This window comes from Neolamprologus brichardi, chromosome 8 (genome assembly GCF_056152115.1).
Source record: "Neolamprologus brichardi isolate AB-2024 chromosome 8, ASM5615211v1, whole genome shotgun sequence".
NCBI classification, from domain to species: domain Eukaryota; kingdom Metazoa; phylum Chordata; class Actinopteri; order Cichliformes; family Cichlidae; genus Neolamprologus; species Neolamprologus brichardi.
In genome coordinates, this window is record NC_142111.1 from 4,406,845 (window position 1) to 4,695,202 (window position 288,358).

The 288,358-nt window shown below is 40.4% G+C and overlaps 8 protein-coding genes, 1 long non-coding RNA gene and 2 pseudogenes across 11 annotated transcripts in view; 6 read left to right on the forward strand and 5 right to left on the reverse strand.

Annotated features, from left to right (window-relative positions):
• Window positions 1–110, forward strand: part of LOC148101710 (uncharacterized) — a 1,230-nt gene extending 1,120 nt beyond the window's left edge. Inside the window, exon 3 of the long non-coding RNA XR_015719416.1 lies at window positions 1–110. This exon is cut by the window's left edge and continues 271 nt beyond it. This is a non-coding gene — a long non-coding RNA (uncharacterized LOC148101710).
• Window positions 111–14,841: 14,731 nt separating this feature from the next.
• LOC102797262 (solute carrier family 2, facilitated glucose transporter member 11 pseudogene) lies at window positions 14,842–17,968 on the reverse strand (annotated as a pseudogene).
• An 18-nt stretch (window positions 17,969–17,986) lies between these two features.
• On the forward strand, window positions 17,987–25,348 carry LOC102796971 (RNA-binding protein with serine-rich domain 1-like). Its single transcript, XM_006796976.3, has 7 exons — window positions 17,987–18,044; window positions 19,879–20,025; window positions 20,174–20,356; window positions 20,570–20,672; window positions 24,313–24,466; window positions 24,553–24,694; window positions 24,846–25,348. Coding segments are annotated over exons 1-7 (831 nt in total). The 5' UTR covers window positions 17,987–18,042; the 3' UTR covers window positions 24,946–25,348.
• Window positions 25,349–27,792: 2,444 nt separating this feature from the next.
• On the reverse strand, window positions 27,793–30,667 carry LOC102787575 (homeodomain-interacting protein kinase 1-like). The gene has a single exon (XM_006797035.2). The coding sequence runs from the start codon at window positions 30,369–30,371 to the stop codon at window positions 28,650–28,652; it is 1,722 nt and encodes a 573-aa protein (XP_006797098.2). The 5' UTR covers window positions 30,372–30,667; the 3' UTR covers window positions 27,793–28,649.
• Window positions 30,668–32,131: 1,464 nt separating this feature from the next.
• Window positions 32,132–73,531, forward strand: LOC102797554 (arf-GAP with dual PH domain-containing protein 1). Its single transcript, XM_006796979.3, has 12 exons — window positions 32,132–32,147; window positions 36,451–36,654; window positions 48,334–48,461; window positions 54,265–54,356; window positions 59,912–59,994; window positions 64,899–65,011; window positions 65,120–65,266; window positions 69,748–69,831; window positions 70,065–70,127; window positions 71,952–72,023; window positions 72,103–72,331; window positions 72,519–73,531. Exons 2-12 carry the CDS (start codon window positions 36,564–36,566, stop codon window positions 72,545–72,547), a joined length of 1,131 nt encoding a protein of 376 aa, XP_006797042.1. The 5' UTR covers window positions 32,132–32,147; window positions 36,451–36,563; the 3' UTR covers window positions 72,548–73,531.
• cox19 (cytochrome c oxidase assembly factor COX19) lies at window positions 32,910–34,744 on the reverse strand. The gene is made up of 3 exons (XM_006796980.2): window positions 34,590–34,744; window positions 33,282–33,393; window positions 32,910–33,198 (listed from the first exon to the last, which is right to left on the reverse strand). Exons 1-3 carry the CDS (start codon window positions 34,669–34,671, stop codon window positions 33,105–33,107), a joined length of 288 nt encoding a protein of 95 aa, XP_006797043.1. The 5' UTR covers window positions 34,672–34,744; the 3' UTR covers window positions 32,910–33,104.
• LOC148101711 (uncharacterized) lies at window positions 36,787–42,768 on the forward strand (annotated as a pseudogene).
• A 2,196-nt stretch (window positions 73,532–75,727) lies between the features above and the next one.
• Window positions 75,728–79,030, reverse strand: sox8a (SRY-box transcription factor 8a). The gene is made up of 3 exons (XM_006796981.3): window positions 78,459–79,030; window positions 77,465–77,712; window positions 75,728–77,336 (listed from the first exon to the last, which is right to left on the reverse strand). Exons 1-3 carry the CDS (start codon window positions 78,866–78,868, stop codon window positions 76,561–76,563), a joined length of 1,434 nt encoding a protein of 477 aa, XP_006797044.2. The 5' UTR covers window positions 78,869–79,030; the 3' UTR covers window positions 75,728–76,560.
• A 2,332-nt stretch (window positions 79,031–81,362) lies between these two features.
• Window positions 81,363–105,517, forward strand: lmf1 (lipase maturation factor 1). The gene is made up of 11 exons (XM_006796982.3): window positions 81,363–81,578; window positions 82,191–82,500; window positions 83,540–83,550; window positions 86,896–87,044; window positions 95,078–95,143; window positions 98,612–98,779; window positions 99,394–99,574; window positions 100,412–100,565; window positions 100,710–100,893; window positions 101,347–101,459; window positions 103,801–105,517. The coding sequence occupies exons 1-11, from the start codon at window positions 81,368–81,370 to the stop codon at window positions 103,985–103,987; spliced, it is 1,734 nt and encodes a 577-aa protein (XP_006797045.2). The 5' UTR covers window positions 81,363–81,367; the 3' UTR covers window positions 103,988–105,517.
• Window positions 105,518–115,282: 9,765 nt separating this feature from the next.
• rab26 (RAB26, member RAS oncogene family) lies at window positions 115,283–238,132 on the forward strand. 2 transcript variants are annotated; one of them, XM_087845302.1, is made up of 9 exons: window positions 115,283–115,757; window positions 119,044–119,154; window positions 168,075–168,116; window positions 172,264–172,330; window positions 191,436–191,488; window positions 226,607–226,672; window positions 228,645–228,701; window positions 229,434–229,510; window positions 231,755–232,549. In XM_087845302.1, exons 1-9 carry the CDS (start codon window positions 115,581–115,583, stop codon window positions 231,864–231,866), a joined length of 762 nt encoding a protein of 253 aa, XP_087701428.1. In that variant the 5' UTR covers window positions 115,283–115,580; the 3' UTR covers window positions 231,867–232,549. The 2 variants fall into 2 exon arrangements, with proteins under 2 accessions (XP_087701428.1, XP_087701427.1); XM_087845301.1 differs by lacking the exon at window positions 231,755–232,549 and adding an exon at window positions 234,685–238,132 and having other exon boundaries at window positions 115,285–115,757.
• On the reverse strand, window positions 211,486–214,333 carry LOC148101712 (uncharacterized). 2 transcript variants are annotated; one of them, XM_087845300.1, is made up of 3 exons: window positions 214,305–214,333; window positions 212,762–213,736; window positions 211,486–211,934 (listed from the first exon to the last, which is right to left on the reverse strand). In XM_087845300.1, exons 2-3 carry the CDS (start codon window positions 213,708–213,710, stop codon window positions 211,873–211,875), a joined length of 1,011 nt encoding a protein of 336 aa, XP_087701426.1. In that variant the 5' UTR covers window positions 213,711–213,736; window positions 214,305–214,333; the 3' UTR covers window positions 211,486–211,872. The 2 variants fall into 2 exon arrangements, with proteins under 2 accessions (XP_087701426.1, XP_087701424.1); XM_087845298.1 differs by lacking the exon at window positions 211,486–211,934 and having other exon boundaries at window positions 212,733–213,736; window positions 214,252–214,325.
• Window positions 238,133–288,358: the final 50,226 nt, after the last annotated feature.

Sequence of the window (288,358 nt, forward strand, 5' to 3'; positions counted from 1 at the left end):
GAGACTGCACTTGTGACAGAACAACAAATGTTTTATTTTGATTATATAAGTAATGTAAGTACAAAACAAACTTGTGGTAGGCCTAAACTTATTTTCAGAATAATTACATCTGAGACTTTGTTTCATTGTAAGATTATAACCGTGATGGCGATATAATTGTTTGTTGTTCTCCTGGCGTATTCTTTTCAATCCCCCTGCGGTCTTTTGCTACTCTGGTTAAATATGATATATATATATAATTAGTTAGTTATGGCTATGGATTGAAAATACCCACCACACCCCATCCCTAACGGCTGCACCTCCCGAAGAATTTTGTCTGGGCTCTTATTTCACTTTTTTATTTCAAACAATCAACAGAAAATTTCACTGACATAGTGTTATGTAAGGTTTTTAAGGCTGTGGTGTTAATTTTTAACTAACAAGAGCCCAGCGGCAGCAGCAACGCTAGGCTAACACTAACTAGCTAGCAAGATTATAAACCTGGTGCTAAACTAAGAGAAGCCATAAAATCAGTTTGAATAAGAATAAACATTTACTCACCAAGTCAGTGTATCAGGTAAAGATTCACAGCAATGAAAACAATAATATCCTGAGCTGATGCTTTTCCAGGTTTGCTCAATATATTGCATAACAAATGCTGGCACCATGAACATGCGGACTGATCCGAGAGGGAGGAGGACGGTAGTGACGGGGCATTTTCAAAACACATCTTTCATCCTTCCGCACTGAGAAGCAAAACTTCCAGCTTACTTAGTTTCTCTAAGTTAAGACAACTCAAATAAACTGAGTTTATCAGCATTTTTGCATAAAAAGTACTGGTAACTTATTTAAATCGAGTTCTGATAACAAATTGGTAAAAACTTTTTAATTAAACACAATATTACATTTTGCAGTGTAGAGCACTTGATTTGGAGCTACAGTTCAAACACATTTAGGGAAGGACAGATTTCATAACAAGAACAAAGAAAGTCAAGACATCATTAATCTTGAGATAAGTCTAAGATCTAAAATAAAACAATATGCTGTTGTGTCACACTTCTTTCTTATTACAGCACTGGAAGTGCCAAGATAGCGAAAGGAAGTTTTACTGCAGCTGTTTGAAAAAAGATGAGCTGCTGAAAGACTTCCATTGGTTTTTAATACTGGTGGTACCGAGGCTGTAGACATAATGATAAATGTGCTCCATATGTCCTGTTTATTACTAAGCATGGATCATTTTCTGTTATGGAAACAACAACAGTGGGAAATGATTGTGTTTTCAGTGATAATGGCACAATATCTGGTAGAATTGCTTCTTCTTGCCACCATAGAGCAGATTGCACAAAGCAAATAGTATTTATTGCTGGCCTAAAGCAATTAATTTACAGTTGCTATGTCAACTACATCTCAATACACTTCTTTCATATTGTCCAATAAAAATATCGCATGCATTATAAAATTTCATAGGCAAAGAAAATAAAATGCAAACATGTTTTTTTCATTGGTTAATGAGTCTTATCATAATATAAAAAGGTATTACAAGAGCAAAACTAACATTATTTTGCAAAAACCTAGTTTTTATCTTTGTTAACATATCTACTGTGTTTTTAGATATAGGTTAAAAGAAGCAGTAAGGAAATCCTTCCTCAACTGACTATTGCTCTTCAATGTATTATTAACCCTGACTCTCCAATCAGAGAATGATTGTAAGGGGCACCTGTAGCCCATTTTCCAGTGTATATTGGTGTTTTGGTCTCATTCATGTGAAAAATGGATTTAATGTGTTTAGGCCAACTGTTTCCCCTCGGGTGCCAGTGACATAAATTTTGTCATCAGACGGTTACCGTGTGATACCGTGACGATGTGTGCGCACCTGTTTTCTTGTGGCCACGCAGATGCTTCTGTCTTGTTATTAGCTGTCAGCTATTTTAGATTGATTGTATTAACTGAGTTTCCTTATTTTCTTTGGTTTCTTTAGAATTGATAATCTGTTTTTATTTTTTATTATATAAGTAAGCAGAAGTCCTGTGACATAAGTATGACCTAGTCACTACCCTCCACCATGGCAATGTTGGCATTACAGAGGAACGTAACGTCAGTAATTTGCACTCCATCCAGCGCAGTGAGGTGACATATTGCCAATGTAGCCTATACGTGCTGCGTGGGTGGTTGTAGCTCCTACACAGCAGACACCTGTTTGCTCAGTGGGAAAAGGTTGTTTCTCCATAGTACTACTTTGCAATGTCATAACTCTCTTTGCTCTACCCACATAGAGAGGGACTCTGTGGTGCTATAATAACAGTGACAGTACTGCTAATACTGTTTTCATTCAGCGGCGCCATCTTGGATTGCTAGCATGAGATATGTTGGTCTGCTCCAATTTTCCATGTGAAAAATCCAAGTTGAGGGGATGTTACACAAAACATTTCCAACTGGAACCTCAAACTTTCTGACTTCCGACTTATTCCGGAACAATTCTTTGTCTTTCTCTGTGTGACCCCACCTGGGGGGCAGTGGGTAACCTGGAAATCATTTGGGGTGTGTGAGCAGGGCAGCTGGATAGTGTATTGGTAACACCAACGTCTTTGGAACAGGAGATAGCTAAAGGTAGATGTTGTTTAGATTAACAAACTGTGTGTCAGATGTTGAGGATTGAGGATATATTGATGAGAAGTGCTGCTGGAACAAGGCATACATGAAGAGAGGTCATATGTAACGCATGTGGGAACTACAGACTCAAAGAAAACCATTTTGTTTTGGGGTGAGAAATATTTAGTGAGCAGTGGGTAGCACTCCTGGGCACTCCTCAGTGTAGCTCGTGTCCCCAAGTTACTCCAAGCTATCTGTATTAATTTGTTAGCTTGGTTGTCCTGCTATTTCAACAATTTTACTGTTGATATTGTTGTTGTTTTTTGATAGTTTTTTAGAAATATATATTATATATTAAAATAAAGTAATATATCCACAATCCTGCTGAGTTTGTTTTTTATTGATTGATTTGTGAAACTATTGAAATGAATCTGTCACATCTCTGCATGTCATGAATGAGTTTTTACTATCAACTGGCAATATAATTAAGGATCATTAGATTAATATTTCCTGTGGTGCAGTTCCCCAGTTTGCATTGTGGGTCTTCCCTCCAGCTTTCTTCCTAAGGAAAATTATCAGCCAGCTGCAGCTGCAGTGCAAAAATGACTCGAGCTCAGATATTCAGACATCCAGGGTTTTGTACATAACTAATGAGCAAAACCCCAAAATAGTGGCCTTATTTATCAAAGCTGTAAGTCTGCAGCAAGGTTGTTCTAACACTAGTGACTCACTAGAGATTAATTGTCAGGTGTTTAATTAGGCCAGAAGAGAAGAACAAAGAATTTACTTTTTAAAAAAAAGACGAACCTTCCTCTGTCAAAAGACTGTCAAGTTTTCCAACCTTCCATCCACCTCATCGCTCAAAATCAGCAAAACACTGGGTCTTGGATTTCAGTGTGATGGCGCAAAAGCAGGCTTCTATTTCTAGCTGTCACCCACTGATTTTCCAGCTCAATTAACAGTACTCTAGATAATTATGTTAATGTTAGCGCCACGAGCTGGTTGAAAAGTGTCTCTTGCTGATGTTTTAATGTTTACGGCAGATACATTGTTGAGTGTCCTGTAAACAAGGTATTTATTATGCACTTCATTATGTTTCAGGAGAAAAAGCTTTTTAGGAAAGGGGTAGCTAATGTGTTTGGGGAAAGCTATCTTAGGTAGCACATCTGCAGTAACTGGGGTGTAAACAGAACCTGTAGCCTGACAAAATGATGTAGTGTAAAATTATTGCTGGCCTTGGTAGAGAAGCTGTAAGTAGTTTTGCTGACACAGATAAGAGTAGATGATGCATTTACCAGAGTCTCATCAGTGCTGCTTTATGATTAGATTCATGATACTTCAGTCAGAAATATTGTGAGTCAAGGTAAACTTGAGGATACACACATCGATGCTTTGAGGACACGGTCTCAACGGCTTGTGAGTAAGAACAGTGTCTGTCTCATAAAAATATTAGCAGTGGCGTGATTGGCTCGTTAGTGTTTTGGAATGTTTCGATTGTTTTTATTTAAGAACAGAGGCCTTAATTGGTGTAACAATGTGACAATCATCATACATGTGGAAGCCATGAGACCAGCGCCCGTGGATAAACATCACGTTAACAGCACAAGCAGCAAAGTTGGAATATTATGTCAGTACAGTAGTACTAAAAACTGTTTCCTCAAATGACCACTTGAGGCTGTCTCCAACAGTGAGTTAGTCCCCACATATCGCCATGATAAAAATATCTTTGTGACAGCTGTACATGGGGTGAATTGTTTCATAACTAAAACATCTAAGCCATTGAAAAGGACCTTTAAATTGTATTTGTCCTGTTGCTGTTTTTGGAACCCTTTTAATAGAATAGAATAGAATAATCCTTTAATTGTCCCACAAGGGGGAAATTTGGTTGTAACAGCAGCTAAAAAGACAAATATACAAACAAACAGTACACAGGACACGGAACAGAAACATACACAATTTTTCTTACATATTTACATTAAGGACAATGGTTACTATAAACAGAGAGTACTGTACAGTTATTAAATTAAATAAAAATAATTACAGGTAAGAGGCAAACCAGGTTGTAGTGCGAATTGGTTAATTAACTAACTTATTGCAGTTACAGCATTGATGTAAACATCTATGTTTGTTGGGAGCAGTTCAGATTGTACAGTCTGACAGCTGCAGGGAGGAAGGACCTGCGGAAAAGCTCCTTCATGCATCTAGGATGTAGCAGTCTGTCACTGAAGGAGCTCTGCAGTTCAGCAACATCTACATGCATGGGGTGGGAGACTCTGTCCATCAGAGATGTGATTTTGGCCTTCCTGATGAGTTTATCCAATGCAGTTAACGCTGCGCCCTGTGCTTTTTACAGATGAGAGCAGGTTCACCCTGAGCATGACATGAAAGGGTCTGGAGAAGCATGTAGCATCGTTCAGCATGACCAGTTTGGGTCGGGTTGGGTTAGGTCAGTGATGGTCTAGGGAGTCGTGGAGGGACACGCTTAGGCAGCGGCATCCTGAGCTCCATTAGGTATCGAGATAAAATCCTTGGATCTACTCCTGGGTTCCTCCTGGCACACAACTATGCCCAGCTTCATGTGGTGAGAGTATGCAGGCAGCTATTGGAGGGCCTAACTAAATCCAATAGAACATCTCTGGGATACCTCAGTTCATCTGACATGCACCTCAGACTGTCCAGGAGCTCAGTGATGCACTGATCCAGATTTAGGAAGAGATCGCCCAGAACACCGTTGGTCATCTCGTTAGGAACATATATATATACAAACACACAATGTGTTTTCTTAATGTACCAGTAAATATTATACTCTAATTGAGCACTAAAAGCGCTTTTAATAATCAAAAGCAACAACTGACAGCTTTTCTCCTCTGAAACATTAATCATATGATAAGCATGTATAAATGCAAAATATTTACAAATATCAAAGCACTGACGCAAACATATAAGCAGCATTATCAAACACCTTTTGCACTCTAAGCATATGGGCCGACTCTCCATTATATTCAGCTAATGACAGCTATGCCCAAATTGGATGAAAATCTGCTGTTAGAGTACTCGCCAGCTGCCTCATTATGTTTGCAATGGCTCTCATTCGCTGCTAAATGCATTCCCTCCTAGTGGTGGGTGATGAAGGAGAGAGATGATGTGATTTCTCTCCATCACCCTGTCATGATATCCAGAGGGATGTGTGAGAGGCGGTGGGGATAATGTAGGAGCTAGACACCTGTTATAACTGCCTTCTCTCAGGCTGAAGAGCATCATTTATATCATTTAATAATCGCTGGGCCTCCCGTGGGTATATCAGTCATGTATATGCATTGGTTAGCCTTTTATTCACTGTGGCATTTAGCTACAGGTGTCGTTTAAGCTTCTTTTTATAATTTTGTTGTCATTCACCATCATTATTTATATTTTATCTTCTGTGTTCCTCTACTTTCATCTTGTCAGAGATCAATACATCCATTGGTGAATGAGTGATCTGGTTAAATAAAGATTTTTCCCTAAAATGCACACTATATTTTGCACAAAAATACTACAATAGCAGTACAGTGATAACAAATCAAAACGCTTTCTTTGGCCATAAAATGAACAGAGGACACTGGCATGATTTTTGCATGACTCGCTGTTCATTTCATTTCATGCAGCACCAAAGTTTCCCCGCTGGCTTGACACTGAAGCAGTCTCAGACAAACAGTGATTCGGCTTAGTTAATTAATTATTGGTCAGTTTGACCTGCTGCCACTCTGACAGTGGCTAAATTTGCTATTTGCAGGAGCTGAGACAGGTGTGTTGAATTCAAAGTCGAGCTTAAGCCGCTGCAGTTAATCTGTAAGCAGCTCAGCCTGCTGTGTTGGCCGGATCATAGTCCATGTTATAACCAGGGGGTTCTCTTTCTCAGTTTTTGCCTGCTTGCCTGGATTAGCTTCTCTTTTTCCAGTTTCCTCTACTCTGACTGTGGTGTCTGTCTCCAGCTCCTGCATGCTCAGCCTTTAGGCTCTTAGCCATCAGCACAGCCACCGTTTGTGGCTTTTCCACGCCTGCTGGCTGCCTCTGGGTCTTTTCCCTTCTGCCAGTGATTTTTATACCATTGGTGTGGTCTGTCTGCTATTTTACAATCTGCCCGCACATGGGTTTGCCTGTTGTTGTCCTACATAAAATTTGACTTCCTTCCCCTTCCCTTTATCCCAATTGCCACAGGCCAAGAGGCGGGGTGGACAGGTCGCTAGTCTATCACAGAAAGATAGACAACCTTTCACACTCAAATTCAAACCTATGGGCAATTTAGAATCACCAGTTAACCTAGCCCCACTAACTGCATGTCTTTGGACTGCGGGAGGAAACCGGAGCACCCGGAGAGAACTCCCATCCAGATGATTAGAACTCACAACATTTTCTCTGTGAGGCAAGACAGCTAACCACTGGGCCACTTTGCTGCCCTTGAAATGGCCATTTTAGACATACATGTTCGCACTGCCTGTCTGAAGTAGGTACTGTGCATCTGTGTATGCTTAAGGCAAGGGTGTCCAGGCCTCAAGGGCCGGTGTCCTGCCGGTTTTTCAATGTGTCCTCGATCCAACACAGCTGATTTAAATGGCTAAATTACCTCCTCAACATGTCTTGAAGTTCTCCAGAGGCCTGGTAATAAATAAATCATTTGATTCAGGTGTGTTGATCCAGGGTGCTATCTAAAACCTGCAGGACACCGGCCCTTGAGACCTGGAGTTGGACAACCCTGGCTTAAGGGGATTGAGACACTGTGACTGTCATATCACCACCTTAGAGAAACAGTCAGAGCCACAGTAGTGGCTAATGCTAATGCTACAGTCACACTAGGGAAACCAATGGCTGGAGACCGTGGCATGACAAGTGTTTGCCTCTAAAAATGTTGCTCAGATGATGGGGACCAGGTCTGTGAGCATTTGCAGTAGTCATCTTCAAAGTGACTTTGATGCATCAAAACAGGAATAAGTAATATAACCAGAATACAACCAGTAAGGTGGAGTTTTCTATTGCAAAGAGATGCATCACAGACGAGCTGCCCTCATTAGCGCAGACTTACTCAGACTGATTTCTACATGTTGGCAAAATTTGTGCATTTATAAATTAGATGGCAGTTGTTTTTAAACAGTCTGTGTGAGAGTGATTGCAGTCAGCTTGAGTCAGACCGCAACTGTTTGGAGACAGGTTGCCTCGCACCAGGCACCCTCTGTAAACGCCTTGAGATCAAAAGTGGTCACCCAGGGATTGAAAGTGTTGCATGTTCTGCCTCTGGGTAATCAGTTTACTACTTGCAGTCGGTCAACCACTTGTTTTTCACTAGTCAGAAGGAGGTTGCCTTCTTATTTTTACTCTAGTAAAACTGAGACATTTTTTTCTATAAGTGAATTTAGTTTTGAACGTTTTTTTCAAACTAGCATAGAAGTTGTAACAGCTTCACAGGAAGCTGGTACAGTCACAAGTCCAAACCTCTTTGCATCTGCTTCTTCTTTATTATTTAGCAGTCACAACATGTGGTACTCTTTATATGCTGCAACTTGTCACTGCTGACATACCTGCTAAAAAAAACTGCCAAAAACTGGTGTGCTTCATCAGTGGGGCATCTGGGCATCTGGGCAAGAGCCAACCTCCCCTTAGTGCAACAACAAACACCCAGGAATAAATGGCTCTTACAGCAGTTAATATTATTGTGAATAAATGTTGCACATTTTATTAGGCAGCAGCCAAAATCCCAAAATTGAGGCTTTGAGTGTAATGACCTCATGGTAGCTATGCCTGTGCTTTCCATAAGATTCAAGTCTATCCATGATTACCCCGACAGGCAATCAGACCAACAGAAGCACAAAGCCATGGCTGCTAATCTTTTCACAAACATAATTAGCCCAACATGTTATCTCGGTGGGTAAAGTATTTAATATGAGTTAAAGCTATGCTCACTTGCTTTCTTTAAACTGTGAGGAAAGAACTTGATCAATCTGTTTCTTGAAAACAGGCCTGGTATACATACTCAAAACAACACTGGCATGCATTTGTAATTATTAACTTAAATGTCAACATTGCATAGTCCGTAGCAAAAGTGTTGTTGATTTTTTTTGTTGATGATCTGTAAGTGAAGGTGGATAATGCATTGAGAGGGAACTAAAAGGGCCATAAAACATATCATAAAACCAAAGTAATGGGCAACTGCTGAGCCTGCTGAGAACTCAGTGGATTGATTGCTACAAATGACTAAATCTCACCTTTTTGATCTCGGTCTATCCAGTATCAAACTAGTAACACGCCCTTAGAAACAATCGAAATGTAATAAACTAAAGCATATCCATTACATATAAGGTGCAAAAAGGCTTTATGATAAAAGGCTGACAGTCTAACACCACTTTATTGGGTGTTTAATAACACTGCTTCCTCTGTGTTCGCCTTTCCCAGTGTAATAATGACACAATCTCTTGGTGCTATCTGCTCACACTGGAGGTAGAAGCCAGCTGGCATGAAAGACAACAGGGATAATGACGTGGTTCCCATCGTGAGCTGCTGTCTGCTTCCTAATAATATCACGAGCCTGTGTTGTTGCGACGTACGCACACAGGCTACAACTCTTACACAGCTGTTTTCCTTTGAATTATTCTTGTCCATCGTACACGTGTGTAGGTGGATACACTCTGTAGGTGGGGGGTAGCATTGCTTTTTGTTTCAGAAATCTTATCACTGCCCAATTTCCTACTGTCTCAGGTGCCTGGCAACATCTTCTAATGTCTTCATAGTAACAAACAGGAAGTCCATTTAAAGGTAAGGCTCTTAACTCCCCCACTGTTTAAGCACTCTACTTCTGGTTGCCAAAGGAAACGTGCACTCTCCAGATGAGGAGGAAGATGCAAACAAATGGAGCGAGCTGAAAGACACTCTAGCCCTCATTGTTGTTCACATTTGTGCTTCACTAAACCCGCTCAAACCAAAGACGCCACTGGGTAGAGATCAAAGCAAAGACAGGTGTACTCTGAATACATGAAAGTTATGTTCATTCTGTTCCTGGTCCATTTATAAACTTCAGATCAAGCTGCCTGTCGTGTGTGACATGTCGAGATTATGGAAAAACCATTCATCCACTTAAAAAATGGACTTGGCTAATGTCATACTGCTTACAAGCTGCTTTCTAAAGTTGAGAGGTTTTCCAAGTCAGTAAAGCTTTTCAGTAAAGAATGTATTAAATGTAGAAAATGTTGAGATGTGTAGGCTCATTTTAAATTTGTTGCCAAGAACAGAGTCTTGTTTACCTCTGTGGTGCGTGACCTTGTCTTTCATCGACACTTTGTGAGCTGATATGACAAACTGCTTGGATTACTTTGTAAGTGAGTTTGTGTGTTTTAGGAGTTCAGGACATCCTTTGTCATGTTTTCACTGCGTGACAGGTCTAGACTGCAGGCAAGGCAGTTTAGCACCTGCAGTCTTTTACAGGTGAACTATGTATAATGATATTTGTCCTCAATTATTGTCCCAGTCCTGAAGAAGCCTGCTGCTGAAACTTTTAGTAATTTCAGAGATGTTGCTCTCACTCCCATTGTTACCAAGTGCCTTGAGAAAATAATATTCAGCCTTGTTAAAAGGTAGCCTCCCTCTTACCTTTGACCCTGACAAATTTGCTCACAGGTCAAAAAGGTTTCAATGATTACAGCTCTGCTTTCAGTACGATCATCCCAGATATACTAAACAGTAATTTCCTTACGAATTGTCCTCAGGATGTCAGGGTGGGCCTTAACCTCTCCTCCACCTTCTCACTCAGCAGTGGCGTCCCACAGGGCTATGTGCTGAGCCCATTGCTTGCTCACACTACACACATGACATGCATACGTATGTCCTCCCCAGTGTTGAGGAGTAACGGAATACGTGTACCGCCGTTACGTATTTAAAATACAAAATATGAGTAACTGTATTCCATTACAGTTACCGTTTAAAAAGGTGGTATTTAGAATACAGTTACTTTGTTGAAATAAATGGATTACACGGCGGTACTTCCCTGTTTCATATTGTGGCGGGTCAGGACTGTTTGGGTTTTGTTTGACAGCTACGTTCTGTTGTTCCAGGCGGCAGCGTTACGGTTGCCATGGTTACAGGGTGACGCTCTCTCTCTGCGTGTTTCCTGGGTGAGAGAGCAGCTTTTTGTTGTTGTTGTGCTAAGCTAATAGGCAGAATGCTACAGGTATAGCTCTAAAGAATGTAGCATCATAGGCAGTGTAGTCCGTGCTGCAGGGAGAATGGACTGCCATACACGTTATGTGTCTGTGAGCGAGGGAGGGAGAAAAAGGAAAAGTACGAGCTGTCATCGAGCAAAAACGGGAGCTGGAAGCATGTAAATATAATAATAACCACTGCAGCCAAGAAGAGTGCCTGACGAGCCCAGTTGTAAGTAAGCTATTAAGACTCGACTGTACACCGTGTTCGTGTTTTCCTCCAAAAACAATAAGTTCTGTTGGAGCAGCCTTTCAACTCCTCTCTCTGTCTCACGCAAGCAAAGTGACCCAGACAAAAAAGTAAAGCTATTTTTCGGCTATGAGCCCGACACAGAACCCACCGTATTAGCCAGAGGTCCCTTTACTACGGTTCGGAGCCGCGGACCTTCAGTAATAGTAATAAATCACAGCAATAGTACATTCACGTAGTTGTAAACAGCATGATAATATATTAAGTCAGTGGTTCCCAAACTTTTTTTGCTGGGCCCCCCTTGTTTTACAAGAAAAATGTTCGCGCCCCCCCTCGTGCGCGCGCACGAACACATCCTCCAACCACACACACCCATATTTTGCTCCATTGCAGTTTATTTCACACCTCAAACATTTAGTAAACAATTAAGCAAATACAAGTAATCTGCAATAAATGACAGGTAGTAATAAAATAAACTACTAACTCTTTTACGCTGCGTCCACACCTACACGGGTATTTTTGAAAACGCAGCTGTTTCATCCACACGTAAACGGCGTTTCGAATCACCGAGAACGGAGATTTTTTAAAACTCCTTTTTTGCGTTTACGTGTGGACGAGAAATACAGAGTTCCTCACTCAACGTCAAAGGTTTGTGCCTTTTTTCACGTCACGCTGCGCGCCACGTTACTGTTTACATGAGATGAATTGCAGAATGGCAGATAGAGACGAAATACTGTTAATCTGACTATCTGCAGGTTTTACAGGCTTACATATACACACAGTTACTGTCCCTCCATTTACAAAGGTAGAGGCATCACGGTGTAATTATTTTACATGTAGTTGTTTTTTTTCCCTGTGTAATAATATTCAACATTGCTGTCAATACATTTTTCAAAAAAATCCCTCTGCAAAATGGGTTCAAAAACATAAACAACTGTTGGATACTGTTTGTCAGTGATTTGAACCGGAGGAACAAATTGTGGCAGGATCAGCCTGATGTTATTTGTATCTCGCTGTAACTTTACTGTATAAAGAGCTAACATCTCCAAAATGTCAGGAGTAATTAGTCATTACAACAAGTGTTTGTGAACTACAAATCAAGAATGTGGGATACTCTTTGTCCGTGATTTAAACAGCCCAGCGCTGCTCCCAACGAAGGGAAAACCAATTCTGCAGGGGAGACCTACCTCGGCACTTGTGCAGGTGAAGCCAAAGGGCAGACATGCTTCATCATATTTTCTAGTCTTTGGCTTAGAAGTTGGTTTGGAAACATATTCAGCTATGCTTCATCTCCTGCTTTGCGTTTGTGTGGGCGCCCGTGCTAGCAGTGTCCAAGCGTTGGTTTTTTTTTTTTCCCTTTTCATGCCGCACCCCCCCCCCCCCCCCCCCCCCCCTGCAATGGCTCTGCGCCCCCCCTAGGGGGCGGGCCCCACACTTTGGGAACGTCTGTATTAAGTAATCCAAAGTATTCAGAATACGTTACTCTCATTGAGTAACGTAACAGAATACGTTACAGAATACATTTTGGGGCATGTATTCTGTATTCTGTAATGGAATACATTTTAAAAGTAACCTTCCCAACACTGGTCCTCCCACACTTCCAGTTCCATAATAAAGATGGCAGATGACACAATGTTTGGCCTCATCTTAGGCAGTACATACCACGACAAGGTCCCAAAACTGGCCCACTGATGCCCTGCAAACAACCTCGCATTAAAGACAAAGAAAACAAAAGAAGCAATCCTGGACTGCAGGACCTGACCACTCTCCCATTTTCAATAATGGAGACTGTGTGGAAATAGTCCACAGCTTTAAATTTCTGGGTTGCCACGTATCTGATAAACCACTGCTACTATACAAAAGTCACATGAACATCTGTGACTCCTAAAAAAGAACAACCCGTGTGTGAAGTTGGCGATTATTTTCCACCACTGTGTGACAGAGTGCATTTTTTCACTGTCTCTCAGTGTGGTATTCAGGCTGTTCAGCAGCTGATTAAAAAAGCCCTACAGAGGGTCATGAAGTCAGCGCAAAGGATCATCGGCTGCCCTCTTCCTTCACTCGGGGACATTGCTGACATCTGCTTCCTCTCCAGAGAACATCATAATGTCTATTTCTCACCACAGTCATCATCTTTTCGACCTTTTGCCCCCAAGGAAGCGGTATAGGTCAATTAAAACGTACAGAAACAGATCCAGACCCTTGATAAACACTCAGCGTTCTTTACAGCTTAACACCATTATGTGTGCAATATTGTGTCAGTCAGTGCAGCACTTGACCTTGGACTTGCACTCACAGCATCTTATCTCACCCTGCCTTCGTCTGTTTTCTATATGTTGTGTTGTTTAGGACAGGTGTATGTACTGAAATTTCAATCTATCACTGTATGTAGTGACAATAACAACATCTTATTTTATACAGTCAGCTGCCACTGTAGTACGGGGTTAGCGACTTTTGCTTTCAGGACTGACTAAATTCTTCATTACACCAACACAGCCAGCCTGAACTGCTGATGCAAGACAGGATGGGTCTATGCTTTCATGTTGTTTATGCCAAATTCTGACCCTACCTGTACCTATGTTAGAACACAAATCAGGACTCATCAGTGCACACTTCCAACAGACACATTCCCAATCCTCTTTTGTCAAGTTTTTATTTATTTGTTTATTAACCTTTATTTATTTCATTGTGATTTAACTCTCATTTCCAAGAGAAACCTGGCCAGGACTACACACAGGGTCTATCTTGGTGAGCCAGTGTGAATGTAGCCTCACTTTTCATTCTGTTAGCTCACAGATGGGCTACAGCACCCGATGTGGTCTTCTGCTGCTGTAGCCCATCTGCTTAAAAGACTTGACATGCTGTGCATTCAGTGCTCTTATACATACCTTATTTGAAATGAGTGGTTTGAGTTACTGTCGCCTTCCTATCAGCTCAAACCGATCCAGCCATTCTGTTTAAATCTATTATTTTTAAAACAAAAACCCATTTCCAGCTTGTAAATGTAAGCAAACCATTTCCTGCCTTTATCTTCAACATAATGCTACTCATCTTTGCACCTAACTGCAACAAAATGTAACATCTTTTGGATCGTCCCTTCACCAGAAACTCAGCCAAATCATAACTGGAAAAATGGCAGACGCAGTAAATGTCAGTCATTCTGTCTCCTGGTAAGTATTACGAGTGCCTTAGCAATTTGCTCTATAGTATGTGAAGCCGCTGAGGTTCTTCTAGCCTGAGGCCTGAAATCATTAGCCATCTCCCAAAGCACAGCAGCGCGTTTACAGATGAACTGCTTCTGATGAGTGCGCTGGAGAGCGCTTCTGTATTTGTCCAGTCCTTCTTTAAGGACTAATCTCTCAGTGCTGGCTGAGTTTGATGGCAGAAAAACTCTTATGTTTTGCTTTTATATCTGAACTCTCTACCTCTTTAACACAAAGTCACTTTTAGCTGTGTAGTTCGCTTCACTGGAAAAGGCTGATTCTGTAGGCTGAACTGAACGCCACGGAGAGAAGAAATACCCATTAGCTGTCGGGGTTATAAAAACATTCTTCCTTGCACTCACAAATCCTACTTGACACTGGACGCACTTAAATAGAAATTGACTTTTTCTGTCAGCTGGATGGTGTAATAAAGACAAATGAAAATGCACACCTTACCCCACTGGAGAGTGAGATGTTCTCACACAGCTCTTGTTTCCATAAATAAACAGTGTTATGCCATCCACTTTAATAAGAGTGGGCAGAAGTACTTGAATTAAAGTGCGCAGGAGTGAAGGGAGCCACAGCTAGGTGATTAAACACAATTTAAAAAGCAAGCAGAATAAATCTCACTAACCAAATCACAAACATGACGAGAATGCGGGTCACCACTTTTTTTCCTTTATTTTGTTGTACACGCAGTTGTATTTTGATTTAAATATAAATAGTAATAATATTTTTAGGCAAAGAAAAGTGTGACAGTGTCATTCAGTAAGTGCGCAGCACATGCTACACGTTACAACAGTGCAAGAACAGACCTGACGTCTGCATTTAGGATTCATTCCAGCACACGATCAAGCATCGCAGGGTGATTAAAGAACATACAGATGCTGCGACAGATGGTTCGCAGAAGGCTCAGAAGGGCTGTGTTGAGTTTAAAAGCTGGTGAATTTAAAAGTGTTAACCTTGACTGTGTGATTCATTTTCACGACGCGCTGCCTTGTTTATCACTGCACAAACTGTGGCAGACACAATGGCTACATCTACTGGCCATTCTGCAGAGCTACACTCATGTAGTTGAAGCCCTGGTGCACACAGAAGTCTGGAGGGGACTAACTAATATAGTTAAATTCTAGATGCAGTCCAGTTGCTGCATAAACATAAACATAAATGAGAGAAAGAGAGAAAAACAGAATTACACACAGTCTGCGTTCCCAGAAAGGTCATCAAATAGGAAAACAAACATGCATGGTTCACTGAGCTGGATAGATAAAAAAAACAACAAAAAAATAACAGCATCAGATTGCACAATAAACACGAACTGTTATCTAGCAGCTCACAAGTGTTGAACTAGAGAAGTTAATCCCTACAGCACATGCTGTTCAAATGATTGCCCAAACTACTGCAAACACATGCCAGTTTTTGGCAGGAGCTTGAGATTTCTGCATAAATATGAGAGAGGACGACTTCTTTGGCATAGGGACCCTACAAAAGGGTTCAGCACAATCACTCTAAATGACGATCTAAAAGACATTTTAGACGCTTTATATAGGTTTGCAATAAATAAACACAAAATGTGTGTTGGGTAGGATTAAAGGCCTAGACCAAATTGTAAATTAAGAACAGTCAATATTAAGGAGATCACATCTCATAAATAACACACAGGATTTAATCTGCACAGAAGACAATTAAAACCTGAAGATAAGCTCAAAAGGCACGGCTTGTTATAATCCCACAGGTCAAATTTCATTCAGCAGCTTTATGGTCAAGGTCAGGATCATGCGTTGAGGAAGTAAATGAGCAGATTTTACCCAACTGGTAGCGATCATTCAGGGGATCGTGCTCTGTCATTAGGTCTGGAACTTCATTCATTTTCCCTTGGTTCTTCTTATCAAACGCTGCTGTAATCTGAGCCAGCGTCTTGCCCTTTGTCTCTGGCAAGGTGAGGCCTAGAAACACAGCAGATACCAAACAAACACAGAGGAAAGGCAGAAAGCAGAGGTTTCCCAGGCCGTTGACGATGAAAGGTAACAGCATTCCCATTAGGAGCAGGCTAATCCACATTAGAGAGCCGGCGATCATGTAGGCCGCTGGACGAGCCGTCTGATCAAAGATCTCAGCTGGTAAGATCCCCGTCACTCCAGCTGGGCCCAGGCCAAAGCTGAGGATGTAAGCGAAAACGCACACCATGCTGAGGTAAGCCATCCCTGTCACTTTGCGGCTCTGGAGTGAAAGAGCTACAGTAAAAACTATAGACCAACAAGACATGAGACTGTAACCCCCGATGAGAAGGTACCGGCGACCCACGCGTTCAATCAGGAGGTTACTCAGAATGGAAGCTGTTAGCTCAGATGCCCCCGTCCCAATGGTGACGTACTGAATTTTCTCTGGTGGGATCCCTGCTTCCTGAAAGATGTAGGAAGCATAGAAGTAGATGGAGTCGTTTCCACAGAGCATCATGGCGCTGCTGGCGGCCATGACTGTTTTGAGTTGTGATCGTAAATTACGATCCTTAAACAGGGCCCAGGGTGTCTTAGCAGAAGATGTAGCTCCAGAATTTATGGCTGCGGACATTTGCTGCTCCTGAAGCAACTCCTCCATCTCCAAAACGGGAGCCTCCCCGCCGCGGAGTCTTCCAAGAGCCTGGAGACATGCTTCCCTGTCTCCCTTGTCGATGAGTAGGTACCTGGGGCTTTCGGGGAACCAGGGAAGGGTAAGGAGCTGGAACAGTGCTGGCAAAGCATTACTAGCCAGTAAGTAGGGCCAAAGAGGCTCACTACCCAAAAGCTCAGTAAGTCCCACAACCTGACCCAAAAAGATCCCGAATGCGGTAAAGACAGCAGAGGAAAACGCCACAGCACCTCTGAGGTGTTTGGGGGCACTCTCTCCAAAATACATGGGCTGGACATTCATGCTGACACCTGAGTTCATCCCCACCAGAACACGAGCAATGATGATCATCTCAAATGATTTTGCCACCCGGCATGTTAGCACCAGCACAGCAGCAGCAAACATGAAGGAATTGTTCAAAAGCAGAGACTTTTTCCTCCCAAAGCGAACTGACATAGGGCCTGCCAGCAGGGCCCCAAGGAGGCCACCAAGAGAAAAGGCTGATACTATCAGGGTCCACACCAGGGTCACCTTAGGGATATCCAAGCCTGTACCCCAGCGTTCCATGTAGGTGTCATTAATAAACCTTTGGATGTAGCTGGTAGGAGCGTTGATGATGGAGATGTTGTAGCCGTACTGAAAGGTTCCTCCAATGGCAGCACAGAGCACAGTCAGTCCAAGAGTAAATCCATTGCCTGAAGGTTTCCTGGTTTCTTCTGGTACATTATCTGCAGACTTCATCTCAAAGCAGGCTCTTTAAGTGGAAGAGCAAACTTGTCCCCTTCCGTTAGTTGTTCAATCAGTCCAAACCTTTTATGTAGCTTAGAGAGGCGTTTTTCACTCATATGAGACTACGGCTGATCTCTAATGCGGTTCAGATGAAAGGCAGCGTGATTCTTCAGTTAGAGCCGGGGTTATATAAAGGTGTGCTTTTTCCCTGAGTCTAACCTTTCAGGCAACGTCCTACCCGCAAGAGTTCTGCTGCAGTGATCCTTCCCCGGTCAAATTTAGAGTTAAACGTTTAAACGTTAACTCAAATTACAGAAAGTATTTCAAAGACTAATAAAAAGAAGTGAAACCAGCTATGGGAAACAAGTATTATTCCGAAAAATAAATCCTGCTAGTCTAAATTTAGAGAATTAATTTCACAAAGTTAACGGATGTTTCTGCATGTGTGAGGCGCGTACAGAGTGCTGATTGGTTCAAACTGCTTACGTCATTTTTCTGCGCTTACTACTGTCGCGAGGAAAAAATGTAAGTGAACGCTGTCGTTTTAATTCGTTTCTCTTTTATATTTGGCTTATAAATCGCAAGTTACTACATGAAAGTGTTAACGCGAAAGTTACTGCTTTTAGCTTTACATGAAATTGTTAATAAGCAAACACAATATACAGCCATATTATTATTATTTATATATTTAACCAACGGTAAGCTAGCTAACTTTTGAGCTAGCTTGATTTTGTTTTGCATTTTCTATGAGTAGATATACTGTGGCCACTCAGCATTTGTCCTCATTCTTAAAAATGCATATGTGGCGATTACAGAAATGTGTTGCAGAACTGCTCAAAGAGCAATTGAACGAGGGTTCGCGAGTCTCCTACAGAATAATAACAACAAAAGGAAGTTCATTCCCCCCCCCCCCCCCCCCCCCCCCCCCTAACACAAAAGTATTGGTAGCATCTATTTGACAAATCAACTAAATTAATTTGTAGCTCATGTCAAAAGCGCAAAGAATTATGCTTCCATAAACAAGCGGTCATTCTTACCTCAGTGTTGGAAAAAGTGACGATGCAGATGCTTTTGCACAGCGACGGAAAGACGTTACTTTAGCATCCCTGTAGTTACGTCAGTGAAATATTATTTAACTGAGAATGTGAGAATAAAGATCCTTTTCCCTCATATACCTCAGAGTGTTAGTTACCTTTAACAACTGGGATGTGATCAATAGCAGGCAAGGAGTTAAAAATGGAGAAATGACGAACGTATTCAACATAGTCTGACTAAATCAAATTCTCATTCTCCAGTGATCATAAAAGGTAAGCCAAAAGTTTTGGAATTTTAATTTAATAATTAAAACTATGATAAAGGGGAAAATGCAAAAAAAGTACCAGTAATATAGGTAATCAACATTTAGTTTCAAAAAGCTAGAAAGGGACAATATAATTCAGTAAAAATGTAAGATTATTTACAGCCACTAGTAACCGTACTGCCAAAATACTGTAAATTTCAACGGTGGCTATGAAGATAATGTATTTGTGTAAAAACACAGAAAGATGAAGAAAATTTGCAGGTCCAAAATATAATATAACATATTTCAGTGCAGCATATTTTGAAGCCACCTAACAGTTCTTCCAGTGTTTGTTTAAAGTCAAAAACTGCCTGTCCAATAAAACAAAGAAAAAAGTACAATTAAACAGTATTTGTTGGAAAACGTTTATTATTAATTTTCACTATGACATAATCTTATCATTTCAAGTAAAATAAGGTTTGCCTTCAAAAAATAATAAAAAGCTGTAGTTTGAGTTTCCCTTTTCTTGAGTTACATCTCACATATAGACCAGCTCAGCTTCAAGCCTCTTTTACTCCATTTTTGTTTTCCTTTCTTTTATACTTTCCAAGTCTGCTTGGAAAGGTAGTGCAGATGTTAACCTCATGTTATCATATGACGCGAATGACAATAAAGCTCCTTGAATCCTTGAGATTTTAAATAACATTACCAAAATTGTAAGAAAAGTTGTGCAGACTAAAATAGAAATGTTCCTTCAAACTCTAGTCCGTAAAGGCCTGTAATGTAGTAGGGATGGAGCCGGACTCCCTTAAGGTGGTGTCAGAGAGGCGGATGTTGTCTAAGATGAGGGCAATGCTGGACAATACAGCCCATCCATTCTATGACAGGAGCACGTTCACTTAGAGACTGAGTTACCCAAATGCACCGCTTAATAACACAGGAAATCATTCCTGCCTGTCAGTTTGCATGGTTTGATGTTACTGTATGCAAATGATAATCTATTTTTGCACAGTGCAAAGGTGTTGGGGATGTCTGGCACCCTAAATCTTAGATCCTTTTGGTTGTTTTCTCCTTTAACAGGGCGCCTTCTCCAACAAAAAGGAAGGACGATGACAAGAGCAAACAGCGCAGCAAGGACAAGTCAGGAGCCACTAAGGAGGGAGCTGACAAAGGCCGGGGCCGAGACAAGAACCGCACCCGACGCAGCGCTTCTAGCAGGAGCAGCAGGTCAGATCACTAACCACCTGTTCCCCTCTGGTTTGAATGAGAGTTAGCTCATTTTAATTAAATCCTTGGGACCAAACCCTTCTATTGCTCCCCTCAGCAGATCATCCATTTAAAAATAAATAAAAAATGATCATAATGTTCTCTTTAGGTCGAGCTCCAGCTCCAGCAGCAGCAGCTCAGGATCCAGCTCTGGCTCCTCCAGCGGCTCAAGCTCCTCTGCCTCCAGCCACTCTGGCTCCTCCAGCTCCCGCTCTTCTTCCTCCTCATCTTCATCATCCTCACCCAGCCCCAGCCGCCAACGCCACAACAACAGACGACGCTCGCGCTCAAAGTATGGAAGCGTTTACTAGGAAGCACCCAAAAAACTAAATGTAGTAAGAGATTAGCAAGAGGTTGTATATTGCCTGTTCAGTGAGTAATCCTCAGTGAGTCTTAGTTCTGGTGATGTTTTCAGAAAAAGAACTTAAATGTACTTGAAGAGTTTTCATATTAGACGCTGTCATTAACAGCTCACATGTTAAATTAAAGTCAGATGTGATTGTAGGTCTAAATCGCCAAAGAAGGAAGGCAGGGATCGACGACGCAGGAGTCCCACACCAAAACCGACCAAGGTCTTCCTGGGTCGGCTGACCAGAAACGTCATCAAGGTACATTCTTAACCAGAAGTGCTTAAAAAGATGGGTTTTTTTGTTTGTTTGTTTTTATTGTTATCCCATTGTCTCTTTTGCAATGTCACAGAATGTTTTTTTGTTTTGCTTTTTTTTTGTCATCCATAACTTAAAATTTCAAGTTGATAAGCCGTTAGCTCCACCAATCAGGAACCCCTGTGAACATATTTCACTGTTACCCAGAAACAGAAGGTGGAGGTATCAACTACCAATGCTATAAATGGAGGTCACAGTGAGCAAACTGCTTTCAAAATGGTTTTAAAATGATGACATCCTTGTGTTACTAGTGGAAACATGCTGTTATTATTAGCATTAACAGGAATTTTTCCATGTTTACTATACATATCCCTGATTTTGAGTGCACCTGTGACTGCACCATTTGATTCTGGGTAACTAGGGAATGACGTCATTCACGGAGCTTTCTGATTGGCAGAGCTAACTTGAAATTTCAAATAAACTAAAAATGTAGTTATGGATGTATTTTTTTTCTTTTGTTTCCACCACTGGGGGGGATAATCTTTCAGACTTTTGTATTTAAGTCTTAAAAGCAGGGAATCTTTGTGTGATGTATACAAGCAGTGTGCAAATGGATAACCATGAAGCCAGATTTTCTTTCACACCCGATTTCTGTTGATACGTACGATAGATCCTGAGGGACTGCAGCCAACAGAATAACAAGTAATAAACATACTGCTTAGTCACAGCTTTAAACTGTGAGCAGAGTTTATTTTCACTGGTCTTAAAACGTTTTGTGTTTGCTCAAAAAACTGTTTCTTTACAGTTTGTTTTGAAACTTTTTATTGACTCAAATGAAGAAGAGGATCGTAGGGATGGTGGAGAGTGCTCACAGGGGACTGATTAAGCCTTTGTTTTGGAGTTTGAGTCAGCAGCATTAAAATCTCTGGTAAACACGGTTAGCTACAAGCACAGTGGCCACATTTCATTTTTGTGAAAACTTAAGATATTTGATAATTTGTAGTTGATTGTAAAGCAAATCTTTGTAGTTGCTTAAAAAAAACAAATGTAGGCTGTAATGAAATGCTTTGCATTTCTATTATTACCTGAATAATTTTACCAGTACGCTCACGAAACAAGCATGGAGTTACTGATTACACTGAATGTGGCTGCAAAGAACTGATAAGGTGTTAACTGCAAGGAGGTATTTCTTACTCTAATAAGTATTAGCAGCCTTTCATTCCCTCAAATCCTGTTTGTTTTCTGTCTCAGTACAGAAACTTGTTCAGTCTTTTCTGGATAATTCTGTGTGTTCCAGAATTTTTAGTACACTCTGGGAGACTGGGAGAGGATTAATGCTGCAGATGATTCAGAGTGTGTAGTTGTCCGCTACACTGTTAATTGCAGAACAGTGGAGCTGCATCTGTGGACCTCTGGAGGAGAGAAAAGGGGTGGAGGGGTGGTGTGGGGGCTTCTTGATGATTTAATTCGTTGGTTTCCCGCTTGATAAATAATAATCATTAAAATATATATTCAGGCTTTCATTCTAATATATATACTAATTTCCTAAATGGCATTCTATGTCATATGTAATGTGTGTGTGTGTGTGTGTGTGTGTGTGTGTGTTGGTGATGCTTAGACTGCCCAGTTACACAGAAATGACCCCCAGAATACAATACATCACAGATGCACTGCTGAACAAAATTAGGATCACAGAAAAACAAAAATCGGAGGTCAGGTCATAGCTGTCACAGAGCCGTACTGTTCTGCACGCCAGTCTGTGATAGCTTTTGCTCAAAGGTAGAAGAGAGACCAGTCTGTGGCAGGGGTGACTGCTGTCCTTGGTGATCCTTTTTGCCCTTGACAGGTGGCATTGTTGGGCCAGGCTCCCAACAGGTGGCAGTGAGACCCCATTAATCTCAGCTGCCATCGCCACGCTCTCCAGTGGCTTTCTGTTTGAGGCACTGCTGCTCTCATGCCACAGAGTGTTGGTACTGTGTTGGTACACTCTGTGTGGTGGCTCTGTAGGAAGTGGTGAGGACAGATGGGTTAAGATGAGCCTTTTTTTAACCTCTGTAGGAAGTGCAGGAGATTTTTTTTGAAAACATAGGAGATGTGCAGGGGTCACATGAACCCCCACGAATATTATATGAAGCACAGTTTCCACACCAGTGTTGATGATATAGATTGGGCTGCGTATAGTCAAATAACAGCTCTTTGCTTGGGGGGGGGGGGGTTCACTTTCAGAATAAGATTGCCATTGCTGCAAAAAGTTTCACCTCCTTGTGGTCCTTATTGTTATTTTCCTTGTTAAGACTTTGATGAGATCTTGAATTTACAAAGTAGTTTTCTGAGATCATGCAGTGTTGTGGCTGTGAGGTGATCCTGGAGTCTGTAATACATTTGATACCCTGTCCCAGTCTAGTTGTATCTCTATGGTCCTGAAATTGGTTCTATAATTTGGGTTTTTGTGACTAAGGGCCTTTTTTGCCACTCTGATTTTCTTATAGAGGTTGGCTCTTATAATTCTGAGGGCTGCTTAATCTCCAGAATTAAAAGCAGAGTTTCTGTCATAAGGTTCTCACTCACCCTGCTATTGATGCTTTTTTTTTTTTTCCATGCAACCTCAGCCACAACTGGTCATGACAGATGGCTGTCCCTCCTTGATCCTGGATCTGAGCTCTGAGGTTTCCTCCTGTTAAATGTTTTTTTTCTTCCTATTGTCACCAAGTGCTTGCTTATAGGGTTTGATTGTTGATGATTTTCTCTGTATTACTGTAGGGTCTTTACCTTACAGTATAAACCACATCCAGGTGACGGTTGTTGTGATTTTGTGGCATATGAATAAAATTGAATTGAAATTTTAGATCTAGCCACATAGAGCCTTAGCATGCTCCTCAGTGTCTGTGTCCTGGGCTGTGATGACAGCCCCTCGAAACACTGATCAGTCTGTGCAAATCCTGCAGTGCTGCTCCGTAGTTCTGATATGCTGGAATTTACAAGACAGAGACGTGGTCTGATGAGTTGATGGTAGGGGCGGAGGGTTGAATGCTTTGAATGCTGCTGTTATGTTTGAATAAACACAAGTAGTCAAGTATGACCCTCTAGCTACAAAATCCACGTTGGAAAAAGTGGCGGAGAACTTTATTCAGAACCATTTGTTGGTTGTTTTGTATCATTCATGTAGAGATGCCAAGTATTCACTGTCAGCTTTGTGTCTGTGTAACCGTGGATGTAAAGAACAGTGATAGAAATTACTGAGAGTTTGCTGAACGGCCAGCATTTAACGGCCAAGTCCTCAGTGTGTGGAGAACAATGTGATAGCCCTGTTTGTGTCCATGCACCATCTGTTGTTGATGTGGATACCTACTCCACCACCACAAGGAATGCTGCTTCTGTGTGACGTTTTCCCTGCTGAGCCTCATCTGTGCAGCCGTCGGGCTCCTCAGACTTTAAATGAGCAAAGATTTCAAGTTCAAGCAGAATGATGAATGAAGTCTGTAATCAGCAACTGACAACCGGGAAACCACAAATGGATCAAAAATCAAAAGAGGGCTCAAGAATCAGTTCTACCAGGAAGAACAAATAATTTTTGGTTTAGAAGCTGAAAGTTACTCACAATAAAAACAGCAGGTATCTCAAAGGTTTTCTGTGTCTTTTAAAGGAGCACATCCAGGAGATTTTCTCCACATATGGCAAGATCAAGATGATTGAAATGCCCATGAACCGCATGCACCCTCACCTGTCCAAGGGGTACGCCTATGTGGAGTACGAGACCTCTGAAGAGGCAGAGAAGGCTCTGAAGCACATGGACGGAGGTAGGAAGGACTGAAGAGATTGTTTCAGAGCCACGTTCTGAGTCATGAGCTTAAAGGGGATCAACTCTCACGCTGATGTCTTTCAGGTCAGATCGATGGTCAGGAAATCACTGTCACAGCTGTGCTGACTCCCACGGTGCGCCCCCCTCCTCGCAGGCTTTCCCCTCCCCGGAGGATGCCTCCTCCGCCCCCGATGTGGCGCCGGACTCCACCTCGTATGAGGAGAAGGTAATGAGCAAATGATGGGCATCCACAGTGGAGAGGAAACACTCTAATGCTGATTTTACCACAACTGAAAACTCTAAATTCTAACACACTCTGTTTTAACTCTGTTTCTCTGATCATTTACTTTTGACCTCTTCTGTTATTTATGTTCTAGATCTCGGTCTCCACGCCGACGGTCTCCAGTGCGGCGCAGGTCTCGATCGCCTGGCCGCCGCCGCCATCGGTCGCGATCAAGTTCCAACTCCTCACGCTAGCGATCGTGAAGCCTTTCCTCTCCCTCGCCTCCTCTGAATTTATTCTTTTGTTTTGTCCTTTTGATCAGAGCAACAAAAAATGTGAAAGAAAAATGTTTTTGTGTTGTTTCCTTGTTAAGTGGCGAACACAGGAGCACCAAAGTCTTTACCATTTTACCCAGTAAAGACGTTCAGGCGGTGTTTTATGATAATAAGACGTAAGAATTGTGTTGAACTTTAAATGGTTCATTTTTATTACATTGAAACCTTTTCATTATTTTCTAATTTTTTTGTTGTGTTCATGTATTTGAAAACAATAGAAACACAAAACTGTAAAAGAGCCTAAAAGGCAAATCTTCATGTGTCCCCAGTAAGAAAAAAGGCTGTGAGATTAAAATAAAAGAACCTCTTGTATGTTTATGAACCACAGTGGGATTAATATGGAAATTGCAATGCAACCATTTCCTAGTTTTCACATCATTATTGGACCTCCGTCCTTCAGATTAACACAGTTTCTTTCTACTGCCTGTCCCTAATTTCTGTTGTCAGTTATGGTGTTGGGTAGTTGCTCAGTCATATGGCAATGAATAGCCATTATTGCCATTGCATTTACAAGTGCTATTAAAGCTTAGATAATCACACTAATCTTTATGTCTATCATATGACCCATCCACAATATTACCGTCTTGTAATTCTGCCACGACCTTAGAATGAATGACTCCGTGATCGTTACTAGATGGGCTGCTGTTGTTGGCTCTACCCTGAATGCAATAATAAAACTAGTACTTTTTTTTCTTAAGCTCTATTAGGTAGATCAGTGAAGACACGACAGGAAAGACATTCTGCAAAGGGCCGCAGGCTGGACTCAAACCTGGGCTTGCCACTCTCAGCCATGACATGAGGTCACCCGTTCAGCATGCTGAGCTAAACCAGCACAAATAAAATCAGTACTTAATTATAGTTCCAAATGAGTTGAAGACATAATTCAGACATGACAAAGACCTGTGGGCTTCCTGTTTTTGTCTGAATTCTCTTTAGTGGTGTAGTGAGGGGTCAGACTGTTCTTATATAATAACTAAATGTTAATTTGAGTCTTCAAGGTGAACTCAATGATTTATTGGTTGAAAAATGAGAAAGAGGCTTACAACTGATAAACTATAAGTCTTATGAGTGAGGTAAGTATTAGCATATAGAGAGTATCATATAAAGCTTATATATAAAGATTTAAAATATGTCACATTTGACTTCTGACCTCTCCTTCAATAGATGGATCTGAAGGTCAAAGCAATAATAATGCTGTAGAGTTATTCAAAGCTGTTTCTTTCTGCCATTGTTTCCATTGACAAGATAAAACTACCTAGGGAGTAATATAAGGGGATTCTAACTATCACGTCATCATTTAGTTTAAAACCACTTCCTTCTATCATCATCATCACTCCCTGAATCCAGAGACTCTTTAGCATCGATATCAGTCACCCAGGTGCTTGGAAGATGACGTAGCAGCTGCGTCAGAAGGACGGACAAATGTCTCACTAACAGTCAGAGTAGTGGATGTTTTACTGTCACAACCAGAGCCAAAGACCACAGCTGAATTCCTAAAATATTCACGTGAAATCACGCTGGATGCAAACACAACAAACACATCCACACTGCAAAACCTTTCTAACCCTCGGATTAAGAAAATCCAGATATAATGAATGACTCTGACATTATGTAAGTTGGCGAGTACTGACAGTTTACGTCATTATTATAGGTACAATCTGTGGGTTAGTGAATTCCCTTCCCTCTCTACTGACTTCTGGTTATATTTTGGGTAAGAATCAGAAGGCTACTGTAAATCTCCTTTGCTAAGAACTCGTACATTTATTCTGCCACTCTGGCATAAAGGGCTATAATGGACACTGGACTGAATATTAAAAATGCCATATCATGCAATAGCCCTGTAGCGAGTAGCTCACTGCTTATGATCATACTGTAAATCTTTAATTGAGGCTGTCAGAAGCTGGGATGGGACTGACTCACTGTAACAGCAGGTGGTTGTTTTCACCTCGCTTTGTAATGTTGCATCATATTTTATGACATTGTTAATGTAGCTTGTGAGTAAATATTCAGCTCAGAATGCTTTTTTGCAACCAGAGGAGCCACCTGCTGCTGGCCTTTAGAAAGTTACATCTCCTATACTTAAACAAATGACTGAGACTATGGCTCCAACATCATCAGATCAGATGAATAATAATCATCAATCAAATCTAGCTTTTATAACATGCTACTGACAAGACTGCATCATTGTGTTTCAAGGAAACCAAGCAACTTATAGTGACATGGAGACCTCTTTTATAAAGGAAACATACTGGCCAAACTATTGCACAACCACACTGAAGTACAGCTGTGTCCCTCTTTCTTCAAAAAGGTCTAATTTATACCACTATACCACATTGTGTTCCATTATATTCAGCATGTTGTTTTTTTCCTTACTAAAATAAAGATGTTACCCTGTTAACCGATACAGAAAAGGTGCCAGCTCTTCCAATACACAGTAAGACGTTCACCCATGCTTTCCCTGGTAAATAAAATCATGTCCTGTGATAAATGGTCTGCTCCACACATTTTTACATGTTGAGATTATACGCGTATGATCTGGAGTCAAATATTTGTATTATTTAAAATTTGGGAGTGGGATGTGCATTTTTTAAGCACAGGTGTGCAGCTCATATGAGACTGTACGTTTCAGATCCTCTTGTACAAACCTCCCTCTGCACTCAGAAATCTGCTGCTGTAACATGATTCAGCAGAAGGCATCAGTATATTCAGGGAGCTTTCTCAGAGGGAAAAAGACAAAGTGATATCTGGGCCTGCGGTGTATGTCATATATTTTATTATGCTGCTGATCCTTCCTGGACAAAGTAAGTCTGTTTCACAACCCTTTGTAGATAACTGTGAATAGGACAGTAACTTGTGGTAAGTCACCCATAAAAGTGTTTAGACGTTTGTAGACGGGATGAAATGAAATCAAATAAAAACACACAAAAAGCACTTTTGTTCACATGGCAGTTTCATTCTATGATCATATCTACCCTTTAATAGACTGCTGTAAAATTTACATGATTTTACATTCTGTAAACAGCAATGCATTCTGGGAGCTTGAGGCAGTTTTTAGCAGTAAATCAAATACACACCTTATTCTGTAAACTTCGAATTCAAACATACACTGTGGGATTATTTTAATTTAATTTAACGTTAATATTTTTTGTTTGTTTGTTTAGTTGCTTAAAATTTGGCATTTCTGAAAGTAATGTGAAACATATGTTGCCACTAGTCGTCTACTACCATGGTAAGGTTAGCTTAATTGATGCTAGTTAGCTTAGTTAACGCTAACTTGATTATTTCCAACGCCCTCATTAGTGAATGTTGAGGAGCTTTTGGCATTGGCATACATAAGGTAAGCTTTAGGTATGAATTTAGCATCTTATCCATGAAAATTGTCCGTGCAATCCTGTAATTACTGATCTTTATTCCAGTGTTATGAACATATGTCAGCACTAAGTTTGGGTCCATATCTTCTGCCTAATTTACCGCCTCCTGCTCTCGATTCCCTGTCTACGTGCTCACCTGCAGCCTTCTTTATTGCTTCTCAGGATCTGCTTTCATGTCACCCGTTTAATCCTCAAACTCCCCTGTTTCCTGTTAACAAGGTATTATTCTTTCTGATGTAGATGTCTTCATTTTTATTTCAAAGCGGTGTAGCGGTGGTCCCCGGCCCAGCTGTGGTTAAAGGTGTGGCTCTTGCCGTTTTCGCAGTTGGTTCTGGCCCTCTTATTTGATGTCGCAAAGATGTTTTCATCTGGCTTCCTCTTAATTGGCAAGATGGAATTTTGTGTCCTGTAGCTGGTGGTTGAGCAGGATGGAGCCATAGAATCGTGGCATTTCTGCTGGTCATGATCTGACCTTTCATGTTGGTACAGTGTTTCTCTGCGCACATCTTTCCAATTAGTCTTTTTTCTTTTAAGATCTGGGTGACTCGTATCCTTTTCATTTTCCTGCAGATGCTTTCTTTTACACTGTGCTTTCTTTGGAATTGTCTCAGTATTTTCACTCTGACTGGACCTGACTAAATTGTGGCCGTTCCTCTGCGTTGAATGGGGAGAACCGTTTTGGCTGTGGGGGATCACTAGTGTTTTTCTCTCTGCTGCAGAGGGAGGGAAGTTCCTTTGAGCAGATTGTCTGGTGTCAGAGGTGGGCTTGTGTGCAGACTCTGTCCTGCTGGTATTGAGACTCTGTCCTGGCGTCTCTTTCTTCTTTGTCCTTAAGTAGTTTATGTGCTCATAGCAGGACTCAACATAGGAGCTACTCTGGCGTATCCATGCAAGGTGGCTCAGTTTTGAAAAGGCATGCTCAAGGACCTGATTGGGTGTCATTCGTTTTTGGGGATCGAGGTGAAGCAAGTGCTTTACCATTTCTACAAACATCAGGACATCACACCTTTTTGCAGTTGCATCTGCATAATCCTCATCTTCAATGATCTCGTTATATAAGAGTTCATACAGAGACTTCAATTTTTTAACTCTTTTGTCAACAAACTCAATCCCAAACTCCTGGAAATATTGTTCAGTTGTCTTGAGTTTCCAGTGGTAGATGTTGTCGGAATTGAACTCCCTGCAGAAATACTTTGCAGTCTTTTGCCCACAGTTTAACATTTGCTCTGGGAGTTCTCCTTGAGTCTCTGTTATGTATTTTAGTATGGCATATTCACTGTATCCAGGGTACAGCAAAGAACCCGTGTATAGAGACACTGCCATGCAGCCCAGAGACCATATGTCTATGGCTTCTGTAAAAGGAAGCCCCAGAATAATCTCCGGAGACCGGTACGGACTTGTCTGGATGTATGAGCCCACCTTGGCAGCTGAGGTCTCACAGGCCACACCGAAGTCAATTAGTTTAACTCGGTATGGCTCTTGGGGATTATTCACCAGCATCACGTTGTCTAATTTCAAGTCTGCATGGATTGTTCCAATCGACTTGAGGTGGCTAAGAGCTAAAGCTATCTGTATGACGATGGGGCGAACAGCCTTTAAACTGAGCGGTTTGTAATATCTTTCTTGCAATAAGTCAAGAAGACTTTTTTCGAGGAATTCAAATTCAAGGCACAGATGTCCACAGACTGTAAAAGCCTGGTACCATTCGACTATATTGTACTTGCTGGAGTTGCAGGCTTTAAGTTTTTGCAGGGCAGCCAGCTCTTGGTTTTTAAACGGGTCTTTTTGGTCCCGATCCTTTATCATTTTAATGGCTACAATCTTTTTGTCAGCCATTTGGACACATTTGGCAACTCTGCCATATGTCCCTTCTCCGACAAGACTTATAATTCGGTAGTTGGAGGATTTGGAGGAGAGCCAGCCACCGGGGACTAACTTGTCCTGGACATTTCTGAAAGACATCTCTGATGCCATCAAAGTGATTTACACTAAAAGTTAGAAGAGTAAAGCAGATTTCACCTCAAAATATAATGAAATCAAATAGATGGTTCTTCTTTCTTCTTCAAAGTGTGAAAAGGTGAAAGGTCTGCTCAAACGGTTTACTGTTAAACTTGGTTCTTGCAGGCGTGACCAAATGTATCTCTGCTTGAACGTTGGCACGTTTGCGAACTGCTGCTGGCCTCAACTGCTGTGAACAAACTGACTAATAACTGCTGATTCTCACTTCTGTTTAAAGAAAAAGAAAGATCAAAGATTCTAAGATGTTTGTGACATCATCACTCTGTAAGCCATTGAGATTGTGACATGGAATTTATGAATGGGGATGTTTTTTTTTAAACTGTTTTCAAATTTAATATGTCAGTTAGCTTAGTTTTAGAGCAGTTGGTTAGTTACCACTTTTATATAGCACTTGTGTTCCCATTTTATATACTTTGGGGTTGTTTGGTAGATTTTAGGTCTTTTTCCACTCAGCAAAAATAATAAAACATACTTGTATGTATTTTTTTTAAAGTTTCAAATGATCAATGCATTTGGTTTATTATCATCATGTGAGAGAAGGCACAAAGGATTTCAGACACAGATGCAAACACATCGGGCACTCTGGGACACTTCTGACACCACAGTGCTTGGCATGCACAGCATGTACTATTTAATGTCAGCGCTGCAATCAGCGCTTCAGTGAGTCATCTGTTTGCACATGCAGGAACACAAGAATGATGATGCAGCCTTGACATGAGGTTTGACAGGTTGCCGGAAGCAATGAACACCTCAGACACACAGCCTGCCGTGGACAGCAGAGAGATGATCACAAGAACGGGTTTACAATCAGCAACATGCTTTTTGTTTTTAACCCAACCTGTTGACATTGAGGCATCTTGAATGATGAACGCTTTATGAGGAAGTGATGCGGTGCATGAGCACAGCTGAGCCTGGGACGATGAACCAAGGAACCTTCACTCAGACAACTCCCCGTCGCAGTGTTTGGGTCACACTTAGTCACATTAAATGTTTTTCAGGATTAAAACTTGAACTCAAACTAAATTTTGCATGTGTGCTGATATGTACAGTGATATGGATGTTGCATAGCAATTGTCAAATTATTTTAAAAAGTGAAAACAAAAAGAATCTATCCTCTTTCCAAGTTTAAGAAGATAAGTTGCAGTAGACTTTTGAAATTTGGTAAAGTTGGGTTTTCTGGGGATGCATATTTAGAATTTGTGTGTTCCTGTATGTGTGTGTGTGTGTGTGTGTGTGTGTGTGTGTGTGTGTGTTTGCATAGCTTTGCTCCCACATACATCCACCATCAGTACATCAGCGCTGTCAGTGTGCAATGTGGAGAGATCACTGGAGGTAATGTAGGGAGAACAGGGTGGAGAAAAGAGGCGTCCTAGAGACGCCAAAGAATCCTTCTGTACTTTAAAAGTAAAACATGAATACACAGCTCTGATTACAAACTCCTTGCCTCCCCTTCTTTTCTGTTGCTAACTTTCTTTCTCTTATGTCACCAGGAGATATATAAGCGCTGCATTAAGCTGTCACATAGTCCAGTCAACAAATACTCTTCCTCCTCAGCGAAACCAGCCACATCAGGTCGAGATAGACTCACAGCTAGGCCAGTTACTCACACAAATTGGCATCATCGACCCACAAATTTGATGCTTCAGTGCATTTTGGACATCTCTGCAAAGCAATCGAGGTACACACAACATGATGGGAAGGTGTCCGGTCCTCATCAGGACTTAAAATTAGGTAAATAAAACTTCAGATCAAGAATGACACATGACATATTACACCATGTCATTATTTACTTAGTGCTTCTATAGAGTATCAGAGGGTAAGTAACAGCCAGGTGCTGCTAATCAAATCAAACTGATTATCAGTAAGAGTGAGAAGCTCTATAAAAGCAAAGTCTTTGCTTGTCTGGAGCATTCAGGTGTGCGTCAGAGATATCAGCAGTGATCTTACAGACACAACTATCGCTGCCTCTCTACCTCGAAAGTGTTATAAAGTAATTTCCAAACAATTTGACATCCAGATCTACAGCGACAACATTTAAGACCGCTGCCTGTCTTCCCAGAGGTGGATGTCCTGAGAAATTCCCAAGATCAGGCGATACGATGCTCAGAGAAACGACGAAAAATCATTTACACTACAGGCCTCGGTTAGTGTTTTAAAAGTTAAACTTCATGACAGTACAGTTCAGTAAAAAGACTGAACAAGAATGTTTTGTTTGGAAGGATTTCCAGGAGAACGACTTTTCTCTGACATGGACGAATCATTCGTTTTGGTCATTTCATGGGACAGCATCAAAAATACTTAACAATAAACAGTCTTAAATGCCAAACAGGCACATTTGGTTTGAATTCCACCATACAGGATTTGAGAAGATCCAGGAAGCCTTTAAATTTCATAAAGGTTGTTTCCAGAAACATAGTCAATGTTTGATACGCGGGTTTGTTTTCGAACTGTTCAGAGAATGTCACTGCGGCAACTGTGTCAAAGGCTCCAAAATAAAAGTTTAGATAAAAAAGATTTATTGACAAGCAAAACAGCATCTCTATATATTACATAAAGTCATCTTATGTACAAAATTAATTTGTATTGACTGAAAGCACACAGTCCTCGTGCAGGAGCTGCATGTTCAGAGTCTTTGCAGTCATCCTTGTCAGCGGTCACAGCACTTTATTCCACAGATGTGGAGTCAAATCAGGCTTTGTTGTCTTTGCCTGCTTGGCTGGGGGGAGGATCCATCAGGTCCTTAAATCCCAGTTTCTCCAGAGGCTCCTTGGTCATCAGCTGACTGAAAACAAAAAATAAAACCAAGACGATTATACACGTTACCTTTGTCGATTCACTAGGTAACATTTTCATTGGCTTTCTTACTGGTCCATTCGGCACTCCAGGTAGTCTTTGGACTGCAGTCGGCACATGGAGTTGTCATAGTTGTTCTCTCTGAGACATTTCATGAACTTTTCTTTGAAGGCTTTGCACTCTCCTGGAAAAACAAAAGGACAAAATCAGGACTTGTGGATTTGTATGGTCATCTGTAACCCTCAGTAATAAAACTGTTTCTTCCGAGCCACACAACACTAGTGCTCAGTTATAACAAGTACTTAAGGGGAACGTTAAAGAATCAGGAGCCCACAGGTTGTCATCAACTTTCAGCCCCGATAAGGCGGCCCATCACGATCATCAGTCAGGATTTACAGACGAAGCTAACATCCAGCACAAGTTATCGAGAACAATGGCCAACAACATAATGCACATATATTTGATTTTTAATTGCCATTAAAAGTCTTTGAAAGTTATGACACGCTAATGAGGGTTCTTCTTCAGAAAAAAAAAATCATGTTAATAAAAACAGAATCAGTGAAGTTTGTATGAAACACAACATTTGTGCTACTGCCAAAACTTTCTGTCCATGACTGTGTATCATGATACTTTTCTAGCTTTTTAAGTGAAGGGCTGCTGCCAACATATTGCACAAAGGTTCTGTCCAGTTTACATAGAGCAGGACAGACATTTGTGTTTTCAAATGAAAGAAAAGAAAATCAAACAGGTGAGGCGTTGTCCTACAAAGTTTCCTGTTGATATAGAGTTGTTTTACATACACTCATCATGCGCATGAATGGTCATTTTGAGCTTTTATAATTTCTTTAAAGTGAAACCAAGGTGCAACTTGCTAAGGAACATTTAACCAAATAGTGCGGGTGTACATATATGAGCCTGTGTTGATTAAAGAAAATAATTTCAAACTTGTGAACCCAATTATAGTTTTGAAAACCATGAAAGATGTGTGGTGGTCAATCTTCATTTTCATTAAATGTCTCTTATTTTAATAAAGCAAACTGATCAGAAGTTTAATGTAGTTAAGAACATTTATAACTGGCATAAATATAACGCAGAGCAGCGCATCATACATGTTTGTGTAAATGCTATTTTCATTACAGTCTGTCCTTCAGACCTTCTGTCCTAATAGCATCAAGCATCGCTGTAAACGTCCATGTACCAATCCTGCTAAAAGGCAGCTGGCTTAGACAAAGGTCTATGAGTGCATTGCACTTATTTAAAACATTTCTAAATATTTATAGCATACACTGTCATAGTTATTATTAATTCTGTCGCTGTTGTGTCTGCGGTGAGGGGAACGAGAGTTATTTAACGGGGCAGACAGGCTCAGCTGGAGCTTACCGAAATGGTCCAGAGGGAACGAGCCTTTGTCCGGAGGCCGAGGTTTAAAAGTCTTCGACCCGAAATTCATAGCGGTAGACATTTCCTCTCAGTTCACGGTGGGCCGTCTCAAAATGTTTTGACATAAACAACAGCCTCTGCGTTTGACCCTGCTGTCGCGCAAGTATGACGTTTTATTTTGAGGGCTCGGCAGACAGACATTAGTAATCGATTGATGCTATCGTAAACTGTCCGCCCTTTCGTGAAAGAATAAGAGCTGATATTAATTAAACCCATATATGGGTTTAATTTTGGTCCTAATAAATGTGTAACTTATTTTTTTCCGTGGCATTAACAACCAGTCTGCTAAAAATGACCATGTAATGCACAATAGCAAACTGATACTACAGGGGGGAAGCACAGTCAAAATTTCCCCTCATTATAAACAAATGACTTTGGATACTTTGCAAAATAAAGTTCTCATTAAAACAGTTTCATATTTAAAAATAGCATAACGGACTAAAAAATAAAATAATAATCATTTTATTTTCCATTACTGTGCCTTTACACGTACACCATAAACTTCTCTGATTATTAACTGATAATGCTGCAGCTTTGTAAAACTCTGTAACTGTACACTGCATCTGATAGAACCGATTCATACTGTCCTCTTAGATACTGTAATTAATTGAAAATCATAACTGCTGGTTGAAAATATTATTTAAAAATGATTTGATGCAACAACAAAAACGATTGCCTCAGGCAGCTGACGACAGACGGTGATGAGGAACAGGAAGAGAAACTGTCACGGACGACCAAGCCCCTGCATGGGATGACAGACAGAGGAACTGACTGACATTAGGAAATCCTACTGGTTAGAAGCCGACAGCACAGAGGCTCTGGTGATGGCAGCACAAACACAGGCCCCAAGTGCCAGATCCATAGAAGTAAGCGTTTACCACAACCAACAGGACCCAAGCTGCAGACTGTGCAAGGCTGCCCCAGAGACTATACACATGGCAGGCAACAGGATGTAAGATGCAAGCTGGGACTGTGTGCAAGAACATCTGTGCTGCATATATTGCATATTCACATTCACACACTGTGTGTGAATGTGTGTGTGAATGGGTGGATGACTGGTTGCGTAAAGCGCTTTGGGGTCCTTAGGGACTAGAAAAGCGCTATACAAATACAGGCCATTTATATACCCTAAAAGTCCCCAAGTCTTGCTGGGAAACACCAAAAAAGGTGGTTAAGAGAAACAGGCCAAATGTGCTGTGGTGGCTGAAAAGGTGCATAAAATCAGAGTTGTGTTAAATGTGGCAATCGCAGCAGACAGCAACATCAGGAAGAAGGAGCAGGAGAAAATAGGAAATCACCAGCGGCTGAAGGAACATCTGGAACAGATGTGGAAGTCCAAAGCGATCCCAGTGGTAATCAGGGGTCTCCATCCAGGAGAGTGCAACCCTGGAAACAACCTGCAACCTGCCCTCAGATGGGAGATATATGTTAATATGTATTTATTAATAGGCACAGTTATTCACCTCCCCGTTGCTGCGTGTGCATTCAGAGCACTTTCATGTTAGCAGTTTCATTTAAATGACATTTTTGCACGAGAGGAGGATCCGACTCCACTGGATTCTTTAAACGTGCAGCTTCACCTAGCTCACCGCTGGATGTCTCACTTTTCTAAGATATAAGGCTGAAGGGAAAGCAGGCAGACAGACGGGAGGGGAGGAGGCGGCGATGGTAACGTGTGGGCTTGATTATTATGCAGCCAAAGAGCCTGGGTAATAGAGCTATCAGTGAGAGGCAGAAAGAGCTCTCGGCGCGGATCGCTCAGTTTCCTTTTCTCTCTCTGCTCTCTTATCCTCGGGCACAGCTCGGAGGTGGCAGGTGACCAGTCTGTCTGTCTGTCTGTCTGCTGAACCCCAGCGGCGGATGTTCTTGGGCACCTTCTTCCCACCGCGGTGAGGCTGGACGGATAAACTCACCATGGCGCTGGAAGCGGAGGGGAACAAGCTGCAGCTGCAGGACGTGCTGGCGAGACCGGGCAACGACAAGTGCGCGGACTGCGGCAATCCAGGTAAGGCAAACCTTCCCCCCTCCACCCCGTCCACCAGCCCCGTTACTGAAAACCCGGCGCCCGGTGGAGCCAGCGCATCCAGCTGCCGGTGCGCGTGTGCGTTTCGAGCCGCTGTACACCAGCAGGGGGTACATGAGCCAACTGGCACTTCAGAACCGCACAAGTCTGAGCGAGTCTGATGACAAAGGCCCGCAGATACCCGAGGACAAAGTAGACCAAAGTAGGCCTGACAGTGGACTCTGGACTTATAAGTCTGAGCCATAAACCAATTAAACTGTGTGAAGACATGCCAACTCTGTGTGTGTGTGTGGTTTTGTGTTATTACAGTCTACACTGTCAGCAACCTCCATAAAGCTCAGTTATTACTTGTGTGTGAGTGGTTTTGCTCTGCATGTTCCTGACTGTGTGTCCACCCTATTCCTGTGCAGCTATTTATGTTCATTTTTCACTGTCTTCATCTCTCCACCCCCCACCCAGATCCTCTCTTCATCATCCTTTCAGTCCACCCCTCCTTCCTCGGTGCTCAAATGGCAGTAAACCAGTGAGTGGCCAGTCGAGGCTCCAGTATGGGCCGAACGCCCAGTGCTTGGAGCCGAGCCTGCCCGGGACGCCTGTTCCTTGGCCCCGGTTACGGCTCCTCTGAGGACTGGCTGCAGCAGAGCAGCATTTTTTTTTTAAATTTTATTTATTTCTTTATTTATTTGAGCCAGAGGCACTTTTGCAAAACGAGATAGCTTTGTCTGAGGGGTAGACACTTAAAGAGGGATTTCATTGTGATTGTAGCAAGGTGGAGAGGTTGTTATTTTTTGTGGTTGATGCAGCTTTTAATTAGCAGAAGCATTTTTCTTTTCTTTTCCTTTTTTTTTTATCAGCAACCTACATAACAACAGTTCAGCCTTTTGTCAGTTTATAACAGCTTTTACACAATGGTTAAAGTGAGATTTGGCAGGGCGGGGGGAACACTGAGATCCGGTGTAGTGGTGCAGCAGGGAACAACGACTCACCTTAAAATAACTCAGAGATTGATTTGTACCGTGAGCTCCAGTGGGTTTGTGTCTTAGCAGACAGTCCAAAACCATGACTACTTAATATTATCTCTATGCGTGTATGGATACCTCAGACTGCCCTACACCAGGCCAATATCAATCAATCAATCAATCAATCAATCAATCAATCAATCAATTCTTATCTGCTTATCCAATTCACGGTTGCAGAGGGGCTGGAGTCTATCCTAGCGACCATAGGGCGAGAGGCAGGGTACACCCAGGTTGCCAGCCTGACACAGGGCTAATACAGAGAGACAGACAATACATTCACACTCACATTCACACATCTCTGTAATTTAGAATCACCAGTTAACCCAACCTTGAGTCCAAACCCATGACTTGATATAATATAAGTTTGCACATGGATACCTCAACCAACCCTCCACCAGCCCAAATAAAGTCAATTAAAATTAGCCACAGTGTTGCAGAGCCACATCCACAAGAAGAGGTTTTGGTACATATCCGCTGAAAGCTAACAAAGTGTGAAATTATCACTTGAAATTAAGTTTATGGTAGTTAGCAAGGCATCACTGTTATTTTCGTTATGCTTTTCGTCAATGACCCTAGTTTTTTAACCTTAATTGGAGTTATAAAAATTGATTAGTATGAACAATAGGCTCAGTAGATATTTTACTAAGTAGTTTACAAATGAGTCCCATTGGTGTGCTGGGTTTGGTGGAAAATTGTGGCATTCAGAAGATGCATCCTAGCTGACCCCTGTGAGACCCCAGCCATACGTGAATGTTATTAAAACATATGGGATGGTTGTTCAGTAGAATAGAGTAGAAAAGAGAGTAGAATACTGATGGGCAGTAGTCATTAGCTTCATTGTTAATTAGTAAATGTTAGCATACTTGAGGAAAGAAAGTACTTTGTAAGTGTTACTTATGCTGGAAACCAATTCTCCAAGCTGAAAGTAAAATGAAACCTGATCTGTTATATATCTAAAAGACATCCTTGTCAAGTATGCTGTCTTCTTTAAAATGATGAACAGGGTAGAGGTTATAGACGGTTAGCATTAGCATTGTTTCTGTGAGCGTGTGGCTGTGTTAGCATAAGCATTTATTTGCAAACCTGTACAGACTCACAGGCCAGCTAGCATGACTACAGGCTGTTTGGGGAAAGCTGGCACAATGATTTACACTGATCAAGCGTTATTTGTCTCTTGGGATGTCGTTTTTGATGATTTGTTCACTGTTCTGCTACAGTTCACTATGCCTCAGGGAAAGATTGGCATTGAATGTTCCCAAGCTAAAACTGTTAAGCAGTTTTCCCTGGCAAGCACACCACTTTCACCTTTGCAATGATTGCAAAATATATTCTCGCCTCTGAAGAGCAGTTGATGTTCTGTTCTGTGTGGCAGTGCCAATTGTATCCGGGATGTAATACAACAGTTTAGGGAAAGGAGCTGGAAAATCTGATCCGCCAAATCGTGTACACTCGTTTTCCTCAAGAGGTGATGAAATTTCCTTCAGCATGCGTGCTATAGTTTAGTTGAATCCAACTGCTTTGTTTCCTAATTACTGTGCTTCTTTCATAAAATTTCACAAGAGTACAAGCAGCACAGATGAAACCCCCACCAGTACCACTTCCCCTGTTTGCAGGAACCAGGAATCCCCAAGCTAATAATTCACATCTCATCAAGATATGAATTTTTGATGCTGGTTTTGGTGGTTCAATTGTGAGATGGTTTCAATATAGACAAAAACAGACAAATCCGCTCAATAGACAAAAGAGAAAGGAAAAAAACTTCACTGTGGCTGTTAAGTAGAATATAACAGATACCGTACAAAGAGGTAAGTACAAAATGGGAAATAGTTTTTTCATATTTAGTGAAGCAAACATTTGATTTTCCTTAAAGAAGTGCCATCTATCCATTTGTTCTGCTTATCCAGTTCTGGCCTGTGGGAGAACTGGATCCCAGGTATCGAAGGGCGAGAGGTGGGGTACACCCTGCACTCCTATATCCAATGTAAAACCTGGAAAGAATCCACACAAGCATGGTGAGAACAAGCTTGTTCGTTCAGGCCACATGCTGATTTCGAACCCAGTAACCTTCTCCCTGTACTCAGAATTTTCTTATTAATTTTACACATCAATCACTGACTAAGAAACAGAGCAACATTGCTCACTTCCCAGGTAGAAACTTGTCATCGACAAGGTGGATCTGCCCTAAAGCAGCGGTGCCCAAACCCGGGCCACAGACCAGTACCAGTCTCTGAGTCATTTGGTACCAGGCCGCGAGAGTTGATGCTCGGGTGTGAAATCTATGGTTTTCTATTTTTTTTAATCATTTTTATTGTTATCTTGGTGTCCCTGGGTCTTTTCCCATGTGTTATGAATCTTTTTTTTTTTTTTAAATTTTGTTGTATTTATCTGGAACACCTTAAAGGTCGGTCCGTGAAAATATTGTCGGACATAAACCGGTCCATGGTGCAAAAAAGGTTGGGGGCCGCTGCCCTAAAGGATGTTCTACTTTATCCCCCTCTTTTGCTTTAATGGGGCCACAGTTTACAAAATGAACAACATGTTGTGTTCAGTGAGAAATGAAACTAGCGATTGAGGCCATAAACTCATCAGAAGACTGTTTGGTCATTTCATAGATTGAGGGAGCATAAGGGTCATTTTTTACAGGCCTATATAAAAAATGCACTTATCTTATCTCCCAGGAGATGCCGGCAGCATGTCCCTCGATTAATCTTGTATAATGGCCATTCCCAGATGTTGCAGTTCACACAGTTCTTCTCCTAGTTGACTTAGTGGGAGTACAGACGTTTAAATTTGTTTGAAATCTGATGGCATTAATCACAGTGGTGCATTTGTTAAAGAATTTGTATGCAAATGGTTTCTAAATTTAAGACCAGACCAGAAACCAAGACAAGCGACTGTTAAGTGGGTGTGAGGGCTTTCAGCTAGTTCACAAGTAAACATTTACACTCTGAAAAGGTCTTCTCCAGAAATATATCGCTTTCTGCAATGACTCACACGATAATTCAAATGGGATTAGGAAATAAGAAAGGCATACATTGTGCTAGACAAAATTATTTTGGAGTCTAGTCCACTCGCCGTCGTGTGGTTGTCTGGCTCTCGCCTTCTCTCGATTTCACACCTACAGCTAATTTAGAATCACAAATTAACCTTAAGCAGATCTTCGGTGTGTGGGAGGAAACCCGTGCAGAAGCACTCCGAACAGAAAGATCTTTCTTGGTGAAGAATGAAATATGTCAGAAAAAAGACAGTTTCTAGCTTTACTTTGCTATAAAGGTGACAGGTTAGCCTGCTTTTCCTGAAAGATGAGGCCCTCCATTTTCCCCGCTCCTTCTATTGTTCGTGAATTTGCAGACTTACAAAGTAAAACACATCGCAGCATCAGCAGTGACCTGCCGGTCCTTCCTCACCCGTGTCTTATCGTCCCATCTCAGATACAGCATTCGTTAAGCAGGCAGAAAGCTTGCTGGAATTGGTCTGAAAACACGCATGGCTTGTAGATGTTTTTTGTAATGCTTAGTCATTCTTACTTTGCCCTTCCTTACCTTTGCGTTTCTTCCCCTATCTTCACTCTGCTGGTGCGCTTTGATGAGACCGCTGAGAGGCTGAGCTGGGCGCCTGTACTGCGGGGTTTCTCTGTAGCTCAGCAGCACTGTGGTTCTGCCCTCTGCTGAGGACACACAAATGATTTTTTGCCTCCAGAGAGAAGCCTCAGCAATCCTTTTAGGTGTGCAGAAGGTGTTTATAGAACAGCAAATCAGCAGGTCCAAGATGAGGTATAACGAGGTTTAGGTTCCCTTTGCAGTTCCACTCATTGCTTTCTGGGGGTTTTTTGGGTTTGAAACGTCTGAAAGTCCGACCCGCAAAATAATCAGAAATAAATAATAAATAATCAGAATACAAGTTGACACTCATCTAAGTCGAGTTTGCTATTGCAAACAGACTCGCTGTAGACGAGTTGCGTTCAGCATAGACCAACAAACATAGATTGATCGTAACGTGTTGACCTGACCAAAATCAAACGGCTTCTCTGTGGATCAGTTCATCAGCACGACTCACAGTTGGTTGACGAATGCGAAAAAATGCAATGAAATGGGCAACCATCAATTTTTTCAAGTGACAAGGAGGTTACGGTCCTTATTTTACACCAGTCAGACTGAGCTGTAAGAGTTTAGGATCACATGGGCTTTAATTTTAAGGTGTTTTGAGCATTTTTTATGATCTGACATCGGACGAGATACTGAACAAATGTTTTTACGTCATCCTTTGCAGTCTGCTTTCTCAAGAGCAGCAGGAGGTTCTCCACTTCTAATGCACTCTCGCTACATGAAATTGTTTGATGTCAGCAAGGGTTGTCATTCAGTTAGAGTGTGCAGTAGGCTGGATGCATGAAGGGCATTGCTTCAGGGTAATTCTCAGTTACCTGCTCTATTCACAGTTTGCTCAATAATACATTCTAACTTAGCTCTAAGCAGCAGGCAGGTTGAAGACTGTTACATCTCCATTCCAGCTCAACTTCTGTGTTCTTGCTTACAGTTCTGCTGGGTAATACTGACAAAAAACCTGAGAGAATATTTACAAAGTTCTCTTAACCATCTGTGCCAAGTATGGCCTGGAAGCCCCGAGGTCAAAATGGGAGAGGTCCCCTAGGGTGGTCAAGAATAACCGAGCTAAGATCTTGTGGGACTTCCAGATAAAGTGGTGGTGGCTAACCAACCGGACATAGTTGTCGTAGACAAACAGAAGAAGACGACCGTAGTGATAGACGTAGTGATACCGAAAGATGGCAACTTCAGGAAGAAGGAACATGAGAAGCTGGAGGAGTACTAAGGGCTAGAAGAAAAGCTTGAGAAGATGTGGAGGGTGAAGGTAACAGTGGTCCCAGTGGTAATCGGAGCACTCGGTGCAGTGACCTCCAAGCTAGGCGACTGGCTCCGGCAGATCCCAGGAACAACACTGGAGATTTCTGTCTAGAAGAGCGCAGTCCTAGGAACAGCTAAGATTCTGCGCAGGACCCTCAAGCTCCAGGCGTCTGGTAGAGGACCCGAGCTTAATGGATAAAGACCACCCACAGGGTTGAGAGGGGAATTTTTTTAGATATATAAAATTATATAATGCTTGACTTGTATATATATAAGTTAAGCATTTGTTTAGCAACATGAAGCTCACTGTAAATATAGAATATAACCTTCTTTAATGTGGAATCAGGCACTAATGATAAAATGTATCAGTATCTTTAGATCTTTCTGTTTCTTAGACTATGATCTGTTTGCCTTGCTGTAGGCTCGATTTAGTAAAGTTACAGTCTTTTACTGTCATCCAGCAGGCAACCGACTGAAATAATACAGCATTCTAATAAATATGGCAGCACAAAGCCTTGATACATAATAAGAAGCAGTTTAAAATCGGTACAAAAATAGATGAGTAGATTGTTCTGGATTCTTCTGGAAATGAAATACACCTTTTTGAAATACACATAAAATATTAAAATGGTCTTTCTGGTGTTTAACATTAAGGTGTTATTGATTAGATCACCAAAGGAGAGCATACTGAAAATAAACAAAACAGTGGGTGGTATATGAAATCAAACAGAGCATTTGATTCAAGGAAGTTGAGGTCAACCCACACTCTTAATTTTCCAAGACTCTAGTGACTTCTTAACAACAAGCCCACGTAACACACACACAAACACATATACACATACACAACTGCTTAGTGTAGTCAAAGGAGCTTGCAAAGAAAAGCGTCTGGACTTCTTTAAGTTACTTGAAGACGTTTCACCTCTCATCCGAGAAGCTTCTTCAGTTCTAAGGTCAAATGGTGGAGAGTCCCAGATTTAAACCTAGTGGAAGTATCCCCCCACAAGGGACAAAAGGACCCCCTGATGATCCTCTAAACACCTGAGCCAAGGTGTGAAACTGGGTGTGGGTCCCAATCAGCCAGAGTTTCGGGTGAGCTCATTGTGAAACCTGGCCCCACTTTATCACACCCAGTTTCACACCTTGGCTCAGGCGATTAGAGGATCATCAGGGGGTCCTTTTGTCCCTCTGTGGGGGGATACTCCCACTAGGTTTAAATCTGGGACTCCCCACCATTTGACCTTAGAACTGAAGAAGCTTCTCGGATGAGAGGTGAAACGTCTTCAAGTAACTTAAAGAAGTCCAGATGCTTTTCTTTGCAAGCTTCTTTGACTACGATGACCTGGATGACTGAGAACCTTCACAGAAAACTGCTTAGTGTACTTTTTTCAGACATTTCATTGTCAAGGATTTCACCAAGTCTCCTTTTTAGGGAGTTTCAGGGAGACAGAACGCTAATTCCTCTTTATTGGAACTACACACCAGCCTTTAGGGATTCAGTACAAAAAAAAGTATTTTACGTTCTAGAAAGCTGTTTGACCCAATGATTCTGAGGTAACTGTAGAAATATTGTATTAACATGACAAAGTAACCTTTCAGGAAGGTGTGCTTGCATGAATTAGCCAACAAAGCTGAGCAGGATTGTTCTGAAACAAATATTTTGCTATTTATTTATTAGCTATACATTTAGCTATTCTACTAAATATAGGGGTTGACACAGTGACATCATCATTATCAAAATACTGAGCCACTTTACACTTAAACCCATGCCACTTTTACGCTATGATTTTGTATACTTGGGCCATTGAGCCTAAAATCAGCTTTAATTCTAAGATAAAGCGGTGTGGCCTAGTACTTCTATCTTTATACCTTATACCTTAGTAAGGTTATAACTAAAAGCTACGTAGTTTGTTTGGCCCCTCCATAAAAATGTCTACTGTATGGGCATCAACCTTCACCCCTTGGTTTTGATTGCTGTGGGCAATGTTTGAAGGCGTCCAGTATAGCTGTGAGATACCCCAAGAGTTCATTTTCTGTGCACCAATCATTACTGTTGATAGCTGGTAAAAGAGAAATTGCCCTCAGTTTTAGAACCAGTGGCATTAAGATGCAAAAATGCATTTCCTCCTTTGTTTGTACTCGTGTACTCAGAATAGAAGTTGGGGGGGAGTGGAATTTACCAAGCATGTCCAAGTGACCTTAAAATGAAAGGAACACAGTGCAGTGATACTTGCTTCTAGAACAGACTTTAGCATTGGATAAGATCTATTAGTAAAAAATGTCCTCAAGTTAAGAACATGAAAAGCAAAGAAAAGTAATGAGGTAGTAATCCATCAATAACAAAGATGGAATAATTTTTGTGAAACAATTACTTTAAACAAACCCGTGTTTTGGACTTGAGAGCTAGCCCTCTATTTAAGTGAACCAGGCTACACACAGTGACCACACTAGCCCACAGTGGATCAAGGAAAATTATGATACTTACCCAACAGTCATAGCCTTAAAATCTATCCCCATGGCAGCAGGTAAGAAACACGAATCAATGATTTGGGAAGAGCAAATTCAATGGATTCAATGGGCAATATTTGTATTTGCAGAGACGTTTCCTCTGGAACGTCTGTCTTTTTAAAATGAAGAACCCCTGAGAGAAATGAAAGCATGTTGTGGTGTCTGTTTTTTTTTTACCAACACACTGGGTCATAACCTCCACTGGCCCTACTTTCTAGCTATTAATCTCCAACACAATGCCACTTCTGACAGGCATGTGTATGAGACATACTGTACAAATGACTCTGCTGCAGATGCATGAAAGTGCTTGCAGATGCTCACAGTCACAGGCCGCCACTGTAAGAATATAAATGCCCCTCACCCATTCATTCATCCTCTGTCCAAAGCTCCGGTGTCTCCCTAAGAGGTGAGCCCAATAAGATCTCCTGCAAAGCTTTTTTTCTCCTCTCTCTGAACAGTTGCTCAGAGATGCAACACGGTACTGCTGCATTTAAAGAAAAAAACATGTCTCAAACAGCATATGCACTGTAAGGAAAAAAAAGTCACACTACATCAGGAATTTTCCACCTCCTGCTCACTACGACTGTGCATCTGTTGTTCACAGCTATCCTGTTGAGAAACATCACTCATGTACATGTAGAGGAAAAAGCCCTCTGCGTATGTGCATGTGTGGTTGTGTGTGTGTGTGTGTGTGGTTTTGTGTGTGTGTTGTTAGTCAGTCATGCGGCCACAGTAATCTCCCTGAGTGCCGCCTGTTTCTCTGTAAGGCCTGACTCAGACAGAGATGACCTCACCACCGAATGGCAGGTTGTATGTTTTCGTGTCAGCAGGGGTTGGTTTGGCGTGAGTGTGTGTGTGTTTGTGTGGGTGCCTGTCAGTTTTTATATTGTTGTTGCGAAGACCTAAAAAGGAAGAGGTTTGATTCCCTTACATTAAAGCGCTGCTGCTCGAAGCTTCATCGCACTCCAGAATGATTAAAGGATGACTTGACGTCTATAAAAGCGTCACCTGCTTGTCATGGGTTAAAAGAGATGAAATGGAGGAAGATTATCGCAGATGCCAGCTAACGCTCTCGGGGGAACTCACATCATCCCTCTGTTAGCTTCTTCCACTCCTCCAAACCCTCATCTCTGTTCTCCGCTTCCATCCAGATCTCTAAATCTCTAAACCTTTCCGCTTCAGCCTTGAAATGACAGACATGCAGAAATGGTGTTGGGTTTTGGTTTTTTTTCCCCTCCTTCAACCTTTCGTTCCCCTGCCTCTCATATGATTCCCTTGAGTATTACACACCGCTGTCACTGTGTGTGCATGTGTGTGTGTCTGTGGTGCGCCACGCTGAGGGCCTCTTTATTTAAGAAATAGCAGCTGCACAGAGAGTGAGATACAGAGAGAACGACTTTTGAATGTTGCTCAGTAAGGGCACCCTCAGTACTTTCAGTCGCTTGTAGCTGTGCACGTGCAGGTTAGGATGTGCATATGTTCTGTAGCACAGTATACACACACATGCATATGCATCCATTAGCAACATCATTATCCATAAATGCCACACCTGCGCACTAACATTAGCCAATATAATCACATTTAAACTTATAAAATATATTTTGTTTTCGTTAATACTGTATACTGATAGCACAGACTGTATATAAAAGATGGAAATAACTGGCTCTGACTAAAAAAATGTTCATGGACTCTTTATTCACATGTTTGTCTCAATAAGCTCGCCCTGCTTGACTGTTTACTTACAATACAATGTACACTGTACAGTAACTGGCTCGATGGAAGAAGACTACGATGGTCCAGAGAGGTCAAATAGATTGCAACTTAAGTAGCAAATAGAAAAATGCTGCAAGAGCACACAAATAACAACAGAAAAAGAAAAAATAATGGCACAGACCAAGTGACAGAAACTAAAACGTGAAGGATTTCCCTCAGACACACTTAAAGTGGTCTTAGTGCTGTGTCAGGCCCATCCATCCATTCGCTTATCCTTTTCTTCAGGGTCGCGGGGGGCGCTGGAGCCTATCCCAGCTCTCATAGGGCGAGAGGCAGGGTACACCCTGGACAGGCTGACAGTCTGTCACTGGGCTAACACACAGAGACAGGAAACCATTCGCACCTATGGGCAATTTAGATTGATCAATTAACCTATCCCCACTAATTGCATGTTTTCGGACTGTGGGAGGAAGCCAGAGTACCTGGAGAGAACATGCAAACTCCACACAGAAAGACCCCGGCCTGATGCTGGAATTGAACTTTCTTTTCGTAAATATGCTTCCTTTACTTCCCATCCCTTCGCTATTCTCCCTTAGTTTTTGTCAGTAATCAGCCTAAAAGTTGAGATATTTGAGTATTCAGTGGGAAAAAAAACCCCACCAAATGCACACTGCCATGTCTGCAGCTAAAAATACCAAACTTTCAGCTGAGAAACTGGAACAAGAAAGACGATCACTTCCAAGTAACTAACTGTGGCTGCCAGGATTGCTTGTCATTTAGTCAGTCAGCTAACTTGAATTGTGATTCTTTGCATTTGCTACCCACCAATCAGCCCATCTGTGGTATTCACATGTGTGATCCTCTTTGTTTCTCTTTCTCATATTCTAACATTCAGTTTCTCACTTTGCTCTGTCTTCCTCTTTCCGTTGCACATCACGCCTCTTGACTTTGAACACTTCATCAGCATGGGCAGAATCAGCCTGTGTGTGATACAGTGACTCACATGCACCCTGGCTGACCACCCACAGATGCTGCTGCTGCTGTTGTGCTGCGTTGCAGAGAGAGTGGTTTTTCTTCAGTTTTGCACATTCTCCCAGAGTCTTTATGTGTGTGCATTTGTGTGTCTGATGCAACTAGCTCGGTAACTAAGGTCTGATCAGATCTCAGGTGGTCTGCTTCCTGTCAGTAGGCTAAATAGGATTTCCCCAAAATCATATTTTGCAGCCCTGCTCTCCTTTATGAGCAGGAGCTCACTCAGCCACAGTCTGGTGTAATATTCGCTTCATTTACTTTGCCTCTGTAACCTCTTAACAGCGCTGCCATCAGCACCTTCAGTATTTATAGTCTGAACCTTGAGCTGCTGTTCCTTTTGTTAAAGCATCTTTATAACAAGACTTTTGCACCCCTCCTCTTTTGTTTGTCCTGTATCTTTCTCTCTGTACCGCGGTCTTGTCCTGCTTTCACAAATTTCATTTCCTCCTTTTCCCTTTCTCTCTCTTTTACCTTCATCATTTCTCTAATTCCCCCCGGCTCCCCCTTCTTCCCTTTCTCTGTCTCTCCTGCAGAACCAGACTGGGCGTCGCTGACTTTGGGTGTGTTTGTTTGCCAGGCCTGCTCGCTCCTTCACCGGAGCATCCCACACATCAGCCGGGTCAAGTCTGTCCAGGACACATGGGATGCCAGCGACGTGGAGGTAGGGTGGGAATGTCAAAAATCTCCGCTTACCTTTAACCTCAGTCCACTTGCTGACATTTGATGACATTTGACATTTGAACAATAAAATGAATGTGAGACAAGGCTTCCACAGCATTGAATTCCTACACTCCTACATTTTGTGTCGAGAGAAAGAGATGGAGGACTAACGCTGCTGTTTTGCTAGCATACTGCTCGCACTACGCCTCCACAGCGTCAGATGGTTTGGGGTCACAGGCAAGCGACAACTACGATTTTCTCAAGAGAATACAGGAGGAGGTGTAGTCTGATCAGGTGTAACACACGGTGTTTATCAGGACAGCATCAAATATTTTTTTTTAAAATATGGCAATAAAACCAACTTTGCGATGCTATTAAATTACTGTGATGATAATGTCGTGAACAGAGCTTTAATTTAACATCAAATACAATCCACCTCCTCTGTTGTGCAGGAGGCACAAGTGCACAAACTGTTTGCATACTGAAGCAACATTAACATCCGGCTCTATATGTTAATTTCAGTGGAGTTCAATTCATTTTTATTTATATAGCACCAAATCACAACAACAGTTGCCACAAGGTGCTTTATACTGTAGGAGCCTCTAATAATAGAACGAAAATCCCAACAATCAGACGACAACCTATGACGAAGCACTTGGCAAGAGTGAGAAGGAAAAACTCCCTTTTAACAGGAATAAACCAGGCTCAGGTAGCGGTGTAGAGCTAGAGATTAATAGTAACTATTGATTAATTGCAGAGTGGTGTATAAACACAGAGTGGAAAGAGGTGAGTGAAGAAGAAACACTCAGTGCATCATGGGAAGCCCCTTAGCAGTATAGACCTATTGTAGTCTAACTAAGGGACGGTCAGTGTCTCTAAAAGTAGAGAAGGTGTGTCTTCCTTGGGGGGCGTCTGAAAGCTGAAGGCTCTGCCTCCCATCCTGCTTTTAAATACCCTAGGAACCACAAGTAAACCCGCAGTCTGAGTCTGATTTGTCAGTTGGACATGGAGAAAGGTATCAGCTAAGCCATCAGCTGATGTGGGCAGACAGTGAGATCACCTGATATTCAGGGATTGCTAAACAACTAGCCTGTCCTCTGTCTGAAGGTAGCTAAATCTGCCAGCAACTTTGGAACTAGAGACTAGAGATTTAAAATTAATTGATTTTTATTTATTTTACAAACCTGGTGGAAAAAGCCAGCCAGTGTCAATTCAAAAGAGAATTCAAAGGAAATCATTGTATTATTATTAATATAGTTTGTGAACTAATTAATTTAAAAATCAATTTTACAATCTCTTTGGTTAGACATAAATGGACAAACCTTTAGATGTGGATTGTTATGAAATTAGCTAAAGCTGATGTAAAATATTTTTGATACTATAATGTATCATACATACAAGTATTAGTTGTGAGAAAGTTGCTTTAAAAACCTATGAAAGCAACAACCGCAAACAATGGTCAGGTTGTAAAGTGAGCCACTCAGTTTAGTCAACTAGCTAACGAGGTGGCAGTATGGTTTTTTTCATCACCATTATTCAAGGCAGCTACAGCTGAAATATTTTATAAACATAAGCTTTCATGCAATCTAAATGGATGCCTTATATTATTATTCATCTTTGTACAGTTGTCAAGAAAGTGGAAAATAGCCATAGAGACCAATTTTTTTTTTGCAGGCTGTGCTTTTAATATCTGTGGGGTCATTTTAGAACTAATGACCATTTGGGGAACTTTCGACTTTCACACATGTGGCTTGGCTTCATGTTTTAGCACCGGAGATGGTTGTTTTTAGCAACTTGTAGCATCATAACTAAAGTGGTGGTGTTAAAAGTTGTAGCAAACAGTTCCTTTTGTTAGGATTGTCTTTTGAGTCGCTCTTGCACTTGTTTTAGTAAAATGGCTCCTAGTTTTACATTTTGTGTGTTTTGAAATGTGTCATTCCCAAAATCGCACATACCTTTGAAATCCACTAGTTAACACCATGACAATTGTAAAAGCAATGGAAAAAATACTATTCGCCAAATGGTTGTGAATGTTTGGTGGAGGCTAATGGCAGTTGCTGGGAGAATGATTGCTAAAGCCCCTGTCATGTGGCCTAGAGACCAATCAGTGACCCCCCCCAAGCCACATGTCACTTGGCAACAATGTGCACTCCTCAACCAGTTAGCAAAACCCCCTTGTGTTTGCTTTGGTTGCTAGCTTATTGCTAAATTGCTAAACCATTTGCTTTCAAATTAAAAGTTGTGCCTTTTGAAACATATTGGCCACTGCTGAAACAACTTTTACTTTGACAACAAACTTTCATTTCCAGTTTTTATCACACTTTTTCAAGTCGTATTATTGCTCGGCTAATAGGAACTATTAGTGCTGGGATTCTGCTAGCAACCAAAGAATTCACTAGGATATTATTGGCAACTGATTTCAGCTGGCAGGAGCCAGCAACCTCCAGAAACCACTGCCAACCAGTGGGGGAATACATGATGTATCACTGGAGGTGATACAACCAGTGACTGTGTCACTTCCGCATGACATCGCATGAGGAACCTGAATAGAAATCTATGAGAAAGCAGCTTTCTGTCTCGACTTCTGTAAAAACTTTCTTTGAATTTTCTGAATTTATGGGCTCAGTCACTTTTGGGTCATACTGTGTTTCAAAAAGGGATATTATCCATGGTATGTTAGTTAGCAACGTGGAAAGGCAAGTCATTACCCAGTGAGCAAGCAGTTTCACAATCAGAATTGCTCTTCTTTGTTACATCCAGTTTTTTAAAACCAAGATGGCGGCGGTGCAAACGTTAATCTTTTCTGCCTATGGCTAACTTCAAGCCAAACAGTTTATTAACTCAGAGAAGTGAATAAACTATCAATGTTTTATATCAGCTGAGTTTAAATGTTTATATTCTGTTATGAGTCGATTGAAATAACTGCTAGAATTCTTAATTCTTCACGAATATGTGCAAATCCCAATATAAGCGTGCATATTTCATATGTGACTGTACCAAATACATTCAAACAAAAACAAAAACCATGGTAACTGAAGCTTAAGCATCACTATTGTTTCTATGGAAACAAATCAGTCAATGGACATGTGATATGGACTTAGTAATGTGACAGAATTAAAAAAAATGAGGAGGAGCGATGTCATTTAAAGGAAAAGTGGTGGGTTTTTGAAACCCAGGGCATCTCTGTCTGTTGACACATTCATTATATTTCTAGATTAGCCATAGTGTTTTTCTTCAGCATAGAACAAAAGGCTGCATGATCACAGTCAGAGTCTCATGTGGCTTGATACAGCCAGTATTGATCTTCCAATAATACTTAGATTTGCTGTGATGCCTGTGCCCTGATATGTGAATTATAACCAGCTCCATAATTCTGACCTTCAGTCCAACTCTGACTTCCCAGTGGAAGGAGAATATCTCACCATATGGATCAATAAGCATTATTAGTAAAATAATAGTTTACTCTTTTCCCTTGCGTGCCTTGCGATCATGTCCCGGTCAGAATACATCTTCAAGGCATCCTAGTACCTCCCCTGCAAATGTGTAAACACAGAATGCATATTTGGACTTCTGTACTCTGCTGGGGATAAATAAAGTTGTCCGTGAATGAAACAGTGTTGGCGCTCAAAGACTGTCAGTCTGTGACAAAAAGGGACTCAGGGGGCGGTGATGTGAGTCACCAGGAAGGTTGAAGATGTGGGAGGACAGTAATTGGGATGTTATGGGGATTTGACTTAAGGGGTGAGCAGTGGGGGTGTTAGCAAGGAAAATGGAAGAAGAATACACAGGAAGGACAGAGCATTTGGATAAAACCAGAACAAAAGCACATTTATTGGCGGATGGGGGATGCATTTGATTGAGGTACGGGAATACACGAGGGCTTTGTGACATGCGTTTGGGTTAATATAATTGGGAGTGTTTTAGGATGATTTTGAGATCACTGTTGAGACCTCTGGAGCTCTGTTTTGGTCCCATACCAATAAAATGTCAGTAATCACACAGCAGTATTCACTTTATTAACTGAACATGGCTTATATTGGGATCAGTGGAAATGCGTCTGTGGTTGTGTCCAGCTAGGTGCTACAAATCACAAGGATATTACTTCATTTTGTTTTGGAATTATAATACCACATTAGGCTTTATTTACACCATGTACTAATGTTTAATCTGTATCTGGACACATTATCTTACCCTTGCTTTTAATGGCGCAACGGAGCAGGCTCAAAAATATAACATAAGACACCACATAATACACCAGAATCTCATTTTTGATTAAAGGCTGGTCATACACCGACAGGGCTAGCAATCCAGGCGAAGACCAAGAAAAAGAAAAAGTGCAGAAAAAAGTCCCGAAGGGTAACAATGAGGATATGAACAAGAAGCACAAACCCCAGGAAGAGAATATGAGGAATATAACTAGGAAACTGTCTAGAAAGCTTAACTTCCAAGACAATCTGGCATGTTACAGAGAGACAAAGAAGTATATATAGTAAAAGAGAGTAACTGGTGAAAACAAAGTAACTAGATACATACATCACTAAAAATGAGAAAATAAAATGGGAAGTGGCACAACAGAAACCCAAAACCGTGACTCAAATATTGCATCTAAATGCAAATAAGTGAGGGGGCAGGCAAGCAGGATCAGGGGAAGCAGTTCTCCTTTGTGGGCTTTTGTCATTACTGGTACTAACTGGGGTCTCATAAGTTACCAGGATGAAGTCGAGCTGGAGCTTTCACCTTGCTTCGTGTGGCTGATTCAATCTCAGTTACACTTTATGCATTATGCACGTTCTTTTTTTTTTATCCTTGCCCAGACTACACTGCACACTGCTGCATATTTATCAGTATATAAATTGAATCAGCTTTGCTATTTAGATGGATATGTATGTGCTTAAGCAGTTGGATCTATAATAAATTAGACTGTAGATAACGAGAAGTGATTCAGTCTCATGTGCTATTGCAGTGTAAACCATGTTATCATGAAGATCGGGTTTAGCCGTAACTGAAGGTCATGCTCCGCAGAAGCTTGAGACAGTTAAGAGTGGGTTTTTTTTCCAGCCGTCTGGTGTAGTTAAAAATTCACATGAAGGAGAGGCACACAGTGAATGGATGTGGTACAGAGGTGATTATACCAAATGACAGGAACAGCTGATTCAACATTGATTGATTTCATGTTCATTCAAGGTGCCAAATTCATCATTCGTCACATGAGATGAATTTCAGTGGCTTTCTTTAGAAATCTGCTTCTATTTGACGTTCACAATAAAATGCCACAGTGCTGCATCATTCCCCAAAGTCCCTTAAAGGATAAGAAGAAGCGTACTGAGGGATTGTGCCAGCTGGATTGAGCTAAGGGATTATCCTAGGATGAAATGTACGACGGAGGGAACAAGGGCAGGAGGAAAATGTGTCCCAATGCAGTGTGGCCATTTCCACCCTTAATCCCATAAGAAAGCCAGAGCCTTATTGTCAAGTGAACAAGTTCTAACATACTTAAGGTTTTCTGTGCTATAGCCCACTGTTTTTAATCTAATTTAAAGTTAAATGTTTCTTCCTGTTATTATTGTTAATGATAGTAATAGGATTAAAACCAATATTACTGGTGCTGTTATTACTATAAATATAATAAACTTAATGCAGGTATGTCCCCAAGTAAAGTATAGCAAAATTATGGTTCATTAAAAACTGGGTAGATAAAATGTATCTGGTTTTCCATTTAACCTTGATATCTGAAATGCAGTATTAAATATTGAGCTGCGGACAGTGTTTTGATGACTAGGTTTTTCTTTCTGTTTTCCTTTCAGTTAATGGCTGCAATGGGAAACAGTGCAGCCAAGGCCAAATATGAGCAGAAGGTTCCGGCTTTCTACTATAGACCAACACACACTGACTGCAAGTAAGTACACCTTTCAAATTAATCTCAAAACACGAACACTAGAAAACACAGCCTTGTGTGTATAAAGTTTTAATAGTTGCACAAGCAGTTTATGTTTAATGTTAAATTAGCTTATTCTTTTTTTGTTAGCTAGCGGGTGACTGTGTGCTAGGACTGAGTGAACTGATGTTAGGCCCTTTCCTGTCAAAGGAACTTGTTTTTTCTGTGTGTCAGGACAGCAGGAACCACTATTTAGGACATTTCTTAGGGCTGTTTTGGTTTGTAGAAAAAAGTATATGTTCTGGGCTAAGTGGAGGCACAGGATACAGCCCTAAAAACTACTAGACAAGGTTGATTAGCTAAACCCAGAGAAGACAACACAAACAACTGCCATTTCTGTCCTCTTGATAACTACCAGTCTTATCTCCGTTGCCATTTAGTTAGCCTACGTGGCAAAACCAAACCCATCTTGTTTCCCTCTATGCTTCCTGTAGTGTAAAGTCCACTTTTGTACATTTTCAAAGTTGAATACAGAGTAATGTGTAATGAAAAGGTTGGGTTTGCTGGGAAATCTACTTAATTATTATATTAGCTTTGCAAGTATTACATTCTTTCTTAAAGGCCTAATGAAGGTAGAGTGAACTAGTGCTTTCTGTACTTAAAGAAATCACAATGGCTGCTCTGAAAAAAGCAGAAGCAAGCAAGTTATAAGAACATTCATAACAGCGACTTGGGTTTAGGCCAATTAATTCATTATGACTATACTTATGTGATTGTGTTCATTTGTGGTGCAAAGTTTTCTGATAGTAGCTGGTATATGTGCATTTAATACACACAGAGCCAAACGTGCTGCTATACCTATTAGCTAGGCGCTAACGTTGGCCACCGTTTGGTGCTGGACAGCTAATTGCAGTGTACTTTTATAGCATTTGAGCTAAAAAGAAGCTGCATGTTTGTTCAGGAAACTGCTGTAGATTGTGTATCATGTGTTATATCACGTGTTAATCACATTGATCAGGAAGCATCACGTTCTCTTATTTTGTGTGTATGAAAGGCCATGAAAAGCAGTGTGGTTTTGTTTGTGTCATTATTTTTACTGTAAATCTGCAGGGTTTTATTCAGCATTTCTGAATATTCTGGAGGCTGTTGTGTAGTACACACTGCACCAGCATGTGCTTTGAATCAGCCTCAAATAGTACTTGAGGTAGCAAGGCTTTCATTTCTTGGCATTTTAGGAGTGTTGTTCCATTTGTCTCCTTGTCTTCCAGTGAATTTAATGAAAAGAGACAACCAAGAGAATCCAAAAGACTGACAGAAAGCCTAGAACTAGAAGTGAGAGAAATACCCTTCTCAGTATCAGCTGTCTGTTTGTGCTCTCACCCAGTGTCATCATTGGGTGTCATTTTAAAAAAATTGCCAAGAATGTTTACCTCTAAATGTTGATAAAATAGTTAATGTATTTCCTCTGTGCAGAAAAAGAGATGGTGTGAGCCGTTTAGAGCATGCTGGGGAGAGGCAGAGAAGGAAACAGGATGAGAGAGATTGTTGGCATGGCGATGAGCTGCCTTTTTGTTTGTTTTTTAGCAGTGAGAAGGAAGAAGGTTTAAAAATGAGATTGCCACCTTTACATTAGGCTTTGGTACAAGGCTGTGATCAGGTTGCTTTGAGTTGCATTGCAATAGATATCTATGAGTGTTATATGAGTAAAAGCTTAATGGATATTCCATTATTCTGTTTTATTGAGGATTAAGTAACAAATCTAAAGATGCAGCAGGGATGAATTAAGAAGTGCTGCCATGGCCATTGTAAAACTAAGGAAGAGGTTTATAAAAAAAATAACATGTAAAGCACATTCTTGTAAAGGTACATGTCACACCCTCCTCCTATTCCGGGATATACTTCTATTGCTGTAAGCATTTTATGAATGATGATGATATTTGTGACATTTTTTTTGATATGGCTTAGATTATTTAACAATTCAAACTATTTTATTTTGACGGGACACTGAAGCTGTCCGAAGTTTCTTCTTCCTCCTTAGGCTGTCAGCAGAATTACAGTGGCCATAAAAAGCCACTTAACTATATCTTATAATCAATTTGATGAGTTATGATCAGTTTTTGTTTGGTCAGTAAAGCATAGAAACTGGTAAGCAACTATTTGCCAACCTCTGGTTAGTAGGGGAAAATGTGTATTCCCAATCTGGTTGGCAAGTGGTTGTGGGAAGTTGCTTGCTTTTGCTTGGGTGAAGTAGGTCCCAAAGAGGGTGTAGAGACAAAAACCTTTGTGTTGCTTTGGTTGTGCCCTACCACTAACATGCACACATTTCTAAAAGCTCAATTTTTGCTCTGAAGGCAAATGCTCTTATCGCTTGGTAGGCAATTTGCAAGTGGTTGCAGACCAGTCGTCATCATCTATTCAACTATGGTCAGCTGTGGTAATCAACTAATGGCCAAAGAAGTGGCAAGAAGGTTTTTGGTGCTGCACCAGATACCTCTTAATGACCAATTTCTCCTAGTGACAGCAAACAGCTTCCCACAACCACTCGCCAATCAATTGGGGAATAGAGATTTTTCCATAGCGACTGGTGGTGGAGTCACTGGATGGTCTTTAGTTCTATGTGATCTCCAGCAACCACTCACATCTGGTCAGGGAATACTCACTTTCTCTAGTGACCGGTGCTTTCAATGGGGTCACTAACCAGTCTTTTAGCTTGCGTGTCTGTGACCTTAGCTTCACTTAGTTCAGATGGGTCTTAAATATTTCATCACAGTATTCCACTATTTTAATCTCCTCTATGTGTTGGGAAAGTGTACAGGTGACTGCATGGTTAAGTCAGAAAATTCAAGTTGGAAGCCAGGAGTAATGCATTTGGCATATGTGAACTGCCAGGAGAACAAGTAAGAGAAGACCTTTGCCAGCTTGCTTGTTAGACAATAAGAAGATGCAAGTTTAAACACAAATGTCCTCAGAGTAGCAGTTTATCTTGGAGGTGAAAGCCAGTGACTGAAAAGTGAAGAATAAAACCATGTAGTGTGTCCAAGTAGGGCGGGGTATCGTCACTGATTTCTAGAATCGATTCGATTCCGATTCACAAGGTCCCGAAACATTCGATTCAATTCTATTTGTATCTGGAAAATTTTGCCTCAGAAAGTCAGAAATATTCTAATTAAAATCAGTACATTTACATATTTTTGTATCTATAAAAAGGAAGCTGACACTCGCAAGACTTTATCAAAGGTGTGAGCATCACAGCAGATGCCTTTGTGTCAAAGTAGCTGAAGATAAAACACAGAAAAACATGAAGGTGATTTTCCTGGCCTGGGATTTTATAAAAATATTCTGCAGTAGATCAAAAACAAAAGAAAACCATTAATCAACATATGAACATTGCCTCTGAAGTTACAGCGGTTTTAGTAGAGACACGGCTAAGCGTTTTGCATTTTGCATAATTTTAAAAAGTTTCAATTTGTATTGAACAGCAGAAATGAGGCTTTCTTTTCGGAAGTAAGTAAAAGGAAAAAAACATCGGCCAACAGCGCTGTAAATAACGGTAGACTTGTGCATAACAAGCAAGCAAATAATGCAGAAAACAGATTTTTAGATGGGAAACTGTTGTTGAAGTCCAGAGAGAGCAAGAGAGAGAGAGGGAGAGAGAGCTGTGCATGACGTGTGATTTAATCGTGGTGGAAGCAAAACAGCAAAAGTCAGAGGGAGTCCATGACGATGTTTATGTGAAGCGTAGTTTGGATCTTCTTTTGCTGCTGGTTCGTTCAATATTGTTTGGAGAGAGATAAAACTAACAGCTTTAGAATCAGCGCAAAAAGGGCGTGAACACAAAGCGCGGACCCGCCGAAACATCAGAATCAGCGAGCTGTCGGCTTTCAGCCCCGACCGTGTCCGTGCTATCGGGTGAGAAAGGTGACATCTCACTGATTCTGATCCGCGCCTTGTGTTTACATTTATGTGCAGAATCCGTGTACCTGCTCTCATTCACTGTTTTTGGGCAAAATAAATTTATATTAAAAAATCGATTCAGGATTTTAATGAATCGATATCACGTTATCCGAGCCAGAATCGATTTTAATCGATAAATCAATTATCAAAACCCACCCCTATGTCCAAGGTCTTTAGAACTGGGGACAATAGGGTGTCGCTGTTCCTTTGTAATTTCCCTCTATATATTCTGGCTTTGTCCTGCAGACCGAAGACGTGTTGATTAGGTTAAGTAGTGATTCTAAATTGTAATTGTGAATGGGAGAGTGAGCCTGTATGCCTCTCTGTGTAAATTTGAGTCCACAATGAAAGCGATTCAATAGAAGAAAGTCAATCACATTCACTTCACATGATTATATGTGAAATAACTGCTGGCGGTGTGAAGCCAGCAGGACCTGATATAAACCGTTCTCTGCTTGAAGCAACTACCAGTGAAAGCACACAAAGCCATTGATTGACATTTGACCTGGCAGTAAATACAAGAGTTACCTAGACAACCGGAGCCTGGAATGTCCAAAAGTGACCAGTTGTAGGCTTCAAAGTGATTTACAACGAGCTCATCGTTTCCAGTGTGGCTGCAGCTTTCACCTTGTGTTGTGTTGGTGATATCTCCACTACTGCAACCTTGAACTGCGTAAGCACTTTTTAAAGCCAATACTGATACTGTTTTTTTTTTTTTTCATTTTATTAACCCCATAGGAAATTAGTCCTCTGCATTTAACCCATTCACTCAGTGAAACAGTGGGCAGTCACCAATCGAGGACCCATGGACCAGTGTGTAGAGACAGTACCTTGCTCAGGGGTACCTCAGGGTAGCCGTTCGGTGGATTTGAATCCCCAACCTTCTGATCACGGGGCAAACTGAGCTAACTCTGCCCTATTTTCTGATGAATAGACAGACATTTTTTCTTCTTTCAGGAAACAAAGTACAAACAGATTTCCTGAACATTTGTTATATGTTGTCATTTATTTACTTCTTTGTGCATATTTACTCATTTATGAAGTTGCAGTGAGCCCTCTGCTGGACAGACTATGGAACATCAACACTCATAACATTTTTGAAGGGTGTTTCTTCTGCCTCTTCCTTACTTTTTAAATGCCACTTCACATTTATTGGCACATGCCTAATATTGGCTCTAGTAAGGGGTTGAATTAGTCTATGGATGTGAATGTGTGTTTCCACCTTAGGTTTGGTCTTTAGTTCTTATAAATCTCAAATACATATTGTTTATACCTAAAATAGTATAAAAAACAAACCCTGATAATACTACAGCTTATTGTTGGGTCTTTGGAGAGCTGCATTTTTGTTTTGTTTTTTCCATAAAAAGAATATCCATTTCAAGGTGTGAAATAATTTGATTTTGGCAGTCAAGGGTCAAGGTCACTGTGTTTAAATATGTCTGTCTTCATTTCTATGAGGTCATGCTGTAAGCAAAGTAAGACTCCTGAGCAGTAAAAAGTAACAGTGTGTACGTCTAACTGACAAAGAAAGAAATCATTTTAAGTTTGTGTACATCAGAGCAATTGATGATGAGTGTGCAATTCACATAAAAGCTAACTGTGTGTTTTTATCGTGTCTCCAGACTGCTGAGAGAGCAGTGGATCAGAGCCAAGTACGAAAGGAACGAGTTTGAATTTATCGAGAAGCAAGAGCCATACTCTGCAGGTACGTGCATACTGATAAGGAAGGCTTTGTATAAAAGTCCTCATCAATCTATATGTTCCTACACATCACTGTAACTGCTGGCTTTTTTCCCTTTTTTTTGCCTGTGAAAGATGAAGACACTTGCAGTATTCCAAAGTCAGAAACAGAAACTGAGGAATTGGTTTAAGTTCAGATCTTTTGACCCGGTGATGACCGAAAACAAGAGCAAAATAAGACAGCATCAGGCAGGACTAAATAATTAATTATCGCCTACGCACTGCAATGGCTTTATCCCAGCAATGTAAGAAACAGTGTTAGAGGAGCAGTTTGACATTTTAGGTAATTGCACACTTGCTTAGAGTTAGATAAAAGGATTGACACGGCTCATGTGTGTGCGGTAAATATGAAGCCACTGCTGAGAGACCCCTAAAGCCCACTAATCAGCACATCCTGTTTGTTTAATCTGCATGTCCACTGGTTGCCTGGAAACCTCACAGAGATGGCGAGACTCAAAAATGAAAAAGCCTATTTCCGAAATCAAAATATTCCTTCAACACGTCTTTCAAAAAAAATATTAAAATGTCATGTCATGTTTATGAGTTAAAAACAGCTCATCCCTGTTGGGGAGGATGTCTTCAGATAACGTCCGACTGCTCAACTGTCTCTTCATATCCATCCACCACAACAGTAGAAGCACTGAGCAATAGCACTCGAGAACAGACAAAGACTGTATGCAAAAGATGCATGTACCATAATCATTATGGCACTGCTTGCGGTTTCTGGAGCTAAAGCTGCGTTCATAAACTGGATGGGTTCAATTCACAGGCATTCAACTCATTTCAATTAAATTTTATTTATACAGCACCAAATCAGAACAACAGTCACATCAAGGCGCTTTATATTGTAATGTAGGCCCTATAAGAATTGCATGCCTGATAATTAGTGCTTAGTATCAGACCAAAAAGTACTTTGTGTGTTACCTCTAATGTCTTCACATTTAAATGTATATAGCCACTTTTAGGCTTTTTGTAGCAGTAAATGTGCTCGCTCAAGCTACAACTACATAAGATGAACACATCCATACTCAAGCAAGCATATACCTCAAAAAAGAGACAGCAAAGTGGCCGGTCTGCTGTGGTGCCAGGCTTGCATTGTTTACTCTTCGATAAGCAAAACCTTGAAAAACTCCTCGGGTAAACATTTCCCCGTGGATGCCAAAGCACAAATTCAATTACCCTGAAACATCCACTGACGACTCTCAGACAATTATTTTCATCCTTCTCCTCCTAAATGGTTGTGGTATATGTTTGCGGTTAAAAGCATATTCGTGCAATGACATTGTAATTGTCACTGCTGGTGAATGGAACTGCCATTAAAAGGAGTATGCTTGCTTGTGTGTGTATGTGTGTGTGTGTGTGTGTATGGAGGCTGAGGGTAGAGCACTAGTATACATTTCATATCTTGATGAAGATGGTGCTTTCTGATTGGCTTGCAGTGACCTCACCCTCACACACTGAAACGCAAATACACACACACAACAGAGTGTAATGATATGAGTCATTCTGTCATCTCTATTTGTGCCTTTGTGGTAACGTCATCACTCATTGTGAGGTGCATGTACATAAATATATATGTGTGTGTTTGTGTGTGTGTGTGTGTGTTTGAGATTGACTATATGCAGTAACCTGGAATGCACAGTGACCAACACTGATCTAATATGCAAAGAGGAGGAGGAGAAAAAAAAGGTCAGAGAAGGAGGCGAGGGTGGGGACAAGGAAGGCTATTGATTGGTGAGGTAATGCCAGTGTAGGTGGATGTTTCATGCTGGAAAGTCACAGACAGCAAGACACACACACACACACACACATGCATATATTGAGCAGAATGAGTGCAGAAGATGAATAGATAGAAGACAGGTAATCAATGGCTGCTAATAAAAAGAATAGAAAAGACAGCAGTAAAGTAAAGACATGTGAGTGAATATGAAAATGACTCTTTAAGCTTATTTTTTTATATTAGCAGTGGTATTTGCCTTTTGTTTATGTCATAAAACTGTGTTGTAATAGTTATCGCTGAACTCTGCTTTACAGTTTATTTTACCAGCAGCCATAATCTTTTTGTTTATTTTTTTCCGGTTGTGACGGACCATGTTTGGTTTTATTTATAGGTGACATTCATGCTTCCACCCAAAAAAATGCTGGCGAATAAAATCAACCGCTAAAACGAAACTGTGTATGTGAAAATTGTTTCATTTTAAAAAACATTGATTTATCCAGAAACGCTACCACTGCGGCGATATTGAGGTTTTTCAGTTACCCACTGAAACCTTTCCTGGAAATGGAGAAGCCTTTGACACACTGCGGTGTTTTCATTGGCCTCTTCATAGCTTAACAAATGAAACTACCTGTGTGATTAAATAGTCCTGCAAGTGCAGGTGAAACAATCCTCATACAGATGAGGACAGAATTCGACTGCAGGTGTTACTTGTAGTTCTCAACGAGCCCATTTCTCTTTGGTGAATCTCTCGACTTCCTCCAAATTTGGTGTTGTTCCAAGATGGGCCTTGGTCTTTAGTTCATCCCACAGATTTTCAATCCGGTCGTTAAGTGATGACGTGACGAATCCTACTTCCGGGCCTAAAGTAGTCTGCATTTAATATGGCTTTTGTGTTGTTAACATGTTTAATATTATGTATTTTCTTCTATTTAATCTCAAAAAGCTCCTAAAACAGTCAGCGATCACTGTTGACCTCCCTCGGCGTTTATTACCGCTAATCATTTATTTAAGCTCAGTTTTTAAAACCTTAGGATGTAACTACAGCCCAGCCCATGCAGCAGTATATGAATGACTAACCTCGTATTATGGATGGATTATCTCAGTTGTTCTCCTGGCTTAAGTTTGGTCCTTTTACAGCATCCTGCCATGCAATTACATTTGTTCCTGACCACCGAGAACACTCACGTTAAAAGTTAGCTTGTTTATATTATGCTAACATAGCTGTGTCGCTAGTGGTCACGTAGCACATCATTATATACCAGCTAGCCAAACTTCAGTAACCCTACAAACGTCACTGCTGTTTAGTTTTCTGTCTTCATTTATGTTGGAAGTGATAACAGAGCTGTACGTTTTAATTTGTTCCCAAAACCCCGTAGTCAGGACATGCTATATTGTATTTAGATAGAAGCTAGCGAGCTAACTTCCTGCTAACTTCTAACTCCGTTAAATGTCATAAATTCCGTTTTCATGGATGCCTGGATGTTAAACTCAATTGTTACACCTGGTAGAGCAGAACGCTGATCATTTTATTAAAGATGAAATACTTTAGACAGTTTTTCAACTCTCAGTAATGCCATAGTGATCGTTTGATATATGGACCAGCAGCGGAGTTTAGGCCCAGACACGGCTAGTGACGTCAGACTTAACGACCGGATAGCATTCAAGTCCGGCCTTTGTGCAGACCAGTCAGTAACGCTTACTTCGGTTCTTCACCAGGAGCGTTTGTTTGCGTATATTTTGGGTCATTGCCATGTTGGAAGATCCAGACCCAGTTTTTCTGCTTACTGCTTGAGGTTTTTTTTTTTTCAAAATCATCACATAACCTTCTTTTTTCATGACTCCTTCAACCTTGACGAGATCCCCAGTACTAGACACAATGAAGAATCCCACAGCATAATACTCCCACCACTGCTGTGGGGGCTCTGTTCTTTAGGTTGTACACCTCTTCCTTTTTCTCTCCAAACATAAGCAGCATCTCTGTGGCCAGAGAGTTTCAGTTTAGTCTGATCCGATCAGACGAACTTGCAGTATGCATCCAGGTTGTGGAATGAAGTTCTTGGTTCAACCTCTGAGTCTATACAGGTTCTGTACAGGGTTGTGGTGATTGTCTTGTCCTCTACAATTCCTACTTGGCTGAGTCCTTTACTCGTGTCCTGGCAGTTGCTCTGGGGTCGTTAGTCACATCTCTCGCTACTTTTCTTTCTAGTCTTTGAAGTCTTCTGTTTCCTACCTCTGCGAGGGTTGTTCTGTACTCTGTGACTGTCTTTGAATTTCTTGATATTACTTCTCTTTCCAGTTCTTGACACTTTGAAAGACTCTAATCATTTTGTATGTTCATCTTCTGCTTTGTGACCATCAACAAAGTCTAAACTGATTGCTTTTGTTTTCGGCATGATGCTGTCTCAGCTTTAAAGAAAACTACTATATTTGGAAATGCTACGCTGAAAATCCCTTGCTCTTTTATAAAAGCACTCGGGAAATTTTTGACAAATTCGAATTTCATTGAAATTTCTAAACTTTATTTAGCGTAACCCCCTCTCCTTATTTGTCCTCCCCAGTGCAGGGATTTCAGTTTCATCCTGAATGTAAATGAGTCGCTTCTTTGGAGGACTACCCGTTTACGCTTCCTATAATTTTAACTCGCAAAAATAGATCCAGACAAAAAAACACTGCAGAGCTCAACAGAAATAGAAGATGAAAGCAAGAAGAAGAGGTAGCGTGAGTCAGAGGGGTTTACTGAAATAGACCAAAGGAGAAGAAGAAAACATAACAGGGCTACAAATAGTGCGGCATGTCATTAACATGGGAAAGCATGTTCTATGTACAGAAACAATAAAAACCGTCTGCGCTGACTCACGCTGCTTTTTCACCCCCTCCCCTGTTTGTTTCTTCCCGCTCTGCTGTGTTTTCTCACTCTTGCACGCCGTCTCCTTTTCCTCGCTGTCTGCATAAATGAGATTTTAAACGATCTTTGATTTCAGCTTAACTGAAGTATCATCTGACACCAACCAGTTACAATATCTCCCTATCACTGTTGTAAACGTCTCCTCTGTTTGATCTCCTGTCTCCTATAAAGGCTTTATGGTACCAGCTCCCCTACCACACACACACACACACACACATTTATTTCTTTTTTTCTTTCTACCCAGGGTACCGAGAGGGGTTTCTATGGAAACGAGGAAGAGACAACGGTCAGTTTCTCAGCAGAAAGTTTGTCCTGTCAGAGAGGGAGGGAGCGCTGAAATACTTCAACAAGCAGGATGTAAGAAACACGATACAGCCAATAGCAGAATTTCTCTTTGGTGCACAGCAGCCATACTGAGGAATATGAGACTTTTACAATTCATTGTTTACCCCTGCTCCTGTCAAGGCCAGAGATCCCAAGGCAATAATGAAAATAGAAACCCTCAATGCCACCTTCCAGCCTGCCAAGATTGGCAACCCCTGCGGACTGCAGATCACCTACCTGAAAGACAACAGCACAAGGAACATCTTTGTTTACCACAGCGACGCCAAGGTACGCACGCGCATGTATTACACACATTTCTGCACAAGTAACTCCAAATTACTATGTACACTAAAATGACGGGCTTCTGCTTCTCACGCGCAGAGCTTTAAAAATAGCACAGAGGAGATCTGTGGCCTCAAAAGATGACTCTGATGGCAGAGTGCAGACTTTAATTTGAGGACACTATGCCTTAGATTATGAACAAAGCACAATACTGTGCAAAAGTCTTTGCCCTCCATCATTTCTTTATATTTTGCTAAGAATCTGGAAAATAGGGACAGTGATTTATTAAAACGTGCATACATACATGGATATACAGTACGTCGGGCAAAAACAGTTTATACAATTCTAACAAACTTGAAAGTCTCCACCACAGCCTGGAGTGTTTTAGGCAGCTTTCTTTCAGTCTTCAGGAACAGTTCTCCACGCTTCTCCAAGGACATTTAAAGCTTCTTTGTTTTTTAGCTTTTATTGGAGAGAAGACAGAAAACCTGGGAGAAAGACCAGAAGGAGAAGGCCTTGGGGCAAATTTAAACCAGGCTTCTGCTTCAACATTAATTCAGTTTAAAGAAAGTGAATTGTACAACATGTTCTCATCCCAACACGTAACATACCAACTCAGTGTGACAAATCGTTGGTGTGTTTCGCGTTTGGAGGCATGAGAGTCGTTTGAAATAATAATAGTAATAATAATAATAATAATACATTTTATTTGAAAGTGTCAAGACATCCAAGGACACTTAACAATAGAATCAAACACATAATAGAACAATGACAGAAGAAAAATAAGAAAACAAGAGTAGAAGATAACATACACAAACAACAGGTTCACAGTGAATATGCAGATTTGAATAGATGGGTTTTGAGTAGGGATTGAAAATGGAGGAGAGAATCAAGGTTTCTTATACAGTGGAACCCCGACTTACCAAATTAATTCGTTCCCGAGGGTCTTTCGTAAGTCGAAGCACCCATCGCGCCTTTTGAGTGAACGATAAGCTATAAGCTAATTGCTAACGGCAACAACAATACGTCATTTAAGTGGAACATCGAAGCGCAAGTACGAAAGCCACGGGGTTGTCACATGATTCGGAAGGCATTGTGGGCATTGTAGGCATTCTGGGCTCAGCCAATCAGAGCCAGGAGATTTCATAACACGGGCATTTTGCCGTAACACGGGCAGAAATATTGCCGTTCAGTGCCTGCATAACTTGAATTTTTTGTTTAACGGGGTATTCGTAAGTCGGCGTTCCACTGTACCTGGGGTAGAGAGTTCCACAGCCTGGGAACAGAGCAGCTGAAGGCTCTGCTTACCATGACGATGAGGCGGAAAGAAGACACAGCAAGCTGAACAGAAGAAGAGGATCGAAGTGAGCGGGCAGAAGAGAGGTAGGGAGGAGCGAGGTTATGAAGGACCTTGAAGGTGACCAGAAGAAGTTTAAACACTATCTGGAATTTCAGTGAAATTCCTGGAGAACAGGGGTGATGAATGAATTTGTACATGTACCTTTGTTTTACGTTCTGATCATGAATCACTTTGGAAAACACTATCTGATAGGGTTAAGGTTAGGGTTAGGGCTCGGACTGGAATGGACGGCTGGAGCCTCTGCTCTAAGCGTGTGTTATCGCCGCGAACGCCATTCTATTGGATTCAATTGACAATCCGGAGCGTCTCATAGTAACGCGAAATGTACCCTTGCGCGTCCTTATGAGACGCCTCGGGCCGCGATAAATCGTCAGTATGTTACGCGTTGGGAATGAGAATTCTCTGGACCTTTATTTATATAGCTCCAAATCACAACAGCAGGCACCTTAAGGTCTTTTATATGGTAAGGAAAAGGCAGTATGTGGGTCACCTGCACAGCCCAATGAGCAAAACCAGGACACATCGTTCATAGACTGGTCATCTTCTGAACATAGTGTTTTAGGTTTGCCACTTCTTCTTTTGTCCATTTTTCTTAAAGCCACACCATGATGAGTTTTCAGCTAATTGCTCTTTGAGAATCATCATCTTGGTTTAATTATACTATTTTATATTTGTCCCATTGTGTTATCTTTGGCATTTTTCAGATTTTTTAACAAATTCTGCACTTTAGTGACAGGCTGCTGGAAACAAAGTGTCTAAAAATACAATTAGTTCTTTGCTAAGCTGTCTGTTCTGTGTCGAAAGAACACTTGTGCGTTTCCTTGAGCTTTGCTTTTTATGCTTGCATGATTCATAAGTCAGTGTTAAGTGGCTTAACAACAACAATAACAAAATATTGCGCTGAAAACATTCAGACCACTTTTTTAAAAATTGCAATAATGTTTACCTCCTTGGAAGCAAAATGTAAAGAAATTAGGAGCAAATCTAGACTTGTGCACAGTCCTGTAAGCAGCCAGTTGTTCAAAAACCAGGATGTTATATTAAGATGAAAATAGCTGTGATCGCTACAGTTTTGCCTGTTATCACGAAATGAATTAAATCAGTCAGAATGCACTGAGTGCGCTCCACCTGCTAGGCTTATTAACCTTAATTAAAACACAAGCATTTACATCAAATTAAATCTTAACTTTTAACTGTTATTTTAATATTATTTGATACTGAAACGATGACAACAGTAAGCACCTGCACATATTTATGGGATTTCAGACCTAGTGAGAGAAAAACGTGAAGAGGCCTCGAGTCCTGGGGAGTAATGAATCATTCTAGTTGTGAAATCATGTTTTGTCTGGTTGGTCTGGCTATAGCTGCTACAGACACCAACGCTGACGCTAGTGCTGGATTAGCCAGTTGTTATACCAAAGGTGATGAAATATGCCAGTTGTAATACAAAATCATGTTCTTAGACAAAAGCGTCGAGTGTCAACTTCCTAAAATGCAGCCACACCTGTTGCTTGATTGAGGGTCAGAACATTTGAATCTGACTCTGAGTAAATGTTAAGGACATGCAAATAGTGAGTAATGTTTGCAGGCTCTCTTAGGTTAGGCCAGTTCATTGTTATTAAGGTGCAGGGTGTGTTCACAGGTGTTGTAGCCCTTCTGCTCCCAGAGGTAACGGATCAGTCCAATAAAGCTCCTGACAGGCACTTTTCTGCTCATAAAAGTAAATGGATGGATGATAATGTCTGCACACACTAACCCGCCCCTCCGTCCAACACCCACACCCTGATCTGCCACTGCTGCTGGTCACATAGATATCATTTGGAAAAACTGTAAAATATCGGCACTGAACATATTCTGTGACTCCTTCTTCCTCTATATACAGTTATCCAGTGGTTAGAGCATTTTAAATGTTTTTGTTTGTATGACCAACAGTAAGCCTTCACCGGCCACTTTATTAAGCACACATTAGAAGGACTTTTGCCTTAATTCCTAATGGGGTAGATTCATCTAGTCCTGCAAACACTCCTCAGTGATTTTGTTTCATGCTAACATGACAGCATCACGCAGCGTTTGCACGCAGATTTGTCGGCTGCACATCCGTGATGTAACTCTCCTGCTCCACCACATCCTAAAGGTGCTGGCTTGAGATCTGGTGACTGTTGAGACCATTAGAGTCCAGTGAACTCAGTGTCACGTTCAAAGAACCAGTTTGAGATGATTTGAGCTTTTTAACGTGAAAGCAGCCATCAGAAGATGGCAACACTGAGGTCAAGAGATGGACGTGGTTAGCAGAAATTCTCAAATGGACTGTGGCATTTAAATGATGCTCAGCTGGTACTAAAGGGCCTAAAGTGTGCTATTACAGGACCATCACCAGCCTGAACCGTTGATACAATAACGAGCAGCTGAACAAGTATACCTAATAAAGTGGCTGTGAATGTGTAAGATAGTGATAGAGCTCCTAGATACTGCAGTAAATATGGTATCGTAAGCTATGGTTGCCCAATGATCAAGCTACACGCTGAAAGATACAAACAAACACCGTTAGCTTACTGAACAACACAAACAATCATATCTGACATCTTATAGCCCTGCTATGTGTAAGATAAGCTGTCCATCATTACACTTCCTCCCTGAATACAATTCTGCACTTTAACCTTTAAACTGACGGTGTGTGTTCCTGAGAGTTTTACACTGCTGAGCCTCACGTTGCTGCTACGTTACTGGGATTTGGGGCTGAAACATAATTAGAGGGAGACATAATCAAAGCTGAACAGATGAAAGAGAAGAAACGGAGAGGTTTTAAAGTCATTTGGTGGAGTAAGAATGACAGAGGGTGCACTGCTCCCTCTGCTGGTGCATTAGAGTTCCTGCCTGCTGTCACAGGAAGGGTTCACTGGGTTCATTCAGCATCCCTGTCACTCTCACGTTTTGTAGCGGATTTATCGACAGCGCTGCAGCTTCCACGCAGCAACGCACGCCTTGTAATTCATTCTGCTGTGTGTGACAGATACCTTCAACCAAAATCTGTTTTATTTACTCAGAACAGAAATGACGGATTAGAATGAATAAGATATGAAGTGAGGCAGGGCATGGTACCACTGAGAGAGCTTTTTGTCCTTTGCAGGAGATGGTCGACTGGTTCAATGCTATCAGAGCTGCCAGGTTCCACTACCTGCAGGTTGCCTTCCCGGGAGCGAGTGACGAAGAGGTGAGGATTGTGTGATTTAAGCATGCGCATCGCTGTTACTGAGCTTATAGTTTAAAAAAATAAACAGCATTCTCAGAGGTGTCTGTTCATGATGCTTTTCTACTGCATGGCAGTCTTGACGCCTGTGATCCCACTGCACATGTCCATGCTGAAATAAGGGCAGTTTTTAATATTTCATGCATGCATTTTCCTTTTTCTTTACATGATTCTCTTTTGTCTATTTGCTGCTCCAGCTGGTGCCCAAACTGACCCGAAGCTTTATGAAGGAAGGCTTTATGGAGAAAACGGGTCCAAAGGTTGGTGCTGTAGTCATCCCTCTAAGGAACTAAGGATGATAGTATCAGTTTCAGTGTTCAGGTGACCTAAATATGGCCAAAGTGTCTCCAGGTTCAGAGTAGTGCATTGGTTCCTAATCTTTTAGCCTCCTGGTTTCTTCTGCTGGAATTATTTTTAAGGTTTTGGAGGCTCAAGGGAGTAAATCTGTTCAGAATTCTGCAATAAAAAAGTAAACATTAGCGATTATAATTATTGTTCTTCTTTCTCATTCTGTGAACCATTACAACCATAAACCAGACTGACCTAATTGAGTCTGAGTAATGCCTAAAGCTAAGGTTAGCTGTGTGGTAAATTGTAATTAATTATTTAAGAAAATATGTAAGTTTGAAAATGCAGTAGTGAAAGTGATGGAACAAATGCAGATTTCATTAACTGTAAATAAAAGACGGGCGTAATTTGTCAGTCTGAAAATGAAAGGGAGTTAAAATGCATTCTTTCTAATGGCCAGCAGGGGGTGACTCCTCTGGTCATAGCATATATCATAAATATTTAAAAATGACTTATTAATGTTGTCGGGTGAAGCTGGAATTTTGACTTTCATTAAAACCTGACCCGATGAGTGAAGGGTGCATGAGGCTAAGAAACTTAGGGACAGTGTACACTCATAGGCTAGCTACTTGTCAATTATAAAATCGAGTCAGCCAAAAATCAAACCGGGAACATTGTTTACAAAATAAGCTTCATGTTGTATCCAAAAAGACTTGGCGCTTTATTGCTTGGTTCTCCCATTTGGATTTAGGTTGCTCCAAAAACACGCTAGTGCACTCTCTCATGCCACTCACCCTACTGAGTACACCTGCTATTGTTAGATTAAGTTTCTCTCCAGTATTTCTTTTACTGAAACAAACAAGGTATTAATTGTCTTTGGTGTTCTTATCCCTTGTTGCCAAAGCTGTGTAGACCCAGTTTTTTGTAGTCACTTCCTGTTGACCATTAGAAAGAATGGCTTTCACTTTTTCAGACCAGGAAGCTCCATCCATCCTTTGTATACAGTCTATAGGTTGCAAGAAGAAGTATGGCTGTGTAGGAGTCATCTGCTCGCTCAATTTATTTTCTCAAATAGTCTCAGATACTAGTTTGGTTTAATACAGCATGATAAGATAAGATAAGATAAGATAAGATAAGATAACCTTTATTAGTCCCACACGTGGGAAATTTGTTTTGTCACAGCAGGAAGTGGACAGTGCAAAAGTTATGAAGCAAAAATTAGAATACAATAAGAATAAATACAGTACACAACTGTACAGAATAGAATAAAATAAAATACTATATACAGTAGAATAAAATAGAATAAAATATACAATAAGAAAAAATAGAATACAAATGTTTGGTAACAATGATGGTAACTTTGTTAAAGTGAAACAAACGACAAAGCAGAATATGATTTAGGGCATGGCTACTTTGTGATTGACGCTGCAGCATTTTTCAGTTTCTCAGTAAGAGCCAACAATTGTTAATGACATCTTGACATCTGATTCCACAAAACGGTACTTATACTTATATAGCCTAATAGTTCGAGTCACAGTCACAATGTAATCTTCTATATACAGTATGTATTATAAAAGCTAAAAATTAAAGAAGAAATTCTGGAATTTTGGAGCTTTTTTCACCCCAGTGGTAAAATTATGATTTTTTTTCTTTACCTGTATTTGAAGCAGTTTCTTTGAGTTTAGGGAGGAGTGAGTATTGCAAGTTACAACAAAACTTCATCTTCATGTCTTATGATAAGTGACAAAATGTGCATTTGTCTCCCTCCTTTCAACAAATGTCTTACTCTGCGTTAGCACACTGAGGGCTTCAAGAAGAGGTGGTTTACGATGGATGACAGGCGGCTCATGTATTTCAAAGACCCTCTGGTAAGAAGAGCCCTGCATCGACCCAACCTTTTGATTTGGTTCATTTGTGGCTTGCTTAGTTTGTCTTCCTGTCCCTCAGGATGCCTACGCCCGCGGGGAGGTGTTCATCGGCAGCAAAGAGAACAGCTACACTGTCCTGGCTGGCTTGCCTCCGTCCACACAGGGCTACCACTGGAACCACGGCATCACCATCGTCACGCCAGACAGGAAGTTCCTCTTTGCCTGTGAGACCGAGGCCGAGCAACAGGACTGGATAGCCGCTTTCCAGAGGGTCATAAATCGACCAATGAGGCCACAGGAGTACGCAGGTCATTAAGAAAAACAGTCCTAAAATGGTTTATTTTTAAACACTGAGGCACACCCTGCATGTTTTGTTGTGGGGGAAAGGGCATGTGTAAAGCTTTAAAATCCTACCATAATATATGGAGTATAAGCGAAACACAAAAATAAATGAATTTCCTGTTACTGAAAGTCGTTTTCTCTGTGTCCCTGCAGTGGAGGCCCATTTCAAACACAAGCCTTGAAATCTGCTGGAAACCAAGCGCTCAACTGGACCAGCCCGGTCTCATTCAGATCAGAGACGGCCCCAGCGTGCGACCACTGACCATGGCTAGAAGAGGCGGGGTGGGTCTTACGGGTCACGTGGGGTTTTAGGGATGGGCCGAGATGGGAAAACACGAAGAAAGGAAAGAAAACACCGGCAGGACTCCAGTCTGTCTCGTGTAGGAAGCCTAAAACTCTAACGGGACTCGAGGCCCCTCATGGGGTGCTCCAAGGCCAAAGGGTAGATGATGTCATCACTCTTGCGCTTACCAACCTTGTGTTGTACATTATCACATCAGAAACCCTTTCCTCTCCTCTCCTCAGCCATGTGGACCCCTCCCCTTGCAACAAGCTCCTCCTCCCCCTTCCCAACCAGAATTTTTTGTCTTGTGAATGGTTCATTCTGTCTGTAATCTAATGTAATTATGTAATCTAGAGTCATTTCACTGGTTGCTTAACAAAGACAATGCATTGTTAATTTATTGAATGTACAGTTTTGATGACAGTGGCTTATTCTGTGTGCGTGCGACGTTTTTCATTGAGGACACTGTGAGGTTGAACCTCCCGCACTAAAACCCTGGTAAACCTGAAATCTGCAAAGTGCTGTTAACAACAAATATGCATACGAAACACACAAACATACACACAACAATCTCTCAGTGAGCCCCTCTGCTGTTTCGGCAGCACGAGGTGGCATATCTGCATCCAGGCAGGGTTACCTTTCAAACCTCAATCTGACAGATGTTCTCTTATTTATTTGTACTGTTGAACATACTGAGTCATCGTAGACGGTTATCGCTGCTTTCCAGGATTGTAATGTGACAGGATTGTAATTTATATGACACTTCTACAGACGTTTCGTTTAATCTTTGCATCTTGTTTTAAAGACACATGGTTGTGTTGATCCTTAAATCACAGTGATAGTTTGTTTCATTATAAAATCAATACAAATGATCCTGAAATGAGCTGCCGGTGTTTTGGATTGTCCTCGTGTTCCCTCTTCTCTGTTGTCTTTCAACAGTTTTCCACACACTGATCCATCTGCTGTTGCTTTTAAGTAACCTTGAATCCTGATTGGTGCACAAAAGTCTAAACTAAACCATGGCTGACAACAATACACAAATACACCTGTTGAAAGTACTGTCTTTTTGAGCATGGCTGCCAGTGCTCCCCAATTTTTCCACTAGGTGGAGCTCTTTTATCACCCCGCCACTGCTCACAGGGCGATGTGAATCATGTGCGAGCATGTGGGGGACATTAATGTAAACTGAAGCAGTTTGTACAAACAGATGGCAAAAAAAAAATAGACTGACACTTTAGTCCAGAAGGATACTACACTGCTGGGAAATTACTGAAAGAGAGTTAGAGATCCATTCTCTTAACGTACAGACAAAACATACAAAGTCCACATCGTGAACAGCTACTGGACCTTCTTGCTCTGAGACAGCAGTGTTAACTGTCAAAGTGAGAAGTAGTTTTATATTGAAATCGACACATCCTTATGTGTCTCTGGTGTCACAGGTAAAATATAATAATATAATCATATATTCTCTGACCAGTTGGAAAATGGTTGCAGAAGGTTGCTGGCTGTCATTCAGAGAAAACTTTCTGCTTTGGTTATTAGTCACAGTTGCCCATAGTTTGCATGGAAGACCCTTACTTGTCTGCAAACACAATGCTAGCCAATCCTTTTTAGAATTAAAAAATGTGTCGTGCAAACCAGAGAGCATTCAAAGTAACGTTTACTTTAAAGCCAGACGGTCTTTGTTTCTGGCTTATGACACACTTTTTAGAGTTTCACTAGCTCCTGTGTATTTCCGTGCTAACTGTGGCAATCTGTTAGCAACCAAAATAATCAGCAACTAGGAGGGAAATGCACATTTTTTTCCTAGCAACCAGTGGTTGTTGGGGCAGGGGGGCATTTACTGATATGTGTGAATATATAGGAATCGATTTCAGAGCAACTACCACCAACCACTTGCCAACCGGTCAGGGAGCACAACAACTTTCTTATAGTTGCGAGATGGTTGTCGACTGTTCTCTAGGCTGGTGTGTGACTTGGACTTCATTCACTTGACCCCAGACTGTTACACATCTGAAACAGTGGAACACTTAATATCATATGGTTACTGATCACATGACTACATATCAAAACTGATTATTTGATTGGTAAAAGCTTGAGTGACGTTTTTAATTGATGACATATTTAATTAAAATCATTAGAAGCTCAAACGCTATTTGAGAGTTAGCCTAGTTTTTGAGCTCCCAATTTGAAAAAAATGATACAAAGAGGTAGAAGCAGGGGGTGAGAAGCCTTAAAAAAATAACCTTGAAAGTTATTGAGTAGGAAAGTCAATTTCTGGTGTTGTGTTTTTCCACTCTTTTTTTTCTTGGAGAACTTCAGAAATTCCAGCTTCACAGTTGCCATTGAATGCAACACTATACCCAGAGTCAAGGGTGGTGTAAATATGCTCGTGTCTCTCTTAGTGAGAAAGCAAAATGTCATAATTCCCATCATGTGGACCTACTTAAGACATATACTCACCACAAGGATCACTGAATGAAATGATAGATGTTCGGTTCCCTCCTTTAAACTCAAATAAACAGCCTGAATTTTCAAGTGACATGTTAGACGCTCGGTTCGTTTTACAGTAGATGGGGCTCACTGGTCAGCAGCAAATAGAGCTTGGCATGTGTGAAGTTGCACACTCACCACAGAACAAAGACTTAACTGAAGGTCTGTTGGTGCAAATGTCACCTGATGATCTCGCCACTCTTCCACAAACGTCCGCACGTTGGCTCCAGGGCCGTACGCACATGTGAATAAATCAATGTCTCTTCTGTCTGGCGCCCTTGTTGTCGTTGGCACCTGGGTTGTCACGGTAAACTGCTGAGACAGGGAGCCACTGAGCTGCAGCAGCCGGCTCGGACCCACACAGGAAGTGTTTAAAAACCGGTGTATTTGTCCTAAAGATACCACGGTCACTGAGTGGCTGGAACATGTGGCAAACATTCATTCTCGGTGAACCTGCGGCTTCACAGCACTGCAGTCCTTACATGGACGTAATAAGCACAACCTCAGCTTCATTTTTGGTTATTTTTTTATTGTCAGTATAGCATGTCTACACAGCCATTGAGTGTAGGACTTGTTTTTACCCAAATAATTCTTTAATAATTTGTGTTTCTTGTGCGGTGCCTCTGTGAAAACCTCACGCAGCTGTCCCGCCTATCAAACCTTGTGGCTGACGGACAGGACAGCCGCAGCTTGGACTGTGAAATTAACTAATCTCCTCACAGGAAACTCAGCAGGAGCAGCTGTCACAGTGGAAATGAAGCAGCAGGAGGGACCGGGTCTGCAGAGAACAACTGATAGGACCACGAGGGGCTTCAAAACTCCTGCTCACAGGTACAACTTCCTTTTACGTAAACTACAAATTTGGCAAAACATCTTTTATTTTGTCCAACTATCATACACAACCACAAAATGCAACACATGCTATACCAAACAGTTAAGCAGGCGTGGGCCTTTAAGGCTTGCAGGTCTCCCGTTTTTAAATCTAATTAAGAAAAGTTACAATCTCCTGGTCATGTCGATGTAAATCACATTCTTACTGGTGAAGGAATAAGAAGCCCTTTGGAAACGCGTCACTTTCCAAGTGACTTTAATAAAAGTGTACAAAAATTAGGAAACTATTTAAGTTTTAGTGTGGAAAAGTGTTATAAAACGCCCTGTCTGAAATAGGTGCTACTTTCATGCTGAAATTTCATTAGTGTGGCATTTCAGTGGAACATTTTGGTGTCCAGGGCGGGTTTAAATGTCACTCTGCAAGTGTTTGTGCTCAAAGTGGACAAAAACGCTAAAGTTTTTTTGCCTGAAAATCAACAAATGCAATAATATATGACAAACTATGTGAGTTACGGCCGGTTACGGCCGGCAATGATCAATTCAAAAATTTTGGTCTGTTAGAAGTCAGTCTATATATTTTTGTCTTCTTCAAGGCCTGGTGAGGGTCGTATAGATGGGCGGCTCCCAGCCAGAGGGAGGACTATGAGTAGGTGGTGCTAAGGCCAGGCTGTTGATCAGTGGGGTGGTGTAAGACCTGCGGGAGGAATGAAAGTATGGGTACTGATACAGGCTGGCGGGGTAACCAGAGAAAGCGCTGTAGAAGCTCGAGTTTTGAAGGTCGGTGTAGTCTGACTGGTTGGCAGACGAGGAGGTGGTAGGGGTGGAGGAAGGACAGACGCCCGTACCCAGGGATGTATACTCAGGTTGGTGTGACGGTGGTGGAGGACTTGAGGAGTTGTAGTGACTCGGGCTCATCTGCTCAGTTTTAATCTGAGGTTTTTGGCCGCCATCCTTGTGCAGCCCGTCGGTCTCACAATTGGAAGAGGGTAGCGGCATTCCAGCGGAAGTCCCACCAGACATTTTGGACGTCCAATTTTGGATGTTGGGAGTGTGACAGTCGGTGCTGGGTGGGATGAAAGTACCGGAGGGGTTGCTGGTGTCTGGCGGGGTTAGAACAGTGGCACCGTGGCCGTTTGGAGGCAGGTACTGGTCGAGCTCGTGAACGTCGAAGGCGCCGATGGTGCCGATGACGTCAGTGCTGAGCTCAGAGATGTCTACGTTACTGAAGTCGATGTTCTGACGGTTGGGAGGAGGAGCAGCGCTGGAGCTCATTGTGTCCACAGAGTGACGGCTCTCGTGTTTGGGTCCCATGTGCAGGTCTGTCTTAGGGGTGGTGGGAGGTGTTGGAGGCCCGTGAGACTGACCTGGAACGCAAAATCAAGTGAACCTTAATCAGCTTTTTCACATTTAACTAAAAAAAAAAAAAAAAAAAAAAAAAAAAAAAAAAAAAACACAAAACAGGGAAAAGAAACGAGTATCACAGTGTCATCACCTGTTCTGTCTGAATGGTAATGCTGCTCCACCTCCCCTGTGCCAGCCAGCCTGGCCACACCCGGGTCCATTTTATACAAGCCCTGCTTCTGCTGTTGGACCAGCGCAGGTCTGCAGTCGCCCTGGTCCGGTTTATTGCTCTTGCGTCTCCGAGGCTGGTACTTATAGTCTGGGTAGTCTTTTTTGTGCTGCAGCCTCAGCCTCTCGGCCTCCTCAACAAAGGGACGTTTCTCTGTTTCAGAGAGAAGTCTGAGGAGGACAGGGACAAGTCAGAACTGCTGGTGTTTCAAACACAGCAGGAAGCAAAACAAACAGACAGACTCCTTGCTTCTTTCATCAGTGACATCAATAACTACAGTTATTCACATAAGTAATCATATAAGAACTCTATACATGTTACAGTTTTGTGTATTTTTAAATTTTATTCTACTTTATATGAATACTCCGTCACAGAAATACCCACTTACATAAGTGCATTAACGCAGGACTTCTTTATTTTACTTAAATAAAGAATATGAATATTTCCTTTTCTTATAAAATCTACAGTTACTGAGACATGACCAATGAACTAGCAGTTGTTTTTTTGTTTGTTTGTACTATACAGATAAAGCCACAATGAAGTGGTTCCTCGGTGTGTATTACCACAACCACAAAATGATATTCCCGCCATAATAGCTTTGTTTATGCACAATCTGCAGATTTTCTCTCATTATACTGGAATTCTTTCTTCTTTTTGTTTGTTTCAGTGAATAAAAACAGGCCTGTCATGATATTAGATTTGCATTACATAATCGTGGTAATGGAAAAAAAAAAAAGGGGGGGGGGGCACACAGTAACATAGTAATTTAAAAAAAATCTATTGAATTCTACAAAAATGCAGATGCATGGAGGAGTCCAGAGTCTGTAACTCCAGACCTACAGATCAGTCATGTTCAGTCAGCGCAGTGTTTCAGTACTGTGCAGGTGTTCATCAGATGAAACTCAGGTGTACTCACCGCCACAGCTTGCCCAGCGTCTTGCTGAGCTCAGCGTTGTGCAGATGTGGATACTGGTCCGCCAGCTTCCTCCGCGCTGCCTGCGCCCAAACCATGAACGCGTTCATAGGCCGTTTCACGTGAGGTTTACTCTTCAGCCCCCTCTCCCCAAGACTGGGCACAGGCACCAGCGACCAGTCGTAACCTTTTAGCACCTGCGACACAGCGTCGCGAATGCAGGTGGGGAACCGCTCGTCTTCCGAGCAGCTCTCCAGTTTGGGCGTAATCCCGGGCGGGCGCGCTGCCTCCTGCGCTTCGGGCCTTACCGGAGAGGCCGGAGAGTCTGAATCCGATCCATGCTGGGACGCAGACCCGTCGGTTCCCGCTGGACTGCATGCCTGCTGTGACAATGGCTTGTTCTCCTCAGTCATGTTTGGTGCTGCAAAGATCTACTGACCCCCACCCTGCAAAATCCCAAAGAGCTCTCTAGTTGCGTAAAGGCGCGCGACTTTGTAGAAAGATTGTAACCCCGCGTAAATAACCAAAATCCCGGATTTGGTCTGTTGAATTTTTCCATTCCGTCTCACATCCTTCTCCAGGACCAGGCAAAGTTTGACGAGGGACGGTTACATTCTACTCTTTGTAGCAGTTTAGAGCTCATGTCACTCCACCCCTCTTCTCCTATTGGCTTGTGCAAAGCTTGAGTTTCTTTAGAGCCCCTGAGTAGTTAGTCTAGTGCTGTGATACTGCACACTTTGGTATCCAAGTAAATCCAAGGCCAGTACTGACACTAATACTGACTCTGATTCTTTTATCTTTTAAAGCAGGGGTCCCCAATCCCAGTCCACAAGGGCCGGTGTCCCGGCAGGTTTTAGATCTCACCCAGGGTCAACACACCTGAATCACGTGATTAGTTAATTACCAGGCCTCTGGAGAACTTCAAGACATGTCTAGAAGGTAATTTATTCATTTAAATCAGCTGTGATGGATCAAGGACACATCTAAAACCTGCAGGGACACTGGCCCTCGTGGACTGGGATTGGGGACCCCTGTTTTAAAGCCAGCTTAACTAGGGGAGAGCAGTATGTCATGATTTATGAGATGAATCATTCTGAACACATATTAATGACCAAATCACCGTGATTGCTACTTTCCACAATAATTAGTTACCACATCAAATCACTTTCATGTATTTCATGTATTTTGAAACTGGGGTTTTTTTTGAAGCCATTGAATATAAAAGTGCCTGTTTGTAAAGGACTTTGGGTCAGCTTCTCTTGTTTAAATGTGATATAGGCTTTAAATTAAAAAACATCATAGGCAACACACAAAGATTCAGATATTTTCTACAGTTCATGTCTGAGATATATTTTTTCAGAAAAATAAAGCAAAAAAAAATTTTTTTTTTAATTGTTCAGTGGGCCACATATTGATGTGATACCAATACCACAGTTGTTATTGATAAAAACAAAACAAAAAAAACATCAGCACCACCTTCAGTAAGTAAATGTAAATGTATTCCTTTATTAAAAATAACTGCATGCACATTTATTCTCTTTTTTGGGTTCTATGAGGTGTGAAAACCTGTTCCACTGCTTGCCTTTCAATTTCTTTTTCTTTTTAGAGCTATTATTGCCGACCTAATTCCCAGATGAATAACTGATTTATTTCATTGTTCAGTAGCTAATCTTTATTCTTCAGCTGTTATTTTCTTTTTAAATGTATCGGTAAGCACCTCATTACTCTTTATACTTTACAAAACAACATCGTTTACTGCAAGCAGGTGACAAGTTAATGGAAAAGTCAGTCTAAGGAGCTGAGCTACCACACGTCCACAGAGAAGCCTCAGTGCACCTCGGTGTGGATTCTACAAGTCTCTGGAAAACTACTGGAGGGATGGAACATTATTCTTCCAAAAGATATTCCCTCATTTGGTGTTTTTAAAGTGTTGGAGAGCAGTGCCGCTCCAAAATCTTCTTCTTTCGGTTGGTTCTTGAGACACCTCATGCCCTATGGTCAGTTTGGAGGAGACCACTCCCGTTAGGACGGAAATGTTTCATCATAGTGTAAAGGTGTTCTTTCAGAACAACTCTCTGTTCATTTTTAGTGAACCTTCACTGTAAGACCCAGAGCGTCTGCAGGCGGAGTAAAGAAAGTGTAGAGAAAGCTAGGAAAAACATAGAAACAAGAGTCTTTATTCTGCTAAAATTCCACTTGTATTCCTTACCTATTGATAAAAACAACAAATTAGTTAGTTTGCTTAAAAAATATTATCCCAACTTGCCCGATGAGGCTGTGATGGATGAAACTGTGGATGTCAACAAGACTGTGATTCAACAGATTTCAAAAAGTTCAGTGTTTTTATTGTAATTGGTTTCGATAAATCTTGACATATGCCCTATATTTAATAATAATAATTAAAAAGACCAATATTAACAATGAAACTAATAAAAAACTAAACTACAATAAAAATTTCTCATACAATAAAAACGTACTAAACAACAAAACAAAAGCTCAAAATGAAAAAAGTCATATTATAAAATACAAAAGTATAATAATAAAAATAATATTGGTAATAGTAATAAAACCTATAATAGTTCTAACCTGTGATCTTCATTTCAGCGTCTGAAGAGGGGAAAATGCCTCTTGAATAGCTTCAGGTACAAGAACCCCTCAATCGTGGTTCATAGATTTTTCTTTAAATTTGTCATCTTAGGCAACTGGGAGATTCAGAACATTTGTACTACGGAAGATCCGTTTACTTCCAATAAATTAAATTTAAATTGGTTTCGAAAAAAAATATACATACAAACCGTATAATATCATTAAATTTAAACTGTAATAATAATAATAATAATAATAATAATAATAATAATAATAATAACATACTTCCGCGTCTGTTCTGTCACGTGACCGTGACATCCTTAAACATGGCGGCAAGCGGTGAACGTGCAGAGATCTCTGTGAGGAAAAGACGTGTTGGCAGTACGAGAACAGAGACAGACTCCGCTGTTAGCGGTGGAGAAGATGGAAAACACTCCAGCAGCGACGCAGAGAAAGAGAAGCCGCTTCTGTCCTTACAGCCCGGGACTTACTGGCTCACTCGCATCGTTCTGCTGCGCTCCGTCGCCTTTATTTACTGTATGTTGAAACTTACGGTCTGCAGTCAGTTAGTGTGTGTGTGTGTCTGTGGTAGTTTAGCTGTAGGGGTTTACTTTTTTTATCATTAGCATGACAGTCACAGTTTAGTGCCACGGTATCTTAACGCATGCGCACTTTACTGTAAATAAAACTTGCAATTAGTGAATGTACCTACACGTGTGTTTGGCTGTTTTTTTTAACTACTGTTATTAATGCTCTGTTAGTTTCTGATAACCATTCATTTGAAACACAGGGTCAAGGAAAATATACTAATCCCATGAATGTGAACGTCAGATAGAAAGCACTTGGAAACAGCAAAGAAAAAAGCGCCTGTGTGAATGAGTGAATGAGGCAAGTTGTGTAAAGTGCTTTGAGTCAAGAAAAGCGCTATAAGAACCAGTCCATTTACCATATATTCTGATTTTACTGGTGCTTCTTGCAAAGAGCTGAGCTTACAACCACCACCACCAGCGTTTTACTCACATCATAAATAAGCCCCCACCTGAATAGCTCCTGTCAGGACAGCTGTTCCTCGTGGAGAAGTTTACTCTTTAATTTGAGAAAAATAAACTAATTGCATCTGTCTCACAAACTCTTTCATTTGTTTTTTAGTTGTGGCCTTCAGTGTTGCTTACAACCAGAACAAGCAGCTGATTGGTGAACATGGCTTGATGCCCTGTAAGAGCTACCTCAGAAGTGTCAAGCGCTATGTTGGGGGGAAGATCGGAATGGCCGCCATGGCGTACACCCCCTCCGTTCTCTGGTTCTTTGACTGGAGCGACATGGACGCCAACCTGGACGGCATCGCCCTGTTGGGGATGGCGCTGTCAGGGTTTGTCCTGGTGATGGGAATGGCCAACATGGTGATCATGCTCACACTGTGGGTGCTATACCACTCCCTGGTCAACGTGGGACAGCTGTGGTAAGTGTTGGTTAAATCATACACTCTCAATAAAACTGGATTAAAAATGTTTTAATGTAGAGCACCTAATCTTGAAGATTGATCAGATAACTTTTTACAGCCAGATTTGTAGAAATCTTCAAAAATTTTTATAGAAGATCATAAGTTGTAGCCAAATTTAGTGAGTAGAGAAGCCCTGATTGGAAAGTTCTGGGTTGATATTAATGTTTGAAACATTAGATTTTGAAAAACCATTAATTTACTGCTCAGATTGTAAAATAAGTTTTGCATTCCTGCTACAGTGCTTTTAATGTGAAATTAACAGGAAGTGTTGTTAGAAAAATAAAATATAATATATCACTGGGAGCAGAAATTGAGTAGTCAAACGTGGCTACGTAGAGGGCTGTGCAAAAGTATCAAGCCGACTCATTTCTTTACATTTTGATTCAGAATTGTCATTTTTAAGTGATTTCAAACCATATTTCTCCAGGCTTTTCAAAGGACTCTAAGTATTTTTTTAAGTCCTATCAATCATTTAAGTATAATAAAACACCTAACTTGCATTTTTAAACATATAACTGTGTTTGTGTGAGTGACTCAGAAAGAATATGTAGGTTCAGGCGACTTTTACGATGGAATATTTTCTTGCATATTAGTCACTACAATATTTCAAGTAAATTCATTATTAAGTGTATGTTATTGTTATTGCATAGCAAACACTTCAGTTATGATTGGGTGTTTCCGTGTTTAAAAAGATACGATTATGTGAACTATTAATGTTGTAGGTTCTAATTTGAAGCGCTCATCCCCGCGCTTATATTAGCATAAAGCATACATGCATTTTAAAAACATTCCCTATAAGATGATCCCACAGTGATGGTTACCATAGTCAGCTGTCAACGTCTCTACTAGACAGCAACTGCATGTTTCATTTCTTGCATAAGTTGTGACTTATTTTTCCACGAAGCATTTTGGCTGCCCAGCGTGTTTGATCTCTCCTGACACCAAACAGTCTATCAGAGTTTCGCAGCATTAACCTGCTTCCTTTTTCTCTTTCCAGGTACTCCTTTGGTAAGTGAACTTCCACGGAAGCTTCCTTTGTTTCGCCTCCAAAAAGAAGTGGATTTGAAGGAAAGCATTAATGTGAGACAGGTGTCTGTGTCGTTTATATTTTCATAAAAGGTGAAACTGATTTTGTGAGATGTTTTAAACCTGTGTTGGGCAACACTTTTTAGAAAAATCGAGTTACAGGTCACAATTTGAAGAGTTGGATTTAAATAGTGCTAAAGATCATCAGTGTTTGATCCTTGTTCTTAAAAAAGAAACAAAATTTTGTGTGTATTTTTATTATTGTTATTTAGAGTAAAAGTGTAGTTCATGCTGCTGTAGTTCTGCTTTTTATTAATGTGTTTTTGGTTGAGTGGTTGTTCTTTGGTAACGGGAGGGCCTGATTGAGTCCTTATGTTTGTATTTTGCACATGTTCCTTAAACCAGAAGCATATCTATACTGACTGCGAAAAAATCAACTACTTTGTTTGCAGCTTAGAGTGAAAACATAGTATATTGTTTTTTTAATGGGGTGAACCCAATAAACTGTCATGGCTATGATGGTAAAGATGGTGGCGGGGGAAGTATAAACATGAGGTTGCATGTAAAGTTTCGGCCCAGATAAGTGGTGAGGTCAGTGGCAGCTCCGTGATTGCCTAATGACACTTTGTAGTCAGAGACGCCAGGCCTGTGTCTGTGGTTGGGCTGTGGCTTCTATTACCCCGAAAAAGAAAATTCCTTTTCTCTCATTCTGCTGCAACTTGGACTCATCATCACACTCTGAAAGTCTGCAGATGAAGGTCCACTGTTCCCATATTAGTGCACTTAGCACTAATATTGGGTTGTTTATAGACATTTATAGACTATAACATTAGAATTTATTTATTTTTTAGGTGATTCCAATTTAAATATTTGTTTTTCTTCAGTGCTTGAAACAATTCCAATCCTAATGAGCATATGCAAACCTAAAAATGTAACGTTATATTTGCTAAACATAAGCACTATCATTGTGAGCATATTATACTGACACTGCCATTTAGCTTCCAGTAAAATGTCAAAGTATCTCTGGGAAAAAAGCTATTAGGTAGCCCGTAATAAGTGTCTTTGACCAGTCTGCTGGCGACCCATGTCGAAATACGAAATAGTTGGTTTCATTTTAGCAACATGACTTTTGCAAACTGAAATATTTTACACTTCAAATGATGCCTCATGCAGTCCTGAAATAAGGATTTAACCCCCGGTTGAATTCACAGTTTTAAACACAAAGAAATGAGCAGCTTAGGTCAGTGGTTGGTTTATTTCTGTAGTGAAAGACAAATTATCTACAAAACAATCAAGAATGAATCATTCTGCCACAGTTAGAAATTAATGGGAATATCAGAGAGGGAAATAACCGGAACTCAAATTGACTGCTTGGTAGAGTAGCCGTTGTCAAGCAGAGATTTTTGCTGACCTCGTCGAAATCCTCAAGGGTTTTAGGTTGTGGTTTGGAGTAAGGCTGCCACGATTAGTCGACTAGTCACGATTACGTCGACTATCAAAATCGTCAACGACTGATTTAATAGTTGACGTGTCGTTTGAAGCCTTGTCACAAAAGACGCAGGAATAAGTAGTTGGATTTAAGAGTGTAATAACGGACTGAAACAGAAGATGGCAGCACTGCATGTACAAGGATGCCAGCTGCCGTTAAACCCTGAAGAAGAAGAAGCTGTGTCCCAGAAGCAGCACCTTATTATTTTTTCTGGGTCACAAAATAAACGTTTAGCATATTTTTAGGCGAGAATGTAGCTGTGTAAACCTCAAATATCTGCTCAGTTTTTCAAGACACCACATATTTTCAAAAGCGCTCCAACGGAGACGTCTGTTACCCACTAGCTCGATAGCTAGCCGGGAGCAAGGTTCACTAGAACCCGTGAGAACACCGGACTCCTGGCAAATCGTCTTCAAACCCACCTCCGTCTTTCGCTACTCAGGTTAAATATATATATAAGTCACTGAGATAACTTAAAAATGATATTGTTTGGCTTTTTTTAGTATTTTATTTGTTCCTGAGTAAATCGGTTTGGCTGAGATTATTACACAGCTGAATAAATGTCAAGCAGACAACTGATTATCAGAAGTGTGAGATGCTCGAGAATATACTCCGGTGTCCTGTTATATTTTAGATAGCAAGGAGTTTATTAAACTGAAACAATCTGCAAATTTCATTAAAATTTAATAAACTATCATCTTGTCTTTATTTTTAGTTAGCACATACCTTAAACACTTAAAGCTGTAAGCTAATGATAGTTATATAAGTGCAATAAGCTGTAAGCTGTATGTCCAATGGATGCATGATCTGATTAGTCGACTAATCGCAAAAATAATCTGTGACTAGTCGACTATCAAAATAATCTGTGACTAGTCGACTATCAAAATAATCGTTTGTGGCAGCCCTAGTTTGGAGATACAAAACTTCACAGCTTTCTCTCTCATCTTTAGCGGGTGTCATCTTGAGCTTTTGACTTTGAAGTATGTTTTGGATCATTGTTTTGTGGGAAGGCCCACCCACGATGCATTTTCAGTGTCCTGGCTGAGTGAAGGACATTCTTATCCAAGACTTTTCCATTTTTTTTTCCTCAATGTGATGCAGGGATTTTATAATATTGGCAGAAAAAGACCCCCAAAACATAATGTTTCCACTGCCATGTTTGAGAGTGATTTTAGGGTGGGAGTCAAAAATTATTTTCCCACAAAGTACAGGAAGTGGATTGATGACTGCTCGTTTCTTTGAGTGCTCAAAATTATGAAGTCAGCAGTAAATCAAATACTTATTTCTCTTACTGTACATGCATGACAGTCCTGTTATAAGCTTTTTCACATATGTATGGCAGATAGGCAAAAGATCCACACACTTAGCCATTAAATAGGTTTGCAGTGACCGCGTGGAGGTTCACATAAAGCTGTGTTTTTGTTTCCCATCACTACTGATATTCACCCTGTTATGGCAATAAGTTGGGGTCACAATACATTAATCGGCTGGAAAATGTTACTCCCTATTTTGGCAAAATTTAGAGTTCCTCTTCAACTTTGACAAAGATGTGCTTCTTCAGTTATATCCTGACTTTGACTCCCAGAAACACAGTTAATGTGGCTTTATCAAGTACATTACCAGACAAACGTGTGCCGTTCCTCTCATACTTATTGATATTGTTCCAAATCAGAAATTTGACGTCATGTTGTTTTCTTGGGGCGTGTATGTGTTACTTTGTTGACCTGAAGTGTAATGTTCCTGCACCATTAAAGCAGTATTAGCTCTTCTGTGCTATAACACACTGAGCCTGTGTTAAGTAAAGCAGGTCATCGATGATCTTCTGATTGTTTGTGCAGGTTGGGAGAGTCAGCTGCTGGAGACGGGCTTCCTGGCTATTTTCTTGTGTCCGGTGTGGACTCTGTCCCAGGTTCCCCACCGGTGCCCCCCGTCTCTCATCTGTATCTGGACCTTCAGATGGCTCATTGTTCGCATCATGCTGGGGGCTGTGAGTATAGCAGTTTATAAATACACAGAAGTCTGCAAATTTATAGATCATTTATTGCATGCCGTTAAAACAAGAATACGACTGCTTTGACTGTAAATTTTAGGAAGTAATTTCAAACAAATTCACAATAACTGAAAGATAAATGAGAAAGCTTACTTTTGTCTTCCATTTGTGTGCATATATCTTCTTCCAGTGGCTGTTAAAGTTTCTAAATTAAAAGCCTGACATAAACGCATCTCAGTCATGTGAAGAAATGAAACCGTTTCTGAGCAGCGTGAATGTTTGTCATCGGATTTTAGACTGTAGCTTTTGGGTTTTTGCTGTTGAGCTCTGCCAGCAGCCGGTGATGCCAAAACAAATATATGGTCGACTAAAACAATCTGTCTCTTTGTTTGACAGTTTCCATGGTGAATTTTAGATCTCTGTCTGTGTTTTATCTGTCAATCATTGTGTTTTCCACAGATTCAGTGGCATTTTTTCAGTTAAGACCACAAGGCGAGCTGAAACTCAGGAAGCCCCCAACTCAGCGCTTCACTGTAAAAGGCTCTCGTAGCGTATTTCATTCTCTGATGTACAACGTCAGAATGAATGTTGAGAGTTTTGTTGCTAAGGGCCACCGTTATTTGAAAGCACCTCAGTTATGCTACAAAACGGTGACCGCATAAGCAAAATGAAAGTACTGTTATTTTTCAGAAGGCATAAGCAAACTTTAATCTTTTAAGAAAAGATTGAGAAAGTTTTTTTTGTCCTGCTCTTTGTGCCACCAAGATACACGTATCTTAACAACTGACTACTGACCAAACAAACTACTATAATAATAAATAAATATTTCATTTATAGGCTGACATTTAGGCATTCAGGTAAAATTTCCTGACAAGTATTAGATATGCAGATATTCAAAACACTTAGAGGAAATGTGATGATGATGATGTCTGGGGCTTAAATTTGTTCACTTTGTTGTTTATTGACTAAATACCTCCAAAATTGTGACTAAAAACTGAGTTTATATTATTTTTGTGTGCAAAAAAAAGAGAACCGCTATTACTAGTGGAATTATTTAGATTTTTATCATTATAAAATTTATAAATTTAATCTCAAGTACTTATGACGAGTTGTTCTGCTGCAGTGTGCTGCAGCAGAACAACAGCAGTTTTGATAAGATGCATCAGCTCTGCTTGCTTTCCTCAGTTAAATGAAACCAGCTGCTGCACGTTATTGTTCAGAGTACACAGTGTTAAGAGTATAGATTTATAACAATGGATGATGTTCTGGGCTTTAGCTTTACAAAATATTAGATGAAATTACTGTTGGACCTGATTATTATCTAGTCAACTGATCACCGTCTGTCTAATTGGATTAGCTGATTAGATTTTGTTTATAATTTATTTTGTAATGTTGTTAAGAATGTCAGAACTTTAAGGTTAAGGTCCAAATAGCATTCACATGCTCCTTTTGTCAGAAAATCAAATCCAGATGATAAACAGTAAACAAAGGAACCACACTGACTGTATATTGTCTTACTCTGAAGCTCTGCTGCACATTTTCTACTATGGTTATGAGATGAACTTTCCTATATTTTAATTTTTCATGGGAGACGTCCATCACGGGTTTGATGACCTTATAGTGGGAGAGCTTATAATGGTCCAAACTGTTCTTTGGAGGTCTGCTTAAACATTACAAAGACTCAGTAACTTTTCAGCAGTGTTAATTGCAGTGCTGTTCCTCCCACAGTGTTTGATCCACCCTGGCTGTATCTATTTATCCATCTGAAATTACTGTGGTTCAATGCTGTTCTTTGACTCTATTTGTGAGGATGACAAAGGTTAGCACGTACTTTTAAGGTCCCTGAAAATATAGGAGATGGGTTGCGTATGAGCCCATCATTTTTTATTTATTAATTTTTTTTAAGCAATGAAATGTCCTACAATGTCCTACAAGTCATTTTTTCCCAATAATAATTTCATACCACATGCTATTGCTGTAGCATCTAATATTTTTAATATATTAAAAAGGAAAGAATCGGACTATAAATGCATTAACCATATATTATTAATTGGGATGGGCTAATAAGATAACAGTTTAAATGTCATTTTCCGCTTGTCAGCCTTTACCTACCATTGAAATAAGTACATAAAAATCATTTTAACATCCTTGATAAAGATTTATACCCTGCTCTATTTAAACAAGGTTTACCTTAAGCATACAAATCCAATTTAAAAGTATAAATAAAGGCCTTTGTCTTCTTGCTTAACGTTGTTATATAAACCAGATTTTCCCTGCTAATCTTGATTAGAACCATCTCCACTGTACCTTCTGAAGTAAGTAATTACCTCATTAAAACAAGGGGAACTTCCAGCACACTTGCACACACAGAAATGCCCCAGCAGTTTATAAAAATATCACATGACCGTATTTTATGGTAAACAACAGTGTTGACATTAAAATGTTTCAAAAATGTTGTTGTAATTATTACACTTTTCCCCCTATTTGTTTCCTAATTAGCGTAGCTTAATATATTTAATACATCTTGCACATTGAGGTGGCGTGTTAAGCTGCTCGGATGCATTTTAATTTGTGCCCTAGCAGCTTGTGTGCAGCAGCACTGTGAGGTTAATCAGGCAGAAAGCTACAAAATGTGAAGCTAATTAGATTTCAGAAGATCGAGTTGGCTCATTAACTACGAAGCTCTGTAAATACTCTAAATATAAAGCGTTTTCACAAAAGGGGATAAAAGCCTCATTTTAAATTGTGATTGATGTTCAGCCTTACAGACCTTTAGTCCCTTCTATATCTTAAAGGTAAATTAGATAAGTGACCCTAAATGAAGAGGCAGCACGGTGGCACGGTGGTTAGCACTGTTGCCGCACAGCAAGAAGGTCCTGAGTTCAATTCCACCATCAGGCCGGGGTCTTTCTGTGTGGAGTTTGCATGTTCTCCCCGTGTTTGCGTGGGTTCCCTCCGGGTACTCCGGCTTCCTCCCACCGTCCAAAGACATGCAGCTTGTGGGGATAGGTTAATTGGATAATCCAAATTGCCACTAGGTGTGAATGTGAGTGCGAATGGTTGTCTGTCCCTGTGTGTTGGCCCTGCGACAGACTGGCGACCTGTCCAGGGTGTACCCCGCCTCTCGCCCTATGACAGCTGGGATAGGCTCCAGCGCCCCCCGCGACCCTGAAAAGGAGAAGCGGAAGCGAATGGATGGATGGATGGATGGACCCTAAATTAAGTCTCAGTGTTGTAAGATGTGATGCTTTTTTAGTACAGCGTTGGGTAGATACACTTTTGAGTATAAGCATGGTATGCTTAATTGATCAAGCTTATTTATGAGGACTAAATTTCTCATGTTACCAAGAATATTGACAACAAAGTCAAGTCATTGATAATAGATCCTTCATCTCAGCTTGCTAGCTGTTTCCTGATGGTTTAGTTGTAACTTTAAATTAAAATTGGTCTTGAAATGGCCTTCTAAGTTTGTTCATAGTGGAGTTTGATCATACTAATCACTGAGGGTATAAAAACAGCCCCCCCTCCGCCCCCCCAGTAAATTCCTGAGAGTTTAAAAGCGCCTCTTAATAGATGAAGGCAGTAAAAATACTGGTGTTGATAATTTTTTTTGTCAGAGAATCAATAAATTATTAAGTTCTACTGTTGCGTATAGTGATTGTAAATGCGTTGTATTATACATTTTTTGCTTGATCAAACATTTCCATTAAACACTGCAGCTGTAGGAAATATTTTGCTAGGTGTGGTTTGTGGCTTAAATTGGCTTTATAGAGTTAACGGTGTGTAACGTGAGCTGAAATCACATTTAGACTTCGGTTCTTGTGTTGCTGACACGTTGATTCGTCCAGACTGTTGTGCACATCTGGTCGACTGGGATGGAAAGACCCTTATTGCCTGTTATAATAAATAGATGTGGGTAACAATGAGTTCAAGGTGTACAAGAGAAGCTGCTCATGATTCCTGGCTGAATGACATTTTGGCTGTAACTGAAGATATGTTTAAGTAGAAGTCCAAATTATTAATACTGAAAGACTGATGTGGATTAAGGCTTTCATACAGTCCAGCTATGAGTCAAATGTAAGTCAGACCTAACTTAAGTGTGAATGAGAGCAGCAAGAATGAGCCAAAAGCAATATTGAGATTGTAAAAACCCCCCAAAAAGTTGAAAGATGCTAAAGAGCTGCTTGGTGCTAATAGGAATTGCACTGTAAGATAGTAATTCTCTGTTTATTCAATAACTGCTAGCGTCAGGTTTCTGACAGCAGTCATTGTATTCATTGCCAGCAAAACAATATTGATTATAGCAGCTTTAACTCTCTGAGTTCTGAATCATCATAGGTGATAACCCTAACTTTGTATCACAGAGGAAGGCAAACGTGTTTTCTGGGGACAAATGCCAACAGTTTTTGATTTTTCTTTGTTCCCTGAATTATAAGACTTGGGAGAACAATTCAATTAAAAAAAAAAAAAAAAAAGAACAACTTTGCAAAAAAATTAAGGAAAGTTGTATCTGGTTGACAATGTTTTTGCAGCAATGTTTCTTGGCTATAAATCTTATACTCCTGTATCTACATATTTTCCCTTTAAATGGAGCCACATTTGTGGGTTGCAACCATGATAAGTTTCTCTGTCAGTGCCAAAAAGCTTATTCGGTTATTGAATCTTGTTTTGAGCTTCTGGTACCCCAGGTGCAGCTAATCGGGTGCCTGACTGGCAGCTTGTGGACCCTGCTACAGGGGTTAGTTGGCGTCTGCTCCAATGATGCCTTGTTTACCAGGATGCCACGTTTGATTGATCTGGAGAGGTCATAGGGCAACTTCAGGTTGGTGTTCCACAAAACAGTTGGAAAATAATTAGTATAATAATAAGTTCTAGTACCATCTCCAAATTGAAGTCAAGTTCTATATAACAGGGGATGTCAGAGGCGGCCTTTATTCTTCTGGTGGTCTTGTCTCCCAAAGAGACCTGTCAGCACTTAGGAACCGTAGGCAGTGTTCTACAAATTTATAGTCAAACTTTGAAGGAAGATACGGCCGACGACTCTGCCCAAACAATCCAGAAGAGATCACACACAGTCCATCTCTGCTCTCACAGTCCTGCCAGGAGGCCTTCCCTGCACCATCAGGCCCATTTGTGCTTGTGTCGACAACACGTGCACTGGAACATGTCTGCAGTCCTGACCTCAACCCCACTGAACACTTGTGGGATCACCTTGGGTGTGCTGTTCATGCCAGAGTGACCAACACAACAGCACTGATCTCAAATGCTGGCTGAACAGTTGGATGGCATCCCAGAGCAGTGTGTGACCAAGGTAGTGACTGGCAGTGACTGAGTGGAGGTGTCAGGCTGTTGTGGCTGTGTATGGTTCTTCCACATTCTACTTGTTAAACTGACAGTATGTCTTCTTTCTTCAGACTTCAATCATCCTAAAAATGACACCAAACAAGAGTCAATAGGAGAATAAGCTGTTTGCCATTGGCAGGGAAGATCTGAACAACCCACATACTCGGCTCTCCTGCTCAATGCACAGATGCATTTTTCTTACAGGGGCACCATTTCCAATGGTATACGATTTATTGCTAAAAAGCATAGTTACAACAAAGTAATAATTGATAAAGCACAAATGTCCTTAGTTTTTGTGCTAAGTTTAGATATTATGATTGCCTAGGGTCTGGGTTAGAGTTTGGATTACATGCTTGGGCTTTCAGTCAAGGATGCCTTAAACCTCCTAGAGTTAAGCCTTTAAGCTCGTGACAATCAATGGACTGAAAATGTTTGATGATTCATTACCATTGTGTCATTGGCATATGTTGATGATATTACTATTTACTTTTGATAAGTGGCTTCCTGTTTGACTTCCAAGAAAGGCCTTCTTAGATTAACAGTATGTTTTCATTCATGTTGGAAAACAAACAAAGCAATGTAACACCAGTACTGCTGTGGCATTAACACCACAGTTCCTCTTCTCTTCTGTTTTTATAGTCAGATTTTCATTGTTTGAATCCAATGGATACATTTGTATCCAATTTTCTTTCTTAATAAAATTTTGAGCGGATCGTAGTTGTGAAAGGTTTAATCTCTCTGGTGTTCATTGCTGAGTTTACAGGTTCATATCCTTTCCCTAAGGCCTCTTGATACTGAAGAGAGATCTGTTTATGTCAGAGGTTTGTATGTTGGGTAGTAATTGATGACCTTTCAGAATCTCATGACTGAATTGAATTATCAACAACATCTTTGGCTTCATCACCTCAACAGCCAGCAGCCAAGTTTGTAATCAGAAAGAAATGTCCTGGTTTTTGTAAATCTGGTTAGAGAGGTTAGCAGGCGATTTATTCCAAATTCCACGTCGACCACATGACAGGCCGATGTGTCAATATTGACACTTGGGTCCTGGATAGTGTCCTGTTTGCTTAATTCAGTTGGTGGAAAACAAGCCCTGACATTGCATTTCTCTGCATTTTGGGCTTAGTTTGAATCATTTTTTTGTTTTTTCTTATTTTATTAAGGGAAAATCCTCAGTGAGGGACTATGGTTAACCTTTTATTACAGTCATAATCTGCATCATCAATTTAGAAATACCATGGACTTCTAACAACAGACTTGTGATTCAGTAGCATGACAATTTCTTTTGGCCAAAAACACTCCTAGAGCTCCATAGGCTTTTTTTCCCCCCCTGTATTCGTCACCATACTTATTTTTTAGCACGGACTCTGTTTATAACTGAATCTTCTGAGGGCTTCTTCCCAATTTGAGGCATTAGCACAACAGGGCTGCACAACTGTGAGCTGCTATTGAGGTAGAGAAGGTCAGAAAAGCTAATGATGTTTTCAGACAACAAGCAAATTAGATTTGTTGTGTCAGATTTGATCTTTGGTGGTGGATCACCACTTTGTATTGTGTCTCTTGTTGTGCTTAAAGTGTGTCAGCCACTGAGGGGCTTAAGTATCTTGTCACTTCCTAGATATGGCTACATGTTATCCTGTTTGTTAGAGTGTAGCATGTTAATGAATTTCTTCTCCATAAAGCATTTGGTTTATTTAGGCTCTGAACATACACCGGATGAGTATGATTTTAGTGATGCCTTAAATTTTCCACTGTAAGATTCATATTTTTGGTCTTTTGATTGAGATTTTAAAGCATTAGTGTTATCATGGTGCCCTGATAATAGACTTAAAGATTGGTATAACTGCAGTGAATGTCTTCGTTTTGAAGCCTCAGCTTTATTTATTGCTGTCGCCATTGTGGATGTTTGGAACCAAATTACTATATTTACAACCCCAATTGTAACACGTGAATAGAAAACAGAATGCAATGATTTGCAAGTCTCAGAAACCCAAATTTAATTTCCAGTGGAACATTAAGGAAATAGTCATTTTGAATTTAATGGCAGCAGCAAGTTAAACTTGGCGTTTAGGTCAAAGGCTGAGCCAATGCCCAGTTTTACAGAGCCACTCGCATGTTTTATACACATTACATATATATGAATACGTAAATTTAATGTTATTTATTATAACTCTCCAGCATGTCCAGAAAATTGGTATACTGTGTAATTACTTTAATTTAATCAATAAATCCAATCAAAGGTTTTTAAACTCAGAGAGGAGAAGAAAAGTCACTCGTGTTTTCATCTCAACAAAATCAAGTTTACAGTTATTATTGGATTATATGTAATGCAAAAACAGTGACAGTTGTTGACAATAGTTTAGGTTGCAAGTGTTTTCTCTTTCCTCCCCATTCATTGGCTCGTTTCCTTCCTTTTTTTAAATGTGCAGAGGCAACAGTACACAGGCTGGATTGAGTTGTGAATTGTAATAAAAACAATCCTGTTGTATGTATACTGAGGTCATGATTGATGGAAGAAACGGCGTTATTATTGACTGGTTCATGTTGAACCATTTCCTTTTGAGACAGATTTTTAGTTGTCATGTGCTGACATCCATTAAGTCCAGCTAAACACAGAAGTGCTTGCTGCTGTGAAGTTTGAAGTGTACTGAGGTTGATAGCACAAGTTTTATGTTTTGTCTTTTCAGGGTCTTATAAAAATCAGAGGAGACAAATGCTGGAGAGACCTCACCTGCATGGACTATCACTATGAGGTGCGTATGTTGCATTTAATGTACTCCCTGCATTTCCAGCTTGCTGGTTCTCAGTGTTCTGTTGTGTTAAATGCACAGTGCAGCCTCAAGGCCCTTTGACATTTGACACGGCGTGCGCTGCACTCACCCTAACTACAGTGAAGGACCCAAAAATTGCAGCTGCTCTACGTGTACTACATGCACCTGCTTCTTGTCACTTCCAAACATTCTGACTTTATATCCTCTAGAGAGTTTGTGACGTATTATGTTCAAATGTTTAATAAAAAAAATTATCTCTTTTTCATAGAGAGATAAGTGAAGAGTGTGTCGTTTACACAAGACATCTTTGCCCCCGAGGTCCTCAGAGCCATTGGAAAGGCTTTGGAAGTCCCTATATATGCATATGAATGTTTTCCTTCATCGTGTGGTTGAACTTAGCGCAGCATGCTTCGTTTCTATTGGCTGTGTGAAGGGCACAGCAGAATGCGCGCAAACAAAAGACACGAATGGGTTTCAAAGGGCCTTCAATCCTCACAGGTTGGGCCAGGAGCTGTTCACACTTGTTTCCTTCACACTAGAACCCCTTGGTGGTTCTAGGAAGTTTGTTAAACATGTTCTGTGCAGAACGCAGATTAAAATCCCACGTTTGCTTGCGTTCTGAGTACAGTGCAGGAGCCGCTGCAGTAACGACCTCCTACAACCAAAGATTTCACCTAAGCTATCATATTACAAGTGTCCAGCAAAACCAGAGTCGCTTTTAAATTTCCCAAAGGCCCGTTTTCTTCAGCAGTCTGAACGTCTCAGTCTGATTGATATATAAAAACAGTGAACCTCGGCTTCGTCTCCTGGATGATGACAAAGCTGCAACAAACTCACAACAGGCTAACCACAGCAGGGCAGCACATTACAGAAACCGCTGTTGTGGGATTCAATAAATCAAACTCTTACACTGAGTGTGAGGTTGTGCAAATCCAGTGTTTGTTTTTCCCTCGGTGGGACACTCGACCGCTCTAACCAGCACTGCTCGATGTTAGTGGGCCACAGAGGGAGGAGGACCTTCTTCTGTCTTCTGTAATTAACATAGACAGGAATATTCTGGCTCCTATGAGACTGGATACATCAAGAATACTTCATAGATATTCACCCAGCCAAATATACAATAGGAATGGAGGTTAGGTTGTAACACACAGGCTTCCATGGAGTTGATAGCTGGTGATGTGTAGGATTATAATGTGGAAGTATAAAGCGCTTACATCTTTATCCTTTCTAATTATGGCTTTTCTTTCCTTCTTTCTTTGACTCTTCCTTATAAAATGTTCCTAGATTTTCCCACAGTCTTAGCATTCATTGCCATACAGGGCAACAGAGTTCGTGAGGCCAAATATTGTCCACTGTACAAATTTCACAATTTCATGTGTATCGAAAATGTTGAACTGTCTTAACCTCAACTAAATTGATCAAATGTCCTGTACATTGAAAAAACAACATCAGTTAATTCTCCCCATGTTCTTACAGTGTATGAAATAATTATACTGTCTGTTCATGTCATGTGATTACCATGACATCATCTTCCTTTTGATACCTTCATTTAAACTTGTACAATGTAAAAATAGTTAAAGTTGAACTGATCTGTTGGTTAAAGTGTTGCTTTTCAGTGTGCTCAGTAGTAGTAGGGGCACACAGCTGTTACAGCTAGAACAATGAGAGCCAGATGTTGACCAATTTGAGCATTCGAAGGTAGATGATGTTTAAAATCTCTGAACTGTTAAATTCAAAGTGAAGTTCTGCTTTGCTAAGTTCAGTACACACAAACGATAAACACGAGCTTTAATCAGCTCCAGGTTTAATTAGTCTGGTGTGACCAGTAGCTTATTTTAAACTGAGGCTAGCATTAGCTCCACTGACAGTAGCCACTGTGATGCTAGCTGTTGGTTTTGGAGCGCTTATACTGAAGCTTCAGTCTGACTGCTTTGGTTGTCACCGATATCTGGCTGAAAGGGTCCCCCTAACCCCAGCTGCATGGATTATAAAGAGCTTTTTTTTTTTAAAAAAAAATTGTGATGAAGGGTGAAAACAACTTTTATAATGACTGTGAGTGTATAGGGATTAATCTGCCTCTAGTAATGACTGGTGGTAGCACTTGCTGATTTGTTAGTTCAGGTAAGTGATGAAGTCAAACATCTCACATCCAATTGGTTCGTATACAGCACGCTGCTGAAACTGCTTCAGCCTGCTCACACTTTCATTTCAGCTGCAAGCTCCTTTGCAGCCCACTTGACATGACTTGATGTCATTGAAGTCTGGTCTCTTCTGCGATGGCGGTTGTGCTGCTGCTCTCTCATCAGGTTTTGAAACATATCTATATAAACTATACCAATTAGAAATGACCCCGAGTGGAGATGGCAGTCTTATTTTAACTGTAATGATGCATGACAGCGCTGGTTCAGTTCTCAGAGCTTGTGACTGTGTAGCTGCATGTAGCTTTGTTTGTAGCCTCAGCTACTGTGGTCACTGTATCTTGCTTGAATTATTAAATAAACTATAGATGCCTGCGGAGGCAATTCTTTAGCTACATGACAGTTATTTAAGGTTAGTGTACCAGAAAATGAGTTTATACCTGACAAATCATCCTACAATGTGGAGCTTATTCCACGCTGGGTCACTTTCCCTGACCTGGTCCAATTTCAACAGTTAGCAGCCTACGCCGTAATGTAGACACACACGCGCGCACACAGTACCGGAAGCCAGTGGTGCCAGGTGAACCTTATTAACCCCTCTGATACAGTGCTCCCTTTCAGATGAGCAGAGGAGCTGCAGATCTCCTCCTGTCCTGAGTCTCGGGGGGCTGTGTAGCTGTGTTTCAGCATAGTTGCTGTTTTGTTTGCCTCTGTATGTTTGTTGTAATAATGCTGGTTTCCAAGTCCTGTGGGGTTGTTTGGCTGTCTGAGGTCGCAGGCCCCTTGCCCTTGGTCTTCCAGGGGTGTTTCAGTAAGCTGCAAGTTTAATAACCCCAATTTTCTGCAACATAGAAACAATAAAGGTTTGGGTTAGGATGCCAACTGTCTTGTTTTCATTTTTCCTACGCCTATTCCTGTGCTATATTTATTTTTCACTCCCTGTAGCAGTTTGCATATTCAGCTTTTACATAGCAACCAGCTCATGCACGCATAATTTACCAGTCTGTATGAATCCTCTGGGTTTTTTTTGGGGGGTGCATAGGTGTGGTTGCTGTTATTTAAATAGGTTTCCATCTTTATTTAGACATGGAAATGTTTCCCTCAAGGTGTGACATTATAAATTAATTTTCATCCCATCTCAGACAGTTATTGCCAAAGTAAATCCGAAAAACTTCCATCTTAAGCTGTAAGCAGACTGTGTTTGGAAAATGTTTGCAGATCAGAAAAACTTCAGGGAGGAATCCATTCATTAAAGATGAGATGTTACCGTGGCACTTGTCACTTTGACCTTGAGTTTTTTTTCTCTGTGCAGACCCAACCAGTTCCCAATCCCATGTCATACTACATTCACCGCTCTCCGTGGTGGTTCCATCGCTTTGAGACCTTGTCGAACCACTTTGTCGAACTCATCGTCCCGTTCTTCACTTTCCTCGGCAGGCGGATGTGTATGGTTAATGGAGCAATCCAGATCCTTTTCCAGGTAATTTACATTGTTCACAAGCCACAGAGAGCAACGAGAGCAAAGGCTGAATGATGATTGATGTTTATGGCAACTGAGATAACGATCTTAACGGTGGTGCCAAGGTAGTAATGATTAAGAGGGGAGAAGTCAAACAATAATGACATATAAATGCACCTACTGATGTGATGTTGTTGGCTCTGTTTTGGAAACACTGTTCCTGTTCAGTGTTTGCACACACACAGGTTTAACCAAGGTGGGCTGCTCAGATAGATTTTATGTCATTATTTTATTTTTCATTCCTTGAAAGTCCCCTTACTCTTTGAACTCTGAAAGTTAATGGCTTTAATGTTGGGATGTTTAATTGCATTTAGCTATGTTATCCATTATTGTACAGTTAAACTGAATCTGTGCCTCATGTGTAGCCTGTGGTAGGCTCTCTGGTAGCCCACACGAGGTGAACACGAAAAACAAACAGGATTTTGAGGTATTGGTGCTGCCCTTCATTTTGTTAGAGCTCATTGGGTCGTTCATTTCTTTAAAAAAAACAAACATGTTTTCCAGCTTTTTAAGTGGTGCTGCATCATCTCTCCTCACTGTGCCTTCTCTGTCTGTCCCATTATTTTGGGCTGCAGGTGGTTTTGATAGTGAGCGGGAACCTTAGCTTTCTGAACTGGCTCACCATCGTTCCCAGTTTGGCCTGCTTTGACGATGCATCGCTGGGCTTCTTGTTTCGCTCTGGGGCTGGAGCCAAGAAAGCAGTGCTGGAGATACAGAGTGAGGATGTAGCTGGACGCACCCCAGCACCTACCAAAGGTATGCACATCCCAAACTTTGCAAACGCAGGATGTTGTTGTCTACTTATGAATTTGAAATGTTGATGTTAAGCAGAACAGACTGATAAGGCTGTATAGCATCTGGTTGTGCTAGAGAAGGAATTATGGGAATAAAAAGGATTAGCACTTGGAGAGCTGAGTAGCTGGGAAAAGAATGACATCAAGTTTGTTGGAATTTAAAGTAACGCCACTTACATTTTTACAATACAGACTGCTGAAACTGTGGTAAAAGTGTGAGAGTGGCCCCACTCTAATTGGTCCCACTGGACCTATTAGTGTCTTTGCTTCACTGTAGCATAGTAAATATGAAATAACCTGGTACCTGGAGTGTGGGCCTATTCGAATCATTTGAGCAGAGCCAGAAAGTTGGTCCTGGTGAGAAATGATTTTGGGTACCCTGATGTGTTTAACATGTGTTGGGGCAGGCAGAAAGGTAGGAAGGAACTGATGCAGACTGAGCAAATGTTTGCCAGTACCAGCTACCCCGGCACACATCGTCCACACCTTCTTTACTAAGAAATTGTTTCACTGATCACAAACACATGCATACACGCCGGCTCACTCGTTAATGCCAACCTCCACTGCTCCAGGCCAGACACTAATAAATGTGTCACCTTGATTTAAGGTGCAGTTTTCCTCAGCTTCAGGTACAGGTTTGGGGTGAATACACGTCTTTTTGGCTAAACAGGAGCGACAGCATGCATGTGCAGTTTCATATTTAGCTGAAATGGAGCAGATGACAGAAAGCAGTGAGCTCTATCCAGTGACAGAACATTAAGATGCATTTAGAAGTTGTTTTTGTGTGCGTCTGTGTCAGGTATGTTGATTCGTCGGGTGGTTAACATATCTTTGGGCATTCTGATTGGCTGCCTGAGCATCCCTGTGGTGACGAACCTGCTGAGTTCCAGGCAGGTGATGAACACATCCTTTGACCCGCTGCGCATTGTCAACACGTACGGAGCCTTTGGCAGGTACAGCCAGAGGATCCGAGAGGAAACGCAGATATTAGCAGACATATTGCAAATTAAGATTTTTGCATACTAAAGAAATTAGTGAAATTTTAAAAGTGTGATCCTTTATTCGTTTTATTTAATGTTTCCTCTCCTTCTGGTCAGCATCACTAAGGAACGTACTGAGGTGATTTTCCAGGGCACTCTGAGCCCAGATCCCAAGGACCCTGAAGCATTGTGGGAGGAGTACCAGTTCATGTGCAAGCCGGGGGACGTGTACCGGCGGCCGTGCCTCCTCTCGCCGTACCACTATCGACTGGACTGGCTCATGTGGTTCGCTGCCTTCCAGGTAAAACCTCACTGCAGCATTTTTTTTATTTATAATCCTAATGTTGATAAAGAGTTTGAATGTATTAATATTATTGTTGCTATTATGGCTGTTTATATGTAAATGTAATCAATGTGGAAAAGCTTTAGTACCCCATTTCCAACACTGGGGGGCAGTGTTTCCACAATAGGGCTGCACGCTTGTTTTAAATCAAGCCAGAACTGTCGTGTTTGCCCTTCAGTCTTCATTTGTGTTTCTGTCTCCCTGTATCTGCTCATTATTTTCCTTTTTCTCTCTCACAAACACACATTAAATTCCCTTGCTTCCTCTTTCTCACTTATTTGATTCCCAGTGTGACTCGTTAAAATTCTCCTCTCTCTTGATTTCTGTCTCTTCCTCGTCCTCTCTTCTTTCCGTCTCCTTCTCCTGTGTTTATTTCATTTTCTAACACATTGTCTCCATCTGTTCGATCAGACCTACGAGCAGAGCGAGTGGGTGATCCACATAGCAGGACGCCTGCTGTCCAACGACAGCACAGTCCTCTCACTTCTCGACCACAACCCGTTCCAAGGCAGAGACCCGCCCAGGTAAACGCACACAGTCTACACCAGACTCACCAAAACACTCCCGTTAAGTTTAGGAAAGTCCTCAGAAAGCTACAGCTAAACTTAGACGCTGGTAAAAGAAAAGGGATAAGTCCAAAACCACACTCACTCACACAGCTGTGAGCCACCACAATGGCTCTGTGGAGCTGACTCCTGCTCCTCAGCTTAAGTGCTTCCACTGCTGATTGCTGAGTGGAGTCGCTTCAGTAGCGCTTCACAGGAAGAAGAGAGCAACTCACACGCACACAACCTTTAGAGATGTAACACAATCATCAAGGAAAAGTGTGTATTATGTGTACAATGTTCACCTGCACTGGTCTCTATCATGGCCAAACCATTTTTAGCCAGCAGTGGAAGGATAGGCCATCACATAACTAGCTAGTTGAGGTATGCTAAGTAACTAGCTAACCGGGCAGATCTTTTTCAGGCAGTGGAATCGTTTAATAACAAATACTACATTCTTCCTCAGTGTTTTAACGTGCATGAACACCAGCGGCACAACATGCTGGTATGACCATCATGGTCCAACCCATACTGTATATAAAAGATGGACAACACACACTTTGTCGTCACAGTGATTAGTTAAGTTCTGTTGTTGCAGCTGAAACTTTTTTCTGTCGTTCTTAAATCATTTGTAATGTTTTTTGGTAATTTGTGTTGTACAACAAGTTCTTTGGTCAGTGTCTGTTGTTTTTAAATGTGCTATATAAATAAACTGCACTACTTTCAATGTCACCATCTCGGTGTTTTAAAAGCAGATGTGAGGATTGACAGGAGGACTGCTCATTGACTTGTGATTGATAACACAGGTCTTCAAAAAAAGCTTTTTCAGCTGCATGGAATATTTTTGGTAAATTTTATCTTTGTTAGGGTGCTGAATTAGGGCTGTGCGATATAACCAAAATCTCATATCCTGATAAAAGGATTCTATCGTCCGGATAACGATATAAATCACAAAAATGTAACATTTTCTGTAAATTCTGTGAATCTCGGGCAGCTCGACTTGCGGGAAGTGTTTCCAGCTGCGCGTCGTGTACCTGGAGTCGAGTGTTTAAACCGATGCATGAAACGATAAATTTTTAGACATAAGTTGTAACGGCCGCCGTTTTCTTTGTGAGTATTTATTACACGGCGTGCTGCGGGGAAAAGCCTGTTCTAATGTTTGAGTCTAAGGTTTATTTTTTAGCACCTGACGGCTCTTTTTAAATTTTCAACCCTAAATAATCTGCTCTTTCACGTGATTCAGTTTATTTTGAAAAGTCTCAACAGGATCTTGAGCTTTATTGTGAAAGGTTTATGTGCAACATAAACAAGCGGACACGCGATGGTGTTACCGTCATTGTTGTTACCGTCATTGTTGTTAACCACAACGCATAAAAACAGGCGCTTGTCCATAGGTAGTGTGGTTATATAAAACATAAGAGAAAGAGAGAACTTTAAGAAATTAATATAGCCACTACAGTGACCATCAAAACGATGAAAAAATATTGCAGTAAACAGTTTATTTTGCGACACCACGAAACAAACGATAGCGTAAAATGCAACGATAGACGTTTTTATATCGTCATCCGATATATATCGTTATATCGAACAGCCCTATGCTGAATCCAAAAATGATCTCAATTTCCCTCCATCACATATGTTTTGCAGAAAAAAAAAAGTGAGTTTACCTTAAAAAAAGCGATGAAAAAAATCTATATTTCAGTATTGTTTTCTAAGATTCCTTACCTTTTTGCTCTGAGCAAAACAAACCTATTGGGACATGATCACCTGAGCTCCTCACCCACCAAACCCACCGTACCCTCCACTTCCTACTGACCCCCCTCAAATCCTTGCATTTTCTATTTGTTTTTCTCTCAGAAATATTAAATTAATGTAAGAAATCATTATTGGATATGGTTTTTTGACCTAAGTAGAGGATACCAGATTTTAGTTTAAAAAGGGAAATTTTACACTTAATTACACTAAAAACATGAGTTTTGCAAGAAAACCGGACGAGATGGAATTTTAAAAAATATTTTCCCAGTTTCAGTGAGTAAAAATCTATAAGAAACAACCAAAAAATCCTATGCAGTGTTTTGGTTGCAGACCTGTGTAATTCATTAGCCATAATGATGAGCAGCCACAACAGAAACAAGAATCAAGCTCAGGGAAACCGGCTTGCTGACGTCTATGTGAGGAAAATAAATAGAATATAGAAACAATGTCTTTCTGTGAGTCACTGTTGTTGGTAGACAAAGTATTATAAGCCCTGAAGAATGTACGCCGACGATAGAAGTCATTACTTCATGTGAACGCAGTTTTGGGCTCTTCTTCCCTGCAGGTGGGTTCGGGGAGAACATTTCAGGTACAAGTTCAGCCAGCCAGGCAGTGCCAGCGCAGCACAGGGCAAGTGGTGGCTGAGGAAACGCATCGGAGCTTACTTCCCTCCTGTGAACCTGGAAGGACTCAGGGGCTACTTCCAATCCAGGAACTGGCCCCATCCGCATCTACAGCAGAACAGAAAGTAAAGCCGTGAGCTCTGAAACTCGCTGTGAAGATGGGTGGGATTCGATTTCATGAAGAACTTTCTCATTGATATTGAGCATCCACACATTTATTCCCACATGATGTGAGGGTTTTTGTAAAGCTTTCAATTAAAGGTGGGAAGTCGCCCGCCTTTGTATATCTGAATGAGTGCAGTTTCTATATTAAAAGGGATCTACACATATGTAATGATCAGCTTTCCTGCTTCTTCTTGTGTGTTTGGTTCATGCAGAGTGATGTCCCATCATATTTGTGTCTGTTCCGACAGTCTTTTAGATAGTTTGGTCATTTGTGTCGCTAAGGACGTGCTCATATGAGATATTGGTATCTCCTTTCACTGTTATGCAGATGATTCACAGATCTACCTCCCACTGAAACGCAAATCTGTGAACCCTCTAAAGAGACTGTTTGATTGTCTGGAAGATGTTAAGACATGGATGGCTTTAAATTTTCTCCATCTAAATGTGACCATTACGACCTCGGCCCCTTAGAAAATTATAAAAAAACGTTTGCGAGGAATTTAGGTGTGATTTTTGATAGTAATTAAACATTCAATAAACAGATAAATAATGTGATCAAGACCAGCTTCTTTCACCTCCGCTTACTTGCAAAGGTGAAGCCATTTCTCTGCTTCAGAGACTTTGTGAAAGCAATCCATGCCTTTATTTCATCTCGCCTCGACTTCTGCAACAGCCTCTACTCTGTGTTACTTCGTCATCTATTGGCCGACTATAGCTGGTTCAAAATGCTGCAGCAAGCGGAAGAGAGAGCACATATCCCCTACACTCGTCTCGCTACACTGGCTGCCAATAAGTTTTCAAATTGATTTTAAGATCTTGACACTTGTTTTTAAAACATTGCATGGACTAGCTCCTGTATATCTTTCTGATCTTTTAAATTGGTATACTCCGGCAAGATCTTTGAGGTCTGCGGACCAAATGCTTCTGGTTGTCCCAGGTCTTGATTAAAACAGGAGATCGGGCTTTTGCTGTGACTGCTCCGAAACTGTGGAATAAACTGCCTTCACATATCAGGACCTGCAACACTGGATACTTTTAAAACTCGTTTAACCTCCTAGGACCTGGCGTCCACATCACATACTACATTTTTCTCTACAAGGGCCTGATATCCACTGACGAGGACATTATACTGCAACTGTTCTATCGAAATTTAAAGCGAATGTCCTCATGTGTGGATCTAATTTTTCTCAGAAACGAAAATCAGGTAAAAAAAAAAAAAAAAATCTGGTAATTCTTTATTTTTAAATTCATCCGGTCCCAATCAGCCCAAATATCAAAGAGAAATTTAAAATGCATGCCATGAAAGAGTTCGGGTCTCAGGAGGTTAAAGACCCATTTTTACTCTTTGGCTTTTAATTCTGTATGAGTCTGTCATTATTTTATTCTTATTATTTTTTTATCTTTTACTTTCCTTTTTAATTTGATCTGATTATTTTATTGTACAGGTCAACAGTTGTTGTTTTTAAAAGTGCTGTATAAATAAATTGACTTGATGGTTGCGTTGTACCAACCATGACTGCAAACCCTCCACTGTGTATTCAAACTGTGCTGAAGGGTCCAGGAGCAAGTAAGCATCACTTTCACAGTTAGCAATCACACTACTTGCTTATATTGCTCAATCCAGCTGATCTGTACACAGCAGTTACTATGAAATAAGCAAGAATACTTCCACTGGGTACAGTTCACCAGATCATGTGAGTCGGCTTTTAGTAGCTTGGCAACAGTTAAAAACAGTATCGGCTAAAACTGAACTTGGGCAGGTGTAAAACAGCTTGTGTGCTCATCCAAGAAATCAGCCGTGTCATTTCATTCTGTGATGTAAAAGCTACCAGTAACTTTTACACGCAAATAAAGTTGATGCACAGATCTATGGCATTACCTAATGAATTATTTTGTCACTAAACTTGTATTTACAAGGATGTTAGTGCTAAAATTAAGTAATTTTATGGCCTAAAACCAGAAATGAACAACAACAAAACAAAAATAAATGACAGACATGATATTAAGTCAGACGATATTGTTAAAAAAAGTTAGAAGTGGTTTGCAAAGTAGCTTGCAGAAAATTTAGGCAGGTTAAAGCGGCTTAAACGGGGTAGCCCTAGCAAAGCGTTGGAGCAGTGCATCTACAGATCAGAAGGTTGGTGGTTTGATCCCTCGCTGCGCCGTCTCCAGGTGTCATTGGGCAAGATAATAACCCCTAGTTGTTCTCCAGTTCATCCATTGGTGCATTTACCATTAAAGCAATTCAGTCTCACCGTGAGGCCTGACTGTTGGTCAGAAGGTTGAGGTTTCAAGTCCCTTAATGGTTGTCTTTTCACACTTTTACTGGGAATATCAGATAATCTGCCAGTAATGGAGGAGTCTGATTTTCTGGACTGCCGCTACGCTCCGTTAAATATCACAAAGAAAATCTTTGCAAAAGTAGGCATAAAACTACTGCTGACAACCAGGCAACTAATAATAATGATAAAGTTTCATTGATCATTTTGTCAATGATTTGTTCGTTGCTATGTAGAAGCCCTGTACCATCACCGCAGGATTTTCTTGAATACCATACTTGGACTATTAGATTGTGATGCCTAATATCTTGTTGAGTGATGATTTTTCCTTTTTTTCCCCCTGTTTTGGCTCTGAAATGAAGACCGCTCCTGGCAGGAGCTACAACTGTTGGTTATTGATTATTCTTCAGCTCTGAAACACATTTATTATCCGGGGGCCTCACAGAGTTTTGTGAAACGATGTGACCGATGTGATTAATTCTCCATCTAAAATACACTTTACAAACTTCAGAGGAGCGTGTTTATGGTTGCGGTGAAATATGGAGAGTTCTGAAAGTCTTGACGGTAAAATATTGGACAAAACAAGCTGGATTTGAACCAATAAATCTTTCCTCCATTCTGCGATGAAACCGCTTTGGCCTGTGTTAGTGAGTCATTCATTTGTCAGCCTGAGCGTTCAGCGTCCGCTAAGGTCTGAGTTACGTCTTTATGTTACTGTCACGATTCCTTAGGGCTGCTTGACTTATAATTATATACAAGGTAACTGCATTTACTTAATAACACGAGTAGATATCAGAGATGTGAGATGAAGGTGGGGACAATATGTTTCTATGCAAATGAAAATAACCTGTAGTAACATAAATGGCCTCTAGATGGTGCTGTTCACTATGTTATCAGCGTATTTAGGTCTTTGTGCTTCATTCTTCCAGATTCACTGCTTCACAAATATTTTTCTCAGAGGGAATCAATCTACCCTGTGTGTGTTTGTGTGTCTGTGTGACGTGTGTGAGCGCTACGCTGCTATTCAGGACCTTTTGTTGGTACGGCAATCCTTTTATCTGTTAATGACAAGTTTCCAGATTCATCAAAGACTGCCGGGTGTCTGCGATTTTACGCACATTCTTTGGCGTTGTATTCTCCTCACATGACAGATATTATTCCGAGTTGCTTTTATGCTACCTTTTCAGTATCTGTACTGATGTTTAAATATAAACATCAGTGTTTCCCTCCAACAGCTGTGTAAAATACCACAAATCATCTGTTTAAATTTTTTTAGAAAGAGAGCAGGAATAATGATTTGTTTTGGTGTACATGACAAAGTGGATGTGTATTTTTTGAAAAATGAACACATACACTGGCTGACAAAGTAATTTCCACCTTGCTTGCTTCATGGATAAATAATAGCTTCCCTTCCTGATGATGGAGGGTGCACCATTCCCTGGAGAACTGACTATGACTACTGTGTGTCCTGTGTGGACCCATATTTTTCATTATTTTCATCATTAAATAATAAAAGCTGGATATAAAAAAGGTGCGCGACTAAACAGTGTTTCCTTTTATTTAATGTAATGAAGCCGTTCATAACAGAGGAGCAGCCGTCTGGTTAATGCAGAATGAATGTGGCTGCTTGTTGTGTTCTTATAATATGACCAAATATTATTTTGGTTTGAAATTTTTTGTAAAAGCCTCTTTTACACTATATGAAAAAAAAAACTAAACAAAAGTAGGGCAGGGGTGGGGGTTGGTAGCTAGCTACAAGTCTCAGCACATATTGACTTAGCCTAGCTGACTGTGTTCAGCCATGTTCCCTTTTAACCATTTTAAACATTTCTTCATTTAGTTCAGTGTTTAGTTAATTTATTATGTTTATAAATATCATAATTACATGCTTAATACATCTATGGCGTTTCTTTCTCAAATAGCAAACTCTTCAGGTCCAAAAGGCTCCAAAATGCACTGACATGACAGTCAGTCATTTTTTAAGTTTATCTAATAGAAAAAAAAGAACATTGAACTAATTCATGTACATCAATTAGTGTGTAATTATGCTTTCCTTGAAATGAATGCATTCTCATTAAAGCAGGTGCCAGTTTGTGGATACCGCCATGTTGCTCACCCATCTTGAATACAAGGACCAAAATTGACCTTCCCATTCTGCCTTTTCTGTATGTGGCTGGAGACCAGCCATATACAGAGTACACATGATAAGTTGCCTTCAATCTAAAGATCAGAAATAGCTTTTTAAAACTATATATGACATTTGAACATTTATATTTTCATCATCTCTCCTCCCCCTTTTCCACCCTAATCAACTTCCTCCTCACCTCTAATCTCGTGACTTGAAGTCAGAGATCAAGTACTTGCATAAAACATGCATAAACATGCTTATTTATTCCCAATGTTATCATAATGACTTACTGTCCATAGATTTGACATGTGATTTCCCCCTCACCCCTCACCCCACGCCTCAGGGCAGCTGACAATGAGCCAGCTTAACAACAACAACTGGTTATAAACTAGCATTATAGCAGCTAATGGCTTGAATGTGATAAACAGTTTGATTACATTCTCATATTGTAGAAAAGTTTATTTGATAAGTGCCCAAGTCCAAAAAGTTAGCCAACTGTTAGCAGTTAGCTAACTGACAGGAAAGCTATTATCAACAATGCACCTCAGTAACGCTGTCATCAAGCTTCACTAAATAACCAACTCTCACTGGACGGAGTAAATAGACATGGATATCTGCCATATTCAAAGCTGAGGTAAACAGCAGACTGACAGCTTAGACTCACTACAGATGAACAGTGGCCAGAATCTTAGGATGACTTGGGTGTAGAAACATAAAATAATGCAAAACATTTAATTAACACATATCCAGTTTTTTTTTTCTCGAATCCACCGAACGGCTGCCCCGAGGTACCCCTGAGCAAGGTACCGTCCCTACAAACTGCTGCCCAGGCGCTAGATTGGTGGATGCCCACTGCCTCACTGAGTGAATGGGTTAAATGCAGAGAGGAATTTTCCCACGGGGATCAATAAAGTATACATTATTACATTATTATTATTATTATTCGTTGACCAAAGATAATATGTATAATATGTAATTTGATGTGACTTTATGATTCCCTAAACGGCCAATGGGTGCAAATAATCACGCAGCGTAGTCAAGAATACAGCAGTCCCCGAGCGCTTATCACGGGAGTTATGTTCCAAAAATTACCCGCGATAGGTGAAATCCGCGAAGTAGCCAACTTTATTTTTTTACAATTATTATAATTGTGTGTGGCAGCACGGTGGCACGGTGGTTAGCACTGTTGCCGCACAGCAAGAAGGTCCTGAGTTCAATTCCAACATCAGGCCGGGGTCTTTCTGTGTGGAGTTTGCATGTTCTCCCCGTGTTTGCGTGGGTTCCCTCCGGGTACTCCGGCTTCCTCCCACCGTCCAAAGACATGCAGCTTGTGTGGATAGGTTAATTGGATAATCCAAATTGTCACTAGGTGTGAATGTGCGAATGGATGTGGTTGCGAATGGTTGTCTGTCCCTGTGTGTTAGCCCTGCGACAGACTGGCGACCTGTCCAGGGTGTACCCTGCCTCTCGCCCTATGACAGCTGGGATAGGCTCCAGCGCCCCCCGCGACTCTGAAAAGGATAAGCGGAAGCGAATGGATGGATGTTATTCTTCAAATATGATGAAATATAGCGTATTCAAAAATGTTGTTCTTTTTACACAAAGTAGAAACACACTGACCAGCCATGGACATTGTCAGGTATATAAATTCAATGTTTTTGAGGCCATGTAAGAAAACAGAATTGAGCTGACTGTAATCTACTGACATCTAGTGGTGAGATTTTCCCACACAATACTTTTAAGCACCTTTAAGCAACTCAACAAGCTCTTTAAATCAGTGTGTGTGGTGGATGGGTGTGTCTGTGTTGGTTCACTCACCGGATCTGACAGTGCCACGCTCACACAGCGTGGATACTTTTAATAGCCTGCTCATCAAACGCATCCGCATTCTGTTTGTTTCCAACCTCCCTCTACAATCACTTCCGCTGCCTTTCCTACAGTTTTATGTGCCTTTGATTGTTAACTTACAGATCGATCACTGGATCACACAGACATCCACTGTGCATCCCGATTGTGTAAAACACGGCAGGGTGGTGCGTCTGATGACTCTCCACAGCTCCAGTCTGGCACATTCCCAGTTGTCCTCTGATATAATATTAAAGCGGAGGTGGCAGCAGCACTCAAAGAGTAGATATGACCAAAATGGGTGTGGGCTGCAAGTTCAATTCCCTGCTGGTAAAATCAGGCTAGAGGAAGTGAATGAATCCCACAGCAGATGCATCAGTGACTGCTTAGAGTTGTTGGAAAGCTGTCAGTGTGAAGGCTCGTAGCTGAATTAGGCTGCACTGGAAAAGTATGCTCAGCAAGTCTTCCATGAACAAAACCGATCAAATACAGTATGCAACCCAGCAAATGAGTCACCAGTGCAGCTCATCATCCTTTGTTAACCCTTACATAAAATGCTTTTTAGGGTGTGCGTTGTCACGGTAGACGTAGGAAAATGACTGTTTACTTGCAATGAGGGAGGGAGCTCCTGAATATAAACGAGTGACTCATGTGGTCTTTTTCTGTAACACGGTAGCTACTGTATTGTCTTCAGCTCTTCCTGGGAGCAGGGCAGGGATTTTGTCCTACACACACACACACACACACACACACACACACACACAAAACATATAAGCAGACAGCAATAATTGGTTGGGTCAAATCTGAGTGCACAGCTGCAAAATCATATGTCGAACTAGACGGCACATCCTCCAGCAAGACCAGCGCCCTGTATTGCAATTTTAATGAATGTCAGTGAATCTACAGTGAAACGTTACGGGGTTGTGCCATTGCTTATGCTCCATGGCTCCACCAAGTTCCTGAAATTAAGCTTATTTCTTCTTTCTTATTGATAACATTAATGATCCACTGCTCAAGGAAAAATGAGCAAAATCAATAAAAAAAGAAAAGATAAGATTCCTTTTTTGTCTCAAATAAGACAACCCAGAATGCTAAGTGTGAACTGGCATTGCATTGAGAGTTCCTCCTCAAAAATATAGAGTCTAAAAATTGATAACCAAATACTAAGTTTAACGCAATAGTTATTTAGTTCCAGTTCACAACCGTTTTCTTAAGGCATTTAAGGTAATATTGCAGAAGAAAAAAACAAAACTATGATCTGTTAGCAAGAACATGGCAACAGTGGGCAGGAAGAACTCTCTTTTAACAGGAAGAAATCTTCAGCACAACCTATTATGAGGGCTCTGAAATCAACGTCAAACATGGCAAACATGCACCATCTTGCATTGATTTATTTGTTCAAAAACAACAGGTCCTCAACATCCATTAATAAAAAATTACCTTTTTTTTTCTGCTTCTGCCAATATTATGGTGCCAACTGAGATTATGGCTACTTTTACTTGAAACCAGGTTAACATGCTGATGTTTTCACACGAGAACGGGTGGAGAATGGTATCAGTGCATTTTTCACATTTTTACTTAAAGAATCAAGCAATTAATAATTTATATATAACACAAGAAGTGCTGCCAATTACCTCCTGGTCAGCTTTTGAATCATTGCAGTTGAAGAGCACTTTGTATCTTGGAAAACACAGTAGCTGACATGTAGGGGTGTCAAAAATAAGGCCTGGGGGCCAGAATCAGCCTGGCAAAGACTGAAATCTGGCCCACTGGAAGACTTTGAAATATAAAAATAATTAAATAAAAGATAAACAATAACAACTAAAGAAGAAAAAAAGTCTAGATATTTCAGGTTTGTTTATTTTTTTGTTTTATTTTTTTTTACAATAAGTACACAGCGGGGCGAAAGAATGGGATGTTTTTTTGTGAATTAACCTGGGCGGTGAGCTGCCGGATGTTTTTCTGTAATTTTATACATTTATTTATTTGTGTTGACAGATTTTTCTAATTTGCTAGAGCAGTATTTCTTTGTCATGAGTAAAAACTGAGACGCACCGTTGAAGTTGCACGTCTTTTTCTTATATCAAATAGGATTGAATGTGTAACGTCTAAAGTCGACATTCCTGCCTTGCAGTTTGTAGAGGATGACATGACTGCACTCTTAAATCCTGTACGAAGACACTATAAGACATGTAAGAACCATAGATCTGCTCTTTATTGACTTCACCCTTGGTTTTAATTGTATTCAGCCACATCTTCTTGCACACAGCCTTTAATTTAATTTGAATATAGATTTTAGCACAGTGTTGGCTCACTGGCCTCTTAACAACCAGATCCTGTGGGTCTAGGCTATTGGAACCCTGTCCAATCATCCTCAATTGGATCCCCTCAGGGCTGTGTGTTTTTACCACTTCTATCTGGGTCTAATACTAATAAGCATTAGAACAACCCTAGATCGAGATGCATGTCGACAGCACTCTAATTGTAAGTCTTCTGCAAGGTGTGGAGCAAGATTATGTCCCAGTCCTTGATGAGTCTCTTAGCCTGTGCGTTCTCCTAAGAAACGTGGCTTCAACCAGAAGTGTTTGATTTCAAAGAAATTTGGGACATTTAACTGTATTTTTTTAAGTTTATAGCTTTTCCCTACTGACAAAGACCTCCCCTATGACCATTCATATACACGAAGATAATTAGGTTATGGATTTCTGTAATTTTACAGATTTACTCCTTACAATTTAATCCCAAAGAGTCATGCTCACAGATTCCTTTAATTTACTACAGCAGCATTTCTTTATCATGTAGAAAAACTGAAACACATGGTTGAAATTGTGCTTCTTTATCTTATATTAAAATGATTCAGAGATTAAATGTGCAGTTTAGTGCTGTGCAATACTGTAAATTTTGTTATGCTCCAATGCCAAGTAAATAAAGGGCCAGAGTTTCAGACACCAGTACCAATTCTGATACTTTTAAGGCAGAATATTTAGGGAAAAACACAATTCAGTTGGCTACATAGTAGCACTGATACATAGTAGTATCAGTCTAATACCAATACCAACATCAATGTTTGGATCAATCCGCCTCCCTCTAGTGCAGACATAAGATGAAAATGGGGCGTATGTGACCTGTGATGTAAAGAAGTTTAAGATTTCTGCATCAGGATGAAGGTTTGGACTCCCCAGATGTAGCACATTTACATTCATGGTGACAGTTTGGGACACTGGACTTTTCTATAGTGTTTTGTGTATTGTATATATGCATGTATAAGACTACTTATGGGCCCATGAAAAACCATTGCCCAAGGACCCACAGGGCTATTTGTGTTTGGAAACTGTTGCTTAATTTTAATATGTCTAACACACACCTTTTTCTCTCTCCTAGACTGCATGGTTTTGTCAACAATTCACCTTTTTGCTGCTTGGCACCTGAGATAAAAAATGTGTGTGGCCGTGCCAAGCTCTATTCCAGTTAAATATTCACCATCCCAAAAACCTGATGGCTCATTTGGCTAATGGTGTTCAGCATAACCATTTAATTTTTTCCTGCTGTAATGCCACTCTAAATCCCAAACGTCCATCAGTGAAAGAACAAGGTAATTGTTTTACAACACAGGCAACCTGAAGTCCCACATATTACAGGATGCCTGCTTAACAGCTGTTGGACTTGTGCACTATACCCAAGAGGAGCTGCCTCAGTAGTATTGGACACAGGAGATACGAAGCCATGAATCTGAAAGTGTCTGCACAGAACAGCAAGTAGAGGAGGTTTGATCCAAATATTGATAGCATCGATACCAACGGTGGCATTGATATCGGATTGATAAAACCAGAATAGGATCGATACTTATCCTCTAAGTTGAGCAAATGGCCTGTATTTATATAGCACTTTACTAGTCCCTAAGGACCCCAAAGCGCTTTACACATCCAGTCATCCACCCATTCGCACACATTCACAGAAGCTACATTGTAGCCACAGCCACCCTGAGGCGCACTGACAGAGGCGAGGCTGCCGGACACTGGCGCCACCGGGCCCTCTGACCACCACCAGTAGGCAACGGGTGAAGTGTCTCGCCCAAGGACACAACGACCGAGACTGTCCCAAGCTGGGGCTTGAACCAGCAACCTTCCAAATACAAGGCGAACTCCCAACTCTTGAGCCAAGATCGCCCCATGAGCAAGTAGCCCACTGAATTTTTTTCATTCTTTGCAAATTAATATATATACCTCAAACTATGGAAAATGTCAGAACCATTTTGTGTTGACTGTCTATTTTATTTATAGCCTGTAGCACATTTAAAAAACAGAAGTTAACCCAGACAGACTAATTTACATTCCAGGTCTCCAATAAACCCAGGCTCAAAATACATGAAAAGCTGAAAGATGTGTTTTGATGTGTAAACTAATTATTGGAAAAGTAAAAATCACAGTGAGTTAGTGGTCATTGGAATTTTCAAACTGATGATGATTCAGCTCATAAGTCATGACACACTGCTCTCATCTACCTTTAAAAGTTAAAAGTATCAATATCGGTAATTGGTATCGGTATACTTGCCCCGCATCATACCAAAATTTGCAGTATGGCACAGCACTAACAGCTAACTGAAAGTCTGAATCGGTGCCAGAAGGAAGTTGGACCTTTAAGACAGGAAATACACCCAAAACATTAGTGCAGTCTGTTTGTGCATTAAAAACTTGGAGCCACAGCCTAAATAAGATTTGCATAATACTGTAAAGCTTCCAGAATTACCCCGTAAAAAGACTGATTCCGGTCTCTCGTCCTTCCTTAAAATAATGACCGATCATTCATCAAGTATCTTTGATGTGCCGCATTATCAGCTATAAGAAATCCGTTTTCTAGCTTAACGAGACTGCTTTTGTGCTGCATAATTTGAAAGTGTGTGGATTTCTTTTCTCTTTATTTTTTGTTTTAGTGTGGATTTTCCACAGAACCATGCCTTCTCCCGCTCCCAACATCACGTTACGAGAGAACGGGAGAGAGAGGCGGGGAGGGAGAGCGAGAGAGGGTGCTGTTTACATTGCGAGCAGACCTCAGATTTACAGTCATCCAGCTGCACCGCGGAGACAACAGCTGCCTCTATTTAAAGGACAGTTTTTCCGTTTTGTTGTCACTTGCCAATTTAGGCTTTACGCACAGTCATGATTTTGACGCACAGGTGAACTTACCTCACCTCAACGCACCCCGATCAGAACTCAAAAAAGGAGAAAAGAAAAGTGTCCAGTTCACACTCTCCTCCTCCTCGTTTTTCCTTTTTTAATTACTCGAAGTGGAGCAGGTCGTCAGAGTCATGTCCAGGAAGAAGACAGCGAAAGGCAAAGGGAGCTCCAAGAGCCCCAAGGCATCTCCGAGCAGCGGGAGGACGGGGAAAGGCTTGACCGCAGCTGCTGCTCCGTCCTCCGGGCTGGTCTATCCCAGCAGACCATCCATCAGCAACAGCGGAGAGTTTTATGACATCGCCTTCAAGGTGAGCACAAGCTTAGCGTAGGGTATTCGTCTTATAGAGACTTTACCTGAGAAGTGAAGCGAATTAGCATCAGCCAATTTTAAAAAGTCCCTCTTTAAAGGAAAAAAGTGTCTTGTGTTCTTAGTTAAAAGTGTGCTTGTGTCCAGTAGATTGCATGACTCTACAGACAAATCACAGTGAATGTTTGCAGAAATGAATCTAAAGATGATTAAAGATGATTCATTTGTCCTGAAAATCAGGCTTTTTCTTAAAATAGTGGTCTTTCTACTTTGTTTCTACTTTTGTAGTTTTCAGGCATGGCTGTGTATGGAAGTTAGTTTCGGCCAAGAAATATAATTTCCTATTGTGTTCATTTTTATTTCAGAATTTTCTTTTAGTTTAGTTTCTCTGAGTTATCATCTCATCTCTTTTGACTGCTGGATAGTAGCTCTATATACATCATACACCTTGTCATCTATGTTTCAACAGGCTTCTTAAACCACTCAAGGTGCTTTAAAACAGAAAAACATACGTAACATATGCAAAAACTGTGTGCTGTGTGCTTATGCAAGAAAACAAATGTTGTTTTCAGTGTCGTGTTTTTGACAGCTTTTCCTTCTGTGCTTGAGATTTCCTCATGTTTACCTTCCAAACTGCTCGCACATGCATGAAATGCTGCTTAGTGCATCCGGTGTCTCCTTTCAAGCGCTGAACTTTAGAAACATTAAGTGTTGCTGCACACATGTTGTCCGGTGCAATAACATGGAAGAGCTGATGATGATGGAGAGAGGTTTCTATTATTAATGAGATAAATTAACTGCAGTGAAGGAGAGCAGCGGCGCTTTTTGTTTAACAGGAGCGGAGCTGACAGAATAAGTGCTACTGCCATCTCATGGTAAAGCTCAGGTTTGATATGTCCTGATAGCTGTGTCAGGAGGCAGATGCCATCAGGGATGAAGGACTGTTTTAGTTTCCCTTACAAAAAATGTAACCCCCGCCAAAAAAACACCGTCTTGGTGTTTTGAAACCAGATGTGAGGAGTGAAAAGGTGGATGTGATTGACTGGTGCTCATAGGAGGTGATTGTCAGTCACATGATACGGCATACTTTGCTTTAATGTCATTCATGGACACTTATGGGCACACAAATTGACAAAACTAACATTAAGTTTCACTTGTTATAAGTAGAAACAAGCAGATGAGCTTATAAGCTTATCAGGAAAGTCTTTACTGACGTCAGGAAACTCTTTTGCCATACACACTTCCGTGCACCCAGATGTTTTTTGCAGGGTGTCGCCCACTGCTGGCTGTTAAAAAAATGCAGCTTTTGCATCCCTTCGTTCTTCCCTTTTCGCAAGCTACATCTACGCTGTGTGTGTGTGTGTGTGTGTAGCCCACTTTATGTGTCTAAAAGAATATTTTTGAGTTATAGCTTATAAATGAAAGACATTTTTTCATCATTTAGAAATCTAAATATCTTTTCTGTTTTTCTATACTATATGCAATTCTAAATACACGGTTGTGCAAAAGTCTTGAGCCACTCGTCATTTGTTTATATTTTGGTAGGAAAATGGGAAATAGGTGCAGTAGTTTATTGAAATGTGCAAACTTAACACTTAAATAAATAAATGTAAATAAATGTAAGCCTGAAAGTCAATATTTCCATGACTGTTAGTGTTCCATTGTGTGTTTTTCTACTTTTAGTGTATTGACAGTGTACTTGGCATTACTGCTATGCTGAAAAATGAAGCATTTTCCAATTAGTAGGTCTTGCATGGTGGATCTGTATCAGTCAGTACTTTTATCTGCATTTGTAATTCCATCAATTTTGACAAGATTTCCAACACCACTGGCTGAGCCTCCATCATGTTTTAGTGGCTGTAGAGACTCACTTTTTTACCTCTCCTCTGACCTCCTCCATGCGCTTTGATGACTTATTTTGTCAAACTGTCCTCAGAATGCGTGGAGATGGTCAGAGGAGATCCATCCATCTCTCTATAAGACTTACTGTAACCGATTTTCAGTCCAATTTTGTGTGTAATTTCACATAACCCAGCCTTTTCTTCCTGTTTCCCAGATACTGTTCAGCTACTGTAGGGTTTTAGGTGGTTTGGTTCTTCTTTTGTCCTCCACCCATTCAGCCAAGATATACTAAGATACACTTTCAGTTCTTTGGCCTATCTGTCAATCTGTGTTATCTTTAACATTTTCTATGGATTCAGCTAAAGACATTGAAATCAATTATGTGTTTTTTTGACAGTTGGTTCTTTGCTTAATTATGTCTGTTATGTGTACACATAACACTGGTTCATCCCTTGAGTTAGGTACCTTTTTATGTATGAATGATTCATAGGTATATGTCAAGTGGCTTAACGTAAAAAAATATTAATCATATGGTATAAGACTGGAGTGAAGTGAGTGAAAAAACAGCAAATGTCTAAAGAAAAGCTTGAAAAGCCATCAGAAAACTAGAGAACTATTACTAAAAACCTATTTTGCAAATTACAAGAACGTCTGGAGTCTTGGAAGCAAGTACTACGAGTGACAATCTGGAAGAGCCAGATCTGGATACCCACAAACATTTAATGTTTTTTCGTTTTGTCAAAGCTCTAGATCTCCACCACAAAATTTGACTTGGTGGTTTTTACATACTTTAGTTAACAGACAAAAAAAGACAAACTGCACTATACTTGTTGTTAAACCCCTTGAATTAGTCTGTAGTACAATCATATCTTGACTGTTTGAAGTAAATCTTTCTGTACCTCTGTCTTGGCTCTCGACTTGGCTGAGGAATAATCAATAATGACACAGCATTGACACAGAACATACATAATTGAAAGTATGAAATGGAGATGAAAAAGACTAATGATATTCTACATTGGGCATATGCAAATCTAAATTCTCATTATGTGGGTGGAAGCTGGTATTAATAATGCACCCTGATTAGCAACTGTTCCCATGGTAGACTGACCAAAATCACAGCTCCACTTTGACTTTGTGTGGTACTCCCACTTGTAACAGTTCAGTGTACCAAATGTCACCTCTGAACATGGCAAATCAAAGCTAAATGAACACCAATATCAGAGTAGACCACTGAATTAGAGAAAAAATGTATATATATTTTTATATGATGTGATATGTAAGACATAATAAAATAAGCAGTTTTATGTCCATTGGTCTGTACATGCTGCTTTTTCCCAGTATTTGTTTATGTGTTTTTTTATATACCTTAAACATCTTCACACGCACACACAAGCGTGCAAGGTTTAAAATTTTATGAACCGATACATTGTCACCTTCTGTCTCAGGTGATGCTCGTGGGGGACTCAGGCGTGGGAAAGACTTGTCTGCTGGTTCGCTTCAAAGATGGAGCCTTTCTGGCTGGGAGCTTCATCTCCACCGTGGGCATTGATTTCAGGGTAAGCATTAGCATATAGGCTACGTTGTGTCTGCCTGTTGACGTCATTGCTTCTTCAGCCAAATGTACGCTTTGTCAAGTTACTGAGAAATTTTAAATTCTATCCTTATAGTCCCTATGTGAATATTATAAGCTGTGGCTGATGCTTCCATCCAAAGGAAATCTCTTCCCACTATTTTTCAAACTTAGTCTGTCTCTGAGAATTGTAGCTGTTTGCAGTGTGAGTTGTGCCAGAGATTTTTTTATGGAGGACATATGGTTCCGAATCTTTGGGAGCATTCGGTTCGCTGCCTCCAAAAAGTCGATCGGCAGTTGAAACAGGAAACATATTAGTGGAATTGTTTTGCACTAACACATGCACGGTAAAGGTTTACAGCTGTATCAGAAGTATAAAATATGCATGAAGCCTCCAAGTCTGAAAAGCCAATGCCCAAGTACCTTAAACCTGAATTTTTTTTTAGAGCCACCAGGAGGTGCTATCTGTGGTTGCTAAACAGCAGCTGTGGCTATTTTGAATAAATTAACATAATAATAATAAGTTAAAAATTTGACAGAACAATGTACTTGGGGCAAGCAGCTGATATTTTCTTTAACATGAATCATCTTAAGTGCCAAAATTTGGGAATTAGCTAGTGTAGCCAAAGGCAAATAGCCTAGCAGCTAGCGATCGATTTGCAGCCAAGTGACAACAGTGTGTTATAATGCGAGGAGAAACAGCACGTCTACGTTGTAATTTTAGAGTAGTTTGTTTAAACAGATAAATATTTAAAATCAAGTCAATGTGAAAATGTTGAAAATTAAGGGTACTGTAAACGGTGTGGGTGTCGGGGATACTACAAAAAATGTCTTAAAAATCCTGAAATGAATGTTCTGCCCACAACCACCACAAAATCCCAGGCTAGCATTGCAATTGCTCATAACAGGACCTCCTAAAGTTGTGTGTAGCTGTGTAGCATATTGGGTTTTTTGAGGGTTTTTTTGTGTGGTATTGTGACATTCCTAAATAATATATTTATAAATAAAATATTATAACACAGATGTGGTGAGCCAGGGTTTATCATGATCCATAGAATGGAGATTCTTAGACCTATGTTTACTAGATTTTTCCTTTATACAAGCACTGAGATTTTACATTGAATATTAATAAAGAGGGAGGCTTACACAAAGCATGATAACAATGAGAAAGGCTACATTTCCTCATAATGTTAATTAATAACACCTTTATTAAAGCTTTCAATATCTGGCAAATAATATTTTGACAGCTCTAACACCAAGTGTAAACGTGGTGTTAAAGTCTTTATTAAATCTTTAAATATCAATATAAATCTTTAAATATTTAATAAAGATAAAGATTTAATAAAGATTTTCTGTCAAAAATTGTAGGTTTAAATCAGGACTGGGACTATTTTGCAGTGCCAGAGAGGAAACTTTATAGCTGCTTTCACATATTCAGTAGTGCTCTCCTTGACGATTGAACCGGCCTTCATGTGCAAAATCAGTACCTCTTAAATTCTTCACTTGGGAAGTGCACTGATTTTCAAGGATAGCAGCAGCAAGCGGGGGAGATTGAGAGCATATTATTGTCTGACTGCGAGTGAGTAGCAGCCGCTAGAAAAAAGGGTTCAGCTATAATGACTAGCCTTTAAAAGTTTAAACCCTCTCTGTCCCCTAGGCAACACAATCCATTTAAACTGAATGGAAAAAGATGAAAAAGTTTTAGTTAAACTAAGTTAATTTATTGATGGGTTATTTGCCCAATTTTTGCCCGTCGTGCCCTGGGGGAAATTACATGCGGGGCTTACATATAAAAAAGGAAAGAAAGAAAAAATGGTCACACTTGAAGTGCCACAACTTGGGACTAGAAACAGTTATAGTAGAGGGTGTTTAATGGTAGAAAGTAGGTACATTTCAATATCTGAAAGCACTGTTAATGCAGCATACCAGGGCATCTTTTGTTGTATATTCATTGATACCACACAGGGGAAGCATTCTGTGTTGTAATTTTAGAGAACCATGCTGCTTATTGAGCATTTAACATATCAGTTGCTGTTTTACCAGGGCAGCCAGGGTCTCATGATACATATAAAAGAAGTAAAGGTATGATGTCGCAAGCAAAGGCTGCAAACTGTGAATTGGAACTGTGCTGAACACAACATTAGACAGCACAACGCTGTTTCAGACTCAAGAAAAACAGAACAGCAAAAGAGGTAAAAATAGATAAAAGTGCTTTGTCTCCAGTCATTGGCCACAAAGACTGTGTAACAGAAAAAAGTGGTCATTATTACTTTGCAAGCAGACTATAGAGCTAAAAAAAACCCCAAAACTTTTATAGATTCTGGATCAAAAAACTCCTGTTATCCCAACCGAGCTTTGGCTGTTAGCGTGCTCTGTGTGTTTGTCCCCTCATTATCACTTCTATGACATGAAACCATCTTTCCTGGCAATTACAGTACAGGGGACAGTGTGAGCTGATTATTATGAAAAAAATTATTGGTTATTTCAAAGATACATATTTAAGAGTTTATATATATACTTTACCTAAGTCTTTTTAGCATTTATAGAGATCCAGATGGATCTCATTAGCATTTATTTACTCATATACTGTGGGCAAAACAAGAACCATGAACCTGGAACATAGACAACATAACAGTAGCCAGTGTGATGTCACTTGTTTTGGACTATATTTTGAAGCTTCAACATTTTTCTTGGGCTTTTTTGGAGCCAGAAGTGAAAACATTTATGCTAAGTTGATGTGTTAAGGGATCAGTTAATGCTAACTAGCTTGGCTAGCAAGCTAATAAAACACTAGTATCTCGTTCATAAACCAAACATCTTGTGCGGTCTGTACCATGTAGCAAGGTTTAGCATCAGTCAGATTATCAATCTAAATGGTTTTAGAGCAGGTAAAAGGCGCACGCATACAGAATAGGTCCAATTTAATAAGTCCAGTTAGCAGAGGTGAGGCATAGCAGGCCTAGCCTCCGCTGTCTGTATCGTAAATTTGTTAATCAAAGCGAGGTCCAGGATCCAGGTGGATGAGTTCACCCAACTCAGAGTTGTTCTGAAGGGGGAAGTATCCTGTGAAGCTAAATGCAATTCATACCATGGGCTTTGAAAGTCTACGGGTGTTTAATCACTTTTAGAGCCAGCTTCGAGTGGTACTTAGACTTGATGTAGTTTTTGGTACTTGTGCTTAAGACCTTTACACACTGAGCTTGATTCTGATGCAGATGCGGTTTTGTCAGGTAACATAGACACACCAATAACATTGAAAAATTCATCCCAAAAAACACACGGAAAAGTCAACTTCAAGCAAAGACGAGCTGGACGTGATGGAAGAAATTGAGATTTTGAGTTCATCCAGTTCTTACAAGAAGACAGTAGGACAGCAAATTTCATGATATGATCTGAGCATTCAAGCTGTATCACAGTAACTCATACACGTTGGTGGCCAGCCATTAAGGGGCAAACTGATTATCTGTTTCTAGCCCAACAGCACTTTGGCATACGGAGGGCATCAAACACCCACACCTGCTTTTAGTGTAAGTTTTCCTATCACCTGATATGAGTCAGATTTCTCCCCTGACACAACAGAAAGAATCACACTTTAAAAAAAAAAAGAAAAAATTTAGAGCGATTTCTTTAACCTTTTTAAAATGCCTGTTTTACTTTTTGACAAAGGTGACAACTAAAAACCTTGCTCTAATGTTCAAGGTCTATAACTCACAAGCACTCCCACACATGCTGACATTACCGTTTACTCCTCATTAGTGCGTCTGCTCAGACGCTCATCTCTTCAGTCTCTGCCTCTGTATATATGTTTTTGAAGTCTTGAGCACTTTGTGACAGATTTCAGTTATTATTAGGAGCCTGAATATCTGGGCTAGACACTGAAAGAAGCACTCCTTTGACGGTCTTTTGAAATGCGCTCGTTTCGTCAGGCTACTTATATGGGATCATACCCTCGTTAGACCTTAAAATAATCCATGTGTGATTAACACTTTAGTGTGACTGCTTTTGTAAATGTACGGTTTTATCATGAGGATGAACGTTTTAAACAGCAGAACCTACATTTTTTCTCTCTTTAGTAAGAAAATTTACTTCAAATTGATCAGAAACGTGGTCTGATTCCCTGTATGTTAGCTAGCCCTAGCTAAAAATGACCAACGGTGTGTGTTGCTTCTTCTAAGAATATATCTACCTACATTAGTAGAGTTAATTTCCCTTTCAAAAGAAAATTGGAGGCACTTGCCATTAACATTTTGTCTTTACTTAACCCCTCTGCTGTAGATAATGTTATCAGCTTGTGCTGAACAGTAAATGATGGGCGCCAGAGCTTATCTGCAAGGACGCCTGGGTAATTTGGGTGTCTCTGTTCTCATAACTTCCCTGGTACCAGAGGGTAGTATCCTTAGAGCTCAGTGAAAATTTTTAATTGGCACCGTCAGTGATATTTGAGGATAAGTAATTAATATTTAGCAGCTTGCAGCCGACACAGTGCCGCACAGGTCACCTCGACTCTCACCCCACGCTTAATGAAAATGAATATTTTAAGTTAAATTGCTCATACTGGTCAGTTACTTGGGTGAGTTTTTAAAGATCTGTTAGATGTGAGGCAATAACAGATTTTATGAGCAGGTTAACAAAAACTTATCTCCTGTTTTTTTTTTTTTTAATTTGTTGAAGTGTAAATATGATGTCATAGTTGGCAGTAGTGCAGCCTGTGTGTTCATGCACCCATTAGGGCAGAAGCACCGAAACTGAAGTGCTGTAACTGTGCTGTCGTAAAGTTTAAAATGTGATATATTCCAGCACTGAGTGCGGCTGTGAGTGTTAGAAACCGGCACTATCGGCTCTGTCAGGATTGTGCAGCAATGTGACCTTTTTACATTTAAGATAATGAGGAATATGTCTCAGCACTGAGCAGGGGAAAAAAGTTTTTGGTACTTCTGCCTGCTTTTTTCTCTCCATCTATTTATATTTCACTTGACAGGAAGAAGTGATGAGTCAGAAATCAAACTTCAAACGCTGCTCGACCTCTCTCCTGTTCTATTTTTATTTGTTGTCTTTTCCTGAGAGAGGTTTGTTAGAATTTCTGACGAGATTTACCTGTTCCATGGTGGAGGAATGGCAGATCGTATTCCCGTTTCTCTTCCCTGCTGTCGATGATACATGTGTGTCTCTCTCTGTGTGTGTGTGTGTCTGCATTTAATTATTTGTGTTTTCTCTTATTACCATAATGTGGTTTTCTGTCCCTTTCTCCACCTATTCACACAGCTTTAAATGCTGCACAGCACCAGGCTGGCTAATCATTAAACACAATGCTGCACAGTTCACATCGACACACGTGGTTTGTGTGTGTTTGTTGCTCCTTCCAGGCCACACACACACACACACACACACACACACTAACAGTCTATCAGAGCATGACACGCAGGGCAGTGTTGACCACCTCACTGTATTTTCTTTTTGAACTAACTGCCATGTGACATGTTTTGCTTATGTCATTGTATGTGGGAATACAAATGTCTAGACAGGAGGGACAGCTGATCCAGAATCAGTTGCAAGGCTCTTATCTTAAAGACTCGTAGTCCTGTGTCACTCAAATAGAGCGCTGCTCTCAGACTGATGGCTTACCTGTGGTTCCTATAGGATATTTAAAAGTAGAATGGGAGGCAGAGCCTTCAGTTTTCAGGCCCCTCTTCTGAGGAACCAGCTCCCAGTTTGGATTCAGGAGACAGACACGTCTCTACTTTTAAGATTATGCTTCAAACTTTCCTTTTTTTTCTTTTTCTTTTTAAAAAAGGCATATCTTTAACCCTATCTTAGTTATTTTGCAATAGGCCTAGACTACTAGGGGCTTCCCATGATGCACTGTTTCTTCTTAACTCACCTTTTTTCACTCTCTTTGTGCTTATACACCACTCTACATTTAATCATCTTGCTCTCTACCTGTTTGTCTTTTGTCCCGTCTCCTTTCCCTCAACCCCAATCAGTCGAGGCAGACGGCGGCCCCTCCCTGAGCCTGCGTCTGCTGGCTGCTTCTTCCTGTTAAAAGGGTTTTTTTCCTTCTCACTGTCGCCAACTGCTTACTCGTAGGATGCCGTGTGATTGTTGGGGTTTTCTCTGTATTATTGTACGATCTTTACCTTTCAATATTAAGTGCCTTGAGGTGACTGGTGGTGTAAAGCAGCGGTCCCCAACCTTTTTGGCACCACGGACCGTTTTATGTCCAACAATATTTTCTCGGACCGGCCTGTAAGGTGCCACGGATAAATACAACAACAACAAAAAAACCCCAGTACTGGTACCTAAAAAAAAGAAGATTTATTCAAAACACACGGGAAAAAGAGTTAATGATAAAAACGATAAAAAAAATTACGATAAAAACCCCGGAAACTATAAATTTCACACCCGAGCCTCAACTCTCGTGGCCCGGTACCAAACGACTCAAGTAGCGGTACTGGTCCGTGGCCCGGGGGTTGGGGACTGCTGGTATAAAGTGCTGATGTAACTAAATCGAGTGTTAATCTAACTGACAGTTGGTGCCATATTGCAAGCCACCACTACCCTTGTCCCTCCTTTCATCCTCTATCTGACTAAATAAGTGCTAAATCTGTAGTCACTGATGTGTGTTCCACGGTGTGCTGGTGTCTTGCATGGTAGAGCAGCGAGGTGTACTCGCACCAATTTATGCACTCCACGTATTCGCATGGAAGAGCAGGGAGGTCCCAGAACAAGCTATGCTGCAAAATATAAATGAATGCAGATGGAAATAACAATCATCCTTTGACTATTATGGTCTTGACTGAGCTTCAGGGTTTCACTTTTGCATAATCATCACGTCTTAAATATCTGAACTTTACATTTTAAAATATTTCTCTGTAAGCTGATGGGCTGGATTTGATGAAAATTGCTTTGTCACTTTTTGGCACAAAATCAGAAGAGATCACAGATCCTTTCAGTGCACACGGAGCTCAGGATTTTAACATGTATGTCGATGCCCAAAGGTGGAAGAACTGAAAACACACAGGAGAAATAATAGCCACAGTGTTTATCCCCCTTGGTAATGACTAAATAGGAAATAAATTACTTTGTAAGATGGAAGCAATAAGGGTGCAGCAAATACTGAAAGTGGCTTTTGAGAAATCTCAGACCTGCAAGTCAGACTCTATTCTGCACATTCTAAACATGATTGCATGCTCCAGAAATGTACCTCTTCTCTGGCAAATTACTCACTGAAAGAGAAGTCACTTCCTATTGTGTTTTACTTTGTGAGCCCCAAGGTTAGATTTGGAGAAAAAAAGCTGCAGGACTGATTTATGGTGCAGAACTGGAAGACACTGTTTCTCTTCTAGGGCAAATTAAACTAGCTCCTTAGAAATGTGTCGTGATCGATGCAAAATCACATGAAAATCCGTAGTCCTCTTGACCAAAGACAGAGAGAAGTCGTACTTTGCATCAGAGAAAACACCTCAGTTAATTGTTTTTCACATTTCGGCTAAATTCGTCACCTAAAATGTTTTTAGGGGGAAAAAGTGAGGCATTAAAATCCATCTATTTCGGAGGCTTATAACTTTCTGGGCCACATGTTTTGATCTGGACCCATGTTGAAGTTCACTTGCTAGAACATCTTTGGGATTGGGATTGGACACCAGTTAATGTGGATCATCAAAGTAAAAATATCATGTCACTTATACTTAAAATAACAGTGTCTCCAAACCGCTCTTTGGAAAGGTTTTCTTAAAGAAATTTGACAGAGTTCAGGTTGTATGCTTTTATTTGTTGACTGTATTAGAATTAGCTTGTTCGTTCTGATCAAACTCCCAGGGCTAAAATTTGATGAGGTTGCTGGTGGTGGAAGATGCCGAGGGGAAGAAAACACTTCAGCAGCCTGACTATATGCCTGACTGAATGACTGGATTTGACTGGATTTTTGAATGAATGCTACTGTATGGGCTCGTCAAACTGCAGGCGGAGCAAAAATATGTGGCACTGAAGTCAGCCTGTACTCTGCATTTTACTACGTGGCTAAAAAAGCAATCTTGGTTTGTTTAAATCACAAATGTGAATGAAAGCGCTCAAACAAACAAAAGCTTACATCCTATGAATCTGTGGCGAAGGCAGATGGTGGATTTTTGAGAAGAACTAACACGAAATTGTTTACTCTTTAGTAAAGACGAAGCTCTTGATAGGCAGCTCTGGTAATAATCAGAAAATGTCACATTTCTTCATAACATTCCCCCTAAACTTTTTCGGAAAATGCTGAAGATCAAAAAGGTCACAGTTTCAGCAGCGTTCAAGAGTTTTGAGAGGCGCTGTTTTTTATCTTCATCACAGCTTTCAGGGTGGGTTGTCTGCTAGTTTTAGGAGATTCTCAGCAAATGTTGTTAAGCCCAAATTGTTGCCGTGAATATTAAGCTTGTGAGATTAAGCCTGCTTTACAAGGCTGGGGAGCAACAGTGTTCATGGAAAATGTGTTAATTTTAGACACTGGCAGTAGTACTGCTGTGAGATAGAAGCTCCTGGCTGTGATCTCAGTAATTCAATATTTCAGTGATCTCAGTTCTTACTAATCAGTATTAGTATTTTTGTCCCTTTCCACAAGTAACTCTGTGTATGTGTATACTTTCTGTACACACATATCTATAGGGGCTTTACTACACATAGTCACAGCAAGCTGTTTATAGCACTCCCTGAGCCAGACGTCCATCGAGCCTGGGAGGCTTTTTTGGGGGCGGCTAATCTTAACGGTACCAGTGAACACTGGGAAACTCAACAGATTTCACAGTCGTACGTTTTAATAAACATGTGATATTTCTGTTTCATTTTCTGCTTCGTAATTTCCCGCTGACCGCGCTGGACAATGTTGGTTGTCATGGTAACAATGCACAGGTACACCAAAGGCAATTTTCGTTGCAAAAAGCTAGAAGGCAGTGTTCAATATGCATGAAGCAGCAAAGACATCCACAAATTAGGACACACGCTTCTGTCATCTGCTTAGTGTCGTTTTATTGGCTTCTTTCAAGTTGTAGAATGAATCACAGACTTGATCCTTGCAGCCTACCAGTGTATCTATATTACATGTGGTGGGATTCGCCAGTGACCTGATGCACCCAGGATATGCATTATTTATGCTGACGTAAAGGCACTCATAATTTTCAGTTGCGTAACACTGTGTAAGCTGTGGGCTCAGCTGTGGACAGTGAGATGGCTCTGTGAGACATAAAGTGGAGCCTGCATTTCCTTATAGTCGACCAAATGGAAGGTATGTGTCCTTTGCAGACTGTAGCTCCTCTTTTTTGCTTTTCAAGCATATAATAAGTAATTATTAATAAAGATGATTCATTTTAAGAAACCAACACAACCAACTACAAACAAACTCAAAACCAACAGAGGTAAAAACGCCCCCCCACCCCCACCCCCTCCTTAATTGGAGAAAGGGAAAATGAAATATTATCTAACTATAGTATCTTAAAACATGTTAATAAATATCTATTCATTTTTATAAATTGTGTTTTTCTGGATAAAACCAAGCAGAACTTTCTTTTGAATTAGTTTTCGCGTCACCTTTTCACTGAATCATCTTTCTACACTGTCGAAGGCAGTGCTCCTTTAGCCCTCATAACCACCATTTGTAATTATTAACAACAATTTAACACGAACTAACAGATAAAACTGTGTACTGCAAACTAGTCTGCATTCAAAGTCATAATAGGAAGCCATGCGTATGAGGTGTAGGGTACGGTAGATTTAAAATCCATCTGAGTAGGCACAGGTAAAATTAGACTTTAGTAACACATTTGAATATTTTCATTTTGGTGTGTTTTGGCTAACTTTAAAATCAAACCAAAAATCAAATCAAATCACTTTTATTGTCACATCACATGTAGGTACACGGGTACAGTACATGCCGAGCTTCACAAGCAACAGAGGTGTGCAAAAATACAATAACATAAGAACAAGCAAAATATAAGAACGGGTAAATCTGAGAGTTATATGAATCAATATATGTACAATATAAGAGTGTATGCGCATTACTGAATGTGTATACTAAATATGTATATCTACGTGTGTGTGTGTATACATACATATTAAAAAATTAAATAGAATAGACAATAAAATAAAATATAGAGAGTTTGGCAGTTGGAAATGTGCAAACAAGTGGCATTTATATACAGTATGGAGTGCATAATGTTGAAGTTCTGGTAAGTGAAGGTGAGGTGTCTATGAAGTGTTCAGCAGTCTGATGGCCTGGTGGAAAAAGCTGTCTCTCAGTCTGCTCTCAGTCTACCGGATGCTGCAGAACCTCCTTCCCGATGGAAGTAGTCTGAACAGTTTATGGCTGGGGTGACTGGAGTCCTTGATGATCCTCCCCGCTTTCCTCAGGCACCGCTTCATGAAGATGTCCTGGAGGGAGGGAAGCTCACCTCCAATTATCTGTTCAGAGCACCGCACTACTCTCTGGAGAGCTTTGCTGTTGTAAGCGGTGCTGTTGCCATACCAGGTGGTGATGCATCCAGTGAGGATGCTCTCAATGGCACAGCGATAGAAGATCCTGAGGATGCGGGGGCTCATGCCGAATCTTTTTAGTCTCCTGAGAAAGAAGAGGCGCTGCTGCACCTTCTTGACTGTTTTGTTTATGTGTAATGACCACGTAAGATCCTCAGCCAGATGTACACCAGGAACCAGAAGCTGCTCCCTCTCTCCACAGCAGAGAGAGGGAGCAGCTTCTCCTAAAGTTTATTTCATGACTTTAGGAGAAATCATGAAATAAAAAGAACTACACTAAGGTAATTTGTACTGCTTTCAAATGTAAAAATGGATCAAAATTGACCTAAGCTGTGTGTAAGGGTTATAAAATGGAAAGGTACAAATTTGGAGGTTTAGATAGTTGCTGATGGAGCGAATCATTTCACCGTCATCGGGTAAAACCATTAAAAACGAGCAGATATGGATGATTGTGTTGGTTAAATGGTCTTGGTTAGCATAGTGGCTGATTTCACTTTGTCTGAACAACACATGTGCTACAGACACATGATAAACATTGAAAATTGCTGTCACCAAAAAGGTTGTTATTCGTAGCCATAAACACAGAAAAAGAAGCTTTTTTTGTGACTATTTCATGTTTTTGTAGGCTTTACAGCTGCATATGGCATTAATCAGCTGTACCCATTTTATTTTTAGCACTTTAAGCTTTTGAATATTATTTATTTACGTTTTGTATTTGAAGTATGTACTTAGTACATGTGATGCATTATAGCTCTTAAGGCTATGGCACCAGGCTGTGAGGTGGAAACTGAAAAGCACAATCGTAACATAATCACAATCACAGCATACCTATGACATCAAAACGTGTCATCATGTGACTCGAAGCATTGATCCACAGTTATCAAAAATTCTGTTCAAAACCCATCAAACCTTGGAATCGCCCGCATTGCAATGATCATTGTCAGAAATCTCCTTTCAGTCTGCAGCACATGGTCTCCTCCTCTCCTGCAGTATCTGCTGAAAATAAGCCATATGTAGATGCACTTCAGTATTCATGAATAAGCAAAATGATGAAACACACTCATGCTAATAAGCTGCCACAGGATAACAACATCAGGAACAGTGCAAAGCCACATTTTCTCCACTCTTACATAACCTCAATCATTCCTGCTGTTTTTGTCTTTATTTAAATTATTTCTGTAGGTTTTCATTTACATTTATGTTGCAGTGTTTTTTTTAAACCTTGGTAAATAATAAGCTGTAGTGTGAGAATATTTATGTTATTATTACTAGTAAATTGACAAAGGGGACCTGGACACCTTGGGGACAGATATACAATAAAATGAGATGCTTACAGAATCAAATGTATTGGTCTCCTTGTACCTCTTTATTTATTTATTTATTTGCTTTTGCATCAGACAACTCTTCATGTGCTTGTTGAGTTCCCAGGAGACCGTTGTTATGGACCAGTAACCGTGACAACGATGCAATGCGATGAATATGTGGCACTGCTTCCACCAGATTCAGCTCGTTCGGCTGGCAGATGGCTTTCAGGCTTTTTTTGAGCTTCAGGTTTATCCGAGGTCCTTCTCTGGCGACGGGGGCATGTTGATGTTGTCGCTGTTGATGTTGCAGCCGCTACAACCATAATCTCCATGTGGTGACAAATATACAGATGGGGGTATTTGCATAGTATTCCATCAGGACAGGTTTGCTCAAAAGAAAAACCTCACTTCCCATTTCGACAGTTGACTAATCTCAGACTGGAAGCTTTCCAATTCAATCACAGTGCTGAAGGCTGCCGAACACCTCCGCCAGAGCAAGTCAGGGTTCAAGTGTCAATCTGTGTGGCACAGGACTGCCCATAGAGAACTGATTTCTTACACTGGGAAGCTAATTATTATCTGCACACATCATGATGGAACTTTTAGCAATTTCAGAGCCACAAGGGACCTATCCTTAGTATTACTGGGAGGTTATATTTTACAACTAAACACAAGTTAAACAAGGTGACTTTGAATCACATGATATATTTTTAAGCAACGTGGGTTTTTTCTTTTTAATAAAACAAAAGTTAGCGAGTAGATTACATTTCCAAAATAGTGCCAATGGCCCTGTAATATCAAAAAATGTAAATGACCAAAAACCCTTTGAGGCAGCATGGAAATGAATCACATCCTGATATACAGCGAGGACATGTTTTATTAGGGATGTAATGATTCTCTACATTGACCATTTGGCTCTTTACTCAGGGGAATGACTGATCACGTGGTCGTAATTGGATCACAAACAATAAATGAACTACAGTATTCAATTTTACTCTTTATGGAAAGTTTTCATTAGTCCAGCTTCTACCAGGAATTAACAATAATCATTACCAAAGACATTTCTCTGGCTATATTTACACACAGACACACATGCTGTTTCCACCAACACAAAATCTGCTCTTAATTTAAAATGGTTAAACAGACCGCTCAGCTAAGCTGTGCATTTTACCACAAAGCTTGCGGTCGAGGTTTGAGCCGTGGCTAGAGACTGTGGAAATCCCTTCTGTGTTTCAGACGCATTACAGCCTTTTATTGCCGTGTAACAGTGGCAGCTTTATCATAGTAAATAGGTTTTTCTATCACTTACCATACCACTCTTTTTTTTAAAGAAAGGACATTTAAAAACAACAACAGAGCTGACCACACAATGACACCAAACCAAACACAAAAGAGTTGTAGAAGAATTAAAAATGACCAATCATGGACCTTTACAATGATTGTATGACTAGCTAAAGTTGCCTCTTGATGCTTTCATGCAAACATGGAGTGTAACGGAGCAGATTTGTAATCAGTTGTAATTTCAGTTGTAAATGATTATTATTGATTATGATTATTTTGCTCTGTTTTTGTCCAAATGATCTCATATCTCCTGCTCCACCTGAGTGAAATAAAGGTTTCTCTTTGTGAAAACCTAAAGCCGCTCATTGATCGTCCCAGGCACAGTGCAGCGGGAGAGAACTCATTATTTACAAAGGAATACGGCTAACCTGCAGTTTGATTTAAGGGACTTTCTCAAGCCTGGCGGTCTTCTTGCTGGAGGCCCGGAAAAACCAGAATATTGCTCCAACAATTGTGGCATATTTGATGAGGTATGGTACTCCCATCTGTCCCTCAGTGCAGTCTGACAGGGCCAGATTGAGGCAATGTGCACAGTGCACGGTTGTAAGGCCAGGAAATGAGTTCTAGTGTCTCTGCGTTTTGTCTCACTTAAGCTTCTCAGCATGATCACTCTGACACTGTCATACCTCACACCAGCTCATACCAAAGGATAAGGAAAAGAGACTCACCAGCTGCCACTCGGGATCTGTCACTCACGAAGGAGCTCTTTGCTTTTTTTAATCAAACGCTTTCCACTTTGTCAGGTCTCCAGAAAACTATGTCAACTTCATCTATATTCAGTGAGTAGCCTCATCAACGCTAATCCCCGTTCTGGGAATTTTAACCGCTCTGCCACCAGCTGGTCATCCAGACTCTTGAATAATTGGCGATGAAACAGACTTCGGGCAGAAAAGCTATTTTGTTGTCCTGCTTGACAGTAAATATGTAAAGATGTTCCATGTACAGTGATGTAATTGAATGGCTGCAAGATTTACTTTGAAACTGTGACAATAAGCACATTTCAGTCAGTTGCAGTAAGCAAATAAAGAGTTCACAGCTGCTGCGATGAGGCCACTTTGACTTGAGACATTGATTCATTATTCTCAAGCCTTTGAGAGTCCACTGCAGCTTTCCTCCTAAATACATAAAAGATTACTTCGAAATCAGCTGCTTTATATTTTTTTTTCTTAACTTTTATAAAGCAAGGTATTTGCAAAAGTGTGTTCTTCTCTGAGGTGTTTTTGCTCTTCTTCTTCTGTCATCCAACTCATATGCATCTGGTAGTTTGTGCACAACTCTCAGCAGCTTTTTACAGCGTGGAGGTACAATGCTTTTGTCATAGGTAACATATCATGCCCTCCTCATTATATCTAAGCAAGGTACTGTTTTTCAGACGTCGTGGGTCATAACTGACTCTGTGTCTGAGACTATTTTTAATAATATAAAGTTAAAATTATGTAAACATAAGCTTTGTATTAATACACACTTAATGACTTGGCAACTTAACTCTCTTGCTCCCAGGCCAACTCTGATCCCCTCCTTCATGTTAGAACCTGATAAATTTAAAGCACCTGATCAGTAACACGACTGCCTGTAATAAAATCCTCTGCAGCATTTCTCAGCATCACGAGCAACACCACCGACTTCCTTCTACATCAATAATTTTTCAGTGGTTTATGTTCTGTTTATAATGTTGTTTTTCTTTGGCAGTGCGATGGCACTGTGCCGCTATGTTGGTTTACCAATGAAATGCTGTCGTAGATGCAAACGACAGGCACTGACTAAGCACAACCACAGTTGTGAAGCTTGAAGCTGAGTGTTTTGTGCATTTTGATATTTTGAGACTCTACGCCACAAACTAGTTGTTGAACTGACTGGGAGGCCGTTTTCCTGTAGACTTCTATGGTATCTAACTTCTTTGTGAAGCTAAGCACGTGGGCCTGAAAAATTAAGCTAACATGAAAGAGCCAAAAATTGCACTTACTCTAGGTGCCACTTGAGGCTAGCTCTGAAAGCAAATCAGTCATCACAGACTTTTAAAGGTAAGCCTGGTTAAAAAAAACATTTTTGTCTCTATGATTAGCCTCTCCCTCCATCCGGCTGAACTGTTTTGTCTTTTTGGAGCATTTTTAAATGTAACTATCTGACAATAATTATGGCCCATCCGAGATGTTTGCCTCTTAGTACACTGACAGCACACAGTTTATGTTTGCAACCTGCTGACGAAGCTGTTAGCTAATATACTTCTAACACAGTAGTCACCAAAATACTAACGTCACACTTACCATGTCCATCTTTGGAAGCGATCTGTGTTTGAACTCAATCGAATGGACCTCTTCTGGCAATTAGAAAGAATGCAGATTTAAAGCACTTGTGTTCTGGCTTTAATTTTCAGATCTTGAAGTTATGTCCAAATTTCTTTTAATTTGTTTATTTTTTGTTTCCAAAATTTTTTTTGCCGCCTTTGGGAAAATGTTAGGTAGAGTTAGTTTAACATTATATTGCTCTTATAATAAATTAATGAATATGACAATTTTCTACGTATTTTATAGATTTTTTAATAAAATATATACACTTATAACTTTTTTTAACAATAAATAAATTCTATTTTATGGCAAAATGATATTTATAATATAGCGCCTCTCTACTTAGTTGAGCACTTGAAGCACTCTATTACAAGTCTCATTCACCAAATCACACTCTCATAATCATACTGGAGAAGTCGGAGATAGAGCTGCCGACCTTCCAGCCGATAGACGACCTGCTGCACACAGCTACCCCTGCAAAAATAAAACTACTGTTACTCACAAATTAGGCGAAGCATAATATTCTCCTTCAGAGAAGAACTGACTAAAAAATTTCTCAGATGCACAGTGGTGGGAAATCTTGTCAGTATCTAGAAAGTCCTCAAAGTTGAAAGAAGACCCTACTGGCCACGAGAGAGAGATCATCTTAGAAATTCATCCCAGTCCAGGAATAACTACGAGAGTCACGCAACGTTTCATTTGCTCGCTGGCTTAGTGGAGCGGCAGCTTCAAAGAGCCTTTAGTTCTTCTGATCATGAAGTCAGAGGAACCACTGGACACTTTGTGTTCAAACTCATAAATGAAGATTTTTGGGGGGAATGCTTTAACCTTCAAAACTTTATGTTTTTAGAACCATTTCTTAACTAAAAAGCACTTAAACCTATTTTAAAACTACATCCTCTTCCTCACATACAAGGTCTTGAAAAATCAGGTCTATCTTAAAGACCTTATAGTACTGTATCATTAGAGCACTTTGCTCTCAGACTGTGGGCTCAGTTTTCATGGCCCCGCCCCTCCCTGAGCCTGATTCTGTTGGAGCTTTCTTCCTGTTAAAAGGGAGTTTTTCTTTCCCACTGTCACCAAAGTGCTTGCTCATACGCGGTCATATGATTGTTGGAATTTTCCCTGTTGTATCATTGTAGGGTCTACCTTACAGTACAAAGCACCTTTAGGTGACTGTTCTTGTGATTTTGTGCCATATAAATAAAATTGAACTGAATTGAATACATTCATTCATTTTTATATATATTCATTTTTAAAATGAAACTAATTATTTATTGATATTTAATTTGTATTAAAATAAATTTCCAATATGGCAAAATTAAATGCTGTTTTAATTTTGTTAAAATGCTGATTAGTGCACTTTCTAAAAACAAAGATGATCATAGTTTTAATTTTATTCCGCAAAAACATCCACCACACAGCTGTCTGGCTCTTGTACAGCTCTATTAAAACATCACATTCCTGTGAGTTGCCACAGAAATTAAAAAGAAAGAAAGAAATGATCCTTCCTTCCATAAAAAAACTCCCCTCTTCAATTAAGCAGACTCACAGAATTGTACTGAGGAGTTTGGCTGCGAGGCTTGAGGACTCATAATTGCTGAAGCGCTGAAACACACTGCTCATTCACTTTTCCCCATCCTCCTATTCTCTGCCACTTCAGGGATCCAAACTGGCAACTTTGATGCCCCTGCGAGTCTTTGTTTTTATTGGCTTTGCACAGCCTTGGCGCATGGATGTTCAAACATGTTTTTATAAATAAATCTGAGAAGAACTTTGCGAGGCCTAAGGCTGACCCTCGGGTTATTATTGTCACTGCTGGGAATGAGATTTATAATTAGAATTTTTTTTTCTTATATTGTAAGAAGGTGGGAGTGGAAAATAAATCATAACAGTGGCGTTGCCATTTAATAAAAGCACTGAGTGGAATAGGATTACCTGGCACTTTCTGCGCTCTGAGATGGCAGAGTGATTCTGAGTGAGGGATTGGTTTTGCTCGTGTGTGTGTGTGTGTGTGTGTGTGTGTGTGTGTGTGTGTGTGTGTGTGTGTGTGTTAGTGAATGCGTGCTAGGCGGCTAGACTCAAATTTCTAACGAACTCCATTTCAATCTTTGAGGAAAAATGTGTGTGTAATTTGTCATGAGAAGTAACAACACAGCTGTATTCACTTCTGTTCCCTCCATATGGGTATTTATCTCATCTGAAGGCATCGCTACATGTCCACAGAGCACAATTTCACACTGCTCTGCTTTCATTGGGTTTACACAGACACTACTCTTGCGGCTTATTTATGAAAACGGATACCAAGGCACTTAGAGACGAATGGCATTCAGTGAAATTTTAATTTTTTTGCATTGTTACGGAGATTAGCACACCTCAGAGTAACATAATTACATGCAAGTTCAATTTTTAAAAAATCAAGTGGTGTAAAAACTGCCAAAATCATCCCTCGGGATGAGCGGTTTTAGTGCTGTTATCTTGGTGTGTTAAAACATGATGTGACAGGCGACTGGTTCATCTAATTCTAAAACCAGAAACAGTTTGGTATTAACTAGGTGTTAGCCAACGAGCATATCCTGGATAATCCTCCTATCTCTAATCATAATTGCAATTTGTACTTTTAATTTATCCTATATTTGTGGACAGAAACTTTGCATTGCCTCGAGGCAACTTTTGTTGTAATCTGACACTATATAAATAAAATTAAATTGAATTGAAAACTAGCGACTGAGGCCATAAATTCTTTAGGAGGGTCTGACATGGTCACAAATGGCCGTCACCCCGTAGATTTCTACAGAACTTTAAGTCTTTTTTTAGTCGCCCCCTGCTGGCAAATAAAATAATGCAGGTTTAAGACACTTCGATGTGCCTTCAGTTTTCACTTTTAGTGAGTTAAATGTACAATGGGGTAATAGGGCAACTTTAAGAAAGAAAAATGTTATTAATCATTTTAGGAACAATGTTGAAATTTCAAGATTAAGGTCGAACTTGTAGTTTGAGCAAAGCTTTGGTGCAGAAAGCTGTTTCTGGTCAAAAGGAAAAAACACAAACTTGGAAGAGTTGGCTGGCTTTGTACAAAATGAAATGGGTGCCAACGATGTTGATGGTCACAGAGGATACATGATGTTGATACATGATCACAAAACACTTGAAGAGACAGCTGATCAGGTTGTTTCACTCACTCATCTAGACAGGGCAGTTTTCCAGAGGGTATAGCAGCCATGGCAGTTTGCATCGAAACAACTGTAATCCGCACATTTCTACTTTTTTCTTGAAATTTCAACTTTATTCTCAAAATGATCAATAATACTTTTTTATTTTATTTTATTAATGTGGTAGTCAGTTTTTAGAGGGTTGAAACAACTTCTGAGGCAGCTGCTCATGTAAACTCTGTCCCAAGTGTTAATTGAGCTGTTACGTTTTATTCCATTTTAAACATTTTGTTACATCAGTATTAGGGATGCAATGATACCAATTTTTTCAAACCGATACGATACTGATACTTGGATCTGAGTACTTGCCGATACAGAGTACAAAAACCGATACTTCTACCACACACACACACGCACACACACACACACACACACACACACACACACACACACACACACAAATGCAATGAATTGGAAGACAGGTTTTATTTTATTCTCTGCCGATAAAAAATAACATCTTATTAAAAATGACCACAAAAAAATTTCAAGTGAAAAATAAGCACTTTTGTTAAATTATTGCAGAGTCCACATTGTAATTTAACAAAATATCACTGAACTATTGGCACTAACTCGAGCTTTCAGAAGAATAAATAAACACTTCTGTTTGGAATAAAATAAATACAAATTAGGTTTGAAAATAAAATAAACTTTTACATTTTTGCAGTGTCCATATTGTAAACAAACAAACAAAATAATGAAAGTATTTGGCATTGACGAACTCCTCATCTGCCCGTGGATCATCAGTCCACTGTGCCATTAAACCGAGGACTGACATCGCGCACACACTGCTTGTCTTTACCTCTCAAGTTTTGGCACCATTATCGCAATTTCATATCGCAGCTCGATATTGCCAGAGCAATAAAATGAGTCAGAGCCTCTGTTATTTTAACTACCCGTGGATTTTCTCTTGACATTTTTCATCGCTTTTCCAAAACCTGAGTTAAAGTTGGCTGTTCCGGTCTGCACTGCTGACATTTTGTTTAGCCTAGCTACAGCAGCCTCCAGTTTCTCTTTTTTATTGGGAGCCGCCAGACTCACTCGCCTAACCCTGTGCCTGTTTAGCGCGGGATGTCCCCCTAGTGGCCAATCTAAAAAACTTCAACAGAAATGACAAGCCACCCTCTGATTAATGAAATAAGTTAGTATCGGTTCATGGTATCGGTTAACTTTCACGAGTATGAGTACACAAACATTTTACAGTATTGGCCCCGATACCCGATACCAGTATCGGTATCGGTGCATCCCTGATCAGTATTCTTATCTGGTATTATTGTATTTTTTAACAATAAATTATATTTTATGGCAAAATGATACTTATAATATTGCGCCTCTCTACTTAGTTGAGCACTTGAAGCACTCTATTACAAGTCTCATTCACCAAATCACACTCTCATAATCATACTGGAGGAGTCGGAGATAGAGCTGCCGACCTTCCAGCCGATAGACAACCTGCTGCACACAGCTACCCCTGCAAAAATAAAACTACTGTTACTCACAAATTAGGCGCAGCATAATATTCTCCTTCAGAGAAACACTGACTAAAAATTTTCTCAGATGCACAGCGGTGGCAAATCTTGTCAGTATCTAGAAAGTCCTCAAAGTTGAAAGAAGACCCTACTGGCCACGAGAGAGAGATCATCTTAGAAATTCATCCCAGTCCAGGAATAACTACGAGAGTCACGCAACGTTTCATTTGCTCGCTGGCTTAGTGGAGCGGCAGCTTCAAAGAGCCTTTAGTTCTTCTGATCATGAAGTCAGAGGAACCACTGGACACTTTGTGTTCAAACTCATAAATGAAGATTTTTAGGGGGAATGCTTTAACCGTCAAAACTTTATGTTTTTAGAACCATTTCTTACCTAAAAACCACTTAAAAAGCTGGAATCTGCATTTTCATACATATTCATAGACTCTCAAAGCAAAATTTCTGGTTTTAAACTTGAGAAAAGCAAGTAAGCAGTATCATCAGATAGCAAACTCCTATTGAAGTGCTATTTTGCAGCTGGTGGTATTTGTAAAAACTCACAACCACTGAATAACAACACATAAAATATACCGTGGTTGGATTTAGAGTTACTGCTATGGGATGTTAAATAAAACCAGTGTATAATAACACATATTTAAATGTGATGAGTGAAGGTGAAGTGTCATCTTTTTTTCATGCCTGCCCTTTTCATGTCATAGCTCGGCGGCCTCATATTAAATTCTTATTAATGTGTTGGAGGGGCAAGACTGTACCCAGGTGATCAATTAATGTTTCTGCAAGACGTCTTCTCTGGAAATATTACAGCCACAGCTCCGCCTGTGTGTCCCATCTGCAGTGAATCAACCCTAATCCCACACGGTGACGTTTACAAATCATTGCTGTGCTGAAAGACGGTACCGGGGTTGTATTTCCTTTTTAAACGTAAAGGTGATTCTCAAGTTCCCGTGGCACATCATAAACAATCACACAACAGCACGAGCGGTTACTGCCTCAGCGATGGTCTTCTAAACACACTTTATACATCCACATCCACGGCTATATGTTTTTGCCTTAGTATTCATGTGTGTATTTGAGAAGCTAAAACATTAGCCAACATTGAGTTTATAGACCATTAGCAGAGAAAATAGAGTATTGGTGGAAGCTAGAAAACTCTAATTGACATCCATATCTTCAGTACATGGTGACTATTTCACAATGTAAACACATGACATTATATAAAGCTTTTTCAAGACCACTGTAGTCAAAAGAAGACTAATTCCATTCATCTAGAGTGATGTACACTACTTGCAAGGCGGTTTTTCTGGGACTGCTCTCAAAATACCTTGATGGAAACTGTGAGGCAGACAGAGGACACCTCCCTCCATGTGCATACATGGAAACCTGAAGGGACTGGACAAAAACAAGACCTAGCTCAAAAGTTGACTGGAGGCTAACTTATGTCCAATGACAGTGATGTTGAGGTAAGTTGATTAGGATTCCTAAACTTGTCAATAAGACACTTGACTTTAACATTAGCTAGCACAATGTTTGTTATAACCAGCTTGTTTGCTCGTTGTTAGCTATCCGGAGACGTGAGGGTTGCATCGTAATTGCGATGACATCGTAATAAAAAAGCATGTGCGTGCACGTTTTGGATTGTTAGAGCTGACTTCAGTTCAGTAGATGACGCTTGAAGGTGAGGAGGAAGAGGATAAGGTGGAACTGAGGAAGGAGAGACAGCAGTGGTGAAGGAGAAGGAAGACATAATGAGAAACAGAGGCAAATACAAATATTATAATATATTATTATAATATTGAATGGTCATATATAGTTTGAAAGATAGATTTTGAGCTTAAATTAACAGTAAGTTGTACTGTGTATGTGGCCTGTCACTAGCCACATACATAAAATACGATTAGCTGGAACAGCAATGTGTCATGGTCCCTGCCAGTGTTGGTCAAGTTACTTGAAAAAAGTAATCAGTAACTAATTACTGATTACTTCCCCCCAAAAGTAATCCTGTTACTTTACTGATTACTTATTTTCAAAAGTAATTAGTTACTTAGTTACTTTTTAAAACATGATTTACAACCTGAATAGGTAATACAGTGATAGATCTTTCAGCCCAATTCTATTTTTTCTGCATAATCCATCATATAAAATGTAGTCAAATGAAAAAGTTTCTTTTTGAAAATAGGTTTATTAGTTTTAATCTTTTAACTTTACGCATGAAGCAAACATTAAATTATGTGCAACATTCTCTGACTGGAAGAAATTTGTTTAATATTTAAACCTATTTTCTGCACATTCCAGCACATAAAATAAAATAGGTTTTTGTCTTTATACTCACTCAGAAAACACAGCAGAAAATACATAAAATCAAAGACTCTGCGGTCCTGTTGCTCTATTTTTACCTGTATAGCAGGAGTGGGGCAGGCGAAGGTTTGCCCTGGTGCAGGTGTGTTGTAGCAGTCATTGGAAGGATCTGGGAGTTTCACATTCCTGTGGCAGCGTACTGTCGGTGCTTGCTCGGAAGTTTAGGGTTTGTTTTTAGTTCAAACTCAAAGGTCAGTACTTCCACGCTTTAAAGCTGCACGGTCATACTCTCTGCCGCACTCAATATATTATCCATTGTTGATCTGCACACAGCTGTTGCCATGAATGTCGCACTCGCTTAACATCATTGTCATGAGACACTCTTGCAAAAAAATCACAGTTTTAGTAACGCAGTAATGCAGCGTGCTTATGGGAAAGTAACAGTAATCTAATGACCTTTTTTGCAATAGTAATCCCTTACTTTACTCGTTACTTGAAAAAAGTAATCAGATTAACGCATTGCTGCCCATCTCTGGTCCCTGCCCTTCCAGCATGTTGTCTGGTCTCTCTCCTTCTCTCTCTGTGTTGGACTCCGGGTTCCCACTCTGCTCACCTGTGGATCATCACCCACCTGGGCCTGATAAACAGTCACCATCTCCCTCTTCAGGCGGTGGCTGGCAGTCATTCGTTGCAGGATCATTGACCTGCCTCGTTAGTGAAGCTTTCCGTGTTCTCCACGACTAGCTGATAATTGTGTGTTTCCCCGTGCACAGGTCGACCCTGGTGCTTCATCTGTGGTGAGTGGTGAGAGAGAGTTGTGTGGATTTCTCCCCTTCACCTTCTCTCCCTCTATATTAACCTCGTTAATAAGATTTGAGTCCTGCTGAGTCCTGCTCGCCTGCTTAAGACATGACACAATGTCCACCTCGGCAATTGTATTCAATTCAGCCGGACAACATGACGGCTTCCACAAACTAGCGCCTGCTCATGTATCGTTGAGTTTATGAGAACTCATCAGTTTGTTGGAAGACATAATTTCACACTAATCAGTGTATATTTATACAAGATTACTTTTTTCTTTTCAATTAAATAACCTCAAAACAATACTCGTACCTTTTAAGCGCATTGATGAAAAATACCATAGCTTTTATAATTATTTTGAGAGCTAAAGAAGCTTGTTTATGTGACCTATGTGACTTCGTGCATTTGTGATGAAGTCCATGATTCTGTGTAGCTTTTTTCTAGCTAAAATAAATCATTGAGACTTGAGCAGAAAAAAACTGGGCAATGTTTTTACAGTGTTTAAGGTTTCATAAACTGCATAAGTAGCAGGCTGAACCGTTGTTGTAACAATCTGAGCCTTTTTGATTATCATATAATTTCATTCTATAATTAAATTTTAAGCCTTTTCTTTCTGAATAATTCGTTCAGTATTGCCTTTAAAATCTCCAGAATATGACGTTTTTCAGGGTTATGACCCTAAAATAACAGTATCAAGTAGTAGGATATTGGCTACTTGCGTGATGTTTGAATAGCAGCAGACACTGATTATAAGGAAGCGAACATCAAGCTTGAAGGATGACAAGAAAATGAAATATCAGTGCCTCTTTCTCTGTCAGATAATAAGATGTCTTCTTTTTCCCCCTTTTTCCAATTATATGGTCATGATTTAGCCATGAAGGAGAAAACAATGTTATTTCTGATATATCCGTGAATATACAACATCTTAAATTTTATGATTACACCCTGACATTCTGGTAAATAGTGGTTACGAACCTGTAAACATTCTCTGACAGACAGGAGCAGCATGTCTGTATTCATAGCTTCTATTGGTGAGTCCAATTCAAGGACACGGGAAAAAGAACTAAAGGTATTTGATCAGCACAATAAGGACTGAAGCTGAAAGCTCTGACAAGTGCATCAGCCTACTGGCTGAAAATAGTTTGCTCTGTGTTGTAGCTATTTCCAGACACTCCACCAATCACTGCTTCTGTGTTCTGTGGCAGCATCCTATGTAGCCTTCCATTTATATTTTCTTGATGAACAACAGGGCACTTGCACCATGCCTCAGCCATACGGCAAATTGAGTTTCAGTGGATCTGAGCAGTAACTGTAGTAACAAAAATACTCAGCCCAAGAAGAACTAAGCAATACAAATCATCTGTTGGTCCAGGCAGAAAAACTGCAGGTAAAATAAAATATTATACATTAAAAAAAATCAATAATAGTCGTTTAATAATTAAATCTGTCAGGAAAATAAAAACTGGTTCTACTAGTTCCAAAAATATAAATATGAAAATTTGCAGCATTTTAATAAATGGTACATTCAATGCTGAATTTTTGACTGACAAAAGAAGCACTTTGGACAGCAATATTCTAAGTTAAGGTTGTAAAATCTTCAAAGTATCAGTAAACTATTCTTATAAGGACACTGTTTTTTAAATCTCGAGAGTTTTTACCTGGTTATATATAAAATACTAATGATTAACTGCACCCCAAGTTATCATTTACACTTAATGTAGAACGTGTATTCAGTCATTCGTGTTCAGCTTTATTTAAATAAATAATGGAACAGATCATGTACAATTAATGCAAACTGCACTGTGTGTGTCATACTATAAAATGTTTTCTTAATGTTTGGATGATACTGTTATTTGCTATTACTTTTATAATATTGCAGATTTAAATAGATGCTAAATCTATTTTCTATAAAATCATGGTCACCTACAGCTGTAAAGTGAACTGCAGTAACTTTCTGATGCTCACAATTAAACACAAGATCTCCACCTGCTTACATTCTGTGGACAAGCGAACAACAGCCTAAGCCAGGGGTGGGCAATCTCAGTCCACGAGGGCCGGTGTCCCTGCAGGTTTTAGATGTGTCCTCGAACCAAAACAGCTGATTTAAATGGCTAAATTAGCTCCTCAACATGTCCTGAAGTTCTCCAGAGGCCTGGTAATGAACTAATCATGTGATTCAGGTGTGTTGACCCAGGGTGAGATCTAAAACCTGCAGGGACACCGGCCCTCGTGGACTGAGATTGCCCACCCCTGGCCTAAGTGGTTGTGATCAGGAAATTTATGGCTGGCTAAGGTAGAAGACCAGCCCCAGTTGGGTTATCCACTCAAAATACTATGGACAGTTTTCTATGTAAGATAATTTGTAGTAGTAGGCTAGTGTTAGCTAACAGTAGCCTATAGAAAAACATCTGAGATGTTCTCAAAAGGTTGATTCTGTTCATCTGGATGTAGCGTTTTCAGTAGGAGAAACGTTTCGACACTCATCCAAGTGACTTCTTCAGTCTCAGCTGACTGCAGCTTTCCCCAATCTTATTAACAGTACATTTGTACAATGACTGAAACCAGCCTACTGAATGAAAAATGGGCTGGGAGGTCAATTCATTGATCATTAATATGCAAATTGTCATGACCATTGATCAACAACCACTGATCAAAGGCCATGAGTACCACCCACAGAGAGTTTGGGAATGGCTGCAATCACAGCATTGTAAGATGGTGAAAGATGTACCCTTAGTCCCCCCCCCCTCCCTCTTTCAAGGGCCAAGGCCTCCTTGACTCAATCTCAGGACGTACCTTGGCTGTAATTTTATGACCTTATGTTGGTGCTGTTCTGGTTTGATGACATAGTTTTAACTAATAAAATTCATCTTTTTATGACTAAAGTCAGATAATGTTAGTTTACCTACTAATGTGGGGAAATTGCCTGACGCCAGCAGCTACTTTCTGAAGCCACATTCAGTTTTGTTTTTTGCCTTTGTGGAGTTTCTGTTGTGTTTCGAGCCACCTGTTTGTTGACATTTGCTGATAATTAGATACTTTAAAGTAGGGCTGGGTATTGTCACTGATTTCTAGAATCGATTCAATTCCGATTCACAAGGTCCCGAATCGATTCGATCCACGATTCAATTTAATTCGATTCGATTCGATTTGAATCTGGGAAATTTTATAATATATTTTATAATATTTTTATAATATTATAATTTATTATAATTCAGATCAGTACATTTACAGCAGAGGCCTTTGTGTCAAAGTAGCTGAGGATAAAACACAGAAAAACATGAAGGTGATTTTCCAGGCCTGGGATTTTATAAAAATATTCTGCAGTACATCAAAAACGAAAGAAAACCATTAATCAACATATGAACATTACCTCTGAAGTTACAGCGGTTTTATTAGAGACACGGCTGAGTGTTTTGCATTTTGCATAATTTTAAAAAGTTTAAATTTGTTCAGTAGTGAACGGCAGAAATTAGGTTTTCCTTTCGGAAGTATATAAAACCAAAAAAAAATAAACGTCGGCCGACTGCGCTGTAAACAACGGTAGACTTGTGCGTAACAAGCAAGCGAATAATGCAGAAAACAGTACAGAGAGAGAGAGGGAGAGAGAGAGCGAGAGAGAGATGTGCATCGTGGTTGAAGCAAAACAGTAAAAGTCAGAGTGAATTCATGACGATGTTTATGTGAAGCGTAGTTTGGATCTTCTTGTGCTGCTGGTTCGGTCAATATTGTTTGGAGAGACATCAAACTAACAGCTTTAGAATCAGCGCAAAAAGGGCGTAAACACAAAGCGCGGACCCGCGGATCAGAATCAGCGAGCTGTCGGCTTTCAACCCCGACCGTGAGAAAGGCGACATCTCACTGATTCTGATCCGCGGGTTGCGCTGTGTGTTTAAGTCTTTGTGCAGAATCCGTGTTCCTGCTCTCATTTACTGTCTCAGCTGTTTGGTGGTTGTTGAAATTTTGTGAGATTTCACCTGAGATTCTGGCATTTCGGGCAAAATAAATTTATATTAAAAAATCGATTCAGGATTTTAATGAATCGATTTTACGTTATCCAAGCCAGAATCGATTTTAATCGATAAATCGATTATAAAAACCCACCCCTACTTTAAAGCTGCGGTTAGCTAGTGCTATATATAGCACTAGCTAACCGCAGTGCTATATATATATATATACATATATATATAAACTGCATAGAACACATTTAATTTGCTATACACAAGAGAGCAGAAAATAAAAAGGTCTTAGTGTTAGAGGAGAACTTTCTGAACTAATTTGGAAACAATTTATTTAATCATTTCAACTCGCAGTTAAGTCCACATTGAAAAAAAAAACTATCATAATTCTCAGTTCATTTTGTTGTACTTCTTTATCACACTGTAACAGTGCTACTAATCCCAGAGAGTGAGGGATGACACCAGAACAGGATGACTAGCAATGCATTATCCGCACACGCACACACTAATTGTACACACATTTTCATGTATGCAGCGAAACACACACACACACAGATGGAAGAAAGAAAGCACTGACACACACGTGCACACGTTTGCTTTTTTAATCCGTCGTTTTTTCCTCTCTTCTCCACCCTTTGTGCCATTCTCTGACAAATGCACTACTCAGTAATCACAATAATCAAACTCCAGTTCCTGACAAAACAAAGGCGGAGTGGATGAAGTAAGGCGACAGCTACCAAGATGAGAATCTAATTTACTCCCCAGCTTTTGATTATGAGACGCACACTTTCTCCTCCTGAACATACGAGCTGAGGTGGGCTGCATCTAAAAAACAGCAGCCTTTAGAAAACTCCCTCATCATGGCCAAACCGCAGAGATACACAGTGACTATTCATCAAGCTGTCAGCCTCTACACTCTTAACAATTTCAGAGCCTCAACAAAATGCTGCAGCATTATCACACAGTGCTCAGAAAAAACTTTAAAAGAGCTTGCACAGTGTCCTATGAATATGGAAAGATAACACTTTGGCTTAAGCAGAAGTTTTAGAGCCTAGTGGGACTTATTGGAAGAACACGACATGCTCTAATAGGATTTCGGTCCTATTGTTTGGTAAAGCTATCATGTTTGGCTGAGGATTGAATGGTTTATTAGGGCATTACATGCTGCACACTTTCAAATTAGAATTTCTTTCAAGGCCGTTCTAATATTCAGACAGACAGGATTGGAACAGCACCTACGGATACCCTGGAGGAAAGGATTTCACATAAGTTGTTTGAGAACGAATTCATGTTTGAAGTCTATTGAACAACACGACTGAGTACATGTTAAACCACTAGACTGCATCAGTATCTTTACATTTGCAACAACTATAATGGCAATGTGTAGTGTGGAAGATTTCAGTGGCAGCTCTGCATTAAACCTTCTGAGGTCCAAATTTTCTACGTCCAGAACCAACCAACCCTTATTCTTATTCCCAAGGATCAAGGCGATCTAATTGTTTCTTATATACTTTATTAATTCCCTGTAGGGGGAGCATTGTCTTTCATGTCTGTTATCCTGTCTTCCTTCTCTCACCCCAACTTGTCATGGCAGATGGCCCCGCCCCTCCCTGTGCCTGATTCTGCCAGAGGTTTCTTCCTGTTAAAAGGGAGTTTTTCCTTCCCACTGTCGCCAAAGTGCTTGCTCATAGGGGGTCATTTGACTGTTGTTTTTTTTTTTCTGTATGTATTATTGTAGGGTCTACCTTACAATATAAAGCGCCTTGAGGTGACTGTTGTTGTGATTTGGTGCTATATAAATAAAATTGAACTGAAATTACTCTCTGCATTTAATCCATTCACTCAGTGAAGCAGTGGACAGCCAATCCAGTGCCCGGGGAGCAGTAAAATAAATAAAGTGAAATAATCACTCTAACTAATGTCAAAAACTATTCATATTTTTTCCCTAACAAAGGTCATGTTTTTTTTTGTCCCCTAAAGATTTAAGGTTGGGGTTAGGGTTGCTACCACCACCATATTATCTTTCTGAAATCAGATGTCATGAGCACTGGGCGAATCTGACTTTGAAACTGAGGGACACTGCTCTATATTATTGGATAACTACTTGCCAATCAGGAGGCATACTGGGGTCTAACCTCCTTTTTCACTCTAATAATTTACAAAATGAACTTGATATTGCAGCCACAGTTACTTAAAATCACTTTTTTTTTAATTTTTTACCCAAAAGGCTTTTTTAAATCATGGTAGCGATGAAAAACAATACAGGTTTAAGGAACTGACCTGGAAGGTATTCATCTTGGAGTCTATGGTTAGATCCAAGTTTTTAGTCAAGCTGTAAACTACATAAATGCAAACGTAGTGACTAGCTGTTGAAATTAACCATGAATATTGGTGGGCCATGTTGCTTTATGACTGTGTTATATAGCATATCACATTGTCATAGGTAATTTATATACCATACTGTCTTTGTAAATATATAAATAAAAATCTCATTACTGAATGCACAATATTTATATTTGTAATTACAAAGGTTCACATTGAACAAGTTTAATTGAGTTAATTAAGGAAGTTCACATTAAAGTTTTAATGCAGTTCACTAAGTTTCATCATCATATTAGCTCAAGTGCATCTACAATATTATGTTTGTAGATGCATTTCAGTCAAGTCAACAACATGTGTGTTCAGGCCAGTCTAAACCTAAAGACCAGGGGTGCCCAACTCCAGCCTGAAGGGCCGGTGTCCTGCAGGTTTTACATGTGTCCGCACAGCTGATTTAAATACTTGATTTAAATGGCTAAATTACCTCCTCAACATGTCTTAAGTTCTCCAGAGGTCTGGTAATGAACTAATCATTTGATTCAGGTGTGCTGACCCAGGGTGACATCAAAAACCTGCAGGACAGCGGCCCTTGAGGCCTGGAGTTGGACACCCCTGCTATAGTCATGACATATAGAATGAAAATCGTAGGGCACTGCTTGATAACAATTTAAAAAAGTGTAACAGCTAACTGTAAAGCCTTAAAGGTCCTTGATTATAAGAAAAACTTACAGTATGAATTCCTAATGCATCTATGAGAACTGATTTATGTGAGAACAAAGATATGGAAAAATGTATTTTGGCACTTTGTGTTTATCATAATCAATGCAATGGAGGCCTTTAAGACACGCCTGTAGTATCAGTTTAGATGTTTTTACTGCAGCGATGAGGGAGTCCTTTTTTAAAAGTTTTGGAGAAACAGAGTTAGAACAATGTTTAAGATTTCTCCTGGGAATGAAAGAGAAGACCGGCACAGGCCTGGACGAGTCAGACTTGCTGTGCTTGGCTGCCCACTAATCTAAATCTTTTCTGAGATTTGTGACTGCAAGACAAGAAGGAAAGGAGAACGAGATAGAGCTCCCATGGACCCGAAGCTATCCAAACCGAAGCCAGACTTCTCAGAAGCAGAGAAATATATTTCATATTAGCTGTGGCTAGTCCACACAGGGAAGATCCTGAATGGATTACAGTAAGAGAAGGATAAAGAAAAAAGGAAAGTCTCATCTTGAGACATAGCTGTTTCAAAAATGAGCACAAGGTTCAACAGTAATTGTCAGGTGAAGCTGCACAGAAATCACATAGGTCATGACAGAGCAGTACCTGGGGGAGCAGGAATCTAAACGAAGTGGGAATAAGGAAGAAAGGATCCTGAGCACGGACGTTTGCTATTAAAGAAAGGGAAAATGTGGGTTGGGAGGCTTTACGAAAAGATGTATTAAAAATTTCACTTGGGGAAAGAAGGAGATGGATAGAGAAGAAAAGAGGAAGTTGAGAGACAGAGAGCCGCAGAGGATGACAAATCCAGGATAAGCTGTGCCAAACTGCTGCAACATAAGTGAAGAGGAAGAGGGAAAGTGGAGAATATGTCTTCTAAAGCAAGCTAACGAATTTAGCTCCACTTACTGTGATCTACTGTTACAAGTCTTGATATGCATTTACCTGAGATTAGTGCATCATTACTGCAAGCAGACCAAAGTTAGTGCAGTAAATCAATCTTTATCCAGTTCTTACATAGTATGTTGTACACCAGTCTGCACTAGAAAACAGCTACTTGTTTATATGAGTATAAACCAATTTGACTTGTTTGACTTAGGTGATATTTGTAATTATTGTCGCGGCTTAGCAGCACCAAATCACAACATCAGCGGCCTCAGGGCGCTTTATATTGTAAGGTAAGGATCCTACAATAATACAGAGAAAACAAGAGAAACCCCAACAATCAGATTATCATGAGCAAGCACCTGGTGACAGTGGGAAGGAAAAACCTCCAGCAGACGTAGGCTCGGGGAGGGACAAAAAACACATTGTGAAGAAAGGAGTTATAGATGAATAATAACTGATTCTAAAATGTAATATGTGTGTATAAACACACAGAGAATGAAAAGAGGTGAGTAAAAAAGAAACACTCATGGAAGCCCCCAGCAGCCTAGGCCAACGGTCCCCAACCCCCGGGCCACGGACCGGTACCAGTCCGCGAGAGTTGAGGCTTGGGTGTGAAATGTATTGTTTTCAGGATTTTTATCGTTATTTTTTTTAATTGTTAACTCGGTTTCCCTGAGTCTTTTCCCGTGTGTTATGAATAAATCTTCTCTTCGTTTTGGTAGTAATACTGGTTTTATTTTGTATTTATCTGCGACACCTTAAAGGCCGGTCCGTGAAAATATTGTCGGATATAAACCGGTCCGTGGCGCACAAAAGGTTGGGACCGCTGGGTTAGGCTATTGCAGTGAAACCAAGGGGGGATTCATGGTCACCAGCTCTAACTATATCTTTACTTTTAAGGTTAGGCTGAAAACTTTACTTTTTAAAAAGCATAGTGTCTCCTGCAGCCTGGGAGCTGGAGCCTAGAAGTGTTAGTGTTATTTCATTATATTCTAGCTTTGCTTTATGGGTTTTAGGATTATTCTTAGTTTAGGTTCTCTGGGTGGGGTTTGGTTAGAGTGTTCCATAGTTGCTGTCTCCCCTGTCTGCAGTATCCCCACGTCCAGTCAGTTGTCGTGTCCAAATTCATGGGCTGCATCCTCCTGAGGACCCGGCCTTCGCGGTCTACGTGGGCCGGGTCCTCAGAAGGTCGGGTAGGCCGGAAGTAAACGGCTGTGAAATTGGACGGTGTAGCCTTCTGATTAGCGTCACCACTGCGGAGTTTAATAAACTCGGCCGTCTGCTCCTTGCTATCTAAAATATAACAGGACACTGGCGTAAATTCTCGACCGTCTCACACTTCTGTTTAATCAGTTTTCTGTTTGACGTTTAGTCAGCTGTGTAAAAACCAAGGAGGAACCCACCCGAGGGATTAATAAAGTTTTATTTTATCTAATCTAATAACTTTAATCTCAGCTAAACTGATTTACTCACGAACAAACAAAACACTGAAAAAAGCCCAACAATAACATTTTTAGGTTGTCTAAGTGACTTATATATTACGTTTAACCCGAGCAGCGAAAGTCCGCGGTGATCTGAAAATGATGTGCCGGGAGTTGTGCCGTTCTCGGCCGCATCAGTAACCCTCGAGCTCCCGGCTAGCTATCGAGCTGGTGGGTAGCAGACGTCTCCGAAAACGTCGAAGCACTTTTGCAAATTTGCGATATCTTGATAAACCGAGCAGATATTCGATGTTTACACAGCTGCTTTCTCGCCTGAAAATATGTTAAAAGTTTATTTTGTGACCCAGAAAGATTAGTAAGAGTAATTTTAAAACTTAGTAGCGGCCGCCATTGTTGGAAACTGGAGTTTGGCTGGGCCGCCCTATGAATTCTGGGATATGATAGGCCACGAAGGACACACCCGACCCATCCTTCAAATTCGGGGAAAAGGAGGACGCATTTGTCGGTTGCATTCGGAGGAGTCTACGAATTTGGACAGCCTTCGGCGCGTCGCTGTGACGTAATCGGTCTACAAATGCGGCCTCAGGAGGATGCAGCCCATGAATTTGGACACGACCAGTGTCTGTGTCTGCCCTGGTCCCACGTCTCTGTTCCCTTTGTTATAGTGCCTGCCTGTGAGTCTGTGTTATGTTTCCTGTTTTACTTTGAAAGTCCATGTCTGATGTTAATGTGTCTGGTTTTGCTTCCCCTGTTTCGTTAGGCCTGATTTGCCCCAGCTGTGTTTCCCTCCTGTTACCCATTCCCTGATTGCTCCCTCTGTGTATTTAAGCCCTGTGTTTCTTTGTGTCTGTGTCGTGATCTACTCTCATGTATGCTGTGTGTTCTGTCTGCATGGTCATGTAAGTTTATTTGGATTTTTGTTACGTTTTGCCATCCAGCAATAAAAGCTGAGTTTTGAGTTACTTTCCGCCTCCGAGTGTCTGCACATTGGGTCCTTCTACTTCCACTCCTGCCTGCACACAGCCCTAACCTGACAAGAAGCTGAAGGCGCTGTCTGTCAAGTAGAACGGCTGAACCATAAAATAAACTTGAAAATTCAAATTGCCTGGCAAATCTATTTAAGGAAAAAAAAAAATCAGTTTTGGTGGTGAATTCTCAGAACCACAAGAAAAAAAGAAACCACAAAAAACGTATGTACTGAATCAAATATGAGACAGTAGATCTTAAAGAGTTAAATATATAAGCCAGCGGTCTAAGAGCAAAGTGCTCTACGGGTGTGGAGAAACGTGGTCTTAAATCTCTGCCTGGCAAAGGTGGCAAAATGTCACTGCAACCCACCCAACAGGGGTTTAGTTTCTCTGTAAACTATCAACCAAATGGCGCAAAGCCAATATGGAGACATCTCATTTCTGCATTATAGCTGACATAAATAAAGAAGCTGAACTGCAACATTAGTTACCAACACTTATCCCGTCCAGTTTTAGGACTCACACTCTAACAGTCCTTTTAAATAGGGTGACGCTGTTTGGAGAGTCTTTTGGTTGTCATGAGCTGCAGAGGTTTTTGATTCAGACTTAGTCTAGATAATGCCCCAGGCACAAACATCCCAGCAACCCAAAAATATCTCAGCAGCACAGAAGCAAAGTGTAATAGGCTTGTCGGCTGTTACACACAGTGATACATAATGTTCTAGTTAATTATAAACCAGAAAACAAATACGCACGCATCTGTGTTTGAATGCTCGTGGCAGGGCGCTCCAAGTGTTTTAGGCACTAACTTAGGATGTGCATTTGTCTACATGGGGAGAGTTAGACTAATCGCACTCCCTTAGATTAGAAACACAGCAGAGCAGCAGGGTATGTTAGACGTTTCTGAAGTCGACTGGAAGAAAGTGAGAGAAATGTATGACTTTCTTCTCCTACTAATCAATTAACAGGCTGATTTTATGTCATATTTGCGACATTAACCGAGTCCAGAGTGAATGTGTGAACATTTCAAATCATTTTGAAGCTGGAAAAGAAGCGGTGGGAGAAAAAAGGGTAAAGGGAAGATAGATTTCTTTATGAATTCCGGTATAGACATCCAGTCTAAGAGAACAGTCTCTTCCCAATCAAAATCAGCCGAGCATATTACGATGATTAAGGTGTGCGAGACGAGCGATTCAGTGATTTCATTTTGCTCTCATCACCGTTAACGGTCCTTCATTAGGCATATTTTCTTTGCAGACTTTGTCAGGACCAATTTCTCTGACAGCGGAGCAAAGTGTGCGTTCATGCTACAGTGCTTTATTTGAACCCAAGGCCAGTGAAAGGAAATGACTTTCTTTTATTTCTGAACTTTTGATTTCAGTAACTGCTACAGACTACATCTGTCTTTGTCAAATAACTGCCTACAGTAGTTTCTGTATTCATCTCTCGCAGAAGCACTTTGGTTTTTTATTTTTCCCTAATTTTTCATACCTTTCGCTTGTTTCCTACATGAAAACTTGAAGAGCCTAATTAAGTCGCATTATGTCTGCGCTAATTAGGCAGCGGGCTGCTGAGACACGTGTGTTTGTTTTAGGAGCTCGTGGGAGCTTACCTGCTTTTTCGCAGTTTACCTCCTGACAGTGAGGCAGAAGCTGAGAAAATGAACAGCAGCTGAAAGCCAAATGCTGACGGTTTTGTTTACGTCTGTCAAGTTTGTCTGATCTGCTGCTTTTTGCCAGATAAGCACCCGCTTTTCTACTCTAAATATCAATTTGGCAGGTCAATGTTCAAGCCTTTAGAAAAAGTGCTATAAAGTGAGTTGAGTCAATACAGCTGTCTGCTAGCTGTGTCATACCTTGCTGACACTTTCCGCCATTATGAGTGAAGATTTCTATGCTTCAGGAATTCAATCTGTGCTGAACATGTTTACAGATTCTAAAGGTCCGGATTCATTGTGATAATCACTTTGCTGCTGACTGAATTCATCTTACAGAAATGTTCATTATATTTTTATTAAATAATAAATTAATGAATGATTATAATTTGAAATAACTGTAATTTATTTTATATTGGATAGTGAGTGATATTTTTATAGTCCACGTTGCATGGAGGCATTAGTATTCCTCCTCACAGCTTTTGAGGAAAGCTTCAACTACTACCACAAAATATCTTTCCATTTACGCTGTGATAACAAAACTGCCTGGTGGCACTCTGAGATGAATGCTTTTTAAAAGAATGAAAAGAAACATCAATGAATTGCCTTACAGCTGGTGGGAGGTACTTGTGGTTGATGGTGGGCGAAGAAAGCTGGAGCACTGTCTCACAGCAGAAACTGGAATTTGCATTCCAAATTCAGTTTGTCGTTAACTCCAGGCAACAATAACAATTTGACCCCCTCCATTTCTCTACTTATAGCCCCCCAGAATATCCAGCTTGCTCAGAATGATCCTGAAAACAGACATCCTGTGGTAAAACAGTTTTGACTGTCTCGCATGCTTTTATTTTAAAAATGCTTTACATAAAGACTGCAAACTCAGTCTCAGTCTTATAAAGTCACTCTCAGTGTCTCAGTGCTATAGATGACATATGCTAACACATGTAGCAATCGTGTTGCTTCATTTTGAGGGTAAACCTAGTAAGCAATGTTAGGGAACAGTGTTGAGAAGGTCATGGAAACATGCTAGCTTGTGTTGGTGCAATGTTTATACTGTATTCAGTGATGTTTCCAGGGAGTAAAGATTTGCTATATTGAAGCAAATATCTCTTATTTATGTACTTTTTACAATCTTCTGAACTTGCATGAAGAAAATGTTCAATAAATCAAGTTGTGTGAATAATGTGGTTCACTGTAAAATTGTAGCACTACGTCTTAGCAGGAGACGTCACTGCTGTTATTTTTGCAGCATTTCTTTTTTTTTGGATCAAGCTTGATTTTGTGATTTTTTCCCCCCCATGCAAATAAACATCTGTCCAATCAGATCACTGAATTTGGCAACAAGTGCGCCTAGGTTCATTGTGCAGCGCTACAGCGGCCGCAAGCCGATAGCAAAACTGGACTCAAACGCAGAGAACCACAACAATAACAAGTGTTACTTGAGCAGGGCATGGGTGACGTAGGGCCGCGGCCGTAGGTCAATAAGGGAAAACTGGGAATTAACAGGTGCGACTAGAATGAAGCAGGTACGTCTGAGAAGAGAAGAGAATGGGGTTAGGAAGATGGTGAGGCAAAGGACACTCGGGGAAAGTGAGTATGACTGATGTTGCTTACTGGTAGCTGGGGGGAGCTTGGCTTTGAGCATCCAGGTGAGTAATAGCAAAAACTGGCTGACCTGAGTTCCACTGTGTCCAAAGTGGTGAGAGAGAAGGCAGACAAGTGAGGTTCACGGTATTTTCCAGAATGGAGAGGTTGTCTGGGAGGAGCTGAAGCTGAAGGTAAGTATGAAGGATGGTCCAGGAGAACTGCGGCTCAGGAAAACAAGGTAAGCTGGAAAACCAAGCGCATGGAAACTTTGAGCTAATACCGACGTGAGCTCATTGATAAACTGGCAGCATGGATCTTAAATCCTCAACCTGATTACCCAGAATCAGCTTCAGATTTGCAGGACTCCACGTGTTAACCTCTTCGACATGTCAATGGCTGTGAACAAAGAGAAACTTGTAAATAACTCATGAAAGAATAAAGTTACGTTGAAACCAAGCACACCATTGCTTTTCTTGTGACATTACCAATAAGTTTGATGTGTCACATGGCCCTCTTCCTATTGAAAAAAACAAAAGTTGTATCCAAGATGGCCGACTTCTAAATGGCCACCATGGTCACCACCCATCTTGAGGAGTTTGCCCCCTCACATATACTAATGTGCCACAAACAAGACTTTAATATCACCAACCATTCCCATTTTATTACGGTGTATCCATAATTATGTTTTATATATATATATATATATATATATATATAAAACACAGACTATAGTCAATGTGGGCTAACATTGTTGTACATTTATTTTGGTGTGAACGCTATTCATGGGGCTAAATGATTTCATCAGGGTATACACGCATCACATATTTTTAACCTGCAGCTTTTGTTATTGTTTTTGTCTAATCTTAAACTCAAATCGCACTACTGGTATTTTTTTTGGAAACCAAAGGAGTACATTGTTGAAATAAATTAAAGGAACCACTGAGCTGTTTTATTTAGTTCGTCATTTTACGCACAAAAGAACACAGTTTGCACCACTGGGCATGAATTGTATTTTTTATTATAGCTTTGATTTGGTTTTACATGAAGGTACAGACTGAATGTGCTGCAACTCTTTGCTGGTAGCCGGAGTGTTTTTGGCGTGGAATAAGTGTTTGTGTTGATTAGTCCATGAGTGGTTTGAGCTTTTCTTTTCTTCAAGTGGGAGACTTCATGGGAGTTCTAATTACTCAAATATATTGAAAACAGGGACTGGTCAGGCAAACAGGTTGATTGACAGGTAGCTCAGGGTTGCTGTTGAATATTAATGCTTATTTGTCAGTAGCTCAGGATTGTGTGTAGGTGTTTGATTCCTAGTCTGCGTATGCATGTGTGAAATGTCGTTTCGTGTTTGTGTCTGTCAACTGCTTTTTGTCTTTGTATGTTTATATCTGTTCCGTATAGGTAGCTGCTGTTTAACATACATGCCAGTCTTTCAGACTTGCTGTTGTTTAATATGCATATATTCTTTGTGTGTGAGTTTGTGTGGCACCATGTGGGTGTCTACACTGCAGAGTACTCTGAAAATGTGTCAGCCTGTCAAAGCTCATTCCAAAATGTGTCACTTTCTTTCTGCCATACATATCAGTTACACCTTAGAAAGTATCACCTCAGACCTTTTTTGGTGTCAGCTTCTAACAAATCACGTATCTGTGGCGATAGAAAGTTGCATTTAACTTACATTTGCGATCTGCCTGTTCTATAGGGTAATAACCCCAAATACCACCAGCTAGCAGCCAGTTGTGCTGATTGATAAAGACTTATTCAGACTGATTGCAAGAGTCTGTATTTAGACAGCAAATTAGACAGCAATTATTTGAAAACCTTCAACAATCTGTGATTGTAGTCTGTCCAAGTCAAACTGCAACTGTTTGCAGAAAGGTTGCCTCATATCAGGTGACTTGGGCAACTGTACAACACCCTCAAGCGCTGAGCAACAATTTACTCAACACAAGTTTCGAAAGATTGCAGAATATAGAAGAAAATGCAATGCAGTCACCAAACAGTCACCAATTTGTTTATTTTATTTTATTTTTTAGATTTTTTGTAAAATGGTACATTTGAAAATTCATTTGACAACAACAATAATTGTATTTACCATTACACGCTGCACCCAAGATGGCACAAAAGACAAAATCTCCAATGCTTTCTAAAGAGAGAAATGAAGTTTCTTAAAATCTTCACTCTAAAGGGAATTTTTCATTTTTTTTAATTACACTTCATTTTCTCTTTGCAAGATGTCATAAAGATAAATTGCCTTTCGTTTTTAATGGTCAATTCTGTGATTTATCGGTGATATAATCGTATTATATATTATATATTGTGTGTTATATTGTTGAATAGTTTTATATTATGTAAAACTACATACACTGGCTTGCACAAGTATTCGGCCCCCTTGAACTTTCCCACATTTTGTCACATTACAGCCACAAACATGAATCAATTTTATTGGAATTCCACGTGAAAGACCAACACAAAGTGGTGTACACGTGAGAAGTGGAACAAAAATCACTCAAATTCTTCTTCTGTCTTAAATATCCAATGCTGCTTGCTGATCTTTTCTTGTATGAAACAGTGTTTGGTATCAGTCATTTCCATATTTCCAGGATAGAGTGCCTCATAACGTGCTCCATAGCTACCCGGCCCAGAGATCAATTATCAGTTACTTCATTAAATGAAATGCACACTTTTCCCCTAACACCTGGTGGTTATCAGGGGTAACTGATGTGTGACTAGACTTTACCAGCTGATTTCATAGCAACTGCAGGAACCTTTAGCAACCACTCGAAACCTGTTAAGGGGATACACATCTTTCCCTTACAACCAGCCTATGTGACTGAGGGCAATGAGCCACCACATGTAGCCGACAATGCGCGGCCACATGTGGTGAGAGTATGCAGGCAGTTCCTGGAGGATAAAGGAATTGATGCTATTGACTGCCCCTACTTTTACCTATCTTATTATCTATTTTACCTAAGTTCAATAGAGCACTTCTAGGACATTATGTTTCAATCCACCTGATGCCACCAGGTTCAGCCTCAGGTAGTCCAGGAACTTAGTGATGCCCTGGTCCAGATCTGAGAGGAGATCCCCCAGGACACAATTTGTCATTGTTAGACAAGCATACAAGCACGTGGGGCCATACAAACTCAAAAGTACCTTTTTGAGTTGCTGCAATGAAATTTTGTCAAAATGCACTGCATTTTTTTTTTTCATTTTGATTTGTGGGGTGTCTTTGAATTTAGCATTGTGTGGGGTGATAATTTTCATTTCCATCAAACAATATGGCATCCTTTTAATTTTGTGTTATGAGAACTAAAGTATGTAGTGAAAAGCCTACATTTACAAGTTGCTTCTAAATGGCGGATGTCCTGGACTTCAGATTTTGTATCAGAAGCTCTCTGCAGGTTTGTTCTGCAGACTGGTTCACAGTTATATAAACACCCAGCCTACACACAGTGCTGCTAACATCTTTACTCCTTTAAAGTAAAAAAAAAAAAAAATCATTAGTAACACTGTGAGTCACATTCCTACTTCAGTCCCTGCGATCAGAGAGTAACACAGACATTTCATGCGTGGCTTTTTGTATAAAATAAAAACAAACAAACAACTCTACATAGCGCTTACTGGTTACTCATAATTGCTGAAAACGCTGTAACATCTGCACCTGGACGGGTGAATAGTGAACTTTCTCTTGGCAGTGCAGAAGCAGCAAATGAACTTGTCTTTGCTATCTGTCATTTTTACTCAAGTACTGTTTGGCAATGCAATGTGGCAATGTTATTGATTATTACTACTAGTAATGGATTAAAAATTAAACACTGAAAATTCTGAAACCCTCTGGCCTATTGAACCGCACCATAACTCTTGAATTTAAAGGTGTTTTTGCATTTATTTATATGTTTTATTGGTCCGTGCCACTGGGTCTAATTTTTTTCTTTCCAGATCCCCTCTCTTATTTACCAAGAGACCCTCACATTGGGTATTTCCTCCTTTCTGTACTCAGGAAGCTCATGTGTGCGTTTACAGACATCAACTATTGCAAATAGATATAAGTTTAAAGCAGTGTTGCTCCTTCAGCTTGTAGAAGCCATAGGTACTCAGCTATAAAGTCACCCTTTAACTACTGCTTCTCTTAAGTTGTTGATTAGTTATATTTTAAAATTGTACCCATTACTTTTGAAGAACTCCTTGGTTTAGGTCCATGGTGCACATCATAGGCTCAGATCCAGGTTGGATCCAGTTCAGGTCCCAATTCAAAGCTGTTAATATGCTTTCGGAATCAGGCTCCTTAAAGATCTGGATCTATAACTGGCAGACTAGCTTACAAACACTGAGGCAGCACTGAGAATTAAGACCTTAATTTTTAAAAATCTAATATCAGGGTGGATATCTGTTCGCCTAGATGGTGGAATTAAGTGTAAAAGTAGTTCAGCAAACATAATGTTTATAGCAAACTTAGATTAGATTTGTTAGTTTATTGAAAACGAAACCAGGGTGTAGAGAAATTTATGGGAAAACAACTTGTTGTCTTCTTTAATCTGAGAATAAAACAATTTCATATTAAACAAACAAACTAAGAAATCGAAATAGTACAGTGACGGAGATAAGGTGGGTTGTATGTACCAGTCATGGTGGCCAGTCTTAGAGTTTTCTTAGTTTTGAATTGGGTCAAATTGTTCTTTAAAGTTAAAGTCGGTTTTTCTACATTTGCATTATTTGTTAGCAAATTGAGCCTCTGGTTTACTCATCATAATCCATATTTGATAATGTTCTGTCTCTGGAGGTCAGTGTCTATTTTGGCAGATAGAGTGAAAAACCTCTGTTCTGTAAATACGTGACTGGTGATGTCTATTCTGGATTGAATTTGAGCTGAAAATATATTAATGGAGATGTTGCCACTTGACATCTTGGTAAATTTAATGACTTTATTGTTATTGCCAGCCCCAAGTTTTATATTTTCTTTGGCTAAAGCATAATATTCATTTTATTATGATTGACATTAGAGTCTAAAGGTATGATAAAGTTTGGTAAATGACTCTTGGCCCGTCAGCTTTTAAAACAAAACGATAGCAGAGGTGAAACGTTGCCTGGTGACACTGCAGTCGCTATGAACTCGTCCTTTATCTGGAGTCTGTGGGCTAGGATAAACACAGAAGGACTCGTAAAGTCTTTGATACGTGCTAAGGTGAGTGTTACACTTTTAATTGTCGGCCAGCCTCGACATTGAATGTCAGTCAGTGATGGACAGCACCAGATTGTTATCATTGGTGATTGATAGCTGTTCTCAACAGCGGACATATTGAGCCTGTCAGATAGTGACATGGACATATTGAGTTGTTTTTTGAGCCAGTCAGATGTGCGGTGTTGCCTGGATCTGTTTGTATTGCAGTGTTCCTGTATCCCAGCCCTGTTGCTAAAAAGTATTCATGTTCTAGTTTTTGACCCTTGGTCATGACCATATAGTGTTTTGGTGGTGGGGAATCTAAGCATCTGCCTTTGAACTGAACTGTAAGAAGGGTTTTAAAGCAAAACAACGCACAGATGGGTGTGAGTATATTCTGCATGCCAGAATATACTTGGGCAAGATACTAAACCCCAAGTTGGTGTTGGGGTGTGAATGCGTGTGAATATTAGATAGAAAGCACTTAGGTGAAAAAGTGCTTATGTGAATGTGTATGAAAGCACCTTGAGTGCTCAAGTAAAGTAGAAGAGCACTATATGAGAACCAGTCCATTTACAATTTACCGTGACAACGTAACCAGTAGTAATACAGCTTTCATGTCCCAAAATAATCCACCAGGAATATGCACGAACACGTGATTCCTGCTAGATGCCAGCAGCTATTTCGGCTTATAGAAAAACTGAACGGGTTATGCCCCATATGTCAATACTACTCTGATGGCTTTGGTTTTAGTTTTGAGTGATCTAAAAACCTCTACCCACATTTCGGACAGGAAGTGATGGTATCTTTGTAACAAAACACTCAAATATCATTGTGCTTATTTGTAGCCACTGACAATGAATTAGATCAGTTATTAGTTACAAGCTGCTATATTTTGGCTAGAACAACTCAGCACTGGAAGAAGCTTCTGTGTGCATAAACAGTTCTGCATTCCATAACCTCACTGTTTGCTTCCAGAGGCTGCCCTTGAGCAACTATTCTTTCCAGGCATAAGTGCCCTTTAATGCAGTCAAAATGAGGTGTAGGAGCTAGTAAGTGGTTTCCATTTGTAAAGTAAACTAACTCCAACTCACAATATCCCATGTAATATGGATGAAATGCATTAAGAATGAGGGGAAGAATACTGTTAGTGAATGGATCAATTGCTCAAGGCTTCAAACCCCAAAACACAGTTTCTGTGTCTACAGTTTAACTGCAAAGCAGAGATCAGTATGCAAATTAAAAGGTAGTTATGCAACATTAAGTAGAGTAGACCAAATATTTATGCATTATTTGCTCTTGTAATTAGCTTATATTCATTTATGCCCCGTGGATGCGACTGCCTACACACATGCCAGCCTGTGATTTGTGGCTCCCAGACGAATTCACTAATCAGCTTTGACCTACTCAGAAAATATTAGGCTCTATTAGGAGCCTTGATTTTGTGTGTGTTACTTAGGTATATGCTTTAACTTATGAAACCACTGGCCCTCTTGTATTTTGCAGCTTTCTTTCCTTAAAAATCGGTTTCCTTGCTGTCTGATGTGGCAGTCTGCCCACAGTTGTTAGTTGTGATTGAGAGTCAGGAGATGCCACCTCAGTGAAAAGGGCTTTTTCATCCGCAGGTGGAAAGCAATCATAACTTCAATTTTTCAGCAGCTAAAAGTGGAGCGGCAGATCACACAATTCAGCAGTCAGTTCCTTTCTTGTTTCACTTGTGACTCAAAAGATTCGCCTTTAGGTCTCTGACTGTGATTCTGATGTTTTTCTTTTCACTTTTGGTCAAACTAACCTGTTCAATTTTTTCATTTTTCTTAGAGTGGTCCTAGCTGCTAAAAGCAAAAAGCTAAGTTGTCCTTTGTGCCTCCTGCTCATGTGTTGGCTCTTAAACATTCACACACATCCATCCATCGAAATGGAAATGGAAAGGTCAACAGATTTACAGTACATGCTACAACCTGTGGGTTTGCAGAACCCTTAGAAAAAGTTTCTGTTTCTATGCTGAAGGGCAGGCTTGCAGAAATATTCAGTTAAATTTTTGCATCATACTCATATTTTTTTGACATAGTTCTTTGTGTGGTTGTTGTTTTTGTTAATGTCCTTTTGCAAATATCGATTATACAGTAAAAAAGTGAGACATTTCCTTTTAAAAAGTCTTAATTATTTTTGACAAGTCTTTGATTTCAGACTGGGGTTAATCAGGCTTCTTATTTTTTTCTGCTATCAACATTTATTTGAAATAAGATCTGCTGTTTATCAGCTGTAGATAGCTAACTAGTTAACAACCTACAGTTTAGCTACCCACAAGTACATAACTAGGCAACACGAGGTGGTTAGAAATTCAGTTTATGATAAGCGAGCTATTCAGTTAGCTGCTAGTGGCTGGCTAGCTAGCTTACTACATAGGCTAGCTAGTTTGGAATTGGACAAAGACTTATAAAACATCTATAGGTTCACCTCTTCGTGTTTTAAAACTTTAATAGAAAAATGATCTGTGCAATGATAAACATGAACAGCTGTGGTTAAGAACTTTATATCATGTACTGTATCTTTACATTGTGTATCCTTTTTTTTTATAATACTGCATTGTTTTCCTTCTGTTGACTGTTTAATGTTGAGTTTTTGGAAACTGAGCTTGAGGGGCTCTGACTATGAAAGGGAAGACACTTATTTATCATTCATAACTCAGCAAAACCCTAATTCACACACTAATCTATCATCTATATTAATCTAAATTGAAATTTAATACAATTGATCGTACCATATTTCGTAAGACTTTAAACTAAATAGATATATGGTTATTTTTAAAAATGCAGGTTTCATCACATAGACTACTACATATTTTTCTATACAATCATTGAACATATTTTTGTAGAAGGTCTAGAAGATCTGTAGAAATTTTATCTGTTTACAGCCACTGGTATTCAGCTTCCAGCTGGTTCTTTGAGTGTTAGTAAGCCTGCTTTCTGCAGTAAATTGGCATCTTTCTGTGGGTAACCATGACTTGACCTGCAACTTACAACAGTTTCTGAGAAGGTGCTATTTTTATTATGAAACGTGATAAGGTACAGATGAATCAATCAAAAATAAATATGCAAAATACGAAAGCTTAATGTTGTTGCACTTTTGCAGGGACACATTTGCTCTAAGAATATGCACCTTTGTACACTGAAATATAGAATGACTAAGTTATAGAAGAGACAGAGAAGAGTTTGTGAAAGACCTCACACAACAATGTATTGACTAAGCTTTTCAAGAAATGTACAACTGCACTGTTTTGTAGATTGTTTTTAAAGGTCCAGACGTTGCTTCTTCCAGTGTTTCAGCAGTGTACATTAAGCTGTCGCAAGAGCCAAAATAATTCTCAAGAAGACAGTTAGAATCCCAGAGTTCGGCATTGAGCCAAAAATAGGTAGTTTGCAAAGATTTGAAACTTCTTGTTCAGACTCAAAGGAGCTTGCAAAGAAAAGCGTCTGGACTTCTTTAAGTTACTTGAAGACGTTTCACCTCTCATCCGAGAGGCTTCTTCAGTTCTAAGGTCAAATGGTGGAGAGTCCCAGATATAAACCTGGTGGGAGTGTCCCCCCACAGAGGGACAAAAGGACCCCCTGATGATCCTCTAATCGCCTGAGCCAAGGTGTGGAACTGGGTGTGGGTCCCAATCAGCCAGAGTTTCAGGTGAGTTCATTGTGAAACCTGGCCCCACCTTATCATGCGAATTCCTGAGGTCAGATGGCCCAGGGTGTGAGTGGGCGTTAAGGCGTCTGGGAAGGGATCTCAAAACTGGATTATAGATGGCAGAGAGTTGGTGTCGTAAACCACCGCCTCTGTTCAAAGATGGTCGCTCACAGTGGACATAGATGGCTTCTTTCACTCCTCTTTCAAACCATCTGTCCTCTCTGTCCAAAATGTGAACATTGGCATCCTCGAAAGAGTGACCTTTATCCTTAAGATGCAGATGGACAGCTGAATCTTGTCCTGTGGAGGTGGCTCTTCTGTGTTGTGCCATGCGCTTGTGAAGTGGCTGTTTGGTCTCTCCAATGTAGAGGTCTGGGCATTCCTCGCTGCACTGTACGGCATACACCACATTGTTAAGTCTGTGTTTTGGCGTTTTGTCTTTCGGGTGAACCAGTTTTTGTCTGAGTGTGTTGCTGGGTCTGAAGTACACCGGGATGTCATGCTTGGAGAAAACCCTCCTGAGTTTCTCTGATACACCAGCTACATAGGGGATGACAATGTTGTTGCGTCTGTCCTTCTTATCCTCCCTCGCTGGTGTCTGATCTTCTTTTCTGTGCCTCTTTGCTGACTTTAAGAATGCCCTTTGTGTCTTCCCTGGTGAACTTGATGTTTTTATCCACAAGTTCACCAGGGAAGACACAAAGGACGACTGTTTGCCTTTCCTGGACTGCGCTGTGCACATTGAAGAGAATGGCAACCTCAACATCGAAGTTTACCGGAAGCCCACACACACGGACCAGTACCTCCTGTTTGACTCCCATCACCCTCTGGAACACAAACTTGGAGTAATTAGGACCCTACACCACCGGGCAGAACATGTTCCCTCTAAGCCTGAAGGGAAAAAGAAGGAACACACACATGTAAAGGAAGCACTCAAAACGTGCGGCTATCCTAAATGGGCGTTCTTAAAGTCAGCAAAGAGGCACAGAAAAGAAGATCAGACACCAGCGAGGGAGGATAAGAAGGACAGACGCAACAACATAGTCATCCCCTATGTAGCCGGTGTATCAGAGAAACTCAGGAGGGTTTTCTCCAAGCATGACATCCCGGTGTACTTCAGACCCAGCAACACACTCAGACAAAAACTGGTTCACCCGAAAGACAAAACGCCAAAACACAGACTTAACAATGTGGTGTATGCCGTACAGTGCAGCGAGGAATGCCCAGACCTCTACATTGGAGAGACCAAACAGCCACTTCACAAGCGCATGGCACAACACAGAAGAGCCACCTCCACAGGACAAGATTCAGCTGTCCATCTGCATCTTAAGGATAAAGGACACTCTTTCGAGGATGCCAATGTTCACATTTTGGACAGAGAGGACAGATGGTTTGAAAGAGGAGTGAAAGAAGCCATCTATGTCCACTGTGAGCGACCATCTTTGAACAGAGGCGGTGGTTTACGACACCAACTCTCTGCCATCTATAATCCAGTTTTGAGATCCCTTCCCAGACGCCTTAACGCCCACTCACACCCTGGGCCATCTGACCTCAGGAATTCGTATGATAAGGTGGGGCCAGGTTTCACAATGAACTCACCCGAAACTCTGGCTGATTGGGACCCACACCCAGTTCCACACCTTGGCTCAGGCGATTAGAGGATCATCAGGGGGTCCTTTTGTCCCTCTGTGGGGGGACACTCCCACCAGGTTTATATCTGGGACTCTCCACCATTTGACCTTAGAACTGAAGAAGCCTCTCGGATGAGAGGTGAAACGTCTTCAAGTAACTTAAAGAAGTCCAGACGCTTTTCTTTGCAAGCTCCTTTGACTACGATGACCTGGATGACTGAGAACCTTCACAGACTTCTTGTTCAGACATATTGATTGTCTTACATCAGTCCATAAGTGCCAGACCTAAGGAATATAAAATTAGAACGGAGGCTTTGGTTTTATTCATATCTCCAGCAAGGTTTTAGATTGGATGTATTTAGAAATCTGGAGTATCTGAAGCATCTTCGTCATATTTTCATTTGAGCAAAACTGCCACTTATTTCCTGGTATATATCAGTAGTGTTTAAAGACGAACTTTAGTAGGCAGGATATGTTTCTACAGGCATGTCTGGTTTCCAATATTGACCTTGAGCAAGCCAATAAACATCATTAATTCAGCCCATTTTTGCTCCTGAGTTTATTTCCCTTGTGACAACTCTACAAACTAGAAAGAACTCAAAGTTTTTATACCCATCATCTTTCCTTTCAGAAAGCCCTTGTTTTTCTTGGATTTTTGTTTTTGCCACAAAGCAACTGATTCTGCTTATCCAGCTGCAGAACTCTTTGTGGTTTCACCCCACAGAGAGCACAAAGCATGCCACAGAATACCAAATGATTTGGGCTCATCAACAACGGAATAGTTTATGGAGTCCCTGTACCCTCAGCGTTTGGGTGTAGGGCAAGCAACTGCCAAGACTATAGCGAAGGAGAACAACATCAAAGCTCATGTGTTGCGGCGACATCCCATCAAGTACAAAGTGGACGGTGATGTGTCAAAGATCATATTTGCACTGGGGTGGCAAGACATTCTAAAAATGCAGAGCAAAACAGGTTTTTAAGGGGTTTGAACCAAGTGGAAATTGGCTTCCCTGATGTATTTTTTTTTTACCTGTATCTGCTTGAAAGAGTGGAAACGGTTGCTGAGATTCCTGTTGTGTCCCAACCAAAGAGGTGTGTGCATTGCCAGTATTATCGCACTCCCTGCATTGATGGAAAAGTTCCCTGTTTACACTAAAAGAACTGCAGAACATGCAGGAGTGGCTGCCATCACTGACCATTAACACTTTCTTACTGAGACGCCTTTGTATTTGTGTTTGCGTATGTGCTTTGACAGTAGTCATGCGGGTAAATGATGCAACTCCCTGAAACAAAAGGCTTCATCATAACAAAAGGTGTACACGCATAGAGCTATAGATAGTACAGTGTGCTGGCAATATCACAGTGATAAAAGAGAGCCTTACGGCAGAGGCCAAGCCCTTATTACAACAACGGTGGTCACAGTAAGCCGACTGTAATACATCAGCCTTTGCATGCATAGCTTGTCTTACTTTCTAAGCTCTTCTTCTGGGAATCAAACAAATTCCTTCTGCAGTACCTGAAAGCATCATTTAGTCTCACTCTGATGCCTCTGTATTCTGTTTTTTTATGCGCTTGTAGCAAAAGTTCTTATCACTGTTTGACTTTTTTCCCCTTCGTCTTGTTACCTGGCTTTCTGGCTTTCTGTCTACAGCTGTGTTTTAGCATTTATCATTTTTCTCTTTTGTCTTTCAGAATAAAGTTATGACCATTGATGCTGTGAAGGTCAAACTGCAGGTAAGAACCCAAATCCACAATATCTCTCTTTAAAACGATTAAATCTTCTTTTTCTTCCCCCATTCCTGTCCAAACGTACGTGTGGGTTATTCTTTTAATAATAAATCTCCAGCAACTATTATCCATGGTGTAAAATACGTCTCCCATACATCTTCATTTCCTGCTATGGGAGGGGCAAAAAGTGCAAATGATGACTTAATGGGGCCTTAGTTAATCTCTATCAGTCAATTAGCCTGCCGCTCTGCCTGACTGAAGACACATGAGGGAATTGCAGACTTTCCATCAGATTATCAAGCCTGGAAGTTATCAACAAAAGACACAGACAGGCAGAGAGACCAATGACTCTTGGCCGTTCCAAAACCGCATTAGCTACTGTCTGATGGTTTTTTGCACCTCAATTACACAATGCTAACGCTCTCTCTCTCTCTCTATTTGTCTTTCTCATCTTTAATCCATCCATGTTCATCCATCTGTCTGTGTGTCAGATGGCATATTTCAGGTGATACTTCATGAATTAGTTTAATGAAACTTGATGTATCTTTAGACTAATTACATTATAGCATAAGTGGAAATGTGACTGCTGAGTTTAAGCTGCACTATTACCAAAATGTTTATGGCAGTAAAAAAAAATCAAGTAATTCAGTCAAATCTTTAAAACTTTTCAAAAATCCTGTAATATTGTTTTATGGTTGAGTCACACACGGGTAAAAACAGGATGATAGCCTTCATGAAACTAAGAAAAGTTGCTGGTTATCCGTTAACTGCTCTGAATGTGTTTGCATTGGTAGCTTGGTAGTTGCACCAACTGGTCGCCCACAGGTTTAACGTGTAAGACCACAAACCTCGGGAAAAGTGTTTTTGATTGTAAGATGATTGCACAGGTTGCCTAACTGGGACTGACTGCAATCGCTCTCAGACAGACTTACAAAGATTTGCAACTAATGTTTGATTTATAAATGCAGACAGATTGCCAGCATGTTGCAATTAGTCTGAGTCAGTCTGTGCTGATAAGCAACAACTGTACAACTTTCAAGCTCATTTAATATTAACATTGGGTCTTGTAGGTACAAGAACTCAATAATTATCCTTACACGTGTATAGCAGAAAGCAGTAAAAAATCCACTTCTGATTCGCTGTAGACTACTTTCATTATAATGCACTCACCTATGATAAAACATCCTTATCTGCACTAGGATGTTGACTGAATGGAGTAAATGGAATTAAAGAAGTATAAAAGTGAGAGCAAAAGCAATTAATCACATGCTGGAGATTCATTCAAGAAAGTGCAAGCTGTTTTGGTGAGTGATAACACAAGTTACAACAGCAGGTACCAGAAAAGGAGAAATATGGGATAACATTAAGGAGTGAAGGCCGTTAATGATTTCTTCAGTACAAGGGAAGAATGGTAATGTTCAGAGGAGTTAAATTTGATAAACAGCATCCTCTATAAAACTTGAGTCAGTGGACTGTGACTATGTTACGTTCAGTAGAAACCTGAATATACAGTGCATCTGCATCTTTACTTGTTCCACATTCTGTCGTGTTACAGCCTTATTCCAAAATAGATTACATTCATTTTAAATTCTTACAAATGTATTGAAAATAAAAAACAAAAATGTAATGTGTATATAAGATCCTGTTTCCACTGATCGTGTGTCAGATGTCTCTTCAACTCAAAAAGACTTGAGTCTGTAATTACAAAGTATTGAGCATCATTTTAATTAAATATGCAAGAAGTTCAACCAAACGTTTTTCACTTCGTCATTATGAGGTGTGTGTAGAATTTTTGTAGTGCAAAATGAATTTAATACATTAACAAAAGGCTGGAGCTGGAGCTTAGAAAGGACTGGATTTCCTGTGAAACTTTGATTAGGCTACTCTAAAACCTTCATTTTATTTGCCTGAGCCATTTAGACTTGCTGGTGTGTTTTGGGTAATTGTTCTGCTGCATAACCCAAATGTGTTTGAGCTTAAGAACACAAATGGATGGCCAGACATTCTCATGGAAGATATTCTGCAAACTTTCCAAAACTTTTGTCTCATCAGTTCACAGAATATTTTCACATCTTGGGAATCATGAAGATTTTTTTTGTCAAATGCGAGAAGAAAATTTGTTCTTTTTGGTCATTTGTATTTGTGTCCTTCTCTTCCACATCTCTTCCACAGATGCTATTTTTTCCTAGTCTGTTTTTTATTGTTTTACGACAGCGAGACCTGGAGGGGCGTGATTGGGAGGAACGGCCTCCTTGATCTGAACCTGAGCGGTGTTTTGTTATTGGACTTCTGTGCAAATCACAATTTGGCCATAACGAATACCTTGTTCGAACATAAGAGTGTCCATATGTGCACGTGGCACCAGGATGCTCTAGGCCGCAGGTCGATGATCGATTTTGTAATCATATCACCAGACCTGCGACCATATGTTCTGGACACTCGGGTAAAGAGAGGCTGAGCTGTCAACTGATCACCACCTGGTGGTGAGTTGGATCAGGTGGCGGGGGAGGACGCTGGACAGACCTGGTGCACCTAAATGCGTAGTGAGGGTGTGCTGGGAATGCCTAGCGGAGGCCCTGGTCCGTGAGATCTTCAAGGCACACCTCCGGCAGTGTGGAGTAGTTCGGAGAGGCCATGGAAAAAGACTTTCACACTGCCCCGAAGAGATTCTGGCAAACCGTAAGGCCTCTCAGGAGGGCAAAGCGGTGCTCTACCTGCACTGTGTATAGTGCTGGCGGAGCGCTGCTGACTTTGACTGAGAAAATTGTCGGGCGGTGGAAGGAATACTTCGAGGACCTCCTTAATCCCACTGACACGTCTTCTGAAGAGGAAGCAGAATCTGGGAATGAGGGTGATGACCCGACCTCTGGGACGAGGTCACTGAGGCAGTTAAACAACTCCTTGGTGGCAGAGCCCCTGGTGTGGATGAGGTCTGCCCCGAGTTCCTGAAGGCTCTGGACGTTGTAGGGCTGTCCTGGTTGACACGCCTCTACAATGTTGCGTGGAGATCAGGGGCAGTATCCCTGGACTGGCAGACCGGGCTGGTGGTCCCCATCTTTAAGAAGGGGGACCGGAGGGTGTGTTCCAACTACAGGGGGATCACACTCCTCAGCCTCCCTGGGAAAGTCTATGCCAGGGCGCTGGAAAGGAGAGTTCGTCCGCTAGTCGAACCTCACATACAGGAGGAACAATGTGGTTTTTGTCCTGGTCGCAGAACATTGGACCAGCTCTTTATCCTCTCAAGGATACTTGAGAGTGCATAGGAGTTTGCCCAACCAGTCTACATGTGTTTTGTGGACTTGGAGAAGGCATTCGACCGTGTCCCTCGGGGTGTCCTGTGGGAGGTGCTACGGGAGTATGGGGTGTCTGGCCCATTGCTACAGGCCATTTGATCCCTATACAACCGTTGCAAGAGCTTGGTTCGCATTGCCGGCAATAAGTCGGACTCGTTCCTGGTGGGCGATGGGCTCCGCCAGGGCTGCCCTTTGTCACCGATTCTGTTCATAATTTTAATGGACAGGATTTCTAGGTGCAGCCAAGTGGCGGAGGGCTTTCACTTTGGTAGCCTCAGAATCTCATCTCTGCTTTTCACGGATGATGTGGTTCTGTTGGCTTCATCGGGTGAAGGCCTCCAGCTCGCACTGGAACGGTTCGTGGCCGAGTGTGAAGCAGCGGGAATGAGGATCAGCACCTCCAAATCTGAGGCCATGGTTCTCAGCCAGAAAAGGGTGGAGTGCCCACTCCGGGTCGGGGATGAGTTTCTGCCCCAAGTGGAGGAGTTCAAGTATCTCGGGGTCTTGTTTGCGAGTGATGGGAGAAGGGAGCCGGAGATCGACAGACGGATTGGTGCTGCGGCCGCAGTGATGTGGACACTGCACCGGTCCATCGTGGTGAAGAGGGAACTGAATGTAAAATCGAAGCTCTCAATTTACCGGTCAAACCGCTCTCTCTCTCTCTATCTATCAATCTATCTATCTATCTATCTATCTATAAATTCCAACGTCCACACTCAATGCAGAATTTGTTTTAACATAAAGATGCTGTTTTAGATTTAGTTGCTAAACTGCTAAGCTATTAATCTATCTATTTAGTTGTTCACTATGCCAACCGATGTTCTGTTCATCCTGCTCTTCCTTCCTCCCTTCTCTCTCAGATATGGGACACTGCTGGTCAGGAGCGTTTTCGGAGTGTCACTCACGCTTACTATCGTGATGCTCACGGTAGGATTCCTCCATTTGTGTTTGTGAGAACCTCTTTGGTTGTGACTGACATGCCTTCTCTCCACTCTCTATTTTCTCCTGACACAGCCAGACTGTTCTGACAGACATTTCATTGCCTTTGTTTTCTTCAAATGTGTGACTGACACCAGCAGGCACGCTGCTCCCTGTTGTTCCCTCATACCTGTTGGGATTGCAAAAACATGCATGTTGCTTTGATAGACCGTGGTGTGTGTAGGCGTGCATGCGTGTGTGTGTGTGTGTGTGTGGGTATGTGCATTTGCGTGCAGGTTCTCTTAAGCGAGAGGCTAACCACTGGGTGGAAAAATGAGCCTGCCTCTCACACAGTGGGGAATCGGAGGGGGGGGGGGGGGGGGGGGGATTGGGGGATTGGGGAGCTCTGAGCTATTCCCACATGTGCTTGTGAGGGTGTATGTGTGTGTAGTAGTTATATCTCGAACAGCCCCGCTGAGTATTGATAACAGTTTGCCTCAGGCCAACCCTAAATGAGCAGGTGTAGTCGAACACACACACACACACTTGCTGGCATTATCTGAAACACGAAATCTGCTCAGCAGCATATAAAATAGCATCATGACGGGACGTGGCTGAAAACGTGTACCCGATTGTGTTCGTTATGTATGGGTGTTTGCATGTGTTATACATAAGTACGTGTGTGTGTATGATAGCCAGTTGCCCAGCATCATTCTGTCAGTGCAACAGTTTAGCCTCACTGATCTTTAACAAGGCACCAAGGGAACCTCAAACCAGCTCCTCTGAGTTGTCCGTCTGTTGCTGACTTTTAAATAAAGCTCATTCGCTCTGACAGACAGGACCAGGGGAGGGAATCCAGCCCAAATGCAGCCGTCACGAAAGCTGTCTACTACTGTGAACTAATGGACAGTTTTTCATGACTCAGACTTTGAAATGTAGAGATCCCACAGTCAGGGGTCTCGTTTCCATTTCTGAGCACCGCCAGGTAAAAGTGAGGAAGTCCAAAGTGTGGAAATAGTAAACAGATTTAAGTCAGTAGTTTAAAATCTACAATTTTAATTACAGTTAAAGTCTCACAGTCCTGTCAAGAAAGATAAAGTTTCACTGCTTATACTTCTTTATTATTTTCTTTTATCTCTACATGATTAGCTGAGTGCTTATGCTCTCTGTCAAACTCATTACTGGTTACTGATTCGATGTCTTTGGAGCTCTTCACTATAGCCCGTGCTCTTTGTCACTGATCTGCTCCACCGCCATCTGCTGTATTGTGCACATAAGGTTCTATGCTGAAAAGTGTCTACATGAAAATGTCACGGCTTGCCAGATCAGACAACAGACTTCACACTGCTGGTTGTGTCGCTACACAACACACAATGAGTCATAACTCATCTCCACTCCTGCTTGTATTTGTTGGTGACTGACACATAGCCAACCTTGGGATACTTTACAAGGCATACTTCGTATAATAAGATAACAATGAAAGCTTGACTGCAAAGATGGAAACCAGTCATACAAAGCAGGCAGTTGCACTTTATATTTGTATTTAATAGTGCTGTCAATAAATTAAAAACAAAACAAAACGAATTAATCTCACAGTTGTCTGTAATTAATCGCGATTAATCGCGATTACTTGATCCTGATTACTTGATTTTAACTGCATGCGCTAACTGTGTTAACTGCATTAAGGGTTTTCAATGCGGTTTAATTTGCATTAACTCGTTTTTGGTTTAATTTAAGCAATAACTCACAGTTGGGAGAAGTCGCCCCTTTGCTAATGACTTTGCCTAAATTTGGACTCAGTGTTTGTGAGGACCTTTAGAAGAAGCAGCGAAAAGTTTTGTACATTTTTTTGGGAAACAGTTTAAAGTTTTTTAGTTTTTAAATGTGACCAATGACTTGCCCGAGACAGCTCAGTAGTTGTTGGAGGGGAATGAAGCATGTCTCAGAGTACTACTATGCCCTCTAGACAACTATTGATGTTTGTCTTATTTAATTCTGGCCCCACTCTCACTTTATATTGTGTCCATGAACAGAGAGCAAAGAAATTCAGACAATCAGTACAAATGAGCTGGTGGTTGGAGTGAGCCCAGTGCAATCTGCCAGGCCCATCTGGTGTAGAGGGTGACGTGAAGGTCCAGCTGGGTCCAGAAACCAGCCGCAGACTTTTTTTTCACCCCCTTCTCCCCCAGTGGAACTGACAGTTTGTCATTTCCGCAGCATGGAGCGAAACCACAGGGTACTAAAAAAGAAAAAAAAAAGAAAAGCAGACTTTGTGGTTGAGACAAGAAACAAGAGGAGGAAGGCAAGGAAAGGGAGGTATTGAGACATAAAATACTACCAGGGTGGTGTGGGGGGGCTGATGCAAGCATGCATGATGCTTGGAAAGACAAATTAATTTCTCAAATCAAGAATGGAAACCAAGATGTCTAGAGGAGCAAAGCGGTCAGAACCATTTAACATTGCAAACAACCAGCTTTCATCACAAAAGGCAGCTGACAAAAATCAGTTGACGTCAAAGCGGAAAGCAGTGTGAATAAAAGACTATAATGAAACATTGTAGCACTTTCCTCAGAAGATTTCCTGCATGGCAAAATGCCTCATCGCATCTGAACACAGGCGCAAAAGAAATTAATACAGTAGAATAAAAGAAGAGTGGAGCTCACGATTTTGAAGTGACTGGTTTCATTTTAGCCACTTAGCATGCTGTTACTGAATACAACTGCCATCTTTAGTGAACACAACTAAAACACAACACCATCACTACCTTTAACTGGGTGTACTCAGTCACTTTGTAACAAAATGCCACATCAGCAAATGGGAGACCTTTCAGCCCGAAATGAAACTCTTCCAAAGTCTTTCCCATTTTTATATCTCACATTTAGAAGTAACAATGAACTCAGTGAAACAGAATAACTGAGTTAATAGATTTAGAGGAACAGGTAATGGCTGCATTAGAGATGATGCCTCCAATGGGTGCTTTATGATTGAAAGGGTTGTTCAGGCGGTATTGTTCTGAATGGGGTGCTTTGGCTGCTTCATTTCCTTATAATGGCCTTCATTGCTTTTGCTACCCATGGTGTAAGGAAGCAGAGTTATGGCACATCTCAGTGAAATGCTCCACTCCATCATTAATGCTGCTATTTAAATAGGTTTCTGTCTAAAATGCAATAATCTTTTCAGTCTTTCAGTGTCATCCAAGGTCTTAAATCCAATGTCACAAGTCTTGAAAATGATTAAATCATTACCATTAACATTACTATTGTCCTCCAAGTTGCATAAACGTCAGTCTTGTGTGGTTTTTTTTGGAGACAATGTGAATTGATTTTTGTGTTAACAGGTATAAAACAAAACCAACATGCAGCGTAATATGACATAAAAAAGATAACACTATGGAAGTAAATGTAGATGGTGTTAACGTTGGGGTCCGTTGATGTTACTACTTATAATACGAAGAAGTGGAGGTACAACCAGTTTTGTTTTTTTTTTAACTGAAAAAGTAAGGCATTCAAAGTCAGTTGCACTTTGTAGAAGTTTGAGTACGCTTAAAAACCCAAGTATTTAAGTTGGACATGAAGTCAACAAACATAAAACAACTGAAACCAGTGACCAGCAAAGACCTGCTATCACTCAGTATTGCTGTGTGGAACATCACCCAGCACAATCCACTGAACAAAATCATTCAAAAAGCTAATTTTTCACTTATATTGAAAAAGAGAAAATCAATGCTAGAACATTGTGGCACAAAACCTTATGGGCCACTGTCACCACTCATCATTACAGTTACTCAGATTGTTTTATTAAAGTCTCTGCTGACTGAGCTCAATCAATAAGTAAATTGCTTTTATTATATTTATCAACTCAATGTGCATATCACATGTGCCAGTTTTGTTTTGTTTTTTCCCTGATATGACTGTAAATACTAATGTTTGGGAACTCAAATTCCCCTCTCCCTTTTCTATATATTTTCAGCAATTTAACAGATTCTTCTCAAATTCTGATGCCCCAAAAGGCTATTGGTATTTCTAGCAGAGGTCTTCTTTGAGATGAACTAATTATTCTTTAAAGGGATGCTGTGATAATTAATTGAATTGAGTCATAAAAGTGACAAGCAAATCGCTGTTTAATGCATAAGTGTCTCAGTTAATTGGTCTGTTTTAGAGGGTTTTCAGACTTAATTCCCAAGTGGGATGCAAAAAGGAGAGGCGTGATGTGCACATACTGCAGGAGGTGGAAAAACCAATGTCTGGCTTGCTTGTCAACATCATGACTGGTACTCATGGAGTAAGCTCCTAATATCCACTAGGTCATTGGCAAGACATTTTGTGTTCGGGGTTTAATATTCACCCCTTTTAAAGTAAATTTTCTCTATTTATGACCCATGAAATGAAAATATTTGAACAGAAAAAATGTAACGTCAAAATGTATTTGCCTTTGAAATGTAATATCTTTTGGGTTTTTTTGAAAATCAGCCCCTTTTTTTTAGCACGTGGCTATAACACAACCCAATCCTAAGCGTAGATGGGTCACTAGATCATAGCAGCAAGAATGACTGAGAAGAAAAGAATGAAGGTGCTGCAATTAGAGACCTGAATCCCAGTAGTTCAATTCCTTGAACTGTTAGTCTGCTAGCTTAATGATTCTGCTTATCAGTACCACTTCCACTAGCACTACAATCAGCTGATTTCAGTTCATGTGCCGGAGGAGGTAAATAGTGGTGCAGTCTGCAGCTTGGCTATGGACATTTTTATAGCACAAAAGTGTGATGGTAGAGTACGAACTCCATCCAGGATAGAAACAACTGCATTATACTGCTAACACAACTTTGGCTCTTTGCAAGCACCTGCACAGATAGCATGCTAGCACTAGCCAAGAAGCCAGAGTGATGTTAGCTAAGTGAGGGGTGACTACAACCAGTGTTGGGTAAGTTACTTTAAATTAGTAACTTAGTTACATTACTAGTTACTTCTATCAAAAGTAACTCAGTTACTTCAAGTTACTCGTTACTTTCAGAGTAACTAGTTACTAGGGAAAGTAACTTTGGTTTTACTCAGAATTCTCTTGTTAATGTGTTGCTTCCGTAACTGGATACCCAGCAAGATTGCCAGTCTTCTAGCTTGCTTACTTGCCACAAGTGCACTGTGCCACCTACCAATAGAAAGGAAAAAATAATGTGCACATTTCCACGAGAGAAATCCCACGCCTGATTCTATCCTAGCCTGCTTTTTACAACCAACACAAAAACTGCAGTCATGGTGTTTTCGATTGTACTCAGAACTCGGAAATTCTGCCTTCTGAATAGGAAGATGTAGGCAACACCAGACTGCAGATGAGCTGCACACAGGGCTGGTTTGGGACAAAAACATCGGCCCAGGCATTTTGACTAGAGACCAGCCCACCATTATAGGAAAAATCATAAAGCCTTTGAATGAAAATAAACACTGTTGTGACAGTGATGTACACTGTTCTGATGGTATATATGTATCAATCTATCAATCGTTTGTTGTAAGACTCAGATAATTATTTTTTTAAAAGTGAGACATTTTAAATGAGAATAAGAAAGTATTTCCTTGTGCCCCCCTTTCCCTTTTAATGCCCTACATGGAACCCTGGCAACACCTTGCTAGACCCGCCCCTGCACAGTTACCAGCTGTCATCTCCTGGTTTCATCTTCATGTTTCCCTCTCACCACATATTCAAACCGATATCATGACCAGCAGGTTTACAGCTGTGGCTCCAGCAAACATCAGCTGATACTTAATTAATATTAAATAAATTCTAACAACAGCTGATCAAGCTTAAAAGTGCTGCTGTTGTTTCCACTGGTTTCCTCTTTTTGGCGCAAAGTGGGCGATAAATAAACAAGAGAGAAAAGCCGATCAGCTGATCATTGATCAGTTTCATGATTAAAGTAGCAACAGGAGAGGGAGGGTGAGAGGATGAGAGAAGAAGAGGCAGCTGTGCAGCGTAAACACAGAATAACTCCAGCTTTGTGTCTTTTTCATTGTAGCTGAAGTACGGGACAAACTGTGTTCCTTTTTACCTCAATACGAAACGCGTAATATCTTCTCTGAATACGAGACGATTCTGTTTTTTACGGGACGGTTGGCAACTCTAATAATTAACCTTATGAACAAAATAAAGTTCAACATCAGTAACATACCACCCACCCAGCTGTATAGAAACTCCATCATGCTAGCTAGCACGCAGTACGAAAAAGTCAGCATAACGAAAATAAACTCCACCTAAACCTGGTTCATATCTGACCCAGATGGACTGCAGGTTATAACTTCTTACCTGAAGTTCAGTTCACCTGACACTCTCGGACCAGCGGCCGCTTCGGGTCTCTCCTCCTCCTGCCTCCCCTTTTCCTTCTTCCACCTGCTGGCCTCCACCACTTGCTAATGTTACTGAATCTGTGGAAGCTCCGCGATAGCCACCACACGAAGTAACGAATAACGAGCCTATCTAAATCCCAGTAACGAGTAACGCGTTCCTGGTTTTGGCATAATAACTAGTTACCGTGCTCGTTACCACAATAATAACGTAGTTACTGTAACGCGTTACTTAATAATGCGTTAGTCCCAACACTGACTACAACCCAGTAGGCAGATCCTGAACTTCAACCAATAACAAATGACTGAGCAGTTAGGCTGCAATCTGCATTTCTGCCTGTCCATGTTTCTAAAGTAGAATCACTGTGGGGATATCTTTAAAGTCTCTTTGTGCTGGTTTTTATATCTGTGCTGTGCTTTATGTTCATACCTAAATACTAAGAGAAAAATCATGTGTCCTCATTAGCATAGGGCAGAGCATTTGGCTCTTCAGCTGCTAAATAGCTGCATGTGGCTCCTGAGTTACTGGTTAGAATCAGGGTTAACCGTAACCCTATTTAATTCTGTTAATATGAATACAATAATTATTAGTCTGTTCTCTCACAATTACATCAGCCCGTCTGTCTTTTTCTCTTTTTGCTTGGAGGAAGTAAAATGTCTCTTGATGTTAAAGGTTGCCGACGTCCGAGTTAGGGATTTGTGTTGGTGTGTGGGATTGTAGCCTCAGATTTATATTTTTAAATGGTAATTGAGACAATGTGTTTCAGATTATTTCATGGAGACATGTGAAAGTAATGCAACAAGTAGTATAATTAATTACTTTCTCCTGGGAGTAATTAAGTGACATAATGCATTACTGTTAAGAAAAGTCTTCTGTGCAGTATGTGCAATACATTACTTTTTTGCATGAATGCAATGCCATTGGTATGCTGTTTAGCGATGGTGGTGACTCCCAAAGCAGAGCCAATGAGAATCGATTAGGAATCTAATCGATGGTGGAATCGGAATTGCTAAATTTGTACCAGTTCCAATCTGGAGCTGCAATGGTCTAGTCAAAGTCCAGGCGTCGATGTGATATGAGTTTGTGACAATTGGGGTGGTATCCTAGGAGCGAATGTGTGCAAACCAATTTTGTAAAGAAGAGTTGGCCAGTATTCTTTCCTGGTGATGAATAAAAAACATTAGTTACTGCTGCTAAATGTGGTTCTAACATTAGAATCATGGAGAACCTAGTTTTTTTATGCAGACCTGTGAAAACTTTCTTCTTCACACTAACAGGTACCTGTTTCCAACTCATTAGCTAGTTTCTCAAAAGGTGCTACTTTACTGCTTTGCGGAAAGCATTAATAATAAGAATAACAATAGATCATGTTTGGCTGTTTGTTTCACCTGCCTCTTCATCAGAATGTCATCAACTTTGCTATAAGCATCTGCAAGATAATATTAGTGACAAAGAACAGCTGTAGAACCTACAGAGGCTACATCTATTTCAGATTAAATCAGTCTCATCACTCAATAATGTTGCTGCTCTGCTCGGCATCATCCCGTCTTGCCCGCATCATTTTTTTATTCCTTCTATTCCATCTTACTGGGCCACTATTCTTGTCACTAATGAGCAACCATAGACCTCAGTCTGCTGCAGCAGCTTGTGGGGGCGACACATAACCCAACTAAGATCGGAAGGAAGGACAGCAGCAGGGAGAACGCTGATCAAGACAACATCTGTGGCAATGAGGAGAAAGGTAGAAAAGAAAAGATGGAGTGAGAAAGATGGGCAGGAACAAAGAAAGGGGATGAAAAGGGTTTGCATGAAAAAGCAGGAAAGGGTGATTGGAAGCAAAACATTAATGACATTGCTCTGTTCTGGGAAAGCAGCAAGCTGTGCAATTCATCAGCAAAATCTATGTATTTCTTTCTCATATGCGCATATCTTATATCTACTTGTGTATTTTAAATATTATAATTTATATGCAAGGTCACCATAAAATTTATTTTTTTGGCTTTTTTGGAGGGGGTTGTAGAGAGTTATGATGAAGCTCAAAATCTGCTTGTACTCTCCACGGAATTCATTATTGAGCTAGTGTCATTACTTCTTACTCTACCTGCTTATATTTTTACAGTCTCCTGAAACGACAGGTGTCAGCTATTTGTGGGTGCTTCCTAGAGAGGAATCATTAATCACTCTTCATGGTGATAGAGCCACTTCTTTTTATAATGGATGCCATAGAATGAGGACTATTCTGTGCTTAGGCAGGCAAAGAGGTAGAGATGGTAAGTGGTGCTATAGCTGTCAGAGGAATAGTGAAAGTCATGGAAGGAGGGGACTGTGTAGCAATGTCACATTCTCCCTTTCATTTTGACATACAGTAACATCAATGGCAGGACAAAAACTTGCCTGAAGGGATGAAATGAAAATATTTCTCATCAGTGACACATGTCATATAGACAGAAAGGCTTTTTATTAGCAGGGGTCCTTTGCATGGTGTAGAGGTTCCGTTTGATTCTGAAGGCAGAAATGGATTGTGACTCTACTTTGTAAGCTCATTAAAATGTTATAGCACATAAATTAGTGCAATTTGTAAGGTCACCTTTGAAACTTTTCTTTTAAGACCTGATTTGAGTTGTAATTCTCATGCCTGTATATACTGTAGGTTTACCAGATCCACAGATTTGTACACTAAATATAAAAACAAACATGCTTCAGTATGTAGTCTTCCAAGATGGCAACCAGAACTACATTCCACACTTTTTGATTTTTTTTGAGTATTGTTCAGGTACTCATATACATTAAATGTAGGGATACTTATTAGTAGAAGTGGGCGATATAGCCTCAAAAAATCTTTGCCTGCGATAATATATATTTTGGACAAATAATCAATAGTATTGATGCAGATGGCCGCCCCTCTCTGAGCCTGGTTCTAGAAAGGTTTCTTCCTGTTAAAAGGGAGTCTATCATTCCCTCTGTTGCTAAGGGCTTGGTCATAGGGAATGTTTTTATTGTTGGGGTTTCGTCTCTATTATTATAGAGTCTTGACCATAAACTATAAACCACCTTGAGACAACTGTTGTTGTGATTTGGCACTATATAAACACAATTAAACTGACACAGCATACTATTCAGTGACACAGCACAACTTAAAAGCCAAGGCAGTTCTTTCCCTGCAAAAAGCTAAGCAATAGCTTAAAAATATTTAACAACAGCTAAAGTAACTGTAAAACTGTCACTGCCCAGACAGTCTTTTACTCCAAACAGCAAGCCAAGACAGATCGATCCCAGATAGTAGACTGACACAGTGTCGACAGTGTCCGGGCAATCAGGTATCCCAGAATGCATTTCTAACTGTGGTAATGACAGAGAAAGGTGCCCTGAACTATGAGTAGAGTTTTGAAATAATACTGTTTCTGTGTCACCAAATGCACAATATTTTAGGGAAGAATGTAGGGGGGTACTCTTTCATTAACTGTCAGCTGACTGGTTGTCGCCATTCATGATACCCGCTGAGAACATCCTGACCACAGAACACTGAGCGTGGGTCGCTTGAAGTAAATCATTCACAGGTTTTTTTTTTGACATGTTAAACTTAACAGTTTAAATAAATAAATTAAAACCAACAATAAACAATATAAGTATTTTAATACAGCAAGGAAAGTGAGCGCTTTTTCACTGGGTACATAAACATATGGACTAGGGATGCACCGATACCGATACTGGTATCGGGTATCGGGGCCGATACTGTAAAATGTTTGTGTACTCATACTCGTAAAAGTTAACCGATACCATGAACCGATACTAACTTATTTCATTAATCAGAGGGTGGCTTGTCATTTCTGTTGTAGTTTTTTAGATTGGCCACTAGGGGGACATCCCGCGCTAAACAGGCACAGGGTTAGGCGAGTCAGACTGGCGGCTCCAGATAAAAAAGAGAAACTGGAGGCTGCTGTAGCTAGGCTAAACAAAATGTCAGCAGTGTGGACCGGAACAGCCAACTTTAACTCAGGTTTTGGAAAAGCGATGAAAAATGTCAAGAGAAAATCCATGGGCAGTTAAAATAACAGAGGCTCTGACTCACTTTATCGCTCTGGATGACCAGCCAATGCCAGTCGTGGAAAATCAGGGAGATAATGGTGACAAAACTTTCTGAAGAGGTAAAGACAAGCAGTGTGTGCGCGATGTCAGTTCTTGGTTTAACGGCACAGTGGACTGATGATCCACGGGCAGATGAGGAGTTTGTTCGTCAATGCCGAATACTTTCGTTATTTTGTTTGTTTGTTTACAATATGGACACTCTGCAATAATTTAAATGTTTATTTTATTCTCAAACCTAATTTGTATTTATTTTATTCCAAACAGAAGTGTTTATTTATTATTCTGAAAGCTCGAGACAGTGCCAATAGTTCAGCGATATTTTGTTAAATTACAATGTGGACACTGCAATAATTTAACAGAAGTGCTTATTTTTCACTTGAAATTTTTTTGTGGTCATTTTTATTAAGATTTTATTTTTTATCGGCAGAGAATAAAATAAAACCTGTCTTCCAATTCATTGCATTTGTGTGTGTGTGTGTGTGTGTGTGTGTGTGTGTGTGTGTGTGTGGTAGAAGTATCGGTTTTTGTACTCTGTATCAGCAAGTACTCAGATCCAAGTATCGGTATTGTATCGGTTTGAAAAAATTGGTATTGTTGCATCCCTAATATGGACCATCATTTTAATGCTGTTTGTAGATATTATTGATTCTGTACTCTAAACACCAGCTGTCTGTTATACGTTTTAGAAGTCTACTATAAAAAAAGAATCTGTGTATGAATTCCTAATGTTTTTGAAAGCAGACAGTCTGATGATTAATCAGTTACCTTTAATTTAATATACAGGTGTAGAGTTCTTTACCACCTCCTTCCACATCAGTGTAGTGTTTTTGACCTTTCAGAATAATTTCACATTAATGAGCCTTTTACTGGATAACTGAGCTTATAGGCACAGCAGATAATTTGGTGTACTATGTGGTTTTTTTTATTGCAAATATAAACCATAAAAGTAAAAAGGCAGTAAAGCACATAGTGAAGCCAATTTAATGTCATTTGTTGTGGTGCTGTGTTATCCTGTTCTCAGAAGTATGGACAGGAACTGAAATAATCAGTTAAATATGTCCATTTCAGTCTTTGGGGTTTCTTCAGAAAGGGCATCTGGTGCACAAATCTAACGAATCAAAACATGGAGGAACCTGCTCTTGTGAACCCTCGTGAATAAGGGAATAGCTCGTTAGTTATTCATAACTTAACTTTCATTATGGTTGCATATTTACTTGAGTTATGTTTTGCTCAATACCTCACAAAATGTATTTGATGATTTTGTACACTGGGCTAATTTACACAGTGCATTTATACATTTAAACTTTTGATATAGTCACTTGATTTAAAAGTTAATGTGACAAATGACATAATGCAATATTGATGCTGCAAACATCACAGTATGAAGTGCTCAAAAATGACTACCGTATATTTTAGACCATAAGGCGCACCGGATTATAAGGTGCATTAAGCGAAACAGAACAGTCAGATAAGTCAAACTTTAATCAACTCATTCTTCTTGCTTCCTCCAGTCAGTGTTGCCAACTTAGCGACTTTGTCGCTATATTTAGCGAGTTTTCAGACCCCCTAGCGACTTTTTTTCTAAAAAAAGTTGCTAAAAAAAGACGTGAAAGCGCATATCGCTTTTACTCTCAACAAGCAGCGGGTGCTGTAATGCAGTCAGTTCTTCTTTTACTCTTTTACTCTTATGCTGTTTTGTGGATCACAAGGTTTAAAACTACTTATAAACACACACACACAAAGTAACTCCACCAGAGTGCCTATTTCGGGTCACTTTTGCTGGTCCAAGCCCGGATTAAGGAGCAGGGTTGGAATTGTGACATTAAAAAAAACAATAATTGCTAAAAGAAATTTAATTTGTAGTTCTAAATAAATTCTAAATGCATTTAGGACGTTTTTTACTAACTTTATGTCTCTTCCACGATGTTATTTCTCTCTCCAACCACGTAGGTTACAATTACATTAGCATGACCAATTATGCAAATTAGGTGATGACGTCATTTAGCGACTTCTAGCGACTTTTAGGACAGCCAATAGCGATTTTCCTTACTGAGGAGTTGGCAACACTGCCTCCAGTTCCGTACCATTGATTCATTAATGCTGAATTCTCTCGCAGCTGCTCTATTCCCGTGTTGTTGCAGTATATTAATGACTAACCTCGTTTTGTGGATGGATTATCTCAGTTGTTCTCCTGACTGAAGTTTGGTCAGTTTACAGCATCCTGCCATGCGATTGCATTTGTCCCTAACCATCAGGAACCCTCACGTTGACTTTTATCGAGTGGAAAAAAGTTATCGTTCATCCTCCAGCTTCACTGTGTTTATGTTATGCTAACATAGCTGTGTTGCTAGTGACCACGTAGCACATCATTATATACCAGCTAGCCCAACTTCAGTAACCCTACAAACGTCACTGCTGTTTAGTTTTCTGTCTTCATTTATGTCGGAAGTGATAGCAGAGCTGTACGTTTGAATTTTTCCGAAATCTCTCAGTCAGAACATGCTATGTCATGTTTAGGTGGAAACTAGCGAGCTAACTTCCTGCTAACTTCCTCCTGATTTCCGTTAAATTTAATAAATTCTGTTTTCATGGGTGCCTGGATGTTAAACCTAATTGTTATAACTGGTAAAGCATCAACGCTGATCATTTTATTAAAGATGAAAGAATTTAGCCAGTTTTTAACTGTCAGTGATCCCGCACTGTTCGTTTGACTTTGGGGCCAGAAGCGGATGGAGTTTTGGACCCAGATCACTCCGCGAGGCTCCTGACTATGGTAGCCGTAATGCTCCAACAATCCATCAAACGGTGCGGCTTTGTAGCTTACCAAAGTCGTACTAAAGCATTTTTTGACAGATTTTTGAGCGCCGTGTACTACATAAAATGAGTTCGAAGTCAGTAAGCACAACCAGAATTCATACATAAGGTGCACCGGATTGTAAGGCGCACTGTCAATATTTGAGAAAATTAAAGGATTTTAAGTGCGCCTTATATTGCAGAAAATATGGTATGTTTAAAATTGGCTAAATTACTGTGGTGGTTACTATAGGTGCATAAAAGCTACAAATGGGTCATTTTAGCACATTCGTATGTAGTTGCTTGACAGTCTGATGACATCATACGCTTTCAAGGGCCAAGAATGGGCAAGTTTGGTTACGCCTGATCATACCAAAGATGTTAGTGGAAAACACACACAAAAAAAGACAGTGTCATAATAATATGATATGTATTATAGCTTAGCTAAAAAAATAAAAAAGTCACATGCACATGTTAATTTTCCTTTATTATAATCTCATTGTTTAACTGTAAAAATTAATTAAATAATCATGATTATGAAATGTTACAGTTTCAGGTAAAGTAAGATATTAAGGTGTATTTTGCAAATTTAACATTCAGCAGTCACAATACTCAACAGCACATTTCTGACCTGCTCCTATTTGCATTTATATGGATACGATCTGTATATTCAACGGAAGGAGAGCAGGCAAGGTCAGCAAGTGATTATTGGCACAGATTATCATCTGAGAGATGATGGATGGCAGTACTCTTTATGGATCACTTCACTCTCCATCTCTTGCTCAAACTTTCATGCACGCACTTGGATTGTCAAGGTGGTAGTGGCTCACAAAGTCATTCATGTTGTGTGTAATACTGATAATAGTTTGTGCTGGGGTCACATGCAAAGATGAAAGGTGTGTTGGTGGATTGGCTGTCTGAAACTGATATGATATGAGTGAGAATCCTTGTTTTCACTGAGCTGTGGAATGAGTGATGCCACGGTGTGTTGCCTGCATATAAAACACACTTTTACCTTCAGCTTTCTGCTCTCAGCTTTCTGCCCAAACAAATGTCACAGCAATTAAGGGGAAGTCTCAAACTCCCTCATTTGTGACAAAAGGCCTTTTTCTGCTTTCAGTACAAAGTCTGAACATGAGGGCTTTTTTTTCACATTTTAGTGCCACACATCAGAGAGCTCAAAAGACGTTTCATTTACTTTAGCGACTGTCATTTATAACCTCTCACCGGTCTATGTGTGTGTCCAGTAGTTAATGTATTTTTCTAAACCATGAAAAACATGCACATTTACACCATTACAAGAAAAAGTAGTTGAAATGGCGATAGAAAATAAATGCATGCTACACATTTAAACAGGGGAAGAGCAATTATTTTAAAAGGAAGACTGGAAGCATCTAAAGAAAAGCGATTAGCTGGCTCTCAGCAGAATAACGTTTAACACCTCATATTTTACTAATTGGTAAAAATGCTGGTGACTGCCCTGTAACCCCTCAGCCTTCTAGGAGACACACCTGTGGTATCAAAATCCTATATTGCATTGTTCTGGAGTTATCGCATTCAAAAGATTTTCAGAAAACTTGACCTCTGACCTTGAGGTCAATCAATTGAGGTATCAATTTGAAACTCCTACATCACCTCATTTTGACATACCCTTTTATTGTCAAATGAGTATTGTCTATTTACTCTCTACTTTGGGGTAAGAAGTGACTAACAGAGGCTCACAGTAGCAAAAACAGTACTGATTCGGGATATCCTCAACAGCTCACATCAGTTTGGTTCTCATTGGTCAGAAGTGAGCCTCTTTGGCTCATTTACCCGTGTTGGACTCCTTTCACAAACTTTTACGTCTTCTTTCAGAGCAAAGAGATGTGGACACTTCTCACCCAGCATTGACAGCTGAGGTAAACAGTCAACAGTAGACTTCCACACATAATGAAAAACTGCTGTCCAGACAGTAGCAGAAACACACCAGCAATTATGCGGTACATTTAATGGTTTTGATCTTCCTTGACTGACTTAAATATTTTGTCTTACAGCAGCCAACATAGCTATGATTATGCTCTTGAACTGGGAGGGGTAAGAAAGCAGAACTCAGTTGACTGTAGTGGCCAATATTTTACACACTAACTTTAAAACTAATTATTTTCTCAAAGAGAAACAGGCAACGCTTTACCCTAATCTATCCCACCCCACAACATCTTCTTACTTGTACCAGTAGTTGTACGTTAGCAATCCTGACTTGCAGCTATTTAGTGAATAGTGTAATCCACCGCTTATGCATTGTCAGACCCAAAGACAGCCGACTGAGGGGCTGTCTGAGGGCACTGAGGCTATTCACAATCATATTTCTGACTGATTATATTTGCATATTCTGTCACACATGTGCAAATTGTACTTGCGTTTTTGACCCTGTGCAAACCTCAGTACACTTGAGCATTTGAATCTGTGACTGACTCTGTGATTGCAGATGAATCCGAGTACCCACATAGAGACTGAGGCACACTTTCAAACGTTTTGCACACATTAATATGCAATAATCATACACCAACACCTAAAACCAGCGGTATTTCTCTTTTTTTCTTTGCAGAGTTCATTCTTCTGCCTATTATTTTGCAACCTGTGATAACTAAACTCTGCTTCTCAGCTTCTGTGAGAAAGCTCTCCAACTTCATCTGTCTTGCTTTTGGCAAGATGTAATTGGATTAGGGAGGGTGAAGGAAAGCAACTCCCTGTGGTTTACTCTCGTCTTCTTCTAGTATCGTATAAACAACAGGAGCAACGGGAGAGGAAATTAACTTGTGGTGGCAGATCATCTCTTGCTTCCTCGCTCTGTCCTTCCTATCTTCTTTCCTCATGCTTCCCTCTCCCCCTCACTGTGCTTTTTCAGTTTGGCTGGAGCTGACGGTGATTACAACTCATTAAACACCCTTCACGCACTTGTCTGGCTGGAATGAACAAACAAAGGATTTAATCCAAAATAGGCAAAAATGCAGCCTCGACTCTGGAGTGCCGGGATCGGGGGATGAGTAAGGAGAGTAAACAGGAGACATACTTTAGGGTGTGCATGGAATAAAGTGGCAGAATGAGGATGGAGTGAGATGTAAGTAGTGGAGAAGATGGCTGGAGGGATTACATGCAGTAGGAGGAGAGGAGGTGCTGGGGAGGTAAATAGCTTACGCTAATTCTTAAAAGAGAAGGTTGTTCAAGCTGTGAAAATGACTTGGAATTGCCCTCACAGGTGTAATGAGTTTTTCTTTCTGTCTCGAGCTTTATAATGCTCACCCTCCAGTAACGCCTGAGGTGATATTGTGCTCCACAGCCGAACAATGCAGTTGGAGGTAATTAGAATTCACGCGCGCAATTATGTTGTCAGATATAATGCTAATACCGTGGTAAATGAAAGAGATCAGCACTTTGCTCACGTAACAGCGGGGGGCATTTTATTTTAAGTTTTTCATCCAGCGAAATCCAGAGAGATTTTTGGAGCATTAAAATACCAGAAAAATCACTTTTTAGTTAGATAGTTGGAAAAATGCATACCTCCATCATCTACACGTGTCTTGTAATACAGTTAGGTTCAATTTGTTGGGAGATATGAGATGTCTAATATTTATGGTGTGTTCTCCTATGTAATTATGGTGCAAAATTTCCCACATGCATCTATGTTGACCTTTTGTGAGTAAAATCTAATTAGATTTTGCAAAGTTCTGGAAAACATGCATGGCTAAAGCAAGGCTCATTTTCTGTACAGCCATCTGTAATCTGTAGTCTACCTTGACATTTAGAAGAGGATATATTAAAAAAAAAAAAAAACAGCTGCGTGTCGGTGAAACCTCGTCATCATTGCCATCAAATAGATGCATGACTATATAAGTTTTCAAGATTTAATGTCTCATAGAAGCCAATTCTGCTCCAATCACATAGGCAACGATGATAAAATACACCATTTTCGTATGTAAACAATGCTGACATCAGCATAAATGATCTATAAAAAAGTGTAAGTCAGCATGTTTTATAAAAACTTCATAAAAACCTCTGAATTGTAGTGTAAACCTTGCCCTTCAGAGGGAGCTCTGAGTGTCATGTTTAGGCTGTGTGCAGGCAGAAATGGTAAAATTATACAGACTCCGGAGACAAAACGTGAACTCAAAAAACAGCTTTAATGCTAAACTCAAAGTAACAACTTCCAAAACCCAAAGAATAAACTTGGGCAGTCAGGCAGACAGAACACACAGCATGAATGAGAGTAGATCGCAACACTGACACAGAGAAACACAAGGCTTAAATACACAGAGGGAGCAATCGGGGAATTGGAAACAGGAGGGAAACACAGCTGAGACAAATCAGGTCTAAAGCGACCAAGGAAGCAAAACCTGATACAATAGACACAGACTTTAAAAGTAAAACAGGAAATATAACACAGAGATGCAGACTTGACACAGGGATACAGCAGACAGGGGAGACAGCAACTATGGATCACAGACAGAAAACCAGAACACTAAAACTCAAACAAAACCCACACAGAGAACCTAAACTAAGAATAATCCTATAACCCATAAGACAAAGCTAGAATATAATGAAATAAACAAAATCAAAGAACCAAAAACACAACACGGGGCTGACGACCCAGGCACCCTAACACTGAGTGCTCTTGTTGATCATGAAATACCTCATCACTGTGAGCCACTGCTAATATGAACATGCTCAGTGATCACTCCAAGCAGCACTAATAGTGATTACAGTGTCTGTATTGATTATTGTGGTGAATCAATAACTTTGTGAAAGCAGACAAAAATTGGCACCACCGCCAGTAAACTGTCCCGATCACCTCTTTTTCACCCGCGCTGTGGCAGCAAAAACAAGGCCTGCATCATGCTGAGTTCTCAAAGTGTGAGTTAGATCAGTGGTTCCCAAACTTTTTTTGCTGGGCCCCCCTTGTTTTACAAGAAAAATGTTTGCGCCCCCCTTCTTTGAAAACGCAGCTGTTTCGTCCACACGTAAACGGCGTTTCGAATCACCGAAAACTGAGATTTTTTAAACTCCTTTTTTGCGTTTACCTGTGGACGAGGAATACAGAGTTTGTCACACAACGTCAAAGGTATGTGCCTTTTTCACGTCACGCTGTGTGCCACGTTATTGTTTACATGAGATGAATTGCAGAATGGCAGAGAGAGAAAAAATACTGCTAATCTGACTATCTGCAGGTTTTACACGCTTGCATACACACATGCAGTTACTGTTGCTCCATTTACAAAGGCAGAGGCATCACAGTGTGATTATTTTACGTGTAGTTTTTTTTCTGTGTAATAATATTCATTATTGCTATCAATACATTTTTCAAAAAATGCCCCTCTGTGCAAAATGGGTTTAAAAACATAAACAACTGTGGGATACTGTTTGTCCGTGATTTAAACAGCCCAGCGGTGCTCCTGACGAAGGGAAAACCAATTCTGCAGGGGAGACCAACCTCGGCACTTGTGCAGGTGAAATCAAAGGGAAGATTTGCTTCACCATATTTTCTAGTCTTTGGCTTAGAATGAAGTTGGTTTGGAAACATATTCAGCGATGCTTCATCTCCTGCTTTGCGTTTCTGTGGGCGCCCCGTGCTAGCAGTGTCCAAGCGTTTTGTTTTTTCCCCCCCTTTTCATTCCGCGCCCCCCCTGCAATGGCTCTGCACCCCCCCTAGGGGGCGGGCCCCACACTTTGGGAAGGTCTGAGTTAGATCATAAAACTGTCAATGAATTGGCGCCACAGTGGTGGGAAAGAGGTGTAAGAAAATACTTTCTGGATGTTGTGAACTGTTTGTTGCCACCAAACACGCTAAATAATCTGATCACTTGTAATTTTGTGACATGAAGTTCGATCCATTTTCATATGTGACATTTTTATTTTCTCTCCTCAGCTCTGCTGCTTCTGTACGACGTCACCAACAAAGCATCCTTCGATAACATCAGGGTAAGATCAGACTCACCTGTTTGTCAGTTGCACCTCATTTCTATTCAGGTTCTGAAAGAATGTTGTTTCATTTATGCTACGCAAAGTGGTCTGTGGATCATCTCGTTCACAAGCAAGGATGATATGGGCAATGTCTCTCGTCTCTCTTGTACCTGGGATCGGCTCCAGCTTGGAGAAATGGAGATGTTAGAGCTAAGTTATTAACAATATGGGTCACATATAGCCCACTTTGAGCTCAAGTGGGCCAGACCAGTGAAACTCCCCTTTATGTTAGTGTAACAAAGTGTAACTACACATTTAATGAGCGCTGTCTGGATAAAAGAAAAAGACGTATAGTTTCAGCAGTAGGTCTCAGTTTTTTCTACAAGATAAAGTAATGCTGCTGGAAGAAGTCTGTCAGCATAATTAATATCTGGCTTAAATTGTAAGAAATAAATGTGTAAAATTAAAGAAATCATTCTGTTAGCTCGTTGCCCAGACTCCCAAAAATAGAAAGTTTTTGGTAATTCATGAAAAATGTCCTCATTTTTTTTGCAGGAAAGGTTGTTTCTTTTTTCTTTTTTCATTTCTTTTTTTTATTTCTATGCATATTTCTAGATATTTCTACAGTAAGTACAAAAATGCAAAGGTTTCTGTTTAATTGCTTATTTATTAATTAGTAAAATTGGTGTGATTGACTGTGGGCAATGTCTAAAACATTAAGAAAGGTTGTAAAACACAGTTAAAAGTCCAAAAATTGATGCCTTCTTTCACATTTTTCAAAGCATCAAGTGGGCCGGACTGGACTCTTTGGTTGTCCTAATTCTGCCCCCCATTCCTTATATTTGGCACCCCTGTGTTACATTTGGGTTGGTCTAGCACTCAGATGTATGTGTAAGCATGTGTGAATTCCACAGGATGCTTAGCTGGATTATCTCTGCCTTGCAAACGTAAGCTCCTCCTGAGGTAGGGACATCTGCTCATTTTTAATGACATGCTGCCTTCGTGACCAGCCGGCGGGTACGAGACATGATAAATAGCTTTATTATATGTTACTGAGACTTAGGAGGTCGTTTCATTATTCATTGACTTTCCTCCCACGTACTGGCAGTCGGCTGTATCTCTGAACATCAGCTCCTGTCTACTTCTAAATTGTTTCTTTTCATGTAAACAAAGCAGAAAAGCACAAAGATATCATTTGTGTCTGATAAAAAAAATTGCATTTGATTACATTAGTTTTCAAAGCCATCTTCAAAGTTACGCCATAAAATCTCCTATACTCGCTCATGCTCAGACCGGGGATCAGATGAAGGCGACGGTGATGATGATAGGAGAGCTGAGGATGACCAATGTAACACCAAATTAAGGGAGGGGACAAAGTTGAAGAGCATCGGGGTGCAGATTACAAAACTTTTATCTCTCCCTTTGAAGTGGCAGCCTTTCTGTCACCCAAACTCAGTTCCCACTGTGATTTTCCAGCCATTTCTTGCCCCACTTGGTGCCACTCCCCACCGTTCCTTGTAGGTGCATGATTTTCCTTTGATTAACACGGGGCAGAGTTAAAAGCAGGAGATGGCCATTTAAAAAAGCGAGTGTTTTTCACATCAAGCAGAGGAATGGTTCCACAGCCATCTGGCAGGTCTGATCCACTTACACCTGATGTGTGTGTGTGTGGGGCTACCGGTGTGACCTCAGCATGCACTTGCACTCATACAGGTGTGTGTCTGTGTAGGTGTGCAAATGGCTTTATTAGCAGCGGAAGAAATAGGAGTCCCTAGAGAGAAAAAGACACAGAGCTTAGCTTCTGTCCAAACAGCCGCTTACCGTCATTATGCCTGCATTTAAATAGCTCTCGGTTGGGGATATGAAACCTTGGACACTAACAACAAATGCCCAAACCAACCATGGATAACCCTAACTTTCAGGGGTCCGCTGTCTCGTGTGTCGCATTTTAGCCAGCTGGTTGTTACTGGTCTCAGCCATCAGCTTCAATTTGCTGCATCAGGTTTTCGAGCTAAATTTTGGGGCTACATCACCCCGATGTCACCCTGACATGTACTGTTAGGAAAGCGGTCAGCCTGTTCTTTTGTGGTTTATCAGCCTTACTCTGGAATCATTTGATGATTAGATAACAGTAACAAGTGGGAGCTCTAAATGCAGCAGAAAAATTGGTTTGGAAGTAATGTTCCTGTGTTATCAGTAATAGACGAATTGACTCCAAATTATACCAGTAAATTCTAAAGGAAAATGTCAGGACATCTCTGGTACAAGAGATGTCCTGACATCTAGGCTCCATCGTACCATTTATCTGTGAAATGAATCTCAAGGGGAAGTGGGTGTTGTATCTATGCAAAGTTCACAAGACCCTCTGTTGAAGAAGAACAAAGGTTTGGACTGTCAAATGTCAAAATGTCAAAGATTCTTCCAACAGAAATCTTGTCGATTGTCCATGAACGATGCAGAATTTAATGTTCTGAGCACTAGATTAGGATAAGATTCACAGGCTATACAGGCCTGAGTTAGCATAAAAATGTTAAATGTTACAGTTCATGACAGTGAAAAGACAAAAAGACGCGTATGGCTTTTTAAAAAATGTTCCCAGGGGAAAGGCTCTTCTCTCTGAAAAGAAGATGACATCATGGGTTAGACTTGCAAAGATGCATCTGAACAAACCACAAGACTTCTCGAACTATGTCGTTTAAGAAGATGAGACCAAAGTGATGTTTGATCATAATGCGTACACGTTTGCTGTAAACCAATCACAGCATATCGATACAAACACCTCATATCAACTATCAAGCACGGCGGTGGAGGGATGATGATTTGGGCTTTTTTTGCAACCACAGCACCTGCCTGGGTACATTGCTGTCATTAAGTTGACCATGTATGTTTTATTTATTGTACGCAACAACACAATCTACAGCAAATCTACAACAAAAGGGCTTAAAAAGAAAAGATTAAAGATGTTTCAATTGCCTGGCCAAAGATTTTACATCGATTGAAATACTGTGGTTGAAACCTTCAGAGAGCTGCTCATAAACAAATACCCCCAAACATCAGTGAACCAAAGTTATGCTGTAAAGAAGAGTGCGCCAAAATCTCTCCCAAACGATGTGCAAAGCTGATAAAGTTTTAAAGAAAGTATCACTCCAAGTTGTTGCTGCTAAAGGTTTTTCTCGTTTGTTTAGTGTTTCACAGGTCTGCACATCCAGTGAGGAATTTAAAGGGCTCACAGAATTTGGTGAAGGGAGCTAGTGGATGTTTTTTCTCTTTAGTGGTCTCTGTGTTAATTTTTGTTGTGGATATTTTTTCATCATGCCGTATATGTTTTCTTTTAAAATGCAAGTTTATATGAGTGATACCCTGGTCAGGTCTCTCTTGTATAATATATATATATATATATATATATATATATTTTTTTATCTCAGTGAGACTTTATGGTAAATAAAAGGGGGGGAAGGCTCAATATGAAAATCATAATGAATACCCAAGGCACTAGCCCTTTCTTTTCTTTCTACTTGAGTGCCACGAGTTTACTGTCAGTCAGAGAGCAGAGTGCAGCATACACACAAAACATTGCTCCAACAGCCTGCAGGCTTGTTCATGTGAAGGGCAGCTCCTTGCACCACACCACACATACACAGCATGATTGTTAAATTCACTAAACATTCACATTAGCCATTAGGAGAGAGGAGCTTAGTTGCTTTGCTGTAGTCCATGTTTTTTTGTGATCCCTCAGACTATTCGTCACTCTGTTAGGAGTCTGGAGATGGTTTCCTTCATGTGTTCACAGTGTGTATGACTGTCAGACGGTACAGCTCAAACCTGATGAACATCCACAATTGTTTCTCTTTCTTTTTTTCTCTTTTTGGAGTCCTCAGAAATTTAATTTGTTCCTGTCATGATTACCGTATTTCCCGGACTACAAAGCGCACCTGAATATTAGCCGCACAAGCTAATATCAGGGGAAAATCCTGTTTTGTACATACATTAGCCGCACATGACTAAAGGCCGCAGGTGTTTCAATGTTGACTTATCATATGTAAGAGAATATGCACAAAGGGAATTATCAGGAAAGAGATGGCTGTTTGGAGACACACCCCTTTTATTCATATTTTGAAAAACAAGTTATGGGTACATATTTGCATAACTTTTTAGGTATATGTACAAGTAGCGGTAATTACAAGTACGAAACATGTACTGTGCTTCATAAATGAGTAACAAATGTAGCACATAACAATAACCTACAGCACACCAGAAAAATAGATTCGGACTACCTTTTAGGCTCAGGTGCAGTGACACGGCTTTAACAAGAAGAAAAGTCAGTCATTCACCACCATCTTCCTGCGCACTAAAACCACCAAAGTCCTCTTCTCCAGTGGTGATCATGGATGTTTTCACACTTTTCCACGCTGTCAGAATCCACTGGTGGAGTTGGGCATAACTTGCTTTTCGCAAGTTTATTGCCGCTCGTCATCCACGCCTCCCACTGAACGCGTAGCGCTACTTTGAGGTTTGTTTTTCGCGCTACTTCGTACGGCACTACGTTGCCTGGCGGACGGACATGTGACCAACATACCACTCTTGAACCCCGATACTGTGTGTCTGATCACATGCCCTTCCGCCAGGCAACGTAGTGCCGTACAACAGCGGAACAAACAAAACAAATCCTCTTACGATATCACAAAAATCATGGACAATCCTTAGAAAAGCCGCACCTCACTAAAAGCCGCAGGGTTCAAAGCTTGTGCAAAAAGTAGCGTCTTATAGCCCGACAATTACGGTAATTTGCCCCGGCATGTGTTTGTGAACATTATCCTCACTTAGATCCTTGTCCTTCAAATTAAAGCCAGATTGTCATCGAGGTAAACATCTAGCTGTAATTTTACACTTAAACCAATGGAGTTAAATTAATTTAATCTGTAATATTGCATTGTTTTCCTTATATCTTTTTGTCAATATTATTCATTTTATTTAATAGATTTCTCTCTTTTAACGTTTAGAACTTGAAAATCTGTTGAGTTGTTTGGTTATAAAGTATTCTGCAAAATTCTTGAGCTATATATGGCGAAAATAAATAAAATAAACGTTTACGACCGTTTGGTCAGCAGGAGGTAACACACACACACACACACACACACAGACACATTCTTACAGGAGTTCACACATGTACATACAATACCTTGTCTTAGAACCATGTGGGTGTTCTGATGTTTTTTGTGTGAACTGTCTCTCAATAAAAGCCCGCAAGACGAGGTCGTCGTCGAGGTCATTTTCGTGGTGGACACAGGCCTCCCTTGCGCAAGTGATTGATCGATCGACTGTCTTGTTTTCTTCATGATGAATAAGTCTCTAGAACTAGCGGGGCTTGTGGAAACACAGACCCAACAATTGAAGTCTAGGCTCTGAGGAGGTCAGTGTTGGAAAGGTTACTTTTAAAATGTATTCCACTACAGATTACAGAATACATGGTGCTAAATGTATTCTGTAACATATTCCGTTAAGCTACTCAATGAGAGTAACGTATTCTGAATACTTTGGATTACTTAATATATTGTCATGTTGTACTATTAGTACATGAATGTACTATTGCTGTGATTTATTACTGTTACTGAAGGCTTTGGCCTTCAGTAACAGTAGATGGATGAACTGAAAATTACATCTCTCAGGTCCTGTGTGTGGTCTTTACTCAATTTGTTTGCTATTTCTTGCTAAGTTGTCTGCTATATATAGATACAACACTGAGTCATACCTTGAATTAGATACCTTTCTTATGCTTGAACAGTCCATAGTTTAGTTTTAAGAGACTTAACAGACAAAAATCCTCTGAAGTGATCAAGTTTAAGGACAAGACTGAAAATGAGAGGAAAAAACTGCCAACACTCTCCATAGAAAAACTTAAAAAGACATCCAGAAAGTCTGAAGAACTACTCCTCGAGACCACTTCAAAAATGACAAGAAACACTGGCTACTTGGAAGTAAAGTATAATGTAAAGAAATGGGTGGGTGGGTGGGGGGGGGGAACAGTACTGTATGTAATCTAAAGGGGTTCTCAGATGTTTTCTGTGTCTGTACCAGAGCAGACACAAATAATGTTTCCCACAGCAAAATCCCATATTATAGCTAACTATGACATTATCCTCTCAGAAGCTACAAGAAGGTACGTCATTTATTTTTAATGAGTGAAAAGTGATGTTATTTGTGTGCCTCGTTATCATAGAGTCTGCAGCAGGTACATTAGAAAGTCTGTTTTGTTATCAGTTTGTGCTGTCTTCTTCAGAAAGGCCCACAGCTACATGAAATGCTCGTGGGTCTTGTTTCACTTCCCAGAGAGCCACGGGAGCAACTCAGATCGGCCTGCCGGGTATTCATGTAGCTGTCAAAGCCAGAGAAACAGGAAGAGCCACCAGAAAACTTTAAAAATTAGAACTGGAGATTGAACTATAAGAGGAGAAATACAAACAGTATTAAGCTGTACGCTGAAGCATCAGGCATGACTGGCCTGATTTGTTGAATTATTTCTTGCTTAATTGAACTTTATGAAGCCGTAGCACTGTTATCGTTTCCCATCAGAAGATAAATCCTCATCATCCTGACATGATTTTACTCCAGATTATACAGAGCAATTTGTCATGTGCGGTGTTACTTGTATAACGCATCCAGCCTCCTCTAAAAGTGTTTGAGTGTTTTTGTAGTTATCAGCATCAGTTCAAAAAGACAAAAACAAAAAAACAGCTTTAATGCTTCAGAGCAGATGCAGACACAGTAGGATGCTAGTGGACAGTTGGAGTGTGTGTATGTGTGTGTGTGTATGTGTGTGTCACGAATATACTGCGAGCCCTAATCCCTTCAGAGAGAGCACACCTGCTCAGCACAGTGAGCCACGACAATCTGAGAAACAGGCACCCACGCAAAGGTAATTTGGGTTCATTAGTGTTCATTAGTTCTAATTACAACAATCGAGGTGCAGACACCCACACTCCCTTGTTTTTATTTGTACTATGTATTGTATAAGGTTCATGGGGCACTGAATGCTTCACTCTTACCTGCAGGATTTGTAGTATTTGGCTGTTGTGGGAGTTGTGCCTTCATTAGCAAGCAATATCAGCTAATAGTAGCTACCCTGGTAAGCAAGGTGCAAGTTCTCCTAAACAGTGCACATCTGTTTGTGTAAATAAGAGCAATTTTTACTTGTCACATTTGCATTTCAGTGAGGAGCAATATAGATAAAAGAGGATTTATTTCTATTTGCAGTCATTTGTATTTTCCACACCTTTCACATGTGTGTGGAACACCTGCTTGCCATTACACTGTTTAAGGAGATAAGTTGTAAAGTGGCTTGTAGCAGCTGGACTATCAACTGATGTAGGCTGTCATTACCTTCATCTGCTATCAGCTGATATAATGGGATTGCTAACCAAGGTTGATTCACACAACTCAAGTTACCTGTGGTCCCTCCACGACCACCACTACCCCATATTTGTCATAAATAAGAACATTATGTAGTTAAAAATGAGAAATGTTTTTGTAAAAGGCTGTAGACTAATGTATTTCTACTCTAAAGTTGGCATTTTTTAATGAGGGACTCTATCGGGATAGGCCAGACCAAATCGTCAAGATGCTATTCAACTGCCATAGTGACACGTTAAAGCACGTAAGTTATTATAACTGCAGTCTATGCAACAGTGTGTACAGCTATAGAACTTAAACAGCTCTGTACTAAATATAATGTTCCAATTAACACTGTTTGTATGCATCTTGAGAATTTTACATTTAGTTGTCTAAAAATGTAGTTGCAGTGAACGTTGAATTTTTTTTATACTAGCAGTACTACTGTTAGTGAAGCAAAAGAGTTTTCCATGGGTTCTTCAAACAAGCCGTCTAAAGCTACATATTTAATAACTGGTTAAAACCATTTATTGTTGGGATGGAATTACAAGTGAGACGAGAAGTTTGAAGATCATTTATTCAAGCTTTAACTGAGATAAATGTAGTCATGTGGCGCACGCTGCTCTGCAAAGCTACTTCACTGCCCTATATGTCACCCATGGTGTGAATCTATTAGTAGCAGTGCTTCAGAGTGGAGAGCAACTTTAAGATACACAGTCCCCAGTGCTGTCCATCTATCACTCTCTCTCCTTTTGAGACTCTTTTCAATCTGTAATCGCAACTACAACTATTGTTATTGCTGTTTGAGCGGTCTCTTTTTCCTCTATTCTGCCATTTTTTTGTTTCTGTTTAACTGCCAGTACAATGTGCCTGCTGTAGAGAATTTAAAACCCGCAATTTAGATTGTCATCCATCCATCCATCTTCATCCGCTTTATCCGGGGCCGGGTCGCGGGGGCAGCAGCCTAAGCAAAGAGGCCCAGACCTCCCTCTCCCCAGCCACCTCCTCCAGCTCATCCGGGCGAACACCAAGGCGTTCCCAGGCCAGCCGAGAGATATAATCTGTCCAGCGTGTCCTGGGTCTGCCCCGGGGCCTCCTCCCGGTGGGACATGCCTGGAACACCTCACCCAGGAGGCGCCCAGGGGGCATCCTTACCAGATGCCCAAACCACCTCAGCTGGCTCCTTTCGATGTGGAGAAGCAGCGGCTCTACTCTGAGCCCCTCCCGGATGGCCGCACTTCTCACCCTATCTCTAAGGGAGATGCCAGCCACCCTTCGGAGGAAGCTCATTTCCGCCGCTTGTATCCGCGATCTCGTCCTTTCGGTCACTACCCACAGCTCGTGGCCATAGGTGAGGGTAGGGACGTAGATCGACCGGTAAATTGAGAGCTTCGCTTTTACACTCAGCTCCCTCTTCACCACGACGGACCGGTGCAGCGTCTGCATTACTGCAGCTGCAGCCCCAATCCGTCTGTCGATCTCCGGCTCCCTTCTCCCATCACTCGCGAACAAGACCCCGAGATACTTGAACTCCTCCACTTGGGGCAGGACCTCATCCCCGACCCGGAGTGGGCACTCCACCCTTTTCCGGCTGAGAACCATGGCCTCAGATTTGGAGGTGCTGATCCTCATTCCCGCTGCTTCACACTCGGCTGCGAACCGCTCCAGTGCGAGCTGGAGGCCCTCACCCGATGAAGCCAACAGAACCACATCATCCGCAAAAATCAGAGATGAGATCCTGAGGCCACCAAAGCGAAAGCCCTCCGCCACTTGGCTGCGCACAATTTAGATTGTTTATTTATTTATTTTTTTCCTGTATTTGGAAGAAAGGGTGGCGTCATAAGCTAATGGTAGCTAGCTTGGATGCCAAGGTGCATCCCCAGACTGTCCAGCCCACAGATGCATGAGGTGAAGAGATTCTCACATCAGGTTAGTAGTGATGACTGCGCCTTTGCTTTGTTAAGCATGTTGCACTGTGGCCCCAAAGCAAGAAGGTTCCGGCCTTCTGATTGGCCCTCATCAGCTGTGGTTTCTATGTGGGATTTGCACATTCTCCCAGAGCACTTCACAGAGACAGCTCTTACATTTCAATCCAATTCAGTTCCATTTTATTCATATCACAAGACAAGGTAATGACCGTACAATATTAGAGAGAAAACCCTGTGAGCAGAAGATCATCAACAAACACTTGGCAACAGTGGGGAAGAAAAAACTCCCATTTAACAGGAAGAACTCGAGTGTTGTTCCCGTGCTGTGCTGAATTCTGAATCCCGACTGAAACTCTTCAAATTAATAATTCTTCTGCAAACGATCAATCAGCTGTTTTACAACTACTCTGCTCTCCAGTGATTGGCCTATAATTAGCTAACACAGCTGTGTCAAGTGATAGCTTTTAAAGTAATGGTTTAATTGCTGCCACCTTAAAATCCCATGGTATGTAGCCTGTTAATAGAGATTACTCCAGCTTCCTCCCAAAGCCATTCGTGTCAGGTTATTTGGTAATTCTTAAAGGGCTGTAGGTGTAGATTAGAGAGGGTGTAGTTTTTCCTTTGTGATCGACCGATGACCTGAACTTATATTCAAATTGTTGTGTCCCTACTGCAATCTACACAATGGGTAACCATAAGCCGAATGATCAAGGACATGTTGATGATCATGTGTTTTGGTGGTTGTCATGCCAACAGGTGCATAACTGCTCTTAAGATATTTTCTTTTCCACCACCATTGCAAATATATTTGCCTGGATCTTGATTATGTCTCTTTGTACCCATCTTAGGCGCATTATTATAGTGCAGACGCTGTTTGTGTGGTGATTTTTATTATAAAACTCAAATGTCTCTTGAATAATCAAAAAGGAATGACCAGAATCGTAGAAGGACAGGAGTACTGTTTGGAGTAGCCAGATAAAAGCTTTTCAGGCTGCATTTTCATACTAGCTCCATTATTACATGTCCTGTAAATATAGTTGTAATTTTTCCTTGAAGCCTTGAATGCTTTACAGCCTCATATCGGGGCTATACAGCTGCTGCTGCGGAACCATACACTCTGCTGGCTAAAGATTTATGCTGACATGCAAGTAGCACACTTGAATGCATGCATACAAAGGCCGCAGCATGCATGCACGCATGCACAAGCAAATTTTATTGGTATCGACCAACACGCTTGGACACAGAGGTCACAGAAAGAAAAATCTTTAAATCATTAAATCACTGAAGGCCTTTGTGTGGAGGGAGGCTCTGTTGTTTAAAAGATTACCTCGACAGTAGAGTAAAAATCGATGCGATGTACACTCGTGTCAGCGGGCATGCTGCCAGCTAAACGTTTAGAGAGAAAGAAGAGGGCAAGACTATAGACAGCAGAAAAACTAGAATAGAAGAAGTGGAGGTTTATTGCAATCTTTATGCATATGCCGTATGGTACAACCTTAATACAATATCTGTTAATTCACTGAATGCTTAATCATTCCGCCCATGTATGCTGGCCCTGAAGCGTCCTTTCTCAGTGTGATGACTCCAAAGAAGTTTAGTCTAAGTTCTCATCTTTTCCTTCATTTTTGTCACATATCAATATGCTGTTATTTTGGTCATTGCTAATATTAAACAACGCGTCAAAGTTTTAAATGACCTTGTTGTTTGTACAATCGTATAAATGTATTTGCAATTTATTCTAATTTATTTATTGTTTTATTCTTGGCTCTGTATGATCTCAGCACAAAATATCATACTTAATACCATCATCTCAGCTACAAAGCTCTGGCTGTGAGCACAGGAGCCACACCCACACACAGTTCAAAACTTCTGTTTGCAAAGGACATCCAATCAGAGAAAAGTTAGCTTTTACCTTTGGCAGTAAGTACAGCCCCAAGGCTTTTTGAGTGTGATGCTACACGCTAAGCACACCTTTTTTGGGCAGTTTCTCCCATTCTTCTTTGCAGAACTTCTTAAGCTCCATCAGGTTGGATGGGGAGCGTCAGTGAGCAAACATTTTCAGATCTCTCCTCATATGTTCAGTCAGGCTCTTTGCCACTGACGGACATTCATAGACTGGTCCTGGAGCCACTCCTTTGTTATCTTGGCAGTGTGTTCATGGTCATTGTCCTGTTGGAAGATGAACTTTTTGCCTAATTCTGTGCTCCACAGCGCATTGGAGTGGGCTGTCATCAATGATGTTTGTACTTTGCTGCATTCCTTTTTCCTTCATCCCTGTCTAGTCTCCTGGTTTCTGCTACCAATAAGTCTGTGAAGGTTCTCAGTCATCCAGGTCATCGTAGTCTAAGGAGCTTGCAAAGAAAAGTGTCTGGACTTCTTTAAGTTACTTGAAGATGTTTCACCTCTCATCCGAGAAGCTTCTTCAGTTCTAAGGTCAAATGGTGGGGAGTCCCAGATTTAAACCTAGTGGGAGTGCGAATTCCTGAGGTCAGGTTTCACAATGAGCTCACCCGAAACTCTGGCTGATTGGGACCCACACCCAGTTTCACACCTTGGCTCAGGCGATTAGAGGATCATCAGGGGGTCCTTTTGTCCCTCTGCGGGGAGAAACTCCCACTAGGTTTAAATCTGGACTCCCCACCATTTGACCTTAGAACTGAAGAAGCTTCTCGGATGAGAGGTGAAACGTCTTCAAGCAACTTAAAGAAGTCCAGACGCTTTTCTTTGCAAGCTCCTTTGACTGCTACCAATAACATCTCTCTCCACAGAGCAATGCTGGAACTCTGTCAGAGTGGTCTTCAGGTTCTTGCTCACATCCCTGACTACAGCCCTTCCACCCAGACACCAACAGGAAGTGTCCTGAAGGTGCCAAACTTATTTAATGATGATGGAGGCCACTGTGCTCGTTGAACCTTCAGTGCTGCAGATTTTTTTTTTTTGCACAATCCTGTCTCGGAAGTCTGTAGACAATCCCATTGACTTCATGGCTTGTTTTGTGCTCTAACATTTTTATAAATTTGGAAGAACTTTTTTTCCCTTTCTCAGTCGCAGATGTTCTGTGCAGAATTTTAAGGTCAAAAATTAACGCAATTCGTTTTAAAATAAGGCTGTAACATGACAAAATGTGGAACAGCAGCTTTGTGAATACTTTACAGAGGCACTGTTTTTATCTACCTCAGTCTGCAGAAACCTCACATTAGTTTCAGATCTTTATACAGAGGGCAGATTGTTTTTAGTCTGGAGTTACCTTGTAGCAAATAATCCGTTCATTACCAGTTTTGACATCTGCAATAAAAAAATACTATGTAGGGATATTGTAGGGAATATGTATGGCATCTGAAGCAATACTATAAAATAACCATAATGACAATGATTGTAGGGTCCTGTGTGTTTATGAGTATCGGTGTAAAGGAGAGTCTGTGCCAATTTGCCTAATTAAGATGCAAATCTGCCTCAAATGTCTCGAATGCTGCTGAAATAGAGAAAAAAATCATGTTGATTGGCAGACTGGGGTGGCAGTGCTTTGCTGTTCAAGGTCCTCTCCTTTGCCAAGTAGAACATTAACAATGCAGGCACACTCCAGCACTCTGCCAGTTTACAGAACCAAATCAAATAAATGTTTGTCCCTCTCCCTTTCCTTCTCTCTCTTTGACACACAAGCAAATTTGTTGATTTCCTCCATCTCCCCTCTCGAGCGTCGATACGTTCTCTTCTCTGTTTCTCCTCTGTTTATTTGCTCGCTCCCTTCTGTCGAAGCTGCATCTTCCTCAAACCAAGTTATCTTTTCGCACTCTTCTCCCACGATAGCAGTGGCATTTCTTTTCTTCTCTTTTCTGTCTTTGGCTGAAAACATTCCCGCCGTCAGCACAGTTTATCAGACAGCAGTTAGAAAACAGCTTGAAATAGGCTTGAAATGTGTCCTATAAATATGTAAAAGACAAGAAATGGGCGATTAAGATGTGTCATCCTTGTGGTAGTTGCCCACTAATTGGTTACTCCGCTTTTCAGGGGAATTTGACAGAAACTTTAATGGCTCCATCTGTATTTGGCTCATTGCAGCGTGTGATGGAGCTGGAAGAGGAGCACACACATTCACACTAATGCCCCTGCATGTGCCGTTGCCTCGCAGCCATACACAGTGGTATTTACACAGACACATGCTGTATTAAAAAACACACACGCAGAATCTGTACAAACCCAACAACAATCCTGTTTGCATATGTAGAGCAACCCAACTGTGCAAAGGGTGTTTTCTGTTTATTAAGATTAAATAAATTTTCAAGATGCAGCACCATGCTAACAAGACATACGATTAAATGAAATGTGAAGCAACACTCAGGAGGACCATTTGGCACCATAGCAGGTGGCAAAATATTCACACAACCAGTTTTCTGGCGGCCAACTTTAAATGACATGTTGTGCTTCAGAAGCTTGAATTTACAGCACAGTTTAAAGCAGCAGGTTCGGATGCTGCTGAGCAGGTGTACGGCTTTTTCCTGGCTTTGTGTGCTTTGTACATAGATGATATCAAAGTGTGCATTAGGGTGGTCACAATACTAGAATTTAAACTCAATACCAATACCCAGAAAAATAAATACATTTCGACCCCATGCTGCAACACAACAGAAGCAATTGTGCAGACGTCATATCTTGATAATGTAACTTAGTTATGAGTTAATCTTACACACTTTCTTTTTAAAGCTAAGTTTAGATGTTTTATTTGTTTTACAATTAAATAAATGTAATAACAGAACATGAGTGTAAAATGTATTTTAGGACCTACTAATAAACAAATGATATGACAAATACCTGACATCAAAATAATTTAATTACTGTAGAAGAAAAGCATTCTGGTTAAAAGTTAAGATAAAGCTCGGTGTTAGTTATGCTAAAATATATAAGATATAAAAAGCAATATCTTTCACTATGAAGGATTAAACCAGTCACTGCCTGCATTTTAAATCTGACCTGAGCAGCTGGAAACAACAAACACATAAAAAAATATTGTTTTTTGGGTTTTTTTTGCCTGTCCCATTTGGTTCTTTAGCCGTCAGAATTGTTGTCTGAAGACCAACAAGGATACCCAATGGATTTATTTTGCCAAATGGATCATCATGGCATTGCCGTATTGGTCCATTTGATCGACCTTTGTTTTTATTATTTATTTTATTTTATTTTCAGTTGTTACAGACGGGACAGACATGAGTGAGGGATAAGAAAGGGAGAAAGAAAGAGGAAGGAAAAGAAAAACAGAAGGGATAAAAAAATATTGTAAAAGTTGAAAAGTTTATGATCTCTCTCATCTACCGTTCATACTGCTCCTCCTCAGTCTGCAGCTCTTTACAGCCTCAGCTTTGCTCTTCAGGCCTGACATTCATCCATCTGATTTTGCTGTTCTGCTTCCCTTTATGTTCTCCGATTAGTTCTCCACACTCTGGACTCTTTTCCCAGTTCTATTACGGTTCCCCTGCTGCTCTGCACAGCCAGCAACATGCTCCATGTAGCCCTAACGTGCTCTGCCACAGTTCAATATTTGAATTGTGAGGCCAGTTGCTGGACTTCTGGGAGAGAAATGTTCCCCAGTTCCTCGTGATACTTGGTTCAATGATGTGCCACATGTTTTCATGAAATATCTGGACCGGCTCGGTGCCCACTTCTACTACGAAACCGTCTTGCTGTGGCTGCAGTATATGGTTCAGAATTGTCTTGTTCCCGTTTTTTTCCATCGTCATCTGGATGGAGAAAAACCTATATATACTGTTCAGCACTGACTGTGTCTTTACGCATGTATAAACTGGTAATTCCATCCCAATACCAGGCTTTCAATTGACTGCCTATGACAACTTGTATGGCTCTGCTCCTCTTTAGTGAATACGCTGCAATCCATGTTTCCTAAAATAAATTCAGATTTTAATTTCTTTATCTAAATAACAGTTTTCTACTTTGCCTCAGTAATGTTATGGATTCATTGGGGGTTAATTGCTCATTAACTGAAGGTGTCATAACTTCCAATTGTTCTGGGACTCTTTAACCCCAGTTTTCCTCCTCCCCTGTGTCCATCACTGGGTTTTCTGGGAGAAACTGCTCTCTCTGTATCCTTAGACAATTAGTACATAGAATAAACATTCCCATTAACAGCGTTTAAGAAAGAGTGTATGCGTCTCTTTTTTCAGGTGATCTTGTTACTTAACACCTGTCCATCCTCATCTGCCTTTCCATCAGCATGTTATTTTCTTTTATTTGGACGGTTCTCCTGTGAATGCCCCGGCACTATTTTATATTCTACATCTTATTTCGCTAAAGTCAATAAAAAAACAATACATAAATAATTTGGAAACAGCATACTGGTTGTTTGCTTGCATACTGTTAATAGTAGGAGTTAATTTTGAAAGGGTTTAAACCACCAAGTATAGCAACCAAGTACGGTTGCCAGGAGAACCATCTTTCTCTTGGCAACCGTGTTTGTTCAGTCTTTTTCTAATTTTCTAGTTTTTCATTTTTCACTTTCATGAACTGTAAACTTTAACATACTGATGCCTGTAACAGCTGTTTATAGTTTGTTTGTTTTTTTTACAGCAGGCTGTAAACAGGATTTTTTCTGCTGTGAAACTCGGCATTTTAATTTGGGGGGATACACGGGAATATTGCCACTCCAGGGACTACACTTCAGTGTGGGTTTAATTTTTCAGCCCTGATGTTGCTTCTTTGTTTTGGCATACCTGTCCATCAAGTTGGGCAACTTTTACAGTAGATAATGTAGATTTCTGCCACCATAACATTGTATAAATGATATAAAATTGCATACATAAGTATGCCCACACATTTAATAGTAAAAAAAAAAATTATTGTGAAATGTTGTCACAATAAAATTGATTAGCGGCGATAAATTTGACTTGAATGATGTTTGAAGGAGAAATCTCTGATTTGGAAATGTGCATTATTGACAAGTATGTCTGTATCCTGTGAAACAGCTGGGCTTAATGGACATTTAATGCAGTGACGTGTCATAATGGGCTTTAATAAACATTGATTTACACAAGCATCTTGTGTTGAGTGCTTAATTTAAATTCCATAAAAAAATGCAACCTGGACGACATACTGAACAGCTGTTTTTATTACTTCTAACATTGTAGTTTTCATTTGTCCTGCTTTGGAACCAACAATAGGTTTTCTACCACTCACACATGAGCTGAATCCAAGCAAACATGTACACTTTAACACACGGATGCCCCAAACACACACACACACACACACACACACACAAACACACAAACACACACACACACACACACACACACACACACACACACACACACACACACACACACACACACACACACACACACACACACACACACAGTGCCAGCAGGCTAATAAGTGTCAGTGTGCTATGCTTCTACAGCTCTCTTTACTCTGAGGGGGTGAAAAGATTGCTTCCTCTCTGCCTAGTCCCTTTTTTTTTCAGTTTCTCCTTGCCATCTCATTTAGGCTCCTGGGACTTTTGTTATTTGTTAAAGTTTCAGTTATTTTTCACTCAGTTTAAGTGAAACCTTAAGTCAGACGTTCATTCCACCTCAAGACTTTCAGTTCACTTTATTTAGCAGGGTAAGAACACTGAGCCTCATTCACAAACACAAATGTGTAAAAAACCTTTTCCATTAAACATGTCAGTGGCAGACTTTGTTCTTACGGCTGTGCCCGTGTAAGGCTACAGTCACACAAATTTATTAGACCACCACCTAGTGTGAAGTTTATGCCAAAGCTGCCCTAAGTTATTGGTAATTATCAAAATTGTTTTATTTATTTAATTTACTGTATTATAAAAAAGCAGGCTGCCATTCTATTATTACTCTGGTGTAACTGAGACTTTAGTAAATGGAAATGGAATCACTGTGAGTCAATTCAAGTGATCATGGTCTGCATAGTGCCGTGGACCATTTTCTCAGAAACAGGTTTACTTTGAACTGTATCCAGGAGAAAAATGTGGAGTTTCTGAAAAACTACAAACTCCTGAGAAAAAGCTTGCAGCAGGTTCAGATTTGCAGGTGTGTGTTTTTCTGTGCATGTGGTATTCTGCAGTCTCATTGCTCACCTGCCTGCAGCGTTGCTTCCAGCCTGCACTGGAGTTTTCTCTCCTCTTTGCTCCAAACCCAGCAGCTCATCTCAGTGGACCAAACCCAGATTCACGCAATTCTATTAGACTCCATCTAAGCTCTGTCTGCGTTTTTAAAAAAATATTTCGCTTACAAAAGTAAACTTAAAGATTTCTTTGCCGTGGATTTTGCTGAAGTATTAACAGATATTTCATGTGAAAAGCAGTTTCTGTGTTATCATTAATAGCATCAGTCTATTTTAAAGCTTGCTACTGGTGTCTTCATTTTTTAGCATTTTTAACCCTGGGGAACCCATGGGGTCAGAGCCGACCCCATTGGTTTTCTAGGGAAACCATGGGGTCAAATTTGACCCCATGGTTTCTTCAGGGTTAAAAAGAGCTTAATTTTAATAAAGTTTCAGAAAAGTGTTGATTCTGGCTAAGATCACCAACTTTCACATTAAAAAAACCATACCAACATGTTTGAGCCTAAATGGTGCGGTTCTTGTAAATGACCACTTCCAAAGTGAGTTAATTAGAGCCCAACAGATATAAGGGTTTTAAGATTGATGCCCATACTGATCCTTATACAACCGTTGTAAGAGCTTGGTCCGCAATAAGTCAGACTCGTTCCCGGTGGTTGATGCCAATTCTTTTCATAATAGTTATGGAGAGAATTTCTAGGCATAGCCAAGCCAAGCTTTCACTTGGATGGTCTCAGAATCTCATCTTTGCTTTTCGCAGATGATGTAGTTTGTTGGCTTCATCGGGTGATGGCCTCCTCCCAAATGGAGGAGTTTAAGTATCTCGGGGTCTTGTTCACAAGTGACAAGGGAGCAGGAGATCGACAGACACTGTGGCTGCAGTGATACAGACGCTGTACCAGTCCGTTGTGGTGAAGAGAGAGCTGAGTGTAAAAGCAAAGCTCTCAGTTTACCGGTCGATCTACGCCCCTACCCTCACCTATGGTCACGAGCTGTGGGTAGTGACCAAATGAACGAGATTGTGGATACAAGAAGCATAAATGTGGTTCCTCTGAATGGTGGCTGGCCTCTCCCCTAGAGATAGGCGGAGAAGTTCAGCCATCCAGCAGGGGCTCAGAGTAGAGTTGCTGCTCCTCCACATCAAAAAGAGCCAGTTGAGGTGGTTCGGGCATCTCATAAGGACTCCTGTGTGAGGTGTTCCAGGCATGTCCCACCAGGAGGAGGTCCTGGGTTTATGGCCGGATAAGCTGGGGGAGGTAGAAGATAAATGGATAGATGGAGCCATGCTGAGGGTGTGTGATTAAAAAAATCCAATATATCAGCCAATATTTCTTTCAGGCACACAAAACATAAACAACATTTGCTATATGTAGTTTAATATATATAAGTGGAATTTTAAAATTACTGACATTTTTACTGTCACAACAGGCCAACTCTGCCTGGATCAGCTGGTTTTTGTATTTGTGGTGTTCCAAGCAGAAGTTGCCTACACGGAAATTGCAGTGTGCCCTCATAGTAAACAAACTATGCAACATCAACACTTACAACACAGTTGAAGGGTGGCTCCTCTGTTATGTGCAATTATACAGATACAACCACTAAGAATATCTACTCCCAACTGGTTGTCAGCCAGTTCCCAGCCACTAGAAGTACACCCTCGTTCTCCTGGGGTGTATCTGCTTTTCACTATTTAGTCATTCCACTATTTCACTCAATTGCAGGCATTACCGATATGTCAGGAAATAGATAATTACTATTATGTTGCTAATATGTTGGTTGGGGTATAGAGTTAATCCCAGTGTGTGAATGGGTGGATGACTGGGTGTGTAAAGCGCTTTGGGGTCCTTAGGGACTGAGTAAAGCGCTATACAAATACAGGCCACTTACCATTTGACTGCACCTGCATCCATCTATTATATACAGTCTGTCATGATTTGATGATGTGAACACTGTAAACACTAATTAGGTTTCAAACAAGCCGTGGTAACAAAAGGTGAGCAGGTTCAGGCATTCAGTTGTCATTTTACGTAGTCAGCTGTTTTAAATGCCATAGACGCTATTTGCTACCAGTCTTATTCTTAGTCTGTACCCTCCTCCACCTACAACAATGCACCTCATTTAGTGACTCAACAGTGAGTCATATTTTGTAATTTTGCCTCTGTACACCACCACAGTGGATTTTAAATCAATCAAGACGTGGTCAAAATTCAGTCCTTTAAGCTGTATTTCAAGGAGTTTAGCAGAAATGTCAATAATGAATTTTCTTTTAGATACTCTCATTTAAACAGAGTGCATTTATCGCTACTTTTCACTTCTACTTTCCTGAAACTTCTCAGTAAGCTGCTGCATGCTGGACTTGCATTAAATACACATCAGCCAGCTAAAGCACAGTGAGAAGGAAGACCGCTTCTTAGCTGCATCACATTCACATTGTGAGGGTGTCTGCTGGTAAACAGACTGAGGTTTGTGTGCTTTATATTATTAAAGAAATGCTGAGGCTGAAGGGGAGGACAGCAGGTGAAATTCATGTTTAGTGTCAAAAACATCAGACCATATGATCAGCCAATAATTTCAATGATATTTGATTCTTTTAATTTATAAAGATATTGCATGTAGGATACAGGTATACTTAAAAGCTCAATTAAGAAGTCATCACTTGAGAAGCTAAAATGAGCAATACAATTGTATGTACATCTCCAGCTGGAACAGCTCATTCCCTGTTTACCTAGCCCTATCCTTTGTCATTGCACCTTGCCTACATAGATAAATTCAGATTTTACCACAGAGTATTACACCATAAGTAATGCTTATGTAATTATAAGCTGCAGTAATTTCATCATCTGCACACCTTGTTTTTTTCAATACAGCTATTACTTCATCCCCATAAATTGATAAAAAGAACAAATTAAAAGTCTCCTCAACAGAGAGGAAGAATTATTCTACTCTATACAGAATAGATGGGACATGGAGTCAATGATTAGAGCTCTTTTCAGTTCCTATCTCTTAGATCTCTCAGCCCGGGAAGCGTGGGGTGGACCTCTCACTGTCGCAGCTGATGTGAAGTTGTTGCATGCCTGAAAAACAGGGGATGATGTTACTATCGATTTCCACTTAAATGCTTGCATGTCATCTCAGCACCTCTTAAGGAAATCAATCAAAAGTAAATCAAGATACTCAGACATCTGCACTTAGAACTTCTGCAAGGGCAATGCCATGTGTCGTGTTCAGAGGTAACAAATTCACTTTGATGAACGTGCAAGTTCAAGTTTTTGGCTCTAGACCTTAATCAGGCAAAAAGCCAAACAAATCCTAAAACTATTCAGTAAACAAAAGTGAAACTTTAAATGGGGTAGGGATAGGATTAACCCCACTGTAAAACAAAGCTACTGCGTCAAGGCTCCAACACCAAAGCTAACTTTGTTGCTATCTCTGCAAATCTATACTTTTCATTAGTTTCTCTAAAACATATGCTGTTGCAATGTTGGATCTGCGTTTCTAGATTTTGATATAATGTTTATGCGCAAGTAATCACTGTATTTCCACTACACTAATACCATTTTTTTTTAATTATTAGCTGGAATTAAACGTTCCAGTGCAGGTGAAGAAAAGCAAACTGCTACCAACACTGTTCCAGTCGTCATTACGACCCATAGCACCAAATTACTTCCCACTGGTTCATACAATTAATATGTAAACTCTATATTGATAAAGTTACTATTCATGCATATGACACGCAGAAGGAATGAGTTTAGTCTGGATGTAAAGTTATGCCTGTACCAGAATATTAGAATTGTTGCTCTGTCACTGTCACAAGTCAGTGACAGTCTACTATAAAGTTAATGAGTTGTCCCTTTAACACATAATAAGCATGATTATTGTGGGGTTTTCTTTGAGCACTTGCCATTTTTTGTTGCATGTATTCTGTTGTGGTCCACACTCTGATGTGAATGTTTACGTTTTGGCTTTATGATCCTGGTATAAATGTTTATATCTTTGTCGCTTTTACAGCCCAGGCGTGAATAAGCAATAAGTTGTGCTATTTGTCTAGCCATGGCTGTTTTTTCCGGAACGGGTGGCGGTATTTTGCGAGAGGTCGCCCTGGGGTCTTTTTCATTCCCCTCACTGAACACATCGTCAGACTCATCTGAAAGGGCAAGCGAGCGAAGATGCACAGCGCAGAGTTCATCCAGCGTCACCGCGGGCATTTGGATCCTCTGAGATTGGAGGAAGGCTTCTGAGTCAGAGTGGCGTCGTCGTGAGGGTTTGGGTTTAAGGGCCGGTTTGGTTTTAGGTAACGGCTCTGGTTTCAGAGGGTTAACATCAGGGATTGTGGGGAGGGGAATCTGCAGGGAGAGCCTGTTTGCACGAGCTCGGGGGTTGAGCGAGCTGGACTTGGGATGCAACTTCCAGCCTAGAGGGTCGTGGCCGATGATAAACGATGTCTTAACTGGAGGAGGGGAGGAGCAGGATGAGGTGGTGGAAGAGGTGGAGGAAGATGAGGAGTGACTTGGTGATGGTGAGATCCCCATGGGGGGGCAGGAGTAGCGTTTCACTGGATCACAGGATGCTACAGGGGTTTGCGGGAGCGATGCGCTACGTTCAGAAGGCTGTGGTTTCTTCTTGGTCTTGTTTGTTGTCACGTTAGAGGTGGACACTGCTGACAAAGGACGCGCTCTGCTGGGCTCCAGGCTGTGTGGTGACCTCTCTTTGAGCCCTCTGTTTTTCTTTCTGAGGATCACCTGATTCCCTATGGCCACATTTGGACTCATCTGGCCCCACTCATCAATACCACTGGCAAGTGCTGGAGTAGCAGTGCCATTACAAGCATTGGGGTATTTTGTCTTGTTCATCTTGGGACATTAGTGTGCAGATAAGCCTGTGAAGAAAAACACACATGTATATATATAGAGAGGGTGGGGGCACTTAGGATGTTTCAAGGTTAAAAAGAGGAAGAGCAGATGCCCGTCTTGACTTCTCAAATTTGTGTTTCACAACAGGTTTCTTTTCTCAACAGACACTGTGGCTACTATGTCAACACTCATATGCTGTGTGAATCTTCCTGTTGACAGTTAATTGCTGAAACACTTCTGTTTTATTGGCCTCAACACTGCAATCACATAGAAAATGAAATGTCTCCTTCAGTTCACCAACTGGCTTCAGTTAATTAAACGCAAACCTTATTACTTATGAGTTTCACCATTAGTTTCTTTAGCCTCTACTTTGAAAAACAAAACAAAACAACTACTTCTTTCCACATCAGTATGCAATTAAATTACTAAACATCACATTCACCGATAAAAGCTGATTGCTTAAGTTAGTAAATGAAGTTAAGTTTAACGTACTGCAGCTCTTGGGAAATGAATGACAACGGTATGTTTACAATGTACTTACAGCTTAACTAAAAGAGATCCAATGCAAAGCATGAAATGTAAGATGTTGTTTACCTCCGATGTTGCTTAGATCGCTGTCGTCTTTCAGCCTGGGCTAATCTATTTCACTCTCCTGTCTTTATAAAGCTCAATGGGTGTTACCTCCCCTAAATCTGACCACAGCTTCCCCAAACTAACGCCCAGAAACCCACATTTCACACACAGGTCCTCATTTCACACACAATAACACATGTGCACTCAAACACACTCCAGTCAGGCTTGATGAGCAGCTGCTTTCATATTAGCGTGGAGTAAGAGCAACATCTCTCAGTGTCTAGTTGTTTACATGAAAGGTATTTAAGCTAAGAAGCTAACCATGGCAGTATACTAGAGACTAGACTAGAAATCGTAATTATACGACTTACTGTTATTTTCATAATTACAGCATCTTTAACCAAAGAGTTTTTCCACTGTGTGTGTGTGTGTGTGGAATATATATAAGATATGTAAAAAGAATTCAAAGTCTTTGGCAAACACTGATGCTTTTCCATTTTGAAAGCCTCCCTCATAGTGCCCCATATAGAGAACCATATTCAAAAATAAGCACTCTCAATGGTTTTTGGTGTTTGTTTTCAAGAGTTTAAATCATCTCTGCTTCATAAACCCTGGAGCTGCTGCCAAGGACATTTTTAACCACTCAAGCAGTGGATGCTCAAATCCTGGTAATATTACTCAGTTAGCTCGTCTCTCTCTTTGTTCTAGACCACAAAATACCAAAGAGGAAACATTGTTACTATTTGACATTTGTGACATTTGTGAGTATCCTGACAATTGCCAGTTTTACTATGCCTCATTAAAGATGTATTGAATCACATCTTAACTTTAGTTAACGCACATCTGTCTTATATAAGTATACAGTTGATAACATTAGGTAATGTTACTTACTTATGTTAATTTTACTTTTAATGTTGCTTACTAATCTGTCCAATATTATTTCATGAATATGCAGAATTTATTTTATTACATGACTAATTATTTTAATAAAAAATAACTAGTCATGTATTAAGAAAAAAGTTTTTTTCTTAATATTAAATATTTTATATATTCTTCTGCCAACACAGTGCAGGAGAAAGCTACCAAACAAGTCATCAGAGTTGTAGTTTTTGGCATGCAAACACAAAAAACAATAGTTAAAAAATGGTTAACCAGGCTTCAGATAGCATGAGGTGCACCAGAGGCCACGAGAAGGTGGAGCAATCTTCACCACCCTCACTATCTCCTGTTGCTGTGGCAGCAACAGGAGATAGTGAGGGTGGTGAAGATTGCTCTGTGATTGGTTTGGAAATATTCTTATTACAACAATGCAGGGACTTCCAAGTTACACCTGATCATTATATTAATGTAAATCATCTGTAAGATGGCACATGGCACATTTATCCCTTATGGGGTGGATCAGTACGTCACTGATGTGTCGATGTGTTCAAATAAGCTGATGTTGACATATAATCTGCTTAGCATCTGATCATTACACACTGACAAATTTCATTGCCTGCTTTTTATGAGCAGGACAGGAGTGGAGAAGAAGTAAAGAAGTGAGAGTAGAGGAGATGAGGAGTGTGACACATAGATGAAACACTAAAAGAGCTGCAGTAGAGGTGAAGGATGGGAGTGCATCAGATCGACAGATTTGTCACAGTTAAAAATGAATTCTTGTCAGACATTAGAAGCAGCAGGTCCAAGATCAGATTTGAGTGTTTAGAATTGAACACAGGAATAGCAACATATCATCTACTGGGATTACATCAGTATAGCTTTACTAAGTAACACCTTAGTCCAGGGGTGGGCAACTCCAGGCCTCGAGGGCCTGCAGGGTCCCTGCAGGTTTTAGATGTGTCCTTGAACCAACACACCTGATTTAAATGGCTAAATTAGCTCCTCAACATGTCCTGAAGTTCTCCAGAGGCCTGGTAACGAACTAATCATGTGATTCAGGTGTGTTGACCCAAGGTGAGACCTAAAACCTGCAGGGACACCGGCCCTCGGGGCCTGGAGTTGCCCACCCCTGCCTTAGTCTAGAAAGGAAACAGCTGAAAATAACATAATAAAGTCCCATGAGAATTCAGATGGCATTTTTTGTTTGCCATGGAAGAGCCACATTTTTGACCGTTTACCAGTCACAATAGTGAAGAGAGAGCACATGACAACACTCTACTTGCTAAAAGTGCTAAATAACAAAGGAAGATGTGTTATTTTTGCATGTCCCAAATCAAATGTTCAGACTACCAAAATAAAATTGAAAAGTCATGCGTGGAGGAATATATTGTGTGCTGGATCCTTAACTTGTCAGTAAGGTATCTGTAGTAGGCAGGGCATCTGCCCAGATGGCTACTCCTCCCTGAGCCTGGTTTTGTCAGGGCTTACTTCCTGTCAAAAGTAGGGATGGGTACAGGTATCCGGTGCCATGATGGCATAAACGGTAGTAACCAGAGCGAAAAGCAGCGCACATTTCGGTGCTTTATTTTCTTCCTGAGCTGTGATACACTTTAGATTCTAGCCAATCATTTTACGTTTCGAGGATAGTAGGCGGGTCCAGGTACATACGTTCTTTTAGAGCAGAGCTACAGATTAAAAATGACCAAGGCGAAGCGGTCAAAAGTCTGGCTGTACTTCACAGCAAAAGACACAAACTCAGCAGCCTGCAACAAGTGCTTTAAGCTGATACTGTGATACTGTCAAAGGAGGAAACACCTCAAATCCGAGGAAACACCTGGGGATGCATAGCGTTTTTTTTAAAAGCCGAGAAATGCGCCGTATTTGATAGCTTGCTGCGAGACCTCACACCTAGCACATCTACTGTGGTGCCTGTTATCGGACCCGGAGTTAGCAACATCCCCCAAAAACCCAAAGAGAAGAGTCCTGGCCCCTAGCCCTGCCAGTGTAGCAGAAATGATGACGGATGATGATGCAGCAGCAGCCGTTCTTCTCTGGGTGAGTAGCTTAATGTTCGTGTGTAATTTATGTTGAGTAGGCTAACCACGTTATTACATTAATGCATGTAAGGTGAACTAGCAAACCCCGTCGTAGCTACATGCGGCTGTCTTCTTGTTTGATGGCAGATACTCCCTTCACCCTGGCCAAAAAGGCTAAAATGACCAAAGAAAAAGAGGGAAACAGCTAAACATGAGAAGTTTGTGTTTTTTTCCATTGTTTAAGCACTGCTTCCAGCCAAGAATGATACCATATATGCCCCTTAGCTGCAGAAAACGCTAACATTGTTATCTTTTTACAAAAAAAACAGCTGAACATGAGAGGTTTTTGGACAAAGTTTGTGTTCTCCATTCTTTAAGCACTGGTTCGAGCAGCGTTTAAGCACCGGCACCGTTTCAAAAGTACCGGTTTGGTACTGGTATCGGATAAAACCTAAACGATACCCATCCCTAGTCAAAAGGGAGTTTTTCCTTCCCAGTGTCACCAAGTGCTTCCTCGTAAGTTTCACTGCGTAACCCTAACCAAAAACAAATGTAAAGAAAAAGCAAAGAAAATAAATTAAAATGCAAGTAAAACTCAAACTATAAACATAATGGTAAATATATAATGACAGTAAAGGCCTTTTCTATTTTCTATTCTAACACACTGTGTAGTTGTTGCTTTGAGGGGTGAAATGACCTAATCCTTCAAAAATCTCTCACAACCCCCAGATTCAGACTCTCTTGTCCTGTCAAAACTTTTTTGTCTGACATCCGAAACAAACCAGTAGATATTAAACCGCCCAGTAAGAGAAAATGAAAACAATGGAAATTTGTGTCCAAGACCACAAATCTATAGAGAGCAGTTCATAAGTATTTCACATACCGCTGAGACTGTGCTGTTTATAGGGCATGTTTGTGGAGAATTATCTATACCTGCTTTTCTGTGAATATCAGAATTGCTAATCACAGTGACATCGTATTTTGATGAGTCTGTCATGAGCGAGGTGAATTTTGGAAACACCAGATGACAGTTTTGTATTTGGAAGAGATTTACAAGGTTCAAGGAAGCTGTTGCAATATTCAAATTACACCCTGGCATGATCCGCTGACTTCTAGCGACTGCTGCCCTTTTTTCTTAGCATGGTGTGCAGTAACATTTTATTTTTTTGAACACCAATGCTAAGCAGCCCACAAAGTGAAAGCCACAGTCAGGACATTCAGTATAATCCTCAAACAGAGCGTCCAGGGAGTGCCAGTCTCCCATGACTCTTTGTACAGACTCTGCAGTTGTACACAAAGTGTCAAACTGAAATCTTTATCAAGGCTGTAAATCTTGCCCACGTGTTACAAGCCGTCACATGTACGCTACATGTGTTTTCACACATGTAGCGTACATGTTCGCACGTACTGCAGGAACTCTTAACGCTCAGCATCGACAGCGATTCCTTTGAAGTTTGATCCCTTCACTTCAGAAGCAGCGTTCCTTCCCTCACTTCCCCATAATCCACCCACAGACTGCCGTGATCTTTCAAGGCTGTGTGAGTAATTGGCAGGTTCGCGTGTTGTTGGGAGCTGGGTCTGCTAGGTCAGAGCTCAGTACATTAATCTTGGCGTAATGAAGCGATGTAAACCTCACAGGACACTGTAAATCTACAGACGAGAGCGAGGATTACTGCTGCTCGGAGTAGTCGTTTCTTGATGATACACACAAAGGGGGGGGGAATGCATGTGCGAGACACCTAACCTTTTTTTTCGTTCCTGTTTCATCCAATAGCAATGAAAAATATTTGCCTCGCTTCCTGCTCAGTCAATGTGTGCTTATTGATGCTTGAAATGTTAACGGTATCTCTGTGCCCAGCTGGCTCTTTCTATTATGTTTGGGGTTATATCACTTTCTGTGTCACACATCGCTGGTAACACTCTTGCGGAGAATTTTTCAAAACAGTTTGCTCAATAAGAAAACTACCAAACAATGTAAGGTCCAGTACTGTAAAATACAGCATTCATAAATAATGTGGGAAAACTGAAGATGTTTGTCTTGAAGTTGACAAGAGAGGTTTGTTCACAACAGCTGAGCACAGAAACAGGATCAACAGAGGTGTGCACAGCATCGCGCTGCAGAAAATTGAGAGATTTGGCAGTTTGATCCCCTCAGGTTTGCTGGCAAAATGATTAAAGGAACTCCTCGGATTTTTCGAGGAAACCGTACTGTGAGCATGACAGCCAGGGACACGTCGGCAGGGTTTTTGGAGGAGTTCTTGGAAGTGTATTTGAGATATTATTGCTAACATTAAAAAATGCCGTGGGATACATCATTTCCTGATTTTAGCTTTTTTTTAATGTAAATGTGTTGGGACATACATTTCTAAAAGTGGCAGCTTCAAAGCTGAAGAGCGGATTTGTTTGTTTTAAACTCCTAAAGCACACCTATTATGCTCAGCTCAAGCTCCATATTTATTAATAAGTGACTTTTATGTATATATTGTGCTATTCTTAGTTAGTGTGTTATCTGTCTCTGTTAATGTTTGTTTATAATGGAGCACTGTAACGAAAAATAATTTCTCCTAGGGATCAATAAAGTATTCTCATTCTGATATTTGTTTACAGTTTAAAATTTCTCTTATACTGGGCCTTGGTACGGCCTCTCATTTCAGCCTCTCACTAATATCACTCTTTTGCCCCTTTGTACAGTGACTGACTGTACCTGAATGTACTCATAAATATACATTGATTACTTTGTAATTATGTAGCCACCATACATGGACCGAGACAGACATCGCTGCTCCATAATCTAATTATGTTCTATATATGCAGCTAGAGATCGCCCACATATATAGTGTACTAGAGGTGGAGGAGGAAAGAACTGATAGGCGTTCATGTGCTTTGTAGGTAACTTTTAATTTGTGTCTGCACCTTCAGGTTAAAGATATGAGGGACCATACCTGTGTTTTTATCATCTAAGAAAGCGAGAGATAGCATGACCGGCATCTGGATAAAATGTCATCCTCTTCCTCCTCACCTCAAGCCTCACCTCCTGAACAGTAGTCAGGGCTCTAACAGACAGAAATGTGCATAAAATCATTTATTCTCAATATTGCAATTACTAATTGTCAGCAGATGAGATATGTGACCCTGCTGTCTACAGACAGCTGACAAAGAGCTGACTAAACAACATCAGGTAGTTATAAGCTAATGCTATGCCAGCTAATACAGATTAAATTGCCACTTTTAGCCAGAGGTCAGCCGATAGGTGTCCCCCTTCTTACCTTGGGGTGTATCTACCTTCCATTATAAACATGTCACATCATTTTTTCTGCTTGGATGCAGCTTACAAATGTTTTCACTTATTCTTTAGATTTCTTTAAAGTCTCATATTGTGCAAAAGTCTTGAGCAACCCGTAATTTCTCTATATTTCTCATAAGAGAGGCCAGACTTCCACGTAGTTTTTCATTTGTTAAGTTCTCTCCAGGTTTATGAAGGTGTTTCAAAGCTGTTCTTTGGACATTGGCTGCTTTTTAAATCATTTCCAGTTTTGCCCTTTTACCTTGGAGGGGAATTTTTTCAAGCTAAGTGTATTAGACCAGTGTTAACTTGATAGATAAGCGTGGGTGTGTAACTTTTATCAGCTATTTGGGGTTTTTATGGGGGTTGGGCCCTGTCTTTGGAAATCTGCGCAAATAAACAAAGCAACCTCATGGTGCTTTCACAAACACCGGGCATTAGAAGACTACCAAAAAAAAATGCCGTCTGTACTACTATGTGAATTGTTTCAAGGCGGAGAGTACATACTCTCACAGATTAAAAAAAAGACTGATGTTCACATGTCGGAGTTTTCATGAAGGCAGCTCTGCACCGAAAACTGTTTCCGTTGTGACTTGATCTTTCCACCAAGTACAAACTACTCCTACATATTTTTAAGTTACACTATGTTATAAATTCAACAAGATGTCAAAAATTTTGCAGATGTATTAGCAACAGTTATAGTAACATACTCTGCATAATCGCTTTTATTTCATGTTCAGAATCACAGTTCAGCAATAATCATAATCAATGCAAGCATCACTTTCTGTCCAACTTGTTCGGTGTGCACAACCTGCATTTTATTTGCTGCAAACATATATCTATATTAATATTTTATGGAAAGGCTGATTCTGTCATAAAAAAGGAATCCCTGAACAAATTAAAAGGGTATAAATACATAGTGTACCAAGCCTGTAAATGAATGCGCCACCACACTGCTCCCCCTGGTGGATACACAAGGCATTACTGCCGGTTTTCCTAATGGTCACTTAGTGGTGTTATTACTCATGGTTGCATCATCCACGTCACAGGCGGGAGATCTCATTACGGTCATCCATCAGTCGCAGCCTGTTCTTATGGGTGAAATCCAGTACAATGACGGTCTCGCGGTAATACACGTTTCAGCCATGTATTTCAGCCCTGACCATAACCTTATCCCTAACCTAAACCAGCACTTTAATGATGTTAAATAGTGTTTTCCAAAGCGATTTAAGTAAAATGAACGAACATGTGTAGATTGATTCCAGACAGTTCTCATGTTTCCTTGTTTGTCCGATCTCGTCATTTAAGTACGTGTTGGGTGCCCGGACGTGTAATATTTTGGCGATTTGTCACCTAGTGTAAAATACAGCCCGTTCTCACTCCCGAGGCGTAACATGCCGACGTTTTGTCACGTCCCGCGGCGTTCCTGAGGAACGCGAAAGGAGACCTTCGGCGTTCTTATGGTACGTGGGGGGTTATGGCCGAAATCCAGTGCAATGACACTCCCAATAGACGTTCCAGCCCTGTATTCCAGCCCTAAACCTAACCTTATCCCTAGCCCTAACCATAACCTTTTTCCTGACCTTAACCATGACTTTAATTATGTTAAATAGCGTGTTTCTAAGCGATTTGAAGAAAAACAGCGAATATGTGTAGATTGAGTCCATACAGTTCTCACATTTCTTCATTTTTCCGAGGTCGTCATTTAGGAACGTGGTGGGTAGCTGAAAACGTAATATGTTGACGATTTGTCACCTAGCCTAAAATGTGACGCTTTGGGAGTGAGAACGTGTTGGTAAAATATTACGCTTTGGGAGTGAGAAGATGTTGTCAGTCGGCAATCGGTCAGGATTCCACCAGGATCCTTTGTGGTCCTATCAATGATTTTAAATGACTGTATCTGTATGACCAAAAATGTTTTACCAGCCACAGAAAAGAGTTGCTAATAGAGGCTAAGAGCAGCAAACAGTGGCAAAAATAGCAGCGCTTACCAACAGAGAGGTTCAGGTTATCCTCAATAACTTTTTGGTCTTAGTGGACAACAGTGAGCTTTACTGACTTATCAACTCACATTGGACTGCTTCACAAGTTTTACACCCTCCCCTTGGTAAATAGACATGGACACATTTCTATAGTTTTCAGTCATGTGACTGACTCTCTATTCTGGAAGGCAAAAAATTATTCCATCATGATGGATCGTATGGACAGTCTGTAGTATTTTAGGACAAAAGTGTTTTAGGACAATAGGTATTTTAAGACTACATAAAATATCTATCAATGGAGAAAAAATGAAGATATGAAAAGAAACTACAAATTTTAGGTTGGGTTTTCCATATTCAGCCCTGGCAGCTTTGTTTAAATCCATAAAAATGGCGACGTCTCTACCAGAGCTCCAGTTTGACGACGCTAGGTGTATGTTACAGAGAATTGCTCACCTTACTATGCTGTCAGGATGAAAGCTTTCTAAGTATGGACAGCTACTGAATGTAGTGGAGAAGCAGGGATTGGTATGATTTGGCTTGTAAGGCAGGATTAGGAGACGTTAAGGTTCAAATGGTGGCTGGAGGGCAAAGGACTGCAGTACTGACGTCATGTGAAAACTATGGATAGACACATGAGGTCAACAGTGGACTGACATCCTGCACTCACTACAGATGAATGGTGGGAGGGGTAAGAAAACAGAATTAATTTGACTGCAATCTGATATCTACTGACCTCTGGTGGTGAGATTTTACACACTGTACCTTTAAAGCTACCCTCCTTTACGCCAAATTTATTCTGATTTGCTGACTCTCATAAACGTCTGTATCAACCCTTTTCTCTTTGATGGCATACATTGTATGTATGCTAATAAATCAAGAGGAACACATTAATGACAACTAGTGCACTCAGCAGATGATAGATATCCATCTTCTGGGTGCTGATTAATGCTGTGCCAAAGCAGAAGACAAATGCATGACATATTCATCACTTTTATGCCAGGTCACACTGCTCCAATTAAAGGCGCCAGTTGATTTGAAAATCTTTTAATCTGAATAGGGAAACGTGCATGTAACCAAAGACCTTTTTGATTGCTTTTTATTTGCATCACCAGCACAGTTCTCTTCTTTGTTTTTGCAAATTAGTTTATCAGGTTTTGTAAGGTAACACTGTCCTTCATGAAGAATGTTCTCTTCATAGTGTGTTGAGGAAAGACAGCATGCATCTTTTTGTGGATGCTGCCATGAAGGACGTACCGCATTTCACCATTGTGCTGATGAAATTAATTCCCTTTTTATTTGAACACAGTGTAACCTTCGTGTTCTCCTCTTTCAGACAGCACAGATACTTTTAAATGTTACACAAGCTCTCAGATTCTGCTCATAGTTATCCTTAGGCTTAATAGAAGACTCTCACAGTATCTTGTAGTCCTTTAGGATTGTCTGTGAACAGAAAATAAGAAAAGCTAATACAAATCTTGTTATCCTCTGTGGCTCATTATTAAGTATCTACACCCTCTTAAAGATTCACAACCTAAGAAAATGTGTAAGTTGGAAAAAACAGACTGGATTTAGATTTAATCACACAAAAGCCCGTAGAATAGCGGTTAGTAATTACCACGACTGAAATGGTTTTCATAATCACCTGGGCTAATTGGAAACATGAAAGTAGGCCAGCTACACTGCATTACTGTAAATCATTATTGCTTGTGTTAATAATCCTGTTTTCCTATCTCCAAAAGGTATTCATAAACTTTGAAGTGGATGGGACTTTTATTTGATAAAATCAAATAAAAGTAATAAATAAAATATACATCCTGTTTCTGGCAGAGACCACCCGCTAACAAACCTGCTGCTTTTTTATCTTTGGCTGATGAAAAGTTTATATTCATATGGATCCCAATAAAGAGCTTGGATTGCATTGCTCCTTCGGTTTCAAAATCACCCACAATACTTTAATGTGTCTTATCTTTATATATTTGTATGTAGGTACTTCATGAGTTGCTAATTATTGCATCAATGTTATTGGTGGAAGGTTTCGTGTTTTCTAATGCAAACATGGCAGAAGATTTAAAGAAAGAACATTTAAAGAAATCACTGACTTGAATTTTCAATTGATTTTCCAGCTCTTTGGCTTGTTACAAAGTTCAGATGTGTTAATTAGATGTTTCCTTTATTAGATGTTTCCTCTTACCTCCTAAGATGCAGAATATAGCTAGTTATTGTTGTCATCAAGGCTCCAAAATCATCAATCCCTGCAAATAAGTTACACCACAGCAGTTTTTCTATGTGTAAGGGTGATGGACAGACTGAAAGAGCAGGCAAAATTGCAGCAGCAGCATTGGCATTTTAAAGGGAGAGATGGGAAAGTTCAAATCTTAAATAGACCAACAAATAGGGAGAGTGTTTGCTATATGATGTGAGGCTCACTGCCATCAGATTGCTGTCATAAATCATGGACAGAAGACATTCCAACAAGGAAATATCATTATCATTATAAAAATTCAACAAGTGCACCTTGAAAGATAAGGGACAGCAGACGTATGGGAGAAGAGTGGAACTTTTTCCGTATTTGTCAGTATTTAAAATTAAAATTAAAGTGTACATTTTAACAAAATTGCAGTATTTGTACTGTACAAATAACGAGTTCATGCACATTATACTAGACACATGACATCTTTGACATATGAGAGACACCGAATGCCATAGCCACCTATCAAATTAGTTACATTTGATAATGGTGTGAACTAACTTGCAGGTGTCACGACATACACAGCATATCTATGAGGCTGCAGTTGCTTTAAAAAGGATGTGCACCAGGGGTTATCATAACACCTGTCCACCGAAGCGCACATTAGTTTCCAGTGGTTCTCCAGTGTACTGGGTAATCATTACAGTGTACTGTTACTGTCAGTATTTCCAATTATATCGGACAGGATTTGTAGCCAGAGGCAAGCATCAGAGGCGGTCTAGTTTGGTGGTCTCGAACAAAGTCTCTGCTTCTTAAGAATAATATGGTCTTGTTGGCTTTCTTGAAGTGGCTGGCTGAGAATTGGCTCCTCCTAGTCCTGGATTGTGGTCTCAGTCAGAAAAGGTTTGCCCGTTCCTGGTTGAGGATAAACTGCTACTTCAAGCTGTTTATCTGTGTGGTCACAAGTTTGGGCGAGGAAGCAGGAAATTGGCAGATGAATTTGCCCATCACCTTCACTAATCAAACAATCTAGTTTTTGTCCTTTGTGATGTCCTGGTGGATCTACATTTTTATCCTAAGCTATGGGCAGAAACTGCATGCAGAAAAAGTAAGGCTGCAGATCCAGAAACGGAAAGAAGATTCTTTCAAAGTGAGTCTGGGCTCAGCTGTTGTTCCTCAACCTGGAAAAGAGTTAGTAGTTGGGATGGTTCTGCTGTTTGATTTGGATAGAGGCTCGGTGCCCCTTTTTTTTTTTTTTTTTCTTTCAGGGTGTTTTGGATCATGTGAAACAAGGATGTGTTAGATTATGTCTCTCGGCTGGTTTGGGAATGCCTTGATACGCTCAGCTTACTAAAATTTAAAGTTCTTCTCCTTGGTGGCTCACAATAAAGAAGGATTTGCCTATACTAATCACATCTCTCTCTCTCTTCTAGCTGCAGTCATCTTATTTCAGTCAGTTCTACTTGCTCACTTACATTTTCCATTTGCACAAAAAACCTGAAATAATGTGGGATAGAAACATGCTTTTTCTTTGGTATACAAATGGCAACAGTTAAGTATGTAAGAAGATGTAGGAAATTAGATGCTAGTGTGCAGGAGTGAGAAACATTAAGGGCTTTTTAACCAAGCCAGCAAAAAGGGAAGTGACCCCTGACCTGTAATTGGAAGGAGATGGATGGATAGACATAAAAGAAAAGAGAAAAGAGGCAAAGAGGGGACGATCTGGAGGAGGGAGAAGGGGAGGACAAGATGAAGTAAGAGCAGCAACCAACAAATTAATCTTTTCTTTCCCCTTTTCTCCTTCTCAGTGGATTCATTCGTCTCCTCTGTCAGTAGTGTTTATCTCCTATCCATGCCCTCGATCAGTCCTATCTCCTCTGAACGACCTGTTTTTCCTCCTCATCCTCTCCTGTTTTGAATTTCTTCACCACTCTTTGCTCTATTTCCATCTCCAGGCATGGCTGACAGAGATTCATGAATACGCCCAGCAGGATGTGGTCGTCATGCTGCTGGGCAACAAGGTGAGACCTTGTTGCCAACACTGGGAGATAGATGGACAGATGGATTCATAGAGGGTGGGAAGAAGGGATCACAGGAGGTATAGTAGGGCTTTGAGCCAGAGTGTAATGGATATGCACAAAAGCAGGGGAAAAGCAGATTATTTCATTTTTTATAGAAATGATTTTCCGATGTCACAATTTTTCAGTGGTTACATCATTATGTCAGAACAAAGCAAAACAATGCACATTATTGAAGCTTAACTAATCAATAGTTCACATTAATACCAGCAACTAATCAAGTCGCTTTGAGCGTGACATTAAGTGGTTGCTCATATTGATGAATGGAAAGATTTACAGCTTTAATGAGCTTTTTAGCATTGTTTGATTTTAGCCTTCAAATTTATGGTTTTACTATCTGGAGCTGCTGTACACAGTGGAACACTGGAACACTTAACAACTAGCAAAGCTAGACATTTAACATAACCAGCCAGACAAATAAAATGTTTTGCTCAGGAGTTAGTGGCAACAGTGAACGCTTCAAGAAGAGTTAGTTAATATATTCATATTCTTTCTTCTGCAGTCACACAAGAGAAAACAGTAGTTGCAGACTGTAACATGACCAACTAACTAACTTGTGATCTCATTGGTTTGAAATGGTTGCATTGAAGAAACAATGCACTGTCTGTTGCAGGCTTCAAACTGACTTTGGTGTGTCAAAGCAGCAATAAAATGGCAATAGGATGGAGTCAGTCTGCAATAAGTTTGTCATTGAATGGGGTCACGTTGGCAGTTACCCTCAATCTGTTTAAACCATTAACTTTGATAAACTGACAAGAATTGCAAATCTGTTACCAACTAAATGCACAAAAATTCCCATTAAACAGAAATTCACATTAACTACTTACATTTAGAGTCTAGACAGAACCTCATAGATTTGAAACAAGAATTCATAAATTCTTCCACAAATAGTAATGTAGTTGCTGCAGGGTAGCAATTTAACTGCAATATGCGCACAGCAACCTTGCGATTATAAAGTGATATAACCAGAACACAACCTGTTTAATCAACCTTATTGCAAAGACATGCATTACAGATGGGTTGTGCTTATCGGCGCAGACTGACTCAGATTGCAACGTATAAATTAGATGGCAGTGATTTGCAAACCTTGGCTAATCTGTCTTAGAGGGATTTCAGTCAATCTGAGTCAGACAGGTTGCCTCCCACTCCTGCCTCGTATTTAAAAGTGATCACTCTGAGGTTGATGGTTGCATCATCAACATCTGGGCAACCAGTTATTAGCTGCAAGGACTTGCAGTGAGCCTCCAACAGCAAAAACACCCAAACAACTACCAATTTTTTGCTAAATTGCAAGCTTATTGTCCCGTTTTTACTGTAGCATGACTAAGGCTTACAGTAGTCACAATCCTAAATTAATGCCAAGTATCTTTTTCTGTTCAGTATCTAATTGTTCAGTAACATACTTGCTGTAGACTTAGTTTTTAGACTGTAAATTCCACTTTTATCAGCTGTATTTACAGTAATAGCATTTTCTGTAAACCCTAGAATAATTAAGCTAGCAGAAAGCTAGCTACTAGCCAATACTGAAAGTTGAATATTATATATTAAATAGCCATGAAGTTGCTAAAAAATAAAAGAATATAATGTAAATAAAAGCTTTATGTTCAGAGATGTGTATTCACACAATTAATAAACCTAATTTTTCTTCCACTTAGGTCATTGTGTTCTCATACCGACTTGCTAATATGGTAACTAGATTAGCAGAGCTAACGAAATAGCAACAGTCCTAAATAAATTGTGCTTGTTATAGAGTTGCTAGCTTCAAGCATCTAAAACGAGGAGGGTCACAGTCTCTTTATTTTTTATGCTTATTAAAAAACATATTTTGTCATTAGGACCAACTACACTAAAGACACTGTGAGAAGAATATAAGTGACAGTTTCTGATTCTGTGCTGTCTGTCCCATATGTTTTAGGCTGACGTGACACATGACAGGGTGGTGAAGCGAGAAGAGGGGGAGAAACTGGCAAAGGTGAGCTTTCTATAACACAAACTTGTGCCCATACACATAGCACACATAACGTTTGACACATGTAACAAGAATAAAAAAATACTTACTATACTTAATCCGCTCATGCAGCAAAGTTGACCCTGAAATTCTCTCCCCCTACACCCACCCCGTATGGCTTGTGCGTCTTGATTAGTGTGTGCAATTATGAATTCATACAGGCACATAATGTTGTTATTGTTTGGAATAAATGACGGGGGCTTGCTAACTTAATTTTCCAGGCCGTTTCGCTCAGATAAGCTCTGAGAGGCGTGTTAGAGAAGGCTAAATATGAAGTGGTATGGAGTAGTGTGGCAGACGCACAGCAGCTGTCAAGGTAACAAACTCAGCAGGAATATTGAGATATTCACATGTACACGGAATGAGATTGCTTCACCTGGGAGCATCTCTCATCGACCACATTCTGCGTTCTCGCTCTTTTTCCAAATTACAACAAAATGACAAGAAAATTAGTTTTGAAAGCCAGGAACCTCAGAAGCCATCGCAAGTATTTTTGAAATATTAGTATTGATCATCTCTCCCCAGGTCTTATAAACCCCTCGGCAAGAATATGCTTCCAATCTTAAATTAATCATAAGTCTAATTTTTCTGCAATTTAGGTCGTTATGTCCTCACAGTAAAAGACAGACAAGTGGCATGGCCACACACACACACACACACACACACACACCTGACAAGATATTTTTCTGTATGCAGGAATTTGGAGTGCCGTTTATGGAGACAAGTGCAAAATCTGGACTGAATGTCGAGCTGGCATTCACTGCTGTGGCCAGGTGAGTCTCAGCACAACAGCACAAATATTAGATCCCAGAGGGAGATTAGATGTGATCATAAAGCAACCATATGCAACTTAAGGAGTAGCGTTTGCTCATTTGACTACACCAGGGGTCGGCAACCTGCGGCTCCAGAGCTGCATGCGGCTCTTTAGTCCTTTTAGTGCGGCTCCGCGTGGTTTGGGAAAATAATAATTTTTTTTTAAGTAATTAGCTGAAGTGTATTTTATTGTTAGCTCTTTTTTTTAACTTGTAGTTCTAAATTGGAAGATTGTGATATTAAAATATAAAAATAAAATATATTCTATTATTTTTTTAATCGTTCAAAATAAGCGTCACACTTGCGGAAGCCGATATACCCGTCGAAACGCCGTGCCTTTATCGAGACTTTCAACCCCAGGTAAGCGAATTATGGATCTTCGGATCCACATTATGTCAGCAGCTGTTCTCCACCGTGAACTTTGTTAAAAACAAACACCGCTCACGCCTCACAGATGACAGCTTACAGTCCTGCGTAAAGATGAAAGTGACTTCGTACAGCCCCGATTTGCAGACGCTGTGCGCAGAGGATCAGGAGCGGAAGTCACATTGTAAACATATCACGGCAGACCCGACAATGTTTGCATGATGCTCAGGTGCGTCCGCCTCCCCTGCAGCGGTGCTGCAGACCACGCCCCGCCACACACATTAACCAGGTAAAATACATATTTAGGCTGAATTTTGCAAATATCTATTTTTCATTTTTTTAGCAGCATAGTGCTTTTTTTCCAATTATTTTTTTAAAAGTCAGGTCAAGGCTCCAAAAGCCCAAAGGCGATATAAGGGTGGCGCTCACAACAGTTTTTGTTTGCTACATGGATCATTTTAGTTCAGCTGGGTGTCTTTTTGTTATATTTCTTTAAGAGTTCAAAATGTGTTAATAACATAAATAAAATGTAATTTTCGCTGTAGCGCTTCATGGATTTAAGCAACACACCTTAGTTGTTTACACAAAGCATAAAGGTAAAAAAAACAATGTATACAGTGTTATCTTCATTTTAGATGTCAAAAAGTATTTGCAGCTCCCAGTGTTTTCTTTTGCGTGGAAATCGCGTCCAAATGGCTTTGTTGGGTTCCAGCTTTGATTCGAGTCCAGCTGTGGTGATATCAGTTGATTGTACATGACTTGGTATCCTGTGTATATAAGATCCCATAGATGGATGTCACAGCACAAACCTAAGTCACCAAGTCCGAGGAATTCTCTGTACAAACCTGAGACAGGATTGCACCGAGGCACCGATTTTGGGAATGGTATCAAAACATTTCTGCAACGCTAAAGGTCCCGATGAGCACAGTGGCCTCTATTTTTTGTAAATGGAAGCACTTTGGAAGTTTCATATAGGGCATTAATGTTAGAAAATATGGAACAAGTGAAACGCTGTTGTTACAGCCTGGCTCCAAATCTGCAACGTAAATATGGAGACTAACACATTTTACAAAGATTAGGTTTTATTTTAAATTATATAATATGTTAGCTAACATAGTTGGTTCCACTTAGACAAAGACTGGTGTGCCTCCTCAAAAGCCTGCAAACAGCTGAACGCTCTTGCACTGCCACTGCAAAGAGAATAGGGGTTGCAGAGGGTGTAATGCTGAGAATACTTTCTGGATGCAGTGCATCCCAAAAAGAACGCAGTCCTTAAGTTAAAGGGGGGTCCAGCCCAGTACTAGGATGATGTAACTAATGAAACAGGCAGGGAATGCATGGTGAGTGAATTTGTATAATTACTACTTTTTGGGATAATATCAATGGAAGATTCAAAAAGAAATGCTGTCATGCAGTGTACATCTGGACAGATGTATCCACGAGAAGCACTGCCTGACAAATGTTGCTCATTTGTTTTATGAACACATTTTCATGCTATATTTGGAACTAGAAAGCTAAAAAAAGAAATATCTAAAGTAAAGCGTTTCGACACAGACACAAATGACATATTCATCTATAAGATCAGATATAACATGAGTGTCTTTTCTCTTAACATGAACTTTAATAGAAATAATAACGTTGACAATAGTATTTTGATTGTGTTTCTGACAAATGTGTGGTGTCGGACAGTGTGTGGGAGCTGTTTCACATTTATAGTCTTGTTATGGTAACAGACTGGCACAGAGGGCTGATGCCAAGAATAGAGTAGCACAGTCTGGCACACAATCACACTGCAAACAGAATATGAAATTAAATATTTTCTCGTTGTTGTCTTCCAGCTCATGTGAACACCTTCTCGGTTTTTTTCATCCCTCTGCTTCTCTCGTCTCTCTCCGAACCCCTCCGTCATCGCTGACTCACCTCATCTCTCATCTCTGCCCTATGCTTTGATTTGTTCCACTCCAGTGAGCCTTTACTTGCACAAAACACAAATTCAAAAGGCAATGAAACCAGGTAACCAAACAGTACATGTTTGGCATTGAGACAGAGTGCAGGAGTGACATCGACAAATGACCCACTGACAGAAGTGATCTATAACATTTTTTGTTTTTGTTATTTATGGCAAAGGCTCCTTCAGCTCTTTTTATTACTAATCTGATCAATATTTTGTTGTCGGTTTTGTTTCTTTGGAAAGTCAAAAAACGGTCGAGAAATGACACTTGGTGGTCATCTGTAATTCAGTGTTTATGGCATGGCATTTAATAAGAAAACAGTTGTATTTATACAGGGTCAAATCACAATAACAGTTGCCTCAGGGAGCTGGACTGCTAATCTGGGATTTCCCAGTGGGTCAATGTGCTTGTAGGTCGATGGGTCAATATAATTCTTACTTTATGCTTTGCCGATTATACAGGCCCGCTTGAAGTGCCGCTGCGCACTGGACCTACCAGCACAGACAGCAGCCCATTGGTTCATGTTTTTTTACTGACGCTGGATTGTCCAATCAAAACTTTTAATGCAATTTGCCTCACTTAACTATGGAAACCTGTTTCCGCCACAAAAACAAAGTATCCCTAACTCAAAATTTCGACTTATTAACTCAAAATATTGAGAAAAGTAACTCGAATTTTGAGTTAGCTCTGCCAATCAGTCATCTACATGAATGATGTAATTTCCTTGTTACCCAGAAGCTGGAGCCCTCAGCTACATGTGCTACAGCTAAGCTACCAGTATTACAGCCAGTCATGAATGCACAAATTTTCAGCGTGGCTTCACAATTGATGAAATCCCCGTGTTATTAGCTGAATCACATGGCGTTACTATCAGCAAACGTACTCTCGAAAGCGTGTACATTGAGTGTACATTCCTCTGCGCCGTATCCTTCCGGGTAACATGAAAATGGCATCATTCACATAGAACAGATTGGCAGAGCTAACTCAAAATTTCGACTTATTAACTCGAAATTTTGAGTTATGATACTTTATTTTGTGTGTGTGGCAGAAACTCTGCACCTTGTGGAGCAGAGTTTAGTGAGGAAGAAGCGGTTGATAAAGATGGACAAATAAAAGTGAAATGATGGAGCTGAAAAGCTGAGAGAGAATTGTATTGTATCTTTATTTATTTCAGACATATACAGAAAAAAAAACAATATATACACAAGTACACATACTTGCATGTACAAATATGAATATATATGTAAATACACACACGTATGTGCTCAGATAAAACAAAAAAAGAAAATAAATAAAATAAAACAGAGTCTAAATGACATGAAATGACAATTATTAGGTCTGAAATGGAGTAGGAAGAAGTATAACATACTTATTAATCCCTACCCCATGCTCAACATTCTATTGAATCCCACTATTCTCATATTTAATTCATACTTACATAAAAATGATCGGCTACATAACTGATAGAATAACAAAGAAACTAGAAATAGATGCAGCCTAATGTCTTCAAATTAACCAGCACAGCCAACAGTAGTACCAGCAACAACTACTAACAAGCCCTTGCAATCACAGGAGGCTCCTGTTGCTAGAACTAGTCGTGAAGAGGTTCACCAGATATTTTTTCTGGATGAGGTGTTGTTGGCCGGCAGTGTTGGGATGGTTACTTTTAAAATGTATTCCATTACAGAATACAGAATACATGCCCCAAAATGTATTCTGTAATGTATTCCGTTACGTTACTCAATGAGAGTAACGTATTCTGAATACTTTGGATTACTTAATATATTATCGTGCTTTTTACAACTACGTGAATGTACTATTGCTGTGATTTATTACTGTTACTGAAGGTCCGAACCGTAGTAAAGGGACCTCTGGCTAATACGGCGGGTTCCGTGTTGGGCTCGTAGCCGAAAAATAGCTTTACTTTGTTGTCTGGGTCAACTTTGCTTGCGTGAGACAGAAAGAGGCGTTGAAAGGCTGCTCCAACAGAACTTATTGTTTCGGAGGAAAACACGAACAAAGTGTACAGTCGAGTCTTAATAGCGTACTTACAACTGGGCTCGTCAGGCACTCTTCTTGGTTGCAGTGGTTATTATTATATTTACATGCTTCCAGCTCCCGTTTTTGCCCGACGATAACTCGTACTTTTCGACTCTCCTTTTTCTCCCTCCTCGCGCTCACAGACACATAACGTGTATGGCAGTCCATTCTCCCTGCAGCACGGACTACACTGCCCATGAGGCTACATTCTTTAGAGCTATACCTGTAGCATTCTGCCTATTAGCTTAGCACAACAACAAACACCCAGGAAACACGCAGAGCGAGAGCGTTTCCCTGTAACCATGGCAACCGTAACGCTGCCACCTGGAACTACAGAACATAGCTGTCAAACAAAACCAAAACAGTCGTGACCCGCCACAATATGAAACAGGAAAGTACCGCCGTGTAATCCATTTATTTCAACAAAGTAACTGTATTCTAAATACCACCTTTTAAACGGTAACTGTAACGGAATACAGTTACTCATATTTTGTATTTTAAATACGTAACGGCGGTACATGTATTCCGTTACTCCCCAACACTGTTGGCCGGATACTTGAAGTGAAACCACCTCTGTGTAATCCCTAAAACATGAGCGCAGTGCTCCAAAGCAGGAACATGGGCTCTGTGGGAGTCAGGGTAGAGCATTATTCAGGGGTGAAGAAGAAAAGAGAACAAAATGAATTTATATATATATGAAAATTAGGTTTACTGCACTTTAACCACTTTCAGTGCCTGTTTAGTTCTATATGAGTCTTTATGTCTCTCTGTCTCAGGGAACTGAAGCACAGGACCATGAAGGAACCCGATGAGCCAAAGTTTCAGCTGCAGGAGTACGTCGACAAAGAAATGAGGACCGCTGGCTGCTGCCGCTCATAGACCACATCCTACTTGTGTGCGTGTGTGTGCGTGTGTGTATTTGTGCAAGAGAGAAAGACAGCAGGAGCACTCTCTTACACTATGTAATAAGTTTGAGTTGGTGTACCTGGAAATGGCCTGAAATTCTCAATGTTTATATTTCTCTGCGGCCAATACGCTCTCTCTCCCGACCCACCTTCCCTCTGCGACTGTGAATGTAATATAATTCCTGTCTCCAAGCTTGCACATACACATGCATGTCTGCGCACAGACGCCATGTTTGTAATCCCGTTTAATCCATTCTGTGCCAGTTTCCATGAGTGATGTAAATATTTTAAATGTAATTCTAATTTTGTGCTCTGGAAGCTTTGTTGTTTATAGATGCCTGTCTTATTAAAAGAAACTCTACAGACGTAACAAGGCTGAATATTAAATCAGTCTGACTAGAATAACAGAAACCAATTTGTACAAACCACCATTGCACATAATGTAAGCTGTCATTCTGCACTACAGTACATGCTGTTTATGTACAGGATACCATATAATAACGGTTTTAATAACACTGATGTGTCTGTGACCCACTCGAGCTAGCGACCTTTTGTACACCGTTTAAGTTTGATGTTAGAACTGTGTGATATATTTCTAACATGAATAAATCTCCAGCGGTGATAAATGTATACAACAACACAATCAGCAAAGGACAGCAGACCTACAATGGGACATGTATCTTCCTGAGAAATGATGGAGTTGTTCCAGAAAAATCATTTTCTAGATGTTGATCTGTTTTCAGGAAATTAAAGAAAAGGACAAATGCTTTTTGCAACAAAAAACAACCGCATTTGTGTGAAGTCTGCTGTTAACCTGCATAGCAAAAAGAAAACATTACAAAAAACAGTTGAATATTGTGTGTGAAAAGCGTATTTGCCATCGCATATTTCTTCCCCGAACCTTGAACGGGACCTTACACATATAGTTTTGTGCAAAAGCCTTGATGCACCACTCAATTCTTTACATTTTGTTAGGAAAATGTGAAACAGCTGCAATGATTTATTGAAATGTGTGCAAAGATGCATGGAAATATATCAACACATAAGGCAAAAACAGAGTTTGTGAAATTCCCAGCAGCATATTTGATATGACTCTTTCTTGTAATTTCTTTAAATAATCTTCTCTGATAGTTCTTCAGGTTTTTTTGAAGGACAAATGTTGGCTGCCTTTTGTTCCCACGTTGATGATCCCACATTGCTTCAGTGATGTTGAGGCCTGTCCATGACTGATAGCATTCTACTGTTGTTGTTCTGTCCCAGTATGCCTTTACTGCACGGGCAGTGTGTTTGGGATCATTGGCATGCTCAAAAACTAAGCTGTTGCCAATCAGACACTTTCCAGATGAAGTAGCACATGATTGTGGTACTTTTCTTTATTCTTAACTCATAATTCCACCAGTTTTAACAAGGACAGCATCAAGCAATGCAATTGTACCTCTATCCTGACCTTCTCCATAAGTATTGATAATGAAGTTTCAATTTTGGATTATGTCTCCTTAAAACCCATTGCCAGTCCTTTAAATCGACTTCTTTACAGCCACCCTGTTTCTACTAGTGAGTGTAAGTAAGTGCCTGAAGATGCAATTTAAAATAAGTTATTTGCTGAGTGATGTCTGTTATGTGTAGACAAAACACTAATTGATCCCTTGAGTTTTGGTGCCTTTTTGTTTTTGTTTTTATCTCTGATTCATAGGTCAGTGTTGGGTGGCTTAACAAACCAAAAAACAGTATTTGTCAGAAAAATTGCCAATTACAAGGATGGGACTGAAAATGAGTGAACAAGCAGCCAATGTCCAGAAAAAAATTAGAAATACATTTTGAAACCCGGTTGCTCAAGAACACTTTAAAAAGTGGAAACAAAATATGAAGAAATGAGGAGTGGCTCAAGACTTTTGTAAAGCTACTGTAAGAACATCCATGAATTAAAATGTAGAGATCTGGAATTGGTCCCGTGTAACTCAGACTCCTCTCATGGAGTTTTATGAATCTTTGTATCATATGTCCAGGTCTTCATCAGCCAAAGGAAATGATCACAGCGATAGACCCAACTTAAAAACAATATATAGATTTTGATGTTTTATTCTATTTATTTATGAAAAACTTAAAAACGTGGTTGCAAGTTTTAAACATAGATTTTCTTTAGTGAGCCTTTCTGATTTGAAAATACATATCGCTGTTGAGAGAAAAGCTTTTCATTGCCCGTATTTTTTTCCACAAAAACACAACATCATGGGGTCAGATATATAAAACTGAATACTCATGACTAAAGCTGTTTGTATGCACAAAGGAAGGTTAGGGAAAATGTGCACATTCTTTTTTTGTCAAATATATAAAACTGCATTGTTGTTGTTTTTCTTTCTCTTTTTTTGGTTTATTAAAGCTCAATTTTTTCCATTCCTATTATTACAAATTAGTGGAAGTACACACTCCCTTGTTATGGTATCATTACAACATGAGCAAACAAGAACCACAGCTTTACTAAGTATATAACTGGGAAGGTCATTGGAGAGCGGGAGAAAGGGAAATGTGTAATTGTTGATCTCAGGTTCATGATCAGGAGAAAAACTAGTAAGGAAAGAAGCAGTGGAGGCTACTAACTATATAAATTCAAAGAAAAGCACCACGTCAGAAATGCTGTACTACAAGGGCATCAGTTCTTGCAAGAAAAACACATTTATATGCGGAGCCACATCTTTTTATAGCTCCGACAATTACCATAAGTAATAAAAAAAAGGCTTGGTGAAATTTAGTGCACATCAAATTATTGTCACTGAAGTCTATGAGTAGCGAACTGTTGTGTTGTCAAGTTTTCCTGACCTTTTTCTCCACACTATCACGTGGGGCTCCGCTCTAACACAAACCATACCACTTTATGTGTGGCGAAAACCGTATACGTGTTTTTTAATGCACACATTCTGTTTATACATCCAGCCCCTGCTTTCATTTTACCACATTGCACAAAATTTTCAAAGCAAAATGAACTTACAGCAGAGTCGTATAATCTAGAACAGTGAACCGCAGGGGAGCGTTTAAATCTTCGAGGACAGCTTGCTTACGTTTTTTCTATTTTCTCTGCAGTTATTGGTAGAAAGCCATTATTTTTCCAGGTGTTTTATCAAAGATGGTTTCATACAGATTTCTGCCAATGTTGTAAACTCTATCAACTAGTACTATAAAGCATAAGTAAGGATTTTACAGTGAAGCATACATTTTTAGAATGAATCAGTTCTCATGAATTTATTGTTAACTTGTAATCTGTATACTGTATCTTAACTGAGGTTATTTGTATTGTATCGATCTTTTGTGTTGACTAATAAAGAATCTATCATAAAAATGAATGCATTTTTTGTGGATCTTTAGCTCCATCATCTGGTACTAACCTGTGATTACATTTGCTGTAACCAACTGTTTTTACCTACGCCAAGGAGGTTCTGTTTTTGGTAGCATTTTGTGTATTTGTGCGGGTTTTGTTTTGAATTAATTCTGGTAAAACTTTGTAGGGGTGTAGTGAGGGTGTTAACAAGCCATTAAAAATTGTCTTACATCCACCAAAGTCTTTAAATGGTAAATGGCCTGTATTTGTATAGTGCTTTACTTGTCCCTAAGGACCCCAAAGCGCTTTACACATCTAGTCATCCACCCATTCACACACTGGTGATGGCAAGCTACATTGTAGCCACAGCCACCCTGGGGCGCACTGACAGAGGCGAGGCTGCCGGACACTGGCGCCACCGGACCCTCTGACCACCACCAGTAGGCAACGGGTGAAGTGTCTTGCCCAAGGACACAACGACCGAGACTGTCCAAGCCGGGGCTCAAACCAGCAACCTTCCGATTACAAGGTGAACTCCCAACTCTTGAGCCACGATCGCCCCTTAACTTATTGATTTATTGGTGAAAAAAAATGACAAAAAATGGGGATTACAGTTTACATCCAAATATCATGTCATATTTGACCTCTGACCTCACTGTTACATTTTCCATCTGCCTTTCTCATAATTTGCCTGCTAACTTTTCAGGCTAGAATGAACTATTAACTTTTGGGGTAACAGGCTAAAAACACAGTAATAGGTCAGTGAAGGTCCTCATTTAAAGAGTTATCGTTTTTATATTGAGGTTAAACAACAGAAGTGATTAAATATTTCACAAACAAGGTTGTGAATACATTTAAAGTAGGGGTGTCCAACTCCAGGCAGGGCTGGATTGGCCATCGGGCATTTGCCCGCTGGGCCGCTCGTGATTTTTTGTTTTTATGGGCCAATGGGGTTTTATTTATTTTCTTTTTTTAACGGTATAAATGAAAGGTGGTGGATTGGCCAGTTGGTCATGATCAACTCTGGGCTGGACCAATTACAGCCGAGGTCGAACTTTAAAGTTGAGATGAAAATTCCTCTTCAGCTAGAAAGTTGCTAACTCAGTCATGTAATTGATCAATGATCAGCTGATAGGCTTTTCTCTCTGCGCCAGAAAGAAGAAACCAGCGGAGGTCGCGTTAAACAACAGCAGCACGTTTAAGCTTGATCAGCTGTTGTTAGAATTTATTTAATATTACTTTCTAGTATCAGCTGATGTTTGTTGGAGCCACAGCTGTAAAAGCTGCTGGTCATGATGTCAGTTTGGATATGTGGTGAGAGGGAAACGTGAAGATGAAACCAGGAGATGTCCTTACTGAATCATCAGAGCTGAACAGGTGATGGAGAAACAGGTTTACCTTTGAGGTGACATGAATGAGTTGTAGGGAAGTTATGAACTGAGACAAATAACACCAGGATCATTTTCTAAGTAGCTGACAGCTGGTAACTGTGCAGGGGCGGATCTAGCAAAGTTTTGCCAGGGGGCCAGGTAGGGCATTAACAGGGGAAGGGGGGCACAAAGAAATACTTTTCTTTCTTATTCTCATTTAAAATGTCTAACTTTTATTAAATAATTATCTGAATCTTACAACCAAAGTTTTTATCTGATGTAAAATGTATAGAAATCCATTATTGTATTCAGTAAATATTAAGTCTAGTTTATACCCTAGTAACTTATATTATTCTTACTTTTGGGAAGATACCATCTGTGCAGTCTGCAATTCTGTTGAATAAAGATGTTGAATCTATTTAATTACTGGAGAAAAATAATAGATTTCTGTGCATTTGTTTTATACGTGCATTAAATTAAAATCGGTTTTGTCAATTAAGCATCTTGAGGCAGAGGGTACGGGAGTAGTTCCCTATTTTTTTCTTTTCTTTTTTGCTGGGAGTTGGCAACCCTATTTGTTAGGTATATGTAATTATAAATTAGGTTGTTTTATATTTTTGCTAAGTACTGTTTAGAATACCAGAATAGGGAGGATGGTGTAGTTTATTATAAAGGCTTTATGGATTTTCCTATAATACCATGGTGGGCCAGTCACTAGTCAAAATGCCCGGGCTGATTTTTTGTCCCAGTCCAGCCCTGACTCCAGGCCTCAAGGGCCAGTGTCCTGCAGGTTTTAGATATCACCCTGGGTCATCTAAACTCAATCAAATGATGAGTTCATTACCAGGCCTCTGGAGAACTTCATGACATGTTGAGGAGGTCATTGGTCAGAGGGCCCGGTGGTGCCAGTGTCTGGCAGCCTCGCCTCTGTCAGTGCGCCCCAGGGCAGCTGTGGCTACAATGTAGCTTGCCATTGCCAGTGTGTGAATGTGTGTGTGAATGGGTGAATGAATGAATGTAGTGTAAAGCGCTTTGGGGTCCTTAGGGACTAAGTAAAGCACTATACAAATACAGACCATTTACCATTTAATCATTTAAATCAGCTGTGTTGGATCAAGGACACATCTAAAACCTGCAGTACACTGGCCCTTGAGACCTTGAGTTAGACGCCCAGATTTAAGGCAATCTTTTGAGATTCTTTGCAACAGGTGAATTTTTTTTTTTGGCTCTTCATGATTTATTTCAGTTCAAACAAATGCAGTTTTAAGGATTAAAGGGCAAAACCTGACATAGACTTTTTTAGATTAGCTTTTTTAGAATTCACACAGTTGAATATTAAATGTGGTGCAAAGGTCAACTAGAACAGCGGTCCCCAGCCTTTTTTGCACAACGGACCGGTTTATGTCCAACAATATTTGCAAGGCCTTTAAGGTGTTGCGGATAAAAAAATAAAAAAATAAAACCAGTACCGATACCAAAAAAAAGATTTATCCATAACACACGGGAAAAGACCCAGGGAAACCGAGTTGTCGATAAAAATGCTGAAAACCATAAATTTCACACCCCAGCCTCAACTCTCATGGCCCAGTACCAAACAACTCACGAACTGGTACCAGTCCGTGGCCCGGGCGTTGGGGACCGTTGAACTAGAAAACTCACTGGCTGCTTGCTGATTAACCAGGTTGTGTTTGATGGTATTAAACAAAATTTATGTCCCGTTGTATTTTATTTAACTCCGCCGATGTTACGAGGAGCTTTTCAGGGGAACCAAAAACTCAGCCAGTGTGGCTTGGAGGTACAGCAACAGTATGCAACAAGTTATCTCTTATGTGAATAAGTGTAAGGGACAGTACTTTTCTTTCTAGTAGTCCTAAGTCATGTAAGTAAATTTAGCGGTGGATGCTGTCCAGGGATTTCCATGGCTGACTGTTCCATTATTTTCTGTATGTTGAGGCAATGCTGGAGCAGATGGGCCTGCAAGGGAAAGTCACTCCTTTGCAGGCAAAAATTGGGACAATTAAAACAAAAAATAAAGTATTTATAATAGTATTCAAATATTATGAATTTTTAAAAATAAATTATTAAAGTTATTTGTGTGAAAATCTTCTGTTACTTTTTTTTGTCATCTTTGATTTCCTCTTGTCACAGTCCTGGGTCGGTGACCCAGTGTTTCCTGTTTTATTTTGAAGGTCCGTGTCTCAGGTCAGTGTATTCTGTTTTGCTTCCTCTCTGCCTCGTCGTGTTTGATTAGTGTCAGCCATTTCCTCGTGTGTGTATTTATATGGTGTGCTTCCCATTACTCCTTGTCAGGTAGTCTGCATTACTTCGGCATTTCTCCTGTGTGTCATTCATACTTGCCAACCTTGAGACCTCAGTCAAAGGGGCTGTTGGGGGGGGGAGTGGTATACATATACATATATATATACAAAAAAACTTGAATTTTACAATGTTTATTTATTTATTTATTTCAGATAAAACGAGTTAAATGTCACCGTTATTATTGGCTGGCCGGAAACAGCGGGGGTGTCCAAATTCAGAGGTTGCATCCACCAGCACAAACCGCTCTGTACATGAGTGAAGGCCTTCGCTGTCTAAGTGGGCCGGGTCCTCCGAAAGCCGGGTAAGCCGGAAGTGAGCGACGGTGAAATTGGACGGTCTAGTCTTGAGAATTACGTCACGAGCTCTCTCGGTGGAGTGAAACTCTGCCGTCAGCTCCTTGCTATCTAAAATATAACCGGGCGCTGGTGTAAATTCTGGACCGTCTCACACTTCTGTTTAATCAGTTTTCTGTTTGACGTTTTTTCAGCTGTGTGAAAACCCGGGAGGAACCCACCCAAGGGATTAATAAAGTTAAATCTAATCTAATAACTGTAATCTCAGCCAAACCAATTTACTCACGAACAAATAAAACACTGAAAAAAGCCAAACACATGTTTAAGTTATCAAAGTTATTATTGAATCGGTGTGCAACTTTGCCAAAACAATGTCGGACTCTGTAGTTTTCTCTGGTCCCCTCCCCAATCAGACCAGGAGTGACATGTTTAGCCGCATGTTCTCCTTAAATTGCTGGCTGTCTGAGTGGTGTCCCAGAAACGATGTGGGCTTCATAGATAATTGGCAAACCTTCTGGAGGAAACCTGGTCTTGTTAGGAGAGATGGCATCCATCCCACTTTGGATGGAGCAGCTCTCATTTCTAGAAATATCGACAAATTTATTAAACCCCTCAAAACATGACTATCCAGAGTTGGGACCAGGAAGCAGAGTTGCAGTCTTACACGCCTCTCTGCAGCTTCTCTCCTCCTGCTACCCCCCCAAAAACCCATCTCCATAGAGACTGTGTCTGCTTCCAAAAAGACAAAAAACAAACTAAAAACCAGCAACAAACAACTTAAACATTTACAAAGAAAGAACAATACAGTATCCACATCTGAACCAAAGAGTAAAACAGTGAAATGTGGATTATTAAATATTAGGTCTCTCTCTTCCAAGTCTCTGTTAGTACATGACTTAATAAATGATCAACAAATTGATTTACTCTGCCTTACAGAAACCTGGTTGCAGCAGGATGATTATGTTAGCTTAAATGAATCAACACCCCCGAGTCATTCTAACTACCAGAAATCTCGAAGCACAGGTCGAGGGGGCGGTGTGGCAGCAATTTTTCACACCAGTCTATTAATTAATGAAAGACCAAGACAGACTTTTAATTCATTTGAAAGCCTGATGCTTAACATTATCCACCCCAGCTGTGAAACTCAGAAACCAGTCTTACTTGTTATCATCTATCGTCCACCTGGGCCTTACACAGAGTTTCTGTCTGATTTCTCAGACTTTATATCTGATTTAGTTCTGAGCTCAGATAAAATAATTATTGTGGGTGATTTTAACATCCATGTAGATGCTAAAAATGACAGCCTCAACATGGCATTTAATCTGTTGTTAGACTCAATTGGTTTCTCTCAAAATGTAAAAGAACCCACCCACCACTTTAATCACACTCTAGATCTGGTTTTAACATATGGCATAGAAACTGAACATTTAACAGTGTTTCCTGAAAACCCTCTCCTGTCTGATCATTTCTTGATAAAATTTACATTTACAATAATTGATTACGCAGCAGTGGAGAGTGGACTTTATCAAAGTAGATGTCTTTCTGAAAGCGCTGTAACTAAGTTTAAGAATATAATCCAGCCACTGTTATCATCGTCAATGCCCTGTACCAACACAGAGCAGAGCAGCTATCTGAACGCTACCCCAACAGAGGTCGATTATCTTGTTAATAATTTCACCTCCTCACTACGTACGACTCTGGATACTGTAGCTCCAGTGAAAACTAAGGTCTCTAATCAGAAGTACATGACCCCGTGGTATAATTCTCAAACACGTACCCTCAAGCAGACGACTCGTAATCTGGAGAGGAAATGGCGTGTCACAAATTTAGAGGATCATCATTTAGCCTGGAGAAATAGTTTGTTGCTTTATAAGAAAGCCCTCCGCAAAGCCAGAACAGCTTACTATTCGTCACTGATTGAAGAAAATAAGAACAACCCCAGGTTTCTCTTCAGCACTGTAGCCAGGCTGACAAAAAGCCAGAGCTCTTTTGAGCCAACCATCCCTTTAACGTTAACTAGTGATGACTTCATGAACTTCTTCACAAATAAAATTTTTATCATTAGAGAAAAAATTACCAATAATCATCCCACAGATGTAATATTATCTACAGCTACTTGTAGTTCCATTGATGTTAAGTTAGACTCTTTTTTTCCAATCGATCTTTCTGAGTTAACGTCAATAATTACTTCCTCCAAACCATCAACGTGTCTTTTAGACCCCATTCCTACAAAACTGCTCAAAGAAGTTCTGCCATTGATTAATTCTTCGATCTTATATATGATCAACCTATCTCTAATAATCGGCTATGTACCACAGGCCTTCAAGGTGGCTGCAGTTAAACCTTTACTCAAAAAGCCATCTCTAGACCCAGCAGTCTTAGCTAATTATAGGCCAATCTCCAACCTTCCTTTCATATCAAAAATCCTTGAAAGAGTAGTTGTCAAACAGCTAACAGATCATCTGCAGAGGAATGGTTTATTTGAAGAGTTTCAGTCAGGTTTCAGAGCTCATCACAGCACAGAAACAGCTTTAGTGAAGGTTACAAATGATCTTCTTATGGCCTCTGACAGTGGACTCATCTCTGTGCTTGTCCTTCTTGACCTTAGTGCAGCATTCGATACTGTTGACCATAATATTCTATTAGAGCGATTAGAACATGCTGTAGGTATTACAGGTATTGCACTGCAGTGGTTTGTATCATATCTATCTAATAGACTCCAATTTGTGCATGTAAATGGAGAGTCCTCTTCACACACTGAGGTTAATTATGGAGTTCCACAGGGTTCAGTGCTAGGACCAATTCTGTTTACATTATACATGCTTCCCCTAGGCAGCATCATTAGAAGACATAGCATACATTTTCACTGCTATGCAGATGACACCCAGCTCTATCTGTTCATGAAGCCAGATAACACACACCAATTAGTTAAACTGCAGGAATGTCTTAAAGACATAAAGACTTGGATGGCCACTAACTTTCTGCTTCTCAACTCAGATAAAACTGAGGTCATTGTACTCGGCGCTGAAAAGCTTAGAAATTTGGTATCTAACCAGATTCTTACTCTGGATGGCATTACCTTGGCCTCCAGTAACACTGTGAGGAACCTTGGAGTCATTTTTGACCAGGATATGTCCTTCAACGCACATATTAAACAAATATGTAAGACTGCGTTCTTCCATTTGCGCAACATCTCTAAAATTAGAAATATCCTGTCTCAGAGTGACGCTGAAAAACTAGTTCATGCATTTATTACTTCCAGGCTGGACTACTGCAATTCATTATTATCAGGATGTCCAAAAAACTCACTGAAAAGCCTTCAGTTAATCCAAAATGCTGCAGCAAGAGTACTGACAGGGACTAGAAAGAGAGAGCATATTTCTCCTGTTTTGGCTTCCCTTCATTGGCTTCCTGTTAAATCCAGAATTGAATTCAAAATCCTGCTCCTCACATACAAGGTCTTAAATAATCAGGCCCCATCTTATCTTAATGACCTTGTAGTACCATATCACCCTATTAGAGCACTTCGCTCTCGCTCTGCAGGCCTACTTGTTGTTCCTAGAGTATTTAAAAGTAGAATGGGAGGGAGAGCCTTCAGGCCCCTCTTCTGTGGAACCAGCTTCCAGTTTGGATTCGGGAGACAGACACTATCTCTACTTTTAAGATTAGGCTTAAAACTTTCCTTTTTGCTAAAGCATATAGTTAGGGCTGGACCAGGTGACCCTGAATCCTCCCTTAGTTATGCTGCAATAGATGTAGGCTGCCGGGGGATTCCCATGATGCATTGAGTTTTTCCTTTCCAGTCACCTTTCTCACTCACTATGTATTAACAGACCTCTCTGTATTGAATCGTATCTGTTATTAATCTCTGTCTCTCTTCCACAGCATGTCTTTATCCTGTCTTCCTTCTCTCACCCCAACCGGTCGCAGCAGATGGCCGCCCCTCCCTGAGCCTGGTTCTGCCGGAGGTTTCTTCCTGTTAAAAGGGAGTTTTTCCTTCCCACTGTCGCCAAAGTGCTTGCTCATAGGGGGTCATATGATTGTTGGGCTTTTCTCTGTATCTTTGAAGCGCCTTGAGGCGACATTTGTTGTGATTTGGCGCTATATAAATAAAATTGAATTGAATTGAAATTGAAAGTGACTTATATATCATGTTTAACCTGAGTAGTGAAAGACCGCGGGGGCTTGAAAACGATGTCCTGGGAGTTTGCTGTTCTCGTCGGCTCAGTGTTTACACAGCTACATTCTCGCTTGAAAATATGTTAAACGTTTATTTTGCGACCCAGAAAGTAATAAGTAATAAGCTAAGTAGCTGCCGCCATTGTTGGAAACTGGAATTGGCTCAGCTGCGCTATGAATTCTGCGATATGGTTTTTCAGTTTTGTTGTCCGGGTGGACAATCGGGAAAAGTTCGGGAGAATGGTGGCTCCGGAAGATTTTCGGGAGGGGCACTAGAATTCGGGATTCTCCTGGAAAAATCGGGAGGGTTGGCATGTATGGTGTCATTCCCTCTGTGTCACAGGTTCCCTAGTTTCAGATTAGTTTTCCCATTTTAGGTTTTGTTTGTTCTTTTCTAGTTGTCCCTGCTGTTTATTTGCAACTTCAAATAAAGACATCTACATCCATCTCTATTGTCTGCGTTTTGGGTCTACTGCTCTTGAATCTCCACACCATGACACCTGTGCCTTTAGGATTGCAAGTATCCAGGGTCAGGCAGCTCATTGCTGCTACACAGCCCTGGTTTGTCCTCATGGATGTTAGGACAGAGGGCTTTTGCCAGGACTCCAGTCCTGATTGGCTCCATCAATGAGGACGTTCCCAGGGACAAGTTCCGCAGTGGGAAACCAAGAGCACGATGAGGAAAAGCAGGAGGATGAGGACCAGTTGGTGAACTGAAAAAGTAAGAGAAAGGGGGACAGGGGAGATGAAGTACGCGACTTGATTAGAGAAGATAAGATTCGGAGGGAAATGGATGAAAGAAGAGCAGAGGAAGCACAAGAGTGAATGGACAGGCTATTTGGCTGCATTTTATTTGCATTATTTTTTCCAACTACATAAACCAAAAAAATAAAGATTTTACGTAAGAAAGAACACCATTGAAGAAATCTGGATGAAAATATTGTTTTATCTCCTTTCCAGTCTGGTTTTAGGAAATTGCACAGTACTGTAACTGCTTCCCTAAAAGTTCTTAATTACGTCTATGAAGCCCGGGACGCAAAGAACTGCTGTGCAGCTCTTGTTATTGACCTATCAAAAGCCTTTGGCACTGTTGACCATGGTATTTTATGTCAGAGTTATGGAAATAGGCCTTTCAGACCAAGCAGTTGACTGGTTCTATAATTAACTTTCGGACTGTAAGCAGTGCGTGCAGCTCAGTGGTCTCTCTTCCAGTTTTTGAAATCTCACTAGTGCCGCAGGGTTCTGTCCTGGGGCCTACTTTATTTACTACTTATGTCAATGGTGTGGGACAAAATCTTTTCTTTTTTTCCTCAAAATTCTACAAACAACACCCCATAATGAAAATATGAAAAAGTTTTCTTGAAATTCTTGCAATTTGATTAAAAATAAAAAACAAAAATAGAACATTCACACCCTTTGCTCAATGCTTTCTTGAAAAACCTTTGGCAGCAAGTACAGTCAAGTCATTTTGAGTATAATTTTGAGTATAATGCCACAAGCTTAGCACACCCATTTTTCAGCAGTTTCTCCCATCTTCTTTGCAGAACCTCTTAAGCTATCAAACTGCCATCTCTTCAGCGATGTTCAGTCGGGTTTAAGTCTTAACCCTTGCCTACTGTCTGAATATTTTACAGGAAAGGGGAAAAAAAGGTAGACTTGCATCCATCATTACAAGATCACAAAAACCTCGGTTGATGGAGGCCACTGGGACCTTCAATGCTGCAGAAATTTTTCTGTACCCTTCTCCAGACCTGTGCCTCGAAACAATCCTGCTTCGGATGGCTATAGACATTTCCTTGAACTTCATGACTTGGGTTGTGCAAACTATGAGAGCTTGCATAGCCATAAATGGCCTGTATTTGTATAGCGCTTTACTAGTCCCTAAGGACCCCAAAGCACTTTACACATCTAGTCATGAATCATCCATTCACACACTGGTGATGGCAAGCTACATTGTAGCCACAGCCACCCTGGGGCGCACTGACAGAGGCGAGGCTGCCAGACACAGGCGCCACTGGGCCCTCTGACCACCACCAGTAGGCAACGGGTGAAGTGTCTTGCCCAAAGACACAACGACCGAGACTGTCCAAGCCGGGGCTCAAACCGGCAATCTTCCAACTACAAGGCGAACTTCCAACTCTTGAGCCACGATCGCCCCGCCATGTGTTGACCTTTCCAAATCATATCCAATCAACTGAATTAACCACAGGTGGACTTCACCTTGTAGAAACAGCTGACAGATGATCAATGAAAACAAGATGCACATGAGCTCTATTTGAGTGTAAGGGCAAAGGCTTTGAAGACTTCTTTTTGTTTGAATAACTTTGTAGGAATGTCTGGCATGTATTTCAAGCTGTGATTACATAGCTTACCATATATAGTTCCTCACCCAGTAAAGGGTTAAAGATGCCTTGCACTTCGTTCTGGTTTATCTCTGATGCTGCTGTCGACACTGATGATGGAGACAATATTAATATGCATTGTGTTCTGTTTACTTTTGCCTAAATCAAGCGTTCTCTCCTGCTGTTACAGTCCTTAGTCGCAGGTGGAAAATAGGTTTCCATGTATACGTGATCGGCACGGTTTGGTCAGACAGGCTGTGACTCACACTCTGGCTAATATTTATTCCAATTTCTTTAAAGCATCCCAGTCTGGAACACTATGACAAGGACATACAGAAATATTTTCCCCCCTTCGCTCTTGTTTACTAGATGCAGGGGTGCTTGAAGATGAGCCACTTGAAGCGTGTTGCCCTGACAATATGACCTAAAAAAGTTTTGCCTCATACTATGTCAAGGTGAAATGACCTTAACAAGATAATCTGACTGGCAGGCTTATCTCATAATCATAATAATTTGGTTATTATCTATAATGGAACCTCTATTTAACAAAAGAATAAAACAGAACATCTACACATCTTGACACCCAATAACATGAACAAGTGTTCAATAATTACATACTGATTACCTCTTGATGCATTCTCATAATTAAGATTAGGGAACTGACCTCCCAGCCCATTGTTCCTTCAGTGGGCTGGTTTCAGTCATTATGCAAATGTACTGTTTGTAAGATTGGGGAAACCTGCAGTCAGCTGAGACTGAAGAAGTCACTTGGATGAGTGACGAAACGTTTCTCCCACAAAACGCTACGTCCAGATGAACAGAATCAACTTTTGGATACAAACTGATTAGTTCACGTATACAACATTTCATGTAATAAACAAGTAGAACTCAAAGGACATTAGGAATTAAAGCGTTAAGGTGTTTTCTTGGTCAAAACCTTCAAAACTCTAAAAAAAAAAAAAAAAGGAAATATCTTTTATCAAGGTGGAGCACGTTGCAATGCATGTTTTGGTCAGCAGGGGTCGCACTTGTACCACAGATTTGCTCAGTAGACACGATCATCTTGTATATTACATCTCACAGCCTGTATGTGCACGTTTTTTAACTGGCAGTAACTCTGACCAACCCTGCACCAAGTCACTCTGATTCTGTCATTCGACAATCATAATGAAGACCAGCATTTTAGAACAACAACAACAAAAATGTGACCTGCATTATTTTCTAATGCAATCACCTTTTTCTGTTTGGTTTGTCTGGAATTTAAGACCAGTGCCACTTCTGTAGTAATTTGAGCAAATCTACAGCTACAGCCAGAAGCTTTTTTAGTGATAGAGTTCTGCATTAGTCTTTTTATCTAAGGCTCACAAGCTTGGTAAGCAGGGGGGAAGCAAAAAACTATGGGTGCATAACATGGATATAGATATTTGCTAATTACTCCTATATAAGTGCTAAGTAATTCAGTTCAATTCAGTTTTATTCATACAGCGCCATATCACAACAATAGTCGCCTCAAGGTGCTTTATATTATAAGGTAGGCCCTACAATAATGCATACATGAGCAAGCACTTTGGCGACAGCGGGAAGGAAAACCTCCCTTTTAACAGGAAGAAACCTCCAGCAGAACCAGGCTCAGGGAGGGGCGGGGCCATCTGCTGCGACCAGCTGGGGTGAGAGAAGGTATATAAGTTATATATTATAAGTAGTATAAGTAAGTGTAGTGTAAGTAAGCTATAGTAGTACATTATTTATTTGCGCTGACATATTTCTTTCATTCACTACATCACGTACTTTATCTTGTAGAAAAAGACGTACTGTTAAAAAATGCATTTCTTTTTCTTATATTAGGCCCACAATATAAAACGAGTTCAGCATACCTGCTTTAAACCTTTGAAAAAATGTTCAAATGGTCACTTTAAACTATAATATATGTACAACTGCAATAACTTGTACTGGCAAACTGTTATAGGCTGTAAATGTTCATTTCTGCTGTAAAGTGTTAAATTTAAAAACAGCTCCAGTAATGGCCGTGCAAACGGGAAACTAATACCTGAAGTGTTTTTGTTTATTCATTTTTAGCTTAAAAGTAGATAAGAATATGAATAGTGGTTGATTTCTCGGGTTATGGGCTTCTAAGATGCTCATGTGTGTCACATCAAAGTCTCTTAGAGTCTACCACTCTAACAATGCTTTACCTTTCTAAAGATTTTTTCCATTTCTTCCAGCTTAAATTGATTCACTATTTTTATTTCCATACATGGAAAAAAAGAGTAGCTATCACAAGACAAAGGATGTTTCCAGAGGAGGTCATGCTCTCTGAATGTGTGTAAATATGTGCAATGGTGTGAATAAGTAAACAATAGAGAGTCATAGTCTACCCACTTGCTAACAGAGCGGCTCATATGACTTAGCGAAGGCCATCTGTTACACCGGTTGCTCCCTGTATCATTAGCCTTAGCTGAGGGCACCATAACCCCGATGGCTCTTCTGTAGTGGTCAGTGCCTCAGTGTGTGCGCTCTCATCCTCCACTAGTTGCCAAGCAGTTCATTCTACTGTGCTTAAGTGACCAGGATCCCCAAACAAAGCCATGTGGCGTGTGTATATATGTGTAGAAATGCTGGAAAAAAAGAGAGGAAGAAAGAAAGACTACTGGCTACGGTGTGCTTTTCTGAATTATACCTTCTCAGAGAGGCCGTGATAGTTTGGAGCAATAACGCTGCATCTGTTAAACCACCAGACAAAGTCTGAGATCTGTTAGGATGAGACAGTGTGCGGGGGAGGGGTTTTTGTTCTTATTGTCTGGATTTTAATGCTTCGGTCTGTCTCCTTGGAATAAACTCTCTGAACTCACCAGAGTTACAGAAATCTTAATAATACTAATAATGAAAGTGACTTTGAAGATTAAATGCACTCAAACCCAGGTTCATCTCCATTTTTGTTCTCCTTCTGCTGACATCTTAACTTACACTGTTATTTGTTGAGTCACTAGGTTGATCTAAACCTTAAAAGTAACAAAAATCTTTAGATATTTAAAGGTGCATTTTTAATTAGCTTATAGCTGTAATCACTGTACCGTGAGTGAATTATTTTTAACATCTGTTACAGTCCTGTTAACCTTGGATCCAGGACTATATCAGTTTAACTGGAGTGGATTGAATTTGAATGGGATTTACTGATTGGAGTGGAGCAATCAAACAGTGCTGTACGGAGTACAGAGTGTCAACATATTGACACTTCCTAGGTCCCCTTAGCACACTGGGCATCCTTACATGTCATTTTGTCAGTTGGCTTGTTTATTTGAACCCCAATCGCAATGTTCACAAAAAGGCAGAAATCAAAAGAATCCACAGGTGGGAAACAAATCATGATCTCCTGAGTGTTGTAATTTTGACAATAACCAACCCCATCTGCATACTGGACTTTGTCGTTCTGGTACTAGAATCAGATCGACTTGGATTAGATTATTCTGAAATAGTCTGAGTTTAGATTAGTTTAAATTTACTTTTCAGGAACATTGTTTTTGAATTTTTTGCTTCTTTTTTTGTACAATCAAACAAAAAATACTCATCTCAGAGAAAGGATGCATTGCACCAGATTTAGCTGCTAGCCAATTTCCGTCTGCTAGTCCTTCGAATAACAAGCGCAAGCAAAATAAGCAATAATCAAAATTATAATAATACAAATGCAGTTGGCTATTGGAATAAGATAAAAACACCAGTAAAAAATTATTGCAGAACACTTAGACAAGGTCCAAATCCCATTTATCCAAACTTTTAAGTTAGAAACTGTTGGATGGTTAATGTTGGCAAATCTCAGATTTCAATATCCACCTTATAACACCTCGTGAAAAAGAGTGGAAATATATGGTTTTCAACTATATTCACAATATGATGTAAAATGAGAATGTCCAGTCGTTATCAGCCATTTCCACCTGTGTCTGTCCGTAACCCACAATGTATCTTTTAGAGGTAGAAATCATCAGACACCCCACAATTAGGGATGGGTATCGAAACCCGGTTCTTGTTGAGAACCGGTTCCCACTGTTTCAATTCCTTGGAATTGTTTGCCATTTTTGCAAACGATTCCCTTATCGATTCCAGTCGCCCCGAATGACGTCACCACGTTGCGGAGCGTCGAAACACGACGCCTAAGCGGCTCAAACGCTCAAAAGTTTGGTTATACTTTACGAGAACGGATGACAACAGGCCAACTTGCAATACTTGCAAAGTAGATATTTCATTTAAGGGAGGAAACACTACGAATATGCAAAAGCATTTGCTCACAAAACACGCGATGACCTTAAATGAATGTCGTGTTTTTAATTCCGCTCCGGACTCCTCCCGTTAATGCGGCAGGTAAATAATCAACTAACAGTGCATATTATGTTAGCGCGATCTGCCTTATTACAAAATCTGCCTTTACTGTGCATTTAGGTGACCATGATGAGACAGACAGAGTCTGGCTCAGATGCTGGCAGTTCTCACTGCAGTCTACCGTTAGCGTCTCCTTTCAGGCCAAGATAGACGAATGTCACCCAGCAGTGACTAAGTTTGTGGTCAAAGGCTTGCACCCATTTACCACAGCAGATGCCCCGATTTTCGGTAAGTTTAATGTGTTTAAAGTGTTTAATTGTAGGCAGGGACATTACTGGATATTCTTGTGTAATTGCTACAGAATAATTGATGTTATACTTTGTTATTGCTACAGAAGAATATTTATTTTATTATTTTACATTTACAATTTTTTTTCCTGGGGACCCTGTGACACCCCATTGAAGAGCCGTAGGCTGTGGATCTCTTAAGATCTCACTGTTGGGTTTGTAAGGCATGTTACTCCTAAATTTCTATCTTGTTCAAAGAGAAGATATAAAACAAAGGTCTAAGCTAATCAACCTTAGTGTTCTCCTTTTTTAAAAATAAGAATCGATAAGAGAATCGATAAAGAATCGAATCATTAAACAGAATCGAAAATGGAATCGGAATCGTGAAAATCTTACCCATCCCTACCCACAATACGATATTATTGCAATTTTTTGCTGATTGTGTCGTCAAAATTAAACTTTGTCAGTACCTGTTTTATGCCATAAGATTTTGTTTTTGTGTAAAATGAGATTTTCAAGCACACCAACACTGTCACTAAAACCTGCCATAAATGTCAGCATAAGATGAAGTCAGTCTGATGCCAGTCTGCAACTGAATGGGGTCAAGTTGGCAATTACATGCAATCTGTTTCTGATAGTACAGCAATTAAAATTGCATATTGTTATATTCCCACTGTGGTGTCAGTACACTATTGGAGCTCATATAGTCACACTGTACATACAATCGTTGCTTACAAGTTGACTTCTTCTTTATTGGAAAACACAGAAGTAACACACACCATAACTGGGCGTGGTGCCCCCTACTGGCGATGGCTTGCATAGCACACAATACTCTTGGTTCATACATAACATCTCCTCCCCACTAAGCTATGCGACCGTGGCACCACCCGCAGAAACATTTCCCATAACCAAAGTAGTACCCCCTTTTTTTTTTCTTTAATTACAACATTCATGAAAACTGGAACTAATGTTGCTTTCTGTATGAATTTCTTTTTAGTTGAGAATAATGTCGCTGAACCCAACATTCTCACAGAACTAATTAGTACGCTCACCCATCACGATAACGAGCGGGTGGCTTAGTGACTCGCACTGGGTAACGTCTTACAGACTCTGTAGCCTGTGTACAGTCAGACGGTGGTGGTTTAAGAGATTGGGGTGTTTCTGGAGGTAAAGTGGTGCCCAGAACTTGTTCAACAGCCTCTTCCTGCAGGGATGTACAAGGGTGACGCATGGCGTCAATATCACTCTGGGCTGGTGACATCTGAGAACTTGTCGGAGGATCCACTGTGACCTGCTGAGATACTGACTCCGGCCGTGTCAGCATTTGATCCACATGACGTTTCCACACTCCTTGGTCTCCCACATTCACCTTGTATGACACTGGCCCAGTCTTCTCCAGTACGACACCGTGCCTCCACTTGTCCTCTCCCTTCCTATAATCACGCACCAGGACAGGCTCGCCAACAGTGAACTGTCTGTCCCTGGAGTGTTGCTGTCGGCATCGTTGTTGCGCATCTTGCGACCGACGCACTGCTCCAGCCACACTGGGCTTCAAAAAATCCAGTCGAGAGCGTAGCTTGCGTCCAATGAACAATATAGCTGGCGTTTCTCTAGTTGTTGCATGGGGAGCGTTGCGATATGTCAAGAGGAACGTGTCAAGGCGTTGTTGCACAGGTGCTGTACCCCTGGACGCTTTCAGTGCATGCTTGAATGTCTGCACAAAACGCTCAGCCAAACCATTAGTGGCAGGATGGTACGGCGCGGAGCGGATGTGTTTAACTCCATTAGCTTTCAGGAACACCCTGAATTCCTCCGAACAGAACTGTGGTCCGTTATCACTCACCAGGACATGGGGAATGCCATGGCGACTAAAGAGACCCCGCAACACTTGTATGGTTTTACCAGCTGTGGTGCTATCCATAATATGCACTTCAGGCCACTTGGAATGTGCATCTACCACCACCAGGTACATGTGACTTTCAAATGGACCCGCAAAATCCACATGGATCCGTTCCCACGGACAGGAAGGCCACAGCCAGGGGTGCAAAGGTGCTAACTCAGGCTCTTTTTGCACACGCTGACAAGAGTGGCAGGCTTTAGCTTGAAGCTCAATTTGAGAATCAATGCCAGGCCACCAAACATAGCTGCGAGCTAAGCTCTTCATCCTCACCATCCCTGGATGTGCAGTGTGGAGCTCTTTCAGGACATGAGAGCGCAGCTTAGGTGGCACAACCACCCTCACGCCCCACATGAGGCATCCCTGCTGTATCGTGAGTTCATGTCTGCGCCTCAGATAGGGTGACAGCTCTTGATCTGTGTCCTTTGTTGCTGGGAAAACGTCCAGTTGTTACCATTTCTAGGACTCGAGACAAAGTGACATCAGACAAAGTGTCACGTCTGATCTCGGCGACACTGACTGGTAATGTGTCCAGTTGAGATGCGTAGAATACTTCAACCGCTCCCTGTTTCTCTTTCTGTGCGAGGGGCAGAGGTAAACGTGACAGACCGTCAGCATTGGCGTGATGTGCCCCCTTCCGATACAGTAAGGTGTAATTATGTGCTGACAGAAGGAGCGCCCAACGCTGCATTCGCGCAGCTGCCATAGATGGTGTACCTTTTACTGGACTCAGAATAGAGGTCAGTGGGCGATGATCAGTGAGCAAGGTGAACTTGTTGCCATGGAGATACTGGTGAAACTTGCGCACTCCAAAAACAATTGCCAAAGCCTCCCTCTCGATCTGAGCATAGTTTCGTTCTGCTTTGCTGAGGGTTCGTGAAGCATAAGCAATTGGCCGTTCTTGGCCCTCAGGCATGACATGTGAGAGCACGGCTCCAACGCCATATGGTGAAGCGTCACATGCCAAACGGAGAGGCAGTTCAGGATTGTAGTGGGTGAGTATTTTTGGTGAGGCCAGACGTTCTTTAGCTTTTTGGAAAGCTGACTCACAGGCTGATGTCCACTGCCATTTCTTCTCTTTACTGAGTAGTTCATTCAGCGGCTTCAGGACCGTAGCTAAATCAGGTATGAAACGTCCATAATAGTTGAGCATTCCCAGAAAAGAACGTAACTGGCTGACATCAGCTGGTGCTGGAGCTTCCATAACGGCACGCACCTTTTCTGGTGATTTGTGTAACCCTGCCGCATCAATTATGTGGCCCAGGTATTCCACTGATTCTTGGAAAAACTGGCACTTCTCCTGTTTGAGACGCAGGCCATAGTCCTCCAGCCTGCCCATAACTGCCTTAAGGGTTCTCAGGTGTGTCTGTTTATCTGGACCACTGACGAGGATGTCATCCAGATAACAATGGGTGTATGGTAGGCCGAGAAGTACTTGATCCATGGCCTTCTGAAACAATGCAGGTGAAGACGCCACTCCAAAAGGCAAGCGATTGAAACGAAACAGCCCTTTTTGTGTTGAAATAGTCAGCAGCTTCTTAGACTCCTCATCTACTTCCATCTGTAGGTAGGCATTTGCTAAGTCTAGCTTACTGAAATGCTGACCTCCTGCTAGAGAAGCAAACAGGTCCTCAATGCGTGGAAGTGGGTACTTATCCACACAGAGCTGCGAATTAAGAGTGACCTTGAAATCACCACAGAGTCTCACTGAGCCATCCTTCTTGTTGACAGGGACCACGGGCGTAGCCCAATCACTATGCTCCACTGGTGTGATCACCCCAAGCTCAGTCAGGCGTTTCAGTTCTGCCTCCACCCGAGGGCGGAGAGCATAAGGCACGTTACGTGGTGGACAGAATTTGGGGACACTATCAGACCTAAGAGTCAATCTGGCTTTAATTCCTTTCATTGTGCCCAGCTCCTTAGAGAAAACGGCTGAGTGTTTCTTTAACACAGCCTCCAGATTGTCATTTCCGCTTTGCTCTCTGGCATGGACCATCTTTAAGTCTTTCCAGTTCAGTTTGATCACTCTCAGCCACTCCCTACCAAACAGTGGTGGAGCATCCACCTTTACCACATACAAGGGTAGAATTGCACGCTGCTTATTCAGTTCAACTTGCACCTTGATGACCCCTTCTGGTGCCAGTGGCTCCCCAGTGTATGTTTTCAACATGATGTCAGTGGGTTGCAGCGGCAACTGACTCAGCATACTTTTGTACTGTTCCCATGGGATCAAAGACACAGCAGCCCCTGTATCCAGCTCCATCTCCATTTTCTTCCCGTTAACTACAGGCATTAGGGAGATACTTGAATATTTCTCTTTTTGAGACAAAGAATACAGCTCCAACTCACTATCAGTGTCGGGTCTGGTTCCTTCACTTTCGTTCTCCTCTGCAGCAACATGATGAATTCTCCTCTTTTTGTCCTTTGCTCTGTTTTTAACTGCATTGCCTTTCGGCTCAGGTTTTCCCTCTTTCTCTTTCCTGTTCCAATGTTGGCTGCTTCTGGCTCTACCTTTACACATGTGTTTCGTGTGGCCCTTCCTTCCACACTGGTGACAGTCACGGTCTTTGTACCAGCAGTCATCATCAGTATGATTAATTTTTCCGCAGCGGCGGCATTTATCACCTTTTTGTGACAGCACCGCATTCACTTTAAGGGAACCACTCAACTGCTGCACTTCCCGTGTTGCTGTCTCTGCCGACACAGCATAATCAACTGCTTTGCGAAACGTGAGATCCTTTTCAGTCAAAAGACGCTTCTGCACCGTTTCACACTTTAATCCACACACAAATCTGTCGCGTAGAGCATCTTCCAGATACGCACCAAACTCGCAATGTTCTGATAGTCTTTTCAGCACCGCCACATACTGTGCGACCGTTTCTTCTTCCCCCTGATTCCTCTTGTGGAACCGGAACCTTTCAGCTATTACCAGCGGTCTGGGAGCAAAATGAGCTTGCAAAACACCCACAATATTGTCATACTGCATTGTCCCAGGCTTGCTTGGAGCCACTAGATTACGCAGCAGACCGTACGTTTTGGGACCCATCACACTCAGCAGCACCGGGACCCGTTTCTCAGGCTGAATGTCATTAGCAAGGATGTAATGCTCAAAACGTTCAATATAAGTCGCCCATTGCTCACCAGCATCATCAAAGGGGTCCATCTGCCCAATCATTCCAGCCATGATGTATCCGCTGTCCACAGTCAACGCTGTCGTTTCTGACTCGTCGGAGAAAAAGCAGCTAGCAGCTAGCTCCGATGCTAATTCACCACGCGATCGTCCGTTTTTCGTCCAGACTCAGCCACGCAGTCAGTTCACGCTCAGTAGACGGCCAAGTCTTCCAGACATCACAACTCGTCGCCAATTTATGTTATATTCCCACTGTGGTGTCAGTACACTATTGGAGCTCATATAGTCACACTGTACATACAATCGTTGCTTACAAGTTGACTTCTTCTTTATTGGAAAACACAGAAGTAACACACACCATAACTGGGCGTGGTGCCCCCTACTGGCGATGGCTTGCATAGCACACAATACTCTTGGTTCATACATAACACATATCCTTTGCTATCTACATAGACAAAAATTCTAATTTAACAGAAATTCAAATGTGGCTTTTAAATTTGCACTCAGCGACCTTCCTGTGCTATAAGTATGTAACCATTACTACCAACTGGCAGCCAGTTTAGTCGAGTACCTGTTAAGTTGTGCTCATTGACAAAGATCATTTAAACTGATGGCAACATGCTGGTGATCTGTCTGCGTTTATGAATCAGACAACATTTTTGGAAATCTTCAGCAACCTCTCTGAGAGTGACTGCAGTCGGTCTTAAGTCAGACTGTGACTCAAGCTCAAGCTCCTGACAACTATGTAGTCACCAGGAGTTACAATCATTCAACAGTGTGTGTGTGTGTGTGTGTGAAGGGTTGATTTTTCACTTGACTACTGACCCATTACCTTCCTCTGAATTAGGAGGTGACTGTGTCCAGTGTTGCATCATTTGTCAGTCGAGCCGATTTAATTAAAGTTTGCTGAAATAATGTTATCTGTATCAATAAAGTACTTCCATATTAAATATCACAATACAATGCTGTATTGACCCCCCCCCCCCACACACACACACACACACAGCGCGTGGTTTCCACTTTCGCTTTCACCTGCTCCTCAGGTTTAGGCGCTATAAAAAGTCCTGTTTGGTTACAGCCATTTAATAAAGGCACTTGTTTATGTTTAAGCAATAACTACATGTTAACATTAGCAAATGATGGTGGCTTAGGTTAAATTATTCCCCTTCATAGCCGCAAGCTTTGTCCAAGTCATGCTGCCAAAGGTAACTTTGTACGTAACTAAAACGTGCCAGCAGCTCTGACAATAGCCTGAAATGTCAGTGATGGAGAGGATGGAGATACCAAATTCTTTTGTCATTACTACAGTGCAGGATTTTTCTGGCCCTTCTGTTGTGACAGTGACTCTGACCTTCTGAAAAAAAAAAAATTCATAATGTTGCTGATGTGATAAGTGTCTCATAGTATTGAACGCACTTTCTCCTACTAGGAAACTACCAGGGTCATTGAAACAATTTACATTCGATATATCAATACTGGAAATACACACTTCCTTAATCGTTACCAGCATGTGACAGTAATGTGGGTGATTAAGCTATCATTCATTACAGCAAATGGACCACTGCTAGCTCTCTGTGTGTGTGTGCACGTGCATGTGCACGTGTATGTGCACGTGCTTGTGCGTGACTGTTATGGAGACAACCAGCTTTCCACCCAGGCAGTCCCATTAAGATAAGGCTCCTGTCCATTCAGCCGGAAGAACATCAACAAACAGCAAGAAAAACCTCTTGCTGTGACACACACACACACAAACTCTGCTTTGGTTTGTTTACTTTTTTTTTTACTATATAAAAAGGATTTGTTTTAACTTTTTATTTCAAAGATGTTACACATTCGGCAGGATAACCTATGACCTCTGGAGCTATTTCGAAACCACTTTACAGGCTTCAGAATTAAAGATGTGCCATATATCATAGCAGAATTGACCTTTTATGATGATTTATGAATAAATCATGTCAATCCCAAAATAATAATAATAATTATTATTATTATTATTATTGTTATTATTTTCTCTGTCCTGTCCAGCAGTGTAGCCATCAGAATTGTTGTCTGAAGGCCAAATAAACCCAAACAGATTTACTTTTACAAGAGAAGCATTACAGCATTCACTATAATTCAATAGTTATGTTTTATTAGAGCTTTATTTTTTATTTTAGATTATTGTTTACTTTTCTGTCAAGTACTCAGGATGGGCCACGTGCATCTACTGTATTGTGTGTTTTCCCCCCTCGCTGACATAATGACTGCAATGAAGCAATAAGAGAGGGATGCTTACAATGACTCACAAACATAATGATATGAATAGGTATGGCGGTCGTATTGCCCTGTATTTATGTAGTGAATTATTTGTTATTTGCTAATACACTCACAACCCAGATCGGGACAAAGGCGCACATGGATAGCAAATGGAACGGCAGGAGAGACGAGAGACACGTGGCAAACGAAAAACACGAGATAAACAAAACAGTCCTCGCAACCTCGCTCTCGAGCCATGTGACATTGAAGTGACAAACCATTCAAGAGGAAAAACTTCAAAAGAAAAGAATTTAAAGAACATATTTTGTATAATAGGAATTCCATAAAAGATGATGGTATCAGCGGACAATATTTAGCAGTGTGCACACTTACAGTCATCTCAAGGCTTCATACGTTATAATAAACTGAAAGTATCAGAAATGTAATCGGGTCTATATCAGGTAATCCAACTACAGAAGGAAAAAAACGGTTTGTTTGATGGATTCTTTTCTTTTCAAGAATTGTTGTAATGGCATGCAATGACATAATTGTATCTGTAGTATAATTACTGAATTTAATGCAGTAATGCAGTAAAATGTTACTCTGGAACACGTTACACCCAACAGTGCCAAAAACACACCGTGTCATTTATTTATTTAACAAAACCTAAGTTGTGGGTGAAAAACTCAGGATTCAACGGCTTATTAAAGGAAGCAACTTTAGCAGCAACAACTTAAAGTCATACAGAAAATGTTTACTTCATTCATTTTTACAGTTATCTGGAGGAACTTGTGGTTACATAACAAGCCCAAATCCCAACCCCTCCACCACCACCCCATGCTTATAGAAGCATGAGTATAGAGTGTTTGTGCTAATATCCTGATAACCCTTCCAAACAAACCATATTTGTTCAGTTTTTTCATAATTTAATATGTAATATGCTTGTTAAGGCCAGTAGATTCTGAGATGTAGCTCTTGGGTTTTGTCCAATTTCTCTGTGCATTGCATCGTTTGACCCTGGGGGAAATTTGCTGGGACATCCACTCGGGAGAAGACTGTGTTCCAATGTTCCAGAATGTTCCAGCCCAGCAAACTACCAAAGCATCGAGGCTTTTTTATAGAGATGCTCAGACTTGCTGATGATCAGTTAATCAAGTGCATTTGATTACCAGCACCTGCCTGCTACTTAGATGATGCTTCTTAATTCACATGGAAGCAGTAAGGCTGTTCTGCATTTTGTCTTAATTTTTGTTAAATAAATAATGACATGGCACACATGTGTTGTTGTTTTCCTGAGGTTGTATTTACCTAATTTTAAGATCAGCTAAGGGTCAGATTATTATTTGTTTAATAATGACTTAATTTGATGTATATAGAGGATATTTAAATCTTATTTTGCTGTGTTTGCATTTCCCAAGCTATTGACTCTTGCAGGAATGAAATGATCACTTAGGAATTGTGAGTTCATGAGTTTATGCTGTGCATCTTTACTATGTGGTTTCATTTCTATATTACTCTTATAATTTTTTTCTGATACTAGAGGAATGACCCTTTTGACTTTGGCTGCACTTCCCTCCTGTAGTTGAGACATATTTAGCTGGCCTGTTGTATCCAGATCATCTTGGTCCAGTCGGGTTTATTTTTAGTCCAGAAGACCCGCTGCTCTAAAATGATGGCAGCATGACTGTGGGGCTGTGAAGTGTCTGTGTCACCATGGGGCCTCAATCATATTGATCTAAAGAGAAAAGCACATTCTCTCAGTGCCATGCCACAGGGTCATGATTTCACCGACAGTATTTTAGCCCTGTGTTTGATAAGGACCTTAAAACTCTCCGTGCATTCGTGCACTGATTTGGTCCATTGATGGTTGTGAAGTCATGTAGTATGTGGATGATGAATGGGCAGGTATGTGAGTAAATCATGGGGTTGATAAAGCTATTGAAATAAAAGTAACTCAAGAAATTCTCCATTCATACATCGTTGTTGTCTTTTTCTGTTGCTTCACATTATACTCACAGTTACGTTAACAATACTTCTTCTCAATATCACTGGTGAAGACTGAAATAACTCAACAGATACAGGACAGGAGAGGCACGGAAATCTCCTCATTTTAAAACATTAAAAAACCACGAGATTGACATTTTGTGTTATTTGGTCATATGGCTGTGCCAACATACTCCATTTAATTATCTTTGAAATGGTGTTCACACTATGTCAGGGATCTTTATGAGGTGGCATGAGCGTCCTCTACGACACAGTTGATAAAACACACTCTTTGATGTCAGCAGTGTTTTCTGTTTAATGTTAGTTAGCAATTATTTTCACATTACATTCATAACGAACAACAGGAATGCTATCGAGAGAGGTACACCGCCCATTTTGTGTGATTTTGCCAGGATTAAAACAAACACTTTGGACATTTACACTGTCCAACCTGATATCACAGTTCAATTCGATTCAATTGTATTTATATAGCGCCAAATCACAACAACAGTCGCCTCAAGGTGCTTTATATTGTAAGGCAGACCCTACAATAATAAATACAGAGGAAAACCCAACAATCATATGACCCCCTATGAGCAAGCACTTTGGCTACAGTGGGAAGGAAAAACTCCCTTTTAACAGGAAGAAACCTCCAGCAGAACCAGGCTCAGGGAGGGGCGGGGCCATCTGCTGCTGCCGGTTGGGGTGAGAGAAGAAAGACAGGACAAGAACAGCATGTCTTCCACAACAAAACGTGTAATAGAAACACGGTCCACCGTGTCCATTTCACGTTGTACCTATCCGAAATGTGAAATGTACGCGCATGCAGAATTTGCAGTAAGTTGTAGTAAGCTGCAGTAACAACAGAGGGAGATATTTTATTTCAAGCCAACATGAAAATAATCACGGGAAAGCGTTTAAACACATTATTAACATATTTACATGTATATACACATTAGCCACCTAGGTTAGTTCATTCTGATGATAAAAGACCCTGGAATGTACTTTGTGACTTTAAATTTATTACCTCCCCCTGCTGGTAATACAATTCATGCATGCATGTCCATTTTACATTTTAGAGAGGCAAAGTGTGAAATGGACACAGTGGGCTGGCGTGTCTATTACACATTTTGCCTTGATCCCGGGTTGCACTTTGGTTAGTGACTGAATACAACATTAACCTCAATAATAGATTATCTTTTTATAAAACATACTCTCTTCATCTAAATATATCATATGAGCTTGTTAATTAGAGCTTTATTTGAAGAGTTTTTACCCACAGTTACCAGTGTTAGTGTCTGTTCAATGTATGAATGAATTTTGTTACTTACACAACAACAACAACACAAAAAAGCACTAAATTCCTGATTTTAACTACTTTAACTGTTTAACTCTCCATGCAAAATGTTATTCAGTGGAATATAGTCAAATTAATGTTACTTGATTGGTTTACATTTAGTTTATACCAAGCACATTTTCCTTAATGGTTAATTATATGACTAAATTAACCTTATATTGTATAAATTATTGTTTCATGTTTATTGAGGAAGGAGAATATTTTTTTTTGAGTGCAGAAACCAAAAATCTGTTTTCATTTTAACTCCTTAAACGTGCCAAATATTAGTAATTATTATTAGTACTGGGGCACAGGGACCTTAGCACCTCAATGAGCTGATACTGTGGTTAAAGACTCTCACTGTCAGTTTCACAACTCAGCCGCTAATATTAAACCCAAATACTCAAGTGGTCCAGAAGCCTTCGAGTCATGCACAGATCGGTTAGTGGCATCAGTCACAATGCTTCTCAAGATTCAGTTCAGACACTGCCTGGGGACTGTGTTGGAAAATGAGTCACAGACTGGAATGAGCTGTAGGTGCCAGACATGCACTACATGAAGACTCTCATCAGCCTGGATTATACAACCTCCCCCGGGGTCATTAATAAACTCTGGGTGAAATCCTAAGGGAGCATTTGGGAACTTGTTTTCCATCAGTATAAACAGTATTCACAAGTTTTAAAAATCCTGAATTATTTAGTTGATAAAGAGTGTTTGGTAAATGGAAGGGTGCCAGAATATTCGTGTTTTCAACAACTTTGATACCAAAAATAAATAGATTTCAAACACTTATTTGAAGTGCTAATATAGTCTTATTAGCACTCCTGAGTTAAAGAGTCCAATGGTTTGCTTGTTATTGTTGTCACCACTATTTTAAGTGCACTTTGGAATCTTAACTGGTGTTATGAGGTTTATTTAATCTTTTGATGTGTCACACGGATGGGGGGGAGCCATGACTCACCTCCCCCAAGCACTACTAGTCATTCCAACCCAACAACATCTGGAATTATTACTGTAGCCTGGCTAGCTAGCATGTGGCTTTTTATATCCCACTACTGCTGTACGCTTGGCTTGTTAACTAACATTCCACTGCCAAGAAATGAAACTTGGAGAAAGGCGGAGTTATAATTGTGCTATAAAAACAATATGTCACATTTCCTTAAGGAAAAACACTACTCGTGTTGTGTGCTTGATTCTTCTTCTTTGTAATAATATTAAATGGTAACAAGTATCCTTATTCTGAGTCCCATCAGGCAGATGTACCCAACAGTCTGCTTACTTTGGATTTGTTTTTGTAGACTTGATTCATGGTGTGTTTCCTCTCACCAGGTCTGGCCATACTGTTCATGACAGGAAGTTGCAGATGACCAAAAATAATCAGTACAACTAAAAACACGCTGAGCTGACAGTACTGAAGACTAAAGAAGTACTGAAGGCTAAAAAAACAGTCCCCCAAAAATAGCTGAAAAAAGCCAGGCATCATCAAAACATCCTTTATAGTAAAAAAACTAAACAATTTATTATGTTCATTTAAATTTAGCTGAATTCTTTTTGGCATAAACGTAACAAGGTGGTGGAAACATTCCTCTGAAATTTTTCAGCATTGGCATCATAAATGTGCAGCTGTTGCTGCACATTTATGATGCCAATCGCCCATTGAAGCAGCCCAAACAGATGCCTGTTAAGACCAAGAGGCCAAACTGGGTGTGTGGACTCAAGTACAGAAACAGACGGAGGCAAAACTGATGTGAAAATAGAGTTTTATTTACAATACTGCAGAAAGGCAGCATTAAATTGGGAAACTACACAATCCTGACGAAGTTTACTATGAACTATGAGCTAAACCTGAGACATGCAACCAAAACTGTGAGCTGTGATTCAATTCAAAAGGCCATGAACAGGTCCAGGTGTGAAAGGAGGGGCAGTGGTCTGGGTGGAGAAATACAGAGTCACTATAATGAAGAAGAGACTGGGAGTCAGCGGGGTTCCAGTAAATTATGACAGGTTGATTAGACAGTGTTGCTGAATGGCTTATGCGTTGCAGGTGGAGAACAACGTGAGAAGTCCGGTAGCTATGCAAACAAAGCTTTTTCGATTGAAAAATCTCATGACTTCTCTTATAAGGTTTCATTTGTCACCTCACCACATGTCCTTGCATATGTTGAAAACGAAAAAAAACAAAAGAATAGGAAAAAAAATAAGATGCTACAGCCGAACTAGGTTATAAGAGCATTGCTTTTGTGTACTGTAACACTATTAACAAGAGCAAGAATGCGAGAAATAAGTTAGCATTAAGATTCCCTTTAATAATTCAAGCTGTTGACCTTGAAGTAACTTAAATGCCTTTAATTTTACTGACTTTGTTCTATACTTTCAAACTGACTTTAATAAGCTCTTTTAAATCAGCATTGCATCAGATAGTTCCCTCAGTGCTTTCCTTTGAGGGCAGCCTCCTATAAAAGCTTGAAGTTATGCTCCAGTGTCCATGATCCCTATAACACCAGTACTTAACAGGATTTCCCTCGGGCTATCCCAAAGTCCTTTCCCCAGCTTTATTCTAGTCTTTAGTTTTTATTTATTTTTTAAACCAACATCATCTTAATTTTTATTCAACTGAAGTTGAAACAAACGTCAAGTAACGCGCAAAAGAGACTATTCACCCTCAGCCTTAGCTACTGAACTCGTTTGATGCCGTTTGCATTGTGAGTTTATAAAATCCTAAACATTATTCGCCTCATCGCAGCACCCCAGCATCACAGCAGAGTATCTGCTGTATTCATGTTTTGTAAAATATATCAAATATGCTTTCAGTGTCCAAAATAGATTTTTTTTTTAAAATAAGACACATAACTCTTTGAAAAGCAGGTGGCTTTTTCACAGCACACATTTTGACATGTCACAGTAGGAGAAGTGGTGTGTGAAAATCGAATTAATTAGTGGCACCCTTGAGATTTTCTGCCCTGAGTCAAAATGAAGTGAGTTATTTTTACATTAAGCACATATTTTGTAGACTACAACCAATGCATTGTCACAAAAAAATTACTCAAACCAATATACACATATGGAAAGTATTTTTAGCCCAGAGACAAGACAAGTAAGTGTCTGTGGTTTGCACAAGCATACAATGAAAGCACTTTGTTCTGGTGACTGGGTTGGTCTGACAGAGGCTGTGAATCACCTCTGACAGATAACATGGCTGCAGGTGTCTGCTATTGATACAGTGTCAATGCTCTTCTCCAAACTTCCTGCCTGGATACAGCCTCAGGTGTAAATATAGACGGTCGTCATGGCAACGTCTGCACAGGTGGCTGGCAATGTCCAGGTCTGTCAATCAATGGCAATCTGACAAATGGGGATGTGGCATTATGAAACTGAAAGTTTATGGTTGGATTTCTTAAGCATCAGAAAGCTTTTCTCATATACTTTGAACTTCACTGTCTCTCCTGATAATATCTGTCTTGAGGATCCATGAGCCATGAATGCAGTTAGCATGCAAACTGGATAAAAAGCAGAGTAATTGTAAGGCTTGCTTTTAGCACACACATCAATGTCTTGAATTGTTACAAACCCAACTGGTCATTCTTTGTTAGCCGAGGCGTCATCTGCCTCAATAGGGATGATGTTCTAAAGGGTTGATGGATGGTTTCTTTTCCAGAAAAATGTAGTTTCTAGTAGTCCTGTCCCAACACTGTCATGGCAGTCACAATAAGAACATAAAGAGTTATTTATTCCTGACATCTCGAGTGAGTTGCATTACGACAGCAGCATCATGGTTCAAGGGTTTAAAGTGACTTTATTCACTGGTAACCTGAGTCAGAGAGGGATTACCCTGTGAGAACACAGTAAACCCGCTAACCTAGAACATAACACTGTAGTAATTCAAGTAGCCATTAATCTGCTGAATATGAAGCACTTGTTTCCAGCTGTCAGATACTGCATCATGGCAACGTCTCATTCTGAAAGATCAGTAAGTTCAAAGCACTCGATAAAAGAAACTGTACCTTTTTTTGTGGCTGTTGTCTCTTTACATAAGCTGCACTTTAAAACGTAATGAATATGAACCCAGCGGGTTCACGGTACCTGACAGTAGACCTGGTTTACTTTTGAAACTCTGTAGACCTCAGTGACCTGGAACAGTAACATTATGTACATTAATGGTTACGTGTTACTTAACCACTGAGCTTCTGGAAGTCTCCACTGCTGTTTATTATTTATGCACCTATTTTAGTTGCAAAAATGTTCCCTCTCAGAAAATAAAGCTCCTACGCCGCATCATTCATGGGCAGTCAGGGCCATACGTTTTGGAAATGGCACAAATTTCTGTGTTTCATAAACAATGCAGCTTCACTTTCTTATATATGTGTGCACAGCTGTAGCCAAAGCATTAGGCTGTGACTGTAGTCCAGGCTTTACATACCACACTGGCCTTCCGTTCATCACTATGTAACATATTAGCATGATGGCCACCTGGTGGCTGATTGGCTCACTGGGTGATGGTGTTAATGGGGGTCCCGTCCATAATCCTGTCACTGCTGGGATTCTGTCATGATGGGGCATCGGTGTCTAATCAGCAAAAGCAATAATTAATTTCTCTGTCTCAGTAAATTACATTCAATTCTTCCAAATGAGCTCTCCTTAACATCCCCCCCAGAGTATCTGAGGAACTAATTCCTTAATTGATCATTGTTTGCTTTGCTCCTGTGCTCAGGACTCACATATACAGTATTTCAATGCACCTAAATTCCTGCTAAACCAGTTCTCATCTACGTGTTTTCTGGTTTTTGTTATAAGACAACAATGTCTGGCTTTAAACTCTGCAGATCTGAAAGGAACACTTCAGATCTCAATAGGAAAGAATGATGCTGGATATCTATACTGTTATGGACGGGATAATGGGTTAGAAACTGCCTGTGTACTCTCACCGTACGAGGCCAGGCATTATCACGCACCAGGAGGAACCCAGAACCCAAAGCACCAGTGTTGGGTCTGACAGTGGATCCAAGAATTTTGTCCAGATACCTAATGGCAGTCACGGTGTGGTTGCCTAGTGTGTGGAGGTCTGTGCGTCCCTCCGTGGATATGCCTCCCTAAACTATCACTGACCAATCACCAAACCGGTCATGCTGAATAGTGTTACAGAGTTGGTCATACGTCCATATTGGCATGAATATGTTTTTTTTTCCTATTGAGATCTGATGTGTTTTCAAAGTGTATATAAACAATAAATATTTTTGCCTTTGTCTTACTGTTGAAGCGCATGCTTTTGGTTAGGTAATTCCTGAAGAAAAACTCCTGTAAAATTTGGATTATATAACCTATTATATAAAGGACATTCATTAATTCTATCCTTTCTTTATTTGACTAGCAGGCTATCTCTCCATCAGTCCAGCATCTGTTTTCTTAACCGTTTGTCCAATTTAAGGTCTTACGCAGTTCGAGCTTATCAAGAGTTTTTATGGCCTTTGTTAAAAGAATTTCTTAATAGATTTTAGTGACCAAGACAGAACCACCGTGATTTAAAGCCTGAAGGGCTCGTACATTTGCAAGGTTAGATACGTTTTTCTGTGTTTGGCTTCCTGCAACAAAACTGGGCAGACTGAGTAGGCAAAGCCTCTACTGCAGTGCCTGTGCTCATAGAGTTTGCTTCACTCTTAATTGTCTGTTACCTTGCTCTTTATTTTAAAATGTGCATTTTGTCATCCAGATACTGTCGAATTATCTAAAGCCAAGAGTCACTGACCTTTTCAGCCTCAGCTTAACCAGATATGTGATTCCCAGAGTAAGACTAGTTATGGTTAATGCAGTTATTTAACTGTTCTTTCTCTGTTTAAGACCAGTGTAGCAGTTTTCCTTCTGTCTGTAATATTGTAGTCTGTGACTCTCTTTTTTCACAAGCTGTTCAGCTCAGTTTGAACTACATCTGTTAGACGCTTCCACTAGTAACAAGCAGTATTCTGAATTTCCTTAAACACAAGCTCCACTATTTCCTGTAAAATACAGATTTTTCTCTTCAGAGAAAATCCTCCAAAAGCTTTGTGCTCAGACTGAACATACTTTAGCTCTGAGTTTAACGTAAAGCTTTTCCCAGGCTGAGATTTTAGGTGCGGTCTTAACAGCGTGGTTCTGCCAACTTTGTCAAAGATGTTTGAAAGCCAGAGATTAATATTAAGTAATGATTAAATGCAGATAAACTGAGTAAATACAAAGTCCCGTGTGAGTTTTACAACACATGTAACGAGACGCAGATTGACAAGAAAGTTTAATTTTTGTCTCTGGACAAGCCTTTGTGTTGCTTTTGGTCAACAGTGGATTTCTCCTTGGAAACCTCCCATGGATGCCATTTTTTTATTCATTCAATTCAATTGTATTTGTACAGCATCAAATCACAACAAAAGTTGCCTCAATTTGCTTTATATGGTAAGGTAGACCCTACAATAATACATACAGAGACAAACCCAACAATGATATGACCCCCTATGAGCACTTTGGTGACAGTGGGAAGGAAAAACTCCCTTTTAACAGGAAGAAACCTCCGGCAGAATCAGGCTCAGGGAGGGGCGGGGCCGTCTGCTGGGACTGGTTGGGGAGAGGGAAGGAAGACAGTTTTGCCTGGTATCTTTCTTAGTGTTGAACTCTGACCTTACTGAGACAAGTGAGACCTACAATTTTTTAAATGCTGTTCTGCCTTCTTTTGTGATCTCCTGGATCTATTGTCTGTGTGCTCTTGGAGTACTTTTTGGTATGTTGACTTTTCCTGGGAAGATTCACCATTGTTCCAGGTTTTTTCAGTTTGTGGGTAATTTTAAGACAGATACCAAATACCAATATTTGGTCATTTTTAAATCCTGTATTCCAATATAATATTCCAATCCAGTCAATATTTTTTCTTTCCAACACATAAAACATAAAGTGATTTCTTTCAAATTTGCTCTGTTTAATTATTTATTTATTAGCGTACACTCTGTCTGACTCAGGAGGTTATTGTGTAGAAGTTGCAGAGTGCCCCGTGTTAGACATACTGTCTAATGTCAGTGCTTATAAGATTGTTGGAGGGTGCTTCGCTCGTTACTTTAAAAAAATAGATTTATTTGCCAATATTGACTAACAAATAGGTTATGTTAGTCAATATTGGCTCTGCACAGTAGGCAAGCATTTGGCATCCTGGTCAGCAGTACAACAAAAAAAGGACAGGCCAAAAAAAAAACAACCCAAAAGACAGAACATAACAATCGCCAAATGTCAAAATAAAAATGACAGAAGAGTGCACATGCTAAAAACAGTCACATCTCTATCATAATCATGCTGATGCCAAGAGACTGAAATACACACAGATCCTCAGAAGTACTGCTGCATCCCACACACAACACGTGTACAGAAACACAAAAATACACACAGAACATGTGTTCATTCTTCTCTCCTAGGCAAACATCAAAGTAAAAAGTACTTGCGCTGTAATTAAACTCTGGGGTCCACATTAATGGAGACCTACTGCTGACCAAATGCAGTACTTAAGGCATAAAAAACAATTATTCTTGTAGAAAAGGTTTCAGTGGCATTTTGCAAAGCTTAATGGGTTGGGCACAGACATGATTGTCATGCTTATGTTTTTAATCATGCTGCCAACATCATCCCCCATGACAATGTCTGTCTGTTTGATTTTTCATTCTGTTCACGTTTGTGAATTTGCATATCTCTTAAGAAATGTGAAAAAAGATACGAGTCACAGAGGTCTACGGACCCGTCAGTGACTATATAGAAACTTTAGCATATTCTGGAACTTTTTAAACTGGACTAGTAGCAGGAAGTTGCTATAACTAGAATGAAATGGATGCTGCACAAAAAATCCTACTTGTGTTTGCTTTGGTTGATTCCCACAGTTGCTTGTAATTTGTATGTAAGTGGCCAACTTGTCTGCAAACACTTGCCAACTACTAACTACTACAACTACTCACTAACTGTGAAAGTGGGATTTAATCTGGAAACATGAACACTTAAATACAGGCACACACTGGAAACATTCCCTGAGCGGCTCCAAAATCACAGCTTTATTTCTGGTGTGTGTGTGTGTGTGTGTGTGTGTGTGTGTGTGTGTGTGTGTGTGTGTGTGTGTGTGTCTGTCTGTGTGTGTGTGTGTGTGTGTGTCTGTCTGTGTGTGTGTGTCTGTGTGTGTGTGTGTGTGTGTGTCTGTGTGTGTGTGTGTCTGTGTGTGTCTGTGTGTGTGTGTGTGTGTCTGTGTGTGTGTGTGTCTGTGTGTGTGTGTGTCTGTGTGTGTCTGTCTGTGTGTGTGTGTCTGTGTGTGTGTGTGTGTGTGTGTCTGTGTGTGTGTGTGTCTGTGTGTGTCTGTGTGTGTGTGTGTGTGTGTGTGTGTGTGTGTGTGTGTGTGTGCGTGTGTGTGTGAGCAGTTTTTTAGAATTGAATGCTGAATGAAGGAGTTAATTGGTGGTGGGACTGTGAAGCTGAGTTGCCTTTTTTCTTATATCTTAATGATAGGAAAAGATCGAGAGCTCCAAGGACCGATGTGTGGATATTCACTCCTCACTAACCCAATGTCATGGTCCGGGTGTGTGCCAGGGTGTCTCCCTCCGAGTCGGCATCTCCACCGCTGGGAGGGGCCTCAGTGTTCTGCTGATTGCTCACACCTGTGGGTAATTAAGCCGGGGACTCATAAGGCCAGCGCACTCAACCTCTCTTTGCCAGATTCTCAGCTAATGCTAGTTAGTGCAGGCCATCACTGTGATTTCGCACATGCTTTGTAAACTACCTTGTCTCATTGTGTGTTTCTCTCACAGCCACGCACCAAGTTGCCAGACACAAATCTCCGCCGAAGAGCTCCAATCCGGATGCTGGACCACCTGACAGTCCTACGGGCTGTTCACCCGACTCACCTGCCTGCCTCCCTGCCTCAACGCCAGGAATTTCGGACCACTCACCCGGACCACCCACCCCTCCACGCCACTACAGACCACCCGCGGCAAGTGCGCAGTGCTAAGGAAAATTCAGAACGAACAGCTTTCCCATATTTCTCCTGAACCATACCTGAACGTCTGTACTCTATTTACAGTGACTCTGACCCTAACCCCGGACCCAGTTTGACTCTCCCTCCAGCCCAATCCCCGGAGCTGCTGTTTCCACTGACCAACACCAGATTGCTTACTTAGCCCAGGCTGCTTAAAACCCCTTTGGTTTAGTTGTGGCATTTTGCACTTGTTAAACGCACATTCCAGTTTCCTGTTTACGAACACTTACTGAGAAAATAAACGTTGTCTCTAAAACTACTTACGTGCTGTTCGGCGTCCAGCATTTGAGTCCTTTCTCTTTTGAGGCGGCCTCGGCCGTGACACCCAAGGCCTATCCGAGGAATGGAAATTATTATCCTTGAAAACCCAAGATTGATATGTAATTTATTCTTTTGAGCAATTCTTCAGCTTCCTCTGCCTACAACCTCGTCGTTAGAATTAACTATGTTGTCCCTGGCCTAAGGAAACAAATATAATCCGCTTGTGAAAGAAAACATGGACTTCACTGGTTCTTTTATAGCAATATTCTACTCTGCTTGAGTACTCAAAACACTATACAACATGTCTCATTTGCACCAGCATTGCAACCTAAGAACTTTTCTATTGAACTTTTACACTCTGATGACACATCGGAGAGAAACTTAGGGTTCAGTGTCTTGCTCAAGGATCCTTTGCCATTCAGAATGGAGCAATCAGGGATCAAGCATCTTCCTTCCAACTTGTAAATGACCTGCTCTTGTGAAACCATAATGGAGAGAAAAGAAATATGACATGAAAAAGACAATGTAAATACTATAAACAAAAAACATACTGTCGTTTTTTTAGATGTGAGATGTTTAATTGTTGGCCAAGCTTTGTTCTAGTACTGAAATCTGCCTCGCGTGTCAACTGTTCGCTGAGACTTCATTCCACTTTTGCAATTACTTTTGTGCAACTGGTGTCGGTTGCTTGAGTCCAGTACATGGTTAAAAATGAGGAGGGAAAAAAATCACTCTTTTTGTTATTCCAAAGGACAGTTTTTGTATATGAACCACAGTTTATGTGTCAAAATGTTTGAAGTGCGTTATAAAAAGTTATCTTCCTCTCATTCACAATTGAGTCTATGCATTCAAAGCCTCGCCATTTAAAAAAACAACAACTTCTGAATCTGAGGCAAAGAACAATAGTAGTTTACTTTAAATGAAAGAAAAATAATAGAAAACACAGTTGATGAGCAGACAGCCTGTGCAGACAGCTTTGTTTCTCTTTTTAAATAGAACTGTCCAAACAATCTGCAGTATGAAAATGAAGAAATTAGAGCTTATATTGCGCTCAGTGTACTGTACATCTGGACGATTTGCAGCACATCATTTAGTGAAATGGTAAGTTCAAGCATACTTTGTTAACACATTAATACTACAGTCACACCAAAGACTGCAGCATGACAAAAGTTCCTATCAATAAACTTGAGATCTTGTTGCTGTTAAAACGGTTGCTTCAGTGATGGAGATCAGCTCAACTTCAACAACTTATTTAGAGACAGGTTGCCTCCCACGAAGTCACCTGTGGATTCACCTTTCAGTCTAAGTGCCTGTCCAGAGGCTGAGAGGATTGTATGCTCAATCTCAATTTCAAAAAGTTGTTTGGCACAATAATTTTTAAGGGCTCATTTCACATTTGCCAAAAAACATCTTGATGTGTCCACGTTTTTTGGAAAAATATTCTGTGGACTGATAAGATAAAAGTCAAACTTTCTGGAAGCTCAGCGTCCAGTTGCATTTGTTAGAAAATGACCAAAACATTTCATAAAACAACATCATACCAACAGTCAAACATGGTGGTGGTAGTGTGATCGTCTGCGGCTGCTTTGGTGCTTCAAGACCTGAATGACCTGTCATAACTGAACCAGTCAAAGTCTGAACGGAAATCTGATTGATATACTGTAACATGACAGGTTGATTTTGCTTGAAAACCCTCTAGGGTGGTGAAATTAAACCAATTCTGCAAAGAAACGTGGGCCAGAGTGATGCCAGATATTGTAAACACTAGATTCTTGCTACCAAAGGTGGTCAACCAGTTGACTTTTTTCCCCTTTGATTAATACATTTATAAACTACATTTTGCATTTACTTGGGTTTTCGTTGTCTAATATCGATATTTGTCTAATAATCTGAAGCATTTAAGTGTAAGAAGTATGTGAAAAACTACAAAATCAGGAAGGGGGCAATTACTTTTTCATGAAATTGTATTTTGATTTAATTTGATATTTGATTTGATATACCTTTATTAGTCCCACAAGGGGAAATTTCTTTTACCCAAAGCAAAAATATTGGTCTGATAGTGGTGTATATTTCACTCAAGGTCAGAAAAACTGAACAACTAGCTGTCATGTGGAAACCACACCAAAAACCACGGTTTTAGTATTTGAGTTTCAAATGAAATTATGTAATTATGCAAAACAATCAAGATATCTTCCTGTCTCGTGATCTACTTTATATCCCCAAACATAACCACCTCATTTGAAAAAAATCGTTGATTTCTCCTTTGATTTGATGTCAGTTACACTGAATTCCATTTAGCAGTTCTCAAAATATGCTTAAATTGATGCAATGCTCTGAAAAAAGAACTAAAAACGCTGCTCCTGAAACGGTAAATGTACGTTCTAGTACATTTACGTTTAGTTTTAGCCTGGTTTTAGCCTGGCATACAGCATGATGTACAATACTGGATATTATTTCTGAATGCTGAATTTCACATTTGTCCTGTTTCTTGGAAAGATTCTTAGAACATCTTTTGCCTCTTTTCAAGTTTACTAGAATTCTTCCAGTTAGTGGTCTTTAACTGACGTGCTTGAAATGCTTCAGAGCTTCAAGAGGTTACATTCACACCACACAAGAGGACGTCATTGGCCAGATGTCACCATGTATTCCTCTACGTCACTCATTTGCTTTCAAGAGCCATTCACACTGTCAGGCACCTCAGATAGCGTCATAGCATGTGCTAGCTGACAAAGAATCCATTCTTTCCCCATGGTAAATATGTTGCTTTCAAAGAAAGATAACCGTGAATGTTCTAATGCACACGTATTATTGAATATGTTGTGTACATCACCTCCCATCTCTAAGAGTTTAACATTGATGATGGTGATTGGATGTAAACCACTTTTCTCTGAATAAACTTTGATCAGTTCCTGTTTTGTCAGACAATTTCATCAGGACAAACATATTTCTAAAAAAAGCACAAATTAAGCGTCAAGTTAGTGATCGCCCATTATATAATACCTACTCAACTATACGGAAGTTCTGTCATAATTATATGAGACCTCGGAGGGTCTTGCGAAATGTTTATGAAGGCTGTAAAAGTTGCATCACCATCACTTATGAGCCGCTGAAATGATGATGTGAACATAACCTGTATTTTTCATGGTCCTTTTTCTTCTAATTTTCTTTTTGGTAATAGAAGGTGACCATGGCCTCCTTCGATTCTAAAGCTGTACTGCAAACTTGCATAACCATTGTGCCACTGGGGATAAATGCAGAGTAAAATGCTAAGGTTTTCCTACAATGTTGTTCTGCTTTGTTCTTAATAGTCCACTAACTCATACTCAGTTCATAATCATGTTTAACTATCAGCAAACTGAAGACAACAGGTTAAAAATAAAGCTGATTCTTTACTGCCTGGATTTATTCAGAAAAATCTGAAATCAAAAGTATTACCTTGAGCCACAGATCATGAGTTTAGCTGAGCCCATGTGTAACTGTTGTTCTACTTGGAAGAAGTTGTTATAAGGCAATTTGGCCCCTGTGCTGAGAGTGGTGCAGACCACTATTTGCTCTGGGATTTTCTATCTTTGGTATATGCAAGCTTCATATCCATCTGTTCAGTGTTCTTAGATGTACAGAAACATACAAATGGGCACAACAAAGAAGCTTTAAAGGCGCTATATATGCGTGTGATATGTTTCAAGAGGCTGTTGAGCTCTAGTCAGCATTCATAGAGCTCCAAAGACAGACTTCACACCACCATCTCTTCCAGCTTTACAAAAGTAATGCTGTAATAAAAACACTGCTATTTTGTTGTAGTCTTATTGTCATTTGAACTCAATTTCTAAAGCACGTTTCTAGTCTTATTGATCAAAGCACTTCACAATAAAAGCCACATCTAGACTGGATTGTTATTGTATGCATAGTTTGGAACTTCAAGTATCGAAGACTCTCAAATATGGACACAAACACCAAGAACCAAACACCAAGAAGGATCTAAGATAGACCCAATAATCTTCTGATTAGTGGGTCTATCTTGACCTCTGATGCCTTTGCAGTAGTAAAAAAATGCTTAGCAACTGCTAGTTGTCCATCTATATACATAGGTATACACATTCACTGGTCACTTTATTAAGTAAACCTGTTCCCCTGCTTGTTAATGCAAATAACAGCCAGTCACTCTCTGGGCTGATAAGGCCAGAGAGTGGATCTGGGAAGATAAGCCAATCGTAAACCACTGAAAAGGAATGACATTAATACTGGTGTATAAGAGAGAACTACAATCAGGAGAGGATATGATTTACATGTGGATGTTAAACTGGCTAGGACATGAAGAAAAATTGATGCAATAAGGTCTAATGCGATGGGGATTGTAATTAGGAACAACAGGATGCTAAAGATCCAAAGATTCAGAAAATATTCTGTCTCAGTATACTTCATTAGTTTAAACTAAGCATCACAAGGAGTACGAGTTAATTCACTGTCACCTTAAAAAGACTTTGAAGGTGACAAGGTTGTCACTGAGCTTCCTTTTAATGCCACACCCTCATTCCAATATAGCACCTTCAGGATGTGGTGGAGCAGAGATTTACTGCTAACAAAACTGCAGCACTTGCATGATTCATGTCAATTCAATTAAATTCAATTTTATTTATATAGCGCCAAATCACGACTAAAGTCTTTATGTTATACAGTAGATACAGAGAATAGCCTAACAATCATATGACCCCTTATGAGCAAGCACTTTGGCGACAGTGGGAAGGAAAAACTGCCTTTTAACAGGAAGAAACCTCCGGCAGAACCAGGCTCAGGGAGGGGCGGGGCCATCTGCTGCGACCGGTTGGGGTGGGAGAAGGAAAACAGGATAAAAGACATGCTGTGGAAGAGAAACAGAGATTAATAACAGATATGATTCAATGCAGAGAGGTCTGTTAATACATAGTGAGTGAGAAAGGTGACTGGAAAGGAAAAACTCAATGCATCATGGGAATCCCCGGCACCCTACGTCTATTGCAGCATAACTAAGGGAGGATTCAGGGTCACCTGGTCCAGCCCTAACTATATGCTTCAGCAAAAAGGAAAGTTTTAGGCCTAATCTTAAAAGTAGAGATAGTGTCTGTCTCCCGAATCCAAACTGGAAGCTGGTTCCACAGAAGAGGGGCCTGAAAACTGAAGGCTCTCCTAGGAGCCTAGTTCTCCTAGTTCTCTAGGAACAACAAGTAGGCCTGCAGTGCGAGAGCAAAGTGCTCTAATAGGGTGATATGGTACTACAAGGTCATTAAGATAAGATGGGGCCTGATTATTTAAGACCTTGTATGTGAGGAGCAGGATTTTGAATTCAATTCTGGATTTAACAGGAAGCCAATGAAGGGAAGCCAAAACAGGAGAAATATGCTCTCTCTTTCTAGTCCCTGTCAGGACTCTTGCTGCAGCATTTTGGATTAGCTGAAGGCTTTTCAGCGAGTTTTTTTGGACATCCTGATAATAATGAATTACAGTCGTTCAGCCTGGAAGTAATAAATGCATGAACTAGTTTTTCAGTGTCACTCTGAGACAGGATATTTCTAACTTTCAGTCAATGTCACAAAGAATTAAGATAGTTCTGAAAGGCCTGTGTGTTCCTAATAACGGGGCCTGCGAGTGCTGAGAGATGTAAATACCATCTGCAAATGAATGTGACACAAAAAGAAAAAAAAATGCAAAATTTCTACATAAATGCTTAGAATTTTTATTAAATACAAAAAAATGATAACGTTGAAGTTTGTTTAGTTTAACATAAAGAAGAGTGGAAAAGCGCTATATAAGAACCAGTCCATTTACCATTTAATATGCTAGATTGTTATGTATTTCTGTTCTGTTGTTCTGCCTGATAAAAAAGTATCATTGCACAGTGTTTACCCTTTTTTCTTAGTCTTACAGATTATAAACAAATGAATTCACTTGTTTTACTCCATCCATGGTGTTCACAGCAGGCTGAATGCCAAACTGTCGGCTCAGTTGATTACTGAAGACATCAGTAATTAGTGGCTGTTATCTGAAGTAAAGCTTTATTAAAGAGAAACATGTATTGCCCTCAATAACCGACATACAGCCCAGTTATTTATTTGCAGAATCTACCAATTGCTTGTCTGTTTTTGAGCTGTATAAAAAAAAGAAAAATACTCCCAGCCCACCACAGAAAAATTAGATTCCTGCTGCAGAGGAAATGAGAGATCACAGGGCCTGATTATTAAAAATGTTTTCCCGAATTACTAAAATAATGAAGAGGGAGAAGCTAAATAAATCCAGCAGATGACACAGCATACCAAATATTGCATGCATGAACACCAGCGTTTAAATTACAGCAGAGATTTTCTGCCGTTAGCGGTTATCAAAACATAAATCTGATTTACTTGCAGTGATGTGTTTCATTTGTTGTAAGCAACAGGAAATGGCCTTGTTACTGCTATGCATCAGAATTTCAATAAGATTTGAATGCATCATTTCCCGGTTCAATTAACCATAAAATGCAAATACAATACAGTTTAAAAATGTGTAATAATGATACAAAGTCATTCATTTATAGTATTTGAAAAAGCAATAAGTTAGTACTGTATGTTGGCATTAACCAATATGCTAAAAGATCAACAGATGGAGAGGAAACACTATTTTTAGGCCTAATAATTCATGATTAAGAATTAGATACTTTTCTCAGCAACTTCTGATTTACTATTAATTACAGTATCACCTTTTCACATTTGCAAATGAGCCACAATAAGGGTCTGTTTTTGGTCCTAACCTCCTTTAATTAAACATAGATCGGTTAATGAAAAACAAAGGAGTGGTATCAAAAAGATGGTAAATGGTTTAGATAGACAGATGGATTTACTTCTCATCTTTACACTGGGCAAAAACAATTCTATTTTAGTTTTCAATATAGGCAAAAAAGGACCAGAACATAAAGCTTGTATGCAGCCCTGTTAGCTAATACCTTTTTACACAACCAACTGTCAGATCTTACACTGAATATGGCATTGGCAGAATTGGTAGAGTTAATATAAATTAGTTGGTTTCCTGAACCCGGCATTAATTAAATGCCGGGCATACAGCCCAAGTTTGGGGTCAGGGATTTGAGAAGAAGCTTAATGTTAGCCTGCTTTAACATTGCAAAACCAGTTTTAATGTGTGTTTGGGGTCACTGTCCTGTTGGTGGAACACCCAAGTCGTGTCCAGGTTTCCACCATCTAGCTGTTGATTTGAGGTGAAGTTTGAGTTTGGAAGCTGTCCTTTTACATCCACTTTGTGCAGTGTACCAGGATCAATTGTAACAAAACAACTGCAGAGCATGATGCTACCACCGCCATGCTTGACAGTTGGTACAGTTTTGCGGGCTTGAAAGCGTCACCTTTAGTCCTCCCAACATACGTCCTTCCATCTTCGTCTTTTAAGTGGTAAATGGACTGGTACTTATGTAGAGCAGCAGTCCCCAACCCCCGGGCTTCGGACCGGTACCGGTCCGTGAGTCATTTGGTACCGGGCCGCGAGAGTTGAGGCTCAGGTGTGAAATGTATGGTTTTCAGGGTTTTTATCGGTTTTCAGCGTTATTTTGTTATCATTTTTATCGTTAACTCGGTTTTCCTGGGTCTTTTCACGTGTGTTATGAATAAATCTTATTTTTTTCGGTACCAGTACTAGTTTTATTTTGTTGTATTTATCCGCGACACCTTAAAGGCCGGTCCATGAAAATATTGTCGGGCATGAACCGGTCCGTGGCGCAAAAAAGGTTGGGGACCGCTGATGTAGAGCACACAAAGCACTTTAAAGCTCATCTGACTATTAAACTTTTCTCCAGGAGGAATTTGGTTTGTCCCTGTGGCCAGCTGCAAATTTTAGTTCAGCTTGAAGGTGTTGATTTTGGAGCTGAGGCTTCAGTCCATCACAATCGAAAAACTCACTTCACTGTCGACAGTAATACTGTTGTTCCAGCACTTTCGAGTTCAAGGCAAGTAAACATCAAATAGCACTTATTAGTTCCTTGGTAATATCCAAGTAATATGTTACACTGATAATCCTGAAATCAGTAGACTTTCCCAACTTGTGCAAATATCCTTCTTAGATCTTCACTTACTTACTTGGACTTTCTCATTGTTCTAATTTAAGCAGAGTTGACTAAACTACTGACCCAACAAATCCAGTATAGTAGCATTTGAATTGAAAAAAACCTTTACTGCACTTTTAAAACTTTGTAACTAATCTTTGTTTGTTCGTTTCCATAACACATTGACCATATGAGAGCACAATTGCTGCCATGCACCTGTTCTTGTGCAACAACCTATGCCCCCAATTGTCATGACATGAGCACATCTCTTCAAGGTCTAATGCCGTAAGGTTTTTCTTGCCTTTCAGACAGCTTTTAAGCACTCAACATGATGGAGATTGTCTCATGACAGGTTACATAAAAGCGCCTTTTCCTCGTTTCTTCTCTTTTCTCTCTCACTGGCATCGTATTGATCCACAAACCTAACTTTTGTGGCTTTTGTTCACTCAGACTTGACCACACTGTGGTCCTGACGGCCAATCAAGTTACTCTGTGTCCAATCAAACCACAAGAGAAAGACTGATAAAAGGACAAATAGTTGAGTATTCTTGATTGTAATAAAAGATATGCATTTCAGATCTCCACTTTTCTGAAATGGCAAACTGCAGTTCCAGCTTTGAGAATGGAGAAAGAATAATCCTAATAATAAGAGAAAGAAAGTGTACTTTATTGATCCCCGTGGGGAAATTCCTCTCTGCATTTAACCCATTCACTCAGTGAAGCAGTGGGCAGCCATTGGGCGCCCGGGGAGCAGTGTGTAGGGACGGTACCTTGCTCAGGGGTACCTCAGGGTAGCTGTTCAGGGGAATCGAACCCTCAACTTTCTGATCATGGGGCCACCACTCTACCTACTGAGCTATCCCTGCCCCCTAATAATCTCAGGTGTTTTTTTTTTTTTCAAAAAACAGCCGCACATTTTTACTGGATTTTCCAGTTGGTCCATGTATAATTCCCAGATCCAGGACTTTGTGTTAACCACATATTATTTGAAGATAAAAACAGCAGGAACAGTAATATGTTCATTTTAGATGTATCAGGATATTCTAAGGCCTTTTTATATATAAAGTTTGAAATTATTTGGCTGGATTGGTACTTAAATAAATACCAAAGTTCTTTTGTAGTCCGTTACCTTCTACAGTATTTACTTTTTCCCTGGGAAAGCTCTGGTAGCAATGATCTGGAACTGGCTTGCTATACTTAAAATCTTATTATCATACATAACATAAAACATTTAAGTGATCCTAAGTATTTATTTGCTACCTTTATATTATAATCTTCAGTTAAAAGTAATATATATATATAAATATAAGCTCAGTCCAAAAGGTCCAAATGTACAAGTTGTGAGACAGATAAAGGTGCTGCAGGGAGTATGCCAAGTACTCAAAAAAATAAAACAAGTAATGAAAACAAAATAAAACAGAAATTCTATGTGGAACTAAGCACAAAGGCAAGTTGACAAACTGCATAAACAGACATTCCACAAAGGAGAGACAAGAGTACATGACATATACTCAGGAGACTGATGGAAACATTGAGCAAGACATACAACTGGGAAAGGAAAGGAAAGAAACAGAAGCAGTGAAATGAAACAGGAAGTTAGCCCTATGATAGACTGGTGGACCCGTCTACCACCCTGTGACAGCCGGGTTAAGCCCCAGTCCTCCAGGATGGAATGGATGGAGTGGATGCAGTGGGCATTCCAGAGTCTGTTGGGGCACTGGGCAAAAGTTCCCAAGGGACATTCAACCAACATTCATCAGCCTTAGGTTATTAGGTTGTCATTGCAGGCCGAGACAAGGGAAGCAAAACTAAACACAGTACACAAGAGATGATGTGTGTGCCCTTCCAAAATAAAACAGGAAGTAACTAAACATGGGAACATCTAACACATAAATGCAAGCTTAAAATACACACTAAACACAACATGAACACAACTCAGGGAATTAACTAAAAACAATAACTATGATTACAAATTACAAAGGAAAAGTCAGGAAAAACGGAGAATAAAATTGTGTAAAAGAAAAGAAAACAAAACAAGAACTTTAAGGTAGGCTGAAACTCCAAATAACCAAAAATAGGAACAACCTAAGGAGAATATTACATTATCTAAGTATCTTCCATACAATTAATGCTAGAGTAGCAACATTTAGCTATCTAGCATTACATTGTCTAAAGGCTAATTTGCAAAATGGGGCCCTACTCTAAAAAAACTGTCATAGAGCTAGCATTCTCTTGAAATTGGATTTAAAAATAAGTTTATAAGAGCATGTGTAGCGGATCTTGTGACAGTTCAGAACATGACAATATTGGGTTATTTGGTTGGTTGGCTAACAGACTTACATTAGTTTGTGTTAGTTAAGCGAATTGATGATAATACATTAAATAAAATGAACTAATGATATGTCGAATGGCAAGAGGCTATTGTCTGCAGATGTGAACACAGATGGGAACTAAAACTGACCTTTGGATTATTTATGGGCACAAAACTGATTTGAAAACCACTGGTTTAGATGTTCGTAACAAATGTATAATAGATCCTTTGAGAGTTTGCGCTTTGGGATGGATTTCAGCTTGTTCCTCTTTTTTTCTTCTTGAAAAGGTCTTCATACTGAGAAGCCGAAAAAGTTTTCAGAAATGCAAGACAAATTGTGCCAAAGGCTCCGCCACAAGTTTCAACAGATGCCGATTTCAAGTAGCACCCATCAAAGCAGAAAAGCAAAAGGGACGAAATGGGCAAATGGTAATTTGTGCCAGTTATTTTATAGTCCCTAAAACAGATAAGCGTGTAGATGCAGGAAAATAGACATGATCACACTGACCGTTTTATCACTAGAGAAAGCACTGATTGAATTTTCCAGTTCTGATAGGAAAATAAAATTTTAGGTTTGGGATTTTCTCCATATCAAGAATTGATCTGATATCACTGGTGTCTTTCTCATTTTGAGAAGGAGACTGTGCGTAATTCCTTTATCTCAACTTAAACTAAGAAATTAATACATCTAAGAAAATAAATTACACAAATTGGCCTTATTTGGTAAATAAATTCACAGAATAAGAGCCTATCCCAGCTATCCCAGCTTGTGAAGGGTGCACACAAGCATGGGCAGGATGCCAGACTGTCACAAGGCTAACACAAAGAGACAGGCAACCATTGATACTTACAGTCAGCTAAGGCAAATTTGAAATCACCAGTTAACCCAGTGGTTCCCAAACTTTTTTTTGCTAGGCCCCCCTTTGATTTACAAGAAAAATGTTCCACCCCGCGCACACACATGCACAAACACATCCTCCAACCACACACACCCATATTTTGCTCCATTGCGGTTTATTTCACACCTCAAACATTTAGTAAACAATTAAGTAAATACAAGTAATCTGCAATAAATTACAGGTAGTAAGAAAATAAACTATTACCTCTTTTACGCTACGTCCGCACCTACACGGGTATTTTTGAAAACGCAGCTGTTTTATGTTTTGGGCCTTTCGTTCACGTGTAAACAGCGTTTCGAATCACCGAAAACTGAGATTTTTTTAAAACTCTGCGTTTACGTGTGGACGAGGAATACAGAGTTCGTCACGCAACGTCAAAGGTATGTGCCTTTTTCACGCCACGCTGTGCGTCACGTTATTGTTTACATGAGATGAATTGCAGAATGGCAGAGAGAGACAAAATACTGTTAATCTGACTATCTGCAGGTTTTACAGGCTTACATACACACACGCAGTTACTGTCGCTCTATTTAGAAAGGCAGAGGCGTCACGGTGTGATTATTTTATGTGTAGTTGTTTTTTTTTCTGTGTAATAATATTCAACATTGCTATCAATACATTTTTCCAAAAATGCTTCTCTGTGCAAAATGGGTTCAAAAATATAAACAGCTGTGGGATACTGTTTGTCCAGGATTTGAACCGGGGGAACAAATCGTGGCAGGATCAGCTTAGAATGAAGTTGGTTTGGAAACATATTCAGCTATGCTTCATCTCCTGCTTTGCGTCTATGTGGGAGCCCCGTCAAAAACCTGTCCATTATGCTACCAGTGTCCAAGCGTTGGTTTTTTATTCCCCTTTTCCTATCGCGCCTAACCCTGCAATGTCTCTGTGCCCCCCCTAGGGGGTGGGCCCCACACTTTGGGAAGGTCTAAGTTAACTGAGGTAACCACTTTTTTCAGAAAAAGTGAAGTATTTATTTTGGCCCATTCTTCTGCTTTGTTCACTGACATTTGCAAGCATTCATTTATGCACAGCTCTCTTAAAATCCTGCCACAGCCTTTCAGCCGGGTTAAAGTCTGGACTTTGACTGGGCCATTGCAATACTTTTTCAGGCAAGTTTTAGCTGATGGATGGATGACCTCATTTGAATATAGAATACTTAGGCATCTTCTAATCACTGACTCAACCATGAACTCCTCTGTCCTGTGCCTGCAAAACAAGCTTAAATCATCACTACTCCACCACCGGGCTTGACAGTTGGAATGACGTGTTTGCACTGATATTCTGCATTTGTTTTTGCCAAACATGGCTCTGTGCATTACAGCCAAACTTTTCCTCTTTGTCCAAAACACATTGTTTGTTTGTTTTTTAGAAGGAACTTTGCAAACCTTAGCTCTGCTGCCATGTTCTTTATAGAGAAAAAAGGCTTTATCCTTGCAACCAGTGTAAAGAAGCCATAAGTGTTTTTTTTATATTTGTATTGTCATAAACTTTAACATTTAACGTACTGAGGCCGTTAGAATCTGGTGTATAGGTATTTTGCAGTTTCTGTGAACATCGCATTATCTTACGTAACCCTCTTAACTCCTATGGAAGCAGTAAGGATCTACTTAGTTTTCCCAGGACTGCACAGAGTCTTGTGACGCCTCTCTTTTTTCACAGGACTAGCTCAGTTGGAATGCTCTCGCTCTGACAGAAATTAACACACTTTCTGCTGGTTAAATGCTGGAGGAGATATCGGCTCCCTATGAAATGAGGTATAGTGAATTCACTCACGGGGAAGTGTGCAATGCTTTATACACCCTCTGCACATAATTTAAATGCACAACCCCCCAGTCTTGAAGTGTATCAGTTTACTTTTCAAAGTACTGTCACATGCACCTCACACTGCTCAGATGTCAGCATATTACGTAGACATGCCGCTGTCAGTGGTGGAATATTTGTGTCAATAAATCAGTAAATTGGTGAAGAGGTCAGCAACTGAATTAATAAGTGGGGGCTTGACTGTGAACGAGCACACAAGTATCCTAGAGAGTGAAAAAGTCAACCTTAAAGCAAAGAAATTAAAGCATGATGTAGCTTCCACTCTGTGCTCTTATGACTCATTCTCAGACTATATGAGCCAGAATTAAAGGCCACTTTGCAGCATCTTCTGTCATTGCTACAGAGGCCTCTCGTTGACAGACTCATAAAATTACTATGATCGAATTAGAAAACTGCGTTAATCTGTTTCCCTTGGAGACTGAAGAGCGCTTCCCACAGAGAGGTGACGCATGTATCCTAGTAAGAATACAGGCGAAAACGTAGGAAGACTACTGCACTGACTTTCTGCTCATATATGATGGAAATGGGCCCTTCAGCCTCAGTCTGTAGGTGACGTATCCTCCTTTGTGCATCAATTAACAGTCCCACGAGCCTCATTGTCATTTCCAATCAATCTACTGCTGTAGTCACACGGCAGCCGCCTCTATCGATCCAGTGACAAGGCGACACATGTTTACATACATAGTTACATTTCAGCTCGCCTCATTTAAACTCTAATGACATGATAGAAAGTAAGGATGGCGGGAAACTGTAATGTTTACAGAGGGAAGGAAGGGCAGGGAAGGAAGAACCAATACTACAATAATTAACGACTTAAGAATAGTAACCTCTTTAACAATATCGCATTATGTACTATGGGATTATAACTGTCCGTGCATTAATGTCATATTCAGTTCCATTTTATTTAAATAGCACCAAATCACAACAGTAAATGCTTCAAGGCACTTTATATTGTAAGGTAAAGACCCTACAATAATACAGAGAAACCCCCAAGAATCAAACAACCCCCTGTGAACAAGCACTTAGCAACAGTGGGAAGGAAAAACTCCCTTTTAACAGGAAGAAACCTCCAGTGGAACCAGGGTGAGGAAGGGGCAGCCATCTGCCACAAACCAGTTGGGGGTGAGAGGAGGAAGACAGGACAAAAGACGAAGAAGAGAGCTAGTGATTAATAATAACTAATAATATAACTTAACCATCCATCAATCCTGCTGTGAGGTGTAAACTGGCCTTGGTTCTGCCCTGGAGCCTCCTCCCAGTAGAAAATGATGGAACCACCTCATCTAGGATGTGCCCATAAAACATCCTGGTCAGATGGCAGAACTACCTCTACTCGCTCTTTGAGGCTCATTCCAGTTTCAGTCATTATGCAAATGTACTGTTTATAAGATTTGGGGAAACCTGCAGTCAGCTGAGACTGAAGAAGTCACTTGGACGAGTGACGAAACGTTTCTCCCACAAAACGCTACGTCCACATGAACAGAATCAACTTTTACTTACCTGGATGATTGAGCATGCATCACGACCTCATTCCAGTACATTTAGCTTTTTACTCAGTGTTTGTGAACATATAAGGCAGCTTAACTGTTGAATAGATGGCTTTGATAAGCCCTTTCAATGTGATGACTGACCAGTATAGCACTGGCATCACTGCAGACACTGCACCAGTCTCCTGCTCCTTTCTCCCCTAACTCATAAACAGTGTTGCAGTACATAAAAACTGTACCCAAAAAAGCACTGTTGCCGCACAGCAAGAAGGTCCTGAGTTCAATTCCACCATCAGGCCGGGGTCTTTCTGTGTGGAGTTTGCATGTTCTCCCCGTGTTTGTGTGGGTTCCCTCCGGGTACTCCGGCTTCCTCCCACCGTCCAAAGACATGCAGCTTGTGGGGATAGGTTAATTGGATAATCCAAATTGCCACGAGGTGTGAGTGTATGAGTGAATGTGAGTGTGAATGGTTGTCTGTCCCTGTGTGTTGGCCCTGCGACAGACTGGCGACCTGTCCAGGGTGTACCCCGCCTCTTGCCCTATGACAGCTGGGATAGGCTCCAGCACCCCCCGCGACCCTGAAAAGGATAAGCGGAAGTGAATGGATGGATGGAGTTTAACTGCAAAGCAGATAATGCTATTAGAAATTGAAATAAAGTAGAAAAACTTACTTTTTGGCATACAAATTACTTT

Coding starts and splice junctions, on each gene's coding strand:
- LOC102796971 (XM_006796976.3), top strand. Junction 20,673..24,312: donor TGACCAGAAACGTCATCAAG/GTACATTCTTAA, acceptor TGTCTTTTAAAG/GAGCACATCCAGGAGATTTT. Junction 24,695..24,845: donor CCACCTCGTATGAGGAGAAG/GTAATGAGCAAA, acceptor TTTATGTTCTAG/ATCTCGGTCTCCACGCCGAC.
- LOC102787575 (XM_006797035.2), bottom strand. CDS start 30,371: ATGGCATCAGAGATGTCTTTCAGAAATGTCCAGGACAAGTTAGTCCCC.
- cox19 (XM_006796980.2), bottom strand. CDS start 34,671: ATGTCTACCGCTATGAATTTCGGGTCGAAGACTTTTAAACCTCGGCCT. Junction 33,394..34,589: donor GTTCCCTCTGGACCATTTCG/GTAAGCTCCAGC, acceptor TTGTTTTTCCAG/GAGAGTGCAAAGCCTTCAAA. Junction 33,199..33,281: donor CTGGAGTGCCGAATGGACCA/GTAAGAAAGCCA, acceptor TTTTGTTTTCAG/TCAGCTGATGACCAAGGAGC.
- LOC102797554 (XM_006796979.3), top strand. CDS start 36,564: ATGGCGCTGGAAGCGGAGGGGAACAAGCTGCAGCTGCAGGACGTGCTG. Junction 65,012..65,119: donor AATACTTCAACAAGCAGGAT/GTAAGAAACACG, acceptor GCTCCTGTCAAG/GCCAGAGATCCCAAGGCAAT. Junction 72,332..72,518: donor GAGGCCACAGGAGTACGCAG/GTCATTAAGAAA, acceptor GTGTCCCTGCAG/TGGAGGCCCATTTCAAACAC.
- sox8a (XM_006796981.3), bottom strand. CDS start 78,868: ATGACTGAGGAGAACAAGCCATTGTCACAGCAGGCATGCAGTCCAGCG. Junction 77,713..78,458: donor ACGCTGGGCAAGCTGTGGCG/GTGAGTACACCT, acceptor TGTCCTCCTCAG/ACTTCTCTCTGAAACAGAGA. Junction 77,337..77,464: donor TTACCATTCAGACAGAACAG/GTGATGACACTG, acceptor TTTGCGTTCCAG/GTCAGTCTCACGGGCCTCCA.
- lmf1 (XM_006796982.3), top strand. CDS start 81,368: ATGGCGGCAAGCGGTGAACGTGCAGAGATCTCTGTGAGGAAAAGACGT. Junction 95,144..98,611: donor GCATGGACTATCACTATGAG/GTGCGTATGTTG, acceptor TTCTCTGTGCAG/ACCCAACCAGTTCCCAATCC. Junction 101,460..103,800: donor CAAGGCAGAGACCCGCCCAG/GTAAACGCACAC, acceptor TCTTCCCTGCAG/GTGGGTTCGGGGAGAACATT.
- rab26 (XM_087845302.1), top strand. CDS start 115,581: ATGTCCAGGAAGAAGACAGCGAAAGGCAAAGGGAGCTCCAAGAGCCCC. Junction 119,155..168,074: donor CCGTGGGCATTGATTTCAGG/GTAAGCATTAGC, acceptor TTTGTCTTTCAG/AATAAAGTTATGACCATTGA. Junction 226,673..228,644: donor TCATGCTGCTGGGCAACAAG/GTGAGACCTTGT, acceptor CATATGTTTTAG/GCTGACGTGACACATGACAG.
- LOC148101712 (XM_087845300.1), bottom strand. CDS start 213,710: ATGAACAAGACAAAATACCCCAATGCTTGTAATGGCACTGCTACTCCA. Junction 211,935..212,761: donor AATACATGCAACAAAAAATG/GCAAGTGCTCAA, acceptor CCTGTTTTTCAG/GCATGCAACAACTTCACATC.